Consider the following 261290-nt stretch of genomic DNA (forward strand, 5'->3'; position numbering starts at 1 on the left):
ATTCGCCCAAATGGTCGTCCAATCCAATCTACATAGGCTTCAATGGGATACCACCACCAGCTTCAGTTGCACCATTAGCAGCAACATTTTTCTATTGTCATCTGTAGGTGCAAATGGTCTTTCAGATTTGTTCAGTAATGAAAGCCACAGAGGTTGTGGCATAATAGGTTCGTTTGAGGAAGAGTTCAAGATCAACTAACTTATTCATTCGTTCAAAGGGTCGACATTTTCCCAGAATATGATTTGACACTTGGTAGTGTCAAGTCCGATGAGATGAGGCGAATACCAGGAAATATCCAACTTTACAGGTATACCTGATAACTATATTTCATTCAAATTGCATCTCATAGCATATTTCAATATTCCTCTTACAGGGAATACAAAGAGGCGTCAGCAGTGGAATCAGGCATTGGCAACTTTTTTATCTGCCGACCCAAAGAGCAGCAAATCCAAACACGTATCACACTTTGATTCATTCATTTGAACATTCCCACGCTTGCCACGCACCTGAATATTCCACGTTTCATATCCAAAAAGTAATGAAGTTTTGAGAAATCAGCCGTACATGACTTTTCGAATTAAAATAAAGAAACTTTGTAGTAAACAGTACGTTCACTGGAATTTCTTTATTATCCCACAAATATAAAACTATTTTTCGCGACTATTGCGACTATAATTCATGAGCAATGAAAGCATCGTCATCTAATATTGCTACTGCTGTCATCCAATTTGGTTGACAGTGGCGAGCGATATCCTCACAACTACCTTCCATTTGCTTGTAATGCAGCAATGTGATAGATGACATCAAATCACCCACCAAAATGATGTGGCCTGTTCTAAAAAGAACATTTATCTAGTTTACCCGTGGTTCTACAATGTAATGCCAACACGATATTGAACTGGCTACATTCTTGTCACAAATCCTTATCATCAGTCCATTCTTACTATCGTACGGTTGAATTGATGTTGGCCAATACTCGGCCGTTGAATTGAACTTGAACACCTTCCCGCTAACTTGAGTGAGGGCTCCATCCGCGCAGTGATAGATGATAATCCATCCTACTTTGGGTTCCGGTTCCTCTGGAACAACCAGTGATGTGCCGACGATGTAATAAGTATTCGGATCGTTACCCGACTTCGCCGAAATGATCTTGGTTTGTCCAGTCGAAAATATGATCATGGTTTACCCACTTTTTTGAATGCTCTAATTCAGCGCTCCTGTGTCAAATAAGGCCTTCGAATGTTTCGAAACATATAAATGAAAGTGCCTTTTACATGATTTATAGTAGTTTGATAGTATTGTTTTACGAAATCACATGTTTTAAAGGTTTATAAAATACACCTTCTATTTGTGTCAATGCGCCCCTCATTCGAGCTAACTTTTAATCGATCACCAGATGATTATTTGGCACGTATTCAGACCTTTTTTGGATTACAACACTCATAAATATTGTAAACATCATGCTTGCTCACCATTTGTATCGGATTTACATAGCTAAACCATTAAATTAACGCGTTTTGATGAACTCAATTCTGATCATGAGTTGTCCAATTCAATAATGTTGTTTTGCCCACATGATTTCTATGGCAACCGCTTGGCGCGCTGCAGTTTGTTTATGTTTGTTTATGGTGTGCTTCGCGCATAGCAGATGTATGCTTTTTCTGTGTTGATTGTGTTGAGGTGAACACTTCTAAAATGCCAAAGAAAAGGCAATATTCTGAAGAAAGCCTAAATTATGAATGAATCAATATGATGACAGTAAACTCAAGCAATGATAAATGCAACTTCTAATTGTGAATTCGAATGTTTTCATTCAAAAATGGAGATTTCTAAAACCGGACAAACCATGATCAGAGGTGGTCAAACCATGATCATAATTCTTCTTTAAGGAAAATCGTTAAAAAACATAAAAATTTGAATAATTTCAACACCTTATGGTAGTATTAGCAACTAGAGACTTGGGGCTTTTCAACAAACCCAAACTCGTATCGATTATGTGTGATTTTCATGAAGAAAAATCGATTTGCATTTACTAGTTGCGTAAAAACACCCCAAATTGGACAAACCAAGATCATTTACCCTACCGCGTTATAACACCGAACGTTTGAAAAGCTTCCTGGTATGCAAGACGACGTGGCGACTCCCCATAAGTACCGTTCAAATGGGCAACTTTTGCGTCTAATCAGTTGTACCAATAACCGAATATTTTCTGCTATATCACTGCTTCTGCCTTAACGTTATACTGTTTTCATTTTAAGAAAGTCCTTAAGAACCTAATGACTAAATCTCAAATCAAAACAGAAGTGTAAAAATGAAAAACATCTGTCATCGATAAAAAAGTCACCCAAAGAAATCTAGTACACAGAAATACGGCCGTAAATCAGAATAGCTTTTTCTCTGACGACGTATCGTATCCGACGAATGAATATACGGATACGGTCGTAAATGAGAATAAGGGTGATTGTAATTAATATATTCATTATCATAGAGCCCTAATAATTTGGGAATATTCCGAGAAATTATACATTGATACTAATGAGTTCAATGGAGTCGTGGACTCTTCTGGTTGACGGCAATTCAGTACGTTGTGTTCTTCGACGCATTGTTCTTCCTTGACCAAAATTGTATGATGTTGCTTTATTTGTTGGAGAACGACCGGTTGTCGGACCGCTGCTGAACATATTGGTTCTTCATAAACATAATTATTTGTTTATGATTTGCATAATTTTAAGTCTGCAATTGGAATTTAAAGTCCTCGGTAAGGACGACATCTTTGGTACCATTGACAGCAAGACGGTTTTCATCGTTCTCTGTCGTATTGTTCTGTTCCAATTTGTCCAATGTTTGAATTATTTTTTCTTCGACAGGATGTAATCTTCTTTTGCCAATTCACGGGAGAGCTCTTTGTGTTGGCGTTGGATGTGACGAACTGCCCACGTACTCGGAATCTGGCTGCTGTTCGCGTTGTTCTTGCAGCGAATTACTTGTTTCTCTAGGTTCAATCGTGTCTCTTAAAAATTGAAGATGTTGAGAATACATGTAGGGGGATTTTGAAAGACCTCCCTCGCTTCCAGATTTTCGTTTTCTTCCTTACAAGTACTTTGTGAATGAATCCCTTGTATTTTTCCATTTTCTCTGCAGAGTGGTTTCTGAAAAAGAAATTCTCACATACATTATTGTATAAACATTGATATTTATATATGCATAATGTAGTAATTTCACAATTCAATTCCTTTGTTTCAGGTGCCTCGTCTCAGGATGTTCATTGGTTGATCTGCGCAATTACTTTCGTGTAGGAAAATCTACTGCTAATGTTATTGTTAGAGATGTATGCAACACTATTTGGATGTGCCTTCGCGAAATCACCATGCCTCCTTTTTCAACTGATAGATGACTCGAAATTTCGGAGAGATTTGAAACATACGCCAGGTTTCCGAATAGTATCGACGCCAAAGATGGCAAGCATATCAGAATAAATCAGCCACCTAATAGCGGATCTTTATTTTTAAACTCTTCTACTCGCAATGTGTGACGCAAATTATTGCTCCACTTACATCGAAGTTGGATCTTATGGGAAGTCTAGTGATGCAGGAATATTCAGAAATTCATTACTGTGCAAAGAGATGTGTGATGGTAATTTACGAATACCCACATCTCGCGCCCTTGAAAATTCAACTGAACAGTTCCCATATGTTATAATCGGAGATGATGCTTTCCCTTTGTCTGAGAACTTGCTCAAACCTTATGGAGGCACATCATTGACTCTTATTAAACCAAATTTCAACAAACGATTATCCACGGCCAGAAGATATATCGAATGTACATTTGGGATACTGGCGAACAAATGGCGCATATTTCATTGACCCATCGATGTCTGTATTAACTTAACTGAAAGTATTATTAAAGCAGCAGTGTATTACACAATTTTGTACGGATAAGAGATGTAGATTGGAGTTGAAAACGACCACCAATGGCAACCAATTTCTACCGACAGCACAAATCGAGGAAATCCTATGGCACATTCGACTAGAGATAAATTCGCTAATTTTCTCTATAACAATTATTTGCATAGTATATAAAACACTGTATTCACCACATTCTGTTAAAAGCCTGACTGCAACTGTATCTAAATAAATGCGTGAATAAATTTGTATAAAGCCAAAACAAGAAACAATCAATAGCACTGTTATAGTTATAGTGCTCGAGATTTGATCTCATGCGTTTCCACAAATATGTTTCCTCTTTCGCCTCCGAGTCCGCTACCTAACCTTTTCTTGTCGATTGGCTTAGTAACATTACACATCGATAAACCGTGTGTAGAATTTGGAAAGCCTTGGTGGTTTCATATGGTAACTTTCTTGTGCTCTTTCTTGAAAGGGAGAATACATCAGTTCTATATCAAAATAACTACCTACTCAATTTATTTCGTTCTGTTGTTGTCATGTTGTCGTTTCCAAGAATAACACTCACTTCCTCCCAGCTCCGTTTCTTGCGTATGCGGTTGCTGTAAACCTTACTTTTCATGTCCTACAGAGCGGGGTGCTTCTCTATTTCGCAAATCAGTTTCTCAATTTCTATTTTCCCATCCATTTTTTTGAAAATCACTGCACTGCACTTTTGCTTTATCCACTCTTGGTACTGTTTAAAAACAACAACAAAGCGTAAATGTGTTAGTTCTGATACAAAAGTACACAAATACTCCCAAAAAATACTCCCAAAAAAAAGAATACCTTCCAACCTTCCCAACAGCTCCACTACAGTTGGGAAGGTTCGATGGAAAGCACATCGCTATACAATGACCTCCGAATTCAGGTTCCTTGTATTATAATTATAAACGTTTTCGTTCAATTGTATTAATGGCTATCTGCGATGCGAGTTTAATATCAAATTAGAAAATTCAAAAATTGATAATATGACGTTTTTATTTCATTCTCGCATTCTCATTGGTTATATTTTTAAACATTTTAGGACTCAGTTTGGTCAACAGTGCAATTCAAAAACGGTGTGGCATCTATCCAAGAACTCAGCCTTCAGCGATCTAGCAATCGATATTGGCATATTCTTCATCAATTCGCAAAGGTATTTTGCGAAGGAATCATGTGTCATAGGTTCAGCTGGACACATTGTTTCCACCTTATCCATAAACTCCATGATGCGGTGATCAACAGCGTTGTGTTGCTGTTTGTTCCTTTTCCGTGGATGTTTCGTCGGAATTATCCCCACAAGAATCGAAGATGGCAAAAGTAGATCCAGGGTCGTAGTTGCCGGCAGTCCTACAATATATATTTTTTTTAATAATGCCGTTGAGTGTCATGCTAGCTATGGATATAATTTACTTCCTTTTGCAGATACGTGATTTCAAAAACTTTAATGCTTCAAAATATGGCCGTGATGGAGCGGCAGTCAGTGCTGATCCCGATCTTAAAGCTTGTGATAGAGCAATCTTACTGCGCTTTTTCTATTTGTCACGGAGGGACTTCCACCTTCCTTCCACCACTTCCACTACAAAATAAAAGCATAAAAACAAATAACATAAGTTGTCCTAATGATCGGAAACTCTTTAACTGAAACCTTGCTTCTTGTTTCAATGAATTTGCTATATCAGTCCAAATCTTCTCCTTTACGTTCTTTTTGACGAACATATTGGGGTACAAATTTAAAATCGAAAATCGAGTACATCGTTGAAATTGTCCAACTTCAAAGACTTATTGCTCAGTCATTTCATGATGGATTGATGAAATTTTTGCGTTAATCGATTTCCGCACTCGATAAAAAAAATTTATATTGAAGAATATTATATATGTCATGAAAATAACTATCGAACAATTGAAAAATCTCAACCACTATCCTAACGGAAATACCCACTTCTGATTGGTCGAAATTGACGAGACATGCGGCGGTTCCCTAACAGAGACATCAAATCCAAGCTGCCAGGGGGAAATCGGCGTTGCAAATACATGAAAATAGGGGGAGCTTTTGCTCCCACCCTACCTATATTTTTATATTGAAGAATATTATATATGTCATGAAAATAACTATCGAACAATTAAAAAATCTCAACCACTATCCTAACGGAAATACCCACTTCTGATTGGTCGAAATTGACGAGACATGCGGCGGTTTCCTAACAGATTGATGTCTCTGTTAGGAAACCGCCAAGCTGCCAGAAGGAAATCGGCGTTGCAAATACATGAAGGCAGGGGGAATTTTTGTTCCCACCGAAATGTGTTCCCACCGAAATGTGTTCCCTAACAGAGACAACAAAACCAAGATGCCCGGGGGAAATCGACATTGCGAATATATGCAAGTCGGGGGCATTTTTATATTACAAGTGAGGTGAGTGATACGATTAATTCTTGCAAATAAAATTCAAATTTGGAACATCATTTTTACCTACAAGTGGTGAAAAAATGTCATACAAAAATTGTGTCTAAAGATAATTTTATATTATAATCAGTGGCGTAGCGTGACCGGGTGTCACCCCTCCAATAATACTTTGTTATTAATTAATTGTTTTCGTTGTCGAATAAAATATTAAATTTATCGAAACAAGTCCAATTTCAGACTATCGTCTCGTTTTCAAATAAATATTCTTGGTAGTTGAGACCGATATTGTACAAGCGTTTCCCGTTAATTGTGCTTTCGTTCTCTTGTTGGGGGCTCAATGATTTGCGCAACAAAACGGCACGGGGCTCAACGTGTTAAGCATGCTTGTCCTATCGTTGAACGCAAATTTTTAATCAAGTTTCAAACTGCTTCACAGCTCGCTTTCCGAATTTTCGTAGTTGCCAGTTTGTCAAATCGGCGTTTTCAGTTCGCTGTCAGATACTCATAACATGTGTCGAGCTTGAATAGCTTGAAAATTTATCCTTCTTCTGTAGGCGTTTTGACCATTCTTATAATTCTCGATGAAAATGACCAATGCACTTCAACATTTCCTCCTGGCCCGGGTCCGGAAGATCTTTCGCCTGGTTTGCCCATTTTATCGTATCTAGCTATCTAGAAGTATCTTAGGAATTCTCCATTCAGTAGCATTTTTTCATCATTGGATTCAATAAAGCTTACTTAATGGACATTTTCTTTCTTCTTTCAACAGCGAGAAGAATTACCAGTGCATCGAGTCTGGTCAAAACGTTACGTTATTCTGCGCTAGATCTACTTCATGCGGTACAATTCATCAGAAGTACTGATAACACAGAAGTATTAAATCATAAACTTCTGGTAAAAGGAACCGTGCATTTGATCCAGTAATTGAGTCGCACAATACTCCAGTGACTGTGATCACCCCATAAATTGGTTTCACAGCAGTATAATCGAGCATTCCATCGAGTTTGCGACAATCTTTTAACAACTTTAACAAACGGGACTTCATGAAAACTAAATCCTGACCTTCCAGTTGTTGAAGGATCTCGTTATTCAAATCTGCAGCTCCCAAAACGCCAAAACGAAAAAAACAAGGAGTGGGTTATATCTTCGATATAATCGCAAGGTTAATGTAGGACTACCATTGGCATAGTAATCATTTGTTTGAAGTTGCACCTAAATCAATTCTCAATAAATGGATGAACGAATATTTTATTTTTCCTTAGCTGTATTGCGTTCTGTTCAAATATATACGAAACAATGTCCTTTAGTTTGAGGTCTCTTTTTGATGTTCGACACTCAAATCATTAAGACAAGCTTATTCAATCCTCCGTACATCCGAAATATTTTTTCCGTGATAGTCACGGGAACACCTAGTTAATTGCCAAATGTGTGTGAAATCATATTCTACCCCTTGGGTGCATTCACAAGCAAACGATTTTGCATTTCCGTTCATCACGGTAGTATAAGAGAACTGGCAGAGGTTGGCCAGCTGACGCATCATGTTTCATGCATCAACCGCAGACCAATCGAAACTGAAATGAAATTTCCAGTAGCTATTGTTATTTATAATGATTTAAATGGTTTGCATTCGGAGCAGTTTTGAGTTATCGAAACATGTGTATATGGGCAATGAGTAAAAAAAAACACATCTTTCTTAGATATTTTTTGTTTCAAAAAATGTTATTTTCGTAGCACTTCGTTCATCCGGTTGAGAGATATAAACGTTCAAAAACTTGTACGCCAAACGTCACCCCCTCGTTCTCGAGACTTTGAATTTACACCCCAGTACAGAAATGAAAGATGTAGTATGAAAAAATAATCAACATAAAAAAACAAGAAAGATTCTATAACATGGGATTCCATAGTGAACTGTTTTGTTAGATAATACCATAAGTAATAACCGGTAACCTCCATTCAAAATCATGATTTGTTTTCAATATAATATACTTGCCATGGTTATGGGTGCCACCCCTCTAAGGATAACACCCGGGGCGAACCGCCTCCTCCTTTGGTTTGTCCTGTCGAAAATATAATCATGGTTTGTCCACTTTTTTGAATGCTTTTATTCAGCACACCTTTGTCAAATCAGGTATCCGAATGTTTCAAAACATATAAATAAAATTGTCTTTTTCATTTCAGTGGTTTGATACTAATATTTTTACGGAATCAAAAGTTAGCTCAAATGAGGGCCGCATTGACACCAATTGAAGGTGTATTTTATAATCCTTTATAAAATACACCTTCTATTGGTGTCAATGCGGCCCTCAATTGAGCTAACTTTTAATCGAGCACCAGATGATTATTTGGCACGTATTCAGGCCTTTCCTGGATCATAACACTTACAACTATTGAAAACATCATGCTTGCACACCATTTGTATCAGATTTACATAGCTAAACCATTAAGCATTTTGATGAACTCAATTCTGATCATGAGTTGTCCAATTCATTTATGTTATTTTGTCCACATGATTTCTATGACAACTCCCAAGAAAAGTCAATATTCTGAAGAAATCCTAAATTATGAATGGATGATTTCTAAAACTGGACAAACCATGATCATTTTTTAGACAAACCATGATCAGAGGTGGACAAATCATGATCATAATTTCTCTTTGAGGAAAATCATTTAAAAACATAAATATTCGAATAAATATAACGCCTTATGGTAGAATCAGAAACTAGAGACTTAGGGCTTTTCAACAAATCGTCTCGATTGTATGTGGTTTTCATGAAGAAAAATCGATTTGCATTTACTAGTTGCGTGAAAACATCCTAAATTGGACAAACCAAGATCGTTTACCCTATGTAATAATTTGAATGGAATTCTCAAATGAAGTGATAGTGAAACAGAGGGATTACTCTAAAGAAGCAATTGTGATATTAATTTTATAGTTATATCATCAGTGCATTGAGCATTTCAAGATATTAGAACAAAGTGTTCGAAATATGATGTTGTCCGAAATTTTCAGACGTTTTTCAACAGATTATTGACCGAACATGAATAAATTAGGGTTTACACTAACAACAACCGTGCCGGTTTTTCAAACCTTCTTGGTTTCTTGCGAATACTTGTGTTCTCAGTGTTCTTCTCCATGACAATCTCCTGTTTAGTTAATCAATAATCAGTTGAAACGTACGGACGCGTATCGCAGATCGCAATTTCAAAATTGTTGTGTTATGATTATTATTTCATATCTATAGCTTCATGAACCAATCCATAAAAAAAACGACCGAGAAGTATTAAACGTCTTCAAACGTCTCCGATCATCTAATCAGGATCTCTTTATCTAGCGTATTGTATTTTGATAATCAGTTTAACTAATCGCTCCGCTTGCCATAACTATTTATAGCACCTTGTTTTTGTTGAGATAACAAATCGCGACCGAGCTCGATTATACAATCGAGCTTCAAGCCTTCCAGTCAGTTTTAAAATCGCTCCGATTTGTGACATCACAAGTCGGATTTCCTTGGCCGCAACAGTTGTCCAATCATCATATTACAACTCAGCAGCGCTACAACTCTGGTCAATAGGCGAAACGGAAACGATTTGCGGCTTATCAGCGACACAACACTGTTATCGACCCAGGACAGGGAATACAAACGGAACATGACAACAAAATTGAAGACCGAAAATTTTAATCAACAATCAGCGAAGTGGGCCTCTTATCAGCCAGTGGCTGTCCTTCATCGCACCGTCAAATCAACCAAATTGACCCCAAACAGGAAGGAACGGGTAAATGGAAGAAGCGCGAATCAGTGCAATGTGCACTGCGCGATACCGTCTCGGGGTTGCGAGAGCTGCCTGTGTTCCGAAATGTCAACTTGCAATTATTAGCTTGGAATTTATGATCCACACTTCCAACGCCGATCATAAACGGTGATCTTCCTCCCCCTTGTCAATTTTTTTTGTAGCTTCTTTAAGCATCCATGTTGTTCCACTCGCTAAGCCCCGTAATGAAGGGAGCAATAAATTACGCAACAAAAAAAAAGTCATGGCCTGTTGCCATCCTTGTGTCTTTGTGCGATTCTTGGGTGGAAGTGGACTTACGATCGCGCACTCTTCCTGCGATTGTGCTGCAGCACACACACGGCCTGCTGCGCTCGACCTCCGTGATTTGCATTTAATCAGTTGATTGAAAATTTGCGAAGCCAGAGGAAACAGCTAATTAAAAAAGCATAAATCTTGAACATGACAATTATCAATTACCGTCGAGCGGGTGGCGTCGTAATGCTGCTTCTCGATGGTTCCAACACATACAAGCTGTCAATGAGTCAATCACGCGCGTTTGTCAGCGTCGGGAACGCCCCACTGCCCATCGTTATCTACGAATATTCAAATTTTCAGAACAAATCAACACTTATTTTTATCAGCGATCGTCGCTAGCCCATGCGTGGCGACAGGCGTGCTAGCGCAAACAGCGTTCGATGTTACGACCACCATCTCCACCACCACCACTTTACATGCTTAAACGCCGTTTAGTGTCAGATCGACATGTTTGCCGTTCCGTTCAAAGTGTCACTACAATCAATGGACCTCACCTGGTGTGAAGTTGTCACATCAACCTTTCCGATCGCCCTGCGCTCGCGCAGCATGCTAATGGCGCAATCCTAGTCGCCTAGGCACTTTTTCTTGCTAGCGCGGGGTGGTAAAGATCAATGCCACCACCGCACCGGTTTGGTCCGCAGCAAACGATGAGCCGCCTCATGGCGTCCCTAGTGTCGCACGGTTCTTCGTTAAGCGGATAATAATGGGGGAGTTAAGAGTCACATTCGAAAATAATTGGGATTTAATGAAATTGCAGGAAGATGACACGGTCGAGGCCGCGGTCACGGTCGCAGATGGGGTCGTAATTAGGGGGATTTGTGCGAAGAGGGAGATTAAATGGGATTAAAACTTTTTGTTAAGCTTGGTTAATTTTATGAATACGAGACATTAGAGAATGTTGCATGCACACCTGTTGAAAATTTTCTAACTATTGAGAAACTATTTTCTGTTAGTTGGCCTTACTTTTTTTTTGTTTTTTATTTATTTATTTCACCACCTTCGACCGTTTTGCTGCCTAGAGCAATGAAATAGGGGAACCCGAGGCAAGAGTGCCCATCTGATTATTTTGCATATTTCCATCTTTTACAATTATTTAACTACAACACTTTGTTTTATACAGATACTGCATATATCTCACATATTATCAGCCAGAACCTTATATATTTTTTTATTGGAAAACAGATAAATACTAACTGAGCTTCTTACAACTGCAATCTATATAAGAACGCACAGACGCAAATTAACGAAATACCCTCAGTTCCTATATGTTTGCATGACTCCACCCATAAATACAAATAGAATAATTATTTTTCTTCAACTTACGGTATGAACTAATTTAAATCGTACGCATTTATTTCAATAAAAAAATAAATTTGTTATCTCTCAACTTCCGGGACAAAAGGAGCCATTATTACCGGGGTAAAAATGCCATAGTCGTAACCTCGAATTCGATCTGTCAAACCCAAATAGTGTAATCGTGGTTGTGTTTGCTGTGGTCATGGTTTCTAAATATGAACGGATATTGTTCCGAAACCAGTGCCAGATGGAAATTATGGTTGTTGCCGTACATTCTGTAAATCATGGAGATGAGCTGCGGAGGAATATAGTTCACCCAGTAGAACATTGGCCAAATATGTGCAGAAGTTAGGCCGTTTTAAAACTGTGTTTTCTACACAACAGAAGGAGTAACTAGTGAGTCACATCCTTAATATGCAGAAGTTATTTTATGGGCTGACAACACACGACATCCCGAACCTAGGGTATAAAATCGCAGAGTGAAATAATTTAGATCACTCTTTCGACAAAACCGTTTACGAGTACATTGGAATCAAGTATGCTAGGTAGGGTAGGGCAGGCTAGTTGGTCATTTTTGAATAAATTTGGCTATAACTTAAGTACGAAGTACGAAGTTTCGCGTTAGAATGTTATGTACCACAATGAAGCTTACCTTTTATCCTTTCAATGAAAAATAACCAGAGAATCAATTATTTGACATTTTTCTTTTATTTAACGTCTTTATATTTCAGAATAAATTGACCAACTAACCCCACACACGGGGTAAGTTGGTCAATAATAGGCATGTTTTTTTTTTGAGCAAATAATAAACGTTTTGCCATTAGAAGTTTCTTTCATTATAAATTAATTCATTAAATCAAAACAAAAACAGTTAACTAATATCATGTAGCAAGTCAAAAAACAAATTAATAAAAATTTCAAATTCTCATCGTTGAACATTAGTCAGGTAATCTTTTCTAGCGATTTCGTCTCTCTTCCACTTTGTGGCGAACCAGAGATGCCAGGTTTGAAGACATGTCTTCATTTTGTAGAGATTTGATTTTGTGAAGACATTTTGAAGACATTATGAAATATGTGAAGACATTTCAGTATGATAGAGTAGGTGGATTTTTAAAACATGTTATTTCCATGAAATTCTGAATACATATTGTCTCTAGAAGACATTAGTTCATTTGCGCTCGAAGATTCGAATGATTGTGACATTAAATTTCTATTATTTTGGCCCTACTATACAATAGATTAACCTAGATCTTTTAAACGATCACTTCACAAATCGGCGGTTTTCCGATTACATACCTTTTCTGCAATTAGTTTCATGGATATGGGTTGAGTTACAACCAAAATTTTAAAGCTGAAATAAACAAATAGAGTTATCACTGTTCCGTTTTTGTGTGAAGAACTTTCCTCCGATATTATGGTGAAGACATTTGGTGACATTTTCTCGTACCATGTCAATACTTTTGAAAAAAATCACCTGGCATCCCTGCGACGCACAACCGCTTGCATTCTTGCTTGCATTTGTTTTGATGACATTTATACCGTTCGCCCCAAAGTATATAGAAATAGTCTCCTGGTATGCTACATTACTAAATGCATTATTGTGAGTTCTGATATTCAATGGTAGCGTTTATTATATTTCATGAAAATTGTACAGCGTAAAAAAGAAATATGACAATTATATTGCAAGTGGTTTATGTGGTGGTTGTCTCATTCCAAATACACTGAGTTTAGCAGTAAAACATATGCTTCCTATATTTGTTTATAGCTTGCGTAATGGAACACGGTATACCTGAAAATTTTTGCTCTCAAATGAGCAATTTGTGTGGCCAACTAGCCCCTCTATATATAAAAAAGAATGTTCATGAAAATTCAATAAAAATAATTTTAAAATAATTTTAAAATAATTTTAAAAATTCAATAAAAATAATTTTAAAAGGGTTACGATCTTTCGGCACGAACGGTATCTTTTTCTCCTTAAGATACGCCAGCGTCTTCTTGGCGTAATAGGAAGACGCCTTGTCCGGCCAGAAGACGTACTTCCCATCCGCGTGATGCTCGTTCAGGAACGGCAGCAGGATTTTATCGAGGCACTCTTCTCGATAGATTTGTTGGTTGATTGCCAGACCGCTCGGCTTAAACCAAGGCTTTGAAATGCCCCGGTCGGAAATGGCGATGTACAACATAACCTTTTTTTCAAACTTGAACTTGTATTTCACTTCAGGCGGTGTGGATGACTTGTCGCTGGAGTAGTAATTATCATTTCCTGGAATATGCGTTTTGGACAGCGGAAAATAGCTTTCGTCGTCCAGAACGAAAGACGTCCAGCGGTATTTTTGGTCATCCACCGACACTGTGATTTAACCGTCTCAATCTGCTCCTCCGTGTACTCCGGCGACCTCGTCTTCTTCCTGCAGACGATTCCTTCCATCTTGAGGGTCCGATGGATCAATACGTGGGAGCAGCCAAATTTCCGACCGGCGTCACGCAGGCTGGTTGCGTCCTTGTTGTCAAACAGCTTCTTTAACGATGTCTTCCTCTGCTTCGTCATTATCGTCACCGGACGACCACTTCCGACCTTCCGCTCTACGTTCAGGGAACCCAGGATACGATATACCGTACTGACAGGTACATTTTCTTCCTTAAAATGTGCCACCGTGAACTTTTTTCCTTGCTGGAAATGCGTTTCGTAGAACCGTACAATGCGTTCGCGGAGCACGTGCTGTTTCGACGCCATCTTTGCTTTGACTAAATTCAAACTAGCAAAACCAAACACGCCTTCTGTTTCTAGGGAGCCCAAAGAGAAATTTTCTTGGAGAAAGAATATTTTACGCTCTTTATTTGAGTTACTGAAAGGTATTGAAAAAATTCTCATTTTTTATTTAACACCCGTTATTCATGGAACCGTAATTTGCTGTCAAGAGTTACGCATAGGTCTACAGACCTCCTTCAATGATTTAAGCTGCAGTTTGTAGACGTTCGTAATTGGTGTGAGTTAGATTAGGAAGTAATCACATTTGTAAGACATCTGAAAACAAACCATATATATTTTTTATTATTTTGTGACCGACAGCCCTAGTAATCATCACTCTCCTAACAAAAAAAAACTCAATGTCGGTTAATCGTACCTAATTATTCATTGTATTCATATTCTGATTTTGCATAGAATCATTCGATACGATTATAAATGCATATTTGATTGTTTGAATTAATCGAAAGATTAACTGACATCTCTAGAGAAAGAAAAGACAATAACAGAAGGGAAACAACAAAAACCTACGTTTTCGAAGCTAAACTCAAAACTCTAATCTAAAAATAACCCAAAGCATCCAGTATCAGTAACAGGATAAACATAACAAACAAAAAAAAAGAACAGTGATGTCTTAAACACGACCGCATTATTAACGTAGGACTAAATTAACTCTCAATATTGACATGTACTGTTGAGAACCATACTATAGCATACGACTTGAATGTGCTACACTTTGACGTCACTTCTAACCCGGAAACAAAGCTCGAATTCACGAAAATTGAATGATCAATCGGAAAAAGTCCCCAATAAGTACGAACATATTTCTAAATTAACAAACGCTCTTTCCTGACGAAAAGCTATGAAAATCAATTTGCGTTTTATTAATTTTTTTAAAAAATTTTCTTATGTTTTCATAAGTTAAATATTCTTTTTAGCTGTTTTTTATTAATTTTTCTGTCAATTATCTTGCAGTGCTCATTTTATATATGCTTCATGCGATTGATAGGGGCGTTGTTTCATAATTTGTTCCGGATGTTTTGGTTGGAAACAAATTGCGTGTTTTTGGTATATAGAAATTTAGTTTTTATAGTAATTCTGCTGAATGTATTTGTTGCAAAATAATGGCCTTTAACTAAAGAAAGCATTGCGGCCAGGGTTGCCAACTATTTTTTTGAAAAATCAGGGAGAATGAAAAAAAATCTGGTAAAATCAGGATAGCTCATGTTGGGTTGTCCGGAAAGTTCGGACCCATTTTTGAGAAAACAAAATTATAATTTTTTAAAATTTTATATGCACAGTGTTGTATAGGAATCAATTCAGGAAGTTCTAAAATCTTTCAGGTAGCCTAACAATTCTAAACATTATCTAATTATGGAAGCTAGTTTGTCCAGTTGCGAGCCGTATTTGTAGGAATGTATCGATTGGTTGCTTGGTAGAAGCTCACAATACAGAATTCCCCTCCAATACCACCTAAATCAGATCATAATTTTTTTTCAGGTGAAGACCGGGTCAGTCGGATTGTTTAAAATGACCCGTTTTCATCACCCGCCACGATTTGTTCTGAAAAAATCGATGCATAGATGAAACGCACAAGTCGTAAAGATTTACGCAACCATGTTTCAACTAATGCAAATGAACGGAGACTTTAAACATATGTAGTGTACCTGCTAATTCATTTGTCGTGTCTCACGGATCATTCTTGAAACTTCTTGCTTTACAAACACTTTATTATATATTCTTCAAGAAATAAAACACTTTAAAAATAATTACAGTTTAATAAAAAAAAGATGCTTACATGTTCTTACAACAAGTAATGAAAACTGTATCGTTTTTATTTAACTGTACATAGTTTTTGGTCGCTAATATTTCTTTCATCGTTTCCGCTCCAATTCTGTTTCTAATCTTCGTTTTATTGAGATTGAATTGTGAGAACCTTCGGGCATATGATTCCTATAGATTATATTCCTTTCACGTTAACTTCAAAATGCAAAAAATATCGACACTGTACCTTCGAAAACGAAAATGTGAACAGATAAAGTATAATCGAAGGGAAGAGTAAGCTTTATATAGGCGCGGACCGGAAAGCTTTTTAATGTAGACTATTATGACAGTTCTCATACACAACCAACAAAACTCTTAGTATATATATATATATATATATATATATATATATATATATATATATATATATATATATATATGTTTGAGTGTTTGTCGGGATATCAGGGAGCGTGCCAAAAAGTCTGGGAAATCCTGAAAAATCAGGAAGGTTGGTATCTCTGATTGCGGCGTTCTTCAAGTGCTTGAATGTTTATGAGCATATGAAGGAAAAGGAAATGAGGTCTAGTTCAGCTTACGGAGTGCAAATACGATAAACTAATTCTGGACTGACTCAATGCGTTCTTCATGTATGGCCATATACGGGCTCCAAACGATGTTACAGTATTCCAGAATGAGTCTACATATGTGATATATAGAAGCTTTATTGTGTATGGATCCTGGAAGTTATGTGAGAAGTGTTTGACAAAACTTAACACACAATTTGCCTTGTTGATTACAAAGTTGTAGTGTTCTATGAATGTGAGTTTACAGTCGAGGACGACGCTTTGATTTATAACTATTTCCCATTTTTCTACATTTTGACTTCCAAGACGAATTACAATATTTATGATTTTTTCTGTTAAATGTTATGAAGTTGCAATTTTTTACATTCAGTTTTAGTAGATTTTTATTACACCAAGTATGGAATACATGTATTTCGTTTTGGAATGTTTTGATGCTGTTTTCATTTCTAATTTTCGTGAAAAGCTTCATTCCGTCGGCAGAGAGAAGTAATCCTTCGAAAAAAAATATTCATAAAACAAATAGATATAGAAAGTATTTACTACGATTTTTGGTCTTCTAGTCATTCAATTTCATGTTTCCAACATCCTAGCTACGAGAACTTTTCGTTATGTCGGCCCTTAGCTGCAGAAACTTTTTTTATTTTGTCCTCCTAGCCACTTAGTTTCACGTTCCTAGCTCCCTAGCTGCAGAAACTTACATCATCTTGGCCCCCAAGTCATGCAATTTTGCCTTTCCACCCCCCTAGCAGGACCCCCTAGCAGGACCAATTTTTCTAGTTGCAAAAACTTTTGCGAAAATATTGCCTTTTAACCGGTTTCACTCTGAGACGAGATCAGACAACAGAGAGGTCGATGCGGACCGGAAACTCGGACCAGCTGCTGATTTAACAATTCTTAAGGCCAATAATATTTGATAATGCACTTCCACATAGTGTACTCACGGTACATGCTCTCGAAATATAGTTTTCATGGCAAATAAATATAATTTAAAAATATAATTTGTTGGAAAATATGAAACAATTTTGCACTACGTCAACAAAATGTAACTATTCATAGAATATATGATACATAATGTGCGATTCATAGAATGTTACGGAAAAGAACATCCACGTTCCGTCAACGTCTCCATCAATTCACACATGCAGTCTATGCTTGCAGCAGCACCGTCGCGTCAAACGTCAAATGAATGATTTATTTGATGTTATTCATAGTGTCGCCACATACAACAGTTTGAAATTGCAATTCCCTCTTTCGAATCAGCATGCCTAGAATCAGTTCTTGAAAAACTCGATGAAAATCTTTGAATTATATTATTTAAATGCTTAAAAATATGTATAGCCGACCCTTATTTAACAATAATAACATATAAACTGTTTTCCCAGCTAGTCGCGAAAGAATTTGACTCCGAAATTCGGAACTAAGAGATATGCTGGCATAAACCAACCAAACTCAAAACAAAAGCCGAGACGCAAAGCCCAGACAAAACCCAACGAATTGTCCGTATCCGTAAATTACAGTAGAACCTCGATTATCCGCAAAAGCGAGTTTCATAGTAATCGGGTAGGCTCTTGCTATTTTATTTCGGCGTTGGCTTTCACCATATCTAAGCACTGGTGTACATGAACTTATAGATGGATACTTCAAGGATTTCTGTATTGATAAAAAATGAATTTCATTTTGAAATATCTTTTTTTCGTGTTCGAACCAGAGCTGCACTTTTTTATCAATATCACTGACAACTGATGAGCCGCGTTAGTGTCTTCCTATTGGCAAAAATCTTGGTCAAATGGTGACTGACGGAGTACGATGCAAAACTATGCCTGTAACTAAACTTCGTCAATATGTTTTGACCGATAAAGTAGGTGGTAAAATTATCAGTAACGATTGTCGCAGATTGCATTTTATCTTCATTGAGCAAAGCTTCGATTTTCAATCCATTTCCTGCTTCATTATTTATTGGAGTAAATGCTCTGTCGAACACACGATAGCAAATCATTGAGGCAACAGAATGTATATTTGAACAATCTCTATATGCTGCAATAAAGAGGAAATTTCTCTTTTCGTTGAAATTTCTGCCCGATATCCAAATTCACAGCTCAACGTAAACAAACGTGTTCTGGTAGCTCAACGTAAACAAATGCACCCTGGTAACCGTGTAAATGTCCGTTACATCAAGTGACATGGTATTTTTCGTCTTGACGATCATGACTTGCAACATGATTTGACCGTCAAAACGCTCTGACAAACTATTTAGCATCAAAGAGTGAAGAACTTGTGTTTTGACGTAGGATTACGTCTTTCGGGAACATGTTGGGGTATAAATTGAAAATCGAAAATCGAGCACATCGTGAAAATTGTCCAATTTCAAACGCATATTGCTCAGTCATTTCATGATGGATTGATGAAATTTTTGCGTCAATCGATTTCGCCACTCCAAAACAATTTTTTATATTGATGATAATAATATATGTTATGAAACTAACTATCGAACTATTGAAAAATTTCAACCCCTATCCTAATGGAAATAACCACATCTGATTGGTCGAAATTTACGACACGTGTGGCGGGTCCCTAACAGAGACATCAAAAACAAGCTGCCTGGGGGAAATCGGCTTTGCAAATACATGATAGTAGGGGGAGCTTTTGCTCCCACCGAAATGTTGCTTCGTGGAATTGCATATCAATGACTGATCGTGTATTGTGAAAAATTTATCACAAGTGTAAGTGTAAAATATATGGTAGCAGTTGTGTTGAAAATTACTTGATATATGAAACGATTTATTTCAATTTTCATAAATAAAAACCAAGATGTGTTCTCGCTCGAGAACGGGTCGTTTGGTCACCAAATCATTATCAAAGAGTTTAACGATGTAATTCTTCAAACATATCCAAAATCAACAGATAGCCTAACGGAATCCTACGTCAATAATGCGGTCGTGTCTCGGGCACAACCCTCCTGTGACTTTTTTTTATTAATTCGTTTATTTTTACAGGCTCAATTACATAAGTTTAAAGGAGCCGAATTCTTAAATATATTTAAAAAAACTATATATATAAACAATTTTCTTAAATCTATGGTTAGTAATGTGAGAAACCGATTACTCGCGGTGGGCTCGAGATTAGAAGGGTGACATATTTTCTCAGGAAAAGGATGGGATATGAGGAAATCATTACAATATAGATAATCACACACACTCAATTCTTAAATCTATTCGTACATCTATTGTTAATTTACATTTCAACTTATTCTTCTGAACAATAGCAAGAGGAGCATTTACTCACAAAGGAAGAAAAGGAGGGTATAAGGATATAAGGATAATCACACACGAACATCGATAGCTCTAAGAAAATCATATATTTGGGACATGTAATCAAGGTCTAACCGAGCCAAAGAACTTGTGTTGTCGATTATGTTTTGTTGCACGTCGTTTGGTGTTAATGTTGCAGTGGTCGTCATAGTGGCCCAAATATATGCAGAGACAGTGACAAATTACAGCTCTGGTTTGAACCTCATTACTTTATCGCGTTGACCGCGATTTTCATTATCCTCGCTGACTTTGCCAGACTATTACGCGGATGATCGGGGTTCTACTGTATTCTATTCTACAAATCCTGCCGGTCGTATTCGATGAACGGTCGCTGACGGTTCGTTACGTTGCCGGTGTATGTGAATGTTTTCAAGAGAATTGCATGGGAGAATAATGAACGTAACGTAACGTGACGTGCCGTGAACGTGACGTGGATGTTGTATGTGAATCGCATTTAAAAGATATGAGGGGCTTAAAATGCAAGGGATGTAAGTGACTTGATCGATTTCTCTTCATCAACTTTTTCTTCAGTTAATAACTCAACTGCAAAAACGTTCCAATTTGAGTTTGCTATAGAATCCGATAGATGAGGCTCTGACCTGTCTTCCGCATTGTCAAATACAGCTGGGAATGTATTTGCAGCTAAGTTATTACCAAAAGAGAGAGTCGATGTAGAGAAATCGATGAAATCACTTACACCCCTTTCATTCTAAGCCCCTCATATGTTATAGACATGGAAAAATAATTTCTAATATCTTGCGTGATTTGGCATCACTGTGGTCCGCACTTGGTAAAAAAAAAGCAAAAAGAAGAGAAAGAAGCCAGTTATCAGAACTCAGGATTTTTTTGTGTTACGTTATTTGTGCACCACGCCATATTTGTGAAACCAACACAGTGCGGTAAAAATTTAACAAGCAACTATTTTGAACTTTAATATCACCCTTAACTGCTATGTTATGATCGGCAAAATTTAAGAGAACGGATCAATAATTTCACTGACTGTTCTGATGAACGATTAGTTCATAATGCAAAGGCACATCAAATTAAACACAAAACAAAAGACAGCTGTCAAAATGACGCTCATATAAGAAAGTGCTGCCCACTGAATTTTCTATACATCTTTTATTGAAAAAAACAATCCATTACTTCCAGAAAGTATCTCAATTCTCGACTGCGACTCAAGTAATATCAGACCAGGACACTCCACTAAAATAAAGGTTCAACGGACAAACATGGTAGCCCAACTCTCCTTTTCACACAAGAAATATTTTCTGTGTTTGGATACTGGAACACTAAACAGTTGCGCCCACCGTGTTGGTTCATATTCAAATTCAAAAATTTCCACTCCCCGAAAAAAACGCCATGTCCTGTGCCACCTTCAGTTTAACGCAAAAAAAAAAGCCATAAAATATTAGTATGCACAACAAATTACTTGAATGCAAAGTGCGAAGATCGCGATGCCACACACATTCAACCCGCTTGAAGAAGAGGGACCGATAGAGAGAGCGAGGGCGTCGTGACTTTTTCGAACGTTGATTCACACGCCCATCATGCATGGCCTACTGCTGCTGCGTTCTGTTGTTGGCTTTCCGATGGGAGCTCAAACAGGAAAAAAAAACTCGCAACATCAACACACAAACCATCAAATTCGCAATGTGGACGTGGCTTCGCGAGTTTGTGAGGAAAATACAGAAACTCGTTAGAAACGGAGATAGGAAAAAAAAGCGAAGAATGCAAACAAGACGATGTACTCGAGCTTGAAAGAAAATCAAGCATGGAACATTAGGAACAACAAGTCGTCGTTAAGAAGACTGTGTCGAAAATTCGGCTGACAAGTGGTCGAATGGAGTGGTTTACAATCAATCAAAAATTGATAACAAAGTTATGAAAGAAGTTGGGTTTAGATCAACCTTGCAATTCAAAATGACAGGATCAAAACAAATAGTTTGTGACCCAAGGCGTACCCCATTCGCCGATCACACAAATCCATACGCTAGCAACATTACGCTTCTCCTGCGTTTGTTTTGTTGTTGTTTTGATATAACCCCCATTCACTCGGTGCCGGTTGCGTCCTACCACAAAACTTGTTCGCTTTCCCCACGCTGTTCGTCACTGGACGCCGCGGAACCACCAGCGATCGACCGGCTTTTTGCCATTCCGTTTGTCGCTTATTCGCTCACGTGCTTCATACTGCCACAGTCAAACGTCGACCCACTGTCGGGTACACTTGTACACATGCGTCCCACTCACCACGATAGCGAGCCTCCAACCAATCGCGACCGCCGGATGACGCCATCGCGCGCCAATCTCCGTGCCGGACGATGACAGCATTTCTATTTTTAGCGACGTAAATAAACGAACCCCGAGCGAGCGTCGGAGCTTTGCGAATTTCGGTCCGCTTCGCGACGCCGACTGTTTAGTTGAATATTGCACACCGATCGGACTGCATGTTTTGAGTGTCGCCGAGTGTCGGTTTCGCTTTTGTTTATATTACAGATCAGGCCGATATTTGTTGAATGTCCCGGTGAGAAAAAAAAGTGGATTCCGCGTTCGCAATCGATAACAGAGCAAACATTAAAACACACTAAAATAAAACACTACGAAACCCCACAGAGAGGCGAATGAACTGCAAAGTTTAAAGCCTCTTAAAAACAAAGAAAGAAGAAAGAAGAACCCCACATAAACGGAACCCCAGAATAAATATGTCAAATCTCAGTACCCGGGGCAACTACTTCTTGACAAGCAAAAGCCAAGCCTGCTACTACTGTGATCCGAGCAGTAAACATTTGAGTGACCATTATCACCCAACTGCGTTCTGCAATTAGACTTAAACGCGAGAGGTGTTGCACCCCGCCCAACCACCTCATTGGATAGCAGAAGAAGAAAGGTGCAAACACACAGAAAAGGGCAAAAACAAAAACATCACAACAAACGACCGATCGCGGTGAACGGTGCATGCGGCGAAACGTAAACAAAAAGTGCGTGCGGTGAGAGAGTGTGCTATTTATCGTCAACCTAACGAAGCGATCTGTCAAGCTAATTTGCGACTGTCAACGAAAGTGAGAAAAAATAAACAAGAAGAGTTAAAACAATTCTTGATTCGGTTTTTTTTTGCATTTTTTTTTAATTGTTATAAGTGTTGTGCGATTTTCACGAGTTTCGTCCAATCCAAAGGATATTATCGAAACTAGAAATTATACCGCGAGTGTCTGTGCCAATTTGTGCTTGTTGAAAAAAAAAATTGGTGGTAACAAAAAGTTCGTCGACAGCTCTGGAATAACAACAACAACACGCGCTACGCACGTACACACAGAGGAAGTACTAGAACGCAGCAGTGTACGCCTCGGTAGACGCAGACGCAGACCGGCGCATGAATCAGCTGGTGCAGATTGACGAGCGGCTAGTTCACACGTCGAAGGTGTTGCTGAACCAATCCATTCGGAGTCCTCGGATCGTAATCGACCGGTGGCAACGTGCATTAACAGGTGGTTATCGCTTTCTTTGTTTTTGTTTTTCTTGTCGCTTTTTTTTCTGTGGGATGTGATAATTTTTCGTGGGTAGAAGCGGGAGCAAAACACGTGGGGAGTGATGGTGGTGCAACAGGGAAGAAACGCATGTGTCTGTGTGTGGTACGAAACGAAGATGACCTTGCCGTCGTGCGGTGGGTCGTTTCACAACGAAAATGAATTGCCGAGAGGAAAGTCGTGGGATGACATCCGAAATTCGGCGTGTAGTCTTTAGCGGAGCATATTTGTTTGGTGGAACATTCGCGCCCAGGGTGGTCTTGTCATGTTCGGAAGCTATGTAGTGAAAACAAATTGCTAGAGAAAATTCAATGTTTTAACCGTGTTGTAAGGTGAATTCCTTCACGTACGACACCTAGATACAGACGGGAGCAATTCTGTGAATCACAATCAGTGTTGTCAAGCTACGTTTTCTTCCACCTGCTTGTCAAAGAAACGTCATTTCGGTTGCCAATATGAATGGAATGTTTTAATTGCATAATTTGACACAATGTCTGCTCGGTTATTGTTATATGTAATTCCAACCCAGCACCAAAGATTCGTCCAATCATCATTTCACGCCATCAAAAAGAATGAAACTGCTTTTCTGGCGGCCGTGTGCATCGACTGCATCGCAATTTCGGCAGAGAAAAACAAAAAGCGCCACAGAGGTTTACCTTCCAAACTCCAGTGGGCTTTTTTTTTGTTCATCCCAAGTTTCGGTGGCAGTAGAGTAGCAAAAAAAAAAACAAAAACCAGAATGACTCTTCATTTGTCAGGTTCACGTTCCAAGGCAAGCCAAAGTCTGCTGATTCTTATCGTGGAATTCTCGAGGCTTAACTACCTGGATGCACATCAGCGCGCTTGGAGCCATGAAAAAAAAAGAAGCGCCCAGTTTCGTATGCAAATAAGTTTCGCATGAAAACAGGTTTAGATGTTGAAGACAGGCAGATGCATTCTATTTTTGTGTGGGCGATTTCTAGCGAACAAAATTTATTGAAATTTAGTCATCAAGATGCTCGCTGTCATAAAACTGCGATTATTTGTGAATTATGGTAATAAATGAGGTTGGCGTATCGTATTCCAGAGAACGACTCGAACTAAATATGTACTATTCTTGCCAATCGAAAGATGATGGCTTGAGTTATCGTCCGACTTTGCATATTCCAACTCGTTCTCTACGAGGTACCAAAATGGATATGATCTCCGTTTCGACGGAAATGAATTTCAAAATATTCATTATGGACAAGACACAGTTCGATGTCACTGTTTCCTAGGTATACAAAATTGAGTGAAATGGATAGAAGAATATAATGTGTACGTTACCGAAAAAAGCTCATACTTTCTGAGTATCTGAGTAATATTCCTGTTAATTATTGAGTGTGAAACTTATTTCGTTTCGTTACTACAAGATGTCTGACGGTGCTATAAATAGTCGACAGCGACAGCTGACCTTTACTGAATCGTTAAATTTCGATAGCTATCAAACAAATACTAGTCTTTGATATTTGCACAACAAGTTCATTTTTTACTGCGTTATCGACTTTGGTTACAAAAAAGCACCATTTGCGGAAAGATCCGATTTTCTCTTTCCATTAGAAGGAAAGTACAGAATGCTCGTGGAAGTTTATGGTGACTCTGCACCATCGGATAGGTTTTGTAAGGGACGATATTTAAAAGTGGTGATTTTAAGTGTTAAAGACATAAAGCGTCCGGGTCAATCGAAAAAGTTTGAAGACGAAAAAGAAGGTTGTGTTCAAGATACGACCGCATTGTTGACGTAGAACTACGCTGTAGTTTAATTTAAGTCTCTTGTTTATAACTGTGGATATTATTTTATAATGCTACGAAAATTTTGAAATAACCATTCTACCAGTTTGGTCGCTCTGAAATGTTTTTTTATTGTAGAATTATTTGACTATAAATGTTGGATTATTCATTCTTGTGCTCGCAGAACAATACATGCTCGAGATAAGCGCAGCTGTAATCCTTTGTGGAGAGAGTTTTCCTACCGTCATGCGAAACCATCAACTCTACTCTTTCCTCATATTACTTCTCTACCCCCATTGCCTTGAGAAAACCATTCGATCCCTCGCCGTTCGGCTCGCCCACCAACGGTGTTGTCTATAAGAATGGAGTTTGCTTCAGCAAGATCCACTGTTTATACTCTAGGCAAATATTCCCCTTCGTTCTTCTTCTTTTTCTTTGTTCACGGAGACTTTACATCTTATGATTTCCCCTTCGTTGCTCGTCGATAAGTTGCTCGTTATTGACAGCTTTGTTCGGAAAAGCATACAAATGGACAGAACAAATGTATGAGGAAATGGAAATGCTTCTAATTTTCATTAATTAAAACCATATACAGACTATGGGATTGTAATGTATAGCATATCAAACAAATCTTAGTGAATTTCCGATCCGTTTGGTATGTAAATTGCCAGAATCCGTTCACGGCAAAAATAGTTATTAGCGTTAACTTTATTTCATAAAAACGTAAACTGTTTTCTGATTTGGCACCCTTAATGAAAGACGTAGTTCTACGTCAAAATTAGAGACAGTAACGGGTGTTAAATAAAAAATGAGAATTTTTTCAATCACATATAATTTTTTTTCTATTTTTTTCATCGATTTCAGTATCTTTTATTAAAAACATAATGTATTTTCTTCAAAAAAATGTCAGTGAATGTTTGAGTAAGGGCCGTGGTCTACTGTTCGACGCAACTTTGTCGCGATGCTCTCACAAGAACGTTGTACGGCACTTACGTCCATTTTCCGGATACAATTCCGGATTCTTGTAGTCAGTTGCGTTGACCTATGCTATAGACTGAAGTCTCCGAAGAAAACGTTTGCCGACGACCTAAAATTATATAGAACGATTTCATCTGTCCTCGATTGTCTTGTTCTGCGAAGCGACATCGATGAGCTCATGCTGTGGTGCCGTGAAAATGGTATGGCGATGAACATAACGAAATGCAAGATAATTTCATTCTCACGGCGGCTTGACAAAATCAATTATTCATACAAAATTGGAAACAACACGTTGGAACGGGTCGACTCTATACGCGATCTGGGTGTCACATTGGATTCAAAACTACGATTCCAAGATCATGTCTCAGCCACTGCAGCCAAAGCATTCGCGGTGCTTGGATTCATTCGGAGACAGACTGTTCAGTTCACGGATGTATACACACTCAAAACACTGTTTTGCACACTGGTTCGCAGCATTCTTGAGTATGCAATCCCAATATGGTCGCCATACCAGACAGTACAAGTTGCCAAGCTAGAACGAGTTCAGAAGCAATTCATTCGATATGCCTTACGACAACTTCCATGGAGCGATCCTGTAAACTTGCCTGACTACGCCTCGCGTTGCATGCTCATCGGTTTGGAAACCTTATCAGCTCGTCGACTCAAACTCCAACAAACGTTTATATTCGATATAATAGAGAGTAATATTGATTGTCCGGAGCTGCTGCAACAAATCAATTTTAATGTACCAACACGAACTCTTCGTAGTTATCCCGTCATCAATCTGCCATTTCACAGAACCAGTTACGGACAGAACGGCCCATTTAACTCATGTCTGAGAGCATTCAACGCGGTTTGCCATGTCCACGATTTTGGAATGTCCAAGAATAGTTTTAAGGCTAGGATTAAAGACATAATTTAAGTTTCAGTCTGTACGATTATAAATCGAAGACGAGGACAAATAAATAAATAAATATCCGAACTGTGTCCTTGGCCCTCCAATTGTTCTTATACACTAGGGCACTGAGTGAGCCGAAGAAATCCTCTATTGGGCGGCACTGGGGCAAGTTTGTTGGGTTACGATCTTTCGGCACGAATCTTTTCCTCCTCAAGATACGCCAGCGTCTTCTTGGCGTAATGAGAAGACGCCTTGTCCGGCCAGAAGACGTACTTCCCATCCACGTGATGCTCGTTCAGGAACGGCAGCAGGATTTTATCGAGGCACTCTTCTTGATAGATTTGTTGGTTGATTGCCAGACCGCTCGGCTTAAACCAAGGCTTTGAAATGCCTCGGTCGGAAATTGCGATGTACAACATAACCTTTTTTTTTCAAACTTGTGCTTGAACTTGTATTTCACTTCAGGCGGTATGGATGACTTGTCGCTGGAGTAGTAATTATCATTTCCTGGAATATGCGTTTTGGACAGCGGAAAATAGCTTTCGTCGTCCAGAACGAAAGACGTCCCGCGGTATTTTTTGGTCATCCACCGACACTGTGATTTAACCGTCTCAATCTGCACCTCCGTGTACTCCGGCGACCTCGTCTTCTTCCTGCAGACGATTCCTTCCATCTTGAGGGTCCGATGAATCAATACGTGGGAGCAGCCATATTTCCGACCGGCGACACGCAGGCTGGTTGCGTCCTTGTAGTCAAACAGCTTCTTCAACGATGTCTTCTTCTGCTTCGTCATTATCGTCACCGGACGACCACTTCCGACCTTCTGCTCTATGTTCAGGGAACTCAGGATACGATATACCGTACTGATAGGTACATTTTCTTCATTAAAATGTGCCACCGTGAACTTTTTTCCTTACTGGAAATGCGTTTCTTAGAACCGTACAACGTTCTTGAGAGAGCATCGCGACAAAGTTGCGTCGAACAGCAGACCACGGCCCTTACTCAAACATTCACTGAAATTTTTTGAAGAAAATACATTATGTTATTAATAAAAAAATACTGAAATCGATGAAAAAAAAAAATTTTTTTTTATGTGATTGAAAAAATTCTCATTTTTTATTTAACACCCGTTATTCGATCAAGATTCGTGTCAAATGCAAACAGAGCGTGCATGATTATTGTGAGTAATTCGACAAACTATTTCTATATGGCTCAAAGCCGCAAGATACACTCAGTAGCAAGGAAATTATGTTCCATACGAGTTCAAATATCGAACGGCGATTTTGCACGCCCGAAATGTTGCTTGAACGGCACAAAAAGAAGTCTGTTTTGCATCGGACCGTTACCGGGGGGACGAAAAATGGATTCACTACGATAATCCAAAACAATAGTATGTAAAGTTCGGTCAACCAGGAACATCGACGCCGAAGCAAAATACCCACGATGCCAAAGTAATGCTCTGCGTTTGGAGGGATCAAAAGGGTGTGATCCACTATGAGCTGCTAAAACCTACTCGAACGTTGAATTGAGACTTCCATAGGCAACAATTCATCCGTTTAAAGTGCCATAATTCGATAATATTCCATCATGACAACGCTCGGCGTCATGTTACTGTTCATGTTAAAAACTACAGAGTCTTTCAGATTAAACGCTCACGCAACAAATTTTAATAACTTCTGCAAAAGTGAACCGACCGAGATTCCATCCACAGGTAAACAGAGCAGGAAAGCGATTGGAGATGACGCGATCTCTGAAAACTCTACGCAGAAACAACAACGTTTCATCGGTGGTATGAGGCGGAATTAGGCTTCGCTCCGTCCTGTTGGAAGATGAAACGTTTGAAATTGACATGGCCATCACAACAGGGAACACTTCATCTTCCAACATTTCCCGATAAGAAGCGTCAGTGACGTTGCCATCGCTCTGCGTACTAACAATCCTTCTGTTGCCTCCATTGTGTCACAAATTGACATTGTCAGGCATCTTCAATTATTTTAATGTTTTAATATCAATTTGGATCAATAAGAGCTGGATATTTTCGTTTGGATAACGGTTGAGATTATTCAATCGTCCGATAGTTAGTTTCATGACGTATATTATTTTATTCAATTATTCAATTTATTCAAAATCGATTAACGCAAAAATGTCATCAATCCATTATGAAATGGCTGAGCAATAAGCGTTTGAAATTGAACATTTTTCACGATGCGATCGATTTTCGTTTTTCAATTTGTACCCGCAATATGTTCCCGAAAGACGTAATCCTACGTCAAAAATCAATTCAACAAAGCAAACATTCACAATCTATGTTACGGATCCATTGGATGGGGCCAAATGTGGCCGTACGAAATGCATGCAATCGTGAGAAGTACATAATTGTATTGGTGCGAACAAAAATATAAATATAAAATATAAATATAATTTTGAAATCAACATGGTGCAGAATAATGGTTTCTGAATAGAATGGTATTCCAGTATATTGATAAATTTACCATTTCATGATTTTTTGAGGACGATTGAAAAAAAAGCACACCATGAAAATGATGCACAATATCTTTACTGCACCAACATAAATTTTTTTCTGTTCAAAATTACCTGTTCTTCGAATGTTGTTGAAATAGCAGATTGGTTTGAATATTTTTGCTTGGTCCCTATAGCTACTAGTTTAAAAGAAGTACAGGGTTTTCCATATACAGCCCTGTGCTGACAACCGTTTGACATAGCTGTCAACCAAAGCGTCATATCGTTAGTTGAATGTCTGCCATTTTACAATATGGATCGTTTTAGCATCGCACAACGTGTTAATTTTGTTAAATTATACTATAAAAATGATGATAAACCGGCAAATGTTTTTCGAGCATTACGGACGGATTTTGGTCGTCATGGACGGCCTACAGAGCACACAATCGCTAATGTAGTGCGTAAATTCGAACAAACTGGATCCGTAGCGGATATTGTGAAACCTGTGCATCATCGTAATGTGCGTTCGGCCGAAAATATTGCTGCTGTTGCTGCCAGTGTGGAGGATGACCCGAATGTTTCGATTCCACGGCGTGCTCAGCAATTGGGTTTGTCAAACATATCATTGTGGCGAATTTTGCATTTGAACTTGCACCTACATCCATATAAAGTCCAACTGGTACAAAAATTAGAGCGTGGTGACCATGGAATGCGTCGAGCATACGTCGATTGGGTGAACGAACAACAGCAGCAAAATGCCGAATTTTCGCATCAAATTTTCGTCAGCGATGAGGCACATTTCGAGCTCGGTGGCTATGTGAACACCCAAAATTTCCATATATGGGGCTCAGAAAATCCACACGTGATTGTTGAGAGGCCATTGCATCCGCCAAAAGTCACTGTTTGATGCGCATTATGGTCTGGTGGAGTCATCGGGCCGTATATCTTTGAAAATGAGGACGGCGAGACGGTAACTGTGAATGGTGAGCGCTATGGCCGCATGTCAACCGATTTTTTTTGCCACAAATTGAAGATATGGATACGGATGACATATGGTTCCAGCAGGACGGCGCCACGTGCCACACAACACGACCGAACATGGCCATATCGCGAACGGACGCATTTGAGGGACGCATAATTTCGCGTTTTGGTGATGCCAATTGGTCGTCCAGATCATGCGATTTGTACCCGCTAGACTTTTTTTTTGTGGGGTTATGCAAAAGACCGTGTCTATGCCAACTCTCCGCAAACTCTTGAACATTTGAAAGACAACATTCGTGAAGTTATGACCGAGATACCGCCCCATATGTACCGAAAAGTCATCGAAAATTACCTGTTCCGGATCAAGGTGTGCGAGGAAGCCCTAGGTGGACATTTGAATGATGTTGTATTTCACACATAATGGCATAAACCAAACTTTAATTTGAAATAAAAGTTTCATCGAAATTCGAATTCTAAGTGTGTTTTATTTCAATTTACTTTCGGAATTTAAAGTTGGAAAACCCTGTATATTTATAGATTCATTGACCACTAGTATGGTATATTTTCCTTAGCACTCTGAATTTGAATACTTCTCCCAGTCTCCTCCACTACCAGAGAATCATTTTTATGCTTCAACCGTAAATGGTTTAGCATATTCGATGAATTTCGACAAAACACCATGACGGTTAGTCAAATTTTGCACTGTATTTTTTGAAAAAAATGGTTCCTCTTTTCATTAATCGCGATTACTTTGATACTAATTCGATGTATTCATATTTAGATTTTTCATTATTCGATACAAAATTACTTGATTAAAATTGCAGATATTTGATTATTTGAATTAATCAAACGATTACCCGACGCCTCTAACTGCAAAACGCGGGAAAAGTATGTCCATCACCAACCGATACCGAAAGTCGATTTGTGCTCTTGAACTGAAACATAAAATAAGATAGAGTATATTACAAATCTAACATTAACAGTGAAAGACTTACCTTTCACCACACACAAAAAGAGAAAAAAAAATATTGCAAAATATTGCTGATTGTTCACATACAAAATCCATGATGGCTGGAAGGCCTTTCTCATAAGTCGCGGTACCCTATTGTGTTATCGTGGTTTACATACGATAAACTGACAGAAACGGTTTCGCCCATTGACGACCAAGCTGTAAAAATTATTTTTTTAACGAAATCAATTGGTGTAATTTTGGTTATTGGCCTTACAGAAACCGTAATATTCGAGAATTTTATTTTCATTCTTCAGTTTTCCGGAAAAAAAAAATCGAAAAATTGAAGAAAAATGTTTTGTTATTTGTTAGGTTATGTACTTTCCGTACATAGTTGCTTCAAACCGATTTTTTTTTAAAACAAATAAAACAAAATTGAATGAAATTTATAGTACGTGGTACATAGGAAACTAAGCTAACCAAAATAGTTGCTTTCCAAAGCCATGAAAGTTGCTATTCGATTTTTCGAACGCTTGGCATAAAATGGGTTAATACACATCAAAACGAAATTAAACAAATTTGGATAGAGTCCTTTTTTTATTTTTTTCCTACCCTTTCTATTCGTTCGGACGTAATTTCTCCAGGATAGGAAAATTGAATTAATATTTGATGAGAAAATGAAAAATAGTTGAAAAACATCAGACTGGAACCCCTTAAAATTGAGCTTTTTTTCTGGTGGAAAAGCAGATAAATATTAGAATTAGTAGTAAGGAAGGATACACCTTTCTTACATACTGTACATGTTACTTCAATAGTATTCCAATGAGTGTCGTATCATGATCTGTTCCTTGCATGTTTCACATGTTGCTAGCTCTCGATTTCTCCTTTGCATTAATGAATTTCGTTTCGTAATCTATGTATAACCTACCGGTAAACAAAGATGCGATCGTGTTGAACTAGTTTATTCAATTTTCATCCTAACCAACTTCCTCCGTCTGCTGCTCGCCCTCTTGCTTATAGCGTATAGCGCAGCTCAAACGATTTCGCCTTCCACGAAATGTGCAATCTCTCTCTCATCATGGAACCATCAAAACCGGAGTGGGTTATCCCATAAACATTCAGAATTTATGCCCCCCACTCACCACGAGTTGGAGCACCTACTAGACGCTCCTCACACCCGTCTAACGAGGTTCGCTGTTATTGGTATTATGATTATTATGATTGTTAGTGTAATACGATTTTAATTCCCGCACCCGCTCGACCCATATATTAGGGTTACTTAAGTGCGAAAATTCCCCGTCGTCTGTGCCAGGAAGTGGCGGATTTAAACCTCCTCGACAATATGGTTGCAAGTTTATGCTCTCTCCACCTCGAGGCTTAACTTTCGGCTGCTGTGCAGTGTGCAGATTCTCTTGGTTTTATCTTTTCCTGGCTCGAAACGAGGGTACTAAATTTTTGTGAGTGAGTGTAAAGCGCACTTAAGTCCTAATTATTAGACACACTCACCACACGCAGCACGACTGTTCCGTCGCGTTGCGCGAGCCGAGATCGGAAACTATCGGGCTGAACCGGATGGATGCCGCACCAGATAAGAGCTAATGAAGGCGAATTAATTATTGTAATGGCATGGCCCCGGCTCGACTATGGGGGAAGCTGATCGTTTTGCACAGTGGTTTTTGCATAAACTTCATCGTGGCAAATTGTGCGTAATAATCATCCATTACCACGAGATGGTGTTTAGATATTATTTACAATGTGTTCGCTGTCAATATGAAAATGGAAACTAAGTGGGACACACCTACTCGGAATGAACTGTGATCGGAAAAGGTTTTTAGAGCAGCTTCAACAAATGGCAAAAACGAGCATTCCCCGCCAGATGAGAGGTCCAGTGATGGAAACCTTTAAATTACTCGCTTGCTCGAGTGCTTTGTCGATCTATGATACGATGCCTCCCAATTGAAAGATGAGGTTTTTATGATAGCTGCTGCATACCGAAGTTGATTTTCTGACCAGCTCGTGCCCGAGCGGCCGCACAGGTTAACCAGATTCAATATAAATTAATTAAATAACAATTTGTTCGAATGCTGCCACCGAGAGTCTGGCATTTTTTTGACACTGAACTAAATGTTTACAAACATACCGCTGCCGATTCAAAGAATGTCTTCTCTTCGCCATCGAATATCTTTTTGTTGATTTCAATCAACATTTGAATACACATCGATCGAAAAGTCATAACTTTCCCGATAATAATTCACGCTGGGCAAATATTTACCCGCGACCATTAATCACCGGACACGAGCTACGAAACGGCGGTTTTTCGCTAGACCTATAAACCAAAAAGATAAACAGCGCTGGCCCAAACATTATTCACGCAGGAAGGATTTTATCGAGTACAACTGCGACCAACGAACATTCTGATTCATTTCTTTCGCGCGCGCCACGAAACGTTGGTAACAACGAAGCGCCTACTTTTTCGCTTGTCTAGATAAGATAGCGCTAGCAAAAGCCGTCCGCTGCCTGCTCGGATTCATGCATTTCTAATGCATTGCGTCCCTAGGTGGCACATTTCAAATTCTAATTCGCCACCAGCAATGTTCGCAGTTCGATGTCCGCGATGGTGCCAATATGGCGACGGACCAAACCCCCGCTAATCGTAGACGCGTTGGCGTTGGCTTCGATCGATCCAGCGGAAGTGAGGGCGTTCGGAGTTGGGCCTAATAGACGACGTAGCGTACTCATACGATTTAATCAGGTGAGGAAATCTCGATAGATCGATAGTCTCCACACTCTTGCCCAATCGTCGTAACGCACACATAAATTGGTCAGTCGACCAAGAGGCGACAATCAATTAAGGCTGGTTGGTGGTACCGACAGCGTTTTTTTTCTGATATTATATTAGCTGTACCGGTAAGTTTCTTCGGTTTTACAACAGATGGCGTAATTTGATTATTATTCCAGTGAATCAAATTTCCAGACATTCGTTGGAAAGCTACTGTCATCGCGCGTCTTTTTCAGTATATGTCAAAAAGTTGAAGCGTAAACAACATAGGTTTTTGCCACTTCGAATATGTCGAATTTCGTGCCAACGAGAGTGTTTTTGCGGGGTGTGTTACTTCATTACTTCAATATGAAGAAAAAAGCTGCGGAAAGTCATCGTATTTTGGTGGAAGTTTATGGTGACTATGCTCCAACTGAGCAAACGTGTCAGACGTGGTTTGCACGGTTTAAAAGTGGTAATTTTGACTAGGAAGACGAAGAACGTTCCGAACCGCCAAAAAAGTTCGAAGATGAAGAATTGGAGGCTTAACTCGATCAAGATCCGTCACAAACGCAACAAGAACATGCAGATACGCTTGGAGTAGCTCAGGAAACCATATCCGAAAGCAATGGGAATGATCCGAACGGTACGACATTGGGTGCCGTATGAATTGAAGCCACGAGACGTCGAACGCCGTCTTTTTTTCCCGTGTGAACAACTTCTCCAACGGCATAAAAGGGTTTTTTTTGCATCGAATCGTTACTGGCGATGAAAAGTGGGTCCATTACGTCAATCCTAAACGTCGGGCAACGTATAGATACCCCGGGCATGCATAAACATTGACGGCCGCACGGAATATTCATGTCTATTTGGAGGGACCAGCAGGGTGTGGTGTACTATGAGCTCCTAAAACCGAATGAAACATTACGGGGGACCTCTACCGACGACAATTAATGCGTTTGAGCCGTGCACTGAAGGAAAAACGGCCACAATACGAGCAACACGATAAGGTTATTTTGCACCACGACAATGCTCGGCCGCATGTCGCGAAACCGGTCAAAACATACTTGGAATCGCTGAAATGGGAGGTCCTATCCCACCCGCCGTATTCTCTAGACATTGCTCCGTCCGATTACTACCTGCTTCGATCGAAGCAACATGGCCTGGTTGACCAGCACTCCTCCAATTTTGATGAAGTCAAAAATTGAATTGATTCGTGATTAGCCGACAAACCGGCCAATTATTTTCGCAAAGGCATCCGTGAATTGCCACAAAGATGGTAACAAGTTGTGACTAGCGATGGGCAATCCTTTGAATATTAAATTTGAAACCATTTTTGCAGAATAAACCATTAATTCTTGAAAAAACCAATGAACTTACCAGTACTCTTAGAGCCCCCGCATACTGCAGACTTTCTGTCAACCAACAGTTTGGTCGGGTCGGCCTTCTGGTGCAAAAACCGACCCAACTGAATCGGCGTAATGTGCGCACATGCATACCTTTCCGTACTGATTAAGAAGCTGACCAAACTATCGGCCGACAAATCAGTCTGCAGTCTGCGGGAGCTCTTATTACATTCGAAGGTCAATGATTCTGTTGAAATTTGTACGTGAAGAAAAATAATGAAGGGGAAGGGCCGTAAAGACGGTGATCTTAAATAAAAGTTGATTTTTTTCGTAAACTCCAGAAAAATATATAGCTATCTCACCACGAATCGATAGTCTTAGTCTCTTTTTGTAATAAAAATTGTATTTGGAGCAAAAATATTGCAAAACTAATGTGTTCGGTATCTTCGAAAAAATAAGAAACAGTATGGAAAGAGGAACACTTGAAGGGAAAGACGGACTCCGGGTGTGGGAAAGATGGACACAAACTGAAAAGTTATATTTTGATATTCAAGTTGGATGTTTTCAAATAGGCCTTAAAATGATTGAACAAAAGCTCGACTAAAATTATCCTTGGCCTTGTTATTTTTCTAATTTTTTCGTGTCTAAAATAGCTTTCGGCATTCGGAATGACAGTATCGCTAAGCCAGGTTTTTCCAGCCATCAGAGTTTTTTTTATTATTGAACGAATGCTTCAGTCAGGTTTTTCCGCCAGTTCGAGAGTCAATTTTCTGACATCCGTCGATGTCGCGCTAGCTCTTGTTTCTGCTGCTGATAGAAAACTATCGAAAGTGGTCCTAGATGTGTTGAAAGATTAAAATTTGAAAATTGATAATAATCAGATTTGTTCAGTATGATAGCAAATCATAAGCTGAGAAGTATTTACTCCGTTCCTTTTTTCTGATGGTTTTTTTTCAATGGTATTATATTATATATGTATAATATAAATTCAAATTGATTCAATCAGAACATGGGATTTTCGTTCAGTTAATGCTCGACGTTTTTCAATTGCTCAATAGTTTGTTTAAACAATATAAATCTATAACTGTACTATAATTCTAAGTACACCACATTTTTTTAACGCGACTGATGCGTGCGCACAAAAAAAAATCGCGTAATTTTGAGCAAATGGCGTAATTTTGAGAAAATCGCGTAAAAAAAGATTGTCCAATCCTCGGTTCGCGCTCGTCACAACCACACTCGCACACGCACTCCCATAATTTTTTTCTCTTTCTCTTCCCAACGAAGCGAAGGTAGGCAGTGCTTAATCGTGTAATTTCAAGAAAACCACGTAAACATAATCGCGTATTTTCGAGAGAATCGCGTAAAATCGCGAATCGCCTAATTTCGAGAGAATCGCGTCAAAACAATTCGCGTAAACTCGAGAGAATCGCGTAAAAAAATCGCCTAATTTCGAGAGAATCGCGTTAAAACAAATCGCGTAAAATAGAATCTCGGGAAAAATCGCACAAAAAAAGAAACCATTTTGTTACATGTTCAATTTTAAGAATTTAACGATAAACGATAAACGATAAACGATAAACGATAAACGATAAACGATAAAAGAGAAAACAGAGAGTGTGTTTTGATTTTCACTTACTCATGTTAAGGTTACGGTGACAAATTCGATCAAAAAAACACGGAGCAATAGTGTTGTTTTGGGAAAGACGGCACAAGTTTTTCATGCACTCGTTCGCGTGAAAGATATCATCCCTGGCAGAAAAGATGCTTTTTATCGTATCTCAAGGTCAACTGCACAAATAAAAGAACTTGTTGTGTGTGTGAATTTTCCTTTCCCCTTTCCTTCGCGAGAAATCGGATCCCTTCTTACTAACAATAGAATAGAGATGGGCAAACCGTTCACGAACGGTACGAACGAACTAGTTCGCCGAAAAGAGTGAACGAGCGGTCGTTCTTTTTCAACGAGCGGTCGTTCTTTTTCAACGAACGATAGTTCTCCCCACGAACTGATTGCAAGCGAACGGTTTGTGAACGAACTGATTCCGTAAGAACGGTTTGCGAGTGAACTGTTTGAGAGTGAACTGTTGGATAGTGAACTGTTTGTGAACGAACTGTTTGCGAGTGAACTGTATGGGAAAGAACTGATTGAGAGTGAACTGTTTGGGAACGAACTGTTTGAGTACGACGTGTTTGCGGGCAAATTGTTTGCGAACGAACGAGTGCAGCTGAACTGATTTGCGCTGGGCGGAATGGATAAATATAACGAGAACGCTTGTAAGGAAAATAAAACGGTTTGTCATTTATGAGCAAAATGCATGTTACGCTGGGTTTATTTTGTTAATGTATTCTCAATTTTGGGTTAAAAATTAAATTAGATTTTCGTAGTTTTAAAAGCAAAACTTCATATACATATCATATACTTTCTGGTTATCAGAAAAAATCTGGGGGAAGCTGGGGCGATTCATGGATTAGGTAAACATAAAATTTTATAGTGAGGGCATGTTGAGAAAAAAGTTTTTTCGTTGCTTTCAATTCTTTGTTTGGCCTATTGCGTGTACATGTTATCGTGATTGTTTATATGATTGATTGTTAGTGAAAATCGCTGCTGATTTTTTTCCCTGAATGAACATTATCAAATATGATCTTACATGGAACCTGTGTGTAAAAATGAAGTATGAAATATGAAAAATTGCACATATTTTGTGCGCATCAAACTATTACTTAATTTTTGTCGACCGATAAACATATTTTCACATACAGTTTGCGACTTTTAATGAAGCAGCTTATCTTTCCCCACTAAATTTCAAAAATATAAATCCCATACGTACACTATCCAATCCAATGATATCAATTAATAGCTGTTTATTGATGTTGGGTTCCAGCCAACATTCTATGTTGTTCTTAATACCGCTGAACGAAAGAGCGAAAGAACGGTTCAAAAGAACTGATTCACTTAGATGAACGGTTAGTGAGTGAACCGTTCTTCAAAGCGTTCCATCTCTTACAATAGAATAAAGTGAAATGTAAATACATAGTAGATATAAGAATTGATACAATATCCTTATGTCCCCTCCTTCCCTGAAGAAAGTATGTTATCCTTCTAAACTCGGTTCGACCGCGAGTAATCTACATTATTAACATTAGAATAAAGGAAATATGTTTATACAGCCATTCCATGCCAAACCGATACAGTGGTTCTTAGATTTCCATGAAAAGTGATAGTTTTGTTCTTTAACGCAAAACATTGGACCCGTTTTTTTCATTAGGGTGCTCATTTCTATTTTAGGGTGGTCCGAAAAATCACTTTTTTTCAACTTTTCCCCAAAAATTACTTTTTTTTTTAAAATTCATAACTTTTGAATCACTGAAACGATTTAAATGATCGGCATATCGAATTAAAGCCAATGAGCTAGCCTTTTATGAAAATATTGAACTTGCGAAAGCAATGGATTTTATTTTCGTAATTATTAAATGTATTCGTTTTTTATTGTTTTCAAGGCTATGGACTACAGGGCGCTATATTTTTTTATATTTTTTCTTGAAAGCTGAGGATTATAATAACATATCTCGATTTCAAAGATGCTATTTTTTTTTCGTTTTTGAGATATGATTTTTCAAAGTTAACCGGTGGTTCGAAAGATCACTATTCCTCCTTTGTCCAAAAATGTCTTTTCGCATACATTCATAACATTTGAACTACCGAACCCATTTAGATGATTGACATCTAAAATCAAAGCCAATAAGCTAACCTTCTTTTAAAAAATATCACACTCGCGGGAAGATTGGATTCTAGTCGCACAGGTCGCTATGTGACAGATGACATAGGAATTTTGAACGAAGACTTAAAACACGTTATGTCTCAGTGACATAGGAATTTTGAACGAAGACTTAAAACACGTTAAATTTGCAAAATAATAACCCAAAAATGAAAAAAATAACACCTCTGATATTGGGATATGTTTTGTAAAAAATTTTCAGCTTTCACGAAAAAAAATATTAAAAAATATAGTGCTTTCTATCTTTAACCGAGACAACTATGAAAAACTAACTCAATCAATAATTACAAAAACGAGAATCCAAATTTTTCGCAAAAGTATACTTTTTCAATGAAAGCTAACTTATAAGCTTCAATTTGATATGTCGATCATCTGAATCGGTCCAGTAGTTCAAAAGTTAAGATTTTTTGTAGTGGCAAAAATGGGGAAAAAAATTTTTTTTTTCCGAACCACTGAAACGATTTAAATGATCGGCATATCGAATTAAAGCCAATGAGCTAGCCTTTTATGAAAATATTGAACTTGCGAAAGCACTTTGAAAAATCATAACTCAAAAACGAAAAAAATTACATCTTCGATATCGAGATATGTTATTTAAAAAATCCTCATCTTTCAAGAAAAAATATAAGAAAATATAGCGCTCTCTAGTCCAAAGCCACGAACACAATAAAAAACGACTACGATCAATATTTACGAAAGTATTCAACATTTTTCAATGAACCCAGCTTATTGGCTTCAATTTGATATGTCGATTATCTAAATCGATTCAGTGGTTCAGAAGTTATGAGTTTTTGAAAAAAGTCATTTTTGGGGAAAAGTGAAAAAAATGATTTTTTAGACCACTCTAAAATGGAAATGGGCACCATAATAAAAAAATTAAAAAATACGGGTCTAATGTTTTGCGATGAAGAACAAAATTACCACTTTTGACGAAAATCTGAGAACCACTATATCGGTTTGGGATGGAATGGCTGTATATATACTAGTAACAACACAGCTAGGAGTTTGGCTCCTTTAAACTTATGTAACTGAGCCTGTAAAAATAAACGATTTCAAAAAGAAGTGTGGAAATGTTTGTATGTATATAGCAGTCTTTTCATTTTGAATGACTGAATGTCAGCTTGGAATTTAAAAAAAAATCTATACGATGCTAATCAGGGATTGAACCAAGGCCGGATGGGCTGTGAGATTGTTCAATTAGCTATTAACATAACCATTGGTGCTGTCATAATGATGCACGAGAATATTATACCACATTATAAAATGCAATTGGATCTTATGCGTAAACACGGGAAGTGTTTTCTGAGAGTAAAACAGAGAGTGTTAATAAAGTGTTGTTAACGTAAAAACGTGTCTCTTATTTTTCTCTCTTATACATCCATACCATGCCAAACTGATAAAGTGGTTCTCAGATTTTCATGAAAATTGGTAGTATATTATTAGATTCATAACTTTTGAACTATCGGACCGATATAGATGATCGACGTATCAAATCAAACCCAATTATAGCGAATTCGTTTTCGAACCTGGGTTAGTTCCATACTGGCTCTGTAATAAAAAAAACTGGGTTCACGAATGAGGCGGTTTGTTGGTGTGCGTTATATACGCTGCGTAACGCAACCTTATGAATAAGTACACCTCTTTTAATTAATGTGATGAGAAAGCTTACGTCTTATTTCTTTTCTTACATATTTCGATTATTTTGTAAATTATTCAGTTTCATTAAAAAGACAAACAGAATCAAATTCAACTGTATCAGCAAAAAAAGAAGAAATATCATTGACATCCGTGTGATGATTATTCGCTATAGTTTTTCTCTTCCCTGCTATGGAAGGGTCAGAAGAAAGCAGCATATAGTTCATCAAGTCCTTATTACTGTAAATTCTTGATGCTTTCCTTGTATGCTTCAACCTGTTCTCCCTGATCGGCCTATGTGTAGCTTCTAAAGCCTTTAATAACTGGCCAATAGGCAGATCAAATGCTTCCATAATATCTGAACTGTGTACCAATTACTTATGCACAGTTACAGGCATAAAATACCATCCGTACAGGTATTATGTAGAGATCTCTTGTATCCGACAATAGTTTCTGGTATTTGGACATTTCAATTTTTCGCCCCGACGATATTATACGGAGAATTGTAGCGAAATTCGTTATCAGCTCCACACTTACCCATGTTATTTCCGAGCTGGTTTGTGGATCCGAGAAAAAATTTCGTGCAGTGTTGCCGTCATTGCTTGGACCATACCCCGGTTTCGGCTTGTCGACAACTAGACCCATCCTTGAATTGAACGCCTCTTGAATTTCTCGCTTCCTGCTTTTATACTCTTGCTTATGTTCAACAGTTTTCACTTTCCAGGTTTTGAATCGCAATCTGTCGAAATGAATGATAGTTATTATTTATACACTATTAAATATTCTATAATGCTAACCTGTAACCGATGTGAATTACGCATTCAAAACATTTAATCTTGTAATGCAGTGGTGACAGGCCTTGCTTGTAAGTTTCGGTATTTGGTACTGTCTCAACAGCCTTCGATGTATTCATCTCTTTCGGAAAAGATCCACAAATTAAGCATTTTGCAGAAGCTTTTTTCCGGAAAGCACATTTGCCACCTTTCCATCTATCATAGTAAGATGGAATTCGAAACTTACAACGATCTGAGCGCTATCGTTGTTGATGATGAAAATCTGTAACGCTTTAATTTTCTTCTCCATTTCTGACTGAATGCCAAGAATAGCTTGTGAGTCTTCCTTCGTGAACACAAATTTAAGCGGTCTACAGTACGATGTTGAACTTGGCCGAGGATTCATCCAGATGATAGCGTTATTTGCGGAGTCGATCAGTTTTAAGGGAACCATTGCAACAACTTACAAACTTTCGTCTGAACTTCCTGGTTCCGTAAACTTTTGCTTGTATGTACTATGCCCTGAACTGCCGTCAAAACCCCATTTACAGACGAGATTGACCGAAGTTGAAGTCATTAGCGAAATTTCTTTGACGATGCTAGCGGAGGTGCAATTCATAAGATCTTGTAAATCTACTTCAGCAGACGTCTCGGTCGCAGAGATCAATTTAGGAGTTATTTTTCAATGCATAAAGACTTGGTAGCAAATTTGGATGTATTTCATTCAAAGTACTTCGAAGTACCTTGTACTTTCTTTCAGAGAGATCTAAATCAATATATAGAGCCAGTGCTTGTGCCGCCGTCAGTGTTTTCTTCTGATTTCCACTCGAACAGTTTGATACATTGGCAGCGAATGCAAGCTTTTCAGGTGCATTGTTGTTAACAAGATCTTCAACACGACGCCTTTTTGTCTTTTTCGAACATTCGTTAAACGATTTCTGAGGTCTTCCTTTACCAATTTGCGGAACAGACTGCAAATCGTCTTTAGTTTTACCTTTCTGATATGCCGGAAGCTTAACTGGTCTTGACAACCAGTCAGAGTTTTGCTTTACGAATTTTGAATATGATCTGCAGCATTTCGACCATCTCTGGTTAATTTTGTAGAAATAAACTTTGAAATTTTCAAAAGCTCTTCTTTAAATTCTTTAGAGAAATCATCCGTATCATAAAAACTCAACAAAAAGGTGAACAAACGATCTTTTCTTTGGGAGGGGTCAACTGGGAGCCATTGTTCGAAATTTTGCTTATTCTTGATTGTAGAAATATCATCTAAAAACGTAAACTGTGGTCAGAAGATCAGACTTGAGCAACAAGAATCACTTGCAGAATATCAAGGGTATAATAACTGAAAAGTTGAGGGGTGTTTCGGAGCGAAACTCCGCGGAACTTTTTTTGCCGAAGGATTTTAAATTTTAGTATCTTTTACCTCAACTACCTCAACAAAGAAGCGTTTATTTTCACAGTGATTGCGGCATGTCCCACTAATAGTTAAGGAAACGGATTATACTTACGTGTTGCTACCGTCGCCATTTGGCGTTTCACTTTAAAAGATATCGAACGTAAACGAAAGCTCAATGTAAAACTGTGATGAATCACTGAAAATTAATTTGCCACGTGCTTAGAAGAAACTTCTTGACTGCACATGCTTGTTCTGACAAATTAGGTGGGCTAACAAGGCTACTGAGATCGTTTCAGCATGCCTGAAACATGTATAAAACGAAGCGCCTACTTAGTTTGGGTGAATATAAAAGTGAATTTTTTGACTTTTGTCTATGGGACGCCACACTGTGGATCGCAGGGATCGATTAAATGAGTGTTGTTGAACCGTCATGGAATTATTTAATTAAATAAATTAATTAAAAATTATTATAAAAAATTCAACAACATCCAGAACTCCGCTGACAATAATCCCGTTGAATCCAATCGTTTGATGTGTGACGTCTGGCATTTGGTCGAAATATTGGTAGTTGTCCCAGTTCTAGAAATGAACGCTTCAGTTGGACCTGATATCACCATCCCATCTCGTCACAATTTTCACTGTCGGCCTAATGAATGAGATGGTGTAAATATAACTTGTGACCACTTGTTTAGTAATGGCCAAGCTTACAAAACTGCTTCTCCTAAGTTTACGACCACTAATTTGACAACCTTGAAATTGATCCAATGTTTATGAAATTTGTCAATTGGCTTTTGGTGAGATTAAAATCAATGTTTACTGAAAAACAAATTTACAATTTTCTTTCTACGATTAAATGATCGAAAAGAAAAGCTCGTTTTCGTGATTTTTTTGGAATATCGGAAATCGGAGAAAAAAGTCGATCTTCTAAATATCGCCCAATCCTATTCACTATCTCTAATTCGACATTCTCGAAAGCCATCCAAAAGTTGACATTGTGTTCATTGAAAAAAAATATTCTAAGATCGAAAAAATCGAAGGAAAAAGATCGATCTTCACGATTTTTCGGGTACAATGTATAGACCCAAATATATATATCTTCTAAGAATCGATCCAAGATCACTCAATCCTAGTTGGATTTTCAAGGCATTCAGCATTTATCCAGGAGTTTACCAAGAATTCCTTTTCAGAGATATTTTGTTTTGTCTTCATCCATTCATGCAAATATTTACCTATGAATGCAGCATCAAACAAACACAGAAAGCCTAATTTTGAACACGGTTAAAGCATCTCGTAATTCACATCCTATGTTGATACTGACAGTGATATATTTTCTTCCCGTCTAATCGTTGTTTTGAATATCCCCCCACCATCGCAAAATGATCTATGGCGATCGTGTTGATCCCTCTAAGCCAAGGAAAATGAATCGCCCCGACGAACTTGACATTACCCACCCCCCCCCCCCCTCCCGCTCCGATGAGAATCGTCGCAAAGGAATTTATGGGCCACTTCTCGTTTTTCCGTCCCATCGCACTTGTCATCGGTCCTAATCAACCTCGGCATCAATTTAGATCACTTTGATCGCCGCGTAAATGTTGCAAACGATGCGCGGACACCCCGAGCAGCAGCCGCGGCTCGACTCGACGGGGAGACAAATCGCAACAGCAGCGCGGCCACAGCTTCTTGCCCACGCATCGTTGAATCTATCCCACACATAGAGTGTAAGCTGGTCGGTTGAGTGCGCGTCTGGTAGTGGTAGGAAACAGATCCGCTATCGATCTACGCCAACCTGCGACACACGCATCCTCCCCTTGGTCCTGCTGTCCGTGCTGTCCGTGATCGCCTGTTCGGCACGCAGCCACCCTCACACGACGCTACACACGACGGAGTGGGGTTATTAATGAAAGCGTAGCCGGATGTGTGACCGAAAAAAAACCCGAGAACGAATGCAACGCAGAATTTTTCGAAACCGAAAACAATAATCATTTTGTTCGAGTGTTTTAGTGGCTCAGAAAACAAATCGACTGAAGAATCTTTTTTGACGCAAATGCTTTAAAGTCACGTCAACTGGAATGATGAATTAGAGCATAAATTACTTCCGCAGCGTATTTAGCAACTTGTCTTCGTCGAGCGAGTTGCGAGCCGGGCAATGAAGTTAAAATAAATGTCACCTACTTGATTACCACTGACAACATATCCATCTCATTTACTGGGCACTCCGGACGGTCGAAAATTGACAGACAGCAGCAGACAGCGACCGCTACTGTGGCTAACCGAATGAAGGAAGTATTTAAACGCCTTCATTCATGATTAGTCTTTATACCGCCAACAGCGAGAATAGAACCCGAGCTGGATTAATATTGTGCAGTCGCGCCATCTCACCCTCCTTAACACACAATCTAAAGTGACTAAATGGACAAAAGTGTTTGATCTATGAAACGGGACCGTGCAAAGTGCAGCGTGGCGGCGTATTTAGTCATGCAGTAGCAACTGTCACTTATGAATGGCGAAAGGTCCCGTTAGTCCACAATTTTGAATAAATTAGAAATGTCGCACCCCTCGTCGTTTGACAGCCGTGAGAATCTATTGGAGCAGTGTTCACAGTTTGAGTTTTTCGTCGAAATTCCATCACCGAATTTGCATAGTATTTCATTTCACTTGAAGGGTATCCACCGTCAGATACGGGTGCTTGATTCAACTCCACGCCCACATGCCTGCCGATCAATCTTCCATCCCAAGAAACACAGAAAACAGAACCTTCGTGCGTGATTGCCAGATTTTCGCCCAAGGAAACCGGACCCAAAAGACAAACGAAAAGGCATTACATGCTTTTACAGTGTGTTCCGTTCTTCGGTTCGTTATTTTTTTTTGCCTTCCGTCGTCCCCAAATTGCTGTTTATCTTTTCGTTCGTTGGTTCAACTTTCGGCTCCTGAAATCCGCTCCTCAAAAATAAACAGAACGCTGCCCTGGCCTGGAACGGCGGAAACGAGCAGCGGCCGCGCCGTTTGGGGAAACACATTATTAAATATCCGATCGCCGGCAGAAACAGCGAGTTTCGGGTGTGCAGTCAATCAAAAATTTGAAACCGCGTGAAGTTGTACCGCAACATGTGTACGCCATTCGTGAGTATCAGCTTGTGTTGGCGCTCTATTGGCGTGTATTGGACTCGATATTTCGCCATTTTCCAAACCCGTTCGAGTTTATTTGGTAGCGATGGATTCTCTGGAGCAGAGTGGGTATTTTGAGTTTACCTGGAGGAGCACTCGTTGCTTCCCCAAATAGATGTTTGTAAATAAATGTGGTTTGCATAAGTGCAGCGATGTTTACGCATCTGATTTGTTTATATCGCGAGGAAGGGTTTCGAAATTGCAAGATATTGTTGTTTCTAGATTTTCTCAAATGCACCAACAAGAAGAACTGCTTTCCACATAACTGTTGACGTAGGACTACGTCTTTCAGTAAGGGTGCCAAATTAGAAAACAGATCACGTTTTTATGGAATAAAGTTAAGGTTGACAACCATCTGCATTTCCTTTACGAGCAATTGGTCCCCTGGCTACAAACAGTAGAATAAGTTGAAATGTAAATACACAATAGATATACGAATAGATTTAAGAATTGAGTGTGCGAGATTATCATTATTGTAACAATTTCCTTATATCCCATCCTTTTCCTGAAAAAATATGTCACCCTTACAAACTCGAGTAGACCGCGAGTAATCGGTTTTCTACCTTACTTACCTTAGTTTTAATGAAATGTTTATGTATAGTAATAAAAATATAATTATGAATTCGGCTCCTTTAAACTCATGTAACTGAGCCTGTAAAAATAAACGAATTTTCTAAAAAAAAACTATCTGCATTGCCAACGAATTTTGATACCATACATTACAGACCCATTCCAGCGTGACGTGACAACGGTTTGACTCACTAAAAACAGTTTTTTTTTCGTTTTCATGTATAAGTCACACGATTTCAAAATGGTAAACGGTTTTGAAGTGAAATTGAGAAAATTTCCTACACGAATCTTCAGTTGGAGAATATTTCGTAGTTCAATTCGTTTGTTGCCAGCCCAGTTCTTTTGTGACGTGACAACACCTGTCTTTTTGCGGGTTCCGACTTTTGAACATTAATGTTGGATTTTCAGTTCCGTTTCAAAACATACAAATAAACTTTGTTCTATGATTTGTCAATGAAAGATGAACGTAGATTCCTCTATACTCAGTTTTTCAAAAAACTCGCAAGAACATGCATTTTGACGGCATGCATTTTGTGACGTGACAACGCGCTCTGTGCGAATAAACAGTCTCCACGAAGCGTTGTGGATACATGCCAACATTACCATTCACGATCGTATTATGGGATTTCATACCATTCCCGATCTTTTATGTCCGAAATGGTATCGTTTTATTCCGAAATGGCATCGGAATACGATATTCGACTTTCGCTGGTAAGCACATATCGTATGGGTTTTTCATATTTTTTAACGTAGAAATACGTCTTTCATTAAGGGTGCCAAATTAGAAAAATAGGGTTTTAGGGTATGAAATAGGGTTAACCTTAATAATTTCTTTTTGCCGCGAACGGATTCAGACGATTTACATACCAAACGAATCAGAAATCCCCTAAGATTTGTTTTTTATGCTATATATTACAATCCCCTGATGTGTAAACGGTTTAAATTGATAAATAAAATAAGTAAATAAAACTTTTTAAGATGAACGGTTTAATTGTGATTAAACATAATAATGTACTAAAAGCTAGAAAATAATTAAGCAAGTAGCAGTTAGCAGTTATCATTTATAAGACTAAAATATTTATAAGACTTAAATAAAATCGTGGGACATATGATGAAGTCGCTAATTGTGGATAATGGAAATCCATCCCTAGACTAATGAAGGAGAGGTGTGATAACTGCTAACTGCTACTTGCTTAATGATTTTCTAGCTTTTAGTACATTATTATGTTTAATCACAATTAAACCGTTTAACTAAAAATGTTTTTTTTACTTATTTTATTTTCTAGTTTTTAGTACATTATCTGTTCCATTAGAATATTTCTCTAGAATAAAACCATTGTAATGTATTCTATCAGTCAAAAAATTTCACTTGATACCGATATTGAGTGTATTGCAGAAAATACATAGTGTGTTCTCAACATTTTTTTTTTTGAGATGATATGGAATCAGCTATTTTGTAGCGGCTGCCAAATTGGATCATCAGTCAGTCAGTTCCTATTGGTCAAATTTCTATTAATGTGGGACAACCCTACAGACATACAAACATACATACGAACAGTTCAAGCTAAATAAAACCGTTTGATAAAGTAATTGGCTATTTTGTGATTGCGGCCATCTTGAAATTGGATTTTTCATGATCTACTTTGATCTACTATTCAAGCCCTTTCATTTGATACTCATATTAATCGGGTTTGAGAAAATATGCAGCCCGCCATTTGATAGTGACAGCCATCATAGATTTGCATTTTTCATAAATAACTGTGTTCTACTAGTCAAGCCCTTTCATTTGATACCCATAATGATAGGGTTTTTTGACGTGGGACTACGTCTAACCGGAATATATGGGGGGTAAAATGATAACATAAACACTGAACATGCAGGAAAAAATGCAAGATTTCGAATGCTTATAACTCGAACATTTTCTACTGAATCGGAAAGATGTTTGCATCAATTGATAGGGAATATTTCTACGCATCTATCGCAATTAATAAAGTATTATTTTCCATTAGGTAAATCGTTGAATAACTGTAAAATGTTAAGCGTTTTCTAAACGCCCTTACTGCCTCGTTTTGATTGGCCCGCTTTACGGTTTCCCCAACACAGACTTCAAAACCAAGCAGCCTTGGGGAAATCGGAATTGCAAATACATGAAATTAGGGGGACTTTTGTTCTCTCCGAAATGTGTTCCCTAACACAGACTTCAAAACCAAGCAGCATTGGTGAATCCGACATTGCAAATACATGAAAGTAGGGGGAGCTTTTGTTCCCACCGAAATGTGTTTCCCTAACACAGACTTCAAATCCAAGGAGCATGGGGAAGTTGGCATTGCAAATACATGCAAGTCGGGGCTATTTTTGTTCCAACTGAAATGTGTTTCCTTAACACAGACTTCAAATCCAAGGAGCGAGGGGAAATTGGCATTGCAAATACATGCAAGTCGAGGGCATTTTTGTTCCGACTAAAATATGTTTCCTCAACACAGGCTTCAAAACCAAGGTGTCTAGGAAAATTGGGATTGCAAATTCATGCATGTCGGGAGTATTTTTGTTCCGGCTGAAATCTGATTACCTATAAAGACTTCTAAACCAAGGTGTCTGGGGAAATCGGCATTGAAAATACATGCAAACTGCGAGTACTTTTGTACTCGCTTACCTTTGTGCAGACTAGAATGCGTTTCCCTAACACGGTCTTCTAAACTTAGGTACCTGGTAAGAACGTGCAGACACTAGAGACATTGCATTTGTTCAAATTTTTTCTCACAACGCAAATATATTGAATTCAATTGAATTCGGAAATTGTTTCATTCAATCAATAATTTAATCAATACAAGCAAATGATTACTAAGCTAAGGTAGTCCCACCTCAACCTTGCGGTAATATCATAGATATAACCCATCCATTTTTTTTGTAGTGGCAGCCATCTTGGATTTACATTTATCATAAATAACCGTATTCTACTAGTCAAGCCTTTTAATTTGATACCCATATTAATGAAGTTTTGAGAAAATATGTAGTCCGCCATTTTGTAATGGCAGCCATCTTGGATTTGCATTCTTCTTAAATAACCGCGTTCTACTAGTCAAGCCCTTACAATTGATACCCATATGATTGAAATTTCGAGAAAATATGTAGTCCGCCATTTTGTAGTGGCAGCCATCTTGGATTTGCATTTTTCATAAATAATTGTGTTCTACTAGTCAAGCCCTTACAATTGATACCCATATGATTGAAATTTCGAGAAAATTTGTGATCCGCCATTTTGTAGCGGCCGCCATCTTGGATTTTCAAGATCATGAAATACGCAGTTTTATAATGACTACAGAGATAAAGGTGTGTTCCAAATTTCAGATCAATCGGTCAACAGGAAGGGGGTCAAATTTCTATTAATGTGGGTCAGCGCTACAGACAAACACGTTACACGTTACAAACATACAAACAGATTACAGGGCAAGCTAAATAAAACCGTTTAAAAACTAGAAGCATTTCCATTTTCCCGTACATTTGTTCTGCCCATTTGTGAGCTTCCCTTCCCATGCTGTCAATAAGAAGCAACTAACCGACGATCAACGAAGGGGAATGATTTAAAGTCGCCGTGAACAAACAAAAGAAAAAAAAAGAAGAACAAAGGGGAATATTTGCCTGGAGCATAAATATCGTTGAAGCTGAGGGAAACTTGTGTTAGCGTGGAAACACACAAGACGGCCCTATCGCGCGATTTTCACAATGACAAGTCGCAGCAGGAGCTTGATGTAAAACACATCCAGCGGTTTTCGACGGTTTCACTATCTGCCATTATTAAATTCCTAAAGACGGATGCAAGACAAGTCTGTAGCACATGGTATAAATGTTTAGACAGTAAACGGATTAGCGGGGCGATGTATAAAGACAGGATGATGGGAAACGGAAGAGGGGATGTTAACCTGAGCGAGAGGGAGAGAAAACTGGATCACAGACGTCTGAAATATTGCATTTCTCGACAATTTAGATGGAATACGATTAGCTGCAGGTACATGACCGCAGAGTGGGTTTCACGTTTTGGCTCTGTGTAAGCCCCATAGTAGAATGGCCAACCATGTAATACCAAGACAAAAATTTAAAATGGTACCCTAAAGCTACAGCTATACACTATCAAAATAGCGAGAGAGAGTGAGAGAGAGAGAAAGAGAGAGAGAGAGATAAAGAGAGAGAGAGAGAGATAAAGAGAGAGAGAGAGAGAGAAGAGAGAGAGAGAGAGAGAGAGAGAGAGAGAGAGAGAGAGGGAGAGAGAGAAAGAGAGAGAGGGAGAGAGAGAGAGAAAGAGAGAGAGAGAAAGAGAGAGAGGGGAGAGAGAGAAAAAAAAGAGCGAGAGAGAGAGAAAGAGAGAAAGAAAGAGAGAGAGAAAGAAAGAGAGAGAGAGAGAGAGAGAGTAGGATTTTTTATAACATATTGGAAGAGAAAAACTCAAAAGTTAATAATTTTTAATGTGTTATTATTGATTTTATCTTTAAAAAAATCATATTAAACTTGATTGTTTATATCAACTAAATTGAAGCTCTCTAACCCCTCTACAATTTGTTCTTGGACAACCAACTTCTATACTTCCTAATTTGGCTGAAATTTCGATATACACAATTCCTGATGAAAATTTAAGCAAAATCTTCAAAAATCACTATTTTTATACCCCTACAGGTAATAGTCACTTGAATTTCACCTTAAAGTTGAAAGGTTACATTTTTTCTTAAAAACAGTCATATTTGGAATATAAAAAAAAAATTCAAACTGTATATAATCGAGTCCAAAATTGTATATAATCGAGCTACATATAATCGAATCCGACCTGTACTCCTATCTAGGGAGCGTAAAACGAACAAAAAATAGGCCAAAACTGTTGAAGCAACGAAAGCACCAACATCACCCCATGAATATATGTGATATGGGTACTTTGCCGGTGATAACGTCTCACCCGAAATCGGTGCGCCCACAAATCATCCCAAACGAAAAATGTCCACAATCAATCACCGTATCCGGTTGAACGTAACACCGGTCTTAGAAAGCGACCCAGATTGATGACTGAGGGTTGTAGAAGATTGTGTTCTTCGACTCCTTGATTAAGCGTACCACATTAAGGGGGGAAAATTATTTATAAAGATTTCCTGACAGTTCCGTTGTAATTCATTTCGCAAGCGAAGAACTTCGCTTCGCGGCAAGTCTGGGGGTACCTACACCAATTTCGTGATCGCACAAACCAATTAGCGGAATTTCCGGAGTATGCTTTAGGTGTGAATAGCTATTAATGCTCTCTCTCTCTCTCTCGTCCCTCCGCGCGCGAAAATACGTGCGGCGAACCACAGCCAGAACCCGAATCGTGCATCGCTAATTTGTGAATACTTTTTATTTTTCGTTTTGTTGCCATCCTGGATTTCACACTTCCCCTTTTGCGAACAACTGAAAGCTCACATACACGCAAAAGAGTTTTCGTTTGTTTGTTTGGTTTGTTGTGTGCGAATAAAGATTAAATAAGTTTGCAGCCAAACCTCGCAAATTTAAACCGGTGGAGCGTTGTCTTTTCCATCATCCTTCGCAATATCTAAACCAGAGTATGGGGGGAAAAGTTACCGAAAATATGGAACGTATCGATGTTGAGCAGAAACATTCGAGCGAATGAGATTTCGTTGCACTTTTGTACCCTTTCGCATGTGTGCGAATTTTTTGCCCGCGCAGATTGCCTCAGGCAGAGAGTTACGTGTCGGCAGTTCGTTTTATAATCCATCAATTTTATTTATGATTGTTTCCAACTGGGTTTATTGTGCGGATCTCCTCGGCGGCTAAGTTGAACACTGTTTAACGATCACACATATAATGGGAAGAAGGCTTTAACTGCGGTGCACGTTCGTCAAACGTAAAAATGAGAAGACACAAATCATTACAACCGACCGAGAGTTGCACAAACAGAACGGAAGCGATGCAAACGATTCGCAAAAATGATATCCACTCGTATTCTGAAATCCAATCGAGGCAGAATCAGTAACTCATTTTGCATTCTGGAATCCGATCGAATCAAATCCAATCGAGTTGTGCAAATACGGCAACTTTGGCCACGCAATTCGACATTGACGACATTGAACTTCTTGGTTGCATTTCTGTGTAGCGGAAATGGTAATGAAATTATTCGTGGAATAAACACGTATCAAATGTGAGTTCTATAAAACAAAGCAAAACATTTTCTGAATGTGGTGACGAAGTCTTGAAAAACTATTGTGTCTTATGATTTTTTTTTATATTATTGATGAAGTTTTAGTGAAAATGCTAGGAAATTTATAGGAAAATAGTCAAGTAAGAGTCAAAACTACGTATTCAAAATATTTAAATGACATTAAGTAATAATTTGCACAAGCCGATTGTAGTAAACTAGAATGGATTTAAAAATGTAGAAGACGATTTTGATCGAGTTGTGGAATCCGATCGGATTCCAAAATGGGTCAGTTCCAACAAATAGCGTCCAGCTTATTGGAGGAAATCATTCTGTGATAGCAGTGGGATCAAACACAAATGATTTGGTGACAACACAGTCGAACTGCCAAAAAAAGATCACAGGAGGGTTGTGTCCGAGACACGACCGCATAGTTGACATAGGATTCCGTTAGGCTATTTGTTGATTTTAGATATGTTTGAAGATTTACATCGTTAAACTCTTTGATAATGATTTGGTGGCCCTGAGAGGGGCAATTTTGTTTGGTTGATGGGTATTGTTTGTTCACTCCACCAGTATCTACCGAGTGATGACGACAGAAGTATGGTAAACAGTCGTTGGGTGGTGCGTCTCAGATAGAAGATACCGAAGTGGAATGAGCAATGCTTGGATTTTGAATGAACTGAATATGAGCCAATGCCCTTCATTCGTATTCCCATTCATGAACGGTGTTAGTTTTTTATTAGTTTGCTATTTTGTTAAATATACAGCGCTACTGTAGACAACGTGGTCGCAACTGAAAAATCACAATTTGTCAACTACATGAAACACACAATTAAAAAAGTTGATGGGTCTGAGCCTAGGGGCACAGACGGGATCTTGACATAGGACTGTGATTGTGTGTAGTAATTACATTTAAATTAAGTTTTTTATTGTTCAAAATCTGTTTTTTCTCTTTTGATACATCAAATGGATGCCCTGGAAAAACCATTTCCTGTATGTACTTGTATCCTTTAAACGGGTTAGATGACATAACGTGGTAGAATTCGGTACCACATTCTGCTCAAAAATGTTACCATCAAAGCCATTACTACCCTTTTTTCTGTTTATTCAAACATGCAGATGAAGACAAAGAGTCATCATGTATCATTTTTAAACACAAGTCTAAATAGTTAAGACCTACATAAATATAAGCCTGAGTCAAATCAATCTATGACTACAAAAATATATTATAGACTAAAATAGCATTATCTCCTTCGTTACCACGTTGTCCGGAACATTATTTGCAATAACTTTATAGCCCGGTAAGATCGCAACTACTCAAGCTATAATAATCTGATATACGTGAGTATACCCTTTCGATATTCTAAATCAGCAGCCAGTTAAATTCATTAATTTCAAATTCATTTCAAATTCATACATAACCAAACAACATGCTCGCTATTATAACATGCTGGACCACAATTGCATAAATTGTTAGTAGCAAGACCTACACGATAAAAATGTGAATTGAGCGCGAATTGATTGGGCAACATACAATACAATAACTGATGAATGCTTATTATCGGTGAATGGAGAATAACTCATTATACGCATCAACTCACATTGTGAGCTAACGCCCGAATCTAGAGACAAACATATTGCTCGTTGCGTCGGGGAGGAAAGCGAGTGGTTAGTGTAATCGCAAGAAAACATACCCATTTAAATGGTCAAATTGTTAACTTTGTTTACTATAGTGAATCATGTTTTAAGCAAAAAAAAAATACTGGACAAATTATCTGTCTAATGATAATTAACACAACATATGTCGCAATAACCGTTTTGAGTAATATGCGTTTGAAAACTCCTTACAAATCGTTACATTTTTCGTAGAGTGACCCCCCTACATAGAAATCAAAGACATAGTTCTATGTCAAAAACTATTTTTTATATGCTTCGGATTGTCCGATTTGGGTCAAATATACACCGTTTTGTTGGTAAATTTGTTGCCATTCTTAAGGTAGCTTCATAATGCCTCTATCATAGAAGTCTTGGTAAGTATTAGCGAAAACCATAGCAATAGATTTTTACAATCTTCTCATGGTCCCAATTTCTTATCACTCTGGAAATTTTCCAATACGAGAAAAAGATGATAATCGTTTGGTGCCAGGTCCAAACTATATGTCGGATTCATGAAAACATCCCAATCAAGCTCTCGGAATTGTGTGACCTCGTGTTTTCGTGATGAAACACAACAACTCTTCTGTTGACCAATTCTGAACGTTTCTGGTCAATCGCTAGCTTCAAACGGTCCATTTGTTGACAGCAGAGATCTTAATGTAGTGTATTGCACTGAAAAACATTTAAAAAAAAATAAAAATAAATTATTCAAAATTTAAAAAAAAAATAAAAAAAAAGCTAATTGCTAAATTGTAATAAATTAAATCGCACGTATTTTAATGTAACAGTATCAAAGTATACTTCAATCACAATTTCGGCGGCTTGCTTTTTCGCATTTATAAAATAAAAAGTGTAAAATGTACCGAATTTTCCCTTTGTTGACGTTCATTGTTAACACCCTGTAACTAAGAACTGAATGGAACAAACAAAAAACAACAAAAGATTTTTTTTAATGTGAAAAGCCACCTTTACAACGGGCCTAAACTTGAAATTGTATGATCGATATTACGCGAGATATTGGGCCTTATTCCCGAATACACTACACGTGAAAACAATGTGTAGTGAGTACAACCTTATTCCGGATTACACGCCACTGTAAACATTTGGTAGAATTCATTATCAATACACAGAGTTCATCCACCGATGTTATTCTGGTTTACCCTTCACGCTCTCTTTTGTGTAAACAGCGATTCCTCGTGCTCATCATAATCGCCGATCATACACTCTCCCGAAAAGTTTGTATATATGACGAGCTTTTTGGTAAATATTACCAATATTTAGTAAATTTTTGCAATACGAATTCTTCGTACATATTACGCGATAACAATGGTAAACAAATGTAAAATCGGCCAATATAACCCAGTATAAGCAGTCGATTCAACATTGGTTTAACATATACCCAAAACATGTTGGGCCTGATTCTACGCCATTGAACTACGTTTCACGAGTTAGTGAAGTGTCGAAGATAATAATGAGTTTTCAGGCAGAATGAGCACTTTTCAAATAAAAAAATCATTAATGAAAATTAACTTCTTCGTATCAAACTGGTATTCAATGTGAGTGAAAAACTTTGTTTTCTTCATGTGATATAAAAACATCATACTAAAACTTCATCTGAAGATAATTTGATATTATAATGATGAGTTTTAGTGGGAAACTAATTTCGTATCCTGATGTCGACACCGTACCGTTGTCATCGCGGATATATTTCATTCCGTTTCCACCGTGAAGTATATTCGAGAATCAGGCCCGTTATGTTAACCCAACCTTTATGCATATATTGTTATGAATTTATTGAGCTTTTGTATGCATCTTTATTCATTTATTGAACTATCTAAACTATTTAAATTATTTATTGAACTATCTGAACTATCGACAGCTGATCCTGCATCGATTGGGTCTGATCCATGGCTACAAATTAGGAAAAAATACACAATTATTACTACAAATAGCTACGACAGACTACTCAATTCTCCCAGGACCAGCGTGTAATTAGTTCTCAGCCAAACACATTCTGGAGATATCACGAAGCTGACGACACCCAGGCGGCATTAAGTGAGGCTAGCTCAACGCCCCGTTGCAACATTGACTTAACGCGCAGAGTCAGTGGATACGGAACCTGCGTCGTGACGAATCCGGAAAAGATCCAATTGATTGAACCACCGATCACAATCGTCTGCAAAACGTTTATGAAGTTGTCCTTGACCAAATCCAACAGGATACAGGTAGAACTAGGACTCGACAGGGCTCGTTTTGTGTATCAAAGTACCCAGATTCCTTATTATTGAAGTAATACTTTCGCATTCTCCTGCAGCAGATGAGCACAAATAATTGCTATCCAATATGTATCAATATTAATTTAAGGAACATAAATTGAATTGATTTTCACGAACATTACTTACCTGTCTCGAATCTGAGTTAATACGACCTTCTTTTGTGAAGAAATCAATATCGGAAAGTAGTGCCGTGCAACTCAATTAACAACTCGGTAGTTAGGCTAATAAAGTTATATTTTCATTTTCGTCGCGGTTGCCTGTAATGACAATCGTAAAAGTTACTAATACCGCGAAGTAAAATGAATCAATCGTTGGTAGGGACATGTATTGCATCTGTCATTCATTTTACAAACGATTGGTAATATTTACAGAAAATATGTACATTCTACTGTTTGCATTACAAAGGATTTGTCAGCTTTTTTTAGTAATCCATTTTCTGGGTGTATCAACACATCTCGAGGATAAACAAAACAAAATACAACTGACGTTTCTCTTACGGTGGGTATAGACTAGTGATATATTCATGTGAAGAAATATGATGAGATTTATAGAAATAACATCAACCGTTTACACTAGCGCGAACTTATATACTGAATATATTCATATTTTCGGTGAATGTATTCACCTGAAGTAGAACTGCATCCAACTTTAGTGATTTCTCACCAGTGAGGAATTCACCAGCGTTTACATATGCCTGAATTTAGTCTATTCATAGTGATTATATATACCTTGAGCAAGTGTATCATATATGTTCTCACCCGTTTATATCTATTTTTGTGTGAATAAATCCATCTATAGCTATAGATCTCCCTAATGTAAACGCGCCATTGGAAACGACATTGGAAATGAACACAGGGTCATTTTGGTACCCACTCCATTTTCTACACGAAGTTCATTTTTACACTTCACGAAACGGGAATGAGTACAACAAAGTGAAGTGAGATGTAAGCGTAGTGGGAACGTAAGTGTACGTGGATACGGGAATAAGGCCCATTTATCACTAAAGCCAGCCAACGAGAAAATAATGGATAACTTTTTCCTCAACCTAATATATAGACAAATGGTTAAATATGAGTCAGGAAAACGTGTTTCAAGAAATTAAATTTTGTGCTATTCAGCTACATCTACATCTGTAGGACAGATCATGACTAAGCAAAGAAACGCTTGTCCGGTTCTAGCTTAGACATGGTCTTGTTCCCGCAATCGATCGATGAAAGTGTTTGGTTTTCTTGAATTTCTTCAAAGTGTGATGACTCTAAATGATTGCGTTATCCTTTTGTATAGCATGCATTTTTGCTAGGCAAGTTAACTTTAATTCATGTGTTCAATAGAAGTTAACATTGTTTCGGATAAATATTGTTGGACGATGCTTTGCTTATATTTGATATGCCCCATAACCATTTACCGCAGCGTCACTAGTAACTCGAATGACAAATACAAGTAATTCTATCGGTTCGAATATACAATTATAAGTACAGGCAAATCTTTTTTTGTGCGGTAGATAGGGACCGCATAAAAAAGATTTCCCCCAAGAAAATAACTCAAATCCACGCCATTCACCGTTCAATTTCCTTTTGTTTCCCTGCTTTGCGATGGGACACTTTGCCTTTTCGGTTGCGCGTGGCTGTTTTCTGCTTTTAGTTGCATGTCGAAACGTATTGCTGTTAGAAATCATGTCATGCTAAAACTTAGAAAATTGATGAGAGGAGGGGAATGATTTCAGAAGTGGATAATTGAGGCGCAAATATGCTTTTTTCGCACTGAAATGCATATAAACCATCGAAAAAACTAAATGGACGATAACTTTGTCAAATATGCTTCTTTTCATACACCACACAAGAACAGAAATTCTCACCAACAAAAATCACACAAAAAAAATCCCACAAAAAAACCGCACAAAAACAGGTTTTACTGTAATTATTAGTCTAACTAATCATTTCTCTCAGTGTAATGATTAATCTATTAATCGAATATTTGGGGCGATCAACCGTATCGAATAACAAACTGCTGAAAAGAATTCGATTAGCTGATGAACGATTAATTTCAAAAATCGGGAATCACTAGTTCTGAGCTCGTATCGAATCGTTCTTCGTAAATCTATTCAAGATATCGAATCGTGTAGTTGCTGATTTGATTTAGAAAATAAACTTCTGAGTTTGTTTTGAAGCGAAAATATGGAGAAATTTAATATTTGATTCAAATATTAACTTATTTCAACCTCTTTTAAGAGAGCAATACGTTAGATTGCAAGTGGAATGTAATCCAGGATCCCAACGGTAGTGACCACTTGCCAATCAAAATTTCTATCACCAATGGGTTGAATTCTTCTGAATGAATAAACATGGCATACGACCTCACAAGACACATTGACTGGAAAAAATATGCGGACGCGATTGCTCTAGCCATCAATTCCAGAGATGGTTTGCCTCCATTGGAGGAGTATAACTTCATTTCTCGTTTGATCTATGACAGCGCGGTTCGCGCTCAAACGAAACCCATCCCAGGTTCCACTATTCGTCGAAGGCCCCCCAATCCATGGTGGCATAACCAGTGTTCCAAGCTTTATGGAGATAAATCGAATGCATTTAAAGCTTTTCGGAAACGTGGAACCATTGAGAATTTTCAAACGTATTTGGACCTTGAAAATCAATTTAAAAACTTGATCAAAGGGAAAAAACGTGCTTATTGGCGAAATTTCGTGGGAGGTTTATCACGAGAAACGTCAATGAAAAAATTATGGAAAGTGGCTCGAAACATGAGAAATCGCTCTTCATCCAATGAAAGCGAGGAATATTCACATCGATGGATTTTTAATTTTGCACGAAAGGTTTGTCCCGATTCCGCTCCAGTGCAAAGAATTATTCGAGATATACCACAAGATAGGTGCGATCTTGATTCCGAGTTTTCGATGGTAGAATTCTCTCTTGCTCTCCTTTCATGTAACAATTCTGCTCCGGGATCGGATAGAATTAAGTTCAACTTGCTGAAAAACCTCCCTGATGTGGCGAAACATCGCTTGTTGAACTTATTCAATCGGTTTCTGGAGCATAATATTGTTCCAGATGATTGGAGACAAGTACGAGTTATAGCTATTCAAAAGCCCGGAAAACCCGCGTCCGACTTCAATTCGTACCGCCCAATAGCAATGCTGTCTTGTATACGGAAATTGTTGGAGAAAATGATCTTGTTTCGCCTCGATCGATGGGTTGAAACGAATGGCCTGCTCTCAGATACACAATATGGGTTCCGCAGGGGCAAGGGGACGAATGATTGTCTTGCGTTGCTTTCTTCAGAAATTCAAATGGCTTACGCCGAAAAAAAACAAATGGCTTCAGTATTCTTGGACATAAAGGGGGCCTTTGATTCTGTTTCAATAGAGGTTTTGTCAGACAAATTACAATCTCGGGGTCTGCCGCCTCTATTGAATACATTTGAACTTTTCTCACGGAGATTCGGCAGTAAGTCGGGTCTCTTACATGGGATTCCCCATGACAATTGCCTTACACAAAATTGCAACCTAAGACAACTTGCAGATGATGGAGTGGTGTCTGTCGTAGGATCAAACGAATCCGACCTGCAAGAACCCTTACAAGATACTTTGAACAATTTTTCAACCTGGGCCATTGGGCTAGGAGGGATCGAATTCTTCACGGAGAAAACAGAGATGGTGGTTTTTTCTAGGAAGCATAAACCAGCAAAACCAAAGCTTCAACTTTTGGGTAAACCGATCACTCTTGCTATGTCATTCAAGTATCTTGGGGTCTGGTTCGACTCCAAATGTACTTGGGGGGCCCATATTAGGTATCTGAGTAAAAAATGTCAACAAAGAATAAACTTTCTCCGTACAATTTCCGGCACCTGGTGGGAAGCCCATCCAGAAGATCTTATAATGTTGTATCGAACAACTATTCTCTCAGTGATGGAGTATGGCAGTTTCTGTTTTCAATCAGCTGCCAAAACACACCTCATTAAACTCGAACGAATTCAGTATCTTTGTCTCCGTATTGCGTTGGGATGTATGCCCTCAACGCATACCATGAGTCTCGAGGTTTTGGCAGGCTTACTCCCACTAAAAGATCGCTTCAATTTATTATCTCTTCGGTTCCTCATCCGGTGTAAGGTTATGAACCCATTGGTGATCGAAAATTTTGAACAGCTGATCGAGCTAAATTTTCAATCTGGGTTCATGAGTCCATATCATGAATTCATCTCCATGCAGGTTGATCCTTCTTCGTACATTCCCAACCGTGTTTGTTTTCCTGAATACATCAATTCCTCTGTGCATTTTGATCTGTCCATGAAGCAGGATATCCATGGAACATCAGATTATCTTCGATCGAGGATCGTTCCAACGATCTTCGATGCAAAGTATGGGGATATTAATTGTGATAATATGTACTTTACTGATGGGTGCTCTATGAATGAGTCCACAGGATTTGGAGTGTTCAACGAAGTTTTTAGCACCTCACACAGTCTTCAGAATCCTTGCTCAGTGTATATTGCTGAATTGGCAGCAATACACTGGGCGCTGGACAGCGTCGCCTCACGACCTGTTGAACACTATTGCATTGTAACGGATAGTCTTAGCTCTGTCGAAGCTATCCGTTCAGTGAGGCCGGAAAAGCACTCGCCGAACTTCCTCGAGAGAATACGAGAAATTTTGAGTGCTTTATCCAGACGCTGTTATGTCATTACCTTTGTCTGGGTCCCTTCACATTGCTCAATTCCGGGTAATGAGAGGGCTGACTCATTAGCAAAGGTAGGTGCAATTGAAGGCGATATTTATCAGCGTCAAATCGCCTTCAATGAATTTTATTCTTTAGTCCGCAAAAATACCATAGTTAACTGGCAACGCAAATGGAACGAAGATGAATTGGGCCGGTGGCTCCACTCGATTATCCCTAAGGTTAGCCTCAAACCATGGTTCAATAGTCTGGACTTGAGTCGGGACTTTATTCGCACCTTCTCCCGACTCATGTCCAATCACTGTTCGTTAGATGCGCTACTCTTTCGTATTAATCTTGCCGACAACAATCTTTGTGTTTGTGGCCAAGGTTACCACGACATCGAGCACGTTGTTTGGTCGTGCGAGCTGTATCTTGTCGCTAGATCGAATTTAGTAGTCACCCTTCGGGCCCGAGGAAGGCAGCCCATGGTGCCGGTGAGAGACGTGTTGGCTCGGTTAGACCTTGATTACATGTCCCAAATATATGTATTCCTTAAAGCTATCGATCTTCGTGTGTGATTGTCCTTATACCCTTAGTTTTTCCTTTTCCTTTTCCTTTGTGAGAGATCGGATCCCTTCTTAAGAATAAGATGAAATGTAAATACATATTAGATATAAGATAGGCTTAAGAATTGAGTGTGATGAGTGTGATTGAGAGTGTGAGTGTGATCATTGTCAACATATCCTCATATCCCCTCCTTTTCCTGAAGAAAATATGTCACCCTTCTAAACTCGAGTCGACCGCGAGTAATCGGTTTCCTATATTATTAACATTAGAATTAAGGAAGTAACAATAAGTAACAGTAAGGAGTTCGGCTCCTTTAAACCTATGTAATTGAGCCTGTAAAAATACACGATTTAAATAAAAAAAGAGAGCCATTCTTGCTGTCGATAGAAAGGTTTGAACACACATAAAATACAAAATAATACTAAACCATAAAATAGTTAGATTCCTAAATCGTAAATCGTTGATAGTTCATTGCAAGTAATAATCAGTGAAAAGTTTGGTTCAAATCATCGTAAGCGTGAATCTTGAATTGCACACACTTATTCTTGTTTACTTGATCCATTCAACCTTTCGAAAATTGTTCGTTCCAACGACACGTTCAATTCCAGTTTTCGTTAGAATGCTTTTTTCTCGAATCACTTTCGTTTGTTGAATCAGTGATCACGTTTTTCGGTTAGTTTAAGTTTTTAAGTTGTGTGTGTATTGAAATATGCCTTAGTTTCGGGATTTTTTTTCCATCGATTCACCGAAATTCGCACAATGAGAATGGATTGTCACTCTCGGGTATCCTTCAGTGTGTTCTTTGTACAATTTGGCTCATTTATGTAAATCATGGAGAGCAACTAGGAAGTGTACACCACCCAACTTCAAGCTCTAACAACATTAAACACAAGCGTTTTCGATTTTACGATAATATTGGCGATTTCCAGTAGTTTTTCCCCCTCGCCGTCATACTTTTCAACAGTTTACCATCGATGCTTTGATGTTGTCCTATTATTATGTTTCCTCCCTACATGTTCAACGATTGTCAATTATTTCGAAAAACTTCACACTAAGGGTTCGCCAAATAGTGTTGTTTTCGGTTTTGTAAACCGGCGGTTCTTCGCAGATTTTCAAGTCAAACATACAGTTGGTCTTATTATTTCATACATATTGAGAAATAAGGTAAAAATCACATTTGTCAGTAATTCTGCATCGAAAGCAACCTGTTTTGAAAGTAAAGCGCTCGATCCGTTTATATTTTCAACTCTGCACTGATACCATGTCTTTCTCGTTCCAACACAAGCTCTCATTCTGCGTCGCTGATTAACTTTTTTTTTATTATCGCCGCAAAAATGTGTGTCAATTGTATTCATTCATTACTGCACTTCATTTATTTTTATGCTGCTCAGCCTCGGCGCTGCAGCCCTTTTGCCTTCCTTTCGCACCGGCGGCTATTGAATGAGATTGCAAAAAATTCTGAATCATCTGAGGCAGAGACCGCCGCCTCCGATCCCCTGCTTTTACCCACCAACAATAACATAGCTGCAAGTGAATCGCCACTCGCACTCTCGAGCGCACAGGAAAAAATAAAACAAACAATTTTATTATAACGCACTCAACTGACAACGGACCGTTTCCTCGCATCTCTCATTTCCCTAAGCCCCCGCCCACACGCACCACCCCCAACAACAACAACACGCAATTTATAACCAGTCTTGGTTAGGTCGAAACGCTCAAGTGCTAAAGCTTGTTTAAATACATTCTTTTAACTTTTACCAGCCTGGCTGCCTGGCTGCACACGTACAGATTTGTATGTGTGTCTGCTCGCAAGCGTAGGAGAGATCCATTGCGCGCGCGAGGGAAGAAGCGACAAAATGTGGTTTGTGTTAATTTAAATTCGTTTTCCGAACGGCGCGAAAAAAAGGCCTTCAGTTGATCGCCGCTGACCCGCTGCACCGCTCTGGCTCCGTCCGCATTCTGGCCATATTTTTTTGGCGCACCACTTTTTCTCCTCCTGCAACTCACATTTCAAATGTCAAATTTAGCTTTATTCAATTTTATGATCCACAGCGAATGTTTTCGGGAGGAAAGGTTAATGAAAATTGACACAATTCTAGTTCACAGTGTACATACTCTACTGTTGTGCCTTGTGTGGAGGGGGGGATACTACCTTTCCATCACACGCGCGAAATCGAAAACCTTCTGAGTGAATTCGATTTATCACACCGGGCACCGGTGCGAGATAACAATCGCGAGAGGGAGAGAGAGGGAAAAAAAGGAAAACAAAAGCATTTTACTCGCTGACGGGTGGACCGGGTTTGGGCGCGGGGCGAAATCGGCGGCCACTCATAGCCGGAAGGTGCGAAAGGAAGTCATTTATAATTAAGAACGTACGGCGTGAGGGGCGGGGTGGCAGAGCAAGAGAGACAGCGAGAAGCGCGAGTTGTTTCGATCGATCGCGCAGTGAGCGGTGCGTATCGCGTGAAAGCATGCTGCGAATTCTTTTTTTTTTTCTTATATTCATTTGAATCCGTTCGAACAGAGTGAACTTTTTCGTACCCCTTCCCTTTTGTTTCATTCTGATTGATAACTATCTAGTTTGCGGTGGACAAAGCCTGCTTTGTTTGAGTAGCAGCCGGGCTGCTTTGCGAGAGAGAGAGAGAGAGAGAGAGAGAGAGAGAGAGAGAACGGGCGCATTTTTTGGGTTATAAACAATGTTTGACCTAATTGGTGTGGAGTGCTCATTTAAATAGTGCGATAACATCAAATTAAACTGCATGACAATGGTGTCTAGCAGCAAGGTATAAACGTTGTGAACAATGCTCACAATAACGTTTTCAGGTTTTTAGTTGGAACCGAGTTCACTGTCATCGTTTAATTGCGGAAGAACTACTGCAACCGTTTTACTTTTTCAAGCGAAACTGTAAATCTAACCCTAAATTCTTAGGTTACCCGATGAATATATTCAATTAAAAATATGCTCGGTTTTTTGTTTGATGTTTGAATAATTTTTGTTCAATTGAAATTCTATTTTAATAAAGTTTATATCAAGGCTGGCCAAACGTACCGTTTTTCGATCATTTTTAACTGTCCCGTCTTTTTATCAAACTGTACCGTATTTTGAGTATAAAGAAAACATATTTATTTTTTGTCATTGTCAAATTTATTTGACTGAATATTTGATTCGAATTTAGATTTCAATTTTACTCAGTGTATTCGCAGATAAAGAGTTTATACAGTTCAGAACAATTGAAGAGTTATTTTTCGTCGGTGAACCTTATGATAATTTGCTTTAGCATGTTAATACACGATTTCTTTTTCTTTGACATCTTATCCAGTGGATTTTTTTGACGGATTTCGGTACTGACAGGTACTTAGATACTTAGAGCTTAAGTTGCAATGTTCAATAGTATTTAAAACAATAGTCATTCATTAAGAAATGCGTTTTAAGCATACTTAACATCTATAATGACGCGACGAAAATTAAGACTGGGTTTAAAATTCGTGATAAAAAAAATGAAAACAAGAAAATTCACACTGTGAAAAGCTTCTAGGGTTAGTACTTCGTCGTGAAACCTTTGTTGCGCGTCACTCCACGCACCCGGATCGGGATGAATTCCACGAGTTTCTGGCACGTGGTGATCGGGATGACGTACCTTGGATCCTATCATCGACTTCTCCGTGTACACCGATCTTTTCACGATCTCCCACAGGTTCTCTTTAGGGTTCAGATCCGGTGACTGCGCTGGCTGCTCCATGACGTCGACTTTGTTATCCTGGAACCACTTTTTTACGGACTTGGGCGATGTGCTTCGTATCGCTATCCTGCATGAACCGCCATTTCAGGGGCATCTCCCTCTCGGCGTGTAGCAGCATAACATCCCTCAGTGTTTGGGCATAGAGTTACTGATTCATGGTCTTATCCACCCAGTACAGAGGGCCAACCCCGTGCCAGGAAAAGCATCCCCACACCATAATGTTCCCTCGTGTTCTTCGTGGTATATTGTGGCATGGTAGCGCAGCCAATTAGGCGATGGACCCAAGGTTTTTCCGTCGATGAGCCGATGAGGTTTACTTTCGTCTCATCCGACCACAGTGTATTTCGCCACTGCTTTTCCTTCTCCGGACCAGTTCATTCGGAGTGGTCTTTCGCGAACTTCTGGCCGCGCCTAAAGATGCTTCGGCGTCAGCATCGAGACCTTCTCGGGGCTTTTACCGTCTAGCCCCTGCACCACCAGCCGCCGCTGAACTGTCCGGAAACTCACGGACAAGTTTAGTTCTTCCCGGATCTTTTTCAAGGCCTTGAAGAGATCTTTCATGGAGGCTCGCTTTATGGCAGAGTCATCCTCCGCGGTCGTTTGTCTTGGGCGTCCAGTCGTTTCAGATTTGTTGCGGTAGTGGAGGGCATTAAACACGAAGGCTTTGGATCGTTCCAAGTACTCTGCGTTTTCGTGTTGGCTGCTGCATGTCTTAGACATTTTGCGGATGACCATCCGCTGTGTTTCCATACTTCTTGTTTACATGATAAATACTTACCAGGATCCGAAAAACACAGAGTACCACCGAGAAATAATCAATTTTCGGTTGAAACAACACTCGAAACAGCAGAAATGTCCTAAGTTGTGTCGCACCGGCTTTCCAGGGTACATTTATGTAAAGGTAACCTGGACTCAAAGTGTGTAACGACACGATTCACTTATACACCCTCAACTATGACATCTTAGCTTTGACGGAAAGCAGCGATCGCAAAGCAATTCATAACAAGTTTTTTTTTGTTGCGAATATTACGGGTTCTGCTACTTTTTTTTTCTGAAAATACGTCAATATTACGTGTGATAGAGGAGTTAGTGAACCATTAAAGTCAAAATAACGGAACTAGTACCCAAGATGTGCTGATTTTTGAAACTGGTATTTTTACAGCGGCTCGACTGCGAAGGAATATATATAAAATTTTTCCATTTTCAGACAATTCTATGGCTCGATGTGTGGCACCCGGATGCGTGAGCGTTCGATCATTGGGCTCGAGTCCAACTCGAATTTTGAAAATATATCCCACGAATTATCATTTCATCGATTCCCGAGGGATGTGACCATCCGGAAGAAATGGCTTCTATTCTTTGGACAGGACCGAAACAGTAATTCTAAAAACATGTCTTATTTACTTGCTTGCTTTACTTTAGTCCAGATTGTTTTATGCATATCGATGGTTTGTAAGTACAACATCGTCGAAAACTGATACCAACAGGTGAACTTGAACAAATCCAAATTATACATATATTACAATAGTACACAAAACAGTTTATTTTTAGCTGTTCCTAGAGTCAGAAAGGCAAACGCCTCGGGAAATCAAAACCGAATGGCTCGCCGAAAGGTATTGATTGACATCAACCAAGAGTTGTACCAATAGCTTCAGGAAGCTAAAATCCGAATTGCCGTCCACAATTTCCTCTAGGTTTTGATTAGGTTTTTGAAAATCTAAATAGAATATCGTTACGCTGCAATGAATAAATATATACATTAAGCTAAACTACAATAGAAATAAACTTATTTAGACAAATTTATTATACCGCTCCATGATACTTGCAAAGCTAACACGTCACAGCCTCACTGCTACTGATGCACTAGTCAGTCCAGACTACCTTTACATAAACGTACCCTGCCGGCTTTCAACTTTTAACAGCTGTCAGTGCGTCTTACTAAAACGGATTACTTTGATTGCGTTAAACTTGCGGTTTTCAAAGTTTTCATACTAATATAAGTGCTCGCCGCTAGGTTTCACGTATACTATATATATAGTGGGATTTAAAATTAATTTGAATTTTTCTGCATTAGGGTGGTCCTAATGTTTTGTCCGACATTGTGGATATAATTTTCTTCAAAATCAAAAATCTCGTTAATCCATCAGAAAAAGACTGAGTAATACGCGCTCAAAATTGAACAATTTTCGTGACGCGACCCAAATTCAGTTTTCCAATTCGTACTCTCGATATGTTCTCGAACGGACGGGCGTAGGACGCAATCCTACGTCAAAATTTTCTCTTGAGTTCAAATAATCTTTCTGGTCGTGGTTTTTTTTTTTTTTTTTTTATTAAATCGTTTATTTTTACAGGCTCAGTTACATAAGTTTAAAGGAGCCAAACTCCTATCTGTATAGTTACAAGTATATATAAACATTTTTTATTAATGCTAATGTTAATGAAGTAGAGAACCGATTACTCGCGGCTTGCTCGAGTTTAGAAGGGTGACATTTTGTTTCAGGAAAAGGATGGGATATAAGGATATGTTGACAATGTTCACACTCACATTCGCACTCACATTCATCATACTCAATTCTTAAGCCTATCTTATATCTAACATGTATTTACATTTCACCTTATTCTATTGTTAGTAAGAAGGGATTTGATTTCTCGCGAAGGAAAAGGAAAAGGAGAATATAAGGATATAAGGACAATCACACACGAAGATCGATAGCTTTTAGGAAGACATATATTTGGGACATGTAATCAAGGTCTAACCGAGCCAACACATCTCTCACCGGCACATTGGGCTGCCTTCCTCTAGCCCGAAGAGAGTTTTCTAAATTCGATCTGGCAACAAGATACTCCTCGCACGACCAAACAACGTGTTCGATGTCGTGGTAACCTTGGCCACAAGCACAGATATTGCCATCGGCAAGATTAAAACGAAAGAGTAGCGCGTCTAACGAACAGTGATTGGACATGAGTCGGGAGAAGGTGCGAATAAAGTCCCGACTCAAGTCCAGACTTTTGAACCATGGTTTGAGGCTAACCTTAGGGATAATCGAGTGAAACCACCGGCCCAATTCATCTTCGTTCCATTTACGTTGCCAGTTAGCGATGGTATTTTTACGAACTAAAGAATAAAATTCATTGAAAGCGATTTGACGCTGATAAATATCGCCTTCAATTGCACCTACCTTTGCCAATGAGTCAGCCCTCTCGTTACCCGGAATTGAGCAATGTGAAGGGACCCAGACAAAGGTAATGACATAACAGCGTCTGGTTAAAGCACTCAAATTTTCTCGTATTCTCTCAAGGAAGTACGGCGAGTGCTTTTCCGGCCTCACTGAACGGATAGCTTCGACAGAGCTAAGACTATCCGTTACAACGTAATAGTGTTCAACAGGTCGTGAGGCGACGCTGTCCAGCGCCCAATGTATTGCTGCCAATTCAGCAATATACACAGAGCAAGGATTCTGAAGACTGTGGGAGGTGCTAAAAATTTCGTTGAACACTCCAAATCCTGTGGACTCATTCATAGAGGACCCATCAGTAAAGTACATATTATCACAATTGACACGCCCATACTTTGCATTGAAGATCGTAGGAACGATCCCCGATAGATGATAATCTGGAATTCCATGGATTTTCTCCTTCATGAACAGATCAAAATGTACAGAGGAATTGATGTAGTCAGGAAAACAAACACGGTTGGGAGTATACGAAGAAGGATCAACCTGCATGGAGATGAATTCATGATATGAGCTCATGAATCCTGAATGAAAATTTAGCTCGGTAAGCTGCTCAAAATTTCCGATCACCAATGGGTTCATAACCTTACACCGGATGAGGAACCGAAGAGATAATAAATTGAAGCGATCTTTTAGTGGGAGTACGCCTGCCAAAATCTCGAGACTCATGGTATGCGTTGAGGGCATACATCCCAACGCAATACGGAGACAAAGATACTGAATTCGCTCGAGTTTAATGAGATGTGTTTTGGCAGCTGATTGAAAACAGAAACTGCCATACTCCATCACTGAGAGAATAGTTGTTCGATACAACATTATAAGATCTTCGGGATGGGCTCCCCACCAGGTGCCGGTAATTGTACGGAGAAAGTTTATTCTTTGTTGACATTTTTTACTCAGATACCTAATATGGGCCCCCCAAGTACATTTGGAGTCGAACCAGACCCCAAGATACTTGAATGACATAGCATGAGTGATCGGTTTACCCAAAAGTTGAAGCTTTGGTTTTGCTGGTCTATGCTTCCTAGAAAAAACCACCATCTCTGTTTTCTCCGTGGAGAATTCGATCCCTAGCCCAATGGCCCAGGTTGAAAAATTGTTCAAAGTATCTTGTAAGGGTTCTTGCAGGTCGGATTCGTTTGATCCTACGACAGACACCACTCCATCATCTGCAAGTTGTCTTAGGCTGCAATTTTGTGTAAGACAATTGTCGATGTCGTTTACATAGAAGTTGTACAAAAGGGGGCTTAAACATGAGCCCTGGGGGAGGCCCATGTAGGAGACCCGATTTACTGTCGAATCCCCGTGAGAAAAATTCAACTGTTTCTCACAAAGCAAGTTATATAACATATTATTCAACAGAGGCGGCAGACCCCGAGAGTGTAATTTGTCTGACAAAACCTCTATTGAAACTGAATCAAAGGCCCCCTTTATGTCCAAGAATACTGAAGCCATTTGTTTTTTTTCGGCGTAAGCCATTTGAATTTCTGAAGAAAGCAACGCAAGACAATCATTCGTCCCCTTGCCCCTGCGGAACCCATATTGTGTATCTGAGAGGAGGCCATTCGTTTCAACCCATTGATCAAGGCGAAACAAGATTATTTTCTCCAACAATTTCCGTATACAAGACAGCATTGCTATTGGGCGGTACGAATTGAAGTCGGACGCGGGTTTTCCGGGTTTTTGAATAGCTATAATTCGCACTTGTCTCCAATCATCTGGAACAATATTATGCTCCAGAAACCGATTGAATAAATTCAACAAGCGATGTTTCGCCACATCAGGGAGGTTTTTTAATAAGTTGAACTTAATTCTATCCGTTCCTGGAGCAGAATTGTTACAAGAAAGGAGAGCAAGAGAGAATTCTACCATCGAAAACTCGGAATCAAGATCGCACCTATCTTGTGGTATATCTCGAACAATTTTTTGCACAGGAGCGGAATCGGGACAAACCTTCCGTGCAAAATTAAAAATCCATCGATGTGAATATTCTTCGCTTTCATTCGATGAAGAGCGATTTCTCATGTTTCGAGCCACTTTCCATAATTTTTTCATTGACGTTTCTCGTGACAAACCTCCCACGAAATTTCGCCAATAAGCACGTTTTTTCCCTTTGATCAAGTTTTTAAATTGATTTTCAAGGTCCAAATACGTTTGAAAATTCTCAATGGTTCCACGTTTCCGAAAAGCTTTAAATGCGTTCGATTTATCCTGATAAAGCTTGGAACATTGGCTATCCCACCATGGATTGGGAGGCCTTCGACGAATAGTGGAACCTGGGATGGGTTTCGTTTGAGCGCGAACCGCGCTGTCATATATCAAACGAGAAAGGAAGTTATACTCCTCCAATGGAGGTAAACCATCTCTGGAATTGATGGCTAGAGTAATCGCGTCCGAATATTTTTTCCAGTCAATGTGTCTTGTGAGGTCATATGCCAAATTTATAGATTCAGAAGAATTCGACCCAGTGGTGATGGAAATTTTGATTGGCAAGTGATCACTACCGTTGGGGGCCTGGATTACATTCCACTTGCAATCTAACGATAGTGAATTCGAGCAAAGCGAGAGGTCAAGCGCACTTGGTTTAGCAGGAGGTTTAGGAACACGTGTTGTTTCCCCAGTATTCAAAACGGTCATATTGAAGCTGTTACAAAGGTCATATATCAACAATGAACGATTGTCGTCGTACTGTTCCCCCCAGGCAGTTCCGTGAGAGTTGAAGTCTCCCAAGATCAATCGTGGCTCAGGAAGGAGTGAGCACATGTCAACAAGTTGATTGCGGCTAACCGCAGCTCTCGGAGGCCAATACAAGCTGACAATACAGAGGTCTTTGCCTCTGATGTTTGCATGACAAGCAACAGCTTCGATCCCTCCAATAGGTGGAAGGTCAATTCGAAAAAATGAGTGGCACTTATTGATACCCAATAGCACCCCTCCGTATCTGTCATCACGGTCCAAGCGTATGATATTAAAATCGTGGAAAGAGAGATCATCTCGCGAAGAAAGCCAAGTTTCGGACAGAGCAAAAACATCACAATTGAACTTATGAATTAAAAATTTGAATGTATCCAATTTAGGGATAAGACTACGACAATTCCACTGTAAAACAGTGATGTCTCCGACCTCTCTATTTAAATTAGACATCAAGAGAGATAATCATTGCAAGGAGGGGCCATGTTTGCATCAATTGTTGCAAAATTGTCTTTAATACTGGAAGCATTGAAATGACAATGGTTCTGATGGAGTCGGAAACATTAAAACACTTGAAGATTTGGTCCAAAAGGTCAGACAACTTTATAAATCCCGATTGGGAAGTTGAACTGGACGGAAAAACAGGGACAGTTGGGGTTTTTGATGTCCCCTCGAGTGCTGGGCCATTCGAAGGTGAATTATTCCCACGGAATCCAGGAGGAACCTGATTTTGCTTGTCCGCTGCACTCGATTTTTTAGGCATGCTAACAGGGGGTATCACCGGAGGGGCTTGTCCTTGAACTTTGGGAGTGGTCACATTTTTGCGCCGGGGATTCCCTTGGAAAATGAACGGTGTGCCCCCGTTAGCTGTGTCCGCTTCCATTTCGTCAACGGGCAACGTGGCGAAGACATTTTGTGTGTTGATTGGTTGTTGTTGTTGGGCCCGTGGAGAAGCGCCCTTTAAAATATCCGCAAAAGTGCGTTTCGAGCGTTCCTTCAAAGAGCGCTTCTGTTTCTCCCAGCGACTCTTGTAAGTTTCACACACTGAGAGCTCGTGTGGGGATCCCCCGCAATATGGACATTTATGCTCAGTCGCACTGCAGGATTTCCCCTCATGTTGCTCTCCGCAAGTGGCACAGCGCTCCTTGTTGGCACAATAATCTGAAGTGTGACCAACTGACTTGCATTTTTGGCAAGACATGGGCTTTGGCACGAAGAGTCGCACAGGCAATCTCAATTTGCCCACCATGACGTAGTCAGGTAGAGCGGAACCAGCAAAAGTTACTCGAAACGAGTCTGACGGCGTGAATTTAGTTTTTCCCTCTTCCTGGGATACTTTTCCTAGTTGGCGGCTGTCCAAAATTTTAACACCCACCAACGGGAGTCTTTTAAATTTACCAACTCCTTCTTTTATCATTTCGCACGTCAGACCAGTTTCAGTTACCACCCCCGAGATTTCTACGTCATGGGAGGGCACGTAGACGCGATACTCTAGGGAGAATCTCTCGTCGATCACAATTGCATTCGCGTGTTTCCGATCACTCACGACAACACGCAGTTTGTTCGGTCTAACCTTAGAGATTTCGACCACGGAGGAATATAATCTTGCCAGATCTTTCGAAACCTGAATGACATTAATTGACTTTCCTTTTGGTTTAGGCCGGAAAAAAACAACCCATGGACCAGCTCCAAGTGCATCGTCTGGATAGACCTTGACACGAGGAGAGGAAACAACTGAGGGGGAGGACGAGGTCGATTGTTGAACGGGAGCGGGATCAGTAGGGCTGGGAGGCAAGTTCGGTAGTAGAGCGGAAGCGGGAGCGGGAGATTGAGGGGGCGAGGAGGAAAAGTTTGCCAATTTTCTTGAGGGGGGCTTGTTAAGGTAGATTACCTCTTTCTCTGAAGAGACATCTTCTGAGGGGGGAACGCGTTTAAGCGACTTCCCAGCCCCCGTTGTAGCTAGTGAGGAGGAAACAGTAGTTTCAATCTCCATGTCAACATGACATTCTGCCATTACGGCAGTTATAAAATAATATAATTTTTATTTTTTTTGTATTTCTAAACCTAATATATATTATACCTAAATCGCACACCAATGCGAATGAATTGAAACGGTGTCCCAATCGAACCGCGTGGCAATCGCTCGGCACAGATGCAACGGTATATCGCACCAAAACACGATGATGGAATCGATGCCGATGCTAAAGCACACACAGCGATGATACGGCACACGCACCGCGTCCGCCGTGGAGGACTTCTTCCTCACGCTGGTAGTGATTGCTGCTCTCCTCACTCGCGCAATAAAGAGAACCCCGTTAGGGCGAAATAACTTCACCAGCCACGAACTGATAACGGTATAATCTCCACTCTATAATAGACGCGAACAAATTTGCGACCGATGTCTTCGGACTGCGCGAGCTGAATGTGGTCGTGGTTGATATTCAGTGTTTTAATACAGATGCGTGTGCAATATTTAATTTAAAAAACCAAATGAAATTTGGTATATTTGCAGGTCATCGAGGCTCTTTTTTGACGTAGTGCTACGTCTTTCATTTCTATACCGGGGTGTTAATCCTAAGTTTCGAAAACGTCGGTTACGCCGCAGACCGAGATTTTGAGCGTTAATGGCTCCTAAACAACTGAACGAAATGGTATGATAAATATTTCATTCGAAAGATAAAAAGTCTACGCGTTATATACTTGTTACTTTTTGATCCAAAAACTTGTTTCAAATTGCTTTTAAAACTGGCTTTTGATATCACCAATCGGTATATAAGCGAGCGCCGCTCGGAAATCCATTCAGTTATAATTGAACCGCGATTGGAGCATGTTGTCGCTGTTGTGGTGAAGCTAATTTCGTTTATCATAAAAGCGCTGATGAACGGTGTCACTAAGAGCCTGTTTGTACACCTTAGGCCATAAGGGAATCCATCAGGAGGACAGTGATGCCACTGAGAAGGCGACCAAGAAAGTAACAGCTTCGAAAATTGGTTCCGCTTAGGCATCGGAACAGCCGCCACACACACACACACGCGCAACTTTTTTCGTTTGGTGGTTATCGAGCAATCGAGAAGAATCCGGAAAGATGTCATCGTTACTGCAAAATAATCTGCCCTTGGAATTGAAAATTACATTCAAGTGAAAGACTTTATTTTAATGTTTTCTATTCATATAATACTACGATCAAATGCATTTCGTTTTGTGATTTTTCAATCAAGTGCAGTTAACAGGAAAGCTGAAGATTATTCTTCCCCATCAGTAGAATGTATTCATATCCCATATTAGATGCATAAAACCTTGTGCCTCCAACGTAACGCTCTCGTTTTCGAAGCCCCCCAAATATTCATTTATTCATTCATTCAGAATGGATTTAGATTCAACTTCAAACAAACGATCACTAAATCAACGATTGTCCTACGTAAATCTTGCGGTTATATCACAGATATAACCCACTTCCTGTTTTTTATATTCCCACATGATTGGTAACACAGATAAATTTGTAATAATTCTTCTTATGATGTGATGAGAAATGTAGGCGAGGTAGGGGTAATACGGACGTTATAAGAAAATTATATCTGTGGAAACTCATGTTTCTCAATACATTAATGCAGTTTTTTGCAATTCAATATACTGTTTTTCGACCTAATCGGTTAAATGTTTTACAAAAAAAGTGTTTTTCAATGTGTTTGTACTGAAATTAAAACAGACCGAAAAGTAAAAAGTAGTGGTTTATCGCTCGTTAGAGGAATAATTATATTCAAACAAGGTTTGAGCTCATCACGATTGTCCGTTTGATGATGAAAAAATCGAATTAATCCACCTAGAAGTGATATTGTGCTTTTCAGCGGTATAAATGGACATACTCTCAACTATTTTGCTTTTGGTTCCAGTCAGCTTCTAAGCGGTCCACCTTTGGCGATTTGATCTCCGTTTATAGACGCAGGTCATTCCTTATGAATAGATTAAACAGACTTTTCACAGTCCATCTCAATCCCACTGGCAACTGTCCATTTCACCCAACCAATAAAATTATTTCAATAATTTAATCAGTATTCATTGTCATAGGGTGACTTAAATATTATAGAATAACATGTAGAAGGTGTTCATATTAACAGAAATTTGAAATTCAAAATGTTACTATACAAATCTACCGCCTGTCCATATTACCCCTACGCACTTCCCCTACAGTGTCAGCATCCGTGAATGTGAAGTAAATCACTCGCTGTCAAATCAACAGAACCGAAGCACAGTAGTGAAACTCCATACAATTCACTGACTAAAAAGTGTCCACATTTTCATCGCTTGTTTACGTGAAGAATATAATTATTTCAGGAACAATTGATTTGAGAGTGTATGGATTTCTAGCTGTCTTGACGCAAGGTCTTTAATGAAGAATGAGAAGATGGGAAGATTTATATAAACATGTTTATAATTACATAAGTTCATTCAAATATCAATATTGCCCTTATTCAACTATTCAGTGCAATTTTATCAAAATTTGAAAGAGAAATTAAAAAAGGAATGTTTTTTTTCAATAATTTTTTGAGATGATTATTAAAAATCCATGATTATTTTTGCTTTATTTTTACCCCCCCCCCTTTTTTTTTTAAATTTTTCCTGCTTTTCGTTCTTTGACCTATCATTCTGACAATTCAATTTGAGAGGTTTGAAATGAGATAGAAATTTGGTGTGAAAGAGCGAATTGTGGAAAATTAAGTCGCAAATTCTCTAAGCTTTATAATTAAAGTTTTTTCTGTAGTATTTAATTTTTGAGTTTGTGTGAATAACAGATTGAAGTTGATTCATAGAAGAATAAGATTGCATTTGATATGACGAATTTTGAAATCGACTCAATTGTTGTAAAGTTATGACGTTTTGGAAGAAATCTTACTTAATCAGAAAAAGGCCCCAGTGGCATGTGCTGTATACAAAAGTCGTCTCCATTCACATGAATTTTACTGTTTTTTATAAATTAAAAAAAAAAATTTTTTGCAAGTATGAAATTTTTGACTAAAATTAACTATGCTGATTATCTGAATCGGTTCAGTAGTTCAAAAGCTATGAATTTTTGAGAAACGCCATTTTTGGAAAAAAGGAGAAAAATGATTTTCTGAACCATCGGTTAAATTTGAAAATTCATAATTTAAAAACGAAGAACACATTTTTGGATATGTTATCTAAAAAATTCTCAGCTTTCGAGAAAAAATATTTAAAAAAATATAGCGCCCTTGAATGAAAACTATAAAGAACAATTACGATCAATATTTAAGAAGACATTTTTTTTTGCAAGTATAGTATTTAAAAAAAAACTAACTAACTGGCCAATTTGATATGTCGATCATCTGAATCGGTTTAGCACCCTAAAATGGAATGGGATCTAATATTTAACGATGAGGAACAAAACTACCAATTTACACGAAAATCTGAGAACCACTATGTCGGTTTGGCATAGAATATATATATAATACTAAAAAAATATAGTTTGGTGTTAATTTCCCCTGCAACTAAAAGGCTGATTACTAGAAACTAATTGATGTTAACGTTTCATTACCTTATAAATTCTAGGGTTCCCGGAATAAATCGCCACAGAAAACGACTGCAACAGAAACCACCGCTTATAAAATGTGTAGTAGGCTATAAATATTGTGGCGCGGTATTGTATTTCAAAACAAGAATTAACCGGGCAAACGTATCGCCCCAGGCAAACGTAACGCCCCGGGCAGACGTATACCGTCCGACGCTCGCTAGAGCTCGGTCGGACATTGCTAAAGGATCGTATCCTATGTTTCAAACTAACCGGGCAATCAGTGGATCCCAGGTTTGCGTGCGAGACACCGCCGCTTCCGACGGCGGGTCGGCGGTGGACTCGGATTGCGTCATCTTGGCGGCATGGGCCGCCTCGATTCCTTATCCTCGCCAAATGGGGACTTCGTCCCCATTACATTGTCCTCAGAATAAATTTCGAAAAACGAGAACAAGAGAATAAATTTATAATAGAAATGTGAGGCACATGATGTTTTTCCCGCGCCAAATATTTCTAGCCTACTACACTTTTTCTAAGCGGTTGTTTCTGTTGCAGTTGTTTACTGTGGCGATTTATTCCGGTCACCAAATTCTAGATACAATACGAACAGAGGGTATTCTAAAAAATACTTTTTACGGGGTGTGTTCGAAACTGAAAAAAAAGAAATTTATTCAGAAATCATATTTTTATGTTGTTTTTAAGGCGTACATACATTATTTAGTCGTATAATTATTGTATCATTCAATTTATTCCGATGAGAATGCTTTTAAATATTTCAACTGATGCTCTTACCACATTTTAAATTTTTTATTCAATGTTCAGTTTCTATGGCGAAGCTACATTCGTAAATTACACATTTGTCATCATTGGTGGAATACACCATAAATGTTGTTATGAATTGCACAGCAAGTTATGATTACAATACATATGGGTTTCTTTTGATAATGCATTATACATAAACCGATAAAAATGCATTATAACATTTGTCCACAGCGTTTCAGCGTCTATATGTATATTTTATTCAATTTTCAATCCGTAATTTCTATTCCATTCGTCGTGTTGTTCATCATGATGATGCTAACATTAATAACATTATATACGAACCTCCCACCTTATGTATGATGTCTCCCACCCTTTCAAAGGCATCTTAACATTATGTTCAATTTTTAGAGCGTAAACCATCTTTCAATTTTTTCACTGTCTACTTTTTCTTGCCACAAATCGTTGCCACTTTTTTCTCTCAAGTTCCACTTCTCTTCTCAGACCGAAGGCAGTTTGGAACTGTAGAAATTTGAATGAAAACATTTGCTTCATGTTATTTGTTTACCTGAAACACGTAATCCTGACCCTTGCTCAACAATTTTTAAATTTATGTCACAACACAAATCTTATTGCCATCAACGCAAAAAAAATGATTGCTCATTATTTCGATTTGACATTTAAGTAATTATATATCACGCAGGAATTTGGCACAAATCCACGATAAGCAACATAATCACAACCCCTTTTTTTCGGGCAAGCCTAATAAATGCACTCCGACAACACGAGAAATCTAACACCCAATTGCCAATTTGTCCTCCTCGTGTACAAAGGAAGCTTCTCATTTCTCCACTTCGTGACCGCCTCAGTGTTACGCTGTTACAACATGGATCCGTGGCATCCGATAAATGTTTACTAATGACTTAATTTCATCCCGCTCCCCTTTTTCTCTCTGTGTCTCTCTCGAGGTTATGTAAATTCAATTATCGGCTTACCCATTTATGGTTCAGTCGTTGTCTGTGCTGCCGCTATTCGCCGCAGAGGAGGCGCCCGGTACAGTGTGAGAGGGAAATCTATTATACCCTCCTCCGTGTGTATGTGTGTTTGTGTGCGTTGTCCGCACGCTGAACTTCACGAGAATAAACCATAATCATTTGTTTACCTTTACCCATGATATCCAGCTCGGAACAGGCGGGGGGAAATGTACCTAAACCATGCTTCCAAAGGTAAACATGTCACACACATTTTACTTTTCACATCTGTCAATTCAAACACCGAATTCCAGGGCACACTCTTCGCTCAAAGCAAGACATTGTCGCCGCTCCTCGTGCGTGAAGCGTGATGGTGATATGATTTTATGTTGGCGGCGACATTCCTTCCCCTCGCGTTCTACACACACACACACACACACACACGTACCCGGGGCAATAAAGGTCGCGTCGCATGGCGCCGTGTTCAACCATTCTTTTATGGTGTGGTATTATTGTTATTTCTAAATTAAGAGCAGCGCGCCCTCTGTACTCCCGGTTGCTGCAGGCATTCGCAAGCCTCATCCGGGATGGTTGATTCGCAAACACCGGTGTGGGGGAAGTGGAGTCTCGATTGTTGGATCCCAGGTGTGTCGGTCGAACCCTATTTGCGAGACTCGAGCGACGCGATGTCGCTAGGATACAATAAAAACGTCGACCGTTAAATTTAATTTAGTTAATTGAATTGTCGCTCGCTGTATTGACCATTTTTGCGGGTTGCCTTCGGCAACTTATCGGCCGTTATTTTGCTGTGATTATGGCAGGTCAATTTGCGTTATATCAGGCGGCATCCAATGTACACTTTGGACCGATAATTTGAGCACCGATTGTGAACATCGAACGGTTGGCTATCGAAGGGGTTAATCGCAGCTATGATAACGCCACAACAAACAATTTTCATTCGGAAAACAGACAAGAGATCTCCACAAATGGCACACAGCCACAAGCGGCGTTGCTCGTAATCATCTTGGGATACAAATATGTACTTCTCGGAAGAGCAAGTATGGATCAACCGTATTCGCGATAGCGACATTCCTCACCATGAATGGCTGGAACAAACTCGTGGCACTATAACAATACGAGACATACCGGGAATCCCTTTCTCTTGCATAGTTGCTCACGGGTGGTGTTTTCTCAGAGTGGCTTATTAGTCACGATCGCTAAGTAAACCTTACGACAAATTAGCGCTGTGTAACTTCATGCTGACAGTTCGACTGTGACTGTCCTATTGTTGTTAAAAACAGGCAGACACAGTCTCGACTCCAATGTCAACTCCCCCGATGCATACCCAGGAAGTCACAATAATTGGGCTTATAGAATGATTGACGAGTTTAGCGGTATGATTTAGCGATTTCAGGCGAGAATCAACCAAACAAAAACTACCAACGGAAACACCTCACTGCTAATGTTAGTGTGGCTAAGAGACCGACTCTCGGTCCACAATGTAGAGGCGACCTTAAAGCTCGCGGTGCGCGCGTGGCTTTTCAATGGTTCGTGATTCAGGGATTCCTTCGCTCGCTGGAAGCGTTTTGTATCGCAACCGCAGTGGCAATTCCCGTACCGTGCACTGTGTAATTACTTGGTTGCTGGCGATGGTGGTTCTTCTGAGCAAACAATCAACACCAAGTGGAACAATCGCAACCAGATTTCGCGAGTTGTCAATAGCGTGGTTTTTCGGAGCAAATCACAACACTTCTATTGTATGTGTCGGAAAGAATGGTTAACTTTTTATGTCCTCTGAAGCCTTGCACTTTGTTAGTGAACGATTAGGAAATCTCGAGTTTTCGAAGGTAATGCACAAAGGATTGCGAAAGTCATGCGGGTACTTCATGTTTTTTGCTCGCTTGAGATGGCATCACTGCTAAACGCGATTATCTATTTTTTTACATCAGTTGCTTCGCAATGATGGGATGAATTTAACGCAATTGGTTTGATTACTGCGATTGCGGCAGATTGGAATTTGATAATTGGGACAAAAACAGAGAATTAAACAGAGAACCTTGGGGTGCACCAATTTATTTCAATTTACAACCTTTGCATCTGGAACAAAATGTATATCCTCATCGTACGCTTTTGGAAATGGATTATAATATTCTTTATAAGCGCTACATTCGATAGAAGAAGTTCGCGTCTTTAATCAGGATACAACCGCTTTGTGAGCGTAGGACTAAAAAAATATTGTATTCAATTCGTTTGTTCATCATTTCGGTGATTTTAATTTTAATATGGAAAACTGTTAAACCAGCCGATAACATAGAGCAACAATTTTTTTTTGTTTCTCGAATTTTGTTTCAAAAAAACTATCGGAAATGATAAACAAGTTACTAATCAAGTACACTGATATCGAGACTATTGAGAAGCCAAATTTTCTTCCCAAAAATTTTGGAACATTTTCCGAGAACCAGTTCTCGTTTCTGTTTTCAGCATTGTGAGAATATGGTTCGTCTTGTTTGCGGTTAGTTGCAACATTCAATATCCACGGTATAAACGATTTTTTCAAAACATTCTGTTAAATATCAACTGCTAATTTTAGTCCTTGTTGAACAGAATATATGGGCATTTCTTTCTCAGGACACAAATCGGGAATTTATATAACATAACGATTGTTATATTTCGTCATATAGGTTGGATTAACCTATATTTCCGGGATTATAATAGCATATCATCCTACCGAGTGAGAAGAAAATGGTACAGCAAACTTGCTCATTATTCCTTGCTGTTGTTGAATCAAATGCACTGTTCATTCCGATATGTTCAGTGATGAAGCTTCTTTCATTGTTCGGCATGTAGCTCTTGGAATACTCATCACTTCTTTGATGATTCTGGCATCTCTTCAGTAATTAATTTCCACACAGAAATCTCGATTTTCATGATAAGCAAGAATAACACCATTCAACAACTCAGTCTCAGTCTCAGAAACTCAGTCTGACTTGTAAGAATTGGTTCCAAACACCACAAGCGTACAGAAATGTCACTAATATCAGTAAGGGCGCACGCTCTCCAGCTGAATACGAAAACTGTTCACCCGTAAAGGGTGAGTCGTTAATTATTGCGACACTTTCAATCTTGCGTACCTTTTTTCATGTTTGACCGAAAACAACCAAATTTTGTCCAGTTGCTCTTGAGAGCGTTTATTTATTTATTTTATTTATGTTATTGTCGTCAATCGAAATTGTAGACCAACACATTCTTAATACTACTTAAAACTAAAAAAAAACTAAAGAGAGCTGACTGGGTAATTTATCCGTTTAATTCAAAAGACGATTTTAACAAGTTACATAATCAAAAATTTTTTTTATTTATTTATTTATTTATTTCGTCAAACCAGCGTAGACCAAATATGCTGCCCAAATATTACAGTGAAATTTAACTATATCTTATTCTATTCAAATAGTCTTTGAACATTGACCTTGACATGGTTACATCAATTATTTCACTGTGTTCGTTACAGAGGCTCATCATACGATTAATAGGACTATATTTGGCATAATTCGTTCTTCGGTAATCTATGTAGCAAATGTTAGGGTTTCTCAAGTGCCTAATCGGTGCGTAAAAATTTAGGTTTCCTAATATTTCTTCTGAGTCCACTCGTTGTGATATGATGTCAATAATAAATAGAATCATGGCAGAGTTCCGACGTTCTTTTAAGCTTTTCATATTGATTAGCATGCAACGTGCCTCATATGGAGGGAGATGGTATGAAGACCAGCCTAGTTTACGAAGTGCAAATAATAGAAATTGTTTTTGTACAGATTCAATTCTGCCTTCGTGTGAAGTTATGTAGGGGGACCATACAATACTACAGTATTCGAGAATTGATCTGACGTATGTAATATACAATGTTTTTATTGTGTACGGATCGTGGAAATGGTAACTAAAGCGTTTGATGAAGCTCAACATATTATTTGCTCTATGGATGATTGTATTATAATCACCAACGAAGGTTAATTTTGAATCTAAGACCACGCCTAAGTCTCTTACTCGTTGACATCTACTGATGGGTTGATTTCCCAGCTTAACACCATTGTTCAATGGTGTTCTTCTCCTTGCAAAAGTCATCAAAGTGCACTTCCTAACATTGAGCTGTAATAAACTCTTAGTGCACCAATTATAGACTATGTCAACTTCATTTTGGAATGTTTGAGAGTCTTCTTCATTCTTTATTTCCATATACAGCTTCATACGATCTGCGTAGATAAGTGCCTTAACACTGTTGAGAAAAACGCAAACGTCATTAACAAATAAAATGAACAAAAGTGGCCCCAAATGAGAGCATTAAGGAACTCCGGATGTAACAAATATTGGTTTTGAAATTTTCCCATTAAACCTTACTATTTGCGTGCGGTCAGTCAAATATGATTCTAGCCATTTCAATAGCTTGACTTCTATCCCTATTTTTTTAAGTTTAAGAAGCAGTAATGGTACATCAATACGTTCGAAAGCCTTACTAAAGTCAGTGTATAGAGCTTCAACTTGATTACCATTATCCATTGCATTCAAAGTGAATGTGACGAATTCCAGCAAATTTGTTGTTGTTGATCGTCCTTTGAAAAAACCGTGTTGTTCATTCGTAATTCGTGTCTTTAGTTGTTGAAAAAGTTTTTGGTTCATTATGGCTTCAAAGAGTTTTGGAAAGCAAGAAATAATTGCTACTCCACGATAATTTCTTACATCGGATCTATTACCGGATTTGAATATAGGTACAAGAAAGGAGCTTTTCCATATTTTTGGGAGCCTTTCTGATTCCAATGACTTTTTGAAAAGCCATAAAAGTGGATGAGTTAAATCAGATGCCAATTTTTTTATAAAAACCGGTGGAATTCCGACAGGACCTGGCCTTTTTGAGACATCAAGCTTATTTAATGCGTCAAAAAATTCCATGTAAGTCCCCATGGTCTCCACTCCAACATCACATGGAAATTCTGGAAGAAATGCAACGGAGTCACTATCTCGGTCCTCCTCAGCAGTTTCAATATAAACTCCTTGAAAAAATGTTGCAAAGAGGCTGCAAATTTTTTCAAGTCAAGGTGCATGCGTTATGGAAAACCATTGCTTTTTAATTTTGTTTTTATGTAATTAAAGAAACTTTTCGGGTTTACTTTAGTTTATGTCCGACTCTGTTTTTAAGTTGTAATCTTCAAAAGCGATTTTAACAGTTGAGTTGAGCGTTTCGCAAATGTTCAGATAGTTTTCGAGATTAGCGTCAGATTTGTATTTCTTATAAATTTTATGTGCCTTCTGTTTTCTATTTTTTAGATTCTTCATGTTTTGATTAAACCAAATCGGATACTTTGTGCATATATTTCTCCTTTTTCGTTTAGTTAGTATCTCCTGCTCTATTATTTCATTGATCATCGAGTAAAAAGTCGTCACTGCTACTTCAATGTTTTCCACACTTCTAAATAAATTCTGCCAATTGATATAGTTAAGCTTACACGTAATTGATTGGTAATTTGCTTTAGTGTAATCAGAGGCTTCCTCGAATTCATAATCGAATGGTTGTTGGGTGTTATCTATAAAAAAAATCTGTGTGGAAGGCTTCATTCTTCCAAAGTGGAGTTAATGATTAAGTCACACAAAAATCTTCGGTCATATTTATCAACAAAAAATCCAAGAAGCATTTCTGTCGATTATTAACATTGTTAATTTGATTCAACCCAGGACCGGCTATTTTATCAAAAATAAATTGCAGAGTTTTATTATCACCAACAACTGGACGCAAGATAAATTTATTGTGAAAATCAGTGATAAAGTCCGCATTCCGTTGATTGAAATCTCCAGTTATATAGATTTTTGATTCTGGTGCCAAGGAAGATAAAATATTTTCAGCAACTTCGAAGAATTTCTCATAACAACTAATTTGAGCACGATCAGGGGGATGTAAACAGATGCAAATATCTCTCCCGCAATAAGTGCTTTGTGAAGATTACGGTCATCTCTGAAGACATTAAAACGATTTCCGAACACTTCCTCGCTTCTAACACTATCATCCCAACTTGTTTCTGTGGCCATAGTTATCGAGAAGGAAGAATTCAGAATATTAATTTGGATTTCTTTCATTTTAAGTGGACTTTTCATACAGTTGAAATTTTGACAGTATATCAAAATTTCAACTACATTTAGTTGTTGAGGCGAAGAAGTTTGTTCATTATCTTCTACTTGGTATGACGAGGCATCCAAATTATTAAAACTCACTATTTCTCCTTGGTGTGAAGTCTGACTTCGTTAATGGAAACATCTCCACCCTTACGCCAGGAAGTGGCGAGTTGTCATCCTCCAATGGGTTCGTCAATTCCGGGGAAAACACGAATGCCTGCATGAATATATGTTGCACGGTGCAGCTGTAGAGTCTCCCGAAGTCATGCAACAGGACGAGTGGAAATTGAACGCAATGTGGTAATGTGGTATGTACGGGTTAAGAATTTCCCCTCTTTGAAATTGAATTGGCCGATAGCCCAGAGAATTGATACTTCGCTGCTGCCAGGAGCTCTCTGTCCGTTGGAAGTTTTGTTTTGCAGTTGTCAGTAAGATTCCGGTCGAGATGAAAGAAAGTCAGCGAAGCGTTCACGATAGGATTTTGTTCACTCACATGCAAAACCCACTCACACCGCGCCTTGGGAAAACTGATGAATATGCATCATTTGACCGTCTCAAGGGTCCCCAAAAGTTTTCAGAAACGGATGACAGTGAATCACAAACCAGGAGCTGGACGAAAACCGGGAATAACACACGGCAAAAAAAACGAGAGAGCGATTTTTGCTTATTTCAAGCTGAATCCAAACAAGGTACAGAACTTCCCAAATCTGACCGAACGCCAGCAGAGTGTTGTCAAAACGCGCGCTCGCAAATTCTACACGAAGCTGCTAACGAAATACCGGTGCTGCGTTATTGATGATGAGACCAACATCAAAGCAGTTTTAAGCAGTATGGGAAAACAAGAAGTTCTTCCAGTTTTCATGAATTTAAACCGTTTAAAGATTAGCGAAATGAAATGTATAGCACATCAAACAAATTTTGGAGAATTTCCGATTCTATTGGTATGCAAATCATGAAAATTCGTTCACAGTGAAAATAGTCATTAATGTTAACTTTATTTCATAAAAACGTGACCTGTTTTCTGATTTGGCACCCTTCCTGAAAGACGTGGTTCTACGTCAAAAAATCGGAGAATTGAAACAAATCGTTACTATTATAACGATTTAGCTATTATTTTTTTACACAAAGATATTTAAGTTTGAATGAAAAATTACCCCTTCGTCTTTGATGCTGAATAATTTAATAAACAACCTTTGCACCGCAAATCGAAAGGCAGTTTTAAAAAGTCCAGTAAATGCTGCACAAGGATAATTTGTTACTTTGTCGGAAAAAAAATATTTAAATTGCTTGTATCGATTTCAAAAAAGTGTCAAAAACAGGATTTTTATAGTGTTTTACAAAATCTACTGTAGTTCTGCAAATATCGCAGTTAGTTCTAATGTTTGCAAGCAAATTTTTAGCCTAGTGTATTCCCTAAACATCCGTGAACGTTTCATATTGATACGTTCAGCCGTTTTTTCTAGCCGATTTTTCAGAGTTTGGAGTAAAAAAGAGGAGCAATATTTGTACATACAAACGCATGAAAACGAAAGTTACGAATCGTTCGTTCAGAGAGTCGCGTAGGATTTTGTACTTTTTTTTGTTGAAGTAATAAATTATCCTTGTGCGGAATTTAATGGAGTTTTCAAAACTGTGTGGGAAGGTCCTATAGGAACGTTCTTGGAGCCAAATAAAAGCTAAAGGGTAAAGTTAATTGGATTTGCTGTTGAGTTGGTTGGCAAAAAAATTAGGTTAGTCCAGAATATTCTTGGAAAAATAAGGAAAAAAACGAATTTTCATTCCTTCCCGATATTGTTGCCCACTACACCTACACACACCAAGATAAAAATATGTACGTAAAATATTATAATACCTGAAAATTGTAGCTTCAAAATGGTGCGCATCCCATCGATATGCGTTGATCTTTCACGAAGATACAGCATGTCAAATATCACTTGAATTTTCCGACTTCGCATTCTGTTACTCTAATTTTTTTGTCGAGTGTAATTAATTGAAAACAAATGAATTTTCTTAATTTTTTTTCCTAAACCCTTGGTTTTAAAATATGCACATGTTTTTTCATAAAACTTAACAGATGAAAACTAGTTTTACTCCCAATTCAGTTTTTTCTTACTCACTTGGGCAAAAAGATACAATCAAATAATTTACTCTCATCGAATACACTCTTTAACACTTTGACGGTCATGGTGTTTTGACCAAAAAGTTCGTAAAAACCTGGAGGGTCCAATGGTTGATTCTTATACTAGACTAGCTGACCCGGCAAACATCGTACCGGTCAAAATTTGTTTTTTGTTATCAATACCTTTAAACATTCACGTTTTCTTACTAAGCGCAAATTCATGAGTCCAATCACAGAACTGTTCATTGATTGTTCTTCTAATCGACCCCGTTAAATTTACCTTTTACTTAAAAATTCCTAGTACTTCAACGATACTCATCATTGTAATATGAGATTATTTTCAGACACAATTCCCGTTCAAAAATTTTCAACCACTTGCAAATAACACGCTTCTCCGTTACATGGAATACATGTTTTATACAGAAAATATGATAGAATAAAGACAGACCTCCCCCTCGTCTCCTCTTAGAGATGAGGGAGGAGTGTCTAACCGCCATAGAAACATTAATTGCATCCTAAAACCTCCACATGCCAAATTTGGTTTCATTTGCTTGATTAGTTCTCGAGTTATGCAGAACAGAGAGAGGGGGAGGAGTATCTAACCACCGCAAAAACATTTATTGCACTCTAAAACCTCCACATGCCAAATTTGGTTTCGTTTGCTTGTTTAACTCTCCAGTAATGAAGAAATTTGTGTTTCATTTGTATGACAGCCCCCCCTTAGAGAGGGGGGAGGGGTCTGGAAATATCATAAGAACCTTCGCCGACCCCAAAAACCCCTACATACCAATTTTCATGTCGATCGGTTCAGTAGTTTCCGAGTCCATAAGAATCAGACAGACAGACAGAAAACCATTTATATAAATATAGATGGTGCCAGGAACCCATCTAGCGTAAAATTTCATCCCATCTGAAGTGTCCTACTATGTATTGAGGCCAGTAGAAAACGAAAAACACATTAGTTTTAACCTAGGTGTGCTCCCGTGGCCGAGTGGTTAGCGTCAAACCTAACATGCCGGGGGTTCGGGTTCGATTCCCGTTCTGGTCGGGGAAATTTTTCTTCAAAGAAATTTCCTCTGACTTGCACTGTGGTCACGCGTGGTCTAGAGCTTGCCACTCAGAATGCATTCAAGGCGTGTTATTTGGCATAGAAATCTCAACTAAGTACTAATGAAAATGACGCAAGTAATACTACGTTGAGACGGCGGAGTTCCTCTAGGAACGTTAGTGCCATATAAGAAGAAGAAGAAGTGCGGACTGAATCAAAACGTCTGCCCTAAAAGATCCAATTGAAATGTCAAAAAAGATCCAACGATCAGGAGTGTTATTTTTCTTATGATAATCAACACTATAAAAAAGGTATTGTCATCAAAGGCAAAAATAATTAAACTTATAAAATGAACGAACTACATTTTTCCGTCAATTGTTTAATTGACCATTGCATAGTGCAAAAAGAACAATGGAAATGAGATAGAACTACATTTTAAGTTTAAACTAGATGCTGTTTCCAAAAGTAACGCCGGGTTGTAATATATAACAAACAATAAATGACTCAAACGCTTAAATAATATCAATCTACCTAAATCAAATGGAATGCCCTGAATGTGTTGTGTATGCGGCTGATGATTCTAACGAAGAAATTCGTATCTCTTTCCGCAGGAGAATCGTGTTTGCAAAACGCGGACCAAGGTTGCTTCTGACCACTCCTTAACTTTTTTAACGTTTCCGAGTACCATCTAAATCTGGTTTTCATTGAAAACTTTACTGAGGCGCTATGGAACTTCGAACTGATTGCTCAGTTGGTTAAAGTTTGATTTCCAATAATGAGGTTTCTGACGCCACATACCAAGCAATCTATAATTAAAATAATCTGAATGATATGTTTCATACAAGCAGAAAAATTCTGATATTTAGCACAACATTTTGATGTTTTGAATATGTCTCGAACATTCTTCTTGTTGAATGGCGTTAACGTTCCCTGTGGAACTTTTGCCGTCTCAACGTATGTATTAACTAGCGTCATTTATTAATACTTAGTTGAGATTTCTTAAGCCAAATAACACGCCTTGAATGTATTCCGAGGGGCAAGCTCTAGAATACGCGTGACCACAGTGCAAGTCGGAGGAAATTTCTCTGACGAAAAATCCCCCGGCCAGAACGGGTCTCGAACATATGGATAGGATTTCGCATGGCTTTTAGATGCTTTCGGAATTCCACAATAAGATTCTACGATGTTGTCAGAATATGGATTAGGATCTTCCCGAATGAAATCCGCGTAATTATGATCCGCTAGTGCTGGTGATGAATATAACGGTAAAGCAATCTGCGCTTCGTGTTGATGATGGACGTAATCTTCTGAGTCAACTACCGGCTTAATTGTTGGGAAGGCATTACGGTTTCTCACGAGGTTTCCTTCCCGATTGAAATGAAACGATGTGTTTCTATCAAAATGATCCTGAAAATGTGTATGGAAGGTTTGCTGCACTTTTGGTTTCCAATAATTGAAGCTTCGTACTTAATCCACAGATACGGGAACCCTTATTCGGAACTAGTTTGTCATCTCCGTCATAATCGACCCAGCACGTCTGTAAAAACGTTTCTAAGGGTATACGATAAAAGCTTACGCGAACATTTTCTCTCGTATTCGAGCAGCCTTTCACTGAGCAACGCATTTTTAATGTCGACTTTCCCTGATATAACATTTTTCCGAATGAAATAAAAACAAACGAAGTCAGAGTCACGTAAATGTTTACTCCTGCTATTTGAAAATATTCAATAAAAAGTGGAACGAAGAGTTGCCAGATGATTTTTAAAAAAAGTCTGTAAAACATGTGAATGTCTGTTAAAAATGTGGGAAAGTCTGTAAAAGTGTGCAGATCTGTATAAATGTCTTTTAACGGTAATTTTTTACAGATTTATTAATAATTTTTACATCGCGATGCACGTAAGATTGTCTTTTGTATATATACATCCATTCCATGTTAAACCGATATTGTGGTGCTCAGATTTTCCTGAAAAGTGGTAGATTTATTCTTGATCGCAAAACATTAGACACGTCTTCTTCTTCTTCTTCTTCAATTGCACTAACGTTCCTAGAGGAACTTCGCCGTCTCAGCGTAGTATTACTTGCGTAATTTTTTATTAGTACTTAGTTGAGATTTCTATGCCAAATAACACGCCTTGAATGCATTCTGAATGGCAAGCTCTAGAATACGCGTGATCACAGTGCAAGTCGGAGGAAATTTCTTTGACGAAAAATTCCCCCGACCAGAACGGGAATCGAACCCGAACACCCGGCATGTTAGTTATGACGCTAACCACTCGGCCACGGGAGCACATTAGACACGTTAGACACGTATTGTTTTTATTTTTAACGTAGGACTACGTCTAACCGGAAGATATAGGGGGTGAAATGGAAATCTAGGCACTGAACAAGTAGGAAAAAATGCAAGATTTGGAACGCTTATAACTCGAGCATTTCTCAATAGATCGCAAAGGTTTTTGCATCAATTGATAGAAAATATATCTACGCGTCTATCATAACGAATAACATTTCATTTTTCTTGAGATAAATAATTGAATAATTGTGAAATATCAAGCATTGTCCATATGCATTATGTGCCTATTTTTGATTGGTCCATTTTGTGCTCCTCAAATCGTACCGACCGAAACGGGCAACCAGAGCAGCAGCGAAATAGAATGAAGCACGATTGGAAAGGAAAAAGAAAAAAAATTAACGAAACATTGGTCGCTGTCTCACACATGCGTAATTCTCGAGCCAGCCAGTCAGCTTAAAAATCCCCGCTCCGCTGCCGTAACGATCATTCTTTGTGTGGACACCGACTGGACAACATCGTTGCTGGACTGGCTGGACGGCGAGGGATCGAGTGCCTTTCTCAAGGCAAGAGGGCGGTGGTGGTAGCGCTGGAGTAGAGTAATAGAGTAGAGTAGAGTTTTCAAAGGGCCTTTCTCAAGGCTAGAGACGAATGAACTGCAAAAGTTTAAAGTCTCTATAATACAATACCTTCCTTCCTTCCTTCCGTAACGATCATTCTCATTCAAACCGTACACCACATCAGTTCGCATCACAACACATCAACAAACCAACCCAAGCAGCCATGTCTGGACATGGTAAAGGAGGAAAAGTGAAGGGAAAGGCAAAATCCTGCTCGAACCGTGTTGATCTGGAGTTCCCCGCAAGGGTAGCTAGGCCGAGCGCGTTAGTACCAGTGCACCAGTCCACCTAGCCGGCGTTATATAGTTTCGGCCGCCGAAGTTATCGAGTTAGCTGGCAAAGCTGCTCGCGACGATAAGAAAACCCGCATTCGGAACAGAACACATTCGGTTCGGTGGACCTCAAGACAACAGGCAGTTGCAGCGAGTGGCGAGTGGCAAACGCAATCGCAAAACGGCACCAGGTAGCAGAAGAAAAAAGTTTGTTCTTTATACAAACTGCTTTGGTGGCAAATCCAGAACAAGGCGGCATCGAGGGCGTTCGAAATGGTTTTTTTTTTTCAAAACCACGAGTACAAAGTTTTCTAAATTGGAACCATTCCATAAAACAAGGCGTTTTTCAGGGCCATTAAACCTTTCAAAAAAGAGTTTAGGAAATACAGTTCAATGCTTTCTAAAACATTATCCAAAATAATAATAAAACACAAATTGATTTTTTCATAATTTGTTTGCCAGGATCTGATGAGTATGTGAATTTGGCAGTTGTTCTGAGCTTATTGATAGTTGGGGACTTTCCAGATTATTCAATTTTCACCAACTCTTAAATTGTTTCCAGATTAAAAGTACAGTAATTTACAATTAGTTCGACATTTAGCTAATTGGACGGACATGTAATGCGACTTATTTAGTTGGACATTTTTGTAAACATAGAGATCCAAATTATGACCGCACATTGAAAGTCGACACTGTACCACTGTCATCCCAAATGTTCAATTACAGGTTAAAATCGCCTCCAATGCGACACTGAGTGACGCTTTGGTACGTCGCATTAAATATAATTTACTGTACAACATGTCACAAAGCTGGATGGTAAGAAATTTTCCAACTGTGAAAGCTGTGGCGAGTGGCAAACGCAATCGCTAAACAGAAAGGTTTAGCCGAACAAGATGGGGATATCGAGTGATAACAAAACAATAAACTCTTTAGATTGAAGATAATTTTGTGATCCTGAAAAGGACCCTTTTTAGCCTGCATGTGAATCCAACGAGCGAACAAATCGTAATGAATGTATTTTTTTGCCATCGCTCCCTTTTAACGCTCTTTCGTTCGTCTCGTTGGACTCGCCCCTTTGGCTGAGTCTGCCGATTTGTCTCTATCCTGTGACCGTGTACCCCTAAAGTACAAAATGCGCGAATCCGCTGAAAAATATCTCATTCTCTTTCAAACCGTAAATCAGTGTGGTTGTATGGCATCGTTTCACATCACATCGCATCAACGGATTGGTGCCGGAGCACCAGTATACCTAATAGCGGTTAGAGAATTTCGGCCGCCGGAATGCTCGAGTTGGCTTGCAAAGCTGCTCACGACAATAAGAAAACCCGCCTACAGAACAGAGCACATTCGGTTCGATGGCAACAACTAGTTTCAGCGAGTGGCAAACGCAATCGCAAAACGGCAGCAGGTAGAAGAAGGAAAAAGTTTGTTTATACTGACTGTTTTGGTGGCAAAACCAGCCACCGTAAAACACGGCGCTTTTCAGGGCCATTAAACCTTTCGAAGAAGAGTTATTAAAAGTTTTTCACAATACCAATGCATTCTAAAGTTACATAATATGACATATAATATAAACTGATTTATTTTGTTTATGCTTGTTCTTGAATTTATTTGTTTGGGGTCTTTTAAATTGATCATTCAGTTTTCACAAACCCATGCATGGTTTCCGAATTAAAAGTGGCTTCAAATTACAACACATTGTATGCAGGATGGCATTAACGAATTTTCTCGGTAGCAAGAACTGCTTTCTTTGGTTGATAACTGATGTTGAAAATTGACTGACGTTACATCTGCATTGTATAGAAACATAACTAAGGAGCAACATGATGAGCTATGTATTTCCTGCTGCTCTGTTCTTATTTTAAAGGACTTTAATCCGAAGGTCATCCGTCCCTGTATTTACTGTTGGTTTTTCAGAATGCTTATAGCTCGTTTATTTCTCGACAGATCGTAGAGTTCGTCTCCAAAACATCAGTTCTTTTTCATTTTTATTTACTTTGTTTGCGGAGACTACAAATCTTACAATTCATTCGTCTCCGAAACCACAGCTTAAGGTACGGTAATGTGCTCAATAGTGAAATATATGATAGTGAATGAGCTGATGACCACCTATGCATTCCCTATCACAGCCATCATTTTGATTGTACGATATGTGCATACGCCAAAAGATGCCCGGCGTTGAACATTTAATAAGTACAAAGCCTTCAGAAAAAAATCAAGAATCAACTATGAAATAGTGAGAAAAAATTGAGAAAGTTTGTAAAAAAAAGCAAAAACACAACACAAATGGTTCTTTTCAGAAACCCCAACATGTTCATAAAGAGTAAACAGTAAACTAATCCATTTTGCAGGTAGATAGGTGGGTATTCACGTAGGAGAAGAAAATAAAACAATATATTTAAAAAATATATTTAGCAAAAGCTGTCCCCTTTGTATAGTCCTACGTCACTCCGGTTATGTCCCCGACATTACCCACCCGCCTTTTTTAATTAAGGTGCCCATTTCCATTTTAGGGTCCGAAAAAAAATCATGTTTTCGCCAAAAATGACTTTTGTTAAATGTTAAATGAAAGCCGATTACTTAGCCTTTTTCGAGAAGATATAACTACTTGTTTTCGTAATTATTGATTGTATTTGTTTTTTGTTGTTTTCATGGTTTTGGAGTAGAGGGTGCTATATTTTTTATATTTTTCCTTAAAAGCTGAGGATTTTTTACATAACATTGCCAAAAATCAGAGACGTGATTTTTTCGTTTTGAAGTTATGAATTTTCAAATTTAACCGATGGTTAAAAAAACAGATGTTTCCCCCTTTTCCGAAAGAGACTTTTATGAAAAAAAAAACTTTTGAACAACTGGCCCGATGTAGATGATCGACATATCAAATCGAAGTCAATGATCTAGTTGCATTTGCAAAATATGATTTTCGTTTTAGTAATTATTGATTGTGTTAGTTTTTTATGGTTTTCTCGGTAGAGGGCGCTATATATTTTTATATTTTTTCTTGAAAGCTGAGGTTTTTTATTCATAATATATTGAAAATCAACGATGGGCCTGTTTTATTTTTTGAGTCATGATTTTTCACATTTAACTTGTTACCAATATTCGTTCAAAGTTTCTATGTAACTAGACTAGATCTATGCAACTAGAATCCAATTTCATCGCAAATGTAACAATTCTAAAAGACTAGATCATTGGCTTCAATTTGATAGGTCGATTATCTGAATCGGTCCAGTAATTCAAAAGTTATAAATTTTTGAAAGAGTCATTTTTGGAAGAAAAGACTTTGAAAATCATAGCTTTAAAACGACAAAAATCACATCCCTAATTTTTTGATATATCATGTGAAAAAAATCAGTATTCAAGAAAAAATATAAAAAATATATAACAACCTCTAGTCCAAAGCCATGAAATACAATCAATAATTACGAAAAACAAAGTCGAACTTTTTTGAGAGGGGAATATTTTTCTGAAAAATATCAACTGATTGTTTTTGATTTGATATATCGTATCCATCCGAATCGGTATAGTAGTTCAAAAGTTATAAAGTTTCGAAAAAAAAGGCATTTTTGGAAAAAATGCGGAAAACTGGATTTTTTGCACCATACTTAAATGGAAATGAGCACCCTAATGAAAAAAATACGGGTCTAATATTTTTCGATGAAGAAGAAATCTACCGTTCTGAATCATATTTCGGACGCTTAAGGCATATGATGCAGAAAACAGATCTAAACTTTATGCACAGGTATTATTTGGTTGACATTTTTAATAAATTAGTTCAATATGCTTTTAAGCTTTCTACTTTGGTACATATTTGATTGAAAACATACAAAAATCATCGAATAAAATGCTTTTCAAATGTAGCGAATAAGAATCAAACTTCGGACACTAAATCAAATTTCGGACAGATTGAATTCATATTTCGGACACTTTATTTTGTAATTTTTTGGGCGAAAATTACATTACACTTCATTATATGTTATGGTCAAAAGCGAAACACTTACCAAGCAATCACAGTAAACTGTTAACGATGATGAGAACTGATGAAACACGGTATAAATTTAAATATTTATGAACGGGTAAATTCTACGAGCTCACACTAAGGAAACGTCAAACACAAACGATAATGAGTAGTGTTGTAAGATTTCTGCCGATTATGTTATAATTCAAACGCAGTTCTCATGTGAAATGATAGTGAAACCAAGGGATTACTCTAAAGAAGCAATTGTGATATCAATTTGATAGTTCTATCATCAGTGCATTAAGCATTTCAAGATATTAGAACAAAGTGTCCGAAATATGATTCAGAACGGTTCCATTTTTCACGAAAATTTGAGATCCACTATATCGGTATATACTAGCTGACCTGGCAAACGTTGTTCTACCATAAAAATGATTCCTAGTGAATATGTTGGTTGTAAAATAAAAATTAACTAATATGTTGTAAGAGTGTTTAAATGTTTTAACGATCTACTCATACGTGAAATGTTCGTGACTCTTGTGTTCATACTTGTGTTTTACACATCGAGGTCTAGAGCGCCAAGTCGATGACCACCAATAAAAATTTAAAAAAAAAACGCAAACCATTCCTTCCTGATGTATTTCATTTGCGAATCTGACATGTTTGTTCTCTAGAACGTTAAATGTAAAGTGAAAAAAGGAAAAAAATTGTTCCGTCATTATCAGTATTTCTTCGTTGATATATAGGACATCATATGGAAAAATGTCATACGGTGAATCAAATATCTTTGATGTTGTAAATAGAGATATTTTTCAAAAACCTGTGAAATATCAAAAAGTCTGCAACAAAAATAAAAAGTATTTTACAGATATGTCTGTAAATTTACAAACATATCTGTAAATCTGGCATCACTGGTGGTCTGAGAATTTATTGCAAGAAATCGCTTGAAAAAAATGCATGAATTTGCTTGAAAATGAAGTGGATTGAGTCCGCATCACTTTGGTTTTAAAGTAAAACGTGTGCTGTAGCGCACACGTTTGAAGCTTTGGAAGATTTCACTGTGTAGTGCTGCACTCATGGCCACAGCGGAATAATTTTTGGTGATATCCACAAAAGTGAAGCCTAAAATAATTAACTGGAATGTACCTTAAGCTCACGTTTTATTACCAACATTATCGTTCACGATCAGTTCCCGAGCTGCGCTGAGCCAGCTCACGACGCCCTTCAATCCAGCGCGCTCTGTAAGTTCAATTAAAAAATGCAAATTGCATCTGCAATTGTCATTTACGCACACGGAACGTCAAATGTTAACCACTGGCTGCGATTCGTTTGCTGTGCACCATCTGTCAAAACCATAAGCGTGCGTCGGGCGTATCAACTCGTGACTCTCACTCAGCCGTGGTCGGTCTCCTACCAAACACCAAGCCCGGGGGGGATTTTCTTCGGCCGCTTATGTTCACGATACACGCGATATGACACTCTAGCGCGGGGTGGAGGGGTGGCTGGAACAACAACAACATTGACCCTAATACGGGCGATATAAATCAAATTCCATAAATAGTAGCCAGTACTTAGCGCACGAGCTGTCATGCCGGATGGGAACGGTGCGCGCGGTGTGGAGCGAACGTGAGGAACCGAGGAGGGGAGGATAAATTGAATTTTTTTTTTTTTATCTTCGCTTATTTTTCGTCGGCCTATTTCCGCCACTTTAGTGCCAATCACCGACATCAGGGAGGCGACTCCACCTGTTCCTACCTATCAGACTCAACAACTCATGAGCCGGGCCAACTTCTTTTACTTCCGCTCCGAAGGAAGACGTAACCAGAGATTTTTCGCCTCAGAAAATCCCAACGACGCCAGCTGGGATTGAACCCAGGCCGATCGGATTGTGAGGCTGTTACGCTAACCATACAACCACTGGCGCCGTCGATAAATTGAATTAAATATGAAGAAAATTATGAGCGAATTGGGAAGGGGGAGGGGGAAGCTTAAATAAAATCGCGATTAATCACGACCAGGCTGGAGGAGCGAACGTCGCGAACGTCACGCGTCGTTCGGCTTAGCTGTCGTTGGGTACGAGAAGAAGACGCACACGCGATCCGCGATCCGAGGCGTCGCGTGAATCAGGTGAGAGATCCAAACTCACAACATCCGGTTTGCACGCCTAACGATGGGAAGTAAATACATCGATGGGAGACAGCATCGTCATAACCATCGCCATCTCGTCGTCCGGGCATTATCATTAAATAAACATTTCAGTTTATAATTACGATCGGTTCGGCAGAGAATTATATATTTACCGGCGGGCGGAGGGAGCAAAAACGTAAATAAACAGTGGAGACACTAATTAACTTTGACATTGAAAATCCAACTGCCAGCGCGCGATGCAAAGCTGCGGGAGTCGCGAAAAGCGCACGGAAAAAAGTGTGGCTGGCGCTTTTGGACAATTTGCAGCGAAATCGTTTAGTCTATCTTAAATTTGTTTTGTTTGCAGGAATTATTATTTATGTTCTGCGAATTCTTCGCTGAATAATCTCGCGAGCCACGAATCGCAGAAAAAAAACGCTTCGTTTGCATTTCTGCATGATTTCCTCCTTCAAGTGAATCATTCTCTGTACGTGACTGCATCTTCTTTGAGGACTTGAAGCAGAATAAGAGCTTTCCTTGGAAAGCCAATTATTTAAATTAAGTTATAAATGCAACTTTCTTCAAGCTGAAAAAACAAACAAGCAAAAGAAAACAGTGAGCACAGCAACAAATCGCTGCCTCGGTCGTTTCGGTCGCCATAAAATAGTCAACAAGAGAGAAAGCCCGACCGACCTCGCATTCATCATTCCTTTTGCACTTGTGCCAAGTCATCGAGAATTCCAAAAACCTTCTCCCGGCCAGAAGGACCACTTTCACGTGATGAACATGTACACATGTGCATGCGTACCCAAGTTCCCCCACTCGCCTCGTCTCTTTAATTTCATTTATGTGGTGCTTAATCTAGTTTTTTTTCCGGGAATTTGGTACCAGCCTGTTACCCCGATTCCGGGTGAAATTGTTGATACCGGCAGGGTGTTTGAAATTTGCTTTAATCAATGGCGACTTGCTAAATGTGTTGTTCGGGACTCTTGGATCGGGGTCGTTGTCGTTTCCCCCACTCGGTCGGTCTCCGAGTGGGAAAAAGCTTTCGCACTCTGTTGCGCTCCATTTGCTGGTTTTATCCTCTTGCTCCACTCCGCACCGGAGGAAACATAAGGAGGTGGTGCCTGAGAAATGAGGAGTCGTTCTTCCGAGCGGGCTAGAAGGGCCATTTTATCGCAGCAATCTGCCGCCAGCCAGCCAGCCATCAGCACTGGCAGCGCCGTTCGCAGGCATATACCTACGTATATATAGCCACCTTGGGGTGGCGTGTACAAGTGGTACAGACAACCTGGCGTCATCTCTTCTTCTGCTGCTGCTGCTTCTACTTCGATTCGTCGGCATGTTGGTATGCACAGGAGCGATTTCATATCGTCGGAGTGGAATATAGTCGAATTTGGTGCGCTTTTTTGCGCCGTTGATTCTGGATTTTTTCCCCGCTTTCTTCTCGATGGTGCCTAGGCCTTGGCTGGCATTCATGTTGCTGCCCCAGTGAATGAATAGATTTTTTCTTTCTGTTTCACATGATTTCTAGAACCGTGACAAGGAATAAGTTTCGTGTTTCGAGATTAATTGTGGCGGCTTAATACCAATCGCAGGATAGTTCTTCGTCAAACCGTAACATTTAACGATAATGAAGAAAAACTTGAGATATCATCGTCAGCGCTCTATTGTTGGCGACATTGTTTTTCAAGCGTCAGAAGGTCAGCCTTGGATGGCGAAAACTGATGATGACCCTATACAAAACGTGGCTCCTCTTCTCATTTCCTTCAGCCAAGCAGCACGCGAAATGACATTCTTGCTTGCAGAATGCACTACAATTCTTCTAGCTTCTGTGAAGAAACCGCACGAAAATATTTTTACTATTATCGAAACGTCAAATGTATGTTTTTCTCGGATATTGACGTGACATTGTGAAATAGCCTTAAGGAAAATATAATCAGGATTTTTTTATTACTTTACTATAATATCGTAATGACGAAACAAAGTTTTCTGGCTTCGTTATATCGTGAAAAGCTGAAGATTATGTTTCTACTCATTTTCACGCAATGAATTCAATTTCTTTATTACCGTTGAAGTCGACAAACTTCATCTCAATGATGGTCTACATAACTATTTGAGATATAGCGTTGAAACGTATGTCATCAGGATGACACTGAATTTTTGAAAAAAAAAAATTCACATTGTTCTACGTGACAAGATAACTTTTCAAATGGTTATGATCATAAATATTCGTCATGTTTTCATTAAAATTGATTGTATTACTTTGCGGCAAACTCTCGTTATATTCATTGAATTATTCGAGGGCAATAAGCTCTGCGATTTTTGTTTATCCTACGAATTCAAGAACACTATCACTAACACTACTATCAATAGATATTAGGAACAATAATGAATAAATTTATTATTTTTGGGTGGACAAAAATGCTTGTTGTATAATTTTTTTTTAAATGTATCTGGGAGCACTGCCCACACGAAAACAGATGATTTCAAAACAAGTACACAAAAGTGAATGAGAAATGTCAAATGTTTCATTTCTCATTCACTTTTGTCTACTTGTTTTGAAATCAGCTGTTTTCGTATGGGATATGTACGAATGTGGAGAAAATAGGTAGAAAGGTGCAATTCCAAATGAAATCGAACTTAAAATGCAGATTAAAAAAAAATATTTTTTGATTCGAACGAAAGTTTGTATGCCGTTTGGATTGGGGGAAATATTTGTTTTCCACAGCAATTGGAAATTTTTTGACTCAAGTGTAACTTTTGAAAAGGGCGTATCGATTTCAGAGAGAGAAATTTTGATAATTTATATCCCAAAAACTATGAGTCCTGACGAAATAATGTCTTGGAAAGAGATATAGACTATTGATGTCCAAACGTAAAAAAATATACACAGAGAAAAAAAATAGTACTTTTTTTATTTACAAAAAATCGTTAATTTGCAATATCTAAAATATATATATTTATTTTCATATAAAATAGAAGTCATGTAGAAAATTATGAATATGGATACAAGATTGTGGAACTAATTTTGGCGAACTTTGTGGAACAACGAATTTTTATGAATTTTAGGAACTGCTATATTAACAATCATTTATAGCCACAAATTCTGAATTTTCGAAACTTCGAATTTGTGTATGTTAACAATCATTTTTAGCCACAAATTATAAATCCTGATGTGATTTAAAACAAAAAAGCTCTTTATTCATCTCCTTCTAAATGCAGCCATTCTCGAGATACTTAAAAAATATTTCTAGTTTATTGTCTTTTTCATAGTAATCTTTTAATCTGTTTGTCGTGTTATACCGTCATGTTCATAAAATTTTATGAATTCTTTTATAATTTTAAACAGATTTTCCAAATACATCGTTATGGTAGAAATATATGTTCAGGAGTTGCTATATACACTATAACACTATCACTGACACTACTATCAATAGATATTGGGAACAATAATGAATAAGTTTCTTATTTTTGGGTGGACAAAAATGGTCGTTATATGAATTTTTCAAAACGTATCTGGGAGCACTGCAAACATATGACATTTCTCATTCACTTTTGTCTACTTGTTTTGAAATCAGCTGTTTTCCTGTGAGATCTATACGAATGTGAAGAAAATTTGTAGAAAGGTGTAATTTCAAATGAAATTGAACTAAAAATGCAGATTTAAAAAAATGTTTTTTTTTATTCGAATGATACTTTGTATGCCGTTTGGATTTGGGGGAAATATGAGTTTTCCACAGCAATTGGGAATTTTTTGACTCAAGTGTAACTTTTGAAAAGGGCGTATCGATTTTAGTAAGAGAAATCTTTGACAATTTATATCCCAAAACTGTGAGTCCTACCGAAATAATGTCTTAGATTTATATTTTTTGTCATATGAAATAGAAGTCATGTAGAAAATTTTGAGTATGGGTACAAGATGGTAAAACTATTTTTGGAGAACTTTGTGGAACATCGAAATTTTATGAATTGTAGAAACTTCGAATTTTTAGTCACAATTTATGAATTCTGACGCGATTTAAAACAAAAAATCTCTTTATTAATCTCCTTCTAAATGCAGCCATTCTCAAGATATTCAAAAAAATATTTCTAGTTTATTGTCTTTTTTATAGTAAATAGGCTCTTTTAATTTGTTTGTCGTGTTATGCCGCCATGTTCATAAAATTTTATGAATTCGCTTATAATTTGTCAATAATTTTTCCAAATACATCATTATGGTAAAAATATATGTTTTGGAGTTGCATTGAAAAACATTTGAGGACAAGTGGGTTAATACAAAACGTAGCGATAATGTTTTTCAACGTAACTCCTAAACATATAGCCATAATGACATATTTGGAAAAGTTGTTGAAAATTAAAAGCAAATTCATAAAATTTCGTAACATGGTAGTATGACACGACAAACATATTATTTACTATTAAAAAGACAATAAACTAGAAATATTATTTTAAATATCGCAAGAATGGCTGCATTCAGAAGGAGATTGATAAAGATCTTTTTTATTTTAAATCACATCAGAATTCATAATTTTTGGCTAAAAATGATTGTTAACATACACAAATTCGAAGTTTCGAAAATTCATAAAAATTCGATGTTCCACAAAGTTCGTCAAAAATAGTTTTACCATCTTGTACTCATTTTTCATATTTTTTTGCATGACTTATATTTTATATGAAAAAAATTGAAAAAAAAATTAAAAATGCAAATATTAAAAAAAATTGAAAAAGACAATAAATTAGAAATGTGTTTTTTTTTTCAAATATCTCGAGAATGGTTGCATTTAGAAGGAGATTGATAAAAAGCTTTTTTTATTTTAAATCACATCAGAACTCATAATTTGTGGCTAAAAATGATTGTTAACATAAGAAAATTTGAAGTTTCGAAAATTCATAATTATTCGATGTTCCACAAAGTTTGTCAAAAATAGTTTTAACCATCTTGAACTCATTTTTTAAAATTTTCTACATGACTTCTATTCTACATGAAAAACTTTAAAAAATACATATATAACTTTAAAAAATGAAATTGAAAAGACAAGAAATTGAAATGTGTTTTTTAATTATCTCGAGAATGGCTGCATTTAGAGAGAGATTGATGAAGAGCTTTTTTACTTTAAATCATAATTTGTGGCTAAAAATGATTGTTAACACAAAAAATCGAAGTTTCGAAAATTCATAATTCACAAATAATTTAATTCATAATTCATGTTCCACAAAGTTTGTCAAAAATAGTTTATAGTATCTTGTAGCCATTTTCTAAATTTTCTACATAATTTCTATTTTATACGAGAAAATAAAGAAAAATTTAAAAAAAATAATTTTAGATATTGCAAAATAAAGTTTTTTTTGTAAATAAAAAAACTACTGATTTTTTTTCTCAGTGTATATTTTTTCACGTTTGGACATCAATACTCTATAACTCTTTCTAAGACACTATTTCGGTAGTTTTTGTGAAATATAAATACAGGTCGGACTCAATTACATATAATCGCAATTTCACTTTCAACGTTAATTTTCGAAACCAATACATAATCGAATCACAAAAAAAGTTATTTTTCTATTAATGTTTGACATTCATACATTAATGAAAAAATTGTTTTCTTGAAATTCGATTATGTAAAGGATTTGAAAATAATTGTTGAAAAAAAATTGTCGACTATATATAATCGAGTCCGACCTGTACAAAGATTTCTCTTACTAAAATCGATACGTCCTTTTCGAAAGATACACTTGAATCAAAAAAATCCCAAATGCTGTGGAAAACTCATATTTCCTCCAACCCGAATGGAACACAAACTTTCATTCGAGTCAAAAATACTCATGTTTTATCATTTGTCGATTTCATTTGGAATTGCACAAAGGGCAGATAAAGTACGGTGGAATGAAGAAAAAATGTTATAAATTTACTCAAGTTGAAGCAAAATGTTTCCGAAATAAGTGACAATGCGACATAAACAAGAGTTTCTGGTGAATTTCGACACAAAAACCTAGAAAAGAGCATCCACACAAGCTGACAAACAGGGGAAAAAAGTAGAAGGGTCTGGGCCAAGAGTCACGGACGGAAACTTGACGTAGGACTTTGAGGACAATTGCTTTAGAAATTGAGTTCTGTAACTATTCTTAAATCTGTAAATCTAACTAAGTAAATACATTGAAATGTGACCCTAGAAGAACCGAATGTTACATGAACTGAACTAAACTTAAAACGGGTTGTATGTGTTATATTTGTAGAAAGAATTCGGAACATTTAACCATCAATACTTTATAAAGGGTGTGTCACATCAAATTGCATCACGGAAAAAACGCTGTAGAAATTTAATTTTTAGGAATTATATCTTCAGCTTTCGCTTTAAAATCAGATAAGAGTGTATAGATCACGTTGGCCATGCTTCACTGTCAATTTTTCGTAAATTTGGAAAAATGTCGTCGAACGAAAAAGAGCGTCGTGAATTAATCCTGTGCACTCATTTCGAGAATCCGGAGTTGTCACATCGGAACATCGGTAAGATGCTGGGAATCGTCCAATCCACGGTCAGCAGAGTACTAAAACGATACATCGAGAACCTAACCATCGACCGGAAGGTGAAGAACGGCAAAAATGGATGCTCCGTCAGTGAAAAAGATCACAAGCGCGTAGTTAAGCAGTTTAGACGTGATCCGAGAAGTTCGGTCCGGGAAGTCGCCAATAAGCTGAATTTGTCAAGTTCATTCGTCCAGCGGACCAAGCAGCGGGAGGGCCTGCGTACATACAAGGTTCAGAAGGCTCCTAACCGCGACGAAAGGCAAAACATGGTGGGGAAGACGCGAGCCCGGAAGCTGTACACCGAAATGCTGACGAAGCCGCATTGCCTGGTAATGGACGACGAAACCTACGTCAAAGCGGACTTTCGTCAGCTGCCGGGCCTGTTGTTCTTCTCCGCAGAGGACAAATTAAGCGTTCCGGAGGAGATTCGCAAGTAGAAACTATCCAAGTTTGCCAAAAAGTACATGGTGTGGCAAGCGATCTGCTCTTGCGGAAAGCGGAGCGCCCCCTTCGTGATGACCGGCACGGTAAACGGGCAGGTTTACCTTAAGGAGTGCCTACAGAAGCGCTTACTACCACTATTGAAGCAGCACGAGGGCCCGACCATCTTCTGGCCGGATCTCGCTTCGTGCCACTTTTCAAAGGACGTGTTGGAGTGGTACGAAGCCAACGGGGTCACCTTCGTGCCAAAGGAAATGAACCCGCCCAACGCGCCGGAGCTTCGCCCAATAGAGAAATATTGGGCGATTATGAAGCAGGCCCTCCGGAAGAACCCAAAAGTTGTCAAATCGGAGGCGGACTTCAAGAGAAAATGGATTTCTGTTCAAAAAAAACTACAACCTGACGTTGTACAGAACCTTATGGACGGGGTAAAGAGGAAGGTGCGAGCATACGGGCTTGGGCTCGAAGTATGAAAAATGGAAAATGCCAATAGTTTTTTAATAGTTTTTATTTTACTGTCTAAAATTCTCAAAAGGATCGGTCTACTGGGCGAATTTCTACAGCGTTTTTTCCGTGATGCAATTTGTTGTGACACATCCTTTATTTTCAATAGTAAACTTTTGAAGAAAAAATCGGATAGATTACAGTATCACGAGAAACTCGACCTCCTTTTGTTTTCTCGTATTGATGTTCATAAATTTAAGTAAAAATCTATATCAATAAAATCGTCCCTACAGAAATATTAATCGATCGTTCGCCTACATGATAGAGAAGTGAATTGAGCACGATATGATTAGACTTCCCAATAAATTCTTTATCAACGTTTAACCCTCTCGTGGGAGCTTTTGGAATAGTAGATTGTCGCTCCTCTCCTTTGATTCTGATGATTGCTTGCTATCGTCAAAAGCATAATAGTTCCTGAAACGCATCGAATCACCTTGTCCATCACGAAAAAACATGTAAAAACGGCTCAATCGCTAACCATTCACCTGAGCGAATCAGTTATTTTGAAAGAGCGAGAGAGCGGCTCTTTCGTTCAGCGGCATCAATACCGGTATCAAGAACAACATTTAATGATAGCTGGAACCCAACAAACATAAAAAGCCTCTTAGCTATTCATTTCCTAGCATTGGTATCGTTAGATTAGATATGACATTTTCTAATTTGGTGCTTCTTATACAAAAGTCTCTAGTTGTATGTAAAAATATGTTTCTCACCCGTCAATTCTATATATTCGCGCAATTGTTCATATTTTCTGTCGGGACTCAAACTAGGTTCCATCAAAGATCATATTTAAAAATAGTCAGAGATAAAATCTAGTAACAACGTTATCATTTTTCACAAACATTCCGGTAATGGTTATGACAATAACAAGTACACGCAATAAGCAAAACAATGCATTGGAAGCAACGAAATTTTTATTTACAGTTTGCTCTCCCTCTAGAAGATTATTTGTTTATCCAAGTCATGAATTGTCTCAGCTTCCTCCGTATTTTTTTCTGATAAACAGATGGTATATAAATGTTGCACATGAATTGAATAGATGCATCAAATTAAAAATTTACAGCTTTGCCGAGAATTCAATTTAATTGCAACGATGAAACCAATCCTAATTTTAAATTCAAAATTAAGCGTTGTATTCATCCGATCCGTCCAACGTAATCTGCTTTCCACATGTATTCAGTTCAGCTGCTCATCATTTGTTCCCAAACAGTTCGTTCGGAATCGTTTTGTATGACAAACTATCTATTTTTTTAAATAATGAACAACCGTTCGTTCAATATTTTTGGCAAACTGCTTTCTTTCATTAAGGCTAAAGCCCGAACTGCATGCAAACATGTTGTTTGTTGCTCTCCCCTCACAGCGCAAGCTGCGAGAAAAATGAGAAGAACATACCTACTTTACTCGCTGAATTGTTTAATTATTTCACTATCTTCACTGTTTGTGTTATAATCGAAAGAATTGATAAATAAATTTCCCATCTAATGGTATATAATGTAGCAATAACGATTATGCGTAATATGCATTTGAAATCCCTTAGTTTCTCGAAGAGAGATCCCACTATATAGAAATCGAAGACGTAGTCCTACGTCAAAAAGTATTGAGAAGAAACCGTAAACATATTCACCAAATGTGCGCGGAGCTGGAATTTTTAGTTTAAGTTTGGAGCAAATTTGGGCATTGGACATCATCAGTTTGTTTGCAGAGGCTAATCGAAATGTTGTATGAGAAATTCAACTTTCGAGTCACTTTCCTTAGAAAATATAGTGGAGTGAAGAGTTTCATCTAGAAGTCCACCAAGATTAATGATGAAATTCAAACAAATTTTCCATTACCGAACTTTATTGCCGTAACCGTTTCGGTCCGATGAAACATATGTGGGTCACACACTACCGATAATCGAACCGGCGGCAATTTTATTATTCGTCAGCGTCAGGGGCCCATAAATATTCCATCCGTCGATCACTCCCGGCATCCACTATCAAAGTTTACCATACCACAAACGCGGGCAATTTCTCACGCTCCAAAGGTGAATCATGGGCCCGTGAGCCTGATGAATTATTAATTCATATACTAATCTGTTTCCCACACACACCGGCTAATGTTATCATAAATTAACACGAGTCCACACGGTCCGTAAGCTCCGTAAGCCGAAGAGATAATTAATCGCACATAAGTGCACGCTCCTCTGTTTACTCGCCTCATTAATGCGCTATCATCGGAGGGTGTCTTCGTCGCTATCTGCCGCGCGGCGGTAAATAGATTGTTATTATCTATTTTGAAAAAAAAAAATCTGTTTACCACACGATAAGCGTGGGTAAATGTTCAATTGAAAACCATCGCAACACACGTATACGACAAATATGTTTAAACACAGTGTTGGAGACAAAATAGAAACGCTGACATGTTCTTCCACTAATGGTGATCAGTGTGCAATTCATCATCAGTAGTGTGGTAGCGGCGTCGACAGCAACCGTTGCAGAACAATTTTCACCTTCAGTTTTCCCCCGAAGAACGCAGCTCTCAGTCTGAATACCTTCTTCACATCCGACTCGAAATGTACTGCGCTTTGATCCCACTTCTAATTCGGAAACAATGTTTGAATTCACGAAAATTAATTGAACGATAAAAAAAAGTTGTCAATAAGTCATTCACGATTTATCAGACGCGGTCATCCGACGACATGCATCAACCACTGACCAATATTGGACTCTCAAACATATTTATAGATTTTTGTGATTTCACCGATATTTGTGAATTTTTGTGAATTCAATAGTTTACTTTCAAAGCAGTTTTTGAGCTATGGAAAGACGTTTTTGCATCAACAAGTAACATACATCACTTATACACTTTTTATCCTCCACAAGTGATTGATTGTCATACCACATCTTTCAGCCGGCTGAGACGTAACTTTGTCGTTTTCAAAATTTCTAGCATACACCCCAATACAGAGAGAAAAATGATGCGGTGCAAAAATACAGAAACACTCTCTACTCTTCATAAATCAAAAATGGACGAAGCTTGCATTACAATATTTTTTTCATTCTACAATAAGTACAGTGGAGTTCAAAACGTGATTTTTGAAGATTTTAGTTGAAGACTCATCAGGTGTTGTTTAAAATGAAAGAAGAAAGATAGAACTTTTAAGTTTATCACTTCCAAAATGTTCTTTGAATCCACTAACTTAGACGTTTCACAACTATGTCAAGTATTATATTTTCTCATCTTTTAAATAGAAGCAACAGAATCGTCCTACGTAGCGCTCTTGTTGAAGTAGAGCCAAGCAGTTGAAGTGGCAAACAGAGCCCAAAACAGAGAAAAAAATTCAATAACTCTGGCATTGTTGAAATTAGAACTCTCAATAGGATTTCAATCTGAACTGATCAGTCATTTCCTTTCGGCTGGAATGAAATAGATCGTAAATTTTGCTTTGTAATGAAACCATCACCATCGAACGTTCACCCCCAAAGTTGCTCTTCGATCTCACGACGCTGGTATGATCCAAACTCGATAAATTTTCTGTGCGATTGAAACTTAAGAGTAACCGTCCTCCCTAAACAATATTATAATTGTTCCTCTGTCAGTCTAGTACCTTTCGTCATTCCTGAAACTTCATCGTTTATAAACTTTCATAAACTTCTCTGAACAAACTGACAATGACAATGCTTTGATATACTTGTGTGCATGCTTCTAGAAAAATGGAAAAAATAAAAACTTAAATCGTCTGCCAGAGCAGTGCTGACTGGTAATGAATTGTCGTTAAAAACCGCAATAACCGTAATAACTTTACAAAATCTCGATTTTTTACGTACCTCGGCTAAACGAATGTCTAGAGGCTAAAACGTTGTTCGATTGTTCACATCTGCCCCAACCAGCAGGATGTATGTGTGAGTACAACTTGTATTGTACTCATGAACGTGGTTCATATATACAGTAGAAGTGTGTAATAGGCACCCCTTAAGCGAGAATGGATTTATCTTGACCGTGCTCTTAAAATTTAAGGTAACAACTACGTCAGTACGTAGATTAGTTAACCCTCATTCATCTTTAATTGTTCTGTATTTTAGATACTGAATAACAAAAGTGCTACGAATTTTATTTTGTTAGGCGCCCAAATTCTAAATTTCCAATCATACGGTGTTAAATGGCCCAGCAGTAGTACAGGGGTTTCCAACTTTAAATTCCGAAAGTAAATTGAAATAAAACACACTTAGAATTCGAAATTCGATGAAACTTATATTTCAAATTAAAGTTTGGTTTATGCCATTATATGTGAAATACAACATCATTCAAATGTCCACCTAGGGCTTCCTCGCACACCTTGATCCGGAACAGGTAATTTTCGATGACTTTTCGGCACATATGGGGCGATATCTCGGTCATAACTTCACGAATGTTGTCTTTTAAATGTTCAAGAGTTTGCGGAGAGTTGGCATAGACACGGTCTTTCGCATAACCCCACAAAAAAAGTCTAGCGGGTTCAAATCGTATGATCTGGACGGCCAATTGGCATCACCAAAACGCGAAATTTTGCGTTCCTCAAATTTCGTTCGCAATATGGCCATGTTCGGTCGTGTTGTGTGGCACGTGGCGCCGTCCTGCTGAAACCACATGTCATCCGTATCCATATCATCAATTTGTGGCAAAAAATAATCGGTTAACATGCGGCCATAGCGCTCACCATTAACAGTTACCGTCTCGCCGTCTTCATTTTCAAACAAATACGGCCCGATGACTCCACCAGACCATAATGCGCACCAAACTGCTGTTGTTCGTTCACCCAATCGACGTATGCCCGACGCATTCCATGGTCACCACGCTCTAGTTTTTGTACCAGTTGGACTTTATATGGATGTAGGTGCAAGTCCAAATGCAAAATTCGCCACAATGATGTGTTTGACAAGCCCAATTGCTGAGCACGCCGTGGAATCGAAACATTCGGGTCATCCTCCACACTGGCAGCAACAGCAGCAATATTTTCGGCCGAACGCACATTACGATGATGCACAGGTCTCACAATATCCGCTACGGATCCAGTTTGTTCGAATTTACGCACTACGTTAGCGATTTTGTGCTCTGTAGGCCGTCCATGACGACCAAAATCCGTCCGTAATGCTCGAAAAACATTTGCCGGTTTTTCATCATTTTTATAGTATAATTTAACAAAATTAACACGTTGTGCGATGCTAAAACGATCCATATTGTAAAATGGCAGACATTCAACTAACGATATGACGCTTTGATTGACAGCTATGTCAAACGGTTGTCAGCGCAGGGCTGTATACTTTCGGAAGCCCGAAATGGAAAACCCTGTATAATATGCCCATGAGTTGTTTCTCTCAGAGACTATAAAGCTCAAAGAAACAGCTTGTATGAATGAGAGATTCCATCAATCTATTCCCTTCATGCCTACCAGCGAAGCGAAGAAACCGTTTCTCCGGTGAGCGTGTTCCCCCAGTATTCGTGCATTAATTCTCCAATCCGCGCTCTTGTTTTCCTGGATTCTCTGAGCACATAATATAGATACCAAATGTTAAGACATGTTTTCGTTTTGAAGACATTTAATTTTGTGAAAACACACTGAGGACATTTCAAAGTATGTGAAAACAATTGCTTGGGTGATTTAGCAAACATGATTTATAAATATCGTGATGGTTTGCTCATTTTTGTTCATTATGATTACATTTGAAGACATTTATTCGTGCCATGCAAAGATGTTTGAAAAAATCATCTGGCATCCCTCACATCCACGCTATTTCTCTCGTGAGAATGTTATCCGGCCGAAAGCGAGCATATTTCCCCGATCGAAGGTATGCCATACTGCCCGATGGTAAGCTGATGCGGAAAATATCAAATTGAGAAGGAAATGAATCCTTTCTTACCATTTTTTTCATATGAGATATTCACTGGGGACTCGACTCAATAAATATGAGCCACAGTTATCGCCTCTGAATCGGTTTCATGCAACAAAAATCTTATAGAAATGATGTAGAAAATTACATCGAAAAACGCTTCCAAAGAAAATGATTTTTCTTATTTTTTTAAAGCATGTTACAAATGTAAAACTTGAATGGTGGGATTCTATCATTGACTAGCACGATTGTTGTATCCATTGCATTTCTATTCTTGCTGGTTTATGAGAAAATCAGGCGGGTCAAATCGCCCGGTAGGCGCGTTTTAGACACATCTCCTCTACCTGAGAAAGATGAGCCAGCTCGCGTTTGTTGTGATCGCCCTTATGTCAGTGCGAACCAGTCACGGTGAACCAATAGGAAGTATTGAAATCTGTAGAAAATTCTAACATAACATTTTTTTCCAAGACTTTTTACGTAAAAATAAAATTTGGACGTCGGACTACGTTTTTCACGTTTACGTTACATTAAGTTTTTTTCCATACTGGGGTGTAAGTTTAAAGTTCCGAAAACGAAATTTTGGAGAGACAATATTTTGAGCATTAATACCTCTTTGCCAGTTGAAAGAGATTGAATGACAACCGCTTCATTCGGCGGATAAAATATCAACGCGTTATATGATTGTTATTTATTGATCCAAAAATTTGTTTCAATAGCTCAAAAATAGAGATGGAAGCAAGCTATTGAAGTCACAAAAATCTGTATATAAGCAGGTACCAGCTAGGAAATCCACCAGTTATAATTGCACAGCGTTTGGAACATGTTATCGCTGCGTATCTAATTTCGTTCATCAAGAAAACGCAGATGAGAAGAGTCACCACTAATAGCTTGTTTCTGCAAACGAAGGGCACTGGTGCGTCGTGTTTATTCAAGCTTTTCCCTAAGGCCAAAAAATAGTCCACCGGAGAGAAGAATAGTCGGCACGGCTTCCCGAAAGCAAGAGTCAAATAAATCCTCAAAAATCGCTGCACAGAAACGCACGAAGTAGCCAAAGCCATAGAAATCAGCGCATCACGCACAACATGAGAGATTTTGTTGTGTTTTTAGCAAATCAAATCGGAACTCCAAAGTGCTTTGAAGCGAATGAGTTTATCAAATATTGCGATCAAATACATTATTTTTGTAATTTCTTCGATCAAGTGCGATCAACGTAAGATTACGAGTACTATGAATCTTGGGAAATACAATTCATTCCCGCTCGACTCTCGCACAAACGATGTTCACTTAACAATTTCTCTTTTTTTTCCTTTTTTGTTGTGAGGAAGGGCAGAGCGAGAACAAAGTTTATGTAGACTGATTGGAAGCGCCAGATGTTTTGCCGGTTGGAAATGGTATACAAATTATATCACACCCAAAGGGAGAAAGACTCTTGACTTCTTTAGTTTTGTGGACGAGACTGATTGGTTCACTTCCACTATCGGTCAATCCGATTGGACCTGAGATTTTTTGTTCTTGCCACATCGCCTCACCTGGCACCTCATCTTCGCTGTACCGAATCGCAATAGTCACACGCTAATCGAAACAGTCCGAGCATAAACGGAAAGACGTAAAACTACACCAAAGGTTATCAAAAAAAAATTCTTTCTGTATTATAGTGACTTTCAACACTTTTGGCTGGTTCGTCACATTACTTCCATTTTGAAAGAATATCGGAAGTGAGATTTGAACTCGTGACCATTAACAAAAAATAAATGTTGCTTTATTTTCATTTGTTCGTATTTTGGTCAAGTTATTCCGCTTCAGAAAAAACTGTAAATACGTAGTACATTGTTTGGCTTCCTATACACATTTTCACCTTTTGTTTTCAATTGAAGAAAACAACTCTCGCTGTTGGGAAATTACTTTTTCGCGTCCAGCTTGACTTTTAACTCGGAAATGATTCAAAATAATTCCTTAGGACAACTATATCGAAATTTTCAGAAGTAAAAAAAAACTTGTTTCCAGTGGGCCGAAACTGCTGGAAGCCATGATGTGGGCTGACCTGGTACATCTTTTATTATTTTATACATGATCAGTATCAGTGTTCAGACGTTCATTTTGTCCCCCATATATTCCTGTTAGACGTAGTCCTACGTTAAAAATCAAAACGCGGAAAAAAACGCACAAATGATCTTGCAAATAGATTCACGTCAAGTTTGAACACTTTTCCCAAGAATGAATGACAACAACTTGCTTGACTGAAATTGTCCGATTTGAATTTTCAAGATAAAAATGCGTAAGAAGAATAAGGAGAATACAATCTATTTGTCATTCTGCTGGCTTCTCTTTCTCAGATTGCCACTACGGAAAAAGAAATCCTGATGAAAAACACATTCTTGTTTTCTTCGAACATTTCTAAAATTTACTAATGCCATTAGTGTACAATGTACATACCAACTTACCTTCTTTTGACGTTTATACACTGTAAAATCTCTTCGGATTTATACATCGTGTCCAAAGAGGCACCCATCAGACAAATCCTTCAAAACAAAGCAACTTTGCATCATTACTGGCTGTCAATTCAACTTCATACGAGCATTACTTAGGAAGTTCTGATAAAGCAATGTCTTCGTTAATGATCATATGAGGGCCGCTTAACAGGTTAAGGCGTTATCTGATGTCATAGTGTTGTCCAAAAAAAATCGTTTATCAACTAATCTAATATGTTCCAGTTGTGTGATTTGATACAGTTAATCGTCAAATTTCACATTATTAAAAACAAACATTCAAATGCTGAAAAAGCGGTATTTTTAACATTCAAAAAATAAATGAATTCAATGAATTCAATAATAAATTGAAAATCGTACAGTACAGTACAGTACAGTTTCTCGAGTTTATAAAACGTTTTCAAGTTTGAAGTACATAAGTTTGTATTATGTAGATATACTCTCTGCTTCAGTCCTACGAAAATAAGAAATTAAAATGGACATTGAAAAAAAAAGGATACAAAACATTGACGAACGGCATGTGGCAAAAAACCAGTTGACTGAATCCAAACTGAACCAACTTTATCAGTATGAAAGGCCACCACCATGTTTCCTTCCTTTGTGAGCAATCGTGTGCATACATAGAAGATAAGCTTCTAGAGAATTTTCGGAATTTCAGTTCCGACGAAAAACTAAATCGAAAAAAAAAACAATTTATCTTTCTCTCTTGAACAATGTATGCCCACAATAATACATAAATCTAAGGAAATTTTGAACAGCATCTAACTGAGCACCTGGAATATTCTTGAAATCAGGAAATATCAGCGAATTTCGTCACCAATCAGGGAAAAAATGCAATTCCGTCGATCAAAATTTTAATTATTGAATTAATTAGAAAGTTTAATGGTACCAAAGAAATATATCTTGCAATTTCATCCGGGATGCGAAGGAATGTTAAACGCACTATTTTTAAAACTTGTGAAGCGTTGATGTATCCTACGACGAAAATCGTATCCTCTCTTGACCTTTCCGTCATTGACTCCTATCAAAATTTGGACGTATCAGTAGATACTATACTATTGTGCAATGCGACATGTGTTTCACGTTGGAGGGATAACATAAATAAAAATGTCGAGCTAATTAATTCAAATTACATAAGAGAAAAACAGATTATCGATAAATTTTCATTCACTTCTTTTAGAAGGCAAGGAAAGTCAGAAAAAGGAGCTTTTGCGTCGAATGATACAAAATAATGAAACGGCTACTAGAAGCAGAAGTGAAATTTCTCGAGGTGAAACGAAGGATATTTTGGAAAACGCATAGAAGGAAGCCCTTAGATTGCAAAAAAATAGTTTCGTTAAAATCGTAATAGTTTCGTGAAATGCAATCAAAAATCACAAACAATTAATTCATTCTAAGATATTATAACTATAACTACAAAACTAGTAGAAATTTAGTTGCTAGTCTACAACTGGTTTATTCTGAAAAATTGATGGAAAATCTGGGATTTTTTTTTCGGGGTTTGAGTCGACAACTTGTCTAAAGAAGCCAAATATATCTACATTGGTGTTGAAGTTGTAGAAACAGGAGCTACTGAACTGGACGAGGTAGAAAAATGACGTTTTAGACTATCTGCGGAATCGTCAAATGTTTCAACGAAGAAAGTTCGAAAAAAAAAATAAATTTGAATGAAAACATACCCGAGATTTTTTTAGATTAAAAACACAGATTTTATTGTGGCAACCCTGAGAGGGATAATATTTATATATTGTGAATTCAAGGATGAAAATGAAGCACACATATGAAAATACTGGATAAAACTGGATAATATTTCGAAAAACTGGAAGATTTCAGGATTTAACTGTTTGACTGGATCGAGAAAAAAAACTGAAAGAATCTAGTTTAAACTGGAACAATGGCAACACTGATAATAGTCTGTTCATATTCCCCCCCACTACATGTCCATTATATTTTTCGGCTTGTTTTGATTTCAGTAAAAAAACATGGAAAAACACACTTTTATAAAACATTTGGCCAATTATTTCGAAAACCAGTATATTGAACTGTAAGAAACAGCTTTTGAGTTTTGGAAAACATGAGTTCCCAAAGATACAATTAAGGTTCTTCTTAACATGTCCACCTTACCATTTCCATTTCCCCTATATGTTCCTTCTATATGCATTTAAAAACAACCAGAATGTCATGACAACTTCACGCAACACTATGTTGCGCTGTTCGTTTTATGTTTTCATTTCCAACACCGTATTTTGCCATCATTCGAACTTCTATGTATGACCCCGGTTCCATTCACCACAATCAACCGGGTAGAACCTTCCGGAATGCACGATAAAAGCACCGTCCAGCCTTGGCAATTGGTTTTACGACCACCTTCGTGATCGTTAAAACATTGTTGCATCCTTGAATTCTAGTTCATTTCAATCTTATCGTTAACGAAATGTTCTCTCCTCCGCTCCGCTCCTCGCGTCTCCTCCGTGGGTTATTGTTGCTGTTCCCCCTTTCTCAACCCCATCTCGATTGACTTTTATGTCTTTTTCCGTGCTACTGTGTTTGGCTGCAACAACAACAACTATCGTAACAAAAGTCTGGAATTAATGACCGAGATGATGGTGCTCTGGCTGAGAGCAACGAACAAACTGTTTCATCGTTTTGCTCATTTCCAGGCGAAACAAAATAGGTCTGTGGGGAGGTTTTTTTCTAATTAACTTCCAACAATCTAATCACGATCGTGCGATCGTTTCCTCGTGTGCAGCAAAATGACCTCCAGCCTTCAGCAGATGATGCTAGAGTAACACCCATCTGTCAAAAGTATCGTTAAATTTTCAACGATCCGTCAGTGTCAGCGTCAGCGTCGCTACGCCATGGCTGGCCTGAGAATGAATTTCGCATTTGAAGCAGCAGCATTCTAATTGACTGATCACGAAGGTAACTAGCGAAACAATAGGTACCATGACTCGCGGTGCACAACCGCCAGAGGGGGTTGACAGTAGCACCTGTTTGCTTGGTGATTGTTACGGCAAATGAAGCTGGAACGAAAGGACGTCGCGGGGCGGCAGATTTGTTGATCGATAGCAGCCGGTCGCACGAAAAGAATGTTCGCTACGGCCATTGAAATACGACGGTGACGGTGACTACTGTGTACCAATAATTGAATTGAATATTCAACGCGTGTAAGAAACGAAACAAGCAAATCGTGCAATCCCATAGAGCACGCATTTTTTTTTCGTTTTCGCTCGAAGATCTTGTGGTTCCCTTCGTTGTCTATTCCACATCCATTGCTATTCGCTGGCAAACCAAGAATGAGGTTAGGAATTAATAACTGTCGAAATGAATGGTGAGTGTGTCGACACTCAGGCTGCCGCAAAACCCGAGGCCTGTTGCCTGTCGTCAATTTTTCATCGCTCATCACGCACACATGGTACGTAAATTGTGGCCTCCACTGTGCGGGCTGTGTGCGCGTACATATGGGATGCTCCGTTGGTGATAATGTTCCGTGGAGAAATGTCAGTTCTAACTGGATTCCACTTGGGAGAGGCGAGAAACAACGCCCCGAAAAAGGCCCAGTGGAAGATGAAAAACGAGCCGCCTGTCAAACGTGAATCCATGGTTCCACGGTCGAAATGAAGCGATTTCTCAACTTCCTTCGCTGGGTGCGTTTTTTTCCCCACTTTCCTGCTCCACCACCTAAAGGCGATGTATTGATTCGTGACCGCAGCGTTTGGAGCGAAACATGTGTTTGCAATAAATTCATACGTTTCTCGACGGCGAGAGGAAAGAAAGAGAGGGAAGCCGATGGACGATGTTTTGGCAGATGTGATATCGTGGCGGCGTGAGTGATGGACTATTTCCAATGAACACGCTGGAATGTTGCATATTATAAGTAGTTCGGGGGACCCTCAATAGCCTTTGAAGCATAGAGAACCCACACCTTTAAATGAAGCTTAGTTAACGCGCGCTTTTTTCTTCTTTCATTCCAGGTCAGTTTTTTCCACAACAACCCAGTTCATGGAAACCACTGAATTAAATCACAAAGATTCGATCTACCTTTGCCATTCATCAACGCGGTGTGCCGAGCGTAATCGTAAACAAAGCAGAGCGGCGAAAAATAATGCATCCCCGCGCGTCACGGATTACCGAAGGGTGGAAGCCAAAAAGCTGTCATAAATAACCGAAAGCAATCTTTCGTTCGAAAAATTGACAGTTGTTTTTGGCAGCGCCGGCGGCTCCTACTAGCATGGTCGCTGGTGAAGGTTTTTTTTTCCCGCAGGGCGGAGTTTTGGTGAGTCGACATTGGGCAAGTTTTGGGCAGTGCACCTTACTTGTAGTGCGAACGAAAATGCGCATAATTTCCGAAAACTCATTAGGTTATATCTGCTTCATTGCTTTATGGTGGCTGAAGGAGGTGCTCAGTACTTTGTGTTAAATATTGATGTTTTAAGTGATATAAGAATCGATATTTTTTAACATCTATACTATACACCCAAAGTTAATTCTTAGCACATGTTATTTATTTATTAATTTATTTATTCATTTACTATGACTCTACATCCCATTGAGATTAGATCTGATTCACTACTCTTCTCCAATCGTCCATGAGCCTTCACAGCTGTTGTCGGTCGATTGTATCATATGCGACCTTGAGGCACCATTCAGGATTGTGATGGCACGATAGTTCCCACAATCCAACTTGTCGCCTTTTTCATAGATGGGGCAGATTACCCCGTCCTTCCACTCCTCCGGTAGCTGTTCTGTGTCCCAGATCCTGACTATCAACCGATGCATACACTCTACAAGTTTTCTCGGACCTCCCTTGAAGAGCTCCGCTACGAGGCCATCCTTACCAGCTGCTTTGTGGTTCTTAAGCTGATTAATGGCCTCCTTAACTTCACCCATCGTCGGGGGTGGTACGTCGTCGTTGTTCATTGCACCGGTGTAGTCCTCCTCAACGCCGTCTTGGTCTCCTGTCTGCATGCTGTTCAGGTGTTCATCGTAGTGCTGCCTCCACCTTTCGATCACCTCGCGTTCGTTCGTCAAGATGCCTCCTTCCTTGTTTCTGCACATTTTGGCCCGCGGCACAAAGCCTTTGTGCGAGGCGTTTAGTTTCTTGAAGAACTTCCGCGATTCTCGAGAACGATAAAGCAGCTCCATCTCCTCACACTCTTTCTCTTCCAGGCGGTGTTTTTTTCCGAAAGAGATGTGTTTGCTGCCTTCGCTTCAGTTTGTATCGTTCCCCGTATTGTCGAGTCGCTCGTTGCAGCATGGCTGCGCGTGCTTCATCCTTCTCGTTCAGGAGCGCTCGGCGCTCGTCGTCAAACCATTCGTTCCGTTGTCCTCGTTGTTCATACCCGATGACGGTCTCTGCTGTGCTGCTAATTGCTGCTTTTAAGGTGTTCCAGCATTCATCGAGGGGAACAGCATCCAGTTCGTCTGCTCCCGGTAACGCAGCATCAAGACGCTGCGAGTATGTTGCAGCAACGTTCGGCTCCTGTAGTCGTCGTAGGTGATACCGTGGTGAGCGCTGGTGTCTTATGTTATTGACGACTGACAGTCTAGAACGCAGTTTGACCATAACCAGGTAGTGGTCTGAATCGATGTTAGCGCCACGATAGGTTCTGACTTCGATGATATCTGAGAAATGCCGACCGTCGATCAAAACGTGATCAATTTGTGTTTCTGTTTGCTGTGGTGATCTCCAGGTGTAACGGTATTGGAAGCTGTGTTGGAAGAAGGTGCTACGTATGGCACATGTTATGACATCCCAATTTATTACATTAAATGAGCTGAAAAATAACAGAAAATGTTCTACTCCCCAATACATGTATACCATTTGTATAATATATATGCTAGAGCCAATATGAGCGAACGAAACAGGAGACACATTTAAATGAAAGCCTTTGAAAGCTTTTCGTATAGTTTGCCAAATACACGGCCCAGACAGAGAAAGATATAGTCTCGTTCATGTTTTTCTTTATATTTTTAGAAAACACTTTCCAACATCATTTTATGATGATGTGTAATATTATCACGCTTCCATATAACAGCGCTGGCAGCTATATGGATAGCGTGGGCGTGTGAAATAGTTTTGCATTTCAGCCGGCCTTGGTTCGATCCCCTTTGACGATAGACGAACATCCATTTTTCGGAGTATCGAAGAAGTTATGTTCCAGAACAGCTTTCCGATGGGTAATTTCTCCAACCAACATTTCTCTTATTCTATCGATGGATTCGTTAGCTATTCACGAAGAACTGAAAGGAGGAAAGTCATGAATGCTCCACAGGTGGTCGTAAATCATACTTTTGTCATCTACGAACTTACGATTTACGACTTACGACTACTTGTGGCTCCCGTGGCCGAGTGGGTAGCGTCCCACATTATCATGCCGGGAGTACGGGTTCGATTCCCGTTCTGGCCGGGGGATTTTTCACCAAAGAAATTTCTTCTGACTTGCACTGTGGTCACGCGTATTCTAGAGCTTGCCTCTCCAGAATACATTCAAGGCGTATTTTTCGGCATAGAAATCTCAACTAAGTACTACTAATAAAAATGATGCAAGTAATACTTACGTTGAGAAGGCCAAAGTTCCACTGGGAACATTAGTGCCATCCAAGAAGAACACTTTTTGTGGTACACTCACGCCACTCTAAGAAGTTTGTATTCTTCTACAAATTCCATAAAAACAATAAACGGAAAAAAGCTCTGATTCTGTTCAAACTTTGTATATTCATTCTCTTTTACTGGTGCTTCTTTAAGAAGTACGGGTGTCTTGAAATTGGATGAACGTATTTATTAAAGGGAAAAGAAAGACATTTTAGAAGAAGATTTCAGAATAAATATAATATTGTACCTCAAATGACTACTTTCAAGCTTCACTTCAGAAATGATTGATTTTTTTTTCGAGGTTTGGACCTAGCTTTTCATATGTTTTTTCGGTCTTTATTTTTCTAAAAAAATTTTGGATTTTTCGAAAAAATAACGCTTTTCTTCCAAAAGGAAAGGAAAAGGAAGCAACCTCTGAGAATTTTTTTCAGTAGAATTTTTTCATGAGATTGCTGCTTTAGAGTATCGTTTCCGACATACTTCCGTAATGTTTTGAAGACTACGGTATCGTTGGATTCATTTTAAACGGAAACGTAATTTCGAACTCGTTTGTTGGTAGTAACAGAAATACATACCTATTGTGTGCCCATGAGCGTCCGCGGGATAATCAGAAGCCGCCCGAAGCCGAGCGGTGACTCCCTGCTGAGTAGATGGTAGAGAAATGAGCCAAATGATTTGCCAAACTGATACTGATAAACTGATAAACTGAAATGATCGCTAAACTGACGATGTCCGTGTTGCCAGAACTGGGCATGCCACAGATCTTCTCTCTTCTCGGAAAAAATGAATTGACTAACAATAAAGATGAAAAAAAAACGATGAAAGTAGATTTTGTTTCAGTGTTTTTTTCTCACTCACATTGCATAATTTTACAACCATCATCACTTTCACCAACATGTTCCTTATCGTCCGACATTCCTTTTTTCAAAATAGTCATTAGAAAAATTATTTTCACTCGTCTTCTCTCCGGTCTCAAGCTCGCTTCTTGCTCCTGTGGTTCGATTATTAAATAACAAACGAAGTTCTATGGAAAATTGAATACAGGTCGGACTCGATTATATACAGACTCGATTATATGGGATTCGATTCTATACAATTTTGGACTCGATTATATACAGTTTGGAAAAAAAATATTATATTTAAAATATGGCTTATTTCAAGAAGAAATGTAACGTTTCAACGTTAGGGTTCAGGTTTAAGTGGCTATTACAGTACAGTACAGTGGGGTGAAAATCGTGATTTTTGAAGATTTTGCTTGAATTTTCACCAGGAATTCTTTATATCGATATTGCAGCCAAACTAAGAAAGATAGAAGTTGGGAGTCAAAGAACAAATTGTAGAGCGGTTAAAAAACTTCAATTTAATTGATAGAAACAATCTAGTTTAATATAAATTTTTCAGTTAAAATTAATAATAACACATTAAAAATTATTAACTTTTAAGCTTTCACTTCCAAAATGTTATTAAAATCCACTAATTTAGTTGTTCCACTACTATAACCTGTACTAAATTTTCTCAGCTTTCAAATGAAAGCATCAGAATCGTCTTCCGTAGCATACTTTTTCATGTAGAGCCAGTTTGAAGCAACAGAATCCGAAATAGAAAAAAAGTTCTATAACTCTGTCATTGTTGAAATTCGAACATATGTGTAGGAGGATTTTTTTCATCAAATATGATTGTTCGGATTTCCGGTTTATAATTTTCGCAGCAGTTTTGTTTGGAACAGATCAAAACTGTAAATAGTTTTATTTTAAATAAATCGATTCAGTACAAATAGAATGTCAGTTACATTTTTTGGTATAGTAACCCGAAAATCAAACAAATTTCTAGCTCAACAAATTAAAATCTTTTAGCTCCCAAAATCATAAATTTCAGTAAATATTTTTCAAAAAAAACTAATAAATTCACCTTTCTACTAATTCTAATTTAAATTTTATTTCTTTCTCAAGCTCCTATTATAATTTCTGCTCCCTATAACTTTAGTCCTTTTGATTTAACTGTAGTTTAACTTCCTTTCGCTTTCAGATCTCAACCAACTATAGTTCCTGCTCAATGCACTGTATAGTCCCTTTTCTTCTATAAATCAAATACTTTTTATCTCCTCCTTCATTCGATTATACTTCAGTTTTCCATCTGTCTCTATCTATGTGCTATAAACAATTTTGTATTGCTTCACGCGCAGCATCTCGGTCCATTCTAACTCCGACAATTCCGATAAGGGGATTCGGTGCATGGCGGGCTAACAATGATCGTCTATCACCTCCTTAGAGAATCTGAATAATTTTTTTTTAACGTAGAACTACGCCTTTCAGGAAGGGTGCCAAATCAGAAAATAGGTCACGTTTTTATGAAATAAAGTTAACGTTAATAAATATTTTCACTGTGAACGAATTCTCATGATTTGCATACCAATCGAATCGGAAATATTATAAGATTTGTTTGATATGCTATACATTACAATTCGCTAATCTCTAAATGGTTTAAATTCATGAAAACTGGGAGAACTACCTTTTTTTATATACATTTGTTCTGCCGATTTTTGTGCTAACCCTACCCGTATTTCGAATGCTTATAACTCGAACATTTCTGAACAGATCGGAAAGCTGTTTGCGTCAATTTATAGGATATATTTCTATGCGTCTATCACAATTAGTAAAATATTATTTTTCATGAGATGAACATTTGAATAACTGTAAAATGTCAAGCGTTATCTAAACGCCCTAACTGCCAAGTTTTGATTGGCCCGATTTACGGTTTCTCCAACACAGACTTCAAAATCGATGTACCTGTGGAAATCCGCTTTGCCAATATACATGCAAGTCGGGGGTATTTTTGTTCCCACCGAGCTGTGTTTCCCTAACACGGACTTCAAAATCAATGGGCCTGGGGAAATCCGCTTTGCAAATACATGCAAGTCGAGGATATGTTTTTGGTGTTGAGTACTTTTGTATGCGCTTGTCGTTGTGCAGACCGGAATATGTTTCCCTAAACCGTACTGTTAAACTGAGAAGCCTGAGAAAATCGTCATTTCAGATACTAGAGGTGAATGAATTTTCGCGGTTCAAGAACTACGTAAACATGAAACGTGCAATAATTTCAGAGGGAAATGTAAAATACAATGATCGTTTGACAATTCTTCCGTTCCCACATTTTAGTAGTCCGAGGCATCATATCAAACATAAAAGGACGTTAATCAAATTTAACATAACATAACAAGAACATAATCTGTTACAAAAATTTCGATGCATTCTAAAATAATATTCGAAGTGGTTAACAAGTAGTTCTACGTCGAAAATATGCGGTCGTGTCCTAGGTACAACCCCTTACAATTTTTTTTTAATGTGAGAAAGGTATTTTCTGACTTTAAGGAGATGATTCAAAAATCAAATTCCTTTTTTATTTTCAAAAAATAAAAAATACTTGCAAAAAAAAAGCAAATAAACAATTTTTTTTGGCTCGATTATATACAGTGAAAAGAAATCAAATCTGTATATAATCGAGACCGCGCTGTATATCGTGGTGCAGTGTCTCTAAATTTCAAACTCACTCCAGTGAAGATTTGGTTATAATAAGCTTCTTCCATTCTTTAGCTTGGGCAACGAAATTTGGACCCGAGATAAGAAATGTGCTTTTTTTAAGTTTATGAAATAAATTTTTAATGCAATTTTTTTTTATATTTTTGTCAAGAGCCCTAAATTTTTGCTGTTTCTATTTATGCACTTTCTAAAGTGCACGGTCGTCCCGATCCGCACTTTCCTTAGAATAATCATAATCAATAATCATCATTTTTTGTTTTGTATAGTCGTCCCGGTTCACGTGCCCATCATTATCTTTCTGTCCTCCATACGGTCGCCCCGAGCCGTACTTGTTCTGCTTTTACTTCCATTTTTACACAGCACAATCGTCCCAGCCGTACTTGTTTGTGCGGTAGTCCCGTTCCCTTTTTTATCCATTCAACCTCTTTACAGCACGGTCGTCCCGATCCGCGCTTCTATAGCAAAGTCATCGGTATGATTTTTTTTTGTGCGGTCGTTTTTATCATCATTTTTTTATACCCATACGGTCGTCCCGAGCCGTACCCTTTTGTGTGGTCGTCCCGATCCGCGCACATCCTTTTTTATTCTACCGTTTCATCGTACGGTCGCACCATGTTATTATGAAAGATTTAACAATTTTAACCTGGCTATATTGAAAAAAAAATTTTTTGAAACCTCCATTTCATGTACTCGTGCTTTGATGATTTTTCGGTTATCAAAAAAAAATCGAGGGGTTGTATCCGAGACACGACCGCTTAGGACGTAGGACTACGCAATCTTTTTTTGAAATTTGTTGGTTTAGCATTTCGGATAGTATTTCGATTACGTCGAAGGTTCATAAATAACTCTTTAGTAAAAAGTTCCGGGGACCCTGAAAAGGTTTAATGGCTTGCGTGGTTTTGTAGAATCATTTCGAGAAGCAACGATTCCTTCATGCTTTTGCGAGAACATTACACTAATTGGTCATATGCCGCAATTTGTTTCTTTATATCAATGCACGCATTGAACTGAGTATTTAACGAGATGCATCTTCTGTTCGATGCCCAACGAAAGCAAATACGAATGGCAACTAAAAGTATCGAAGGTGTGCTATTCACATGTACAGCTAGCGTTCACTGCTCGAGGGGAAACGTAAAACACAAAACGAGCAGAATAAGCGATCTTCGTTTTGTCGAGCACAGAAAGATTCTAAGAATTTTCCTCAGAGTATATGCAATACTTATACGCTAGCGACAGCTTACTTACTTCGCAAATATTCTCTTTTCGCTATCCCCCTTCGTTGTTTCTATTCTTCTTCTTCTTCTTATTTTCCTTTATTTACGGAAATTTTAAATCCAACGATTCATTCATCTCCGACTGTTTCTATTCCAGCGGCAGCATAAGTTGCTCGTTATTGACAGCTCTGTTCGGGAAAGCACACAAATGGTCTGAACAAATGTATGGGGAAATGGGAATGCTTCCAATTTTCATCAATTTAAACCATATACAGACTATGGGATTGTAATGTATAGCATATCAAACAAATTTTATAATGTTTCCGATTCGATTGGTACGCAAATCGTGAAAATCCGTTCGCAGCAAAAACAGTTATTAACGTAAACTTTATTTCATAAAAACGTGACCTATTTGCTGATTTGGCACCCTTAATGTAAGACGTAGTCCTACGTCAAAACTCAAACTGTGACGTCTTTGCGACACTAGTATATAACATCCGATTGAGCTGAAATTTTTCATAGGGTTTTATTTTCGCTGGAATCAACATTTTGCATGAAGTCCTGTTCGAAAATTTGAGATGACCATTTCAATTGACCCTCTAATGTACAGTGTCGATTTCTGGTGGTGATATCCTTTTAGGAGGCAAATTAATCACTACCATTTGGTCGAAGGCAGCCACTTCGGGTGATACGAAGTTCACAATACATCAATCAACCACGTAGATCAACTAGTACCCATGCTCAAGCTCAGGTTTGTTTTATTATTGAGATGTTGTAGCTTTCGGAATCTTGGTAAGTGACTCAGTTCAAGAAAGATAGCGGTATTTGTTACAAAATCAGTTGAAACAAGAGATTGGTCTTATCATTTTGTCACACGTGTCTATGATCTCGTGCAGCTTTTCAAGCGCCAAATTCAAAAAGGTTTTTTTCCGTTGCTTCCAAGTCAGCGCTGGGAACTTGTCGTGTTAGCCACATGGTATCGTATACGTATGATTTAAATAAGTGGGTAGGACGCTCTATAAAATTTCCTCGAACGTGTCCTTCCGACTCTGTAGTTGTAAAATGAAATTGGGTGATTTAACCAGGAGGAACGATGAAAGTTAAATGGAAAATGATAGCTTTTCGTTTGTGGCTCGTGATAAAGGTTTTGGACGTGTTGCTGTCTTTTTACCGAGCTAAAACGTAAAGATTTGCACGTAAAGTTCAGAGCATTTGTGGAGTCACAAACACTCTGTGTCACCAGAGATCGCATAAGCTGGAGCTTCAAACCAGTTAAATTATGCAAATATTCAATCCCGCAAATTTTGCAACGCACTAATCTGGCCAGGTTATCCGACACATTCGAGCATCAGCACGGCAATATATGTCACATAAACAACGCAACGAACTTGCCTGAACCCGTCCGAGCCGCAGTGGAAAGCAAAGAAAGTGCATCCGAGCAAAAAAAAGTTTGCCACAAAACGCATTGTAATAAAAAATTTGCATTTTTTTTTACTCTCCCACCTCCTCACAAATTGAGACTTCTATTTAATAAACTTTGTGTCCGAAACCGGACATGCAGCGTGCGGGCTATCGGCCGTTCCGGTGTGTCCTCCTGTGGAAGCAGCTCTGCTGACGCTTAGACGTTCAGTGGGCACGGCAATAAAATAAGATGGTCAGCTAATAGACCACCGCTCCGCGCACCCGTTGCCGACCTCCGGGCTGCCACAAACGAATAGCCCACGCCACACGATCCACAGCAAAGTAGGCGAGCGATCGAGCAAAGTCAAAGATACTATAAATTATGGCAGCGAAACAATGGCGATTCAAATTTGCTATTGCTGTCACATGCGCGTGCAGTCCCCCCGATCGACACCGCATACCCAATGAGGCCAGAATGCAGCAACAGCACGCAACACAACAAAAGAGCCTCACTGATGATGATCGTGGTGATGATCATGATGATTAATTATCAATCAGTCCTCTTTTCAGCGCATTTTTTATAATGAGTTTTCAGATATTCGCAAACGACAACCGCTTCTCTTCCTGAAGAGGCCCGGATCGGAGGCGCCAGCGTAATTGCAGTTCTCTCGCCTCTGTCCGGCCAGCAGTATACCATCTGTTGGTGATGGGCCGCGCTGTGTTGCACTTCTCTGCGGGGGTGTATTGGTGTGTAGAATGCACATGCACATAGCTGCACTCTCATCCGGTGGTGTGGGGAGACGATTAATTTAATTGAAAATGCAACCGCAAAGCTCTGACCCCTGATTGAGGCTCGGTTCGGATGTAGTTAGCTTAAGATGACATTAAACTACTTCGTGTGCCCATTTTTGCAACAAACCATCTGGCTGTGTGGCGGCTTGTGAGTGGCCTCAAAAGACGGACGTGGTTCTCCGAAAATGGGAATCGAGTGTAGGTGCAGCCCGCAAGCAAAACCGTGTTTGTGCCGTGTTGTCGTCGTCGCTCGATTCGGCTCGAGGTAAAATGGCCGCAGCAGAAAATGCGTTCAAAATTCAGCAGACAACGAGTAGCACTCCGACTCCGGTGCGGGTCTGGGATTTGCAGTATACATTTCGTGTTATTTTTTTTCCATTTCGGAGGTTTATTTATGGTCATAAAAAGTTATTTTTGCGAGAGACCGATAGTCGGCTTCGCTGAGGTAGTAAACTTCACCGGAGATTACAATCATCTTAACCTCAATTAATTTTCGAGCCAAAATGGGCTGCTGCTGCTGGGTGAGCGGGAATCTGGTTCGGAGATCGAATTGATGGGAACCAGCCAAATTTTTGCCGGTTGACATTCTCCGCCGCACGACCCACTCTCATTGATGGATTAAAATCTCTGACATTAGAATCTATCATGCTTTCCCAAAACCTTTTTCCCCCTAAACGGATTACACCGAACGAATAAGGTTCAAAATTTGCATTTTGTACGCCTTCGGAGGTGATTGATGGAAAGATTCTTCGATTACTCGCACACTCTTTATTTTCTTTTGTTTACGAGGGATTGTTTTTGCCTCCATTTTCGGCCTCGCCTGCGAATGTCAGCGCTAATCCACGGGAAGCTTGCGGCGAGGTGATTTATCGTTAAAACGTCCGCAACGGGGCTCGTCCAGTGCTGGTGTCACCCGGGATATGGAAACAACGATACGCAGGACGAGTCGTTCCCGCGACGACCACGACACGATGAGTCATGGTGTTATGCGCTGGTGACTAACAGCTGATATCTGAAATTTGACAACGTTCGACATGTGATACTTGGTACAGGTTCGACAACGGCAGGCGGTCCCCCCAAACATATGCGTACGAGTTTTCCCAGCTCCCCATATCTCCACATGTTTGTGTTTTCGTTGGTCTCGCGTGGAACCAAGGCCGGAAGCACCAAGGCTGAGGTGAGTTTTGATTCGGGATAAATATAGCACAATGAAGAGAAGCAGCATCTGGCAAGTTTTCCTGTGTGTGTATGGTCTCCGCGTTCCCACTTGTATTCAAATTTCGGGCCGGTTGATTTGGATTCGGGTTTCATGGCCATTATAATTCGGGGGAAGAAAAACGCTCCAACGGCGACTGTCAGTCAAACTCAAGTTCGTTCTCGCACTCCCTAATGACTATTCAATACCACGGAATCCATCAAAGGCGACGACGCGACGATTGAAGGCGATGTGCCGAGCTTTTTTTTTCTTCTTCTGATGAAAAAAAAAGAACAAAAATATCGTTAGAAAAGAACAGTCAGGCGTGGGAAATGTCAATTAGCTCCGCAAGTGGCTGTAGCTCTTACAATGGGTTTGCAAATGAGCGTTTGGAACCGATAGGATTTGCGCTCAATGGGCGGCTGTGTGTCAAAAAAAGGGTGTCACGGAGTTGCCAAAACGGGAGTTCAGACGATTTTTGTAGGTTACTGAAAGGACATGCTGAGTGAGAGGTTCTTGATGGAGACCATATGTCTGCGTAGGTTTTAAAATTCTAGCAAGATCGATCTGGCTGAATCAAATTTGTAAATGTTCTGTTATAAGCTAAAGAAACACATTCCTCGTTATTATGCTACATGCAATCGAAACCCCAATCCAGTGAGCTATTTAGCACACAAAACACACACACGAATTAAAAATATGCTTCTAGTGATTTGCAGCAAATAAGAATAAGGAAAGAGAGACGGGGTTTTCCGAGCTAGTTCGAGCTCGAGCTACACAATATTCCAGCAAGCTCGACGGTAGGAACCCCGACAATACGCCCTGAATAATGGATTAACTGGGTTTTCGATAAGCGCCAAATAGCCAAATTCGATTTTCTAGCGAAAAAAAGTCACATAACACACGAAGCTCTGTGATCTTATTGATTGTAAACAATAAGATAAAGAATAATATTTATTGGTAATCTATGGTAAGAAAAAACTTGAATTTACCGCTAATTTTGTTATCATACTTTCTCTTGTTCAATGACACTAGAGGAACCTAGAGGAACTTGGCCGTCCCAGCTTAGTACCACTCGTGCTATTTTTGATAGTAGCTGGTTGTGATCCCTCTGTATTTGTTTATAGAGATTTTAAACTTAATCAGTTCATTTGTCTCTAGCCCTGTGAACAAACTTGATCCAAACTCCTTCTCCACATGTCTTTAGAAAGACAATTTATTCTCGCTCGACGCTCGTCAGCAAACGGTGTTCGTTCCACAAACATCAAACGAGGCTCTTGAGCTGGTTGAGATGTCTGTGTCACATAACAAGCCTTGAGTGTATTCTGAGTGGTAAGTTCCAGAGTAATCAGGTAATCAATTAGCATTGAAATCAACACGTGATCAGTTTCATAGACTACAGTAGAGACCCGATTATCCACAAAAGCGAGATGCATAGCAATTATATAGAGCTTCCCGAAACTTGTTAGTGAATGGTATGCTCTTGCCTATTTTTGTTTTGATCATGGCTTCCACATTTTCTGGCCACTGGTATATACAAACTTACAGACTTACAGATAGTTCAATGATTATTATATCGATACAACATAGTTTTCATGTTGAAATGTCTGGTTTTTTTTTTGCGTTTGCACCTCATTTTTAATATTTTTTGGCGTTATACGCGATTTTCGTTGTCCTAAATGGCCTTAAAACACTATTACGCGGATATCGGGACTCTACCGTACTGAAAATCGCTGTTGGCACAACATTCGGTTACCCTGTTGCTAACTGTTGATTTAATACCCTTGAAATATAGAACCGCTTGTTATTTTACAACATCTATGTAATAAAAATGCTAATTGTCAGCAATAAGCTACTGAAATGCAATTGTAAGGTAAGCGCAATTGAGACTAAATCTCTTTGACGTAAATTTCCCCTAACTTGGTGGGGATGGGAGATGGACATAATATCAGATTATGGACTTACCGCAGTGAATCCTGATTTTTCTTAACCATTCCAACTAACAACTATCCCTTCCATGATAAACGCTAGGGAACCACGCTATAGAGGCGACCCTTCTGGCCTTCGGGCGGCGAATATCATACTAACATTCCTTCCCTTCCCCTGGTGACTGTAAGGACGTGGCCGGCGTCGTTATTGACCATTTAAAGCTCGAATCACCGAGAATTGCACGACGAGTATGATTTGCTAGTCCCAAGCACCATTCTGTGTGTTCTTTGTGCAATTTGGACCTGAGCCAGGTCAATCACGGAGAGCAACTACGAATTGTACAGTCTACCCAAGCTCAAGCTCAAGCTCACATTCGATTAATTTTACAGATCATACACCCAAACCAGCGTTGCCAGGAAACATTTCATCTTCGGCAGGAAAAATGCTTTTTTCGTGTCCTGAAGCGTCAAATGAGCAAATAAAATCATCTGTCTCAAAAACTTTAAAATGTTTGTATGACATCTCCTTCTTTTTTCAACTCTTTTGGGATTGTACCAAAAAAAAAAGTCCAAACGATGTCAACGGGGATCGAACCAAGGCCAGATGGAATACAAGGCTTTTTTACACGACCACGCTATCCATATAGCTACTAGCGCTGTTTCGTAAATGCGTGATAACATTACACCTGATTATACAATGATGTTGGAAAGTGTTTTCTAAGAGTAAAAATGGAAGCATAAAGGAGATCTATATCCTTCTCGGTCTGGGCCGTGCATGTAGCAAAGTATGCGGAAAGCTTATTTGTCGTTTGTTTCGCTCGCTCGTATTTATCTTATATTAGCTGACCCGACAAACTTCGTCCCGTCCAAAATTTTCTCTACCAAAACTCGTCATTATAATATCAGATTATTTTCAGACACAATTCTCGTTCAAGATTTTTCAACCATAAGATGCTTCTCCTTTACATGGAATAAATGTTTGATACAGATAAAATTATAGAATAAAGACAGCCCTAAATCGGACAATTCCTTTCTCGAGTTTTACTCTTATCAACACATTCGTTGATCCATTTTTATTTATATAGATAGAAGAAGCTATAGGAGTGCGAATACAAATGAAACACAAATTTCTGCATTACTCGGAAATTAACCAAGCAAACGAAACCAAAGTTGGCATGTGAAAGTTTTAGGGTGCAATAAATGTTTCTATGATGGTTAGACAGTCCTTCCCCCACTCAAAGGGGGGGGCTGCCATACAAATGAAACACAAATTTCTGCATTACTCGAGAATTAATCAAGCAAATGAAACCAAATTTGGCATGTGGAGGTTTTAGGATGCAATAAATGTTTCTATGGTGATAAGATACTCCTTCCCCCTCTCTTAGAGGGGGCTGCCATACAAATGAAACACAATTTTTTGCATTACTCGGAAATTAATCAATCAAACGAAACCAAAGTTGGCATGTGAAAGTTTTAGGGTGCAATAAATGTTTCTATGATGGTTAGACAGTCCTTTTCCCCCACTCAAAGGGGGGGCTGCCATACAAATGAAACACAAATTTTTGCATTACCCGAGAATTAATCAAGCAAATTAAACCAAATTAGGCATATGGAAACTTTAGGGTGCAATGAATGTTTCTATGGTGGTTAGATACCCCTCCCCCCTCTCTTAGGGGTGGCTGCCATACAAATAAAACACAAATTTCTGCATTACTCGAGAATTAATCAAGTAAATGGGCTAGTGAAACATAAACGAGAACTGGTTAATAAGAAGTTGAATGATCTGGAACTCTATGGCGAATCTATGGACGATATAACGAACTATAAGATAAAGTGGAAGGTTGGCTGGAGGAAAAGGATAGAAAATGTGCGAATGGAAAACACGATTCACAGCCCAACGGCAAAGGAAAGTCAGGAATCTAATCTCATTGTTTGAAATTACATTGTTCTTGTTTTATGAAGAAGACTGTGAAGTGTACATAACGACACACATAATCCACCACCCTTGAAAACTATTTCAATAATTCGACCTAGGTTCGAAATTCTTTCCCCACGAGAACAACGCCGACGCCGAAGGAGCTTTCCTTGCCGATAGCATAGTGGGAGCCGCTACCAGACGGAATTAAAACGACTCCCGCCGTGTTGGGGCGTAGGGCTGTGCGTAGCGCGCATAATAATGACATTATTAAATTCTCGTTTGCACATCCTACAACAAGCTCAACAATTCCCAGCTCAACTAGAGTAACATCAATCAGTCAGTCAGTCAGTCAGCCAGCCAGCCATCCAGCTAGTCCTGGGCTGGGTATCGGGTATGGCCAGACAATTTCCTACAAGGAATCTCATCACTTGTCAGTGCCACGTACCCTGCTGCTACCACTGACTGGTTACAGTGCGGTACGATATGAAAATTTATGATGCAAAGGTTCCCATGGGATGAGATGTTCCATTTGAAATTCTAATGTAATTTTACTGCCGCTCGTGGCGCGCCAAGGCCCGTGAATGGGAGCTGATATTCTCGCAAAAGCCCCACACGGGGTAGCGTTCCTGACATTCATTCCACAACTGCGCTGACAGCACAATACGTAGAATTGTTCCGATTGTTCAGAAGTGCTATGACAAATATCGGAACCTTGAGAGGCACCCGTTCGACCCACATAGTTTCTCTCTCCTACTTCCAACACTCCTATTCCAAAGACTTACCTGGGGTACTAGCGGGAAACAGTGAAAATCGATTAGAGCGTGAAACGTTTGATGTTTCAATCCCCGCATCCATCACGGCATCCGAGATTATCGACTGCAAAGATTCCCTAGTAAGCCGCCTTCGCGCGCTGCGATAACGCCAATTAGAAGGCGCCGCCAGCGTGGACGAGGTACGCAATTCGTGTTCGATTCGTCCGCGTTTCCTCCGCCGTCGACTTTGCATGCCATCGCAGCCGCCTCCGAGAGGCGAAAAGTCAATGTCAGCCAAACCCTTAGCGGCGCGTTACTTCGGCGGCTCTATCAATGGAAAAGGAGTTGGTTGAGTGCATAAACAAATAAAGCACGCCGCTTCAAGTTCACTGCGAGTAGGCGACGAAGTGGAGCGGCGAGAGAAGAAAAAAAAGCACAACCATTGATTGTTGATTGTTCTGCTTACAAACTAGCATTTAGAGGTGATTAACATTGGAATGAAGGCGGCGCGGGTTATCGGGGGCTGGTGTTGGAGGCGTTGAGTGCGAACAAAAGTACTGATCAATGATTCTAATCTGCATAAATCATGCACAAGGAGTCGCCGCTGGCTGTTAGGTTTGTATTGTGGCAGGTGTGCGAAGGAGTGACAACGTCAGGGATGTCGGCGGCGGCGGCTGCTAAGCGGAGAAATCGAGGCCTGCTAGGATTGTTTGTACACAACCAATTCATTTGCTTATCGGTTGAAAGATTGAACTCAACAGGAAATTTTGACACAGCTTCTCTGCTCATTTGCTTGATATTCCTGCAGGAAGTAAATTAAAACCTGCTTCATTGCTTTTCCGTCGATTATTTCCCCATAAAACAGCGATTTCTTTGATGTTTATTTATAGCTAAAACATCAATGTTTTATTGCATTAACTGCGTCCCTGGAAGTGATAAGGCGCGCACCAAAACTAGCCATAGTCTGTCAGACAACAACATCATCCGTACACAGTCCGAGCAAATAAATAGCAGACATTGTGTCTGTTTCGAAACAAACGTTGACGCTCCTCACCCTCTAACAGCGCGCGCCTGCACTTGATGCATCCCCCCCCCCCCCCCCATCTGACAGCTATATCAGTTGGACCGTCGCCATCGCGGTTGGCGGTGTTTACCGAACCCTTGAGCCGCTTAGCGGCTAAGCGCTCTTTGATGTTTCTCACTCGAATGTGGAGAAATATTTGAAATATGTTTCGTTCCCTTTCATTAGCCGCCCCCTCGTTGATGTGTTTTTCTTTGGGTTTTGTTCTTTCGCGACATCGCTCATTATGCATCTCAGATGCATAATTTCAAATTCCTCCCCAAACACGAGCGTGTGGGATAACGATTTCGTGCAACGCAACAGGTCTGCCAGTTACCTTCACCCAGATAGTGACAGTGCAATAGACGTTACACGTGTTTATCGCTACCGATAAACTATATTTCACGCAGGAGTGTCAACATCAGACGCGGTCTTACCTCTTTCAGGAGAAGATAGCGATCAGGAATAAATTAATTTTCGCGCGTTTATGCGTGTGTGTGTGTGTGTGTGTGTGTTTTTATACGATTTTAACCCCATTCCCAGCTGATTTGACTCGGCGATACAAATCGACGACAGAATGTCAATGCTGAAAGGGGCGTGCGTGTTTGACAGAAACGGGTGTCGAACGCCACAACAATTCGTCAACCGTTATGTCGTTATGTCGACAAGAGTTATTGGATATAAGGTTTTTTGTTTGCAACTAGCTGACCCGGCAAACTTCGTCCCGCCCAAAATTTGTTTTTTGACATTCGGCGAACCTTTTTTTGGTATAGATAGAAGAAGATATAGGAGTGCGTTTCATCACATTAAAACCCATTTCCAGTTTCGAACAAAGATCAATTTCGCTAGCGCGAACATCAAATGGACTAACAGCACTTGTCACTATGTAATTGTAGAACATATGGGTATTTAATTTTCCGTATTTTCCCTTTTTCCTTCAGAGTTTTCCGAAAATTTTCAATTGTCATGTATGGAGGAGTGTCATACCATCATAGAAACATTTCACATACTCAAAAACCCTCACATCCCAAATTGTGCTTGATTAGTTTTCGAGGTATGCAGAAGTTTGTGTTTCGTTTGTATGGCAGCCCCCCTTAGAGAGGGGGATGAGTGTATTCACCATAGAAACGTTTCGTGCCTCGTAAAACCTTCAAATGCCAAATTTGGCTCCATTCGCTTGATTAGTTTTCGAGTTATGAAGAAATTTGTATTTCATTTGTATGACAGCCCACCCTTAGAGAGCGAGTGGAGTGTCTCACCACCGTAAAAACATTTATTGCACCCTAAAACCTCCACATGCCAAATTTGGTTTCATTAATGGATAGCTGTTAATTCTCGAGTAATGCAGAAATTTGAGTTTCATTTGTATGGCAGTTCCCCCTTAGAGAGGAGGGTGGAGAGTCTTACTACCATAGAAACATTTATTGCACCCTAATACCTCAATATGCTAAATTTGGATTCATTTACTTGAATAATTCTCCAGTAATGCAGAAATTTGTGTTTCATTTCTATGGCAGCCCCCCCTAAGAGAGGGGGGAGGAATTTTGAACTACCGTAAAAACATTTATTGCACCCTAAAATCTTCGCATGTCAAATTTGGCTCCATTTGCTTGATTACTTTTCGAGTTATGAAGAAATTTGTCTTCCATCTATATGGCAGCTCCCCCTTAGAGAGGGGGGTGGAGAGTCTAACCACCATAGAAACATTTATTGCACCCTTAAACCTCCATATGCCTAATTTGATTTCATTTGCTTGATTAATTCTCGAGTAATGCAAAAATTTGTGTTTCATTTGTATGGCAGCCCCCCTAAGAGAGGGGGGAGGGGTATATAATCACCATAAAAACATTTATTGCACTCTAATACTTCAACATGCCCAATTTGGTTTCATTTGCTTGAATAATTCTCGAGTAATGCAGAAATTTGTGTTTCATTTGTATGGCAAACCCCTACATACCAATTTTCATGTTGATCGGTTCAGTAGTTTCCGAGTCCATAAGAATCAGACAGACAGGCAGACAGACAGACAGACAGAAATCCATTTTTATATATATATATATAGATAGATAGAAGGGTGACCGGAATAAATCGCCACAGTAAACAACTGCAACAGAAACAACCGCTTAGAAAAAGTGTAGTAGGCTAGAAATATTTGGCGCGGGAAAAACATCATGTGCCTCACATTTCTATTATAAATTTATTCTCTTGTTCTCGTTTTTCGAAATTTATTCTGAGGACAATGTAATGGGGACGAAGTCCCCATTTGGCGAGGATAAGGAATCGAGGCGGCCCATGCCGCCAAGATGACGCAATCCGAGTCCACCGCCGACCCGCCGTCGGAAGCGGCGGTGTCTCGCACGCAAACCTGGGATCCACTGATTGCCCGGTTAGTTTGAAACATAGGATACGATCCTTTAGCAATGTCCGACCGAGCTCTAGCGAGCGTCGGACGGTATACGTCTGCCCGGGGCGTTACGTTTGCCTGGGGCGATACGTTTGCCCGGTTAATTCTTGTTTTGAAATACAATACCGCGCCACAATATTTATAGCCTACTACACATTTTATAAGCGGTGGTTTCTGTTGCAGTCGTTTTCTGTGGCGATTTATTCCGGGAACCAGATAGAAGATAGAAGATAAATGCTCCGTTATGATCGGTACCGGAAAAAAATGTTTCCATTCCTTCAATCAAATGGCCTTTCAAGTTTCTTTTCCTTGGAGCACCCGTGCCCAGTCGATAAGGACTGTATCGAGAAGAAGTCTTAAACATTTAACACGTTATTACACACAAATGGGTGAACTTTTTTCATCGTGTAATAAGAGCACGCTTTGTTCACATGTCAAAAATCGAAACACAAGTCATTTAGTCGCGGTCCTAAAGTTGTTTTCGAAATGTCGCGGATTGATTTGGAAACTAAAAAGAAAATTCTGCACAATTGGTGCACTGAAAAAAGCCATACAAATGAAACACAAATTTCTGCACTACGCAAGAATTAATCAAGCAAATGAAACCAAATTTGGCATGTGGAGGTTTTAGGGTGCACCCGTGGCCGAGTGGTTAGCGTCATAACTAACATGCCAGGTGTTCGGGTTCGATTCCCGTTCTGGTCGGGGGAACTTTTCGTCAAAGAAATTTCCTCCGACTTGCACTGTGATCACGCGTATTCTAGAGCTTGCCACTCAGAATGCATTCAAGGCGTGTTATTTGGCATTGAAATCTTAACTAATCTTACTAATAAAAATGACGCAAGTAATACTACGTTGAGACGGCGAAGTTCCTCTAGGAACGTTAGTGCCATTGAAGAAGGTTTTAGGGTGCAATAAATATTTTCACGGTGGTTAGACACTCCATCCCCTCTCTCTAAGGGGGAGCTGCCATACGAAATTCAACGGGGTCGATTAGAAGATGAATCAATGAACAGTTCTGCGATTGGACCCATGAACTTGCTCATAGTAAAAAAAGGTGAATGTTTGAAGATATTGATAACAAAAAACAAATTTTGGGCGGGACAAAGTTTGCCGGGTCAGCTAGTTGTTAATAAAAATGAAAATATCTTTCAAAATAACATCGTTTCAATAGTCAGCGCAAGGCTGAACTCAACTGAGCAAGTTCGAGTCTGATCTTTGATCAAACGAAATGGTTATGATGGTTTTAATCGACATCTTCGAGTTCGACACACGCTGATTTGGGATGGGAATTGTTAACTGTCAGATAAATAAAACGATTAACATAATTTCAGCATACAAAATATGCATTAAAGCCTGTGAAGGGCGACACGTGTAGCTGATTGATTGTGCTCTCAGAGACACGCACATAATTCACCGGATTCTGCCAAACAAGCACGCACCGGCTCCGAAACAAATTTACAGCTTAGAGCCGTATCTCCGGCCCCGAAGATGAATGGATCAATTTAGCTCGTCTCCAAAAATTAATTTTTGCTTTTCTCACCACCATCACCAACTGGCTGCCGGGTTTCCCCCCTTCCGCCTTTTTGCAGATGGTGGCAGTACCGAACACACAACTCGGGCAGCAAAGACGAAAAACGAAAAGACAAAATCATTTTCAGCATCTTTCAAACCGACGGAACCGGTTTTAGAAGCCCATATATCATCTCTTTATACGCTCGTAAAAAAAAGTATTATCATCTTCTCATTTTTTCTTTCTTTACTCCGCTCGGTGGAGCTTTCGTATTCCCGTGTCACCCATCCTAAGAGTGATCGTTAGTGAATTTCGCGGCATCACTGCCAAGTGATGAGTATTATCCCATAAAAAAAACCTCTCACAGCACCCAGTGGTAGTTGGTCAAGGCTCGTTCGTTCGTCCTGACAGTAGGTCATAGCGAAAATTCATAACTATAAATTCATAACAGCACAGCTTTCAAGAATGTAACAATAATACGAACACGCACAGTCAGAGGTCTTCATGGATTCAGGTTGGAGCCTTTCAGACTGATGACTGACGAGTGAATCAGCGGCTGCACCGCGTAGTGTCCTGACGTCGATCTCTTGCTACGGCCAATAACAATTGCACCAGCGCAGGGGAATTCCGCATAAAATCATATTCCATGCCGATTGTTTCTGTTTCCGTTGTCACACGCGAACGAATCGGCAATAACAATTATCAGTATTAACTTTATCGATAAATTTAACCTGACCGAGACATTTATACCGAGAGGCTGCGTGTTAACATTGGCTTCTCGCACATTTTACGGACTTTTTTCGTATTATTAATCTCTCCCAGAGCTTGGTCTTGGCGCTGTTTTACGACCCGCGCCGGACGTGAGGAAATTGAACAACCACGGGCCGTGAAGACGGCCGGCAAGTGGTGATTTGTTTTGAATTTAATGACCTTACCCCCGGCTGCGTTACCTCCGAAACGGGGTTGGTCATTAGTCGCAATTACCGTGACGATAATGTACCAAGCTAATATTTGCAAACGAAAGCGAAACGAAATGTTTAATACCAGCGAGAAAAAAAAACTGAAAAGGGAGCAGCCGAATCATAGAATATTTCAAAGGAATGCAGTCGAAATATCGAATTTCGGTCCGAAAGGTCCAGGTTTCGATCTCGACGGGTCGCCCAATATGGCTTCAATTTTTTTTTTCGCCAATTGATTGTCGATCAGAGAGACGAACGCGCTCGTGGCCCGATCGTTCACCAATCCGAGCCGAGGAGAGCCGATCGGTTCGGCTAGCTTTCAATCAGCCGCGCGCCGCGGCTTATTTAGTGTAAACGATAGGCAATTAATCCAATTTAATGGGTCGCATTTCACTGTTTTTGTCCGCTTCGTGGCCGACCTCGGCTACCTCGCCTGTTCGATTCCGCTTGGAGGTATCCACTTTGAAATGGCGGGTAAGGTAGCTTTTATGTATGCGGAGATTTGAAATTTGATGAATACCATGCAGGAAAAAAATGTTTGATTGTTTTACGATCGCGTGAGCTGGCGGGAGGTGGGTATCGCTAAATTGCAAATTGCAAATGATTTGATGCCGTAGGTATGCAGTCAGATTGGGTTGAATTCCGCGAAAGCGCTTGGTTGTGATGCAATTTTTCCCCTTCACAATGATTTATCGGAAATCCAGTTATGATGAATCCTGACGTTGAATGCGTTGAATCTGTTGTGAAACACTGAATATGCATTTGCTTTTGGTAGTACAGGGTGCACTTGATTATATACACCCCGTTTATTCCACGCAGCGAATGACGTGAGATAGCAAAGTTTTCGCTTTATTGTGAGAGCCATCTTGCTTTTCAGCTCCTGTTTGATACACGAGTCGATAACATATGAGGACATGACTTCAAATCTCACCTAAGTGACAAACTATAGTCACGCCATTCGCCTGCTGGAACACCGTGACTTGAGCCATCTCACGTCATTCACCGCGCGGAATAAATGGGATGTAGGGGAAAAGGGGGGAATTTGGACCACCTAAGCAAATCGCCTAATATTTCCAAACCAATACGGTCTAAATAAAAAATTCACATTGCATACTGAGCTACACTTGTTTTCTCTCAATAAACAATGTTTAATCATTATATAAAGCTTCAATCTACCAAATATATCATAAAATAAAAGAGATGATTTTTGGACATTAAAATTTGATGCGGGGTGATTTGGACTGTCTGTGGGGTGATTTGGTCCAGTGTGTGTTTCATCGAAAAAAAATGCTTATGTTTATGTAAAGTATTTTGGGATAATGTTACAATCAGTAACAATGTTTTTGGATCGATACCAGGTATCTTGGCCAGATTCCAGACCAGAAAAGTTGGATTGGCACCATCTCGAATTCTGCATCTGTTGGTCACTGTTGGTCAGCATTTTCAAACACTTTTGATGCTTAGTCAAAGAAAATCCGTTCTCGATGGCCTGCGTTGCTTTTTCAAGCTACTCCTTTTTCCAACGTTGTCTGTCCATCCTCTTCTTGTAATTCAGCGGCATCTGGAATCAATTAGACCAAAGAAAAGTCTCAAACCTGTAGGACCAATTCACCCCACAGAAACGTGTCCATGTCACCCCACACAACACGCAAAAATTAAAATGCAATTAATTTCATTTATTGTTATCAAACTTACAGTTTACAGTTTCGCTACATCAAATTGTTCCTCTTCTGTAGGCGAACAGAACTTTCCTGCACAATACACGAAAAGTTTATTTAATCAGCGGGAAAAACCTTAAAACCACGATCGGAAGACTCACATTTTTTGACGCTCAAAGTACTTGATGTATTTATGCTACCGTTTCCCTCTACTTGTGAAGTTTTACCAAAGTTTTTTTTTACTTTAGCTACATACGGTCCAACAATAGAAGGAAATGACATTATAGGAAATCCAAGTTGAGCCGTAATTTTTGACATAAAGGGGTGGTCCGAATCCCATATGACCAAATCACCCCGTATTACGCTATATACCGTTTGCATTTAAGAAAAAGGACTTTTTTCGGATGGTGATAAAAGAAACTAAGACAGATAATTGAGTTTGATAAATTTCCCATGGAAGGTAATTATATTGGCATACTTGCAAAGAAATTCTACGCCCTTGCGAGCGGCCTTCCGGCAGTTAATGTCCATTAGGGTGCCAATGAATGTACACTCAAACTAGCGTTGGCAGAACACATTTTATCTCTGGCAGAAATGATGCCATTCCGTGTGCTAGAGAGTCAAATGCGCAAAAAATGAGCTGTTTTAAAAGCTCAAAAATGGTTTGTATATATGCGTGCAGACATCTCTTTCTGTTTTCTTTTCTCATTTCATTTGGGATTGTGCCAAAAAAAAAGTCCATAAGACGTCAATGGGGATCGAAACTAGGCCGGCTGGAATGCAAAGCTAACTTACACGACCACGCTATCCACATGGATAATGATGCTTCAGAAGCTTCTACAAATGCTTACCAGTATTTGTGAGTCATGACACTTTCTGTTATGTTATGTCTCATTTAATGTCATAAATCGGGATGACAAAACATGAGCTAAAAATCTATTTTGGGTGTATGGGAAAAAATCGATCCTAAAATTTCAAAAAATTACCCTATACAAAATGTTCACCACCCTATGCCAAATTTCAGCTCAATCGAACTTAAGGAAGAGTGGCGCAAAACGGTAAAAGTTTGAGTTTTTTGAAAATCGAAAAATCACCCAATGGGGGAGTGAAGGAAGGGGGTTTTCGAAATAAAAAAAATGTTGATGCCAATGTCTTAAAATTGTATGAAACGTCGAGATCTAGTGTAATATTGAAAAAAAAATTTCGTCAAAAATCAGCACTTTTTTCGTTTTTTTTCGGAAAACGAAACGAAAAGTATGGTTTGGGTGTCAATAAAAATAGTTATCACGATTTTTCATTCGGAACTTGCTACGAAATGTTGATTCGCACAATAGTATACCCTATGCAAAATATTAGCTCATTCGGACTTCATTTACTTGTGTCGCAGACGTTAAAATTTGAGTTTTTTTGAAAAATCACCGGAAATCGTTTTTTTTTTTAAATTGATGCCAAATGTCTTAAGATTGGATGACACGTTGAGATTTAAATTTATCTCAAGAAAATCAAAATCGATTTTTCAGCCGGAAAAACGACCAAGCGCCAAAAAAACATATTTTTTAACAAAAAAAAATTCAAGATAACTGTAAATCTCGACGAGTAACGCAAATTTAAGACATTTGGCATCAATTTTTTTTCTTAAAACTTAACGTAACTAACTTAGCGTAATATTTTGAAACCCGAGATGACCATTTTCATTGTCACCCTAATGTCCATGTTTGCCAGGTACTTTTTCACTGTTTGGCCGGTTGCACCGACCTCCCGGCCAAACAGACCTTCCTCTTCAGCGTCCTTTGGAGCTTCTTGTCGCTCAGGCTCTTTCGATGCTCTGATTGTTGTCCATAATGCCAAGATGTTGTAGAGTTCGACTGATAGAGCTGTCAAATTTGTTCTGCTTACTCATGGGTTACTATGATTGATGCTGCATGGCACTTTCGTCAGTGCGTGTGAAGGTAAACCCATGAATCGTCATTTTTTGTGTTTGTTTTTTGACGTAGGACTACGTCTTTCATTTCTATACCGGGGTGTAAAATCAAAGTTTCGAAAACGAGAGCGTTACGCCGGAGACCGAGATTTTGAGCGTTAATAGCTCCTTAACAACTGAACGAAATGGTATGATAAACACACCATTCGAAAGATAAAATGTCTACACGTTATATGCTTGTTACTTTTTCATCCAAAAATTTGTTTCTATAGTCTTAAAATTGCTTTCAAAACAGGCGATTGAAATCACCAATCGGTATATAAGCGAGCGCCGCTCGTAAACCTACTCAGTTATAATTGAATAGCGATTGGAGCATGTTGTCGCTGTTGTGGTGATGTTAACTTCGTTTACCATGAAAGCGTGATGAACGGTGTCACCAAGAGCCTGTTTGTGCACCTTAGGTCAGAAGGGAATCCATCAGGAGGAGAGTGATGTCACGGTTCCGCTTGAAACATCGGAGCAGCCACCACACACACATACACGCGCGGAACCCTCGTTGCTATCATCGTTGCTGGAAAATAATCTACCAGTTCCCCTGGGAATTGAAAAATACATTCATGCGAAAGAGTTTATTTTAATGTTTTCTATCCATACAACACTGCAACCAAATACATTTGGTTTTGTGATTTTTCAATCAAGTGCGATCAACGTAAGACCACGTCTTTCGGTAATTTATTAGAGGTGCAATGAATCCTAAGAAGGAATTCCCGTTCTACGCGCACTGACAAACGATGTTTACTCAACAATTTCTCAAACGAGAAATGGGTGTTGTGAGAAAGGATGATCGAATGCAAAAAATATGTAGACTGATTTTATGCAACAGTTATTTTGTCTATTGGAAATGTAATACAAATCATATCACAATACAAGCAACGTATTATGTATTATACAACTTTCGTGTGATTGCTTTTTTTTGCTGAATATTGTGCCTTCAATGTAACGCTCTCATTTTCGAAGTCCCCCAGATATTCATTTATTCATTCATTCAGAATTGATTCAGAAGCAACTAAAGATAAATGATCACTAAATCAAAGATAGTCCTACGTCACCCTTGCGGTTATACCACAGTTATAACCCACTTCCTGTTTTTTTAATGCAAACGTTAATTGAATCGAAAAAAAATAATTATTTTATGCAGGACCCGAAATCTTCGAAAATGAAAAATGAAAATCGACTATCCTCTCTGTAGCCTCGCTTCCACCAAGACTACTCCGGCATTCGCCGTCAACATATTGTGAATTGACTAGAAAATGAATTGACGAGCGTTTAGAGTGAGTATGACTGATGAATTATTCTAGTGGTTATTCTAATTGACGTGACCCGAGTTGCCAATAATATTTTTCAAAAAACTGGAAGATTGCCCTTAAAAAAACCACAAGAAAACTGGAATCTGTAAAACCGTTTTATTTTGGAAAAATCGGCTATGATTTAACTACAATGATTTTTTTACCCATTCCAATCCTTGAGAAATAGAATTTCCTATGATTTTTCGTGCAGCATTTATATGTTGCTCATAAAATGGCGAAATAAACCATAAATTAATATCATTCGAGCAGATCAAAATGACATTTGCCACCACTCGAACATTGCTGTTAAACAATATTTGAGGATAATTTCTTCTAGAACCTCTAGAAAATACGGTAATACAAACATACGGTATTTGGGTGATACATGAAAAATCTCGTATTTATTCATGTTCATTATATCCATGTCCATAAAATCGCTGATAGAAAATCGTCGCAAAACCGCTCGATAATGTGAATCATTGAGGTACATAAGGACACGTTTTCTGGTTATAGATCACTGCATCGAAACCAATCTCAATCTTCTGTCCTTTTTCCTTGAGCGTGATTTTTGACATTTCCGCAGTGTTTGTTTTGACTATCTTCGTTGCTATCTTATTCACACTCACGACGAATCTATATATAGAAGAATGGATTTCTGTATGTCTGTCTGATTCTTATGGACTCGGAAACTACTGAACCGATCGACATGAAAATTGGTATGTAGGGGTTTTTGGGGCCGGAGAAGGTTTTCATTATAGTTTGAGACGCCTCCCCCTCTCTAAAGAAGGGCTGCCATACAAATGGAATACAAATTTTTGTATTACTCGAGAACTTATCAAGTAAATGAAACTAAATTTGGCATGTAGAGGTTTTAGGGTACAATAAATTATTCTATGGTGGTTAGATACCCCTCCACCCACGCTTAGGGGGGCTACCATACAAATGAAACACAAATTTCTGCATTACTCGAGAATTAATCAAGCAAATGAAACGAAATTTGACATGTGCAGGTTTTAGCCTTCTCTCTCTTTACTGCCATACAAATGAAAAACAAATTTCTACATAACTCGAAAACTAATGAAGCAAACGAAGTGTGAAGATTTTAGGGGACATAACTCGAAAACTAATCAAGCAAATAGCATGTGAATATTTTAGGGGGCACGAAACGTTTCTATGGTGAATGGACACTCCTTCCCCCTCTCTAAGGAAGGAAGAGGAGAGGGGTCTGTCTTTATTCATATTTTCTGTATCAAACATTTATTCCATGTAACGGAGAAACATGTTATTCACAAGTGGTTGAAAAATCATGAACGAGAATTGTGTCTGAAATGATCTTATATTATAATGATGTGTTTTGATAGAACTACAAGGAATTTTTTAGTAAAAGGTAAATTCAACGGAGTTGATTAGAAGATGAATCAATGAACAGTTCTGCGATTGCGCTCATGAACTTGCGCTCAGTAAGACGACGTGAATGTTTGAAGGTATTGATAACGAAAAACAAATTTTGGCGAGACGAAGTTTGCCGGGTCAGCTAGTGTAGGATAAAAGAAGGCAATATACCAATACACGGTACCTGACCTTACCTTCGGTTCGACGTTTCTGGGTGGTTTGTTTCAGCTCCCATTCGTTAAAATTTGAGCAGGGGCATGTGAAAATGTTCTGAATTGAGCGTTCCCGTAGATAATTTGGAAATGGAAAATGAACACAACGCTTATACAAACCCAAGCAGGAACTAATATTTCGATACATCAAAGAGGTATGGATTAGTATGAGATAGAGGTAAAATACCAAAGAGAAATACCATAAACATCCACCCACCATATTGTTCCAATACACAAATAAACACATTTAATGCTAATAGAACACTCCTCAAGTATTACTTTGACATTGAAATTACGAAATTTTTGCATTGAGAAACTATTTCTCTCAATTTTTTGGAATTATTCATTGGTATCTTACTTCTTATATCAGGCATTTTCGACAAAATACCTACAAATTAAACGAAATAGAAAGAACCGAATTACAGCCTCGCCTGTCGCAGAAGTCCAGGAGGTAGATGAAACACTGCTGAAGAACAGTATATTTTCCATTTTAAACTGGAACATTGGCAACGCTGGTCGTCACTAATGAATACAAATCCGCCTCTCATTAAACCTGACTTCAATCCACACTTCTACTCCTCCTGACATGAATCTTGTTACCCGCGTACACAATCTTATTTTTACGTCCATATAAAGTGAAACGAAAACTTGATTTCTGATGCAAAAAAGTAGTTACACCATCATTGTCTACCCACCGTGAACTCAAACCAACGAACTTAGACAGTTATCAGGTATGCTATAAAGGTCCTCGCGTTAGTATTAGTAAATAGCGTGCAAAATAGCGTGCAGTTTGAGAGGAATTCTAAACAAAATTTTAGTTAACTTTGTCTCCGAGTTTTTTTTGTGAGAAAATAATATACAAAAAAACGGGTGCATTTCAACAAAATTCACAAATTTGTAAGTGTTCCTGAACACAACATTGCACGCTATTTTATATGTGTGAGTAATTTTCGTGTACGATACAACCAACCTAGCTCACCTGTAGTGAAACCACGTTGAACTCAGATATCGATACATGCATACGTGATACATGAGAGAGAGAAACGAATTCATTTTGAAGGGAGTCACTTCAATAACTGGTTTTACTTCAAAGGACGATTCTGTTGCTTCCGTTTGAAATAAGAGAAAATTTAATACAGGATACAGTTGGGAAACATTTGAATTTTGTGCATTTAAATAATATTTTGGAGGTAAATAACTCAAAAGTTTGTGGTTTAAAGGTGTTTATTTTATTTTCCCCCAAAAAATGCATAATAAACTTGATTGTGATTATCAACCTCATTAAATCGCTCTAACCATTCTACAATGTGTTCTATGGCACATAACTCTTATTTTTTTTCAATTTCGCTGCAATATAACTGCTGGTGAGAGCCTCCAATAAGAATAATCGATTTGGAGGGCGTCTGATCATCGACAGGAATCTCAGAAGTGGCAGAAAAGCTAAGGTAGCTGGTTCAAAACCTTATCCGCTCTTTTTAAACGAAACTCGAAGTTATAGATAATGAAACGCACTACAAACTGGTTTTCGAACAATTTTCTACCTCGACCGATTAACAGAGTGTTCCGGAATACCGCAAAATAAAAAAAGGTCGATTCCGAAAAAATTCCACTGTAGTTACCTCTGGAACCGTGAACCAGGGTAAATTTATCGAAGGAAGTGATGCTGATTTCCTTTCATGGTTCGCCTGGCCAAACTGTCACAAATCAAACTAGACCAAACAGTGGTACGAAGACAACCCCAGCAGTAAATTCCGGTCGGAAGGCCGATCGAGGAGTACTGATCGTTTGTGATTAGCAAACTGAAGCCGAAAAATTGAGGTCCGTGCAAAGGGAGTCAATTTCAAGCGAAAATTGATTTTTACTGTCAAAAAAAAGGGGGAAACAGTCATGGTCGTTTGGAGTCAAAAAAAGGATGTTTTCGAGCTTTTTTGTTCAATAACTATCGTAAATCAGAGTGGAACGCACATCTTTTTGTGTAGATATGTTCTCTAATAATGAACTTACGAGTGTTCAGAAAATTGCTGAAAAGTAATGCATGTTACAGTCACCGCACGTGAATGCGCGCTGAAATATAGTGCACGTTTTCATTTGCTGTGTTCTTGAAAGAATTGAGTTGTATTAGCATTAATGACTGATTCCTAATGTAACAAACCCTGACGAATCGAATGCAGCATGTTTGCAACACCGCACGTGAATGTTCACGGAGATATGGTGCACGTTTCACCCTAATATCCAGAAAATATAGATTTTTAGATATTCTCGTGAATAAATTTAGTTCTTTCAGAACGAATTAGTCATACCCTCCTAGAATCACTTATTTAACGATTTACGGCAAATATTTCAATATAATTCTTGAATTTTTGCGTAAGAAAAGAAGTTGTAGGATTAATAAAAGCGGGTATTAATTAGAACATATGACGAAAATTGGTGCCGCACCATATCCCGAAATTCACGTGGATTTTCAAATTAACACAGTTATCTTCTACACGTATTTTTGGAAAAATGAGGTTTTTTACGAGCTATTAATCTCCCGCGTAAAAAGATCCTACAAAAAATACATTGAAAAACACATCATAAGCGCATGTTTTCAGGTAGCAAAATCTCATAATCATTTTACTGACAGTGCTGGTCATTGAGCCATTTATTATAACATCGTTTTCAATCATCAATGTTCCGCAGTTCAAGACAAATGATCCGAATATAAGTTCATGAGCCGACACTCCCTAACAATGGAACATTTAGTTTTTGCTTATTTTCCCACCATCAATATCGTGTTAGACTTTTATACACGCGTGTAACGTTTCCTCTACTTAGAATAAGATACATATTCATTTTTGAATTTTTAGGTTGCATTAGGTTGCGAAAACAATCTTTTAGTATTTATCGAAGTTTTGTTTTAGTCTTCCCAAGACAATAAAACTGCATATAGTTACGGCTCAATCAGTGATCTCAAACGTTTTAGCTGTGAAGCGACTGAAGTTGTTGCATTTTTTTTATTTGAGAAGTTTCCGTGTCAACATAACCATCGGACATCTCGGTGAGATGTTCATCGACAAAATAATTAAAGTCTCCGTTATTAAGGAAAAAAAGGAAAGAAGCTGCGAGTATCCACGATTCATCAGTCACCATGCTAGCACATAGTACATAGCGGACGAAGCATTTCAAATAGTCTTTCTCGAGGCCAAGAGAGAAGTAAGTTTTAGTTTTCCTTAATTGCCTCTTGCAATGCTAGAATGGCGAATGAACTGAAAATGTTTGCCTCTATGATGTCATTTTTAAGAACAAATACCAAGAGTTTGTTTGAGTTTTCCTCAGTTCCGTCGGCCGTTTCGTTTTTGAGAAATTTGTAACATCGTTACAACCCCTCAGAGACACATGATATACACCAAGACTTGTCTCACAGAACTTGTATTATTGAATATTGACTTCAATAGTTTTTAACGACATAATGAGTTCTCTCTGTTTGATACAGATAGGAATGCAGCATTAATTCTCTCTTTCACTATCCGTACAGTCAATATGAACGTGGCTTTTAGGTTAAAAATCGTAGAGGTTTCAATTCACCACAAGCATCCTCTTATCCTTCAGCACTTGCCCAACCAATATCGCTTTTTATGGTCATGTTCCGCCGCAACATCGCAACAAGCACTCAAGATCACCACCGATCACCGCCGCTTCGCTGCAGATTAGCACCTTTTGACAAATAAAAACTGCAGCTGCACAACAACCGATTGCCAACCTGTTCACATCCGAGGTGAATCCTGCAATTAGGTTTCACCACGAATTTTACTATACCTTTTGTCCGTGTATGGTGTACCACACACACACACACACACACGATTTGCTTCAAAGCCGACTTGGCGATTCAACTCCATACCCACAAACATGTGAATCGGACCCCCGAGAACACCACTAAAAATCGTGACCTGCGACATCCATTAGCCAAAACCGCCAAAGTCGCGAGCCGGTGCGGATGTGCGGAATGGCTATATGCTGATCGCGGAAGGACGCGCCGGGGTTGTCATTTGACTATGCCTCTTACTTGATTCTTCTTTCCGTTCAACATCTTCGTCAACGAGTCCCACGAGTTTTTTTTTGCGGCTGCCTCCTCTTCTTCTTACCGCCTTCAAGACGCGGACGCTCGCGGAATCGAATTTTTAATGCAAAGCAAACACGGACGGACGAGGTCACGGTGGACTTCGAGCCGATTCGAGGTGTGGGACCAAACCTTAAATTTTACTTTTCGACTACGTGCATCGCGGACCCTCATCCACTGGTTCGAGTGTTCCGCAAACGAGACAGAACCGCCAGAATGTGGTCGTTTGTCGAGAGGAAGTCAGTGTGAAGTGTTTTGTTGTGCGAGATCTCCCAGTGGAAAGAATCCGCGATTGGTTAATTGTGGGCTGCCTCTGATCCAGATCAGATGTTAACTCTCGCGCAAATGTGCGCTGCTCGTCGAGACAGCAGCGCTGCGTGGGAGGAGAAGGTGGAGATATGGCTGACAGCGTTATAAATTTATTAACACTTGCAACAAAAGGCCTGCCCGCACTTGCCGGGCGCGTTTTTAGGCGAGAACAACTTTCCTGTACGCATTTCGGGTTGTTGAACTTTCGCGGCGCAACTTGTCCTAGCTTTGCTGCCGTGTTGAGAGCTTGCTCATACGGGAAGACGACGATTCAAAATAGGAACACATATCGTTCACTGATACCCACCATTGATTGACTGAAAAAAATCGCTTGGACCAGAAATAGCAACAGCACGAACGATGCAAAATCCACTGTACACCCCCGCATTCCCGCCAAACGTAATTAGACTCCCGGCGCTTCCAGTTCAGCGTGAACCGAACGAAACGTGGCTTCCATGCAAGGTCTACACCACTCGGTCAAATTACTTTGTTGGTTGTGGATCCATTGTAATACGAACTGCCGTGTGCGCCCCTCCCCCTCTCTGGTCGTTGTATACAAAGTGCACTCTTATCGCAATTTATGATCTGCCATTCCAAGTAGCCAACGGCGGCGGCGGCGGCGGTGCGCAACAAGAAGGGGAACCGATTAAACGGAACATTGCGATACGTGCCCTTAAGAACAAACACGTCCCCTCACATCGACATCGACATGTTATTACCTTCGGGAGGGGGATGCTTCCACGTCTCCAGTGATAACATGTAAATAAAGATTAAGTAACCTAGGCTGCTTCTTGGGAAGTATCGATTCGCGCTAAGCCGATCCCAGCAGCAGCATAACCGCAGTCGAAGCCAGCAGCTCTGATGTTATCATCGAAAGAGTGACAGGTGATGGATGGTAGTGATTATCAATCGGATCACGAATGTGACGCGGTGTCTCTGCTCCGGTGGTGTTCCATGAGTTCCATTTTTTTTTTGTGTTATTGTTGTGGGAAGGAGGTGAGTGTTTGTGGAGAGGCAACACACGCCAGCATAGCATTTTAAATTAGTCCACAAAGGTGCCGCGCTCGGTGTTCGATTTGGAGGAGGCGAAAATGTGTGTTCCCGAGTATTCACCTTCAGGCAGTATGATAAAAAAGAATACTTAACCGTGAAATCGTTATACCAATGTTTCATTTGTCATTTCTTTATCATAATCAATCGCAAGTGCTGCAAATTGAAAAAACTTGGCAGAAAGCTGCAAATAAAGTTCGTCTGATAGGTTCGAGCAATTCGTAAGTTGTTCGATTGTTATCAAATCATATGTTGAAACGAACATGACGACAGAAATTAATCCTACTAGAAATTAATCAGATTTGTCGTTCTTTCGACCGAAATATGAAGTTTCAGAGATTATTGAGACACGATTGAAATTGACAATTTTAGTTTATTAGATTAAATCAGCCTAAAAATAACAGAAAACGTGCTACTCTTCAATGCTGGTATAGCATCTGTATAATATATTTTTTGTAATCAATTTATTTTCAAATGGCTCATCAACATTAAGTAACAATGAGCCGTGTTTATGAATAGGGGAAAGTCTCTGTGAGTAGAACAATGCCAATGTTCTTTCTCAAAAAGGCATGAAAACCCTATTATCTTTTCGAAAAATGTTACAATATAGATAATGACAAAATCCACAATAAGATAATATTATAGGTTTCTTGTTTAAGCTTCTTGTTGTAGAGATTTATGAATTAAAGCATGTGGATCCATTAAGACTAGATCCATCAGTAAAAAATGTTTTGGTTGGGTCAATATGTTTATACCTTGACAGAAATATCGCAGGTATAATTAAATGACGGAGATCATCTGAAATATTATGCACATAATCCTTCATTGACAGTTCAATAGTAATATAGGAATTGAACAAAAATGAAGGAATGATCTGGGAACCAGATAAAGCAGATGGACTTTCCAAAGTCATAAATTCAATTTTTCTAGTAATTTGCGAATGCAAGATAGCATTGCAATTGGTCTAAAAGAATTATAATCAGATGCAGGTTTACCAGGTTTCAGAATAGCTATAACTTTAATTGCTCGCCACTCATGCGGAATAATATTCTGCTCAAGGAAAGCATTGAATAGTTTCAACAAACGTTTCTTCGCATTATCGGGTACATTTTTCAGCAAATTAAATTTGATCCTATCTGACCCTGGAGTCGTGTTGTTGCAAGAAAGAAGGGCAAGGAAAAATTCAATCATACTGAACGGAGGCTCAACATCATCAGATATCTCTAAGAAGGGAGAAGGTGCGGGGGCTGAGTCTGGACATATCTTCTTGGCAAAACCAAAAATCCTCTTTTCTGAATATTCAACATCTTCATTTGGATGAGATGAATTTCTCAATTGTCTGGCAACTCTCCAAAGAGTGCTCAAGGAAGTCTTTCGTGAAAGCCCATTCACAAAATGACGCCAACAGCCTCACTTTTTAGCTTTAATGAAGCTTTTGAATTTACGCTCCAAATAAATGTAGTTATCATAACGTTCACGGGTGCCCAATTTTCGCCAATCCTTGAACGCATTCGATTTATCTTTATAGAGATTGGTACATTCTTGGTCCCACCACAGATTAGGAGGACGTCTACGAAACGAATTACCAGGAAAACGCTTCGTCTGAGCATCAATAGCACTGTCAAGAATTAAACCTCGGGGGTCTTCGTAGCCACTAGGTTACGCGTTCGCTTACTAAGCGATCGATCGTGAGTTCAAACTCAGGGACCTCAATTGACCATCTTTGTGTTGTTATAGAATAACTACGTCCACGCAACCATCATCAGCGATGGAGATCGATCCACGGTGGAACAAAGATCGATTCATCCATACAACTGCTCTGCCCTGCAAGAAACATCGGGCTGCTGTTGTATATATAACCCAACAATGATCAATATCAACTGTCTTCGCTGTCCGGTCTGCTGAACAATGGAAGAACAGATAGAATACTCTTACGCCTAAATGGCTACTACAGAGTATTTAACCATAATGTAATGGAATAGAAAACCTAACGCCTAAATGGCTACTACTAATACTGTGTAATTTACAATTTATAGAAACATAAACATGTACACGATAAAAACCCGGCTCTGTTACAGATAAAATGCTAATGAGCCTAATAAATAAATGGGATAAAAAAAAGAATTAAACCAGTTAGAAAATTATTTTCTTCCAACGGGGGTAACTCATGAATCAATGCCACCGATTCTGAATTAATTGAAGAAAATCTCTTCCAATCAATGTTTCTAGATAAATCATGCTGAATATTTGTTGTTTCAGACGATTTTGAATTATTTGAAACGGAAATAGTGATTGGCAAATGATCACTTCCATGTGGATCTTGGATGACTTTCCAATTACAATCTAAAGAAAAAGAGGAAGAAATAGGGACAAATCTAAGCAACTAGTGCGGCCTGAAGATGGAGCAATTCTTGTTACATCACCTGTATTCAAAATTGCCATGTTGAAGTCCTCGCGAAGATCATAAATCAAATTGGTCCTTCGATCATCAAAAGACTCACCCCATCCAATTTCATGAGAGCTGAAATCTCCCAAAATAAGATAAGGTTGCGGTAAAAGTTCAACTATAAAGGGTGTGTCACATCAAATTGCATCACGGAAAAAACGCTGTAGAAATTCGCCCAGTAGACCGATCCTTTTGAAAATTTTAGACAGTAAAATAAAAACTATTAAACAACTTTTGGCATTTTCTTTTTATTCATACTTCGAGCCCAAGCCCATATGCTCGCACCTTCCTCTTTACCCCGTCCATAAGGTTCTGTACAACGTCAGGTTGTAGTTTTTTTTTAACAGAAATCCATTTTCTCTTGAAGTCCGCCTCCGATTTGACAACTTTTGGGTTCTTCCGGAGGGCCTGCTTCATAATCGCCCAATATTTCTCAATTGGGCGAAGCTCCGGCGCGTTGGGCGGGTTCATTTCCTTTGGCACGAAGGTGACCCCGTTGGCTTCGTACCACTCCAACACGTCCTTTGAATAGTGGCACGAAGCGAGATCCGGCCAGAAGATGGTCGGGCTCTCCTGCTTCTTCAATAATGGTAGTAAGCGCTTCTGTAGGCACTCTTTAAGGTAAACCTGCCCGTTTAACGTGCCGGTCATCACGAAGGGGGCGCTCCGCTTTCCGCAAGAGCAGATCGCTTGCCACAGCAAGTACTTTTTGGCAAACTTGGATAGTTTCTGCTTGCGAATCTCCTCCGGAACGCTGAATTTGTCCTCTGCGGAGAAGAACAACAGGCCCGACAGCTGACGAAAGTCCGCTTTGACGTAGGTTGCGTCGTCCATTACCAGGCAATGCGGCTTCGTCAGCATTTCGGTGTACAGCTTCCGGGCTCGCGTCTTCCCCACCATGTTTTGCCTTTAGGAGCCTTCTGAACCTTGTATGTACGCAGGCCCTCCCGCTGCTTGGTCCGCTGGACGAATGAACTTGACAAATTCAGCTTATTGGCGACATCCCGGACCGAACTTCTCGGATCACGTCTAAACTGCTTAACTACGCGCTTGTGATCTTTTTCACTGACGGAGCATTCATTTTTGCCGTTCTTCACCTTCCGGTCGATGATTAGGTTCTCGAAGTATCGTTTTAGTACTCTGCTGACCGTGGATTGGACGATTCCCAGCATCTTACCGATGTCCCGATGTGACAACTCCGGATTCTCGAAATGAGTGCACAGGATTAATTCACGACGCTCTTTTTCGTTCGACGACATTTTTCCAAATGTACGAAAAATTTACAGTGAAGCATGGCCAATGTGATCTATACACTCTTATCTGATTATAAGCGAAAACTGAAGATATAATTCCTAAAAATTAAATTTCTACAGCGTTTTTTCCGTGATGCAATTTGATGTGACACACCCTTTATTCACAAGATTTCTATAATTAAGCATATTTCTTGGAGGAATATAAATAGAAGCAATGTACAAATCTTTACCCTTGATACGTGCCTGACACGCAAGAATTTCAATTCCTGTGACTGAAGGCAGGGGGATCCTGTAAAATGGGAGAACTCCTCCATAGGAATCATCACGGTCTAAACGGATAATATTGATATCATGGATGTTTAACAGATTGTCCGAACGAAGCCATGTTTCAGATAGAGTAAACGCATCACAATTCAAAAAATGGAGCTTGAAAGAATCAAGTTTAGATAAATACTCCTACAATTCCACTGCAAAATAGTGGATTTTCCTGACTCATCCAATAAATTAGACGTCGAAATTAATGAACGAGAGGAGGGGCCACTTTGAAGTCATTTGTTTAGCTATCTGGCTGATAGAAGGAAGCCAAGCAAAAATGAAACCTTTCATTGAATCTGATATTCCGAAAAAATCAAGAATCCATTGAATAATTGATGAAAAAGGAAATACCTCCTGAAAAAGATGAGGGTTCAGATGAGGTGTACGTGTATATGTATACGTATGCGTGAAAGAAAGATAAAACGAAAACTTATCTTAAATGTATCTAGATGTATGTTAGAGAACATCTAAAATCCTTGAAGCGGGTCCAATGGTAGCTTTACACTCCAAAAACACTTGAAAAATAATTCCGACTTCAAGAAAAATCCTTCCGTTCAGTATGTCGATTCTGCTTCATACCCAGAGGAAAAAGGAACGGAAAATACGTATTTATTCGTGATGATTTGAAGTATACGTCACCTTTTTCCCAAGGCTTGCTGCTATATATCTGTATAATATTAGGCTGTCAAAAAAGTCCTGCGATATTTTTTTTGAATTTTCATTTGTTCATAAAATTAGTTACAATCATCTGTTTTAAGTCAAATATGCGCCCTTTTGTTCGATGACTTGTTCCCAACGAGATGCCAACTTCATAATACCCCTGTTATAGAAGCTCGCTTCCTTATTGGCAAAAAAACTCGGATAGCCATTTTTCACAGACCTCTTTTGTGGCTAACTTCTGACTACCTAGCTCGTTCGCCATGGACAAAAACAGGTGGTAGTCACTTGGTGCAAGGTCCGGACTATACGGCGGATGCAAAAGAACCTCCCATCCGAGCTCCCGGAGCTTCTGGCGCGTCACCAAAGAAGTGTGTGGCCTGGCGTTGTCCTGATGGAAGACAATGCGGCCTCTGTTTATCAAAGATGTCCTCTTCTTCATGAGTGCTACCTTTAAGCGGTCCTGTTGTTGGCAGTACAGGTCCGAATTGAGCGTTTGGTCATAGGGAAGCAGCTCATAATAGATTATTCCTTGACAATCCCACCAAACACACAGCAGAACCTTCTTGGCCGTTAATGAGGGCTTGGCCACCGTCTGAGCCGCTTCAGCGGGCTTCGACCACGATCGTTTGCGCTTCACGTTGTCGTAAGTGACCCACTTTTCATCGCCAGTCACCATCCGCTTCAGAAACGGGTCGATTTTGTTGCGATTCAGCAGCGATTCACATGCGTCGATACGGTCAAAGATGTTTTTTTGCGTCAACGTGTGTGGCACCCATACATCGAGCTTCTTTGTGAATCCAAGCTTCTTCAAATGGTTAATAACGGTTTGATGATTTATCCCCAGCTCTTGGCCGATGCTACGGCTGCTACTGTGCCGGTCTTTCTCGGCTAATTCAGCGATTTTGTCGCAATTTTCGACGACAGGCCTTCCGGAGCGTGGCGCATCTTCGACGACCTCTACACCAGAACGAAAACGTTGAAACCATCGTTGTGCGGTGGAAATGTAAACTGTATCGGGTCCATAAACTGCACAAATTTTATTGGCAGCTTGAGATGCATTTTTGCCTTTGTCATAGTAGTACTGTAAAATATGTCGGATTTTCTCTTTATTTTGCTCCATACTACGAACTCTACAACTACGCGCTTACAACGACACCTTGCGGAAATACCGCAGGACTTTTTTGACAGCCTAATATATATGCTATGGCAATATATTCCTTTTTCCTCCGTCCGCTCAAAGGTGTCCACTAACCTATCAGCTTGGATTGTTGGATTGTAAGTGGAATGGCGCTGTTGTCACGTGTTTTACTCCATTTTCGACACAGAATTTCTTGAATTCGGCGCTTATGAACTGCGTCCCATTATCTGACACCAGCATTTCTAGCATCTGCTTGTTGATGAACTCTCTTCGTAGCTGGATGATTGTAGTCTTCGCTTTGGTAGATTTGGTAGGAAAAATCCGGCCTTTTGCTATATGCGTCCACTACGATGGGATCGTATTCGCCCTCCAGTGGGTTCGTTGGAGGTCCAGCATAATCAATGTGAGTTCTCTGCTAAGTAACCGTGATGATTTCGTCGTCTTGGTAAGGTCCGTAGATAAAACTGCGTACGGTTCATTCGCTGGATGCCCTTGACGAAGTAGATTCAGGCATTGCTACCTGTCGCTGAACGTAATGCCACGACTGGATCTGGAACTTGTGGCGTGCTGCACCATCAAAAAACTGAGTGGAATCAAACTGATCGTGTTGTTTGTTACTGATTTCAGTACTTTTTCAAGGCTCGTACAGGCTTCTATGAAGCTCTTGATATGCTGGTTAGCTGTATTGTACCGGTATATCCTTCTGTGATCCTTTGATACGTTGCAATGTGTGCCTTGGCGATCATCTACTTCTCCATTTTGGCCACGAAATTATTTGAGGTTCGCCCCCAGTGATATCACGGCATAATGGGTCGAGGGTAGGTCCGGCCAAAAGATCACATTTTTCTTCGCGTGATACTTTTTGATGAAGGCGGCAGCTTTCGTCAGACACTTCGTAGTGTCTCTCTGTTCATCGCAAGTTCAGAAGGAAAGAACAGCGGTTTGGACACTCCTTTCTCGCTGATTGTCAGCCACAGAAGGAACTTCCTCGGGAACTTGGTTTGGGATATATATTTGACGCAATGTACTTGGTCCCCTGTCAGTCGTTGCCGTCCAGTGTCAAATAGGTTTCGTCATTCATCATGACCACGATGTCGCACCTTGCCGGAGAGATATTTTTTACAAGCACCTTCAACCGCTCTAGGATTATTGCCCGCTGCCTCGACTGATGCTTCCGCATAAAATGACCAAAGATACTTTTAATTTTGCCTTTTTCCCGTTTCTACACTTGTGACTAGAGATGCTAACCTTCCTGATTTTTCAGGATTTCCCAGACTTTTTAGCATGCTCCCTAATGTTTATGAACACTCAATTTATCCTGATTTTTCTGAAATGATCCTGATTTTTCCTGATTTTTGTACTCTTGACATTATTCGTAATAAATGTACTGGTTTCCATGTCAAAGTTTTCTGTCATGATAGCTCTCCGGTTCGCACTTGTATATATCTTACATTAAGTTAATTTCTTTAGACGCAAAGAAGTACTTAACTTTTTTATCTCTACCTTCAGTTGTTACGTGGCTTCCTAAAACAGTGCTAGAAAATTTCATGAAACCTGATTGTCCGACGAATTTATGAAATTACAACGAGATTAAGCTTGAGGAACAACATTGCTTTATTAAGGATAATGTGTATTTAGATGTATTCCCAGAGTTATTGATGTAGGAATACGTTTCAGAGTGTAAAATTACTCAAGAGAAAAAATTTAAATCCACAGTCAATTTAATAAGATTTTACATGTAATTTGTTCGTCTGATTCAAAGTAGAATCAACTTTTTAATGGGACTATGGTAAATATATCTGTAACCGTATTAAATTTCCTAAAAATTATAAAATATTTGACAAGCCTTCCAGTGCTGATATGCTTTCCTCGTTTGTCATTCCAAAGCATGGACGATGAATTCAGTGAAAATTGGAATATTGATTTGACAGAAGTGATGCTGCAGGTTTTTCGAAATAAAATATAAAAGATCAAAATGTCAGGCGAAACACTAGTATTTCCGCTTATGCGAGGATTTATACCATGCTTATTAGTTGTTTTACATATGCGGTCTTCGCCCGAAGAAAGATTTACGCTGTTTCTGGTGGGATTTGGAATGGATTCTGTATTATGAGCTACTACTAAGCAACCTGTTTCTCACATGTATGGCTCGAAGCAGTTTTTGACGAGGAAGCAAACATGTTCTGGGAGGATAGAATGTTTAGGCTGTGTGAAAGATGGCGAAAGATTGTGAAACAGATATATGGATATAACATTAAATTACTATGCTTTGATTGAAAACTATGTTTTTGTTTTCTCAAGAGTTGACATTAACTTTTCGGACAACCCAATATGAGCTATCCTGATTTAACCTGATTTTTATTTTCATTCTTCCTGGTTTTTCAAAATTATGGTTGGCAACCCTGCTTGTGACCCACACCGACAGTCGTCGAAAAAAAAATGATTCTATGTGCTTGATGGTTACACATAAGTATACGAAACTCGATTGGAAGCCCACACTTAAGTGGACTCAGTGGCGCAATGGTAGCGCGTCTGACTCCAGATCAGAAGGTTGCGTGTTCAAATCACGTCGGGGTCAGCCCTTAAGTAGCTTTTTTTAATCGACATTAGCTGAAGTAGAATTATTTGTTTTGTAACAGTTTTAGCACTTTGTGATCGTATTAATTTTGTGTATGGGTGTCGTACTAGTCAGAATTAATTTCCTTTGAGAGAGCATGTATCATGTAAGATTATGAAAGCTAAATAAGATCTGTTTATTTCTTGTGAACTAGAGATATGTATTGAACAATGTGTTTTAATGTGTTTCTATATAAAAATTATTTTTTATAATTGTCCTTCATGTATATCACACGAGAATCACCTACAAGTCGTTCCACCAATTTTCGTACAATTATTGTAATTTTCAATAAAATGTGGTTTGCTACCGCTGCCACCTCGTTTCATCCTTTCTACTTTCATTGTTGTGTCCGAAGCATCGCAGCTACTCAGCATCGTGACTATCTTCTTATCTTCCCGCGCTAATAATCTTTTGTCTATACTGAGTACCGTTATCTATCATTCATAGAATCTCCACATTAACTCGTGAACAGTTTCACCAGACATTAAAATTCGTTAAAAAATTGTAAACTGATACATGATTGAATGAAGTATAAGATTAGTATGATTCCTCGCTGTGGCGACTGAGAGCAAACAAACGATCACAAAAAGTTGACTATAGTATTGAGTTCAATTGAAAGTTTATCCTGGTCATCGCATAAAGAAATCCAGCGCTGGTCATAAATCGAACCCGGACCAACATAAAAATGTATTCCAAAACAAATAACATCAATTTATAACACTGAAAAATAATACAATACATAATACAGAAATTATGTTATCAACAGCTTTAGTTTGAAAACTGTTATTCGGATAGAAGTCTAACGAAATTAGTTTCAACATTTATGTGGTTTTCCGGTGATCTAAAATCATACTTTTACTTTTTACTTTTTTAGTTTATAGAATAAAAGCCACGCTGCGCCTCGGATTCCACCGAAATGCAGATTTTCTATTTCAATTTATGTTGTGATCGAAGTCTTTTGTTATATTGTTTTTTTTTCGCCAGAGATACTAAAATTAACGAGTGGCTTCATAGATCAGATGGTTAGAGCATCGTGATCATAACGCTACAATTCTCGTGAGTTCGATCTCCCCTGGAGCCAAAATGTTTTCTATTTCATCAAATATTTTTTATATATCTTGTACCACTGAGTGCACCCGTGGCCGAGTGGTTAGCGTCTCACATTATCATGCCGGGTGTTCGGGTTCGATTCCCGTTCTGGCCGGGGGATTTTTCGTCAGAGAAATCTCCTTCGATTTGCACTGTGGTCACGCGTACTCTCTAGAGCTTGCCACTCAGAATGCATTCAAGGCGTGACATCATTATAATGTTTATACTATGCTTTTTTTTATTTGTATTGCGATTAGTTTGTACTGCAGCTTTTTGCGAAACCCATATAATATGACTTTGGCATGTGTTATTGTGTAAAAGTTGTCTACAAACTAAGTTTGATCTTCATTCAATAATTTATTCGCAAGTTGGGCTCCGCAAGAATCTCAGAAAAGTCGATTTGGGCGACGAACGTGTTAAGCCAAATAAACGAATAAATCATTGAATGAAGATCAAACTTAGTTCGTAGACAACTTTTACATGATCTAGCAATATTTTATTCAATTTGAAGATGAATTGACAACAATAACACATGCCAAAGTCATATTATATGAGTTTCGAAAAAGCTGCAGTACAAACTAATCGCAATACAAATTAAAAAAAAGCATAGTATAAACATTATAATGATATGGTTATAATTTTTTTTTCTACATATCCTATAGTTACACTATAGTATTAATAAATGACGCTAGTGAGTTCCACAGGGAACGTTAACGCCATTCAAGAAGAAGTACCGTTGACTCCCAAATTTTGGAGATAGAGATAAAGAAATTGCCTGCAAAATCACTGTTTTGCACTATTTCAAATTTTCGCATTGAAAATTATTCGCGTCAATGGGCTTTAACTATTTTTTCTTAATATAACGTCCAGCGTCGGTGATTGTTGGCCTACCCTATTAGGCCTATGCGCCCACCTCTGAGCTTCAACAGTATTGCCAATCAACAACAACGCGCCCTTGTGGTCAGCACAGGCACTGTGGAGTGACCGCTTCAGCGTATTGTCAATTTGAGTGAGTAAAACCTAATAAGATAAAAACAAAACCGACCAAAAAGAAAACAAAAGTCCAAAGTCAAAGAGCAAAGAGTTTGTCGATTGCGTTTTATGATAAAATAGGTTCATCTTAAAGTCTACTTAGGGGTAAATTATGCTTAATCTAATGCCTTATGGATAACTAATTTAAAAATTACTTACAACTACAGAATTCGCCTATGATTAGTCCTGCTATCTCCGAGTCCAATATTATTGGTGACCGGTGCGAAATACAATATGGCTTACATAGAAAATTATACATATATAACATATACTTATTACTAGATCTTACCACTAGAACACTGATATCGTAGAATTGAAAATTGGAATTATTAAAGGGAACTAAACGTGAGTAATCTGATTGTAAACCAGACGATTAGAAAATTATGGTAGATGATAAATGCCCAATAAGCACAATAGTTCCACAAATTTATATTCTCACACTATATAAATTTATGGAACTATTGGTAGATTGAAATTATACCTATATAAACATTATCATGTAATGGAAATAACTACAGTAACCCATATTTTGGTCCGGTTTTATTGTGCGAATTTTTTTTGTGCGACTTATCTCACTTCTTAACTAGGCGAACCTAGCCAGAATTTTCACCTGCCCCCGGGCTTCTGAATGCCAAAGGGGGACTAGGCTCTGCGGAATGCACGTATCTGCATGCTCGTGCTGTTTTAGTCCTGACCGAGGAATTGTCGGACAATCGCGCAGGTGCTAAGGATGACCGACTTTTGGATGCCGGCCAATTCCTTCTCGATGTTCAACACCTTTAGCGCTTCCAGAAGTGTCTTCGGGATAATTCCAGTTCCAGAGAGAACGACTGGAACAATTCTTGGGACCTCCCTTAGCCCCCACAGTTCCTTGAGCTCCACGGCCAATGGTCGGTACTTGCAGATTTTGCGACCGTGGGTCTCCTCCAGATTCTGGTTCAGTGGAATAGCGACATCGATGATGGTGACTTTGCGGTCGCTCTTGTCGTAAACCATTATATCTGGGCGGTTGTGGTGGATCGAGAGGTCGGTCAGAACAGTGCGATCCCAGTACAGCTTGAAACGGTCATTTTCCAGGACAGGTGCAGGCAGGTACCGGTAGTTTGGTACGTTGTCTTCCAGTAGAGCACATTGGAGCGCCAGTTGTCGATGAACAATACGGGCCACGTTGTTGTGGCGCTCGGTGTAGGCTGCGTTGACCAAAACGGGACAGCCTCCCATAATGTGCTCTATGTTTTCACCTGGTTGATGGCACATCCGGCAAATGTCATCAACGTCTTGATGCCAGACGTACCGCCTGCAGTTTCTCGTCGGCATTATCCTGTCCTGGATGGCTATCATGTCGGCTTCTACTACTGAAGAGAGTTCACCACGCGTTAGCCACAGATTAGATGCGGCCTTGTCGACGTGTGGCCGGTCCAGTTGATGGGGGTGGGCACCATGCACTGCCTTCTGCTTCCAAGCTGCAATCTTCTCCTCCACTGTCTGCAGATTGCAGTTGAGTTGGTACTCCGCTTGCGCCAAGTGCAGAGCGCTGTATCCTCTGTCGGCGGCGCAGACAGCCCGGTATAGCGCGTTTTGGTTGGCGCGTTCTGCGAAGTACTCGCGCAGTTGTCGTACCTGGGCAACACACAGTGCAGAAATGTCGACGATTCCGATTGTGCGATTTTTTTTGCGTTTTTTTTTTGTGCGATTTTTTTTGTGCGGTGTATGAAAAGAAGCATATTTAACGAAGTTATCGCCCATTTTTTCGATTCATTTATATGCATTTCAGTGCGAAAAAAGCATATTTGGTCTCAATTATCCACTTCTGAAATCATTCCCCTCCTCTCATCAAATGCTCTAAGTTTTTCTAAGTTTTTGCATGACATGATCTCTAACAGTAACACGTTTCGACATGCAACTAAAAGCACAAAACAGTCACGCGCAACCGAAGAGGCAAAGTGTCCCATCGCAAAGCAGGGAAACAAGAGGAAATTGAACGGTGAATGGTGTGGATTTGAGTTATTTTCTTGGGGGAATTTTTTTTTATGCGGTCTACCGCACAAAAAAAGTTTTTTTCAAAATGTGTACCGAACACGATTTTTTAAAGCTACTGTGTGAAGTTTTGCACGATTTTTTATGCGACTTTTTTGTGCGGTCCCTATCCCCCGCACAAAAAAATGGTTTGCTTGTATTTATATTTGCCTACAATTATGTCTTCCGACAGGAAAATTATATTCTCTCTCTTTTATTAATAAAATAAATTACGGATCAAAGTGTTGTTTCTTCAATGTTCATTTCCGTATTGGAGAATCATAATTTTGGAATCCCGTTGAATTAATTTCAACAGTGGTGTAATTATCATCATAGTTGCCTTCCAAGCAGTTGATCCGGGTTCGATTCCCGGCCAACGCAGTGCTTTTTTTCATCGAAAAGAATATTGTTCAAACCAATATTCCAGGCTAACTATCTTCTAAAATGCCAATAAAACAGATCAACAAAAAAGTCGTACCAATAGTTGGTTGACCCCGACGTGATTCGAACACGCAACCTTCTGATCTGGAGTCAGACGCGCTACCGTTGCGCCACGGAGTCCGCTGAAAGGGTTGATATATTTTACGTTGAAAGGTTACATTTCTTCATGAAATAAGCCATATTTGAAATATAAAAAAAATGTTTTTTGAGCTGTATATAATCGAGTCCAAAATTGTATATAATCGAATCACATATAATCGAGTCTGTATACTCGATTATATACAGTTTGGAATTTTTTTTTTATATTTCAAATATGGCTTATTTCATGAAGAAATGTAACCTTTCAACGTTAAGGTGAAGTTTAGGTGGCTATTACATGTAAAGTGGGGTAAAAATAGTGATTTTTGAAGATTTTGCTTGAATTTCCACCAGGGATTGTTTATATCGATATTGCAGCCAAATTAAGAAAGACAGAAGTTGTGCGTCAAAGAACAAATTGTAGAGCGGTTAAAGAACTTCAATTTAATTGATAGAAACAATCTAGTTTAATTTTTTTAGGATAAATTGAATAATAACGCATTAAAAATTATTAACTTTTAATTGTTTCACTTCCAAAATGTTATTAAAATCCACTAATTTAGTTGTTTCACTACTGTACTAAATCTTCTCATCTTTCAAATGAAAGCATCAGAATCGTCTTCCGTAGCGTACTTTTTAATGTAGAGCCAGTTTGAGGCAACAGAGTCCGAAACAAAAAAAAGTTCTATAACTCCGTCATTGTTGAAATTCGAACATATGCGCAGGAGGATTTTCTTCATCAAATATGATCGTCTATCACCTCCTGGGAGAATCTGGATAAATTTATTGTTTTCGTTTGAGAAAGGTGTTTTCTGACTTTAAGGGATGAATCAAAAATCAAATTTCTCTTTTATTTTCAAAAAAACGAAAAATACATGCAAAAAAAAAATTTGACTCGATTATATACAGTGAAAAGAAATCAAAAACTGTATATAATCCGCGCTGTAATATCCACCCATACTGGCACAGCATTTACTCAAGCGAGAGGCGGGTTTGTGTGTAATATACAAATATGCTATAACATTATAAGAGCAATATACGAGAGAAAAAAAAACAGACACTTTGCAAATAAGCACGTGTGTGGTATGAGTTAGCCTATTTAATAATAACGCTACAGGGATCTGTCTGATGTGTGAGTGACAGCACTCCATCCGCTCAGCACTCAACCGCTGGCTTACTCCTCGGCTTCTGGCGAGTTCGCTCCGTTGCTATACATCGTTCGGGTTCGGGACGATAATGATCCAATAAAGCCTCCATTCGGACAGTTTTCGTTCACAAGGCAAGTCGCGTGGACCGGTTGTTGCATGTTAGGTGATTGCCAGTAAATAGCTAGTTCACACATTGGTGACCGTAACAGGTTTGCTGCTAAATGGGAGACACCCAGTCGGAGTAAAACCTATACCTTCATAGAAACGAATAAAACTTGTCCAATAACTTCGAAGTACTTGTACTTTATGGACACATTAAGGGGGAGAAGGGGGATAGTTGCAAATGGTACGTAATTGGATTGCAAAGATTTTGAATGATAAAAAACAAACAAATTCATATTTCGAATGCAAAGAAATAGCTGTTCACTGATGGTTTTGAACGATTGAACCCCAGAACTCTCGCTGCTAGTTTGCAGAACGAATTATTCAAATTCAGATCTATAAATCTCAGCCAGAAATTATTCTTTCTCATTGAAAGATTGTTTCAACTGTTTTTTTTTCACTTTTACCCTGACACCTCAAAAGTATACCTTCAGGAACTAACTTTAAATATGTTTGTTTATCGTAGCTTTTGAAGTGTCCAACTCAAAGAGACTCCATCTGTTTATATGATGTTCGAAAAGTCAGTTTCAGAGAAACTATTTTAGTTTCAATTTCGAAATATTTTTTTTTAAATTTAAGTATCATATTTCATTTAAAAAAAAACATGCGTCTCTATTTATTCAATATACAAAGGAATTGTTGTAAAATGATATTCATGAATGGCTCCATAGCTCAGTTGGTTAGAGCGTCGTGCTAATAACGCGAAGGTCGTGAGTTCGATCCTCTCTGGAGCCAAATCTGTTTTTATCAACAGATAAAGCTCGGACGTTAAAATGCATGGTTTTTTGGTTGTGTTTACTTTATACTTCTTTATACTCTCTGTTATGATTTTGCAGCGGCGATAAGGCGAATCGATCGATTTTTATTTCTGCATGGACCGTTTAATCGTAATTTTTTTGTGCATTGACTGCAATTGTGCAATGGACTGAATAATTTCGTAAAACTCAACAATGCGGTCGTGTCTTAAACACCACCCTCTATAATTCTTAAATTAATACTTGAGTAAGGTTTCTATGACAAACAACACGCCTTGAATAAATTCTAAATGGCAAATTTAAGAATACGCATGTATAGAGGCGACTCGGAAGAAATTTGATCGATGGAATAACGGTTCACAGCATATGTTGTGAAAAAATTGTATACAATCAATCGAGATTTCACTGTAAAAGCAACTCCTCACGAGGAACAAGAATAAGACTACTCTTTTCAACATTTCCCTATTTTTCATATAACCTTCATATTGAATGCACTTAATTCCAACACCATGTTTTCATTTATCAGTCCAAATACACTTCGGGTACTTTCACACCCCGGTTATAACTCACTGCATCAAGCTCTAAATCATCAAATGCAATTTGATGCAAGACAAACACGTTTGGTTATTTTTTACTGTTGCAGAACCAGAACCATAAACTTGATTCACATTTACATCCGCCTGGCTTAAACTGTAAAACGCTTATTTCAATTTTCACTAGCTGTTTGGCATATTCCGTCTTCCTATTACTCTCACATTTTCATTACAAGCTCATTTCTCTATTCCTGTCTACCATCAATGGAAAGCTTGAGGGGGAATTTACAAGTGGGATTTACAACTTCACGCCGTAGTCGATAATATGACTAATTATGCCATTTAGAGACTGTTGCCTGATTTCAAACTGCGGCCGATAAACTTGGAGAACGAAGAATTCTAGTAACCTCGTGCTTTGTGATCAAATGGAAAAATAGAATCGTGCACAGTGTCACGAGTGTAATTTACATCGACCCATAGCTGATGATGACAAATTGGATAAAACTATTGAATGTTTCTGATGGATTTCTTTATGAAGCTTTTTTTCTCATATTCTCGGATGAATGAAAACCTTAACTGCAGTCACTACGGTACAAAAGGTATAAGCTGTATTTGGAATATGTACCGAATAAATTCTTATACGTGAAATTTGAATCACTAAAATAAAATCTGCATTTAAAATTTACGATTGCGTGATTGCGGATTCGGAAGTCTTCAATAAAAACAATGTCGTTTAACTGTAATGTTGCGTCCTTTTTCGTTTGAACTCAGCTGAAATTTCAAATGTAAACAAATAGAATCTAAGAATCTGGAATAAGCGTGTGAACAGGAATATTTCTCTAAAGTTAACTCATTTAAAAATAACAATGAACAATAAGAAGCTCTGTCGATGATGGTAATATTTTCTTCAAAAAAATGACGATCCTACCATCGAAGGCTGCTTGCAAACCGTAAACCACAACATGGACGAAACCAACCAAAAGAGATTATCGTTGGTCAGCGCGTGGAAGCAATAAAGCAACGTTGCTGGGGAAAAAGATTCATCTCGATTTTATGGATGTTATAAAGCACGGTAAACACAGTTGAATCTCACGAAGATGGTAGATTTTTATCGAAACGAACCACGAAGCATGAAAGTATCGCCTAAGATACCATTCAAATTGATTACACACTCGTTAAAATTTGTTTTCGATCAGATGTTATGGCACCGAATAATATTACGGTTTTGGGCTATTTTTAACACACATTTTGGACACGGTTTCGTGTAATCGCGAATTTATTGCGGTTCCAATATTAGCATATCAACGGTAACTCATTCGAAATTCCATCCAAAACTCAATCACAATTCATGAGATACTCAAACAGAGGTCAAAACGATTTTAACAGAATATTTCATCCCTCTCTTTCTTTCTTTGCGTATCTCGTTGCAGATTCTCAGGACCGTCCCGAGTCCGCGCGCAGCTGAATCACTCGTCTTTAATCAAGTTCCTTCCATCAACAGCAGCAGCAGCAGCAGTAACAGCAACAGCTAAGAGCGAAAACAAACAAGCGAATAAATTATTCCATCTGCCGAAGCACTCGTCTCCAGCTTATTCTTTTCTATTATTCTATTTATTCTATTTTTCTAAACCAGAAAGAGCCGATATTGCGAATCAGACAACCAAGTTGTGCACACCTATTAAACTCTGACCTTGCGCTTGCGGCGCAGCCGAGCTGGGTCACAAACGAAGAACGAAAAAAAAAATTTTAATATTCAATATTGTGATTTTTACTGCAAGTATACAAATGAAGTAGTATATTTTCGTGTTTGAGAGCTGATTTTTTTTATTATTGTACGCTATCAAAACGACTCGTCTCCGAAGGGGGAGAAACGTAAGATTAATCGTGTTTTTTGGGGTGCCCAACAGCAAAAACACGAGTAGTGAAAACAAACGAACCGCGTGCCGTGAAGAAGAATACTATCTGTGATTATTTTTTGTTAATTTTTAAATATCATCTGTAACCAACGTGAAAGTTACGCCGTATACTACCTTCAGTTGCGAGAGTTTTCGGGTCTGTGTGTGCGTGCCAGAAGAAAAAAAGAGAAATAAAAAAGTGAAAGTGTGTTAAGCCCGGTTTTTTTGTTATTATTTAAAATTTCGCGAAACGAACCGACCAGAGAGGGAAGCAACGAAAATGTACAATTCAAACCTCAGCCTGACCGTTCCACCACTGTTGGGCCTCGACGGCGGCGTTTGTACCACGCCCCGAACACCGGAAATCCTCAACTCGCTGATGGCCATGACAAACCCACTCGAGTACTCGTACCCGGCTGGAAGCCAGGCGAACACCTCCACCCCCGCCATCAACATCAGCAGCAACAACAACAACAACAACAACAGCAACTCAGTGTCACAGGTGAGACCGGTTAATTGAACGAGTCTATTTTAATCGAATTAGTTTAGCCCAATAGCCCCTAATGTACACCCACTGCACATCTCTCATACCCGGTATGGCACATAAAGCGAGAGTAAGAGCATTTCGAGCACGATTCGAACCGATTCTCTCCGTTCCTTTTTTATTGGAAGACATAAAATAATAAATTTTTATTTTCGCCATGGCACAGTAACGAAGCGAAATGAAATGCAGTAAAAGCCCGGTGCTCCGCCACCTCCGCCCACCCGGAGGAGAAGTTTTATTTTTTTTTTTTAATTTGATCCTCCCCGGACCTCGGTTGGTTTGCGCGGAACTCACACGTGCGTTCGGAGTGACAAGTTGCAGCGCCCCATTAGCTCCAAGCAAACATAAACCAGAGCGTCGCCAGTCGGTCGACGGTATCGACTGCATGCGGGGTGTGGAGACCTAGGTGATGGGAGGAGGAACATAAACATCAATGGTCCAATGTTGGTCTGGAAAACGAACCGCGTTAAGGGGGGATCGCGGATGCCGCGGAATGGGTGTACAGAAAACATGTGGAAACGAATTCTCCGCGCGCCGATGTCAAATGCTGATGATTGGTGCGGCACAGGGTTGAAGTGTGTGACTTTGTCATTTTTGCACAAATTTGTGGAGAATGGAGCGTCTCCACGTTAGCGAAATACACTACGGTGTAATGTAAATGTAGAAGAAATGACGATAGAATGATCCTTCTCATCCGAATATTCGATGGAACGCATGGTATTTTATTCAAAATGGCCTAAAGAGTAATTCCAAGCCAACGCCAACTTAGTCGAGAAACCGACGGTTTGGCCCGACCCTCTACCGATTTTTTTCATAGCTTTGTACCGTTTTGTCTCAAATTCCGAACACTTAAACTTTGTTGGCCAACAAACAGTGTCTCATTACTCAGAATGGTACTTTTTCGCGAAATTAATTTGGTTTTTGGATACAATAAACCCTTCTTTTTCATTTGACTACAATAAATTTGATTACAAATGAATATTTATGGTGAAAAACTAAAAATATGTTTAACCACATTTGTTCCAAATGCACTAACGCCATTTTTCCACAACACTTTTGTTCCAAATGCCGAAAATGCAATCTAAAAAAACCATAACTTTTGAACTACTGGACTGAATCAGATGATCGATATGATGCAAATTAAAGCCGATCAGCTAGTCTTGTCTGGAAAAATATTATGCTCGCAAAAAAATTGGATTTAGTCTTCGTAATTATTGATTATATTTGTTTTTTTTTAAGTTTACATGGTTTCGGGACAAAGCGCTATATTTTTTTATTTTTATCTGAAACCTGAGGTTTCTTTACTTAAGTTATTCAAAAATCAGAGATGTGATTCTTTTTTTTCGTTTTTGAGTAATAATTTTACAAATCTAAGATATTTTGGTTGCGGTAGCTAATTGGACAGAATATAGGAACATGGAAAATCCAATTTTTCCACGATTGTAATTTTTTAAAGAAGACTAATAGTCTTTAATTTGATATGTTAAAACCTCAGAAGCGGTCTAGTAGTTCTGGAAAAAGGGGAAAATTTGACTGTTGATTGACCGTAAAATGAAGGAGGCACCTTCATGAAAAAACTAAAAAAATACGGTACTAATATTTTGCGATAAGAAGCAATACTACCAATTTTTCTGATCGAAGTTTGACGCTTTATTTAACATACTTAAAATTATCCAATTTAAGTCAAATATGCGCCGTTTTGTTCGCAAACTTGTTGCCATTTAGAAGGCAACTTCATTATCCCCCCGCCCCCTCCCCCTTCTTATTTGCAAAAAACTCAGACAGCCAGTTTTCGCAAGCCTCTTTTGAGGCCAACTTAGTATCACCAAGAGCGTTTTACATGGACCGGAAGAGATGATAATCACTTGGAGCCAGGTCCGGACTATACGGTTGGTGCAATAGGACATCCCATCCGAGCTCCCGTAGCTTCTGGTGGGTCATCAAAGAGGTGTGAGGCCGAGCGTTGTCCTGGTGGAAAACAACACCATTCCTATTGATCATTTCTGGCCGCATCTGGTCAATCGTCTGCTTCAAACGGTCAAGTTGCTCACAGTAGAGAACCGAGTTGAGGGTCTGGCCATAGTTGAGCAGCTCATAGTGGATGATTCCCTTCCAATCCCACCAAACACACAGCAAAACCTTCCTGGCCGTCAATCCGGGCTTGGCGATGGTTTGGGCCGGCTCACCGCGCTTCGACCACGACTTTTTTCTCTCTAGGTTGTCGTACGTGATCCACTTTTCATCACCGGTCACCATCTTCTTCAAAAACAGGTCGTTTCAGCAGTGCATCGCAGGCGTTGATTTGGTCCAAAAGATTTTTTTGCGTCAACTTGTGTGGCATCCATACATCCAGCTTTTTTTGAAATCCAATCTTCTGCAAATGGTTCCAAACGGTTTTATGGTCTATACCCAGTTCCTGGTCAATTGAGCGAGTGCTCACATGCCGGTCTACTTGGAAGATTTCAACGATTGTATCGGTTCCCACGACGATTGGCCTACCAGTACGGGGTGTATCTTCGACAGCCACTACACCAGAACGAAATCGATCAAACCAACGCTGTGCTGTGCGAATCGTTACAGTATCGGGTCCATAAGCTACACGAATTTTTTCGGCCGCCTTCGTTGCAGTTTTACCTCGCAGGTAGTAAAAACGTAAAACATGGAGAATTTCTTGATTGGTGGACTCCATCTTTGACGCGCTATAACTTGAGACTGAAAAGGACAATCACAACACTGTCAAAACGATACCTGTAGCACAGATTGTCGTCTTTAAATAGCCGTATAATATGACCCGATGCGATAAGTACAACACAATATATGTTTAAGTGTTGCCATATATTGACAATATACGACATTTCTTTTTCCCCAACCCAATATATATACAGCCATTCCGTGCCAAACCGATATAGTGGTTCTCAGATATTCGTCAAAAGTGGTAGTTTTGTTCTTTATCGCAAAACATTAGGCTTGTATTTTTTTATTTTCTAATGTTAATTTTTATGCTATTGTTAATTAGGTAGAAAACCACTTACTCGCGGTTGACTCGAGTTTAATGTCACGCTGGAATGGATCGTACACTTTCCGTGACGTGACAACAACTTCTTGAGACAGTTGATACTCCTCTATGAATCGATCTAAGCCTAAACCCCTAAGAGACCCCTTTTTGTTGACAATCCTAAGAAAATCCCAAGTATAAAAATGTTTGAAAAAAAGTTCATCTGATAAACCAAAAGAAGCTCTATTTATTCAAATGCTTGTTTCTCATAAATTTCAAAAAGGAAACTAGGTTCATCCACTGTTCCATCCACTGTTTTAAATATTTAATTATACTTTCAATGATATACAGTAATGCATCGACATCCGGACGCTTAAGCGCTTACGATATTAACTTCAACTACTGAAAAATATTGACATATCATAGCATGGAAAAATGGCGTTCCAATAGAATTAGAAAGCCTTCATCTAAGTTATGAATCACATAATTCCACAAAATCATGTTATATTTGTTCAAAATTTGTAATTTCTTTCATCGTGTCGTGATTTTAAATCCGTACACGTGAAATCCGGACACGTGTTTTCGTTGCAAATCTTTGAGAGAAATTATTTATTAATTATTGTAGAACCTCCTAACGGGTGCGTCATAAGTAGCGGGACTAGATGGAAACACGTTTGGTACAAATTTTTCACAAAATTTCATCAATATGAGTATCAAACAGAAGGGCTTGACTAGCAGAACACAGTTATTGATGACAAATATAAATCCAAGATGGCGGCCGCTACAAAATGGCAAATAACATATTTCATCAAAACACCATCAATTTGGGTATCAAAGGAAAGAGATTGATTAATAGAACACGGTTATTTATGATAAATGTAAATCCAAAATTTTATAGAAATTGTTGAATGATTTTATTGTAGAGAAATATACTAATGATACAGATAATGTACTAAAAACTAAAAAATTAAATAAGTAAAACACATTTTTTAAGTTCAATGGTTTCATTGGGATTAAACATAATAATAATACAGATGATGTACTAGAAATGTAGCTAGAAAATAATAAGGCAAGTAGCAGTTAGTAGTTATTACACCCCTTTGGTGCTCCGCGGGAAATTTGTGCTCCGTGAAGTTATAGCAAATGCTTCCACTTGAAAAACCATCTTGGAAAAAACATTCATTTTTTCTATTTCACAGGGCATATGCTTTATCTTGTTTACTCCGGGTCAGATGACGTATAAGTGGGACACGCAACCGAAATAGAGTTGTTCCCAGTTGGGTCATGTGAATGCAAGCATGATTTGTTTTATTGATTGAAAAATGCAGGTGTTCCATCAAATGTTTTTGCTATAAAAAGTGCTCTGCCATAAAAAAAATCTGAAAACCCCTGATCTAGAGCTTGTTGAGACTAAAATAAAATCGTGGGGCATGTAATGAAACAACTAACTGTAGATAATAGAAATCTGACGTGGCCCATTTTGGATTTGCATTTTTCATAAATAACTGTGTTCTAATGGTCAAGCCCTTTCATTTGATACACATATTGTTGCAGTTTTGAAAAAAAATGTATGTCGCCATTTTGTGTTGGCGGCCATTTTGGATCTGAATTTTCATAAATAACTGTGTTCTACTAGTCAAGCGCATTCGTTTGATACCCATATTGATGGGGTTTAGAAAAAATATGAAATCCGTGTTCCAAATTTCAGATCAATCGGTCAACAGGAAGGGGGTTAAATTTCTAATAATGTGGGACAGCGCTACAGACAAAGTTACAAAGTTACCCACGTACATACAAACGGGTCATATAATCGTCCCCGTTCTATATACCGAAGAGTTTAACGGTTTCCCGCATCGAAAATCTTTGCTCCAAACTCCATACTCCATACTAATGCTTCTAACATACCCTTAAGCAACTCCTTCAATAAGGAATTTAATCGTCAACTTTTGACCGTCCGGATTTAAAAGCATTTTCTGAATGTGCTTCTTATTCCGGACATGAGTTTGTGAAATTCACATTGATTTTTGATTTTTGACATTTTTTTGTTAACAGCTAGGTACTATGCTTGACACTAAACTGAATTGACACAATAGTAACTTTCAGTCACATTAACTCAACATGCAAAAAATGTCATGATTTTGGCATGATATTGAATGTAATGAAAAAGTGTCCGGATTAAAAAGCGTCCGGATTCAGAAGCATCACTGTATAGACATTGAAGTTTGGTTAAGCAAGTGTAGAGATATTTCAAGAAACATTACACTAGTGGAAACCTAAAATATTTTAAATATATTTATGTAGTTTTTTAAACTCACCCTGCTCAATAACTTTCCATTACTTTCGCGCAAGGGCAGTATTTATGTTTTATTTATTTATTTATTTATTTATTTATTTATTAATATTATATTTCATCCGACAAGTATGTCTCAATGAACAAATGTGTAGTGAAACTAGCTGAACACGAAACGCTTAATTCTACTCTTAAATTCGTTAATCGTGATATTAAAATCAAACAAATGGGCAACATCGTTGAAGCATTCCATCATTGAACGTATTGGTTCGTGGAGGGAGTAGTCTCGACGTCTGAACGGCAGGCGAAGGAAGTCAGAGCGACGGAGAGTATAACCAGGAACATTGATGGCGATTTGCGCAAGTACGTTTGGAGCATCAATTTCGGCGACAAGAAGTCGAGCGATGAATATTGCCTTAGCCCGTTTCCGCCTTTGCTTCAGCGTTTCCAACCCTATCAACTGACATCGATGTTCGTACGGTGGCAAATTCAGCGGATCATTCCATGGCAGGAGACGTAGGGCGAATCTGACGAACCTTCCCTGAATTGATTCGATGTGAGCAGCCATAGTGCTACGATAAGGGTCCCATATTAATGAAGCGGTTTCTATAAACGGCCGAACCAAGCACGAATACAAGGATCTCAGCGTGTAAGGATATCGGAATTCTCTGCTCAATTTGCTCACAAATCCCAATTGACGACGAGCCTTGTCTATGATGTCTTCGTAGTGGTTCCGAAATGACAGAGCTGGATCAAGGAAGACACCGAGATCTCGAATCGTTTGAACTCGACTTAACACTTCGTCCCCGACAGTGTATTCGAACGACAAGAGGTTCATCTTGCGGTGGAAGCTTATGACAGAGCATTTTGGTATGCTTAGTTGCATCCTGTTTACGCGACACCATGCAGCGAATTTATCAAGAAGTTTTTGGAGTTTACGACAATCTTCAATGCTGTTGACGTCAATGTACAGCTTTAGATCATCAGCATATACCAGGCAACAGTCGGCTCCAAGATACACGATGGCATCGTTGATGAACAGTGAGAATAGTAGCGGTCCCAAATTGCTACCTTGAGGAACTCCGGAGCTGCTTTCAAACCAGGTTGAGGTGCAAGAGCCAATTTTGACTGCTAGTTTTCTAGCGAGGAAATATGAGCGAAGACATTTAACGAGCCTTACAGAGAAACCAAGTTTTGCTAATTTGGCCAGAAGCATACTATGGTCAACCTTGTCGAATGCTGCTTTGAGGTCGGTGTAAATGGCGTCAATCTGTCGGCCCTCTTCAATTTTGCTAAGACAGAGATGGTCACCAAAAAGTTGACCGTTTACAACACTGAACCTAACACCCTGTATATAAACCTTACTTACGAATTCTAATCAAAGCTTATGCAATTTCCATTGATGTTAAAAAAAAACCCGTTGGATTCCACCCTGACATTCATCGCTCGCCTTTGGAATGTGGTGACCTTAACTGCGTCTCCGCTTTATATATGCTTCCAGTTCACCAATCGATCCTCTCTGTAAGGCATCTAACATACGGCGTTTGTCATATGGAGGAAGAACGCAGAGCTCACAGATGTTTGTCTCATCTCTCACATAATAATCATCATGTTCTATCGGCAGAGACGAAACATCTGAATCGCAGTTTGTTCTTCAAATAAAACACTTTAGAACGCCTCGATGTGAGTTTTGTAGAGTGGACAAAAACCGTACTTATTTGTACCACGAACTCAGTGGATTGCTCTCCAGCGGATCACTCAATGTCATTGTCAGTGCCATCGGTTTTAGCACCAGCCTTGGACAAAGCAAAATCACCGCGATTCACACTCACGTGAGAAGCGAAGAATGAATCTCCCCAGCATCGTTCACGTCGTCACTCCATCAGACCATGAATTATATTTATATCGGAGCTCTTCCAATCCGGTAGTGGTCAAGTGGTTCCTCGAACCAACCACTGGATTTGGCAAGCACCGATTCGATTTAATCCACCATCCTTCTCCATCTTCTTGCTTGCTGCGCCCACTCTCAAATGTGGAGGCGTTTTTATTTCTTGTTTGTTTTTTGCTGCCCTCCGCGAACACACCTATAATCACAGGAGCCCTCCAAAAAAAAAAAAAAGAACGCTTCGTTGCGCCACAAGTTTCAATCGCTGCTATCCACCGCACAAATCTAGAGTCGTAAAAAATTGCACAACTTTACGCGCGCGTCCACCAATGCGCATAGGAAATAGCAACAAAGTGAATACATTCTATACGTTTGTATTATTTTTATTACCCCGCTATCGCATGCTTCCACACGAGCATCAGCAGCAGCAGCAGCAACGCTGGAAACATTGTGCAATCAAAGAAGCGTCCTCGACCACCCACTCACCCACCAGCGGAACACGCCAGCATAGCAGCAAGCAGCAGTCTTGCGGCGATTTCCGAATCTCCGTTCCGTGCTGCTCGCGGAAATTGCATTTGCTAAATGATAATGGCAAACACACGGCGGAAGAGCTATTCTAAGCATTCTCGCACTGGCGAAAAAATAAACGAGGCTCGTAATGCAAAAAAAAATAATACAGGTGGACCTTTTGAAGTGATAAATGTGGACTGCGAAGGATGAGGAGGTGGGAGGGAGGCGATGAAATGATGAAGGTAACCACAAAACATCGAGGGGTTGGTTTTAATTCAATTTAGCAAGATAATAAATTATCCGGGACTACACACACTCAGCGCGTCGCGTTATAAAGTACGATGATGGTAATACCGGCCGATCGTCGTCTCCCAGTGGCGGCGGCGGCAATTTGGTTGTTCTCCAGTGTAATAATGATATATGCAGGTATATTATGTACACAAATGTTCAACACGCGCACCGCGGATCCACAGTTGGCAGAACGCGCGGTGTTTTTTTTTTGTCTCTCTGTTACTCGCGCGTGGTTTTGTCTTCGACCTTGCGATGTTTTTCAGTAATACGACGGCAGTGTTTCCAGTTCTCTTGTGTTTGTTTAGTGTCAGTTTTTAGTAAATATAATATTGCATATAGAAATTCGGAAATAGAGGGTGAATACTGTTGGTTTGTCTGTTTTTGGGCGTTTTCACGCAACTAGTAATTGCAAGACGATTTTTCTTCATGAAAATCACATGTAATCAAGACGAGTTTGGGTTTATTGAAAATCCTCTACTAGTCTCTAGTTGTTCATAACACCATAAGGCGTTCAAATTATTCAAATTCTTCTGTTTTTTTACGATTTTTTTCAAAAAGATATTATGATCATGGTTTGTTCACCTCTGATCATGGTTTGTCCGGTTTTAAAAGTCACTATTTTCGAATGAAGAAATTCAAATTCAATCCTTATATTTACTGTCATCATTATTGATTCATTCGCAATTTAGCTTTTCTACAGAATACTGTCTTTTTTTTGGGCATTTTAAAGCACGAAAGGGCACCATAGACAAACTGCAGCGCGCCAAACAACTGCCATAGTAATCATGTGGACAAACCAACATCAGTGCAACGGACAAACAATGATCAAAACTGAAGTCATCGAGATGCATTATCTACATGATTTAGATGACATGACGAATGGTGTGCAAGCATGATGTTTACAATATTTGTGAGTGTTATAACCCAGGAAAGTTCTACTACTTACTTACTTACTTACTTACTTACTTACTTACTTACTTACTTACTTACTTACCAAATAATCATCTAGTGGTTGATTAAAAGTTAACTCAAATGAGGGGCGTATGACATCAATAGTTTATAAAGTCCACCGACTTTATAAACATTAAAAACATGTGAATCCGTAAAAATATCATAGAAACTAGACACAGACAACTTTTGGAAACATTTGAATAAGTGATTTGACACAGATGCTCTGAACTAGAGCATTCTAAAAAGTGGACAAACCAACATCAAATACTCAAATAAAGAAATAATCCTCATCCAGTGCAACAACCAAGCGATATTCTGTATCTGGATTCTTCAAGCGGTTATTTTTACATTAGATACATTTGACTATTTATTCATTATATCGAATCAACACTTTCCGGTCAGATCATGCCACAATTTGGTATTGAAATGTTTAGCGCATGCATTAACATTGGTTCCTTAGAGGATCGTTTTTTTTTTTGCAACTTGCGTTCGCGGGTAACCCGCTTGTAGGAAATCGTTGCTTTGCTGTAGAGCTCGGTACAAATTTAGATGACAAGAAAGTTGTTCGTTCAACGAACTTCTTAACGTTAAAGAATATAGAAAACTCCATATTATCAGTATTCGTCGATTTCTTCACATAATGCATTCATGAAAATGGACTTATATATTTACAGCAACCTTATCAGCAATTTACTCCATTAGTGTTGCACGTCTATTACCATACACATAGAAATTTTTCATCGTTGGATACATGGCTTATGGAAAATGTTTTCCAACATTGATAACATTGCTTGAACCCTAGTATTCCAAAAATAAAGTTAATGCAACTCCAGGTTTCCTAGTAATTCAAAAACGGACTTCGATATATTAATTTTTGGTAATTAAACTGAGAAAAATCCTCGGTCGAAAACTACCAAATACATTTGGCAATGCAAAGTTAGTAGGATGTACAAATTGTTTGTACATATTGTCAACAAATCCGCATCCCTACCAGAGGTTAGTATATTTTACTCGATAATATTAGTAAACTTGGAGATTGTCATATCTGGAAACTGGTGAGAAAAGTGCGTATTAACCATTCTCATTGTTGCCGTGAGGCAATACGGAGGTATAATAAGAATATAATTCTGATACGTGCATTTTCGGCGGGAAAATGTAGCCGATATTGGGCTTCCGAATCATGGTTCTGCTTGACATAAGCGTTTATTAGTACGGTCGAAAATGACTATAAATTGGTAGCATTTACCAAAAAATTCGTTATATTTAGTAATTATTTCTCTCAGCGTATGCAACAATTCCATGAAAAAGGGTGTACCGAAAAAATATTTTTCTTTGATTCTTATCAAGTCTCGTATATTTTTTCCATATCGAAAAATATCGAAAATCGATATTGCGAATAATCCATTTAATCCTTTGAGGCACAAAAAAAAATACTCATGGTGCACAGACATTTTATATCATTCAAAATTTAAAAAAATGGTGTGTTGTCATATGACGTTTGCGTTCTGACATTTGCTAATGGTGTTGCCAACCAACTACAAAATTTATGAGCGTCCCCCAAAGGGTTTAGAAAAAAAGCTATGAAAAATTGAACTTATATGCGATTCTACATGAAAAACTACACATGTTTTATCTTAGGGCTAACACTTTTCGAGATATAACCATTTTTATGTAATGAAAATTATGTTTGAGAAGTAACAGATAATTCATGGGGAAAATGCGGGTAAAATGAACCGGTTGTCGCCGTTAGCTGCTATCAGCTGTTAGCGTTCGTTCAATTTTCCTTCCACCAGCTGTAAAGCGACAATTTGAGTACGCCGCCATGCCACTGACCGAGCGTGGAATCAGATTACAAAGAGCTGATTCAATACGCGCACACGTTGGCGAGTATGGATATAGGTCAGTTGTGCTAGGATCAGCAATTAGATTTCGTCGCGGTTCAACCCAACCAGCGACTGGAAGAAAACTTAATACATAAAAAGTATAGCATAGACGCATATTCCCGATTCGAAAGGGATACCGAATTTGATCGCCCTTTGCTTCCCGGGTGGCAAAAATATTATTGAATAAAATTGTGACTCATTTCACACTGGGAAGCGAGGGGCATCAAAATTGCTGACAAATCAATATCCTAGTATTTAAGAACCAGCAAACCCTGTAAATAATCAGTATCAATAAAGTATCAAACGAGTATCGGACAAGTATCTAAACGTGCGGGTCCTCAATCATCCGAAAAATGTTTTCCTCCGGCGTGAGGAAGTTACTTTTTTTTCATACATACATTTATTGAATCTTCCATGATGTGGAAATAACAATGTTTGGTTATACATTTAGTTCTAACATAATAAAGTATTACGTTTGTTATCAATTCTTACAGTTAAAATTTCACATGTGTGCTGGAGCACAACACTAACGTTTGACCACGTTCAAATAATTAAGGTTTTTTTTCTTCAGACGTGTTACCATAGGTTGACCGAGTCGCCTTGCTAGTGGGTTTGGATGATTCTTCACCTTTTCCGCAAATTTCCTCCTCGTTTTATGAAGTTCTTCTTTAACCGTCGCCATCTCTAAGTCTCGATGTATGACACTATTGCGGATGTACCAAGGGGCGCCAGTAATTTGTCTTAGCAGTTTATTTTGTACTCTTTCGATGATTTCGATATTACTTGCTGAAGCTGTTTGCCACAGTTGACAGCCATAATGCCAAATAGGCTTCATCATGGATTTGTATAGAAGTAGTTTGAACTCTAGTTTTAATTTCGACTTCCTCCCGATTAGCCAATGTATTTGATTTGCTCTTTGCTTCTTTGTGTTTCTTCCAGGTTAGACGGCGGTCTATGTGTACACCGAGATATTTAATTTTATTCCATTGAGGCACTGCAGATCCATTGAACTTGATTTGTGGGCATGTGTTCTGATTAAGCGTGAACGTAACATGGACTCATTTTGTTTCATTTACTTTCATTCTCCATTTTTGAAGCCACTTTTCCACGACCGTTATATGTTCCTGGAGATCCCGTGACGCAATCGTTCTGTTTTTGTGACTGCTGAGAATAGCAGTTTCATCTGCGAATGTTGTAGTCATTATGTTCCGCGCGGTCGGGAGTTCAGCTGTGTAGATGAGATAGAGAACTGGTCCAAGAACACTGCCCTGAGGAACGCCAGCATATATTTGTCGCTTTTTCGATAGTGTTTGGTTATACCGAAAATGAAACTTTCTTCCCAGTAGGTAAGAACGCATAATTTCATATACTTGTGGTAGCATATTTTCAATTTTATAGAGCAGTCCTTCATGCCAGACTTCATCGAATGCTTGAGCTACATCAAGAAAAAGCGCTGAGCAATATCCGCGACCTTCATATACTTTACGAATTTCTTCTATCAGTCGGTGCACTTGTTCAATAGTGCTCGGAATCTGAATTGGTGATTCTGGATTAAACTTTCAATCTCGGGCGCTGATTTTATTAGGATAATTTTTTCGAACACTTTTGAGAACGTTGGAAGGATGCTAATAGGTCTATAAGATTCCACTTTCTGTGCGTCTGTAGTCGATACCGGGTGACTTTTTCACATTGATATGATTTTTGATGATATGTCTCACCAGCCGATGTTTGATTTTCATTTTGTTTCGGTTTGTAGCACCAGAAAATTCGAGCGTTTCTTGGTTTGGTCCGGATTGATTCGGAGTGAAAACTTTCTGAAGATGGTTTGCAAAAGTTGCTGCTTTTTCATCGTCACTTCTGGCCCAATTAACAGAGGGCATTCTAAACGGCGGGACCTGTAACTGAGGTCGTTTTAGATTCTTAGTTGCCTACCATAGTGAGTAATTAGTATCTTGATTTGGCGACAATTCAGTTAAGTAATTATGGAATTTTTCATCTTTCTCGTCTTGTAATAGCTTTCTTAATTTACGTTGTGCCATATTGAACTGGTTTTTAGATTCTGGCGATCGTTTGTTTTGCCAGGTTCGTCTTAGTCGTCGCTTTTCTGCAACTGCTGCTTTTATGTAGGAGGCAGTAATAATTTTTTCGTGTTTCTGGGTCTTCATAGGTGGGGTAGCTATCTTCGCAGCATTCTTCAAGAGTACACTGAGCTGGTTAACTGCGTCCTCGATGTTATGTTCGTTATCCAGGGGTAGATCGAGAATGTTAGAGGAAATATGTGTCTTATATTTTGTCCAGTTCGTTGAAAAGTTAGTGAGATTAGATGACTTCTGCTTCACTTGCTTTTCTATGAAGTATTCCAGGAGTATTGGTGAGTGATTAAATGATAAGTCCAGAAGAAGCTTCGATCGAATTCGTTTACTATTAATATTTTTGTGACAGTGAAATCTAGCAGGTCCGGAAGTCGTGCGAGATCCTCTGGCCAGTGTGTCGGTTCGCCGCATGATGCAATGTCATAGCCAGAGTCAGTGATAACGTTGTATAATAAAGGGTGTGTCACATCAAATTGCATCACGGAAAAAACGCTGTAGAAATTCGCCCAGTAGACCGATCCTTTTGAAAATTTTAGACAGTAAAATAAAAACTATTAAACAACTTTTGGCATTTTCTTTTTATTCATACTTCGAGCCCAAGCCCGTATGCTCGCACCTTCCTCTTTACCCCGTCCATAAGGTTCTGTACAACGTCAGGTTGTAGTTTTTTTTTGAACAGAAATCCATTTTCTTTTGAAGTCCGCCTCCGATTTGACAACCTTTGGGTTCTTCCGGAGGGCCTGCTTCATAATCGCCCAATATTTCTCTATTGGGCGAAGCTCCGGCGCGTTGGGCGGGTTCATTTTCTTTGGCACGAAGGTGACCCCGTTGGCTTCGTACCACTCCAACACGTCCTTTGAATAGTGGCACGAAGCGAGATCCGGCCAGAAGATGGTCGGGCCCTCGTGCTGCTTCAATAGTGGTAGTAAGCGCTTCTGTAGGCACTCCTTAAGGTAAACCTGCCCGTTTACCGTGTCGGTCATCACGAAGGGGGCGCTCCGCTTTCCGCAAGAGCAGATCGCTTGCCACACCATGTACTTTTTGGCAAACTTTTTTTTTGTCCTCTGCGGAGAAGAACAACAGACCCGGCAGCTGACGAAAGTCCGTTTTGACGTAGGTTTCGTCGTCCATTACCAAGCAATGCGGCTTCGTCAGCATTTCGGTGTACAGCTTCCGGCCTCACGTCTTCCCCACCATGTTTTGCCTTTCGTCGCGGTTAGGAGCCTTCTGAACCTTGTATATACACAGGCCCTCCCGCTGCTTGGTCCGATGGACGAATGAACTTGACAAATTCAGCTTATTGGCGACATCCCGGACCGAACTTCTCGGATCACGTCTAAACTGCTTAACAACGCGCTTGTGATCTTTTTCACTGACGGAGCATCCATTTTTGCCGTTCTTCACCTTCCGGTCGATGGTTAGGTTCTCGAAGTATCGTTTTAGTACTCTGCTGACCGTGGATTGGACGATTCCCAGCATCTTACCGATGTCCCGATGTGACAACTCCGGATTCTCGAAATGAGTGCGCAGGATTAATTCACGACGCTCTTTTTCGTTCGACGACATTTTTCCAAATTTACGAAAAATTTACAGTGAAGCATGGCCAACGTGATCTATACACTCTTATCTGATTATAAGCGAAAGCTGAAGATATAATTCCTAAAAATTAAATTTCTACAGCGTTTTTTCCGTGATGCAATTGGATGTGACACACCCTTTACGCGACCACTTAGTCCTTTCCAAAAAGTAGTCTAATTATTTTTTGGTGGTTTCAAGTAGCAAAGTTGCTTGAATGACCAATGTCCTCACACCAATATCGTTTTACTGCAATCTGAGATGGTGCTGCCAATCGAATTGGCATGAAGTTCGTCATATATATTATCAAATCTAGCGATTAGTGTCGTCAGCATCAGTTGGATGCTAAATTCCTACTGCAGTCGTTTTTCTAGTCTTTCTTCGATGCGTTCATTGCATACATCAATGAACGAAAGTATCTTGCTCGAGCTTTAAGTTCGAATATCTGTGCATGGACATTCAAAGCACTTATAACCCGTCAACCCGTTCAAGAAAAATATCAATAGATAACGAAAAGCTCTGTTCGATATCCATGAAAATTCTTAATTGGTGTTATTCAAATACTTCGAACGCGTATTTCTCACCATAACTTTACCTATCATTCCCGTTAAAACTTATAACATAATAATATAATATAATGTTTTTTAGAATTCAGAAGTCGATCTCGTTCGGGTTACAGAATGCAACATAGTGCTAATTTCAAATCCGATCGGATTTCGGAATAGAGGTGAATGTTTCATCAAAACACAAAACTTCAATTCATGAATCTTAAGGCGGCATTCCATCAATTCAACATGCTACATGCTACAAGTCAATGGTAAACAACGATGGATATGATCCTTGCGCAATTTTTTATTTTGTTTCCACCTCTGCTACTACACAGCAGTATGCGAACGCTCATCGCTCCAACATATCTGTTCTGATGGTATTGTTTTTATGATCAAACATTCTGTTCTTCCATTGTTTTGGTGAGTTATGATGATCGTCAATAAATGACGTAGTTGCTCCAATGTTGTCTATTGGATAAGGCCAACTTTGCTCGACAAGGCCAATTATGTCGTAAAAAGAGACACTCCAATAAGAAAGAACCATTGACTTCTAGCATGTCGCATGTTTAATAGATGGAATTCCGCCTTTACTCACTTATTTATTGTTGCTGCGCTCCACGCTAGGAGCATAGTGCCTTCGTTTGAAGCTTCCATTCTGGGCAATCCGCAGCTTTCGCCTTGGCCCGTGCCCTGGTCAAATTTGGATCGACTCCTCTGATCTCGTTTGTGAGGCTCCGTCGCCAGGAATCTTTGGGTCTGCCTCTGCCACTTTTCCGTAATGTGTGGCCGACCCACCGACGCTCCTGGATCTTTGTTAAAGTCGGCATCTGATGACAACGACGATTGAGTGCGTCATTTGCGATCCAATTGTTCGGCCATCAGGCCCGAATTATATACCTCAGGCTGCGGATCACGAAGACCTGAAACTTCCGCGCATTCTCTGCTGATACGACCCACTTCTCACATGCATAAAGCAGCATTGATTTTACGTTGGAATTAAGTATCCGGGTTTTGGGGTTGTGACCTCCCTGTCTTCCTCAGATTCGCAAAGGCAGCCTTCGCCTTCCGCGCGAATATATCGATGTTTGAAACTCTCGACCCTCTCCACTGCTTGCCCAGCTATTGTGAATCTGGAAGGCATAACCGTGTTGACATCCAAAGCTTTCGTCTTGCTGACATTAATTTTCAGGCCAGCCGCGGAAGAGAATGCGGCTTGGTCGTCAAGCTTGCTCTGCATATCAGAGCCCCACGTCGATACCAGTGTAATGTCTTCAGCAAATTCAAAGTCGTTGAGGTGCTCCATCCTAATAGGTTCCCAAAGAAGCCCACGGTTTGGTTCACGGTCGAAAGTGCCCACCATGATCTCGTCGATGACGAATAGTAGTGGTGAGAGTAGACAGCCTTGCCCAACACCAGCCGCGACCCGTGTTGGGTCAGACAAGACCCCGTTGTGCAAGATTCTGCACAAAAGGCCTCGTACTGCGCTGATACTAGGTAGACTAGTTCATCCCTTGCGTCTCAGGGCACTCCAGAGTTTATCGTGATTGAGGCGGTCGAAAGCTTTCTCATAATCGATGAATAACAGATTAAGGGACTCTTGGAATTCACTGATCTGCTCGATAATGATGCTCAGGTAGCAATGTGATCGTTACAGGCCCTACCAGCTCTAAATCCCGCCTCTACCTTCTTCTTTACCCGGTTAAGGATCACCTTGCACAGGGTTTTGAGAACTACGCACAGCAGCATGATGCCTCACCAGTTGTCACAATCAGTCAGGTCCCCTTTCTTGGAACCTTAATAAGGATGCCCTGCATCCAGTCTGGTCGAAGGATTTTTCGTCAAAAAAATTTCTATCGACTTGCACTAAGGTCACGCGTATTCTAGAGTATTCCACTCCAGAATTCACTCAAGGCGTGTTATTCGGCATAGAAATCTCAACTATGTACTACTTATAAAAATGATGCAAGTAATACTTACAAGAAGGCAAAAGTTCCACTGGGAACGTTAGTGTCATCCAAGAAAAATAAGTACATCCAGTCCATCGGAAATGTTGCAGTTTCCCAGACATTTACGAATAAATGATGCAAGATTTCTGCGGATAATGCGAGGTCAGTTTTGAGCATCTCGGCTGATATGCGATCAACCCCCGGAGCTTTGTTGGATTTCGTACTTCTGATTGCTGCCTCTATCTCTCGCAATGACGGCGAAGACCTGAAGAGAGTGCTCGCTGGCAAAAATTTAAGACCGATGATGAAGAGATTACCGAAACTGAGGCCTATTTTGGAAAACCCGAAAGAGTACTATAAAATTGGCATCGAAAAGTTGCAAGATCGCTTTAATCGCAGTATCGCACTCGAAGGCAATTATGTTGAATAATACAATTGAATTTTGCAAACAAAAATAGTTTTACTGTGTTGCCCTATAAACTTTTCAGCCGAACTGTTAGGTCGAGGGCACGATACCGACGATGGGCTGTATCTTTTTCTCTCCTGGTTCTTTGTTGATCTATCGCGACTTTGGTGTCCCTTCTATCATCTATTCTTTCATCCGGGTGGCGCAGTTCACCCTGGTTGCGATGAAGGCTTTCTTGACGGCGATCCACTGGTCCTCGGGTCCTAAGTTCATCCACAAAGGACCTTTGCTCATTAGGATCCTCTAGTCGGTGTGTGTTGAATCGACGACCGAACTTCTTCTCCCTCCATTGAACTCGCGCTACGCGGCGGATTTCTCCTATGAGAAGATGGTGGTCGCAAGCGATTTCGGCACTGCGTTTATTCCGCACGTTAAGCAGGCTTCGTCCTAATATTCGACTGATGCAGATGTGATCGGTTTGGTTCTCAGTGTAAGCGTCACTTGAGACCCACGTAACTAATAAGTAAAGTTTTTTAATTTTTTTTTTTCAAAAATTAATGCTTTATTCTGCAAAAACGGTCTTTCGATCTTTTGATCTTTCTGGCAATTCACGGATCCCCTTGCGGAAATAATCGACCGGGTTGTCGGTTAACCACGAATCGATCCAATTTTTGACTTAATCAAAATTGGAAAAATGCTGGTCAACCAGACCATGTTGTATCGATCGAAAAAGCACGGACGGAGCAATGTCTGGAGAATACGGCGGGTAGGATCCCATTTCAGCGTTTCCAAGTATGTTTTGACCGGTTTCGCGACATGCGGCCGAGCATTGTCGTGCTGCAAAATAACTTTACCGTGTCTTTGCTCGTATTGTGGCCGTTTTTCCTTCAGTGCACGGCTCAAACGTATCAATTGTCGTCGGTAGAGGTTTAATTCGGTTTTAGCAGCTCATAATACACCACACCCAGCTGGTCCCACCAAATAGACAGCATAACCTTCTTCCAAGTCAAAATTACCACTTTTAGACCGTGCAAACCACATCTGACACGTTCGCTCAGTTGGAGCATGGTCACCATAAACTGGGACTTCACTCAGTCCCAGGATCTACAGCTTCATGCGACTCGCCTCGCTAGCCAGTTGGGCCAGCCTACCCTGCTACGCCATTTCATGTTCCAATTCGTATCCGTTGTTTCATGCTAAGAGTCGTTGCCGTTAAATCTGTCCGTATTCTTCCAACTTGGGTTTCCGTAATATATTGTTGATTTCGGGTGCAGTGGGTTATTAGCCCAAAAACCATATCCTCCACGACGGGTTTGTCCTCTTAGTTAGAGCTTCGAGGGTAAAGCATTCTGTATTCAGCCGCTGGATGCCGGAAAGATGCTGCTTGAGCCGCACCTCCATGGTGAACAGACGCTCGGAATTGTTGTAGTTCAGAACCAGAACTACCTTACAGGCTTCATGAATGCGAAAAAAAAAGAATGTAATTCGAAACTAGGAAAAGTAGAAATTTTTGGCAACGCTGGCGCTTTTTATATATCAAAATAAGCGCCATCTATCGCATCTCAACAGCCTGTCTAATGTTTCGATTTTCAATTCCTCGTGTCCCAAACAGAACACAGTTAAGCCGAATGGAACCGAATCGATAAATTAAACCTATGGATGTGTCTCTTTTTATCAATCGAATAAACAATCATCTCAAAATTGAAAGAAGGCAAAAAGAAAAACATTTCATTTCAATCGATCGCTCTGCAATCCAGTTATCACTGGAAAGTGTATGACGAATGGCTGTGGTGTTCTGATGGATGGCAACCGGCGCGGCAAAGTCCACGTTTATTGCCAACCTTTTTTTCCCGCTTCCAAATCCATTAGCGATGACTTGAAACGGATGATAGGAGGGAAAAAACACCTCCAACCAAAAGATAATAAATCGTGCGGGTTTCTATTGTTCGTTTCAGCTGTCAACAGAAGTATGAATGTCACCCATGAAGGGGATTTGTTTCAGGACTTCGCTGATGTGATTTGCATCTGGCGGGGAGAAGTGTGTTAATGGGTTAACACTGTTAATTCTTTTTCACCCTCTAGGGAGCAAACTATTTAATATTAGAGTTTATTAAGACTTCCGTAAAAGCTATAGATACAGGTTCATCTGAACGCAACAATCTGTAGGATTTTCAATGTTCAATGTCAGTGTTAGAAAATGATATTTTCAAACAAAGTTTTGCGTACAAAAATTTTATTCGATGATCCTATGTTTACGCTCTTTGCAGGCATCACAAGACAACCACTCAAACAGTTCCGACTCGCCACTGGAATCGCCTGCAGGCCATAGGAGAACACCGAGCGTACAACAGGTAATGTATACACTGAAATTCTTTTGCTAATTACTATTTAACAAAATTTTGTTGTCGAGAAAACAAACCCTCCCATTCAGAAAGAAACCCGTATCTTGCGGGAATGGTATACACTGTAGCATTCGTAACTGAGAATTGGAGACCGGAATTAGTGTTGACCGAAAAAAGCCAACAGCCGCCATTTCATAAGCGGACGGCAAACAAACTGAAACCCCACACCACCAGAATCGTTAAAAACGCGAGGAAAAATGAACAACCAAACTCGCGAGTCATTTATTTAGCATGCTCTATACGTGCCAAATTTTTGTCGAATTCAATAAAAACCCTACCCCGGGGAACGAAGCGCGTCTCCTTGCTGCTTGTCTTCTCCTTTGTAAACCAACAGTCCGAAGAACAACACAAAAAAAAGGGAGAAAGAAAACGACCGAAAATTGACTGAAGCAAGAAAGTCAAGTTGACGAGTAATGACCGCGCCCACACACGCGCGCGCTCGACTGTTTCCTCCACCCCCACAGTGTCCCCACGCGGCATCTCATCGAGATCGAGATCGGAGCAACAACAACAAAACGAAAAACACTCAGCAATGGTGAAAAAAAAGACGAATTTGTTTATTTTCTCGCAGTTTCTTTCGACATTTTTCAATTGTGCGACTCGGATGCCCAATCCCCGATTCGAAAAGTTGTAATCAATTTCAGATGTATTGAGGATAGGGTCTATATGTTCTGAATGGTGTTTTCTAAGCATTTGATCTTTAACTACAGGAAATAATAAAAATTGTAAAAAATATAAAATTTTATTGGGGGATAAAATCGATCTCTGCCATTTATTTTTTGAATATTATTCCATGTAAATGTTTGCCACGACTACGTTTTGGGTAATCTGTACGTATACATACCAAGTACTGCAATTTATCAACGTATCTGTTCATCCAAAATATGCTTATCGCTAAATACAATTTTTCAATGAAACAAAAAAAAACACATTTCTAACAGTGCATTGAATTCGAAAATAATCTTATTCAATTATTTGGAATCGTTGTTCGTCAACTTCAATTTTTTTTTTCCAAAATATATATTTTTATAAAGGCTCATATGGCGTTAGCCTCCCGGGGCCGGGAGTTCAATACAATTTTTCTTATTATCTATGTTAGTAATATGTAACCGATTACTCGCGGTTGGCTCGAGGTTAGTATTACAAGTGTTTTCGTAATTGGGATGTTGCTGTCTCCAATGCTCTGTACGTGTGCCCGACACGGGATACTTCCTATTGGGATGCAGCTGACCATTAATCAGCAACGCCCCCCTAGTCTGTACCTCATATCTAGCGTGGTGCGTCTTTCTCGACTCGAGGAATCCAGGATAGAATGGTCACTAGCCGGCGCAATCATCAGTTCGTGTAGAGTTGTCATGATCGGTACAACCTTTGGCTCTTGTTGAATGATCAGTGGACTGCACAACCTTTGGCCCGTGTGTCTGTAAAGAGTGTGTGTATGTATTGCCGCGACTAAGTAAAAGTTTATCGATCGGATAGGAGGGATATGAAACGGGGACACAACGAAGGAAACATCATTAAACGTTGACATCGGCGTTTCTGAGGAACAGGTATAGATGAAGCAGAAGATCAGGATCACGGCTACCTACGATATCCCGGACGGGGATATCCGATTGTCTGCCTTGTGCTCTTAGTGCTCTAGAGAGCTGAGAGCGAGCAGCATGGAACCGGATACACGACCAGACAACATGCTCGATGTCGTGGTAGCCATCGCCATAATCACAAAGATTGTTTGCTGCGAGCCCAATGCGATAGAGATGCGCGTTTAGGTTGTAGTGATTGGACATAAGCCGAGATATCACGCGAATGAAATCACGACCTACATTCAATCCCTTGAACCATGCCCTCGTCGAGACCTTAGGGATAATCGTGTGTAACCAACGACCGAACTCATCTCCACTCCACATGCGCTGCCAACTTACGAGCGTATACTGACGAGGAATGTGGAAAATTCATTATAAGCAATTTGCCTTTCAAAAAGAGTGCCTTCTAAAGCGCCCACCTTAGCTAGCGAGTCCGCTTTCTCATTCCCCGGAATCGAGCAATGAGAGGGAACCCATGCTAAGGTAATCTTGAATAATTTTTCGACCAAAACACTCAATAGTTGTCTTATTCTTGTTAGGAAATAAGATGAGCGTTTATCAACCTTCATTGAGCGGATTGCCTCTGATGAGCTGAGACTGTCTGAAAAAATAAAATAGTGGTCGATCGGCAATGTTTCAATGATCCCCAGTGCGTAGTATATCGCACCCAGTTCAGCAACATACACGGAACAAGGATCTTTGAGTTTGAAAGAGGCACTGGAATTTTCATTGAAGATGCCAAAGCCAGTGGACCCGTTTATGAATGAACCGTCAGTAAAGAACATTTTATCAGATCTAACTATGCCCCCATATTCTGCCGAAAATATCGGCGGAATAGAATCTGAGCGTAGATGATCTGGGATTCCATGGATTTTTTGTCGCATGGACAGATAAAAAATGACAGAGGAATTGCAAAAGTATGGGAAGCAAACTTGGTTGGAGATGCCTGGTGAAGGGTGCACGTCGTGGGTAAGGTACTCATGGTATAAAGACATAAAACTTGACTGAGGAGTCAGCTGGAGTAGATTTTCGAAGTTATCAATCACCAATGGATTCATGATCTTGCAACGGATGAGAAATCTGTAGGATAATTCTGTGAACCGAAGAGTAAGCGGGGGTACTCCTGCCAAAACTTCGAGACTCATCGTATGTGTCGAATGCAAACACCCCATGGCTATACGCAAGCAACGATATTGTATTCTCTCCAGCTTGAGAATATGAATCCTGGCAGCTGATCGGAAGCAAAAACTGCCATATTCTAACACTGACAATATCGTTGTTTTGTACAACTGAATGAGGTCTCCTGGATGGGCACCCCACCATGTTCCGGTTATTGTTTGGAGAAAATTGATTCTTTGCTGGCATTTCTGTTTCAAATACGCAATGTGTCTCCCCCAGGAACATTTAGAATCAAAATATACACCCAGGTATTTGAAAAACATAGAGTGTTGGATCGTTTTGCCGGATAGGTGAAGCTGGAATTGGGCGGGTTCGTGCTTCCTAGAAAAAACGACCATTTCAGTTTTCTCCGTAGAGAATTCGATACCCAGCTTGAGGGCCCACGTGAACAGATTGTTCAGGGTATCTTGCAACGACTTTTGCAGAACGACGGGATTAGTACCCGTGATGGAAATAACTCCATCGTCTGCAAGTTGTCTCAGCGTGCAGTCTCTAGTTAGACAATCATCCATATCATTGACGTAAAAACTGTACAAGAGGGGGCTTAAGCAGGAGCCTTGTGGTAGGCCCATAAAACTGTAACGAGAAGATTTCGAGCTGCCATGAGAGAAAATCATGTGCTTTTCTGACAGTAAATTGTACAGGAAATTGTTGAGAATTGGTGAAAGTCCACGATTATGAAGCTTCTCTGAGAGAATTTCCATGGAAACTGAATCAAATGCCCCTTTGATATCGAGAAAAACGGAAGCCATTTGTTCTTTGCGAGCAAATGCGATTTGGATTTCAGAAGATAGCAGCGCGAGACAATCGTTCGTCCCTTTACCTCGGCGGAAGCCAAACTGCGTATTTGACAGCAAAGTGTTCGTTTCAACCCACTTGTCCAAACGAAGTAGAATCATTTTCTCTAACAATTTACCAATACAGGATAACATTGCAATCGGCCTATACGAGTTGTGATCGCTAGCCGGCTTGTTGGGTTTCCGTATGGCTATCACTCTCACTTGTCTCCAGTCATGCGGGACAACATTCAGCTCCAGAAACTTGTTGAACAAGTTCAGCAAACGCTGTTTTGCCAAGTCGGGAAGATTCTTCAACAAGTTGAATTTAATCTTGTCCGACCCCGGAGCTGAATTGTTACATGAGAGGAGGGCAATTGAGAATTCCACCATCGAAAAATTCTCATAGTCGCATTGGAGTGGAATGTCGCGTACGACGCTTTGTGCAGGAACGGAATCGGGACAAACCTTTCTTGCAAATTTGAAAATCCAACGGTCAGAGTATTCCTCACTTTCATGTGTATGGTTCCAGCCACACATTCTCCTAGCCGTATTCCAAAGAGTGCTCATAGCGGTCTCCCTTGACAAACCATTGACGAACTTTCGCCAATATCCACGCTTTTTTGCTTTAATCAGACCTTTTAGTTTGGCTTCTAGAGCTTGGTACTTTCGAAACCATTCCACTAGTCCAGTTTGCCGGAATTTTTTGAAAGCGGATGACCTTTGAACACTCCTTGTCCCACCAAAGTGATGGAGGACGACGTCGGAAAGTGGTAGCAGGAACACGTTTCTTTTGAGCTTGAAGTGCGCTTTCGTAAATCAAACTCGATATAAAATTATACTCTTCGAGTGGAGGAAGTTCATGCATTGAAACAAGTGCTTCAGATATTATTTCTGCAAATTTTCTCCAGTCAATATTTTTCGTGAGGTCATACGCAATATCAACTGACTCACGAGAACCTGATTCATTGGCGATCGATAAAATTATTGGCAGGTGGTCACTACCGTGGGGATCTTGGATTACCTTCCACGTGCAATCCAGGGATAACGAAGAAGAGCAAAGTGATATGTCTAGCATGCTTGCCCGTGCAGGAGGGTTGGCTATTCTAGTTGCTTCCCCAGTATTCAAAACTGTCAATTTGAAGTTGTCACACAGATCATAAATCAAAGTGGCACGGTTGTCATCGTAGAGTGAACCCCATGCTGTTCCATGGGAGTTGAGGTCACCTAAGATTAGCCGCGGCTCCGGCAGTGCCTCGATGATATCAAAAAACTGATGGCGGCCAACCATAGTTCTTGGAGGTATATATATCGAGGCAATGCAGAGGTCTTTGCCATTGATTTGTGTCTGGCAAGCGACAACTTCAATGCCTGTCATCGATGGGAGAGTGACTCTACAGAAGGAGTGGCATTTTTTGATCCCCAATAGTACGCCACCAAACGAGTCATTTCGATCGAGGCGAATAATGTTGAAATCGTGGAAATTCAGTTCGTCGGCTGAAGAAAGCCGAAAGTTTCACAGAGGGAAAATACATCACAGTTAGAACTATGAATTAAAAATTTAAATTGATCTAGTTTAGGGATGATGCTTCTGCAATTCCACTGTATTACAGTGGTCAAATCCTTGACCTCTTGCACTGAATCAGGCATCGAGGGAAATGAACGCTGCTAAAAAGCCACATTTTTCTTTCAAGAATGTTCTCACAATCGGAAGCAAACATAATACTATGCTTTTAAGAGGGTCATTTATATTCAAAGCATTTAAAATATTGTCCACCAGGTCAGAAAGCGCAAGCAAGCCAGATTGTGGCTGTTGCCTCGACCGCGAAAAAGGAACAGACGTGTTGGGCTCTGCTCCGGGAAGTGCTGAGGACCCCTGGTGCGTTGAAGAACCGCTTAAACCAGGAGGTACTTGCTTCGGTCTATTCTCAGCACGTTCGATACGAGGTTTCATTCCAACTTGGGAAGTTTCGGTCTTCTTTCTGGGGAGTGATGGAAAAGAAGTAATTTTTCTTTTCCTAATGGCACCCTGCGATGTACCGGAACTTCCTGCATTGGGAGCGTCTGCAACAGGCTCGTCGTTCTGCAGAATGGAGTAGGGATTGTCCTGAGTCGTTGAAGCGGAACTCTTAAGCATTTCTGCATAAGTCCGCTTGGAACGTTCCTTTAAGGAACGCTTGAGTTTTTCCCCTCGTTGTATGTACACCGGGCATTGAGAAAGATCATGTGGAGCCTCGTCGCAATGAAGACACTTGCGCTCTTTTGCGCAAGAAGTCCCATCATGACTCTCTCCACAATCTGCGCAACGTTGTTTATTGCAACAATAGGCGGCCGTGTGACCGAGTTGCATACATTTGTTGCATTTCATTACCCGGGGTACAAACAACCGAACAGATAAACGAAGAGCACCTATTGCAACGTAGTTTGGAAGAGCGGAACCCTCAAATGTCACTCGAAAAGAGTTTGTCCGATTGAGAACTCGTTTGTCATTTTTAAGTGACACAGACTTCAGTCGATCGCATTCAAGAATCTTCACACTTTTAAGTGAGGAATTCTTGAAGCGACCGACACCATCGAGTATCTCTTTTCGAGTCAAACCCTTTTCGTTTATTACACCGTCTATTTCAACGTTGCAACAGGGTACGTATACGCGATACTCAATCGCAAAGAGATCACAGCGCGTTATTGCATTCGCTTGGGTCCTGCAAGAGACGACAACTCGTAATTTGTCTGGCCCCATCCGAGTAATTTCAGTAACTTTGGAAAATTTCTGCGTTAGTTCTTTTGAGATGCGAATGACATTAAGATGTTTTGATTTTCGTCTAAAGTATACAATGAATGGACCTTTGAATCCCTCCGGGTATTCCTTTAGACGAAAATCATGTTTTTCATCAATTTCCTCATCTTCAGAACTTTCTACTTCATACACAGAATTTTCCTCCTCAACGTCTGCTTCATCCTCCTGCTCTTCAGGAGGTGGGTCAGCATCAGAAACATTCAATGACGTGGATGGGGGATCCTCCACACCCTCAGCCATAATAATGAATTAGTCACCTGTTCGATGTGAACAGTGTAGAATAATAATAAAAAATAGAAAAAAATAAATGAGTAAATAAATTATATTTGTATTCAAGGTATATATAAATTATATTTATTTCAATTTTTTATTGTATAAAATTCAAAAATGAAAAAAAGTTTCAACAAAAGTTCAACGGTAATGTAAGAAAGATGTACACCCCTAATGCCAACGCTTGCCGATTTGGTAAATACAATGTTGGACAATGGTGTAAATCGTACACAGGAGGTTGAAGGAATGATATATGGAACAATAGAAAAATAAACTTCTACTTGCCGCTGCTGTGTAGCGTGTGATGAATGTGTGTTGATCTGAACTGGATCCTCAGCGTCTCGATCGTGCACCACTTTTAATTGAGCTCGCTTCACTCGCAAGCACTGATGAAAAAAAGCACAATATAGATCTGCGTGAAAAAAAAACACCGTTATCGGATCGATTCTCAAACTTGTCCGATCAGCTCGCGAGTTCTCGAACGAACATTTTTCTAAAAAAAATGGAACCCCACTTTGGTGAGTGTGAATAAACTAGTTTTTCAAACATCAGATATTACAATCCAAATCCCAGAACCAGATCCCACATTTAGATTCCTAATTTGGATTTCAGATTCCAGATTCTGATGGTAGATTAAGGTTTCAAATTCAAATATCAATTCCATATGCACTTCAATTTTGACGCATGGCATGAATCACGTGTGAGCTGTCAAAAACAGTGCGCTGAAAACCCAAACAAAACCCGTCATAAAAAGAGAATTTACACTTACAAAAATCCTCGGTCGAAAACTATCAAATACATTTATGCAAAATTAGTAGAATGTACAATTTTTTTGTACATATTGTCAACAAACCCGCATCCTTACCAGAGATTAGTATATTTTACTCGATAACATTAGTAAGCTTGGATATTGTCATATCTGAAAACTGGTGAGAAAAGCGCGTATTAACCATTTTAATTATTCCCATAAGGCAATACGGAGGTATAATAAGGATATGATTCTGATACGTGCATTTTCGGCGAGAAAATGTAGCCGATATTGGGCTTCCGAATCATGGTTCTGCTTGACATATGTGTTTATTAGTACGGTCGAAAATGACTATAGATTGGTAGTATTTACCAAAAAATTCGTTATATTTACTAATTATTTCTCTCAGTGTAGCGAAAAAAAGGCTCTGATTTTGCTCAAACCCTGTTTTTTTATTCTTTTCCATTCGATCAATTTTAGACGCGTACTTTTGATTCCGCAGCATCTTCAAATAGGGTGATCTAAACATTCGGCTTCTTTGTTGATGTTGTCTTCGAATCGCTAGGCCGATTTTTGAGCTCTTACCGGCAAATAAAAAGTATTTTACACTAGAAAGACTGAAACTTTGTACAGTGGAATCCGTTTATAATGACATTGAAGGGAATTGACAAACGTGTCATAATAAGTGGACGTCATAGAAAGCGTTTTCTGAAAAAATGCTAGTCATTACAACCGGACATAATTTATTAAAAATTGATCATAATAGGCGACATGCCACTGTGAAGGAAGTTATTATATCCGACTTTTTTACAATGAATTTTAAATGAAACCAAACATCGTTGTGTAATTACGTCATAATAAAAGGATTCTACTGTATATACCTACACTCTGTCCAACTTCTATAAGAACACCCGGATTCTATTGAAACATTCTTTGTCACAACATACCATGTCCGACTGTCGGTTCATGTAAGCTTTGGCAAAACTCAGATGTCTTTCGATGTGAGATGGTGTACGATGAGTAGCTTTAACCTTTTAAACCCTCTTTATGTGAGGATTTTTTACCAAAACCTGACGAATTGTCACCCGAGTAACATTTAAATTGAAAAATTGCTTTATTTGCATAAGCGATTTTGAGGTATTCGAAGCTGTTCTAGCTATTTCCCGCTTATCCCGGTCAGAGAGCTTCGATTTACGTGGAGCTCTCTCCTTCTTACCGTATCCTTGAGAATTCGCCAAATAATTCAGCACTACTTGAAGGGATCGTCCAATCCGACGAGCATTTTCGCTGATGCCTACATTTTCTTGGTGGAATGCATCGATTTGTCTTTCATCTCTCTCCGTGAGCACTTTTCCCTTCGGCATTTTCCAGATTTATTGATCGAAACAACTAAAATAACGGAAAATATAACTGGTCTTATAGAAACTTGACACTTGAAAAATACAAAAACATTCGTTTACGCTCAGCGCTTGCACACACACATATGAAAATCATGTAGTGTATGGTAGGCACTAATACCTACACACGAGAATAGAATATAAATATAAATTGAAACATTGTTTGTTTACAATGACGCAAAGCAGCAAGATTATCACCTGGTCTTATAGAAGTTGGACAGAGTGTAGATTGTCTAAAAACGGTCAAAATGACTGCATTGCGAAAGAATAACTAATGTGTAGAGAAATTCGTTTGAAATTAATTTTCTATATTTGTTGCATTATTTGCAGTCAAATGACAAGTTATTAGTAAACATTAAAAATGCAAGGCTTGCATTCGATGACTTTGCAGTTGATATTTGTGGGTCTTCATATACTGATCAATTTTAATGTCTTGCAGCTCTGTATTCGGTGGAAAGCTGTTCTACTAATTGGAACAAGAACTCATTCCACTTAATTAGGCATATACTGTGTTAATCTGCACCTGCCTTCTGACGGAAATAATTGTTCATCAACTGTTATAAATATTTTGGTTAATATCAAGCTTGATTATTGACGAATAAATCGTAGGATTTGCTAGAACTTTTCTGAAGGCCATAATTTTTCTAAAAAAAATGGAACCCCACTTTGGTGAGTGTGAATAAACTAGTTTTTCAAACATCAGATATTACAATCCAAATCCCAGAACCAGATCCCACATTTAGATTCCTAATTTGGATTTCAGATTCCAGATTCTGATGGTAGATTAAGGTTTCAAATTCAAATATCAATTCCATATGCATCATTCAGATTTGAAATTGCACATTCACATTCACAAATCTGAAAAAAGATTTCCGATCAAGATGCAAGACACAAATTGCAGATTTTAGCTAAAACATTGCAGATTCTAGATACAAATATCGACCCTATATTAGTGATCCCATATAAGAAATCCTGATTCAGAACCGAATTTCAAATCGTAATTCAGATCCCCCACGACAGCTATGGAGGATCATGGACGAACACGGCTTTCCCCGAAAGCTGACAAGACTGATTCAGGCAACGATGAACGGTGTGCGGTGCAATGTGCGGATCTCAGGTGAGCTGTCGGAATCATTTGAGACTCACAGGGGACTTCGACAAGGCGATGGAATCTCCTGTCTGCTCTTCAACGTGGCGCTGGAAGGTGTTATGCGGAGAGCGGCCTTCAACATGCGGGGCACGATTTTCAACAAGTCTAGTCAGTTTATCTGCTTCGCCGACGTCGTGGACATAATCGGAAGAACACATGCGACGGTAGCCGACTTGTATACCCGACTGAAACACGAAGCAGGGCTGATTGGGCTTGGGATCAATGCGTCTAAGTCTAAATACATGCTAGCTGGAGGGACTGATCGCAACAGAGTTCTTCTTGGTAGTAGTGTTGTGATCGACGGCGACGAGCTCGAGGTGGTAGAGGAATTTGTCTACCTTGGCTCGTTGATAACAACTGACAACAACAACAGCCGTGAAATTCGAAGACGCATTGTCAATGGAAGTCGTGCCTACTATGGGCTCCGCAAATCCTTGAGGTCCAACAAACTCCGACCCCGTACGAAGTGTACCATGTACAAATCCCTAATTCGACCGGTTGTTCTCTATGGGCACGAATCATGGACGATGCTTGAAGAGGACTCACAAGCGCTCGGAGTTTTCGAGCGCCGAGTGCTCAGAACAATATACGGTGGTGTACAGGAAAGCGGAGTATGGAGAAGGAGAATGAATCACGAACTGGCGCAACTCTACGGCGAACCCAGCATTCAGAAAGTCGCCAAGGCTGGACGAGTGCGATAGGCAGGGTATGTTGCAAGATTGGCGGACAGCAGCCCTGCAAGGATGATGTTCGCATCTAATCCAGTAGGAACAAGAAGGAGAGGAGCCCAGCGAGCGAGGTGGTTGGACCAGGTGGAGCAGGACTTGGCAAGAATCGGTGCAGCCGGGAGTTGGAGAACTACAGCCATGGATCGGGACTATTGGCGAAAAATTGTGAAGAAAATCTAATCTCTCAATGGGATGTAGTATCATTATAAATAAATAAAATTCAGATCCCCCAGAACCTGAATTGACCCATGACATCTCACACCGTGTTTTGGGGTTGAATTCACAGCTAAGGCAACTCACGAATAAATAGTGTGGAATTTTCATTGCGCTTATTCCGTTAACGCAATGATGTAAACAAATGAACTGATCCTGACAACAAGTGCCACGTGGATACGTGAAAAACATATTTGAGAAAAAATCAATCACATCTATATTTAAAAATCAACGAAATCTGTTTTTCATTTTCAAGAATTTTCAAACTTTCCTATCATGCTTGTTCTGCGTATTTGACAATAAAAAGTTTGAGCTGCCTGATGTTTTTTTTTTTTTCAAATAATTGTTAGTGTAAACACAATGGTAGAATTCGTGGTTTTTGAAGATGCTTAAAATGAAATTGCTACGGAATTAAATAACCTAGCAATTTGGTGCCAGGGAACAGTTTGTGAAGATGTAGGGTAAATAATCTTGGTTTGTTCAGTCGAAAATATGATCATGGTTTGCCCACTTTTTTTAATGCTCTAATTCAGCGCTCCTATGGCAAATAAGGCCTTCGAATGTTTCGAAACATATAAATGAAATTGCCTTTTACATGATTTATAGTAGTTTGATAGTATATTTTCACGAAATCACATGTTTTAAAGGATTATAAAATACACCTTCTATTTGTGTCAATGCGCCCCTCATTCGAGCTAACTTTTAATCGATCACCAGATGATTATTTGGCACGTTTTTAGCCCTTTTCTGGATTACAACACTTATAAATATTGTAAACATCATGCTTGCTCACCATTTGTATCGGATTTACATAGCTAAACCATTAAATTAACGCATTTTGATGAACTCAATTCTGATCATGAGTTGTCCAATTCAATAATGTTGTTTTGCCCACATGATTTCTATGGCAACCGCTTGGCGCGCTGCAGTTTGTTTATGTTTGTTTATGGTGTGCTTCGCGCATAGCAGATGTATGCTTTTTCTGTGTTGATTGTGTTGAGGTGAACACTTCTAAAATGCCAAAGAAAAGGCAATATTCTGAAGAAAGCCTAAATTATGAATGAATCAATATGATGACAGTAAACTCAAGCAATGATAAATGCAACATCTAATTGTGAATTCGAATGTTTTCATTCAAAAATTGAGATTTCTAAAACCGGACAAACCATGATCATTTTTTTGGGCAAACCATGATCAGAGGTGGTCAAACCATGATCATAATTCTTCTTTAAGGAAAATCGTTAAAAAACATAAAAATTTGAATAATTTCAACACCTTATGGTAGTATTAGCAACTAGAGACTTGGGGCTTTTCTCGTATCGATTATGTGTGATTTTCATGAAGAAAAATCGATTTGCATTTACTAGTTGCGTAAAAACACCCCAAATTAGACAAACCAAGATCATTTACCCTATCAGGTTGATCAAGAGCTTCTCGATAAGTTACCAAATACCCTATGTAAAGTGTTGGAAAGAAAAAAAGTAAACAGCATTACGTAAAATACTTTTGCATGATTTTTTTTTTAATGAACGTATTTCTTACAATGGAATGGATGTAATCAAGCCATTGTTTGTATTCATTTTCAAATTTACATAAAACTCCAACTCATTGGATTTTTTCATCCAGTATTGTGTATAGATGCTCTATGGGGTTGGGGTCTGAAGACTGGAATGGCCACTCAAGCATTTTAATTTCTTTGTACTGAAAATAGCGCACCTTAAAGGTGTGCTTGGGATCATTGTCCTGTTGGAAAATATAGCTTTTATATTAATTTTCCCGAGTGACGGCTATAAGTTTTCCTCCAAGACATTGACGTAGGACTCAGCAGTCTTCTTTACATCGATGTTTAACTGTTGCTAGAGTAGGCTAGATATCTCAGACTTCAGGCTGTCATTTCTTTGTGTTTTTTTAACCTCAAACTTACTCTAATCGGTCCAAACAATCTTCTTATAAAAGTCAGTATGACTGGAGCTTCTGGTCGTGGACCGTCATCATTCTCATTGAACTGTTTTGCTCAAGTTTTGGTGTCAGAGGATTTTCTTCGTTTCAAAATAAATCATGCAAAATGTATACTCTGGTTGCAAATCATGACTATGTACCAAAACTGTATAAAAATGTCAAAATAATGATAAGCTTTATATAGATACGACCCTCTGCGGTCGTATTCAATTTGGACATGGGTGCCATACTGGTCGGAATTATTTTTACTTGAAAGATGCATAATTTGTATGATAATGAAAGATAAACAAGTTTTTTTTCAATTCGTTGTGAACTTTAGATGTGTATCTACTGAATAATGTGTTTTAAAATGCTGTTTTTATATAAAAAAATATACATATTCTAAAACTCTCGTTCGTGTGTCATCTTTCGAAACAGTCCCTCAAAATAAGGTCCTGGATTTTGACTACAATTCTGCACGGTAAAAAAGGTTTGGTGGCTGAAAACAGACATAGGAACTCGAACATTTAAATTTTCACTTGCATTACTTTTTCCAAAAATGTACACTTTCGCGAGGAATTGAAATTTGAGCAATTTAAAATAAATAATACGTTACTTGTCACTTTTTACAAAATCAACAACAAATTTCGCACGAATTATAACAAGTTTATAATTCGCAGGCCATCCTTAGTTTCCAATCAATCCAAACAACGTATTCGGCCAAGCTACGGCATGTGGAAATTTGAATCTCGCTTCACGCAGAGGTAGCTGCTCGTTTAAGCTCAATAAAACTCGCATACTGCCTATTCTTCGTGCGATCAATTTACATAAGTTATCGATTGGGATGAGAACTGGTAAAAAAGCAGGGTAGTCCAGAATCGAAGCCCCAGTCCTATAAACCATGTAAAGGACTTCCGACTTTAATGAAATGATGCTTTATTCTGTTGGAATAACACGGTGGTTGCGGTGCAAAAACTGCAACAAAGGATTCAAGAATACTTCCTTAAACACCTATTGACATTCTCTGTTTTAAAGAGGCTTTAAACTTTTCAGTTCATTCGCCTCTAAATCCTTGAACTCCTAATTTCTTATTCGCGTGAGTGGAAAAGTCATTTGAAACAGTCCCTTCTGAGAAACAAAATCTAACATTAAATAAATTTGAAATGGAACAAGGGTGCAATCGAGGTGTTTACTTGGTAATTTTTAATAAAAAAATATTCAGGAATGTCCACGTGGACAACAGGGGGAGGAGGTCTGGTCAATGTTCGCGCTTTTTGTTTCCACGTGGTATGTGGACAGCCCCTTATTGAATGAAGGTCAAACTTAGTTTGCAGACAACTTTTACATGATCTAGCAATATTTTTTTTGCTATTTGAAGACCAATTGACAACAATAACACATGCCAACGTCATATTATATTATTAGCAATAAACTACAGTGCAAACCATCTGAACTGTAACTTATTGAAAAGTATAGTATAATCAGTATATTAATATGGTTATATTTTTTTATTGGTTTGAATCAATCTCGATGGACAGTTACGGGATTTCTACCGGTTGACCATTTGAGTTTCAGGTAGCACGATTGTGTCGTTGAGATTTTTATACAGGATAGATTCAATATGGAAGGAGCGCGTCTGACAAAAAAATAGGATTCGATTTGAACTTACGCTATTATTTTTTTTTTCGACCAAACATTACAAGAGGTCTATTACGAATATTCTCCTATGCGACACTGAAAGCCTCCTTATAAGCTACTTATTTGCTGCGAAAGTATGCGAATTTATGGAAACTTACGATTGATCGAAAAGCGTGACGCTGAATTTAACATGTTCGATCTCGAGTGCATTTTGATTAAACCTGTTCTCCCGTATCCTCTTTGCAGACCCGCTCGCAACTGATCAAGGCCGGCGTGAAGCTGTTGATTCAGAACAAACGTAAACACAGCGGATGCGATTCCAGCGATGGGAACGAATCATCCAGTGGCGGAGGCGGAGGGGGCAGTGTGAGGGGAGCGAAAAGCGGCAGCATGTCGTCGTCAAAAATACGCCGCGACACGGACAATCTGACCAGCGAGGATGACGTCGAAAATCTGCGGACCACCAGTGGCTGCTCGTCAACGGGTGGTGCCGGCAGCACCACCAGCGCTCGCTGTGGGGTAAGAAAATATTATTTTTGCGATCCACAACCGGGTACTGACGGTACTAAGAAATGTTTTGTTTACTTTTAGTTGACGCCAGAGGATGAGGATCGCCGCCGTAGGCGCCGGGAGCGCAACAAGATCGCCGCCACTAAGTGTCGCATGAAAAAACGTGAGCGAACGGTAAACTTGGTGAACGAGTCGGAGACATTGGATGCGCAAAACAAAGAACTTAAATCGCAAGTTACGGAGCTCGAGCAGCAGCGGCGGAAACTAATGGAAGTGCTGCAAGCGCACGGGCCCAATTGTGTCCATCAGAAGGGGTACCAGCCGTTGCCAAGTTTGTCTACTATCCCTACCAGCAAATGTAAGTTTATAGCGGACCTTAGTTTTCTGGACAATGACGATGATGTCAAGTTCTTGGAATGCCTGAAATCCGGTAGCGATCTGGGGGACTTCTCCAAGCAGGATAACGCTCTACCGCCCGGCTACTGTAAGCTCTCGCCTACCGAGGTGAACTATTCGACCCCGACGGACGTCATGGATGTTAATAGCTTCGCTGCACAATCACTGAAATCCGAATACATTCCAAACAGTCAAGAGCGGCCTGTTTCCGCTCCAACCCGCTCTAAACCGGGACCAAAACCAAGGCAGAAATCGGCAACGGCGGTGAAACGGACGGTGACCAATGTAACAACCATTGCCGATGCTCTCCCGTCCGTACCGGTGACCCTTCCGAGCGCGGATTTCATTCTGAAGAACGAACTCATCGATACGAGTAGTCCTTATACCACAGTCCAATCGGCCGACCGTTTTCTGTTCGAAAACTCTCTCGATCTGTACAATAACAACAACAATGACACTCTGGACAGCCACCATACCAACGACAGCGACAAGTTAACCTGCCTAGCCGTTAAAGACAATGCCTCCAACGCACTGCTCGAATTCAACGCTAACTTCGACACCGCCATCATCAAACCGTCGGACTATGCTCTCCTATCAACACAGAATCATCTATCGCAGCAGCTCCAGCAGCAACAGCAATCCAATCAACACCAGCAGCAACAGCAACAACAACAACAACAGCAGTGCCATCTTCAGCAAAGCCTAGAGCTTCTGTTACCACATCAGCAGCATCTGAACCATCAGCACCACATGCTCTCCCAATCGTCCTGCTTCGAGGGCAGCATCGTGACCAACGACTTCCTCATCCTTCCCGAGCACGATGGCAGCGAGTTCACCGATCTAGACAGTGGCATCACGTCCTACGCGAACATCAACGGCAGCTGTCTGGCGTGACGATCGTCGTCGTCATCGTCCTCATCGCCACCGCTGCTGATGCTGTAGTCACTCGCGATAGCGAGTTTCCTTGGTTCAGTCTAGTTCAGCTCTCGCCAATAACGTCGCATTTGGAATGTTTTTTGATATTTCGTTTTTTTTCGTCTGGTCGAAGAGTAGGCTTTGCCCTCGGCACTCTGTATATGTCCCAGTGGTCGCAGTTACCGTATTTTTACCGATCTTTTGAGTGTGTATTTTTGTGTCAGCTTGCGATCGATGTGTTGTTCACTCTCTCTTTCTCGCACACACAAAGCAAGAAACAATCAATCCAAAAGGAGCTATTGATGGGTTGTCGAAGATGGTATCGACACTCTGTAAATTTATTTCCTCTTTTTGGATGAACAATTCTGAATGGGCGTGTGTCTCTCTCTCACTCTCGAAACGTCAATCTATGTGTGTGTGCGTGTTTGCGTGTGTACGTGTGTGTGTGTGAGTTTGTCCATTAGATAGGTAAGAAAAGGGAAGAAGAAATTCCCTTTGTTTCGTTTTTATCCAGTAAAACACTGTTATATACTGTAGTAAGCATACAAACAAAAGCAAAAACACGTTTCTTTATGCAGAAAACAAAAAACGGAAATGCATTCCTTATTCGATCGTAAGTTAATAATCGTATCTCATTTCGTTTATGGTCCTCGCGCATCCACACGAGCGCGGTCCGTTCATTTTTAACCCCATTCTCTGTCTTTCTTATCTCTTTTCGTTTTCGTTTTTTTTTTTCTTTCACTTCAGCATATTGTGATATTTGCAGCCTACTTCGCTGATGGACGCCAAAGGCGACAGCACACAGTTCCAAAATTGACAGCGCCTCGGTCTCCCTTTCGGCTATACGTTACTGTGGAGCAATTCCACGCAAAATCAGCCGGTCGCTGACCCGACCCGCTTCGATTTCGTTTTTTTGAAACTTGGTACTTATGATGGAAACTACCTAAAATCACAATTTTCATTATCGTATGATCAGTCTAAATTACGCTTGATTTTTTAAAAGGGCGCGTCGAAAATCATTGATCTTTCTTTCAAAAAATCGTAACTAAAAATCCAGATTCCGATTAAAATATGATGTTTGACAAAGTTTTTGGATAATTAATGAATTATTGAGGAAAAATTACATTTAAATGCACTTATTCATAAATTGAATTTAGTATCAAAAACATTTATATCTCAAAATATCCCCCTACGATATATTTTTGTATATTTTTATTGGAAAACTCTTCCAACTCAACAAAGTTTGACGTACACAGTGGTGCCGTGGCAAACTCACCAAAAATGAGATATGAATTCATGAAATTTCAATAGTGTCCACCCAAACTAGCGTTAGAAGAAAAAAAATCCAAATGTCAAACAGGGATCGAATCAAGGCCAGCTGAAATTTTTACACGTTTTACACAATTACGCTATCCACATAACCCCTGGTGCTGTTGCACAAATGCGTGAGACATTATTAAACGAAGTTGGATCTTAAAAGTATACATGGAATGTGTTTTCGAAGAATAAAAAGAAGGAAAAACGTGAACCTTTATCCTTTTCGCGACAGGGGCCGTGTATGTAGCAAAGTAAGTGAAAAGGGTTAATTCGTGATTAGTTGCAATGTGTCTCTTGTTTCGCTCTCTCATATTGCTCTTATACTGCTATGACATATATATATTTATACACAAACTTGCCTATCCTTCACGGTTTTCTTGTTGAACGATAGTGTACTACCATCCGGCATTCGCCTTCTTCCTTCGGAACAATAGATGCTCTAGTGCTATTCGGAGATATTGTTGGCTCAATGATCCTCGCATCCAACAGCTACTTTATAATTCGCTTGATCTACTATTCCCGTGAGACCATCTTGTACGACTTCTCATGCACTGGTTGTGGTTCATGTAGCACAATTACCAACTCGAGAAACTTGGCTTTGTCCAGCTCTCGCACGTTCTTCAAGGAACAGTCTCGAATGCTTTCAACGCTACTCCATCGGTATTGAAGTCCGCTCCCTTCACAGGTTCGTAAACCTGAATTGAAAGCATTTCTCGTACAGACCTTTCTTTATTTGAATCTTCTTTTCTAGTCTTTTCACACTCTCCTTTGGCCAACCAGTATATCTTCCTTCTTTCTTCGTCATCACCACAGTTTCGCTCTTCAGGACATCTATGGCTATAATCACTGGCAATTCTTGTGCAAAGTATGGCATCAACAATATCAATTTATTGTTAACAATTTAACAATTTTTTTTCCTCAATTTCATCCACTTTTAGGCTAGCCTAGCCTAGCTGCCTAGCCTTTTCTGTCGCCCCGACGTTTACCGAATTTCCTCGCCATCGAGTCTTTGATTGTTGTCACCTTGCTGCCACTATCAATCAACCCCATCTTCGGTCATCACCACTTCAGTTCAAAGAGCCTTCCTGCCAAGTGTCACTTGTTCATAAAAATATGATTCTATCGTTTCAGCCAGCCTTTTACTCCGTTTCATCAATTTCTCGTGAATGGATATAGGATCCAACGATTCGTGAAAAGCCTCAAGGAACTTCGCTTTGAAAACAGACCACGTTTGCACCAACATTTGTACTCCATTCCACCAGAGTCGTGCTGCTCCTTTCAAGTGCATTTTCGCACAAAGAAATTGGGTTTGGTTCGACCAGTCATAGATTTCCGCGGTTGTTTCCGAATTAAGCAAATTTGTTGACCTAAAATTTCGAGTTTGTGAAAAATCTACCAACGAACGATCACCGATTCTCATAAATATATGACTTTAGCTGTTCCGATGAATTTTCAAACTTTTCGTGTGATACCACCCATCATTTTCTGCACAGTACTGCTGGTAACCGTATTTGTATCTTATTCCACCACTCTTCCATTGGAGCTGGTTTTTTTATGGTTCTGCCACATTTCTTCAGTTTGCCTTCGATAATTACCCAATATGTCTCGATGAGACGAAAATCCATCAAAATACATCGTTTGTACTTGGTCAACACTTGCTCGCACTGCTTCCTTGCAACCAGGTTTTGTTTCAGCGTCCTGTTGGGGTAATTGTACGACCGCAAGCCTTATCGCATTCAAACTCGCCAAACTGTACTGTGGCTCGCCGTGAACTTTTCCGCCAAATCCCGCAAGGAGAGCCCAAGATTGTGGTGGACTGATCGAATCACCTTTGCTCGTAGATACCGGCCATATGTTCCACCTATACGCCTGATTGATTTTGCCCGATCCAACGTAAGAGTCTCCCGGTAACGTTTGAGTATGGTATTTACAGTCGATTTTGAGAATTTCAGGAATTTTGCGATGTTTCCTCCTGACAACGTCGGGTTATCAACGTGAGTAGACAGATGTTTTTCCCAACTTTCGCCTTTCATCGTCGTTAACTTTTGAATGTGTCCTTCAACCTTGATGAAATTTTCACTACTGAATAAACAAACCATTCCGATCAAAACACTGTCAATGGTTTCTCTTCGTGACAACTAGGGGCGCTGCAGTGAATAAAAATAAGCGACCAAATTCTAACTGAAGAGCACTTTAATCGAGTCCAGTTCAATGCTTCGATCAGTGAGTATATAGGGGATTACGATAGAGATAAGGATGCTGAAAAATTTTTCAATTTTACGATAGCTTACAATAGTTTGTGAAATCGTAACCATTTAACAAAGGTAACATATAAAATGGAAAAACTATATACAACGTTTCATCCTAGGACCGTTCTCCGTCCTCGAGATACAATCAATTTAATATTTATAATAAATTGGTTATATCTCGAGGAAAGTTTATTATATTTTATATGTTACTTTTCTCAAATGGTTACCTCAAATGGATTTTCCCAATAAAAATTTAAAAACAAATATCAAAGGGGGGTGTTTATGAGATATAAAAGTTTTTAATACTCAATTCATTTTTTGAGTAAGTTCTTTAACAGTGCATTTCAAATGTCGTTTTCCCTAAATAGTTCATCATTTTTCCAACAAATCTTTCGAACTTCATATTTCAATCTGACATCTGGACTTTAGTTACGATTTTCTGAAAGAAAGATCAATGATTTTGAACATGCGCTTTTAAAAAATTATGCGTAATTTAAATTGGTCATATGATAATGAAAAATTGTGATTTTAGGAAGCTTCCATCATATGTACCGAGTTTCAATAAAATCGAAGAGGGTCCAAATCTACCGTTTTTAGGCTGATTTGACGTGGAATTGCTCTATCCCATTATTATTTGCGGTTTTCTCTCTCTCTCTCTCGCTCTTCTTTGCGTGATGGTCCATCAGCGAAGCCGAGGCGAATACCATTTACTAATAAGTTCGCCATTGAAACCATCTCTCCGTTCTCCCTCGTCGCTGCGCCTCACACGTCCCGCGTCCCAAATGGGTATTCTACGGTCCACACAAAGGCAAATCTTAATACGTGTAATCAGTCAAAATGCGCTAACCTATGCTTCGAGTCGCTAATTAATTTGTGATGATGATAATTGTCAATTAAAAAACGCTTTACCGTTACTCTTACTCGCCCATCCCTTCTCCCAGCCCGTTATTTACGCTTTCGCATTTCAGGAAGGAAAAAAGAACGCAGAACAAAAGAAAGGAGCGAGAAAAAAATCCAGAAAAAATGTATATTATTATCTGCTCTAAGAATAATATATGTTTAAGTGAATGTATTTTTTATAAAAAGAACATAATAGATTAGGTAGATATGTTGTTTTTCTCAGTGTATGACGAGGCAGGAAGAAGCCGTTCTCCCCAACGGAAAATTAATGGCGAGCAAACGGTCACCCAGTGCGAAGCCAAAATATTCACATAAATTGAAACGGATTGTTTGTGAAAAAATATACTCTCGCGTAGGAATCAAAACGAAGAAAAAAAAAAAGACGCACATGAAGATAAACTAAAACTATATTTACAAATGACAGCTTGCATTAGCTAACCTTTTGTGTTCCCGACCCTTGGGCAGCGTTGGACACAATAAGCCATGCGTTTTCCGTCCGGGGAGATAAAGCGCATAGAATACGCATAGAATGTACGACCAATCAAAACACAATCGAGTTAAACTATTTTTGGCTTTGATTAATGAGAACAGGTATGAAATATTGTGCTTTATCTATATACGATTGAATCGAAAAAAAACAACCACAAAAAAAGGAATATTTACATTAACAAAAGTCATACCTAGCTGGGGAAGGAAACAACCGCTGCATGACCGAAGGAGAAGTAGGTGGGCGGCGATAATCGTGTTTGCTTGGAAATCTGAATTTAAGTGTCGTTGAAAAGCAATCAATTACCACTCGCTAGATGTCAGCTCTGTTTTGGGTACGATGAACACAACACAAAATAAACGCTAGTCACAAACGCCCAAACGCGCCCACACGCAAGCGAGATAAAAAAGCACTTTGACAATCGATTACCGCCCATCTCTTCTTCGCCCTTCGCTGGGACTTGCAATCGCCTTATAAATTTACCAACAATAAATTGCGTAACGCCGGCAGTGACCCCACGCGGTGGAATGGCAAACGAAATCACTGTCACACATTCGCAAGGGACGAAAATATAAAACTAAAATGCCTTCCTATTTTGATTAATAGGTTAAGATGCATGTTAATGAAAAAAAAACAAAGTGTTATTCCTTGAGATAATATATACACGTATATTGTTAAGACATTTTGAATAAAAAAAAAAAAACAATCAAAACTACTAAGCAACTGAAAGCTTAAATTGAAATCGGAGCCTTATATTGTATTGTTGTAGAGCTTGACCAAATTTTGAAACAAATCTAGAAAGCCTAACATGTGGTGAGCACGCACCCCAAAAAGGGGAACCAATCGAACCAGTTACCAAGCAGCAAACACAGAGGGCCAATGGCGGCATCGCCCCATCGCGGATATTAGTTCCATTTTACCCCCGTCAAAACGGAATTTCTTTAATATTTACCTCGATGTTTGTGTGCACCTTAACTTACTTTTGTTTTTGAAACCTAATTTGTAAAAAAAAAACCCAAACAACACACGCGAAACAAAAATGTGCCATCCGAGAGCGAACGAATTCGATCTCTTCGTTCGCGTGTGTATGTATCTGTTTCCTGTGTTTAAACCTTAAAATTGGACAAACGAAATTAACCGTAACGACTACTTTGTACCTGTGTCGGCATCGTCTTCTTCGAACACTTGATTGATATAGTAAAACAAAACAAACAACAGATGAACAGTGAACAATCAATTCTAACCCCGTCGCGTTAGCTTAGTTTTAATACGTAGCAATTGTCAAACTTGTTCCGAAATTGTAATCAACAGCAAACAAGTCATCGGGAAACCAAATTCTCCTACATCCCAGTCGTTGTGTGCAAATGGACGCTTAAAAGCAAAGATGCACAGAGAAAAATTGAAGCGTATTCATCGTGCAAATAAACGGAACACACTCATTACAGTACTACTTATATAATCGAATGTTGTTCAAAGCGATAATCAGTAATGAAGAAAGGCAAAAGAAACAACAAGTGGATCGCATTTGAATGCGACATGAGAAAATCTAAATTAAAAGAACCTATACGAACTGTAATCAATGATAGAAGAAAAAAATTAAACAATCGAGATCGATCAATAAACAGAAAAACACTAAGACGAAATACTACGTGCAGTTGTGGAGTACACTGGTAGTTATTCGAAAGCCCTGGGCACTTACGTTCCCACTACGCTTACATCTCACTTCACTTTTTTGCAGCTATTCCCGTTTCCACCGATCGTGAAGTGTAAAAATGAACTTCGTGTAGAAAGTGGAGTGGATACCAAAATGACCCTGTGTAGTGATCCCCGATAATCGTTCGATTAATCGATTAATCGAATACATCCTACAGATATCGAATATTAATCGAACGAATACTGCGCAACCAATAATCGAAGCGAACGAATAATTTACGTCGATTAATCGATCCAAACTCAGAGAAAAAAAACGTGCGGTCGCTGCAGTTTTATCCCGAAAATCAATCATTATCTTTGACGATCCCCTAACTGGTAAACGAAGCTCAATGCCGTCAACGCGAATTGAGCTTCGTTTACGACTCGTAAATTACGAGTCTAGGGGAGCGTGAAAGATAATAATTGATTTTCAGGCGGGATGAACACTTTTTTGATTCCAGATGGCTTTCTAGTAAATGAGAAATATTATTCTAACGAATTTTATTTTATTCTAACACCGTCTTCGAATATTCGTACAGACTGCTTTTGTTTACTTACAAACTAGGTATAATTAGTAATCTTAGATTTAAACACATTTTTAGTCAAATTGAAGTCAAATACGTCACAAACAGCATTAAACATACGAAGACATGTATCAAACGGCTTAAATTGATTCGTTCACTCACTTGCAAGCTTATCGGACGCATTCTTCAATCGATCCGAAAGAGGTGTTTCTTTCACATCGATTCTATTGTGCTTTTTCATCCGGCGCGCTTGCAAGCGTGGTGAATCTCAACCAAATAAGTGGTGTACGATCGAGACACTGAGGATCCATTCAACAGATCACATACGTCACACCGCAGCGGCAAGTAGAAGCTTATTTCTTTTTTTCTCCTTTCTATCATTTCTTCCACTTTCTGTGCATAACAAATACCATTGTTTCGCTTGGTGTTCACGTAATCATCAAGCGTTGGCATTAGGGTGACCATCTTCATATATATTGCACTTGAACATTTGTTGGAACTTTTTTCATTTTTGAATTTAATTTAATAAAAATTAGTTTGAATAACTATAATTTTCTACTGTAACTAAAATAGAAGTTTATCTTATTATATTTATTTTTTTAATTTTTTTATTATCAATAAATTCTGTTCATATCGAACAGTTGACGAAATTTATTACTATAGCTGAAGGCGGGGAGTGGAGGCGATCTGGCGTAGTGGTAACATCCATGCCTCTCACGCTAAAGGTCACGAGTTCAATTCTCACTCCCGACATTCTTCCAAAAATGGAAGTAAAAAGTGACGAGCCAGCCAAATGAGTTGAAAATCACTATAATACAGATAAAAAAAAAAAAAAAAAGAAGGCGGGGAGGATCCCGCAACGACGCCAACGTATATCTCTGATACGGAACCCCCTGAAGAACCGGAAGGTGAAGTAGAAATTGGAAGAAGAATGGAAATAGAAAACGTAATTTCTGATGATGAGGAGGATGAAGAAAAACTGGATTTTCGTCAAAAAGTATACCCTGAGGGCTCCAAAGGCCCATTCATTGTGTACTTTAGGCGAAAATCCAAACCCCTCAATGTTATTCGCATATCTAAAGAGCTGACAAAAAACTTCTCAGATGTTACCGAGATTACTCGGATGGGGCCAGACAAATTACGAGTTGTCGTCTCCAGCCGGACCGAAGCAAATGATATAACCCGTTGCGATCTCTTTGCGATTGAGTATCGCGTATACGTGCCCTGTCGTAACGTAGAAATCGACGGCGTAATCACCGAAAAGGGTTTGACCCGAATTGATATACTCAAGGATGGAGTCGGTCGCTTCAAGAACTCTTCGCTTAAAACTGTGAAGATTCTTGCATGCGACCAACTGAAATCCGTATCTATTATAAATAATAAGAGAGTTCGACAAATTCTTTTGGAGTAACCTTTGAGGGCTCCGCCCTTCCAAACTTCGTTTCGATAGATGCGCTTCGTTTACCTGTTCAATTGTTTGTACCCCGGGTAATGAGTTGCAACAACTGCAAGCAACTTGGTCACACGGCCGTCTACTGTTGCAACAAAAAGCGTTGCGCAGAATGTGGAGAGAGTCATGATGGGACTTCTTGCGCAAAAGAGCGCAAGTGTCTTCATTGCGACGGGGCCCCCCATGATCTTTCTCAATGCCCGGTGTACATACAAAGAGGGGAAAAAATCAAGCGTTCCTTAAAGGAATTTTCAAAACGGACTTAAGAATTCCGTCCCAACGACGCAGGACAATCCTTACTCCCTCCTGCAGAACGACGAGCCTGTCGCTGACGCTCCCAACGCGGGAAGTTCTGGGTGCCATCAGGAAAGGGAAAATTACTACTTTTCCATCACTCCCCAGTAAGAAGTCCGAAATTTCCCAAGTTGGATTGAAACTTCGAACCGAACGTGCTGAAAATAGACCGAAGCAAGTACCTCCTGGTTTACACGGTTCTTCTACTAACCAGGGGTCCTCAGCACGTTCCGGAACAACACCCAATACGTCTATTCCTTTTTCGCGGTCAAAGCAACAGTCACAACCTGGCTTGTTTGCGTTTTCTGACCTGGTGGACAACATTTTGAATGCTCTGAATATTAATGACTCTCTTAAAAGCATAGTATTATGTGTGCTTCCGGTAGTGAGAACATTCTTGAAAGAAAAATGTGCCTTTTTAGCAGCGTTCATTTCCCTCGATGTCTGATTCAGTGCAAGAGGTCAAGGAATTGACCACTGTAATACAGTGGAATTGCAGAAGCATCATCCCTAAACTAGATCAATTTAAATTTTTAGTTGTGATGTATTTTCCCTCTGTGAAACATGGCTTTCTTCAGCCGACGAGCTGAATTTCCACGATTTCAACATTATTCGCCTCGATCGAAATGACTCGTTTGGTGGCGTACTATTGGGGATCAAAAAATGCCACTCCTTCTATAGAGTCACTCTCCCATCGATGACAGGCATTGAAGTTGTTGCTTGCCAGACACAAATCAATGGCAAAGACCTCTGCATTGCTTCGATATATATCCCTCCCAGAACTACGGTAGGCCGCCATCAGTTCTTTGATACTATCGAGCCAATGCCGGAGCCGCGGTTAATCTTAGGTGATTTCAACTCCCATGGAACAGCATGGGGATCACTCTACGATGACAACCGTGCCACTTTGATTTATGATCTGTGCGACAACTTCAAATCGACAGTTTTGAATACTGGGGAAGCAACCAGAATAGCCAACCCTCCTGCACGGGCAAGCATGCTAGACATATCTCTATGCTCTTCTTCGTTATCCCTGGATTGCATGTGGAAGGTAATCCAAGATCCCCACGGTAGTGATCACCTACCAATAATTTTATCGATCGCTAATGAATCAAGCTCTCGTGAGTCAGTCAATATTTCGTATAACCTCACGAAGAATATTGACTGGAGAACATTTGCGGAAATAATATCTGAAGCAATTGTTTCAAGGCATGAACTTCCTCCACTCGAAGAGTATAACTTTATATCGAGTTTGATTTATGAAAGCGCACTTCAAGCTCAAAAGAAACGTGTACTGGCTACCACTTTCCGACGTCGTCCTCCATCACTTTGGTGGGACAAGGAATGTTCAAAGGTCTACCTTGAAAAATCATCCGCTTTCAAAAAATTCAGGAAAACTGGATTAGTGGAATGGTTTCTAAAGTACCAAGCTCTAGAAGCCAAACTAAAAGGTTTGATTAAAGCAAAAAAGCGTGGATATTGGCGGAAGTTCGTCAATGGTTTGTCAAGGGAGACCGCTATGAGCACTCTTTGGAATACGGCTAGGAAAATGCGTGGCTGGAACCATACAAACGAAAGTGAGGAATACTCTGACCGTTGGATTTTTAACTTTGCGAGGAAGGTTTGCCCCGACACCGTTCCTGCACAAAACGTCGTACGCGACATTCCACTTCAAAGCGATTATGAGAATTTTTCGATGGTAGATTTCTCAATTGCCCTCCTATCATGTAACAATTCAGCTCCGGGGTCGGACAAGATTAAATTCAACTTGTTGAAGAATCTTCCCGACTTGGCAAAACGGTGTTTGCTGAACTTGTTCAACAAGTTTCTGGAGCTGAAATGTCCCGCATGACTGGAGACAAGTGAGAGTGATAGCCATACGGAAACCCAACAAGCCGGCTTGCGATCACAACTCGTATAGGCCGATTGCAATGTTATCCTGTATTCGTAAATTGTTAGAGAAAATGATTCTACTTCGTTTGGACAAGTGGGTTGAAACGAACAATTTGCTGTCAAATACGCAGCTTGGCTTCCGCAGAGGTAGAGGGACAAATGATTGTCTCGCGCTGCTATCTTCTGAAATCCAAATCGCATTTGCTCGCAAAGAACAAATGGCTGCCGTTTTTCTCGATATGAAAGGGGCATTTGATTCAGTTTCCATGGAAATTCTCTCAGAGAAGCTTCATAATCGTGGACTTTCACCAATTCTCAACAATTTCCTGTACAATTTACTGTCAGAAAAGCACATGATTTTCTCTCATGGCAGCTCGAAATCTTCTCGTTACAGTTTTATGGGCCTACCACAAGGCTCCTGCCTAAGCCCCCTCTTGTACAGTTTTTACGTCAATGATATAGATGATTGTCTAACTAGAGACTGCACGCTGAGACAACTTGCAGACGATGGAGTTATTTCCATCAAGGGTACTAATCCCGTCGTTGGTGGGCGCTTCAGAAGGCACACTTTTTGAAAGGCAAATTGCTTATAATGAATTTTCCACATTCCTCGTCAGTATACGCTCGTTAGTTGGCAGCGCATGTGGAGTGAAGATGAGTTCGGCCGTTGGTTACATACGATTATCCCTAAGGTCTCGACGAGTGCATGGTTCAAGGGATTGAATGTAGGTCGTTATTTCATTCGCGTGATATCTCGGCTTATGTCCAATCACTACAACCTAAACGCGCATCTCTATCGCATTGGGCTCGCAGCAAACAATCTTTGTGATTATGGCGATGGCTACCACGACATCGAGCATGTTGTCTGGTCGTGTATCCGGTTCCATGCTGCTCGCTCTCAGCTCTCTAGAGCACTTAGAGCACAAGGCAGACAATCGGATATCCCCGTCCGGGATATCTTAGGTAGCCGTGATCCTGATCTTCTGCTTCATCTATCCCTGTTCCTCAGAAACGCCGATGTCAACGTTTAATGATGTTTCCTTCGTTGTGTCCCCGTTTCATATCCCTCCTATCCAAACGATAAACTTTTACTTAGTCGCGGCAATACATACACACACTCTTTACAGATGCACGGGCCGAAGGTTGTGCAGTCCACTGATCATTCAACAAGAGCCAAAGGTTGTACCGCTCATGACAACTCTACACGAGCTGATGATTGCGCCGGTTAGTGACCATTCTATCCTGGATTCCTCGAGTCGAGAAAGACGCACCACGCTAGATATGGGGTACAGACTAGGGGGGCGTTGCTGATTAATGGTCAGCTGCATCCCAATAGGAAGTATCCCGTGTCGGGCACACGTACAGAGCATCGAAGACTGCAACATACCAATTATGAGAACACTTGTAATACTCACTTCGAGCCAACCGCGAGTAATCGGTTACATATTACTAACATAGTTGTAAGACAAAAATTGTCAAAATATAGAACTCCCTGCCCCGTCAGGCTAACGCCACATGTGCCTTAATAAAATATATATTTTGGAAAAAAAAATGTATCAAACGGGTTGTTGTAGCCGTAATTCGTTCTGTGGTAAGGAATGGCAAGTAAACATGAGTTGCGGAAGTGACGAGGAGGAACGTTCAGCGGCATCTGTGCGAGAAGTTCAGGGCAGTCAATACCTCCTTGAATTATATCGAAAATGAACATCCGCTGCATTGTAACGCGTCTGGTCAATAGTGGCTCCAATCCAATTAGTCTGCACCGGTCGGAATAAGGCGGAAGATTGGTGGGGTCGTTCCATGGAAGTCGTCTCATAGCATAACGTAGAAACTTTTTCTGCACCCGTTCGATCATTAGTGTATGAGCTACGTAGAACGGAGACCAAACAGGGGCGTTGCTCCAGAATGCTCCGTACCAACGAACAGTATAGTGTCTTTAAAACGTAAACGTCGGTAAACTCGTATGCATGACGGCGAATGAATCCCAGCACAGAGAAAGCTTTAGCCGTTATAATGCCCACGTGCTCATTGAATCGTAGTTTCGAATCGATCATGACTCGGAGGTCCCATATGGACGATATACGTTCCAAAGTTATCGTTTCATTTTATATTGAAAGAGGGTGGGGCGATTCGAGCGACCAAAGGAAATTATTTTGCATTTCTTCTCATTGACCCGCATTCCGTTTTCACCACACCATTCCAGTAGTGTATTTATATCTTCTTGACCCTTAGAAAAATCCTCGGTCGAAAACTACTAAATACATTTGTTAATGCAAAATTAGTAGAATGTACAAATTTTTTGTACATATTGTCAACAAACCCGCATCCCTACCAGAGTTTAGTATATTTTACTCGATAACATTAGTAAGCTTGGATATTGTCATATCTGAAAATTGGTGAGAAAAGCGCGTATTAACCATTTTCATTGTTCCCATAAGGCAATACGGAGGTATAATAAGGATATAATTCTGATACGTGCATTTTCGGCGAGAAAATGTAGCCGATATTGGGCTTCCGAATCATGGTTCTGCTTGACATATGTGTTTATTAGTACGGTCGAAAATGACTATAGATTGGTAGTATTTACCAAAAAATTCGTTATATTTACTAATTATTTCTCTCAGTGGAAGAACTAAGCAATCCATGGGAGATGAAATCGTCCTGTAGATCTCATCTGCAAATGCGAACTTGGACGATGGAAGTAATGAGCACAAATCGTTGATGTACATGTTGAATAATAACGGTCCAAGCACACTCCCCTGCGGAACACCAGATGTGATACTAAAACTACAAGATTTAGCTGAGTTGACCACGGCATATGCTGTACGATCACGAAGATATGAAAAAATCCACTCCGTAATCGAGTCAGGAAAACCTATGCACTTTAGCTTCTCAACAACGAGAATGTGCGGAACAGTATGAAAGGCTTTTGCGAAGTCAATATACACCGCATCAACTTGTCGTCTCTCTTCAATTTCATGTGACAGTGCAGTGACGTAGCACATAAGGTTCGTTGTAGTAGAGCGATGCTGCATAAACCCGTGTTGACCTTCGAAGATAATCGGTGACGCCGCGTTGTAGAGGATATTGTGCATCAGTCTCTCAAATACCTTGCTGAGACAGCAAAGTATAGATACGCCACGATAATTTATCCCCTTAGTGTGATTGCCAGATTTGTGAATAGGGATGACGTAGGCAGATTTCCAAGCCTCTGGAAAGGTTCTTTCCTGAAGCGATCGATTAAATATGCAAGCAATAGGATTCGCAAGCTCTTTGGCACAACTTTTTAACAACAAGGGTTGTATGCCGTCAGTACCACATCCCTTTTTGATGTCAAGGTCATCAAAAGCTTTTTCTACTTCCTCAACAGTAAATTGAATGTCGGGTAGGTTGATGTTGTGTAAAGGAATATGTGTAAAACAGTCACTCTTTTGTACAGGAGATGCTCTGCTAAACACGCTCTCGAAGAACCTAGCGAACAGATTAGCGGCATCCGCATTGGTGTTGGCCTGGACATCGTTAAAAATAACATTTCGTGGGATGTTGGAGGAAGTTTGCCGTTCCTTTACGAATTTCCAAAAGCGCGATGGATTTTGTCTGATGCTGGCTTGGATCCTGTATAAATAGTTATTGTAGGTGGATGAGAGCACTGATTTGTACGACACTTCTATTTCTCGAAGATATTCTCGGTCGCGCTCGGATTTAGAAATGAAAAAGCGGCGACGGGCCTTCCTGAGGACATTACGGATATGTCGTAGTTCAGAGGTCCACCATGGTTTGCTGAAAATGTGTGATGTGCGTCTTTTTCGCTGTACATGTTCTCTAAGCACTGAGTGAAGCTTGTCATAGAATATCGATACTATTCCATCCACAGATCCGTTTAGCAAGATGCTATTCCAGTCAATATCATCCAAAGCCATTTTAAGCTGTCCAAAATCGCAAGACTGAAAATCGTAAAGAAGGTTATCATCTGGCTCGGTCTGTTCGATAAAATCGTCGGCGCTCTCGTCCAAAAGTAATATAAATGGCACATGATGATTGTCAACAGGCAACAATGGTACGGACGGTTCTAAAATGTCAAGTTGTTCTGGTCGATTGACGAAAATAAGGTCAAGAAGTCTGGCGTTCACATTCACATATCTGTTAATCTGCTGCAGTCCACTGGTGAACATAGTTTCAATGAGTGCTTGCTCGTGCTCCGAAGAAACATTCGAAGGAATGAAGCCATTTACGTCCTCGTCCAATTGCCAACGTAAATTCGGCAGGTTGAAGTCACCTACAGATACGATGATATCGGTTGTAGAAGCAAGGTTTGAAATATGCTGCACTGCGTTGGCGTGTGCAGACTAAAGATCTGCACAGGAGTTAGGCGGGAGGTAGATAACAACGAGATATAAACTTATTATCGAGACTGAGAGAATTATTTCTCTCAGTGTGACGATTAATCGATTAATCGATTATTTGAGGTGATTAATCGTATGCAAAGATTAGTAGAATGTACATATTTTCTGTAAATATTACCAATCGTTTGTAAAATTAATGTCAGATGCAATACACACCCTTACCAACGATTGATTCATTTTACTACGCCGAATTAGTAACTTTTACGATTGTCATTACTGGCAACCGCGAAGAAAATGTAAATATAATGTTTTAAGCCTAATTACCGAGTTGTTAATTGAGTTGAACGGCATTACTTTCCGATATTGATTTCTTCACAGAAGAAGGTCGAATTGACTCCGATTGGGGACAGGTAAGTAATATTCTTGCAAATCAATTCAATTTTTTAATTAATATTCTTTCTTTTTTTTCTTTTAATAATAATTCTTTAATTAATATTGATACATATTGGATAATGTACTCCCGTGGCCGAGTGGTTAGCGTCCCACACTATCATGCCGGGGGTTCGGGTTCGATTCCCGTTCTGGCCGTGGGATTTTTCTTCAAAAAACTAGAAGTGGGTTATATCTTTGACATGACCGCAAAGTGGACGTAGGACTAACGTTGACGGCAACGGCAACAAATAAGTAACAAGCATATAAATCTCAGACATTTCATCTTTTAGACATACAACTTCGTTTAGCCGGAAAAGAATTATTAACGCTCAAAAGGGGCATCGATTCCTCCTCGGAAATACCCAGCGCAAATAGTACCCACTCCCCAAGCCCCGACAACTGGAATAATTGTTGATCCGGAACAGGATTATTAACACTTGAGAAGGAATGGATTCCATAGTCAATGACACCCATCGATACCTCGGTTTTCACTAAATGGTCCGACTGCAGAGGAGAAATGGAATTGAAAAACGACAAACGGGAGAAAGAGATGTTGGAAGTTGAAAGGAGATTGACAGAAAACTTCTGCATTTTATCATTCGAATAATCATACAACTTCGTTTTGCCAGAAAGAGATTATTAATGCTCAAAGGAGGAATCGAGTCCTCCGAGGAAATATCCAGGGATATGTTCAAATCCTAACCTAACCTAATATAGTTGATGATAGTTACTAATCAATCGCATTAATTCAACATGCACAAAATTTTGTGGCTGCGGTATGATATTGAATGTAACGTAAAGTGTCTGGATTCAAATACATTACTGTATACTTACTTCGATGTTATTCGTTTCTCTCTGTAATCTCGGTTTTACTCTATGCACGACTAGCTCATTCAGCAGGGTCGTTACCCCAACGCTCACCGTCAACTACTAGACGTCGGTTGGGAGCTGATGGGAATGTTATAATGAGTTATACACACTTCTCAATGTAAGGAGTCCTCAACCTCCTCCTAACTTGTTCTCAAAGGCTACGATGGTCCCTCTTTCTCCCAAACTGTATCGGGCGAGGCTTGGTAACTCCTTTTTGAGTTCGAGGAAGATTATAGGGTAATGATAGCTCTAACGAAGAAGATCAATCCAAATATAAGTATTTGATATGTGTTCGAACGTGTATTTTCTCCTCACTTTTCTATTTTAATCTAATCCTACTTGTGACGTCACATCTTTGTTTTATACCTGCGCAAGTTTTGAGCAATGTGGTTAGGGTTGGAATTTCGGGTATTCCTCGGTGGCGGTGATTCGTCTTACTATCCACGTGTGTGCTGTGACTTGTGATGATGTCCTTTTCCTTTCTGTCCAGATGTCTTGTTCACGAATTTACGTGTAACGAGAAAAGGTTTTTTTTTTCTTTTCAAGTTGCGGGCAAATACATCATCTAATTTCTGAGGTAGGTATTTAACATGAAACACATAGATTATCACATATATTATACCTAGAACGAAACTTCTACTATTAAAACTAATAAAAAAAACAAAAAAGCACAAAGAACAATTACTATTTTGAATTTCCTTGTCCTTGACAGTGTTTTGTTTGGTTAAGTCGTTCGTGAGTTATAGTGTCGCAAATATGGAGCAAAATAAAGAGAAAATCCGACATATTTTACAGTACTACTATGACAAAGGCAAAAATGCATCTCAAGCTGCCAATAAAATTTGTGCAGTTTATGGACCCGATACAGTTTCCATTTCCACCGCACAAGTTAGTTCTGGTGTAGAGGTCGTCAAAGATGCGCCACGCTCCGGAAGGCCTGTCGTCGAAAATTGCGACAAAATCGCTGAATTAGCCGAGAAAGACCGGCATAGTAGCAGCCGTAGCATCGGCCAAGAGCTGGGGATAAGTCATCAAACCGTTATTAACCATTTGAAGAAGCTTGGATTCACAAAGAAGCTCGATGTATGGGTGCCACACACGTTGACGCAAAAAAACATCTTTGACCGTATCGACGCATGTGAATCGCTGCTGAATCGCAACAAAATCGACCCGTTTCTGAAGCGGATGGTGACTGGCGATGAAAAGTGGGTCACTTTCAACAACGTGAAGCGCAAACGGTCGTGGTCGAAGCCCGCTGAAGCGGCTCAGACGGTGGCCAAGCCCTCATTAACGGGCAGGAAGGTTCTGCTGTATGTGTGGTGGGATTGTCAAGGAATAATCTATTATGAGCTGCTTCCCTATGGCCAAACGCTCAATTCGGACCTGTACTGCCAACAACTGGACCGCTTGAAGGTAGCACTCATGAAGAAGAGGCCATCTTTGATAAACAGAGGCCACATTGTCTTCCATCAGGACAACGCCAAGCCACACACTTCTTTGGTGACGCGCCAGAAGCTCCGGGAGCTCGGATGGGAGGTTCTTTTGCATCCGCCGTATAGTCCGAACCTTGCACCAAGTGACTACCACCTGTTTTTGTCCATGGCGAACGAGCTAGGTAGTCAGAAGTTAGCCACAAAAGAGGCCTGTGAAAATTGGCTATCCGAGTTATTTGCCAATAAGGAAGGGGTATTATGAAGTTGGCATCTCGTTGGGAACAAGTCATCGAACAAAACGGCGCATATTTGACTTAAAACAGATGATTGTAACTAATTTTATGAACAAATGAAAATTCAAAAAAAATACCGCAGGACTTTTTTGACAGCCTAATAGAATGAAGAATATGAAATACATGATATGATGTAGTGAATATTTCCCCATATCGAAGAAATCACTTTGATGAAACTGCGTTATAAAATTTTTGACGTAGAGCTACGTCTTTCATTAAGGGTGCCAGATCAGAAAACAGGTCACGTTTTTATGAAATAAAGTTAACGTTAATAACTTTTTTTGTCGCGAACGGATTCTGGCGATTTACATACTAAACGAATCGGAAATTCCGTAAGATTTGTTTAATACGCTATACATTAGAATCCCCTGGTTTTTAAATGGTTAAAATTCATGAAAACTTTAGGCGTTTCCATTTTCCCATACATTTGTGTGCTTTCCCGAACAGAGCTGTCAATAACGAGCAACTAATCGACGACCAACGGAGGGGAAATCGTAGGATTTAAAGTCTCCGTGAACAAAGCAAAAGTGGAAGTATGAAGGGGAATACTTGCCTAGAGTATAAACAGTGGATCTCGCTGAGACAAACTTTCATTCGGCATCGGACTGTTGAGCAATCCAGTTCACTTTGCTTTCGCTGCGCTTCGATCTAAGATTGGACCCCACCAGTGGTAATCCAACTTGGATATCGTCGTTTGGATTTTCTGTTCGTTTTTCGCGTTATTAGTATCGTGTGTTTTTCTTTCCGCGTCATAAATTGGACGCTTGGCGTAGTGTGCGATGAGCAAGAAGAAGAGGAAGGCAGGCTCGAGCCCTGCAAAAAACGAACGCATTGCCAGGGGCAATGAAATTTCGAGGCAAGCGTCATCTCATGATGCACGCAATGTTGGGGAATCGCACTCTTAGTGGAGGAGGTTTTGCTACTGGCAAGCGAAACCAAATCACATACAAAATTTGGCGCATTTTTTTTTTGGCGCACAACCTCAACGATTGCTTCGCCATAACTTCAGTTTAATGCATTGATGCATTATCAAAGGCACCAAAGAAGCCCTTATCATGAAGGAAAACAAACAATGTTGACTGCTTGGAAAAAGACTGAATTCTGCCACACAGCTTGTACTCTGCTGTAACACCCATCGATGCGAATTCGCTGATCAGTTTGTCAAGAGCGACCGCCTTCACCACCAGCGGGGGGACCTTGATTTTGGTTGCTGCCTGGGGAACGGCGTTTACATTTTCTGACTGACGCGCCGAAATCGCCTACTTCGCTGTTGTTCGATGCGGTGTCACACACTCGCAAAGGCTCGGTTCAGTGCCAGCGCTTTTCACTGCACTAGATGACGCTTGCCTCGAAATTTTATGTTGGTGTAGTGAAAAGCGCTCGCACTGAACCGAGCTTTCGCGAGTGTGACACCGCATCGAACAACAGCAAAATAGGCGATTTCGGCGCGTCGGTCGAAAATGTAAACGGCTTCTTTGGTGCCTTTGAGAATGCATCAATGCATTAAACTGACGTTATGGCGAAGCAGGCGTTAAGGTTATGCTCCAACAAAATATTTGGGGAATACCAAGCATCTTGAATGTCTTACTGGAATGTTATAAGTTATTTAGGTTCGCGTACCAGTCGTAAAACTGCCTTCAACTAGGATTGCATTTGCGCTAATATTGATCATAATGAAGCATTGCTACTGTTTTCGAGGTTGTTGATATTAACAAAAAGAGTTTATTTCGCTTGTTTAGTCACCAAGAAAGTAAATGTCGTTCTGGAATTTTGTATGTGATTAGGTTTCGCTTACCAGTAGCACAAATTCCTCCACTAAGGGTGACAGCTGCGCTTCTCTCGAGCATGAGAAAGTAATGCAACTTTTTTCGTCAACATCGTCAAATGATTTTACAATGAAAAACCATTTCAAAGATTATTCTACTAAGCAGTTGTTTCGAAAATTTCACAGCATTATAGAATAATATCCGAAGGTATAAACAAGCGACTTATATAGGGTTTTCCATTTCGGGCTTCCGAAAGTATACAGCCCTGCGCTGACAACCGTTTGACATAGCTGTCAACCAAAGCGTCATATCGTTAGTTGAATGTCTGCCATTTTACAATATGGATCGTTTTAGCATCGCACAACGTGTTAATTTTGTTAAATTATACTATAAAAATGATGAAAAACCGGCAAATGTTTTTCGAGCATTACGGACGGATTTTGATCGGCATGGACGGCCTACAGAGCACACAATCGCTAATGTAGTGCGTAAATTCGAACAAACTGGATCCTCAGCGGATATTGTGAAACCTGTGTCATCGTAATGTGCGTTCGGCCGAAAATATTGCTGCTGTTGCTGCCAGTGTGGAGGATGACCCGAATGTTTCGATTCCACGGCGTGCTCAGCAATTGGGCTTGTCAAACACATCATTGTGGCGAATTTTGCATTTGGACTTGCACCTACATCCATATAAAGTCCAACTGGTACAAAAACTAGAGCGTGGTGACCATGGAATGCGTCGGGCATACGTCGATTGGGTGAACGAACAACAGCAGCAAAATGCTGAATTTTCGCATCAAATTTTCTTCAGCGATGATGCACATTTCGAGCTCGGTGGCTATGTGAACACCCAAAATTTCCGTATATGGGGCTCAGAAAATCCACACGTGATTGTTGAGAGGCCATTGCATCCGCCAAAAGTCACTGTTTGGTGCGCATTATAGTCTGGTGGAGTCATCGGGCCGTATTTCTTTGAAAATGAGGACGGCGAGACGGTAACTTTGAATGATGAGCGCTATGGCCGCATGTTAACCGATTTTTTTTTTGCCCCAAATTGAAGATATGGATACGGATGAAATATGGTTTCAGCAGGACGGCGCCACGTGCCACACAACACGACCGAACATGGCCATATTGCGAACGAAATTTGATGGACGCATAATTTCGCGTTTTGGTGATGCCAATTGGCCGTCCAGATCATGCGATTTGAACCCGCTAGACTTTTTTTTGTGGGGTTATGCGAAAGACCGCGTCTATGCCAACTCTCCATAAACTCTTGAACATTTGAAAGACAACATTCGTGAAGTTATGACCGAGATACCGCCCCATATGTGCGAAAACTCATCGAAAATTACCTGTTCCGGATCAAGCTGTGCGAGGAAGCCCTAGGTGGACATTAATTTGAAATAAAAGTTTCATCGAAATTCGAATTCTAAGTGTTTTATTTCAATTTACTTTCGGAATTTAAAATTGGAAAACCCTGTATAATATAACAGCGTAGTTCTACGTCAACAATGCGGTCGTCTCTTGGACACAACCTCCTATAATTTTTTTCAGCTTGAAACACACTGCCCTCATTATATTGATGACAATAACAAACGAGTTCATTTTGTTCATATCGCTGTTGCATGAGCAAATTTGCTATAATGAATGAATGCGACATTGAGTGGGGTTCATAACCTCGCTGTTATTTATACTTTGGATATCAAAAGCAACAAACAACAAACCCAACCGCACACATCAGCCTCAGGTTAGAAGTTAACAACAGCTGATATTCATTTGGCTGAAATGAAATTCAGTTCTGACGTTTCCGATAATCAAGATGAAAATGACACTGGGTGGAAAAATAAACATCAAAACATATTGAAAGACAAAAGTTCATTTGCTCATATTCAATGCAAGGCGCGTAGAAGTATATCCTAAGGTGGGCCAACTTGCTAAAACCACTCTTCAGCCATCTTGGAAGTCTACTGTGTTTTGTTTGTAAACAAAACACAATACGCTTGTGCCCAAGCTCGCTCGTGATCAGTCTGTCTCTTTCACGCTTCAAGGAAAAAAAAATCCCCTTCTGCTTTCTTCCGTACTTTTTTATATACCGCTCCCCTAACCAACTTAGTGACGAAACGGCCTCACCTAGTACCATAGACCCGTCTTGATTCAATGGTTGCCTGGACCTGCCATTTTAATTTTCGTTTGGAATATATAGGTTTTCGATGCAACCTAGCCCGAAAATCTATGCATTTGATCTTAACGAAGATGATTTTTTACAACACTGACCAGGAGTGCCAGATGATTTTTCAAATGTCCATCAAATAGTCAGAAACAGCAATCAGGTCCGAATTTGACAGATGATTGATCCGAATTCGATCCGTATTCGTCTCAGGTTTTCAGTTGCATTTATTTTATTTAGTTGCACAATTTTATCGCGAAATACACGCTGACCGTGTATAAGAATACTTTGTGCTGAATTTCTTCGAACTGGAGGTACTATCCGAAAAAAGCAGAAAGGCAAAAGGATTTAGGCCAGGAATTGGATACAAGGAAAAGGAGCAACAAAAACAATATTGAAGGAACTCTATGATGATGATCCTCTGGAGTACAGAGCAGTGTTGAGAAAAACACCTGAACACTGTTGGATTTCATTGGTCCGAAAATACAACGCCAAGATACACTCATGAGGGATGCTATACCTGCAAGAGTAAAATTAAAAAAATACATTGATGTGCCTTGCTTCTGGAATATCGTTCTGATTGTTGTCGATATTTTTTAAAATCTCCAAAGCATTCATAGATAAGAGAATTCCGGAAGTATGTGATGTTATAAATGACAACCTAAAAGATTTTTTAAAATTTTATTTAGTTCGCCTTGCCAGCAGCTTCGTGTACCAATTTGTGAAATAAAAATGATGGTAGATTTGCAGGTGGAATAAATATGCGTCAAAAATTGAAATAATGAATGAAAATGTACTTTGAAAATCGAATATGTATTCTGTTTTTTAGAACAATACTTTCTTTGCAAGTTGTGAGTGAATTTTGAATGAAAATTGTGCCTGATAATGATTCTATATTAGAGATTCTCAAGAAAACTATCTCAAAAAGAAAGCGTGTCCAGCCAGCGTGCATTTCAAAATAACAACGATTTCATTTGGAAAACCCTCATGTTTTATTTGTTTTTCCAATAATTTTCAAATTTATAAATACCTTCGCATATTTTCAAATATCTTAATGTTGCAAACTCCAGCAAATGGAAAGACTTGTTTGTTAGTATGTCTGTATTCTTCGGAGGTTGGAACAATACTTTGTAATGAAAATTATGCTGTCAACCAGCTTGATTATTCATGGGCTTCTAGGATGATCGTCTAATGTGGTTTCTATGGAACATCTCCCCCTTAAAAGAGATCGTACGGTGCAAGCCATGCTGGAAGCCTTCGGATACGAACGGGTTGATTGGAGCACTGTGCAATGACTTCAACAACGGCTTCAGGGACTGGAACCTCCTATCGATCCAATGTTGGTTCGGTAGGAGGTGGTACTTCAGGTGGTTTTTGACCTGAGTGTGGCATCTCGGGCAGTACTTCAGGTGGTTGTTGAGCTTTTTCCAAATCAGGATCGGCAGTTTCATTGGGGCATGGGGTACACAAATCTTGCATACCAAATTCCTCAAGCAGCATAGTCCATGGCAAACTTGTCTCAGTAGCATCACTAGTGGATTCCAGATGACGCTGTCGTAGCTGATTCGTATGAGAACGGATAAGACGACCGGATTCCAGGAGGACAGCATACATGACGGAACCTTTCTTCTCGATCAACTTGCCAGGAACCCAGGAGACTTGATTGCGATGATGAACCTCTGCATACACCAAATCATTAGTGCAGAACTCTCTCTTGACGGTGCCATGGTGTCGATTGAACTGGTTATTTTGCTTACTGTGTACAGCTGGTGTCGGTGTCTTCCGGGGTTTGAGCAGATCCAGAGTAGTAGTGATGGATCTACCAAGGAAAAGCTCTGCAGGAGACTTATGATCAGGAGCACTTCGATTGGGCGTGGATCGATAAACGGAAAGGAAAGTCTGAAAATGTCGGAAAGTTGCTGGATTTCCTCCCTCTCGTAACTTCTTGAGTCCTCTCTTGAGTGTGTCCACAAAGCGCTCAGCCTGTCCATTAGACTGTAGTGGGATTCCAGCTTCTTCACAGAATTGCTTGAATCTGGCGCTAACAAATTGCGATCCATTATCCGAGACGAGAGTTTTGGGATTGCCGTATCTTGCAAATATCTCGTCTAGCATCTCCAATGTCTTTGTTGTACTTGTGCTTCGAGTGCGATAGATTTCTGGCCATTTTGAATATGCGTCGATTACCAGAAAGTAGTAGTATCCATTGATTGGGCCAGCATAATCAATATGGACTCGTTCCCACGGCTTCGATGGAATGGGGCACGACTCCAGGTCCGTCTTGCGTGGTGACTTAGCAGCTTCAGCACAGGATCTACAGCAGCGGACGTAGTCTTCGACGACATCATCGATGTTGGGCCAGTACACGAAACTCCTCGCTAGGGATTTCATCCGCTCCATTCCTGGATGGCCTCGATGCAGTTGGTGGAGAATGCGTTTGCGAAAACGGTCTGGCACAACGACTCTATCGCCGAACATAATACAACCTTGAACGATCTGCAGACTGTCTCGGCGAGTGAAGAATTGTTGAACAACTGGATCATCAATTTCCTTGGAATACTTGGGCCATCCTTCATTGATATGAACACCACCGATTGGAGAACAGGATCTCTTGACGTTTCAGCAGCGATAATTTCAGACGTCACGGGAAGACTAGAAGTAGAATCACTGAGAACGGCGTTGACATCGGCTTCCATTTGTACAGAATACATATTCTTCATCGGCTGTTGCATGGCATTCCATCAGTCTTGAAAGGAGGTCCGCGTGTCCAAATTCTTCAGTGCGCACGAACTGGATGTCGAAATCGTACAGCATCAGCGTAAGCGCCCAGCGTTGAAGTCGGTTGGCCGTGTGTACCGGAATTCCTTTTTTGCTTCCGAACACCTTGAGAAGTGGTTGGTGATCAGTCTGCAAGGTAAATTTCCGGCCGAACAACATCTTATGAAATCATGTCACAGCAAAAATCAGCGCCAAAGCTTCTTTTTCGATCTGGCCGTAATTTTTCTCTGCAGGGGTCAGTGATCATGAAATGTGCGAAATTGCCTTCACTGATCCATCCGGGAAGCGATGCATAATAACAGCGCCCAAGCCGTCTTTGGATGCATCACCCGCTACGATGATTTCCTTGTTCGGGTCGATGTGCGTCAGCAACAAGTCGGAAGTGAGCAGCGTTTTGAACTTGTCGAATGACTTCTGGCAGCTTGCAGTCCATTCCCAATTGACGTTTTGTTTCAGCATGTAGTCCATGGGTGCTCTCAGCTCCTTCATCCGCTTGACGAAACGCCCATAATAATTGATAGCTCCAAGATACGATCGAAGCTGTGATACGTTCATTGGAGCTGGCATCTGCGAAATTGCGGTAGTCTTCGCTGGATCAGGTCGTAAGCCGCCTTTGTCGATTATATGACCTAGAAACTTGATTTGCGATAGGCCAAATCGACATTTTTCGATCCTCAGATGAAAACCGTACGTCTTGATCCGTTCCAGAACTACATGGAGGCTGCGATCGTGTTCTTCCTTTGTCCTACCGGCAATCATGATGTCATCCAGATACGGTTTCACTCCAGGAATACCAGCGACCATGCTATCGATAATCCTTTGGAACGCACCAGGAGCGGACTTGTTTCCAGGCGGCAGACGGTTGTATTTGAACAGTCCACGATGAGTGTTGATCGTTAGATACTTCTGAGATTCCTCCTCAACCTCGACTTGCAGGTACGCATCAGATAGATCGAGTTGGGAGAAATACCGGCAGCCAGCCAGATCAGCAAAAACATCATCTGGATGCGGAAGCGGATGGGCATCTGATTCTAGTACGTTGTTCAACCCTGTGGAATAGTCGCCGCAGATACGGACGGAAACGTTGTCTGACTTCCGGACCACGACTATCGAGGTTGCCCAGTCGGAAAACTTCACTGGTGAGATTATTCCCTTGTCTTGAAGACGTTGAAGTTCGGCATCCACCTTTGGATGGGCAGCATATGCAACTGGTCTCTTTGGACAGTACACTGGACGGACGTCGGGCTTCAGGTAGAGTTTAACCTTCGCTTTGGTGCACCGGCCTAGTGTACTCTAGAACACTTCAGGAAACTTCGTACGCAGCTTTTGCTCAGTGTCTTCCGGGTTATGATGGATAGCATTAACCAGCGAGCTGAATGGAATTGACCACAGATCGAATAGGTCGATTGTTTCAATTCCGAGGACATCCAAATCGGAGCTTGATGACACGTAGACAATGCCTGCTTTCGTCACGCTTTGGATGATTAATTCAGCAAGGAACTCACCAGTCATGTCGATCTTATTTCCGGAAGCACTGATGGCGGTGATTTCGGTTTCGCTGATGGCTGGTTTCCGATCGCCTTCCAGGTTTGCGTAGAAATGATCGTGATATCGGAAGCGCAATCCAACTGGAGAACAGAATCGTTGCCATTGATTCCGACGGTAACGTATTTCCTCTTCCCTTGGAGATCGATGCGTTTCACCGAAATTCCTTTGGACTTCACATATTCCTTGGATTTCGGTTTTTTGAATTTCTTTGCAGACTTCGGTTTTGATTCCACGGATGAGCAGTAACCTTCTTTATGCCCCTTCCGTTTGCACTTGCTACAGGTCTTGATAGGGGCATTCCTTCACAAAGTGTAAATCACCGCAGAACCAGCACGGAGATTTCGGTTGCTTCTTCTTAGCAGGCTTGGTAGAAACGGCGTTGACGACGGATTTTTCCGGAACGGGCTTCTCTACCATCTTGGTGTCCTGCTTCAGATTGTTAAACCGATGGCACTCCTCGACGAGATTTTCCAGTGTGAGCTTCGTGCCGTCTGCTGGCGGAGCATGCTCTTCAGCTTCTAACTTACCGATCAATCGAGTTCGGATGTCTGCATCGCGGGGAGATTGTAGACGGCAAACAAAACGTAGTGACTTGAATTGGTCGTCGGTGAGCTTGGTCAGCTGGAATGCTCCGCAGTGCTTGTACACAGAGGCAGCGTAACTTGAAAAATCGTCTGCTTCGTTCTTGACATATTGTAGACAACGGTAGCGATCGTTAAACAGCGAGGTTTGGCGGCCAAAAAGCTTCTTAAGTTTCGTCACCGTGTCGTCCAGGCCGAAATCGCGGGGATGCTTTGGCAGGATACTGTTTACGTACCGCTCATGGAACTTGGTGCCGATCTTCCTCAAGAGTAGCCTCACCTTCGTCGGATCGTCCAGATTCTTGCCGTCAACCTTGAAGATATCCTCGTAGCGCGCGAACCATGCATCGAAAAACACTCCACCGTCAGGATCGTTGTAGAAGTCTTCAATTCCCGTGGCCAACGATTCGATGATTTTCTCACTTCCCGGTTGGTTGGCTTGACCGGTTCGATTGAGAAGTTGAATCTGCTCTTGTTGGCTAGCTACCAGTTCAGTGAGCCGGAGAATTGCGTTCCTCAAATCCTGGTCGGGCATCTTGCAAGGGCTTGATCTGGATCGTCTTGAAGTGGGTTGAAATGACCTCGTCGCCAAAAATTGTTGCAAACTCCAGCAAATGGAAAGACTTGTTTGTTAGTATGTCTGTATTCTTCGGAGGTTGGAACAATACTTCGTAATGAAAATTATGCTGTCAACCAGCTTGATTATTCATGGGCTTCTAGGATGATCGTCTAATGTGGTTTCTATGGAACACTTAAAAATAGAGACATGCCTTTACATTTGGCATCCCTGATTCGAACGCTAAATTCTGTTTTTGACCTTTTTGAAATGCGAGTGCGAGTGAATTCAAAAAACTTTGAAGTATTATTACACATGACACTAACTGGCATGATGTGTTCACACGGTGTGAGTAGCTGCACTGCAGTAACTGACTAGACCGACTCGTATGCTTACTCGCACCGTCTGAACCCGGCTTAAAGATACATGGGAAAGAGTCAGATGAACGAATTCGTTTTGGGGGAAGCCACTTCAAAATGCAATGAGGATAATTTGACTGGGAAGAATGAAATGATATAGTCGAATCGGTAGAGGGAGATAGTGACTAAACGCCCGACTGACTGTTTAGTCGTTTTGGCGGAGAAACTGCCTGAAGAAGCTAAAAGCCATTACTAACTGACTACGGGTATAGTCAGTCGGTTAGTCAGCCGACTATCCTCAGTTGACTATGACTATGCCGAGCCCTGGTTGCAACTGTCTGCATCTGTTAGACGCGTGTTTGATGCTTGTTGAATGGCGATGCACGGAAGTCGCCTCTCGGTAAATACTCAGTGCAATGCGTGCATTGAAACAAATTGCGACATATGACCAATTAGTGTATTGTTCTCGCAAAGGCAAGAAAGAATCGTTGCTTCTCGAAATAATTCTACAAAACCACGCAAGCCATTAAATCTTTTCAGGGTCCCCAGAACTTTGTACTAAAGAGTTATTTATTAAATTTCGACGTATTCGCAAATATCCGAAATGATAAATCAAAGTCCTACGTCCTACGCGATTTTTTTTCAAACTTTTCCAAGCTGAAAATCTACAAACATATAGAATGAATTCAACAACAAAGCGACTTTTACTTCAAATTCTGGAGAACAATAAACGGTTTATCAAGCCAATTATCATTTCTAAACTTACAAAATTTAGCTCGCAGTTGCACAAAATATATTTATAGAAATAAACTTCAAAACTATCATACCTTGTTCAAATGTTAGTTATGAATTTTATTTTTTCGTTCCATTCGAAGACATTTGAAAAACCCCTGGCATCCCTGGTCACAGATCACAGTTTATCCTTATATTTACTCCTCTTAGCTTAAATTTCTTTCTCTGGTTATTAGTCTCAAACTAGAGTTATTCCCTATTAGGGGAAAATGGGGGAATTTGGACCACTAAGCAAATCGCCTAATATTTCCAAACCAATACAGTCTAAATAAAAAATGTCACATTGTATACTAAACTACCCTTGTTTTCTCTCAATCAATAATGTTTGATCATTATATCAAGCTTTAAACTACCAAATACATCATAAAATAAAAGAGATGGTTTATGAACATTGAAATTTGATGCGGGGTGATTTAGACCATCTGTGGGGTAATTTGGTCCAGTGTGTGTTTCATCGAAAAAAACATACTTATGTTTATGTAAAGTATTTTGCAATAATGTTACAATCAGTAACATTGTTCTGGGATCGATACCAGGTGTCTTGGCCATATTCCAGACCAGAAAAATTGGATTGAGACCATCTCGAATTCCGCATGGATTTTTTCAGTTTTGCTCGAGCATTTTCAAACACTTTCGATACTTGGTCAAAGAAAATCCGTTCTTGATGACCTGCGTTACTCTTTCAAGGTCCTCCTTCTTCCAACGTTGTCTGCCCATCCTGTTTTTGTAATTCAGCGGCATCTGGAATCAATTAGACCAAAGAAAAACCTCAAATCTGTAGGACCAATTCACCCCACAGAAACGTGTCCATGTCACCCCACACAACATGCAAAAATTAAAATGCAATTAATTTCATTTATTGATATCAAACCGACAGTTTCGCTGCATCAAATTGTTCCTCTTCTGTAGACGAACAGAACTTTACTGCACAATACACGAAAAGTGTGTTTAATCAGCGGGAAAAACCTTAAAACCACGATCGGAAAATTCAATTTTTTGATAATCAAATTGCTTGCTGTGTTCATGCTAATGTTTCCTTCCACCTGTCGAATTTTACCAAAGTTTTTTCACGTTAGTTACATACGGTTCATTAAGGAAAGAAGATGACATTATAAAAAATCCAAGTTGAGCCGTACTTTTTGAGATAATGGGGTGGTCCAACTCACCCCGTGTTGCCCTACATCTGATAAGGATACAACAGCCGTTGTTATTGACTATTTAATGTTTGAGTCACCAAATCTTACGCAATGAGATAAGTTTATTCCTGACGTTCAAAGCACTTTTGTGATTGAAAAACAAAATGTATTCGTCATCGCAATAAAACGCCGAAATGCGGAAGTCCTTATTTTACTGCTCTTTTCTTGAAAAACTTCGCAAAGCTCGCATGCGCCTGACCATAACTCTTAGGGCATTTCAATGTTTCGCGGACAAAATGTGGAAGAGCGGTTTGAGCGGATGAACGAACAGCATAGCGTATATCCAACAAGACCACACTTGCATAGTCGTTGATATGTCTGATGGCCCTTCCAATGCACTGATTAACCGCCCGCATACAAATATTCTCGTAGTATATATAATGCGTGTTGATCATTGTGTTCATAAAACGTTCCCTCTCTATCAGCACCGGATCGGCTCGATTTGGATAGGGCATTCCCACTACGATCACACAGCGGCCAAGCTCGTCGGAAAAGTTTAATCCCTCGCTAAACTTTCCACCGACAACACTCAACATCAGTGCACCGGTCATCGAACCGTTGCATTGGCGGGCCTTTCTCGAGTACTCAGCAAGAATGTTGTCCGAATTCAAACCGCTGCGATGTTCCTGGTAAATGCATTTCCTTTCAGCCAGACGCCCATAATCACCACTCTCTTGGATGTATGAAATAAAGTAATCCAAATAGTCGTAAGAGGTGAAAAAGCACACAACCCCGTTCGGAACCACTTGGCAAATATTCTGCAGAGTAGATGCCAGTTCTTTCAATGTATCTTTTTTCTTGCGATTGGTGAAGTCGAATTTAAGCTCTTTTCCGGATGGGCCTCTCCCAATCGCCATCGGTAGGATAGCTTCCGCGGGTGCGACATGTGGATAAAAATAGGTTTGAAGCCGGCTTTCATAACCGTGGAAAAGATTCGTATCGATCTCATCTATAGGTTGTAATGTGCCACCTGCCAGTATTAGCTGGAATGGAATCAGATCAGCTTAACTCAACATCCGCTGATGATCACAGTAGAACTGTTAACTTACCGACCGACAGTGCACGTGTAAATCGAATTTTGACCCTGAACTCAGCAGGAAATATCTTATGCGAGCCTGCTTGGGGTCACTGTTATATGAGAGATACACGCGGCCACTATCCGCATTGTCCTCCAAACATTCCAAAAACGCAATTAAAGGCCGGATAACATTGGTTACTGGTTCATCCTTCTCCTCGTTATTATGACCTTGTTTCTCTTCAGCTTTGGCAACTTCCTCTGTACTCTTTCCCACAGGACTACTTTCCAGCTGTTTGAGAAAACTTTTCAAACCGCTCTTAGCTGTTTGTTTTTCGCCTAACCTTCTGTCCGGCGGCACCGTGGTCAACTTTTGAGGGGCGCTGAGAGCGAATCCGTGAATCTTCTGAGCCAGTCTCATTCGTTCCGCAAACTCCAGGATATCGCGAAGATTCATGTTCAAAAAATCTCCCTCTATCTTCAAATCATCATTCTTTATTATCCGGTATGTAGTTTCCGGGTCGGGTTGAACTTCCAGCAATTTACAAAGGCGGGTGGTTACGAACAGCAGCTGGTTAATTTTAAGCAAATTTGAGGCGGAAAGCATCGAAGAGTAGCGTGTTTTATAGGCATCGATCTGTAGACGAGCCTTTTGTAGCTGATCCAATGTCATCTCATGGCTGTGGATATTCAAAATTGCGTCAAGTAAATTGTGGGCTTCGTCTATGACGATTACAGAATTTGCTATATCAATTCCTGTCTGCTCACGGGTTTTCTTGTGAAGAAGTATCTGATAGGGTACCATAAGCAGCTGCGAATCGGGCACAGCAGCCCGGGAAGCATAATATGGGCAGGCCTTCAACTGTTTCCCAGATGTAACCAGGTCCTCGATGTCCTGAACCTTATACAGGGAGTCGATTGCAAGCTCCTCGATTGCCTCGCGGTTGTAGAATGGGCATTTCTTAGTAACCTGCAATACTGTTAGCTATTCATGTTGCATGGGAAAAAACCATATCAGAGCTTACCTTACGCTTCTTCCTGGTGCCTCGGTCTTCGTCTACTAAAGTCGACTTTGCTGTCTTTTTCTGCAACTCCAAGCAACGCTCGTTGATCAATGCATTTGATCCCAACTTCTTTACGTCTGGATTGATACAAAGATTTTGTCTTGAAGCGAGTGCTGTAATTCTTATGTTCTCTGCAAATTTGGTTCTTTTAATTTCATTCACTACCTGACCAAGCTGGGAATGAGTTCGCGAAGTAAAAATTATCTGAACGGGTTTATATCTCCTTTGATCGGCCTCAATTGGAACATCTTCATCTTCATCGATATCGTCTACCAAGAAATCATCGACAGGGTCTTCCGATTTTCCATCATTCTCTAGTAAACTATCCGCAACCGCTTTTTGACTGCGTTTGATCTTCTTCGATTTTATTTCAGCAGTTTTGTCTTTAAACCCTTTTAATCGCTTTTCATAACCGTCTTTCAGTATTTGTATCTCTTTCATCTCGGCCAACTTGTGCCTATTTTCCACCTGTTTAGCCTGCTCGTAGAACCAGTTATGTCGCTCATCCAAAACGGGATTTGAAAGGTCTGCCTCAAACTTTGCGATCTTTTGCTTCATCTCACTGTCAACTAGCGCCTCGTGATCGTTAAGCCATGTCAGTACCGCACAGGATAGTGTCAAGCTTTTACCGGTTCCGGTTGGGCTTTCACACATTCCTATTTTGCCGTCTTCAATCAACTTATAAATATCGCGCATCATCACCAGTTGACTATCGTATGGGGAAAAAGGGAAATTGAAGCCCTCCCCATCTATCGGGGCCAGTATCACTCCTTCCGGAGAAAACATTTCTGTGCAATCAAAATATGAAAACTTCTTTCATTTATATAAATACTTTTGAAGATATCTGTTTCTTATATTGAGAGAATAAAAATGCGCGCCAAAATGTAATCCGCGATAACAAATGTACAGTGTTGACGTCTGGTGGTAAAATTTGAGTTCGGGACCCAAACTATGCTGCATCAGAATAGAAGGCCCGGAGGCAGTTTCAAAATGTAAAAATTTGAATGAAAATTATTACATCATGTTATTTAATTACTAAAAACACGTAGTCCTGACTTATGTTTAGCCATTTGGCTACACCCTTTTCTCATATTTGCACAGAAAACTCACCATTATAATACAAAATCATTATCGGACAGATTTCTTTTGATATTTTTTTCACAACTCACGAACAAACATCTACTACACAAAATACTTGTTTGGTACAGTAAACTTTCAAAGTTTTCGTTCATAATTTTCGTTTATTCCTTTCTGAAAAAAACGATATAATTTTCACTTCCCAAATGGCACAACGGGCACAACAGGAAGTCAGTGAGGCCAAACCCGCCAATCCGAATACATTTTTATGTAGTACTAGACTATACCGAGACGGAAAATATAAGTCGGGAAGATTTTAAACATGTTATGTTATACTTATGACAGACATACAGCTGTACTACCGCTGTACTTCGAAAATTGTATGTCTGTCACCATGTACAGCGCTAGAACCATGCAAGCAACTCGGTACAATCGCTGTATCTGTACCGACCTATTTCACCGTTGTACATGGTTACAGCTTGTCAATTTCAACTGCTCGCAGCGCCATAGACGGGTAGTGAAAAATTTCTCTATTGAAAGAAAAATTTTAACGCTTTCGCGTGAGTTCTGTTACAATACTAAAAAATTTATTCAAAAGTTTCACAATATATACATGGTTCCTTAAACTAAGATTGACGAGGAACATCTCCTCTCTCTCTCTTGAAAACCGATAACATATCGGTTTCGTTTAGATCATCTACCTTCCTTGTCCCTTCTTCTAGCGTATGGTAACGTGCAGTCTGAGACGGCTGCACTACCCTAAGAAAATACCTTAAGTTTATAGCACCTCGTCGGTGCGCCTATCTTATTCTTGGATTTCCCCTTTCCATCCTTCGCTCTAAATAACATCCTTTTATTTTATTACACCCTGCTGGTGTATCTGGCTGAGCGCAGCTAGGGATGGAAAAGGGTAATAAAAATGCATCCTAAATGATGCATGCATTAAATTGTTTACCGGACGCTATTTAAATATTCGTCCATTCTGAATTTATGACCGGCAATAATTTCGAACTACAAGCGTTTTCTAGCCTAACAAAACACTTGAGCTCTTACATCTTTTAATTGCCTTACATTGGTCCTTTCTAAACGTTTCTATACCTCGCTTGGAGGTCTTTTCTAAATATAATCTCAAATAGTGCTTATCTTATGGATCTCTAACTCGATTCGCGATAAGCCTCAGCTGTCCGTAACATTCCGGACTCCGTAAATCTACTACATAGATTTACCAAATTCTTCAGTATTATCATTCTTTTCTACATTTTAATTTAAATTTTTGATAGTCGTTCTACATGTTCTAAATCATATACATTTGCTTGAACATATTTCCATCTGTAGCTGTATCGCTTTATTCTGTGTTTTATTGTGTGATTTGATTTCACTCACATTATTATCTTTTCCTTACACTTACACTTACAAGTTTATACTAGAAAACATAACTTATTATTTGTTTTATTAATAATAGTATTTTTTGTTTCATTTTTATTCTGCATACAGTTATGCAAACTAATCGTAAACATTCGTAAATTTCGAATAATTGCTCTCACTAGTAATTTGATATAACCGTTAATTATATAAACTAACTTCAAGTTTCTTTTTGGAAAATTATTCATTGAGGTTCAGTGTTATATAATATTTTCCATTAAAGGAAATGCAAATTACATTTTCTTTTCTCTTATAAGATTTTCTTTCATCAAACACAACGTTCTATTTTAATGCTAAGTTATCTCGTTGCCAAGAAAGGAATCTTGAATCCAACATCCCTTTGCTAGTTGTCTTGTTACATTGCTGATATTGTTTTTCTCAAAACATCCTTTTGAAATAATTAGTCAATGTGCTAATCTTTTGGTAGTACAATTACCGTTCCTTCAGCAAGTATTAACATTAAAGTTTGTCTCTGAATACTAAATCCAATTTTAAAGCCTCAGTTCTCATGTAACTGTTCCGACTAATCATATAATACGACTGATCGTAGCTCACATAAACTTTTTCAAGTCGTTTTCTTTATGCATGCAACTCATGCTCTCATAGTGTGATATACTTTGAAATACATTTAAAAATTTCATTCAATTTTTTTTCCTGTTACTTGTATTCAAATAACTCATAATGTCATCTACATTGTATAGTTAACCATCTCCAATCTTTCCCTCAGTTAAGACTGGAAGCTATGCTTTTAATATTCATTTGAATAATGCATTGATCATATTCTCAGCAACTCACATGCTGAGCTTCGCAAACCACTTGTTTAAAAAATCTTTCTTCAGCATCTCACATGCTGTATTTCATCAACCGACTTACTGGTGATGTTGTTACTCTCAGCAATCCACTTGCTGAGTTTTAAGCAATTCACTTGCTTAAAAAAGAAACTTTTGGTTTTGACCCCTTCAGCAAATCACTTGCTGAAGGTTAAGCAATCCACTTGCTAACAAATCAGTCTTCCAAATTCTTCATAGCTGTATTTTTAATTTTTTCTACCATCAACTAATTTACAGTTGATATCGCTCCTTTCAGCAATTCACTTACTGAGCTTTGAGCCAATCATTCGTATAGAAACTGGCTTCAGCATATCACTTGCTGCGCCATAATTTTTTCTTTAGTGGTCAATGTATATTTTTCAGCAGAATACTTGCTATACTTTTAACCCATCAGAGTAATGTTTTGAGCATTCCAAATGCTTGACGCTTGACCAGACAGTCTCTTCTTTTTTGCTCTAATTGATATTTTGGACCTTACAAGTTATCATTTTATTGGGTCCATTTTATAACGAAACAATTGTATCTTAAATTGTATTAAAGTCTTTCAGCAGCTCACTTGCTGAACTTCAAGCAAATCATTTGCCTAAAAATATTTTCTAATTAATTCAGTTAACAGTTTTGTTAAATTTCCATTTTAAGATTTTCGTCTTTATATTTTATCAAGCTTAAGATTTTCTATACTTTATATAGATATAAAGAATATCAACATATTACAAACGTTGAAAAACAAACTTTCCAACCTCTATATTAGAGAGTTTATAGTTTTGATCTACGGTAATAATTTCCCTATCTGGGCCATAATTTTGCAAATTGCGGAAACATATAATGAAAGAATCCGAACTCATATCTTGCGCTAACTCAAGATGTATTGCTCTCGTTGTCATACAGGTAAATAGACGCCCCTAATACTTAGGAAACAGTCTTCTAAAGATTTGAAAGTTATTCAGAGCCATAATTTTTTTGGTTATAAGTAGTCCTATTTTATACGAATCTATGGCTTTTAACTATAACGATCGCATTATTTTATATGTGTTGCCCTATGACTAAATATTGTCAACATGTCACAAATTTTGCAAAATAGAATATTCATCATATTTCGTTAATGATGGTACAATAGTGTAACTCGCGGTTACAGAGTGGAAGTCGTTTTTGATACGACGTCGAGGATACTGGTAATCTGGGGTACAGTATTTATCGAGATTTCCAATACTATAATTATCGACTGAATATGATTTTCTATTGTGGGAATTATTTCTCCTTGGAAGAAATGAAGATTCATTTATAAACAATTCCTTTGGTGTTATTTCTGGCGCTACCTTCCTCGGAGGCTCAATAACACAAATCTCTATATTTGTTGAGTTTTCAAATTGTATGTTAGCATCTTGTGATGAATCATCCATCTTGATGATAACACTTTTGGTTTTACATTGGCTCCCAATTTTTGGGATGAACTTTGCACTTCTAAGGAATTTTTTAAAACCTTCACGCCAGGCTTTCGTCTTCAAATAAAATTTTGCTAATATTTTTGTTCTATTTCTGAGGACTAGCGGCCCGTCCCATGTTTTCCCAAGTTTCCCGCATACTCACTGAAACAAATGAGCCCTGGTGTTGTTTGGTTTGTTCAAATTGATTATTCAATCTTTCCACTTAAACGCGCTGGAAAAGGGAGTTGTATGTATGTAGTGTGTATGCATGTCTTCTATCTCTCTGTCTCTCTTTTCTCTCTCAGAAAATTTTAAAATTACCTTTTAGCCTCGAGGAAGCCAGTTGACTGACTGGCTAGAGCGAGAATAGAATTTAAATTTTCTTCTTACTCTTATAGAGGTTTGAAACACCAAAGTTCATTTTCCTCTTACCTTAAAAAGTCCAATGAGGATAGCAAAACTAACTCTCTCGTAACCTTTGAAAGAACGATTTTTAAAGTTATTTAATGGCATATTCATTCTACAGTTTTGCATTTTTATAATTATTTGTAGGACAACCTATTTAAGTAGCATTGTGAGAAACATATCAGCCATTTCTCCATCAAAATCGAAAAAATCGAATTTTTGTTTTTTGCATTTTTGAGTACTTATGCCCTAGGAAATGTTATCCCAAAAGTATTTTTCGTAAAAATGGATTATCTGAAGCGTTACATAACCGTTTTTCATATTCCTTTATTCCATTTTTTTGAGCTTCTAAACAACGATTTTTCATGTAAAATAACTTATTTTTAAAAAAGACCGCCATTTTGGAATTTTTTTCGAATTTTCAAAAACTATGCAACGCCTCAGGTACTGCCTTAAAGCTTCAAAATATTCATTGGAATTTGTTCTACGACACCCCGTTGCTTCTGTACTACGGATCCAGCTGTCAACATTGTTATAATTATTATTCGTGCATTAAAAAAATGGAAAATACAACTTCATATAAACCTTAAACAATAACCAAAATACCCGAACACAGAAGTGTATATAATATTGCCATGCCTGGAAATAATCTAATTATTTGTTAATTTGTGTTGTGTTATTTGTAGTACCATAAACCGGGGGCAAATTGATCACGATTTTCAGAAAAATGTAAATATTTCCGAAATTTTTTGTTAGATTTAAACCTAATTATTTTTGAAATCAGTACTGGTGCTAAGGCCACAAAACGTTATGGAATTTGTTGAAAAAAATCCTTGAGCGTTAATTTGGAAATTTTTTAGCAGAAAATTTCAAAATTTTGCTTCGGGGTGAAATTGATAAATCTATGTTTTTCAGGATTTTCTAGTGTCAAACGCACAAAAATGTATACAAAATCTATTATTTCTTCACCTACGGTAATTTGAATGAGATTTGAACACTGATCTGTAGGTCATCTGGAGACCATTCCGGTTATCCTAATGTGAAATCCTTGAAATTGTCACCAATAAGCTAGTTTTTCCAAACCAAGACGTTCGATATGTCGCATGATGGGATTCGGTTCTGGTCATGCGTCGTGCTGTTTTTGTAAAATAGTATGTTTTTTACTTGTTTGAATAGTAATTACAAGTATTTGAATGCTTATTCAACTCATCAAGTATCGGCTAGAAGTGGATTAATATGTTTAGCGTCTATAAATATTGGTTTTGATTTGTTGAAAATATGTTTCTTTACCATAGTTGAAAATGAAAACGAAAATGCTATTTAGAAAAATATTGTTTTTATGAAATTTAATAAGGGATTCGTTGAGAGCCATTGGCAAAAAGAACCTTCAGATGATGCTTGAACATGTCAGATCAAAAAATTTTAAAATTAAATTAAACTAAATTGCTCTGAAAATTTATGTTTGTTTTCATCAATTTGCCCCCGGATGACGGTACCGTGTTCTTTGTAGCACCGGGGTGAGATTGGATCAAATCGAAAGAAATTGCAGTTAGTGATATATAGACAAGTATTGCAAATATTTTTGAAAGCTGTGAACCGTTTAGGAGGAGATATATTTTCCAGTGCATAATACTTTACTGTAATACAAATAGTTATTGTTTAGTAATTTATCAAAATTTGATGTATTTACACATCAAGCTTTGACCCATTCTCATCCCCATCGACGGTACTTTAGCGAATTAATCTAATCCGGCGAACAAAACAGTAGAAAATTAGTAACTTCGATTTTCAACTTTTGTTTCATTGATTTAACGTTTTATAATACCTGCAACAAATATTCAGAACCCATGTGACCTATCGTCAGAACTTTCTAATTTTGTAAAGTGACGAAGGTTTCACCGTGATAATTTTATGTCTTTTTCGTACCAGAAGGGAGCACACATATACCAGGTGAGAGACGAACCAACCTACGGCTTGAAGTCTCTATAATAAAGAGCAAAAAAATGTACCAGGTGTTATTTGTATACTTCTATGCGAGCCCTAGTTAATGAATTAAAGTTTCACATACTATAGTGGAACCAATGTGATAGAAGACACGATAAGTCACCAAATAAAACTTAATTATTGTATACTGATCAGTGTCAAATTCACGCCCAAATCCTTCAACGTTGGGACACCATTTTTGACATCATCGGTCACATAATCGCGCTCGACGGGTTTGGTGTGTAAGTCTCCCAACGGGAACGAGATGCAAACGAATTTTGTAAATCTCACCTTCATCATGAAAGTAGGATCGTCCCGTAAACGCCAATAGCTCTACCAGCTTTCATTCTTGCACATCACCTGGTGGAACCAATCGATCATTTCCGACAACTTGTACCGGCGTAGACCAACAGTCTGATAGATTTGGTCTGGCTGTCCGGGCAACATTCGAACAGTATTGCTGTTTGTCGGTGCGCTTGGACCACAATGGCATGTCGCGGAGCGATCTTCCTGGTACATACCTAATGGGCGGAATATGACCGCCTCGAGGAACTCACAAACCGCAAGTTCACATATTTACTCTTGTGTGTACCTCCGAGGAGAAAATTTTTGTCGATTAGATTTGTGACATAAGTTGAATTTTGTCACTGTTCACTTTAATCGATTTACGTGTTGGCTACTCATGCATTTGCAGATTTTCAGCTGATTTTCTTCAACATTTCATTGACATGCAACAAAGCAAGCTGTTCACTGCTAATTCTCTTTCTGCGGGTGCTGGCTCGTTCTCACACAAAAAACACATCGCAGCTGCTCACTCTCTCACTCTGTTTGTGTTTACGTCAAGAATACGACCATTTACGACCGTTTACGACTGTTCACGACGACCGCGCTTTATTTTTTAGCGATTTTATTTATAGTAAGACTACTTCCTCTACTGCTACAGGTGGTTCTATTTCTTCAAACCGTTTTTCAGTTGGGTATTTTATTTTCTGTTCAACAATCAGTGTTGCAACAGAATTCTTAATTAATCCAGTAGCTGGCCTTTCCCATTCTGGATCTTGAAGGTTGATAGATAGTTTTTCTATCTTAAAATTTTTAGCGTTTCCATTATTGGAATCCGCTATTTCTTTATTTGCAGATATCTCATCCGCCCTGACTTCATGCATCACGCATGGTTTTTTCTTTTCCGCCATAATTCCTCTTTCTGTGGAGGTTTTCGTATTTTCTTCTATCACAGCCCATACATCTGTGATGATACCCGTTTTGCCTATTGCGGGCAAACTATTCTCATAATCAGATTCGCGTTTTGCGACTGATATGGTTTTAAATGGCTCTTTCCTCACTGGGAATGAGCAGCCATCTTCACCGCTCTGAGGACTAACATCTCCTAGTTTTTCATTCATTTCAACTTGTATCACTTCAAGTTTGTCTTCATCATCTGAATCTTCTGACTCAGATGAATTGTCATTTTTCCTCCTCATATACCTAGCCAACTTAGGGTTCCACGGAGGAGGTGCAATTAATCTGGTTACTTTAGATGATTCAAATACTTTGTCATCTGAATCATTACCTTTCCTCCTGCAATCAACTAGATCAGGATTCCAAGGAGGAGGCATTTTTAATTGATGGCATTCCTCTGAGTTTCTAAACTCAGATTCAGAATTGCCATTTACTCGCCTATGCAATTCACTAATTACCCTAAATGGAGGCGGCTTGGTTGGCATATCCTCCTTATAATAATTTCCCCACCCACTAGGATATATGCTAGTAGCGAGTATTCCTATTAAGTCACTTATTCGCACTTTCTTCGAATAATTATATTCTAGATCTGTGCATTTGACACAGATCCACCGATCACCCGTTAGAGGGGCTTGCTTTAGATTAGTGCAACTCAAGTGGAACCATCGCTCACACTCGCAACAATAAATCATCTGTTCCTCATCAGACTCGTGACATAGGTGACAGTGACCCTTCACATTACGTGTGAAGTATTTAGTGGTAATCATCTTGTATGTGTTTTCCATATTCCTACTAATTTTATTGTTTATATTTTAATGTTGGCTCACTTGACCGTACGAATTTATTCCTTTATCATTTCTTTGCTCTCTTGGCCCCTATTTTAAAAACTCCCATGGTTGCTATCGCAACCCCTATAATTCTTAATATAGATTAATTCTATACCTGTTTTTCGATTAACTCATCTGGTGCTGGGATACTACCGCTGCTGCTGGTGCCGACTGGTTCTTGAGTGGTCCAAACCTTCTGGCTCGGATTGTTCTTGTCACTTCTGATAGTGCCAATGCTGGTGCTGCTGCATCTAATGCCACCGCTTGCTTCTGGTTCCGCTGGTTGACAGTTCCTGGTATCTCTAGCGATGGTCTCTCCGATTGTGCCGAGGATACTGCTGCTACCTCTTGCTTCTAACTCCACGACCACGTGCTGCTGCGGCAGTTGGTCATATTTATAATAACTGCCTTCTGGTACTTGAATTAACATATATTTATGTGTGTATATAGCATCCACTGCTTTAGTAAAGTTCGCGAAACGAATACACTCTTTAGGCATCCACTGCCTTAGGAAAGTTCGCGAAAAGAATACACTCTTTAGGCATCCACTGCCTTAGGAAAGTTCGCGAAAATAATACACTCTTTAGGCATCCACTGCCTTAGGAAAGTTCGCGAAAATAATACACTCTTTAGGCATCCACTGCCTTAGGAAAGTTCGCGAAAATAATACACTCTTTAGGCATCCACTGCCTTAGGAAAGTTCGCGAAAATAATACACTCTTTAGGCATCCACTGCCTTAGGAAAGTTCGCGAAAATAATACACTCTTTAGGCATCCACTGCCTTAGGAAAGTTCGCGAAAATAATACACTCTTTAGGCATCCACTGCCTTAGGAAAATTCGCGAAAATAATAAACTCTTTAGGCATCCACTGCCTTAGGAAAATTCGCGAAACGAATACACTTTTTAGGCATCCACTGCCTTTTGATAAAATTCACGAAAGAAATGCACTTTTTAGGCATCCACTGCCTTTGAGAATTCACAAATTCACACTTCTCGCATTCACTGCTGAGAAGATTTCACGAACATCACCTCTGGCATCCACTGCCGAGAAGAGTTCGCAAATTAACACATTTTGTACTTAAATAAAAGGAAAAACTTGCTCCTCTCTGGAGCCACCATGAAAAATTTCTCTATTGAAAGAAAAATTTTAACGCTTTCGCGTGAGTTCTGTTACAATACTAAAAAATTTATTCAAAAGTTTCACAATATATACATGGTTCCTTAAACTAAGATTGACGAGGAACATCTCCTCTCTCTCTCTTGAAAACCGATAACATATCGGTTTCGTTTAGATCATCTACCTTCCTTGTCCCTTCTTCTAGCGTATGGTAACGTGCAGTCTGAGACGGCTGCACTACCCTAAGAAAATACCTTAAGTTTATAGCACCTCGTCGGTGCGCCTATCTTATTCTTGGATTTCCCCTTTCCATCCTTCGCTCTAAATAACATCCTTTTATTTTATTACACCCTGCTGGTGTATCTGGCTGAGCGCAGCTAGGGATGGAAAAGGGTAATAAAAATGCATCCTAAATGATGCATGCATTAAATTGTTTACCGGACGCTATTTAAATATTCGTCCATTCTGAATTTATGACCGGCAATAATTTCGAACTACAAGCGTTTTCTAGCCTAACAAAACACTTGAGCTCTTACATCTTTTAATTGCCTTACATTGGTCCTTTCTAAACGTTTCTATACCTCGCTTGGAGGTCTTTTCTAAATATAATCTCAAATAGTGCTTATCTTATGGATCTCTAACTCGATTCGCGATAAGCCTCAGCTGTCCGTAACAGGTAGTGGTGGCACCATGAACAAGTTTTGTCAACACCGAATCAAAACACCGCAGTGTTAAATATTCAGTTAGAGACGAATGAACTCCCACAGTTTAAAGTCTCTTAAATCCAACACCAATTCCAATTCCTATTCAGTTCGTGAGGAAAAAAAACTATAAACTATATATACCTGTGGCCAAGAGTAGTTGAACAACGGTAATGGAGCTAGCAAAGAAAAGGAATGCTACGATGCTCGACAAATCGGGGATGCTGGTCGTCATTGAAGTGTGGAAGGACAATTTTCTGTCCCTTCGGAGCACTTCCAAGAACTCCCACATCTACAAGCAAATGTGTGAGGAGCTGAAAGGCCACGGCATTATACTTACCGGATCAATAATCTCTCTCGGAAGTACAGGTAGATACTTTTTGAAAAGAATATAAAATCAAGTCAAAATAATGGCATATTTGGTCCCTACGTGGGGAAATGTGCCCTTTGTCAAAATAATCACAAGTGCCCCTGATTTTCATAAATTCCTGATCCACTGAAAAAATTCATGAAATTAATGCCAGAGATAAGATATTTTTTGTGGCATTTGTGATTATTTTGACAACTGAGCTACTAAAAAGACATATTTACAAAGCATATGGACCAAATATGCTTTTATTTTGGCTCGAATTAACATGCTTTTCGGCTGTTAAAACGTTTGAGTCAGCACTCTACGGGCAATTTTTTGAGATAGTGTACTTTTACAGATTCGAAAGAAACGCCATGGGACCCTCGGGAGGATCACCTTCTTCTTGGGATTATTTTGATATTCTACACAGCTTTCTCCATACTTATAAACAAAACAGGTGATTGGTTCCGGTAAGTTAAAAGTAATTTTGACAGTAAATTTTCGAAAGAAGGAGACTGCATGGATCGACTTTCTCTTGTGTTAAACATCATCTAGAAAGCTTTCCTTACCATTTTTAATTTATTAAATGTGAGATAAGAACTTCCCTTTCAATTTGAGTCGTACAAATATAGTATCAAATCTCATGCAATGGGTGACTTTAGCGGTGGTCCAAATGACCTGTTTGGTATAATTAATCTGAAAAGAATCAAACTGAGACCTTGCAGAATCATGCGCGGAACGTGAATGTATGTAAATAACCACTCAGTCTTAGCATTCAAATTCATTTTCATTGAAGCAGCTTTGGATTTATGAGTAATTTGAGTTGGGTTCTGATTCAAGATAGAATAGATAGTTCATCCGGCATCTTCTGGAAAGTATTCCAGCCAAATTTTATAGTTTTTCACTCAACTTGAAAACAGTTTTTTGATCTATATCAGGCATTAACGAAGCAACTAATAATATCTTTTATTTTGTTCCAGATCATGACTACTGCGATGCTGAGTATTTAGATGAAGCGTACAACCCGGAGAACGACACATTCGCTCAATCTATGTTTATGTCACCTTCTGCGCCGACATCATCAGTATCATCGCCATCACCAACACTGCCATCATCAAGCCGCAGGAAAAATTGTTGGAATTGGCTATAAAGGAAAACAAAAATATGGTTACTTTTATGGAGCATTCCAAGACTACAGATCTTCAAATAATCGAGCTCATGAAAGAAAATAACGCATTGATGAGCAAGCTTGTCGATAAAATTTGAATTGTGTACTTGGAAATTTGAACCAAATAAAACATGTTCAAAAAATCAAATGAATACAGAAATTGATAAAAAGTTTGCGGTGGTGGGTACCACCCACTGTTTATACAGTAAATATAGAGGGAGATAATGGGACAGTTTCCCTGTGATATTTACCGAAATGTACCATCAGTGCGTTTCTAATCCTGGATGCTGATGCGTTTTCGTTTCTTACTATCAATCCTCTTTGTGGTTGTTGCTTCGAATTTAAGGTTTGAAGCTGGATCATCCATTTTTTGTTAATATGGTCATTGTGGTTGTTACATAGGTTATGTAGAATGCAGCAAGTTTTGATAATTGTATTGAAAATATTTAGGTCGACCTCCAAACCTTTCTCGATTCTTCTGAAACGGGCCTTCAGATGGCCGAAAGCATTCTCTACAACCCGTCGGCATGCTGATAGATGATAATTAAATAACTTTTCATGCTCCGGCTGATCTACAGAAAATAGAAACGGCTTCATCACCTGGTTTGACAGTCTGAAAGCCGAATCGCCGATCAACAGCATCGGTACTACAACCCCTTCGATTAGTTTCGAATGCGCCTTAAATGTCTCGTTCGTGCAGTGTACTTTTTTGAGTTTGGAGTTCTCAAAAATAGTTGAATCATTTGAACGGCCAGGAACTCCTACGTTGATATATGTGAACCGGTAACGATGATCCACCGCAGCAAACAGAATAACCGAATGCCATCCTTTGAAGTTATAGTAGTCGGTTGCCTCATTTTTTGGTACTTTGACTTCTATATGGCATCCATCAATGGCACCGTAGCATTGTGGAAAACCCAGTTTCTCGAAGCCACCGACTATTTCTGATATCTTCTCCGAGGTTGGTGGGTATGCGTCAAACACTTCGTGTTGCACAACATCTACAACCGCATTGCCGATTTCAATGACCAGTTCACCCGTAGTTATTCTTCCTACACCGAATAGACTTCCAATAGTTCTATATTCCGCTGACGATCCGAAAGCATATAGGGCAATAGCGATGCGTTTCTCCAACCGAATAGCAGACCGCCAAAGAGTATCTTCTCTTTGCAGGCGATGTAATTTTTTGACCAACAAATTAAACGTACATCTGTCAACCCGAAACGTGTTTTTGAACTTTTTATCACTAAACTTTGGTACTTCATCTTCCCAAAATCTAGAATTTTCTACCTGAAAGACCGATATAGTTAGAGAAATTAAAGTTGATATTCAAATGCATCTTACAGTTGACCACACCCTACGTTTTCGGGATTTAACCGGACTAGAGAGTAACGAAACGTATTTCCTGTAGAGCTTCCTAGATATCAAAGCTAACATCCTATATTTTCTGCTCTGCTTCAACAGCATTTGAATTTTTCTGTTATTTTGAATCATTTTCGTTCTGATTACGTTCAGCATCCTGAAGAAATAAAGATACAAAAAATAAACAAGCAAGAACGTTGACGGCATTGGGCTTCGTATTACGAAACGGGGGAGTAGGCATGACAATATGGGTTTGCAGAAGAAATGAACACACTTTCAAAATAAAAACTATGAATGATAATTATTTTTCCCAAATCAAATTAGTACTCCATGTAAATGAAAATCACTTTTGCATGCAAGTAGTGAAAAAATATCGTACAAAAATTATGTCTAAATATAAATTTATATTATAATGGTAAGTTTTGGTGAGAATATTTGGAAATTTATAGAAAATAGTTTAAATTAGGGTCAGAACAACGTACTTCTAGTAGGCAAACAACGCCAAGAAAAAAATTTCATACAAATTTTAGTAATTGAAAACTGCCTAAGGGTCGACTAATCTGATAGAGAAGAGTTGGCCTCACACAAACTAATGTCGTATCCAGATGTCGACACCATTCCGTCGTCAATCCGAATGCAATAGATTTAAATTCCTGATTGTCAGTTTGACATGCGGTACAATGTACAACCAAAGTATGTCTGTCATGGTACGATAGTACCTGTACAACGCTGTACTCTTACAACGCAAGTACAGCTGTATGTCTGTCCCTGGTATTACATTCCTTATAATAATCCACTGCAAAGGAAAAGTACTGTTTTTTAAAGTAAAAATAATTGAATAAAAATGAACTACATTTTTTCCTAAATTCATGCTAGCGTTCTAAATCATGAGGGCCCAAGTGACATTCTGGCAGGAACGGAAATTTCAATATTATTGAGGTGTTTTAAACTTAGTTACAATTCAATGTTACTTTCTTCAAATGTTGAGTTTTCATGATTCTAAAATGAAATTCTAGAATGATATTATTTAAACTTTATCTTTTATTGAAGCAACTAAAAATACAAACTACGCAAACTACAACATTTATTTCTTGCGAGTTGCGAGTTGCGAGGCAAAAAATCGAGATTAGTACATAAGACTTATATGAACATACTCCAACTGTCGCACTTCGTTTTGCTTATTTTCCGAGATTTTACCGTATTCAATCTCTTTTTAGAAAGAGAAAAGACGGATGGGTAACGTCGTGGACATAACCGGACAGATGTTGAACTACACCTTCTCACTTCCTTTTGATTATTATTCTTCTTGGTTTGTTATATTGAGTTATATTGAGGCTTTGTACTTAAAATTTTCATCCGACGGAAATATCTTGATGCTGATGACGATGGATACCATGGCCGCCGACGACGACCGGTTGTTAGCTGGATGACAGTCGAAATGTAATTGCTACTAAAAATTTAAACCACAGAACGGACATCTATTACTAAATCGATTCAACATAGTTTCCTTTTAGCTCGATACAATTGACCCAGTGATGCTCCAACTTCTTTAATCCATCTGAAAAATTTATTACACATGGCCTTTCACGCATAAGAGTATTCCTATCCCATCGATACACATGTAATCTTTTTCGGCGTAGCAACATTCCTTCGAATGTTCACAATTGGACTGTTCAGAGCGGGACCGTTGCTATGAGGCTTCCATTTTTGTGTTATTAGTACCAATTACCGATGCGGCAGACCGTAATATGAGTGGTAAGGGACTGGGGTTACCGTCACATGATGATTGTTGCGTGGACGTAGTAGCTAGAATAACACACAAAGATGGTCAGTTGAGGGCCCTGAGTTTTATGTTCATGATCGTTCGCTTAGTAGCGGACACGCAACCAATTAAGCTACAAACACCCCCAAATAAATATTTTCATTAAAACATGAAAAATAAATAAAATCTGTCCATATATTTTGCTGAAATTAAATTTTCATGATTAGAAACGAAATCTTTTCTTCGTTTTCGCGATTTTTAAATGTTTGCCCGGAATTCATTATTTATTAATAAAAGGATTAAATTCAGCCTCGTGCAATTGTGACAACATCTCAGCTATCAGTGTGGCTCAGCAACTCTACATACATATAAGATGTCAGAGGGAATATGATTTTGCCACTGCATTTGACATTGTGGTCACGGGATTGATTGAATCAACTGAGGGTGCTGCCCGCTCGAATGTCCACATCTTTCTCATATGGTATGAAATTTGCATTTTAAAAGTAACTCACATAAACAGTTTGCGTTCTATTTCCATTCGTTCCAATTTCACACCAAATAAGTCGGCCACACAACCCGAACAAAACGCAATTCTGAAATCTGAGGCTGTGTTTGCGTCAGCGTATTCATCGTCCAGTCAAATTCTTGTTTTGATCTGTATTTGAAAAAGAGGTGAGAATCAGCTCTCGCAGAGAAACGTAGAAGTAAACGAAATAAGCATCTTGCGTACTTGCAAGGCGACTTTGTGCAATGACTCATACATGGCTTACCAAAACTGTTTCAAATCATTTTCATCGAACAGTTCATAAACAGAAGAAACACTTTCCAAATATTCATGTTCGTATAACCAATCAAGAAGGCTAGTCATACCCAAGAGTAAGGCTTAGCATCAATTCAAATTGCTTATCCAGGATGTCCGATCATCAATAATTTCCTATCCAAGATCCGAATTAAGCTGCTTTGTCAGGGACACAGCAGAGCCTCTCGAACATGGCAATATATTCAAAACAGACCTTTCGTCGCTAGTTTCTGATCTTTGCCATATGCCATATGCTTTAAGATTGATTTGGAACAGAATCAGTTTAGTTCGCGTCTTCTTGAGTCAAGTTTTATGCAAGATGAGCTAGACGCCTCAGGAGTTTTCCAAAACATTTCAACCTTTTTCTTCAATGCTAAAATGCGGATGAGTACCAGCGCACGTCTTTGTAGGAAAAGTATAACCTTTGATCTGAATCATTTCTCTGCATAGTTCCTTGAAATAACATGAATATACAATAGAACCCCGATTTTCCGCGGAATTGTCGGGCAAGTTTTGATGTAGTTATATTGATCACCAATTATTATTTCCAATGGTCTCGCCAAGATTTTACTGGCAACGGCTTCTCGATGAATCATACATTAAACATCTTTGAGAAAAAGTTGGAAGTTGGAAGTTTCCAAACAAAATAGACGCCCAATATTTTAGAATTTTTAATTTTTTGTTCTAAGTGAACTAAACAATGAAAGAAATTTAAAAAAAATGTTCATAAATAAAAAAGAGCCTTTTTCAGAAAAAAAAGGATATTTCGAAACCAATTCACAGAAATACACAAAAATCGTATTTGACACAACAAAGAGAATTGCTTTTAAAGGCAAAAATAATCAAATTAATAAAAATATACGAACTACATTTTGACATAAGACTATGTATTTTATTTCTATATAGAGGGGCAACTCTACGAAAAATGTAACGATTCATTAAGAGTTTTCAAGCGCATATTACTCGAAATTATGTTATTACGACATATGTTGTGTTATACACCATTAGACAGGAAATTTACAAGCAATTTTGCTTAAAACATGAACAGTGAAAATAGTAAAATAGGTTTTTGACGATTAAAATGCGTATGTTTTCTTTCGATTGCTCTAACCACTCGCTTTCCTCCCTGAGGCAACGAGCAACTTTTTGCCTAAATTCGGGCGTTTGCTCAAAATGTAAAATGATGCGTATAATGAATTATTGTCAATTTACCGATAATAGGCATTTATCAGTTATTGTATTGTGTGTTGCCCAATCAATTCGTGCTTAATTCGCGGTTTATCATATAGGTCTGGCTACTAACAATTGATGTAATTGTGGTCTAGGATGTCTTAATATCGAGCATGTTGTTTGGTTATGTAAAAAAGGCAATTAATAAATTTAACTGACTGCTGATTTAGAAGATCGAAAGGGTATACTCACCCGCTGCCCTTCCTCGAATGCACATGCCCATTCTCCTTTCCCTTTCTTATACATAAGCAGAACTTAGCACCCAATGAGATCAATTCGCTACAGCAGCTACACGAACTTCCCAAGAGAGCATTCATGGCCATACAATACTCAATATACATTACTGGGCTATAAAGTTATTACAAACAATGTTCCGGACAACGTGACGACGAAGAAGAAAATGCATTTTTTTTCTATAATTATAGATTTATTTGACTTAGGATTATGTTTATGTAGATCTTTAAGACTTTTGTTTAAAAATGATACACGATGAATCTTTGTTGTGTTCTGCATAATTGAATAAACAAAAGAAAAAGGTAATGGCTTATATGGTATTTTTGTGTACATTTTTGAACAGAATGAATTTTCTACCACGTTATCTCATCTAACAAGTTAAAGGATACAAGGTCATACAGGAAACGGTCATTCTCAGGGCTTCCACTTGATATATTAAAAGAGAAAAAATTACATTATTAAAAGAGAAAAAATTGAACAACGAAAAAACTCAATTCAAATGCAATTACTACAAACAATCACAGTTGTATGTCAAGATCCCGTCCGTGCCCCTAGGCCTAGACCCATCAACTTTTTTCATCAATTAATAATAGCGTTTCAAATCATAAGGGCCCAACAGACATTTTAACAGATACTAAAATTTTTAGTATTATTGACTTCTAAACTTCCCTAAACTTAATTATAATTCAATTTAGCTTCTCGCTAATTGTTAGGTTTTTATTATTTTGAACACTAAAACTATATTATTTGATTTTTTTTATTAAAACAACTGAAAAATACGAATCACTCAAATTACAACAATTCTAGTTCGGTCAAAAGGTAAATAAACAAAGCCTGAGTCACGAAAACGTTTGCTCCTTTTATATAATTCTTGTATGAGTAGAAATCAAAAATAAAATAAAATATTCAAGTGCGAGACATATTCTGTTTTTTTTTAAAGATAAATTTGATGCGAAAAATATTTTTCCCAAATATGCCATTATGCCTGGTATGTGAACTTTTTTTCTGTCAAATAGCTACTTAACAAACAAAGTTTAACACAAGGAAAGTAGAGTGGAAGGTAAAACGTAATGTCAGAATTGCCGTTCGGACGTATCCCGTAAGTTTGAACTTATTTACATAGATGGTATCCAAACAACACTAAACATTGACTACAGTTTCACCGGCACGGTTGATTGTCGTTATGAACCAGCACAAAAAACAAAGCTGCAAATTATGCGCCAGTGGCGGTACCACGATCAAAGCACTTCCTGAATCACATTAGCCGAGCCAGCTGACGGAAGCATATGCATAAGGGCGATTACACATTATCCGGTTTCCGCCGGACCGGTTTGAAACCCAAATGGCAAATTTCGACCGTACCAACCTCTTTACGGCGCCGTGATGCAGCCGTCCACTGCGACTGCAATGTCCGGTGACCGGACAAGCATTATAAGCGATGACAGTAGTATTGTGTCGTCGTCTGGTGATGTCTCCACCAGGGGAAGGCAAATCATTCTCTATAAGATTATTACACCTCAAGACAGTTTTAAGTTGTTTAAATTTTCAATGAAAATTTTTACTTCATGTTATTTGATTGCTTAAAACCCGTGGTACTGATTCTTCCTTAACCATTGTTGTATGATTTCCTTGATATTTTCACTAAAACTTATCATTGTAATATACAATCATATTCAAACACAATTATTGTTCAGGAGGCTTCCCCACTTGCAAAAGAACGTATTACTCTATTTCATAAAGAACACCTTTTTTGTAAGAAGAAGTTAATTTTTATTCATAATTTTTATTTTAAGATATGTGTTCAATGCACCTGAAAATCCATTCTCACCATCATTTCCCAAAAGAGGAGCACGAAGCTTCATGCCATAAAAGCGAGTTGACAGTTTTTGTTATGTCTGTTAGTATTAGTACAATTCAGGCAATTTTCACCCCATGTATTAATATATGTGTGCTATTGACGTTTGTTTGTTGATTTTGGAATCAATCAGAATTTGCAAGTGATATGGATATCGAAATTTTTATTTCGCTTCTTCATTCAGCTGCTGTGGAACAGGTTCAGTGATAAAAGTTTCTGCAAAGGCGCACGAGGACATCATGGAGCATATTGCCGTGGACTGTGGGTGAACGGTGGGTGGTGTTTTTCGACAAATTGACCGAGTTTTATAATTAACTTCTGTTTTTGTTTTGTTCATAGATAAGATCCCTTATTTGAAATTGCTACTAAATGAGTTCGAAGATGTCAAACAAATCTCCAACTGGTTCATCAAGGGATAAATTTTGAGCGACTTTGTCGAGCTGAGTGTCAAGGTCAGTTTTTGTTAATTTGAACACATTAGAAAAAGCTCTTCCTCCTAATGTTCTTATTCGATATTCCACACAGTTCATTCTGACCCGGAACGCGATCGACGAAGAGGTGTTCACGACCAAACTGTTCGATCTGTACTCGGTGGTCAAGATGTTCCGCTGCCGAACGCCGAAGCTTCGGCTCTATCAGAGCGGAATCAACCAACTGTTGGCATATCTGATTCGGTCATTCTTCGCCCAGGATTCGTGTATTAACAGCTGTGCGTTGATGCAAAATGCCCTCGAGAAGCCGTGTCTGCCCAAGATGTACGTGCTCGAGGAATTGCGGCATATGCTGAGCGCGTTTCTGGACGAGAATCTGCGGAAGCAGCAGTGAGATAGTGTTTGAAGGAAAATTATGTTATTTTAATTGTGAAGATTATTATTGCAATGGTGGAATAAAAAGACTAGAATAGATAGATTGGCACACATTCTCTCGTAGGAAAATTCTAAGATAATCACAGGAAGAGAACACATACCACATATAATTAATTAGTGCCACTAGGTTATTACGAAATGTTATTATTATTGGTTTTTCAAATTCTTCACTTTTATATAACCGTGTTTTTGCGACTATTGAAAAAATATGAGGCTACAGAGCATGTGAAATGGATAATGCTATTTGTGTATGTTTGAGAATAAACAATTTAGCGTATGGATAAGTACACCGCAATTGGATTAAAGTTAGTTTTGGTAATACTGTTGACGACAACCATATTTTTGTCCAGTAAGTGTTTTAAGTTTATTCATCATGCAAGTTTACTTTGCCGTCGTTATGGGAAACGTTATAGATTCACATGAGCCCAAGACGAACGTGTGTGCTCTGCGAATTACGGAAAAGTTTCGCGATTGTATTCTGAAATAGGGCGGGAAAATTAACACTTTTGACCCCTCTGATCGCACCTATCGGTAAGAGCATCGTCCTGATGCAGGGTACACGTCATGTCCGCGATATCTGCTCTCACTTTGGCCGTGCTCTCAGTGCTCCAAGAAACGCAAATTTGAAAAGGTTCGTGGTTGCCGCACCAGCTGGGATTTTGCGTAGGCACATAGCTGCATGTAGTAGGAGGATTCGCGTTGACGGCATTGAGCTTTGTTTACCAGTTTAGGGGAGCATAAAAAATAATTGGTTTTCAGGCGGAATGGACACGTTTTTAATATTAAAATTATGAATGAAAATTAACTTTTGCGCATCAAATTATATATTCTATTCAAATGAAAAACACTTTTTTTGCAAGTGATGGAAAAATCTCATGCGAAAATTGTTTTTGAAGACAACTTTATATTATGATGAAAAGTTTCAGTGAAAATGTATAAACAAATGGTTAAATAAAAGTCAGGAATACGGGTTTCAAATAATTAAGTAACATGATGTAAAAATTTCATTCACATTTTAACATTCTAAAACTGGCTTCGTGTCTTCTAATCTGATAAATATTACACTAATGAATTTGGGACCCAAATTATGCTCTAATTGAAAGTCGCCACCAGACGTTGACAGTATTCCACTGTCATCGTGGATTTGCAGCAATGTTTATCTGTCAATCCATTATAGAAATAAATGCACGTATGTGTATGTGAGAGATGCACGGTTTTGTGTAGCGTGAGGTCTCTTTCACATTGTTATCCGGTTATCCGTCCAAACCCAGCGGCGCTTTTTGAAACCGGTCCGGCAGAAACCGGATAATGTGTAATCGGCCTAAAGGTTACTAGGTTACTATTTTCAACGACAACTGTTTATTTATTATACTGCTTCAAATACCTTCGACGAAATCAAATGTAACCATACCAACGTAAGTAATAACATAAACAAATCCAAACTTTTCGTCTTGCCATTCCTCAAACGTCTTTTCTAAATAGTGTAAATTACGAGCCACCTGTTAACTCCACCATCTTGGTTTAACACAACCAAAACCCGTGAATCTTCCCACCTTCTATCCTCCATCTCGCATCACCCTGATGTATTTACACTGAGTTGCAGTACTAGTTTATAGTTTTGATAGATGACGTTTAATTGCCACCAGAGATGCCAGATTTATCAACACCTCTGTAATTTACAAATAATTAATTTTACATACTTTTTGTTGTAACCCGCAACGCCCGGGAAGCGCGCGAGTTCGTCGCGACCGGGGATTTTGCGCAGATAAGCGGTCGGCTTAAGCGCCACTCCCGCGAGGGAGACCGACCGCCGTGTTTTATCCTTGCCCGGCAATGAGACACCCACTGAGGGTGGGTTTGTCCTTTTTCTCACAAACCCGGTTATTTCCGCGACTTTTCTGCGCTCTCTGGAGGACCCGCGACACCGTTAATCCACGGTCCGCGATACAACCACAAAACTGGGAACCACGGCTGGTTCCGAGAACACCGCTTAGGCCGAGAATCTCATCATAGGACCAATTTCTAATATCGTTAATCCCACTCACCTTGAAACTAGTTTCAGAGAACGTGAAGAGGGGGTTGGAATATTACTGCAACAGAAAAGGAGCCCCAACCCTGGACTCAAGACCTATTTCCTGAAAAAGTTTCGATTTGTCGGTGTTTCGGCTACACGCCAACCAGTAAAGATGCGTCCGCGTTCTTTTTCTAGACCTCTTATAACTTTCTCAACAACATTTATTCATTCGTTTTTTAACTCTCTACACATAGAACTCAATAATCATATCAAACATAATCAACCATCATTATAAACATTCAAACATCAATTCAACAACAATTATATATTTTTTTTTTATAAATCACATATATACGTTGGTTTTGAACCTCTATCCATGGGATTTCTAATCTGTTGCTTTTCTAACTAACCTATCATTTCATCTGCGTTCATGCCCTCCTTTACCGACGATATTCTATCGTCGTCGGTTATTGCTCTATATTTAGCATGCTCTATTTTGTGTGTGGCATTGTGGCTTTGTTAATACGTGTGTGATTTTTCAAATGTATTTCTCTACATGCGCATGTGTTAGAAAGAAACGAAAAGAGTACTCACAACCTAAGCATTACGTGAATAGCCGGCGGCTCTTGCGCGCATAGGAGACGTGGGCGATGAATCCGTCGATGAACTCTGGTATTCGAGCCGCGGCTGTTTTTCCTTTTCCGGGAGTGTTGTAAGCGCTTACCAACGGGATGCGCGGCCACCTTCAATAGCGTTCGGGGCTGGATTCCAACGATGGACGTGGGGTCGAAAACGGCTCTTCCTCCTATTTTACACAACAGAAAAATTCCACACAAAAGCCACATTTGAATATAGAGCTTACCTATTTATCGTTTGACGGATGCACTGGAGGGTATTTCTTGTTACAACTATTTGAATAACCTAATTCACTCTACAAATTGCCAAAAAGAACTCTTATCACACTAACTAACGTGCACCTAGCACCAACAATACCTTCCGGTTTCAAACTTGCGATTTAGACACAAACTACACCGTTTTCGCCTCGTCCACGGCCAAAGTTGAAATGGGCGAGTGTCTAATTTGATCCTCAGATCAGCCCGGCATTCTTTAGAACCGGAACTACGTAATTATTAACGAAGTTAATAATTCCACAGTTTTAACCGAAGTTCTTTGTGGTTGTACCCGTCTCGTTTTTCCCACATTCGCGGTTTTTACGCTCCCGAATACAGTCCAAATTGAGTTCGCCGGGTTTGGAGTTTCAAGAACAAGAAACCTGCCTGCTTTTTTGGGGGAAAATGTGTTAACAAAAAAAGGAAAGCATGAGTCTTCTAAATACATATTGGTCAGTGAGTGTCTTCGCTAAACTCAGCCGCCGGATCCCATTCAGCACCCATTATGGCTAGTCGCTCAAATATTCAAAGTGGAGAGGCTCTCGCTCTGCCATTCACCCAACAAATACAGAAGGGAGGAACTCAGATCCACACATACGTGATTGTGTGGAATCTGACTTCAAATTT

The 261290-nt window shown here is 39.4% G+C and overlaps 5 protein-coding genes and 3 non-coding genes across 9 annotated transcripts; 3 read left to right on the top strand and 5 right to left on the bottom strand.

Moving 5' to 3' along the window:
• Window positions 1–22545: 22545 nt before the first annotated feature.
• On the top strand, window positions 22546–211701 carry LOC129775663 (activating transcription factor 3). Its single transcript, XM_055780652.1, has 5 exons — window positions 22546–23597; window positions 168084–169050; window positions 188733–188816; window positions 203531–203803; window positions 203876–211701. Exons 2-5 carry the CDS (start codon window positions 168829–168831, stop codon window positions 205082–205084), a joined length of 1788 nt encoding a protein of 595 aa, XP_055636627.1. The 5' UTR covers window positions 22546–23597; window positions 168084–168828; the 3' UTR covers window positions 205085–211701.
• Trnaw-cca (transfer RNA tryptophan (anticodon CCA)) lies at window positions 159289–159360 on the top strand. The gene has a single exon. It is a non-coding gene; the product is annotated as a tRNA-Trp (tRNA).
• Trnaw-cca (transfer RNA tryptophan (anticodon CCA)) lies at window positions 164026–164097 on the bottom strand. Its single transcript has one exon. It is a non-coding gene; the product is annotated as a tRNA-Trp (tRNA).
• On the top strand, window positions 166027–166100 carry Trnai-aau (transfer RNA isoleucine (anticodon AAU)). Its single transcript has one exon. It is a non-coding gene; the product is annotated as a tRNA-Ile (tRNA).
• Window positions 211702–228544: 16843 nt separating the features above from the next.
• LOC129774442 (uncharacterized protein K02A2.6-like) lies at window positions 228545–229618 on the bottom strand. The gene has a single exon (XM_055778181.1). It carries the CDS (start codon window positions 229616–229618, stop codon window positions 228545–228547), a length of 1074 nt encoding a protein of 357 aa, XP_055634156.1.
• Window positions 229619–230239: 621 nt separating this feature from the next.
• LOC129774443 (uncharacterized protein K02A2.6-like) lies at window positions 230240–232660 on the bottom strand. Its single transcript, XM_055778182.1, has 3 exons — window positions 231865–232660; window positions 231362–231624; window positions 230240–231289 (listed from the first exon to the last, which is right to left on the bottom strand). Exons 1-3 carry the CDS (start codon window positions 232658–232660, stop codon window positions 230240–230242), a joined length of 2109 nt encoding a protein of 702 aa, XP_055634157.1.
• Window positions 232661–233913: 1253 nt separating this feature from the next.
• Window positions 233914–238401, bottom strand: LOC129776908 (ATP-dependent DNA helicase DDX11). 2 transcript variants are annotated; one of them, XM_055782842.1, is made up of 4 exons: window positions 238218–238401; window positions 237069–238061; window positions 236078–237013; window positions 233914–236011 (listed from the first exon to the last, which is right to left on the bottom strand). In XM_055782842.1, the coding sequence occupies exons 2-4, from the start codon at window positions 237891–237893 to the stop codon at window positions 235175–235177; spliced, it is 2598 nt and encodes an 865-aa protein (XP_055638817.1). In that variant the 5' UTR covers window positions 237894–238061; window positions 238218–238401; the 3' UTR covers window positions 233914–235174. The 2 variants fall into 2 exon arrangements, with proteins under 2 accessions (XP_055638817.1, XP_055638818.1); XM_055782843.1 differs by lacking the exon at window positions 238218–238401 and having other exon boundaries at window positions 237069–238151.
• Window positions 238402–250163: 11762 nt separating this feature from the next.
• Window positions 250164–251152, bottom strand: LOC129774445 (uncharacterized). The gene is made up of 3 exons (XM_055778183.1): window positions 250996–251152; window positions 250252–250941; window positions 250164–250181 (listed from the first exon to the last, which is right to left on the bottom strand). Exons 1-3 carry the CDS (start codon window positions 251143–251145, stop codon window positions 250164–250166), a joined length of 858 nt encoding a protein of 285 aa, XP_055634158.1. The 5' UTR covers window positions 251146–251152.
• Between the last annotated feature and the right edge of the window lie 10138 nt (window positions 251153–261290).

The sequence above is a fragment of the Toxorhynchites rutilus genome, chromosome 3 (genome assembly GCF_029784135.1).
Source record: "Toxorhynchites rutilus septentrionalis strain SRP chromosome 3, ASM2978413v1, whole genome shotgun sequence".
NCBI lineage: Eukaryota > Metazoa > Arthropoda > Insecta > Diptera > Culicidae > Toxorhynchites > Toxorhynchites rutilus.

Bases quoted from the DNA above. Each gene is read 5' to 3' on its own strand.
- LOC129775663 (XM_055780652.1), top strand. From the start codon at position 168,829: ATGTACAATTCAAACCTCAGCCTGACCGTTCCACCACTGTTGGGCCTC. The intron at 188,817-203,530 runs GTAATGTATACA...TCCTCTTTGCAG, and splicing joins GAACACCGAGCGTACAACAG to ACCCGCTCGCAACTGATCAA. The intron at 203,804-203,875 runs GTAAGAAAATAT...GTTTACTTTTAG, and splicing joins CCACCAGCGCTCGCTGTGGG to TTGACGCCAGAGGATGAGGA.
- LOC129774445 (XM_055778183.1), bottom strand. From the start codon at position 251,145: ATGATTCAAAATAACAGAAAAATTCAAATGCTGTTGAAGCAGAGCAGA. The intron at 250,942-250,995 runs GTAAGATGCATT...TCGGTCTTTCAG, and splicing joins AACGTAGGGTGTGGTCAACT to GTAGAAAATTCTAGATTTTG.
- LOC129776908 (XM_055782842.1), bottom strand. From the start codon at position 237,893: ATGTTTTCTCCGGAAGGAGTGATACTGGCCCCGATAGATGGGGAGGGC. The intron at 237,014-237,068 runs GTAAGCTCTGAT...ACAGTATTGCAG, and splicing joins GCACCAGGAAGAAGCGTAAG to GTTACTAAGAAATGCCCATT. The intron at 236,012-236,077 runs GTAAGTTAACAG...ATTCCATTCCAG, and splicing joins TACACGTGCACTGTCGGTCG to CTAATACTGGCAGGTGGCAC.
- LOC129774443 (XM_055778182.1), bottom strand. From the start codon at position 232,660: ATGCCCGACCAGGATTTGAGGAACGCAATTCTCCGGCTCACTGAACTG. The intron at 231,625-231,864 runs GTGATTTACACT...TCTGTTCTCCAG, and splicing joins ATCTCCGTGCTGGTTCTGCG to TTGGATTGCGCTTCCGATAT. The intron at 231,290-231,361 runs GTTAATGCTATC...GAAGTGTTCTAG, and splicing joins CAATTCCATTCAGCTCGCTG to AGTACACTAGGCCGGTGCAC.
- LOC129774442 (XM_055778181.1), bottom strand. From the start codon at position 229,618: ATGGAGCGGATGAAATCCCTAGCGAGGAGTTTCGTGTACTGGCCCAAC.